General features: G+C 34.9%; 29 protein-coding genes, 1 non-coding gene and 2 pseudogenes across 44 annotated transcripts; 19 read left to right on the top strand and 13 right to left on the bottom strand.

Annotated features, from left to right (window-relative positions):
* Nucleotides 1-9,580: 9,580 nt before the first annotated feature.
* Nucleotides 9,581-16,414, top strand: LOC129898949 (cullin-1-like). Its single transcript, XM_055973663.1, has 20 exons — nucleotides 9,581-9,695; nucleotides 10,344-10,489; nucleotides 10,614-10,713; nucleotides 11,063-11,248; nucleotides 11,386-11,433; nucleotides 11,523-11,726; nucleotides 11,820-11,897; nucleotides 12,684-12,773; nucleotides 12,879-12,959; nucleotides 13,058-13,117; nucleotides 13,261-13,290; nucleotides 13,382-13,468; nucleotides 13,563-13,712; nucleotides 13,795-13,850; nucleotides 13,953-14,073; nucleotides 14,167-14,328; nucleotides 14,433-14,576; nucleotides 14,659-14,877; nucleotides 14,970-15,137; nucleotides 15,958-16,414. Exons 2-20 carry the CDS (start codon nucleotides 10,353-10,355, stop codon nucleotides 16,057-16,059), a joined length of 2,223 nt encoding a protein of 740 aa, XP_055829638.1. The 5' UTR covers nucleotides 9,581-9,695; nucleotides 10,344-10,352; the 3' UTR covers nucleotides 16,060-16,414.
* Nucleotides 16,415-18,183: 1,769 nt separating this feature from the next.
* Nucleotides 18,184-21,112, top strand: LOC129899527 (BTB/POZ domain-containing protein At1g03010-like). Its single transcript, XM_055974527.1, has 4 exons — nucleotides 18,184-18,507; nucleotides 18,673-18,739; nucleotides 19,021-20,199; nucleotides 20,423-21,112. The coding sequence occupies exons 1-4, from the start codon at nucleotides 18,422-18,424 to the stop codon at nucleotides 20,963-20,965; spliced, it is 1,875 nt and encodes a 624-aa protein (XP_055830502.1). The 5' UTR covers nucleotides 18,184-18,421; the 3' UTR covers nucleotides 20,966-21,112.
* A 17,599-nt stretch (nucleotides 21,113-38,711) lies between these two features.
* On the top strand, nucleotides 38,712-45,167 carry LOC129899024 (E3 ubiquitin-protein ligase MIEL1). Its single transcript, XM_055973772.1, has 12 exons — nucleotides 38,712-38,989; nucleotides 39,077-39,164; nucleotides 39,581-39,637; nucleotides 39,746-39,778; nucleotides 39,889-39,966; nucleotides 40,086-40,129; nucleotides 40,253-40,293; nucleotides 41,528-41,610; nucleotides 41,708-41,799; nucleotides 41,918-41,987; nucleotides 44,195-44,233; nucleotides 44,832-45,167. The coding sequence occupies exons 1-12, from the start codon at nucleotides 38,886-38,888 to the stop codon at nucleotides 44,955-44,957; spliced, it is 855 nt and encodes a 284-aa protein (XP_055829747.1). The 5' UTR covers nucleotides 38,712-38,885; the 3' UTR covers nucleotides 44,958-45,167.
* A 104-nt stretch (nucleotides 45,168-45,271) lies between these two features.
* Nucleotides 45,272-47,142, top strand: LOC129899025 (rRNA-processing protein FYV7). The gene is made up of 3 exons (XM_055973773.1): nucleotides 45,272-46,044; nucleotides 46,307-46,407; nucleotides 46,728-47,142. The coding sequence occupies exons 1-3, from the start codon at nucleotides 45,861-45,863 to the stop codon at nucleotides 47,007-47,009; spliced, it is 567 nt and encodes a 188-aa protein (XP_055829748.1). The 5' UTR covers nucleotides 45,272-45,860; the 3' UTR covers nucleotides 47,010-47,142.
* Nucleotides 47,143-47,992: 850 nt separating this feature from the next.
* LOC129899023 (protein TRANSPORT INHIBITOR RESPONSE 1-like) lies at nucleotides 47,993-51,522 on the bottom strand. The gene is made up of 3 exons (XM_055973771.1): nucleotides 50,785-51,522; nucleotides 49,617-50,109; nucleotides 47,993-49,092 (listed from the first exon to the last, which is right to left on the bottom strand). The coding sequence occupies exons 1-3, from the start codon at nucleotides 51,240-51,242 to the stop codon at nucleotides 48,304-48,306; spliced, it is 1,740 nt and encodes a 579-aa protein (XP_055829746.1). The 5' UTR covers nucleotides 51,243-51,522; the 3' UTR covers nucleotides 47,993-48,303.
* LOC129900226 (protein NETWORKED 3A-like) lies at nucleotides 51,288-52,547 on the top strand (annotated as a pseudogene).
* A 78-nt stretch (nucleotides 52,548-52,625) lies between these two features.
* Nucleotides 52,626-53,451, bottom strand: LOC129899026 (classical arabinogalactan protein 26-like). Its single transcript, XM_055973774.1, has one exon. The coding sequence runs from the start codon at nucleotides 53,183-53,185 to the stop codon at nucleotides 52,811-52,813; it is 375 nt and encodes a 124-aa protein (XP_055829749.1). The 5' UTR covers nucleotides 53,186-53,451; the 3' UTR covers nucleotides 52,626-52,810.
* Nucleotides 53,452-54,184: 733 nt separating this feature from the next.
* LOC129900447 (protease Do-like 2, chloroplastic) lies at nucleotides 54,185-73,750 on the bottom strand. Of its 3 annotated transcripts, none has more exons than XM_055975420.1 (21): nucleotides 73,529-73,747; nucleotides 72,255-72,428; nucleotides 71,727-71,777; nucleotides 71,141-71,214; nucleotides 70,835-70,898; nucleotides 69,760-69,804; nucleotides 69,489-69,596; nucleotides 62,466-62,543; nucleotides 61,593-61,659; nucleotides 61,372-61,430; nucleotides 60,721-60,820; nucleotides 59,773-59,852; nucleotides 57,752-57,808; nucleotides 56,719-56,822; nucleotides 56,150-56,237; nucleotides 55,970-56,055; nucleotides 55,815-55,836; nucleotides 55,623-55,694; nucleotides 55,247-55,297; nucleotides 54,982-55,042; nucleotides 54,185-54,907 (listed from the first exon to the last, which is right to left on the bottom strand). In XM_055975420.1, exons 1-21 carry the CDS (start codon nucleotides 73,682-73,684, stop codon nucleotides 54,666-54,668), a joined length of 1,839 nt encoding a protein of 612 aa, XP_055831395.1. In that variant the 5' UTR covers nucleotides 73,685-73,747; the 3' UTR covers nucleotides 54,185-54,665. The 3 variants fall into 3 exon arrangements, 1 of the variants encoding a protein (XP_055831395.1); XR_008769617.1 differs by having other exon boundaries at nucleotides 54,831-54,907; nucleotides 55,649-55,694; nucleotides 73,529-73,750; XR_008769616.1 differs by lacking the exon at nucleotides 54,185-54,907 and having other exon boundaries at nucleotides 55,247-55,527; nucleotides 73,529-73,750.
* Nucleotides 73,751-73,875: 125 nt separating this feature from the next.
* LOC129900448 (uncharacterized) lies at nucleotides 73,876-76,531 on the top strand. Its single transcript, XM_055975421.1, has 2 exons — nucleotides 73,876-74,191; nucleotides 76,037-76,531. Exons 1-2 carry the CDS (start codon nucleotides 73,931-73,933, stop codon nucleotides 76,295-76,297), a joined length of 522 nt encoding a protein of 173 aa, XP_055831396.1. The 5' UTR covers nucleotides 73,876-73,930; the 3' UTR covers nucleotides 76,298-76,531.
* A 9,961-nt stretch (nucleotides 76,532-86,492) lies between these two features.
* LOC129898626 (bifunctional 3-dehydroquinate dehydratase/shikimate dehydrogenase, chloroplastic-like) lies at nucleotides 86,493-97,328 on the top strand. Of its 3 annotated transcripts, none has more exons than XM_055973242.1 (11): nucleotides 86,493-86,911; nucleotides 88,369-88,477; nucleotides 88,567-88,785; nucleotides 89,298-89,638; nucleotides 94,128-94,191; nucleotides 95,131-95,239; nucleotides 95,730-95,879; nucleotides 95,978-96,126; nucleotides 96,227-96,389; nucleotides 96,975-97,034; nucleotides 97,146-97,328. In XM_055973242.1, exons 1-10 carry the CDS (start codon nucleotides 86,712-86,714, stop codon nucleotides 97,016-97,018), a joined length of 1,548 nt encoding a protein of 515 aa, XP_055829217.1. In that variant the 5' UTR covers nucleotides 86,493-86,711; the 3' UTR covers nucleotides 97,019-97,034; nucleotides 97,146-97,328. The 3 variants fall into 3 exon arrangements, with proteins under 3 accessions (XP_055829217.1, XP_055829216.1, XP_055829218.1); XM_055973241.1 differs by having other exon boundaries at nucleotides 97,132-97,328; XM_055973243.1 differs by lacking the exon at nucleotides 86,493-86,911 and adding an exon at nucleotides 87,358-87,410 and having other exon boundaries at nucleotides 97,132-97,328.
* Nucleotides 97,219-99,230, bottom strand: LOC129898628 ((+)-borneol dehydrogenase 1). Of its 2 annotated transcripts, none has more exons than XM_055973246.1 (4): nucleotides 98,995-99,230; nucleotides 98,628-98,690; nucleotides 98,289-98,548; nucleotides 97,219-98,149 (listed from the first exon to the last, which is right to left on the bottom strand). In XM_055973246.1, exons 1-4 carry the CDS (start codon nucleotides 99,012-99,014, stop codon nucleotides 97,593-97,595), a joined length of 900 nt encoding a protein of 299 aa, XP_055829221.1. In that variant the 5' UTR covers nucleotides 99,015-99,230; the 3' UTR covers nucleotides 97,219-97,592. The 2 variants fall into 2 exon arrangements, with proteins under 2 accessions (XP_055829221.1, XP_055829222.1); XM_055973247.1 differs by lacking the exon at nucleotides 98,995-99,230 and adding an exon at nucleotides 98,782-98,980.
* Nucleotides 99,231-101,226: 1,996 nt separating this feature from the next.
* TRNAP-UGG (transfer RNA proline (anticodon UGG)) lies at nucleotides 101,227-101,298 on the top strand. The gene has a single exon. It is a non-coding gene; the product is annotated as a tRNA-Pro (tRNA).
* A 644-nt stretch (nucleotides 101,299-101,942) lies between these two features.
* Nucleotides 101,943-109,530, top strand: LOC129898627 (RNA-binding protein BRN1-like). Of its 5 annotated transcripts, none has more exons than XR_008769411.1 (11): nucleotides 102,192-102,716; nucleotides 102,843-102,925; nucleotides 104,680-104,731; nucleotides 104,992-105,117; nucleotides 105,206-105,285; nucleotides 106,671-106,847; nucleotides 107,032-107,350; nucleotides 107,994-108,137; nucleotides 108,210-108,345; nucleotides 108,675-108,780; nucleotides 108,903-109,530. XR_008769411.1 is itself a non-coding variant. In XM_055973245.1 (10 exons), exons 2-10 carry the CDS (start codon nucleotides 102,548-102,550, stop codon nucleotides 108,335-108,337), a joined length of 1,278 nt encoding a protein of 425 aa, XP_055829220.1. In that variant the 5' UTR covers nucleotides 101,943-101,961; nucleotides 102,477-102,547; the 3' UTR covers nucleotides 108,338-108,609. The 5 variants fall into 5 exon arrangements, 2 of the variants coding, with proteins under 2 accessions (XP_055829220.1, XP_055829219.1); XR_008769412.1 differs by having other exon boundaries at nucleotides 108,890-109,530; XR_008769410.1 differs by having other exon boundaries at nucleotides 108,876-109,530.
* Nucleotides 109,531-110,833: 1,303 nt separating this feature from the next.
* On the bottom strand, nucleotides 110,834-114,257 carry LOC129901262 (rho GTPase-activating protein 2-like). The gene is made up of 4 exons (XM_055976395.1): nucleotides 113,872-114,257; nucleotides 112,269-112,389; nucleotides 111,815-112,165; nucleotides 110,834-111,719 (listed from the first exon to the last, which is right to left on the bottom strand). The coding sequence occupies exons 1-4, from the start codon at nucleotides 114,189-114,191 to the stop codon at nucleotides 111,108-111,110; spliced, it is 1,404 nt and encodes a 467-aa protein (XP_055832370.1). The 5' UTR covers nucleotides 114,192-114,257; the 3' UTR covers nucleotides 110,834-111,107.
* Nucleotides 114,258-116,938: 2,681 nt separating this feature from the next.
* LOC129899636 (NPL4-like protein 1) lies at nucleotides 116,939-121,103 on the top strand. Its single transcript, XM_055974649.1, has 2 exons — nucleotides 116,939-118,138; nucleotides 120,580-121,103. The coding sequence occupies exons 1-2, from the start codon at nucleotides 117,158-117,160 to the stop codon at nucleotides 120,832-120,834; spliced, it is 1,236 nt and encodes a 411-aa protein (XP_055830624.1). The 5' UTR covers nucleotides 116,939-117,157; the 3' UTR covers nucleotides 120,835-121,103.
* Nucleotides 121,104-121,699: 596 nt separating this feature from the next.
* LOC129899627 (probable histone H2AXb) lies at nucleotides 121,700-122,393 on the bottom strand. The gene is made up of 2 exons (XM_055974638.1): nucleotides 122,142-122,393; nucleotides 121,700-122,058 (listed from the first exon to the last, which is right to left on the bottom strand). Exons 1-2 carry the CDS (start codon nucleotides 122,346-122,348, stop codon nucleotides 121,837-121,839), a joined length of 429 nt encoding a protein of 142 aa, XP_055830613.1. The 5' UTR covers nucleotides 122,349-122,393; the 3' UTR covers nucleotides 121,700-121,836.
* Nucleotides 122,394-128,193: 5,800 nt separating this feature from the next.
* LOC129901712 (gibberellin receptor GID1B-like) lies at nucleotides 128,194-130,721 on the top strand (annotated as a pseudogene).
* Nucleotides 130,722-133,431: 2,710 nt separating this feature from the next.
* Nucleotides 133,432-135,317, bottom strand: LOC129899396 (LRR receptor-like serine/threonine-protein kinase SIK1). Its single transcript, XM_055974349.1, has one exon. The coding sequence runs from the start codon at nucleotides 134,927-134,929 to the stop codon at nucleotides 133,703-133,705; it is 1,227 nt and encodes a 408-aa protein (XP_055830324.1). The 5' UTR covers nucleotides 134,930-135,317; the 3' UTR covers nucleotides 133,432-133,702.
* Nucleotides 135,318-143,510: 8,193 nt separating this feature from the next.
* On the bottom strand, nucleotides 143,511-152,219 carry LOC129899454 (histidine-containing phosphotransfer protein 1-like). Of its 3 annotated transcripts, XM_055974431.1 has the most exons (7): nucleotides 152,060-152,174; nucleotides 147,388-147,501; nucleotides 147,148-147,278; nucleotides 146,987-147,055; nucleotides 146,618-146,689; nucleotides 144,553-144,625; nucleotides 143,511-143,906 (listed from the first exon to the last, which is right to left on the bottom strand). In XM_055974431.1, exons 2-7 carry the CDS (start codon nucleotides 147,448-147,450, stop codon nucleotides 143,856-143,858), a joined length of 459 nt encoding a protein of 152 aa, XP_055830406.1. In that variant the 5' UTR covers nucleotides 147,451-147,501; nucleotides 152,060-152,174; the 3' UTR covers nucleotides 143,511-143,855. The 3 variants fall into 3 exon arrangements, with proteins under 3 accessions (XP_055830406.1, XP_055830407.1, XP_055830405.1); XM_055974432.1 differs by lacking the exon at nucleotides 152,060-152,174 and having other exon boundaries at nucleotides 143,511-143,925; nucleotides 147,388-147,580; XM_055974430.1 differs by lacking the exons at nucleotides 143,511-143,906; nucleotides 144,553-144,625; nucleotides 146,618-146,689; ... (1 more) ...; nucleotides 147,148-147,278; nucleotides 147,388-147,501 and adding an exon at nucleotides 151,066-151,798 and having other exon boundaries at nucleotides 152,060-152,219.
* A 3,073-nt stretch (nucleotides 152,220-155,292) lies between these two features.
* Nucleotides 155,293-164,461, top strand: LOC129898659 (auxin-binding protein T85). Of its 2 annotated transcripts, XM_055973285.1 has the most exons (6): nucleotides 155,293-155,530; nucleotides 155,930-156,036; nucleotides 156,227-156,430; nucleotides 157,040-157,107; nucleotides 164,054-164,170; nucleotides 164,295-164,461. In XM_055973285.1, exons 1-5 carry the CDS (start codon nucleotides 155,410-155,412, stop codon nucleotides 164,160-164,162), a joined length of 609 nt encoding a protein of 202 aa, XP_055829260.1. In that variant the 5' UTR covers nucleotides 155,293-155,409; the 3' UTR covers nucleotides 164,163-164,170; nucleotides 164,295-164,461. The 2 variants fall into 2 exon arrangements, with proteins under 2 accessions (XP_055829260.1, XP_055829259.1); XM_055973284.1 differs by having other exon boundaries at nucleotides 164,054-164,461.
* Nucleotides 164,462-164,803: 342 nt separating this feature from the next.
* Nucleotides 164,804-168,550, bottom strand: LOC129898658 (RNA demethylase ALKBH10B-like). The gene is made up of 7 exons (XM_055973283.1): nucleotides 167,887-168,550; nucleotides 167,102-167,229; nucleotides 166,885-167,002; nucleotides 166,328-166,438; nucleotides 166,086-166,201; nucleotides 165,838-165,992; nucleotides 164,804-165,644 (listed from the first exon to the last, which is right to left on the bottom strand). Exons 1-7 carry the CDS (start codon nucleotides 168,362-168,364, stop codon nucleotides 165,179-165,181), a joined length of 1,572 nt encoding a protein of 523 aa, XP_055829258.1. The 5' UTR covers nucleotides 168,365-168,550; the 3' UTR covers nucleotides 164,804-165,178.
* A 9,777-nt stretch (nucleotides 168,551-178,327) lies between these two features.
* LOC129898963 (E3 ubiquitin-protein ligase SP1) lies at nucleotides 178,328-189,120 on the bottom strand. The gene is made up of 11 exons (XM_055973690.1): nucleotides 188,695-189,120; nucleotides 188,527-188,579; nucleotides 185,875-185,999; nucleotides 185,691-185,786; nucleotides 185,439-185,576; nucleotides 184,825-184,890; nucleotides 183,859-183,971; nucleotides 183,411-183,521; nucleotides 179,947-179,990; nucleotides 179,700-179,805; nucleotides 178,328-178,678 (listed from the first exon to the last, which is right to left on the bottom strand). The coding sequence occupies exons 1-11, from the start codon at nucleotides 188,766-188,768 to the stop codon at nucleotides 178,576-178,578; spliced, it is 1,029 nt and encodes a 342-aa protein (XP_055829665.1). The 5' UTR covers nucleotides 188,769-189,120; the 3' UTR covers nucleotides 178,328-178,575.
* Nucleotides 189,121-190,301: 1,181 nt separating this feature from the next.
* LOC129899547 (sm-like protein LSM2) lies at nucleotides 190,302-194,388 on the top strand. 3 transcript variants are annotated; one of them, XM_055974549.1, is made up of 4 exons: nucleotides 190,302-190,320; nucleotides 191,554-191,623; nucleotides 191,839-191,997; nucleotides 194,147-194,388. In XM_055974549.1, the coding sequence occupies exons 2-4, from the start codon at nucleotides 191,621-191,623 to the stop codon at nucleotides 194,264-194,266; spliced, it is 282 nt and encodes a 93-aa protein (XP_055830524.1). In that variant the 5' UTR covers nucleotides 190,302-190,320; nucleotides 191,554-191,620; the 3' UTR covers nucleotides 194,267-194,388. The 3 variants fall into 3 exon arrangements, with proteins under 3 accessions (XP_055830524.1, XP_055830522.1, XP_055830523.1); XM_055974547.1 differs by lacking the exon at nucleotides 190,302-190,320 and adding an exon at nucleotides 190,822-190,974; XM_055974548.1 differs by lacking the exon at nucleotides 190,302-190,320 and adding an exon at nucleotides 191,157-191,286.
* Nucleotides 194,389-195,202: 814 nt separating this feature from the next.
* LOC129898711 (heavy metal-associated isoprenylated plant protein 35-like) lies at nucleotides 195,203-197,118 on the top strand. The gene is made up of 5 exons (XM_055973357.1): nucleotides 195,203-195,276; nucleotides 195,401-195,477; nucleotides 195,573-195,651; nucleotides 195,975-196,440; nucleotides 196,693-197,118. Exons 2-5 carry the CDS (start codon nucleotides 195,454-195,456, stop codon nucleotides 196,973-196,975), a joined length of 852 nt encoding a protein of 283 aa, XP_055829332.1. The 5' UTR covers nucleotides 195,203-195,276; nucleotides 195,401-195,453; the 3' UTR covers nucleotides 196,976-197,118.
* Nucleotides 197,119-197,182: 64 nt separating this feature from the next.
* Nucleotides 197,183-203,500, bottom strand: LOC129898709 (CSC1-like protein At4g02900). Its single transcript, XM_055973355.1, has 12 exons — nucleotides 203,234-203,500; nucleotides 202,250-202,593; nucleotides 201,996-202,148; nucleotides 200,937-201,072; nucleotides 200,743-200,844; nucleotides 200,356-200,475; nucleotides 200,197-200,277; nucleotides 199,451-199,791; nucleotides 198,804-199,049; nucleotides 198,325-198,649; nucleotides 197,982-198,215; nucleotides 197,183-197,765 (listed from the first exon to the last, which is right to left on the bottom strand). The coding sequence occupies exons 2-12, from the start codon at nucleotides 202,561-202,563 to the stop codon at nucleotides 197,517-197,519; spliced, it is 2,301 nt and encodes a 766-aa protein (XP_055829330.1). The 5' UTR covers nucleotides 202,564-202,593; nucleotides 203,234-203,500; the 3' UTR covers nucleotides 197,183-197,516.
* Nucleotides 203,501-204,239: 739 nt separating this feature from the next.
* Nucleotides 204,240-205,409, bottom strand: LOC129898710 (EID1-like F-box protein 3). Its single transcript, XM_055973356.1, has one exon. It carries the CDS (start codon nucleotides 205,341-205,343, stop codon nucleotides 204,462-204,464), a length of 882 nt encoding a protein of 293 aa, XP_055829331.1. The 5' UTR covers nucleotides 205,344-205,409; the 3' UTR covers nucleotides 204,240-204,461.
* A 1,453-nt stretch (nucleotides 205,410-206,862) lies between these two features.
* On the top strand, nucleotides 206,863-211,035 carry LOC129898712 (probable glutathione peroxidase 5). The gene is made up of 6 exons (XM_055973358.1): nucleotides 206,863-207,190; nucleotides 207,286-207,362; nucleotides 207,787-207,848; nucleotides 208,067-208,185; nucleotides 209,602-209,769; nucleotides 210,745-211,035. Exons 1-6 carry the CDS (start codon nucleotides 207,137-207,139, stop codon nucleotides 210,775-210,777), a joined length of 513 nt encoding a protein of 170 aa, XP_055829333.1. The 5' UTR covers nucleotides 206,863-207,136; the 3' UTR covers nucleotides 210,778-211,035.
* Nucleotides 211,036-211,213: 178 nt separating this feature from the next.
* On the bottom strand, nucleotides 211,214-211,958 carry LOC129898713 (classical arabinogalactan protein 2-like). Its single transcript, XM_055973359.1, has one exon. It carries the CDS (start codon nucleotides 211,880-211,882, stop codon nucleotides 211,394-211,396), a length of 489 nt encoding a protein of 162 aa, XP_055829334.1. The 5' UTR covers nucleotides 211,883-211,958; the 3' UTR covers nucleotides 211,214-211,393.
* Nucleotides 211,959-214,246: 2,288 nt separating this feature from the next.
* LOC129899331 (small nuclear ribonucleoprotein SmD1b) lies at nucleotides 214,247-218,978 on the top strand. The gene is made up of 4 exons (XM_055974266.1): nucleotides 214,247-214,350; nucleotides 214,440-214,516; nucleotides 218,390-218,581; nucleotides 218,702-218,978. The coding sequence occupies exons 1-4, from the start codon at nucleotides 214,337-214,339 to the stop codon at nucleotides 218,761-218,763; spliced, it is 345 nt and encodes a 114-aa protein (XP_055830241.1). The 5' UTR covers nucleotides 214,247-214,336; the 3' UTR covers nucleotides 218,764-218,978.
* Nucleotides 218,979-219,611: 633 nt separating this feature from the next.
* LOC129899329 (small nuclear ribonucleoprotein SmD1b-like) lies at nucleotides 219,612-222,554 on the top strand. The gene is made up of 4 exons (XM_055974264.1): nucleotides 219,612-219,692; nucleotides 219,763-219,839; nucleotides 222,044-222,235; nucleotides 222,349-222,554. Exons 1-4 carry the CDS (start codon nucleotides 219,679-219,681, stop codon nucleotides 222,408-222,410), a joined length of 345 nt encoding a protein of 114 aa, XP_055830239.1. The 5' UTR covers nucleotides 219,612-219,678; the 3' UTR covers nucleotides 222,411-222,554.
* Nucleotides 222,555-223,042: 488 nt separating this feature from the next.
* LOC129899330 (outer envelope membrane protein 7-like) lies at nucleotides 223,043-223,614 on the top strand. The gene has a single exon (XM_055974265.1). The coding sequence runs from the start codon at nucleotides 223,188-223,190 to the stop codon at nucleotides 223,413-223,415; it is 228 nt and encodes a 75-aa protein (XP_055830240.1). The 5' UTR covers nucleotides 223,043-223,187; the 3' UTR covers nucleotides 223,416-223,614.
* A 1,295-nt stretch (nucleotides 223,615-224,909) lies between these two features.
* LOC129899974 (protein trichome birefringence-like 10) lies at nucleotides 224,910-230,824 on the top strand. Its single transcript, XM_055974969.1, has 4 exons — nucleotides 224,910-225,895; nucleotides 226,435-226,824; nucleotides 228,226-228,384; nucleotides 230,077-230,824. The coding sequence occupies exons 1-4, from the start codon at nucleotides 225,444-225,446 to the stop codon at nucleotides 230,441-230,443; spliced, it is 1,368 nt and encodes a 455-aa protein (XP_055830944.1). The 5' UTR covers nucleotides 224,910-225,443; the 3' UTR covers nucleotides 230,444-230,824.
* Nucleotides 230,825-232,568: the final 1,744 nt, after the last annotated feature.

Raw genomic sequence — 232,568 nt, 5'->3', positions numbered from 1 at the left:
TCTCAAAACAGTGGGCCCCTTAATGTGTATTTTGATGTTGAACCAGCCCATGAGGCATAAGAAAATGTTTCAAACCCTAACACTTCTGTTTCAAGTAATTCTTCTCCAGATATTCCTCATTTTACTGATCTAACTCCTACCCCTAACCATATTTCTACTAATCCAATTTCTACCCCTGTCAGTCCTTTTACTGTACAAGATTCTGATATAGAGTCATTAAATGAGGATTAGATGATGAGAGTGATGTAGACGAGGAGCTAGAAATTTTCAGGGAGGAAAAAAAAAAAGAAAAAGAAGAAAAAAGGGGGAAAAGCTTCGGTGCCTGATCATGTGAAGTTAGGAACAGAAAATAAAAGGGTCAGATGCTGGGTATGATGAATCTACAGGTGGAAATAGAAATAATTTAGAAGGAAGGCTAGATGGTGATGAGCCCTACTATCCATGAGATGAAGTTGCCAGCTTTGAAACAGATCCATATGATTACAATGGTGATGATGGAGAGGTTCAACAGAGAGTTAAATCAAGAAGGAGGAAGAAGTTGAAAAGAGTTGCATTTAATGCAACCTCACGGAAACAACAACAACAACATACCCAGTAGGATCCCACGAGTGGGTTCTGTGGAGGGTAGGGTGTACGCAAACCTTATCACTACCTCATAGAGATAGAGAGGTTGTTTTCGAAAGACTCTCGGCTCAAAAAACACATTTCCAAGTGTAAGTAAAAATAAATAAGTAAATAAATACATAAGTAAAATAAATAAATACATATATATATATATATAGGGTCTTGTATTTGAAAATGTTAATGAATTTAAAATTGATGTTACCAAATATGTTGTTGATTAGCATGTTGCTATTGAAATGTATATTAATGAACCAACTAGGATAAGGGTTAGGTGTACAGTTGGTTGTCCTTGGCTACTATTTGCTAGCTTTGATTTTAGATCAAATAATTTTGTTGTGAAAACCTATAATTCAGTTCACAAATGTGACCCCACCAATAAAAACAAGTTTTGTAATAATAAATTCTTGTCCAGTCACTATAATAAGAGGATAAAAAAACAGCCCAACATTAGAATTTTTGAGTTTCAAGAGATTATTAAAAAAGGATTGAATTTATATGTTTGAAGAACAGTGTGTAGGAGAGCAAGAAACAAAGTTTTACAAGAGTTAATGAATAACTATGTTCTCGAGTTTGGAAGAATCTTAGACTATAGAGATGAGTTCCTAAAAACTAATCCGATGTTATACCCCATACTTTTGTACCTTGGGACATGTTTTTAAGCTTCTTGAAAGTTGTCAGGTGACCCCTTCTGGTTACAATGTGACTAAACAATCCTAAATAAGGGAGGATGAGGCCGTCCCGAATGATTGGAAATAGATTTGGAAAAATGTGAAAGTAGTTAGAGGCTAAGTAAAAAGTTGTGGAACCCGACTTACTCGCATAAGCTACCAACTTGGACGTTTTACAAAATTAAGCTACTTGAGTATACGTCGAGCTTAAGTGGCAAAGATTATATAGATTCTTAAAGTGAGACGAGGCTACGAACCTACGAAAGGGTGCAAAAACTAGGTTTCGAACTTACGAAAAGAAGCAAATAGGTGACAAGTAGGTGATGCACCTACTTGGGGTGAGTAGGTGACCCACCTACTTGGGGTGGACCCCACACTGCCACGTGGCAGCCAATGATTGGGTGCATGGCGTGAGGTGGCGCCCTAGGGGCTGGACACGTGTCACCCCTAGGGGATGCCACGTGTCACTCTCCAAAGGAGGGTATATAACCCTAAGTTAATGACTAAGGAGTCATTCTTTCATCTTTTACACTTAGCCAAAGTTGGAGAAACTTAGAGATTAAAAGAGAGGAGCTACGACAGCCAAAGATCAAAGGTAAGCCCTCTAATTTTTCTCCATAAATTAATTATCTACGGTGTACTACGATAAAATAAAGGTGTTTAATAACGTAAAATTACTATTTGGGGCAGCAAAAAAGTGACGCAAACAGCCCGCAAACTTTTAGCATGTTAAGGAGCTTCCGAAGTTGATTTATGGCAAGGTAAGGTTCTCCCTTTCGAGTTGGAGTTGATGATATTGTTAAAGATTCTTGCTGAGCAAAAGCTTCTTCCGGTGTTCAAAAAGGTTTCACTACCCTTTTGTAAGCATTGTGTTACCAGTAAGCAAAATAGACTAAAGTTTAGCAGTTCATCTGCTAAAAGCAAGGAAATATTAGATCTGGTCCACTCTGATGTCTGGCAAGCACCGATGGAGTCCCTAGGAGGAGCGAATTATTTTGTGTCATTTATTGACAATTACTCCAGGAGAAGTTGAGTTATCCAATCAAGAGAAAGGTAGATGTTTTTTCGGTTTTCAAAGAATTCAAAGCGCGGGTGGAACTTGAATTTGAGAAAAAGACCAAGTGTTTGAGGAAAGATAATGAAAGAGAATACACTGGTGATGAATTTAATAATTTCTGTAAACAAGAAGGTATTAAATGACAGTTCACGATGGCATATACTCCACAACAAAATGGAGTAGTAGAGTGGATGAACAGAACCTTGTTGGAACGAACAAGAGCTATGTTGGCAACTGCAGGGTTGGAAAAACCATTCTGGGCAGAAGCAGTTAAAACCGCCTGTTATGTGATCAATCGGTCACCATCAACCGCAATTGATCTGAAAACGCCAATGGAGATGTGGACAGGAAAACCAGCTGATTATGCTCTCTTTCATTTACTCAGAAGTCCTGCTTATGTTTGTACAACACCCAAGAAAAATCAAAGTTGGATCCAAAATCCAGGAAATGCATTTTCTTAGGGTATGTTGATAGAGTCAAGGGGTATCGCTTGTGGATCCCACTGCCCGCAAAGTGGTAATTAACAAGAATGTTGTATTTGTTGAAAATAAGATACAAGCAAAAGAAGGTAGCACTTCAAAAGAAAAATCAGAGACTACTACAGTTGAAGTTGAAGAAATAGAAAAAGTTCCAATTTCTTCTGAAGCAGCACCAGAGCACGAAGAACAAGAGCAAGCTGAGATCGAAACTCCACAGGTTCGATGGTCAACTAGGGAGAGAAGAGAACTAGCTTGACACTCAGATTATTCTATGAAGAGCAATATTGCATACTGTCTATTAACAGATGATGGAGAGCCTTCAACTTTTCACGAGGCTATGAAAGACCAAGAATCATCTTTATGGATGGCAACAATGCAAGAAGAAATTGAAGTTCTTCATAGAAATAAAATATGAGATCGTGTTCAATTACCACAAGGAAAGAAGGTCATTGAAAACAAATGGATATACAAGATCAAACGCAATGGTAATGATCAGGTGGAGAAGTATCGTGCAAGATTGGTGGTGAAAGAATTCGCTCAGAAAAAAGGTATAGACTTCAATGAGATATTTTCTCCGGTGGTTCGACTCACAACAATTCGAGTGGTCCTGGCGATATATGCTATATTTGACTTGTACTTGGAGCAGTTAGATGTCAAAACTGCATTTCTTCATGGAGAGCTTGAAGAAGAAATTTGTATGCTCCAACCAGAAGGTTTTGAAGAACAGGGAAAAGAAAACTTGGTTTGCAGGTTGAACATAGAAAAGGTGCAAAAAGAGAGAAAGAAAGGGGGAAGAGCGAGAGCAATAATGAACGGGAGAAAGAGGTTAGAGAAAAACAAAGAGAGAAAAAACGAGAGATATCTAATTAATAAATATATAAAAATAGAGAGTGTTTTTAAAAATAGTAATTATTTATTTGAAAGAATTCACCCGACCCATTAATCCAATAAAATACATTTTTTCTCTTAAATTTGGTGTATATTATAATTTGGTCTCTCGACTCATTTTTTTTCTTCAAATAATAGGTGAATTACTAGTCGTATCTTAATTCCTTCAAGTCAAAATTGTTTGTTCAAATAATAGGTGAATTACTAGTCGTATTTTAATTTCTTAGTGTGTAGTTATATAAATTAAGTTGTTCGAAATGACTCATTGTATGCAAAAAAAATTTTGTGTGTATTTTCTTTATATATTTTTTATAATACTATACTAAAAGTTGATTTTATTTAACATTGTATTTTTATTTGACCAGACAATTGGGCTACACCATCCGAAACATTTTCTTTAACCTTTAAGTATCTACACACTCCAACAAACCCATTAAATTTGATGAATTAGATAAGTTATATTTTTAAACATTAGCTTATCTGATTTGAGGGACGTCCAATTGTTTGAGTTGCAAAAATAGCATATCCTCTTTTTTTTCTTCGTTTTCTTTTTAGTTTGATATGTCACATTGTCCCCTTATTTTTAATTAAGAATATTTTTACTTTAATTTTTAATGTATAGTATGTAAAGGATAAAATGTCAATAACTTTTTATATTTGGATTTGTCTAAATTTATAATGACCTTGAGGGTGATTTTCGAAAATTTGTACAAAACACGCGTGAACAATAACACGCGTGAACAGTAACTTTTTGGGTAGAAAATGCCCCTTTCTTCCCATTTCAATATTTTTCATCATTTGTTTGAGTTCTTGAACTCCTTGAGGTGATTTGAGAAGAGATTTTCGAGGCAAAGTGTTGGGTAAGTGATTTTTGACCTAAAACCTTTCTTTTTCATTAAGATTTTGACGATTTTAACTCTTAAATTTTAGTTTCAAACCCCAAAAATCTTTGTTTCTTCCCTAATCCGAATTTAAAGAAAATTGTGATTTCCAACTCGTTTTGAGCTCTCTTTTTATGGGTTTTTCAACCATGAGTTCCTTATTACCAATATAATGGGATTGTCTAATAAATTTCCAGATTTGACCCTTTTCAAAAATAGTTAATTTTTGGACCATTTTACCCCCGATTCTGAAACCTATCAATATGGGTGTCATTGGACTCCTTGTGACGTGTATGTTTCATTGTTGATAGTGGGTTGTCATTCCGAGCGCTGAATTCGAGAGTTGCTTATTCGGTGGAGGTATTCGAGTGCGGTTTCGGCAATTGAGGTAGGTTTGACTATCTTTCTTTGAGATTGAGATGGGATAATTAGTCATTCATATGTTATAGTCATTCTATATGGAGGCTTATTTATTAATGTGTTGCCGTGACGGGGTTTATTTATATTACATAGCCCGTGTAGGGGCCTTATTTGTTATCTTATTTACTTTGAGAGCATGTGAATTATGATTTGCCTAAGAGAGAGGCTTGAGTATATTATTTGACTTGTGATGCCGCCTGAGAGATTGAGTTGGAGGTTTTGAGCATACTTGAGTATTGAAATATTGTTGAGAAAGGGGTGAATATTTAAATGAAAGTGTGTTCTTCCCGTTACTATTTATTGAGGGTGAATATCATGTGTAGGTTAAGTTTTGAGAACTTTGAACCTTATACCACATGTGAGTTGATTATTACTTCCATGCATATGTGTTTTGATGCATTCATCCTCATTCATCATATCATGAAACATGGGAAGTTGAGAAATATGGAAATTCTTTTTGAGAAAGAAAATGAAACACTTTTAAACCTTTGTATCTTGAGTCCCTGACCGAGGCAGTTTTCCGGTAGGATAGTGGATGCATTGTGATCCCTTGACCACAAGGAGGTGGTAAGGATAATAAGATATTGTGATTGAGGTATATGGTCTGCGAGATCCCCATGGGTCCTGCTTGGTAGCACAGCTCAGCAGGTGTATACGACAGTCTGTGCGACAGTCTTGATTCCACCGTACCACCACATCATTGCATCATCATATTGCATTGCATTGCATTGATATTTGTACTGCTTGAATTATCTGGTTAATTGTGATTATGAGCTGTTATTATGGGTTTACTTTACTCGCGTCAATATATATAAACTGGCGGCACCGATGCCGAAGTGGGACTTTTCTGTATGCAGGTGGAAGCGTTCCTTAGTTTATTTCATAGGTTTGATTAATTCCTTATACTTAGTCAGCTAAAACCTACTGAGTACATGTGAATTGTACTCACCCCTACTTCTGTGTCCCTTTTTGATGCAGATACTAGTCGGGGTACCCCACGTGGCAGTTAATATTCTAGCGGATTGTGTATTCTCAGATTAGTGGTGAGGTCCTAGAATTCGGATCGTCACTAGTCTATCTTTATTTTTCAGTCTTTTGTATCATTCATAGACTTATGTTGTATCTTCAGATTCGAACCTTGTATTAGATGCTCTTTATACTTATAACACCGGATTTTGGGATAATTTCTTCATTATTTTTTTTTCTTTTTATTTAAATCGTGGCATCACTTTCCCCTTTGGGAGTCTTGTATGAGTTTTATTTTTAGGGTTACACATCAGATTGAGTTTTGAGATGTGTGCCATCATGACCTCAGTTTTTGGGTCGTGACAAAATTAGTCCTCAACTTTATTAAAATTGATTATATATAGTCTCTATGAGCCGAGGGTCTCTCGGAAACAGCCGTCCTACCTTGATAGGAGTAAGATCTTTGTACACTCTACCCTCCCCAGACCCCACGTTGTGGGATTTCACTGGGTTGTTGTTGTTGTTGTTGTATATATAGTCTCTATATTTAATACACATGGAATATTTATTATTTCTACTAAAAATTAAGTCTTCAAATAGTTAGTAATTTTTTAAATTAGTAAAATTAATAAGGCAAATTTCTCCTTTTTTAAGAAAAAAATTGCGACTTGAAGAATAATTTTATCACCTAACTAATTCATCCTCTTGTACATTGTTAAAGTTCTACTTATTGACTATTTTTCATAGATTATTAAACTAAAAAACAGAAAAAAACATCACTCTTTAGGAAATATTTATCGTTAACAAGTAAAAATTCATAAGTCAAAGTATTATAATTTATACGTTGTCATTTTTATAAAATAAATTGTGAATGGACGTTTAGATTTCGTTTGATATGCAATCTTGAATTGTTATTGCATCATGCTCGTAAAATATGTTGAGTCAATCGCACAAATGTAGAAAAATATGTGATTGAATCTTTTTATTTTTCTGTATACCTTTGCAATAGTATTGTTATATATCATATGAAAAAGTTATTAACCCATTATTGTGTTCTTACATATTAAAAATTGAGATTATATGCTATTGCTAAAATTAATGTTAGGATTTTTTTATCACATGTTTACATTTTATATGAAAAATAGATTTGTCTATTTTGATTTTTTCTTAATTGCAGAGAACGTCAGTTATTTTACCTTGTGCATATCCTTAGGATTACTAAACTGAAAGCACTTTTTGTTTTCTTCAAATTCCTACTTAATTTGATTTTTCTTTGTACTATCCATTATAATATTGAGGAATTTAGGATGATGGAAGCGAATTTTTAGAAATTCAATAACTTTTGCTTCCTGTATTTATGTTGCGAAATATATTAAATATATAAAAATTACTTATTAAAAATCTAGTAATAAAATAGTTTATTCATCCAGTATGAAATTTGTTTAAAGTTTAGTATTCTTTCTGAAGGTTCGATTCATAATTTATGAAATTGTGTAATTTATACTTCGATAATTCAAAATAAAGGGTCTCGCTTTGCCCGTTAAGAGTAGATAATCCGTTCCCTGTCTTTGTTTCTATTGCATTCTATCTCATCGTATCACATTCTGTTCTGCGAGATTAGAAAATCACCATCAATACCTCGGTCTAGGTCCGAGATAATCCTTTGTTCCATAGCCCTGAGGCTATTTACAACTAGCCAATTAAGAAGTCTCAGATGTACTAGCACTGCATCTTTGATGCAGTCATCGATTCTCTCGAGAGGTCACAATTACCGCAAACAAAGATATTAATGACGAAGAAGGTTTTTTTGTTATGCTATTAATACTTGCTCTGCTATTTTGACTATTTTTTTCACAATACAAAAATTTCAGTGTTGGGACAAAGTTATCAAGCACTTTGCAATTAGTGCATAGATTTGTGTTTTTGAGTGGATTTATTATGTAGATTATGTTTTATTTGATCTAACTAGAGTATATTAAGAAAAAAATAGAAGAAGAAAGTTGAGTAGGACTTTGACCCAACTTGATGTGTTTCATTATTTTTTTGTCAAGTTCTATAAATAATTAATTGGAAAGTTTTCTTTTGTTGTTATCTTATTTGGGGGTTAGACGATTTTCATGTCTTACTAAATAATCTTATATTATTTCATATCCTCCAATTAATTTTATCTTTTAATGAATTTTAGATCATATGAGAAAAGTTTAGGAGATCTAATAAAATTTAGTTGATGCAAGAATTTTATAAATAATGTATTAAAAAAAAGCCATGATCCCAGATAAATAATGTGGAGAAATATATTTCTCTACCCTTGAAGCGATTCAATCAAAGAGTAGTTGCTTGCCCACAAGGTTCAAATTGTCTACTTCTTCATTGGTTGTTTTTAATATCAAATTGGAAAATTTAAATCCGATGAAAAATTCAAATATGTGTAGGGTAGCGGAGGTTTTAGTGCACCGGACTACCCTTTATTATTCATTTATTCTAATTTTTTTTGATCTATCATTTTTATGATTGATCTTAAAAAAATTAGCAAAAAATAATAAATTAGTTGAGGAGCGATGAAAATTTCAAGACCATTATAGGTTTAGTTCTTCATCCCAACGAGAAATTCTACCATAATATTTACCTTGATTGTTTACATTTATAATACATTTGACACTTTGAATTAATTGCTTGATTACTAATATAAAGGTCCATTAAGCTTGAATTTTAAGTTTTATAATTGTATAAGTTGATTTGATTTCACAGATATATAATTTAGTTAACTTTGATACAAGTGATGCAGCTTTTCATTAGATTTTGATACAAGTGATGAGGAAAAGAAAAGCTTCTCTTCCCAAAAATTTTGCTTACCAGTGGGGATAGAATGAGGTATTACAAATTTTTTGTCCTAAAAGATTTCACTTTGCTAGACTTTAGCCATACACAACAAACTTTCACACGTACAAAAAAATTTATTCATAACCCTATTGGATTTTCATTAAATTAGTATTTTTTGTCCAATGATTCTTAAGAAATAAATAGTTGGGTCTATTATAATTTCTAAATTTTTTTGCCGACGTTTTTTTTTTAAGGATAAATTGTTTAGTAAATAATCTTCTTTTTACTATTTTGCAGTTTATGATTTTTTAGGATTATGATTTAAAGATTTCCTCTGAACAAAGTAAAACACATGTAAAAAAAATATGCTATGCTCTAAAATTGTATAAATATAAGATAATAGTTTAATTTCAAGAATTATATTTCTCTAGTCCATATTAGGTGAATTGTAGGGGTATGTCATACCCCTTAAGAAAAATATTTGAAGACATAAATAAAATGCTACTTTTCACTATTGCCAATTTGATTAGTTTCAAATTATTCTCTTAGAAATTATAAAGTAATTAAGAATTGAAGAATAAAATATAAAAAGAATTCCAATAATTTTCTTATGAATTATGAAAACAATTTGAAATTATGGGGAAAATGTAAAGAAGGTATAAAAAGTGACATTTGGACCCTCGTTGAAGTCCAAATACTTTTAGCCCAGCCCGAATGAAAATAAAAAAATGGACTGTTATTTCTTTCTTTTCCAAAATCACTTTTTTATTTTTATTATTACTTATAATAAAATAAAATCAAGTCTTGCACTCTCTTCTCTTCTCCTCTGCCCTAGCTTGCTCCTCTTCCGCGATCTCCTCGTGTTTTCTCTCTCTGACGCAACCAAACTGCTGTAAGTTTCTGTTTCTCTCTTTCGTGTCTTCCCCCTTCTCCATCGCCCTCTACCTTTTCTTCCTTTCGATCTTTATCTCTAATTCCACCCAAACCCTAACCCTAACCCTAGCCTTGGCCTTTCTTTCTCAAAAAAGTTTATCCAATTGTAATTTAATGCTTTCCCACATATTTATTAATTAATAATTGTTCTTTCTGATTCATCCTTACACATGTGTTCTTAATCGCTGTATACAAGTTTTTGTTTAAGCAAAAATATATATATGAAAAAACTATGATTGTATACATAATTACCCCCCAATGCTGTTTATGATTGCTGATGGGACGATCTTGTTGCTTCCTTTTGGTTTTGGGGCTGGCTCTTGAAGTCATTGTGATTAAATCTATTTTATAATTGCTGTAACTGAAGACTAAACTAGTCAAATTATGATGTAACCTGTCCCAACTAATTCCTGATTGAGGCATTGTTGTTCTTGCTGCATGCTGCTGCCTTTAGCATGTGATCATCCTAATTGTTTCCTTTAAATAGCTGTATTTTTAATAGATTATTGCTCGGAGTGGGATTTGCTTTTACAAATTAGTTATATACTGTTGTTTCGTGTTTCTTTCTTGATAAGCTAATGTAGGGGTTTCAATTGCTCATGCGCAGTTTGTGCTTATGACGACTAGTCAGATGAAGACTATCGAGCTGGAGGAAGGATGGGAGTTCATGCAGAAGGGAATCACAAAATTAAAGAAAATCTTAGAAGGGCATCCAGATTCATTCAGCTCTGAAGAGTACATGATGCTCTACACGTATCCATAACATTCTTTGTGCTTATAGTTCCTTCTCTTTTTTTCTTAATTATGTTTTCTGCTTTCACCTTTTCCTCCTTTTGGTTGGTATTACTTCTTGAATTATCCTTAATTTGAAGAATAGAACTATCTATAACATGTGTACACAGAAGCCCCCTCACGATTACTCTCAGCAGCTATATGAGAAATATAAGGAAGCCTTTGAAGAATACATCAATTCTACAGTAAGAACCGTTGGCTAGAAAATTCTCTCTCTACTAAAGTAGCTTTATGCGTCTCACTGGGTTGAAGTTTTGTTGATGATATAGGTGTGCCAGTTAAATTTTATCAACTTGTAAACCCACTTAGTGAGTTTAATGTTGCCATGACAAAATTTTCACAAAATTCAAAATTTGTTAAATATATGAACAAAAAATATGTATGGACTATGTTATTGAGACGTTTTATTTAGTGATAGTAATTTATACTTCATTTACCAACTCAGACTCACATGTACTGAACAGGCTACAGAGCATCCTCATTGCTCAGCTTTTCCTATTCAAGTTTCCCATCTGTATTTGTATTCTTTTTTAGGTTCTCTCTTCTTTGAGAGAGAAGCACGATGAGTTTATGCTGAGGGAGCTCGTGAAAAGATGGGCAAATCATAAACTTATGGTCAGGTGGCTTTCACGGTTCTTCCATTATCTTGATCGGTATTTTATTGCTCGAAGATCACTCCCTGCACTTAATGAAGTTGGTCTGACGTGCTTCCGTGATTTGGTTAGTTTATAGCATTCCTATGTGATATCATATTGGTTATATTATATTGCATATCTTTTATATTTCAACTTTTTGGGATAAATAATCTTTATGCTGTTGTTGTGCATGATATTTACTTTTGTGATTGTTGATAATAGGTTTATCAAGAGTTGAAAAGTAAAGCTAGAGATGCAGTTATAGCACTGGCAAGTGTCATGCCTTCTTTATTTGACCCAATTTTGTATCATACTATGCGCCAAGAATAAGAGTCTCATTGATAATCCTTTTTTATCAGATTGATCAAGAACGTGAGGGTGAGCAGATTGATAGAGCATTATTGAAGAATGTGCTAGGTATATTTGTTGAAATTGGAATGGGGGAGATGGAGTTCTATGAAAATGACTTTGAAGATGCCATGCTAAAAGATACAGCAGCTTATTATTCTCGAAAAGCATCAAACTGGATTGTGGAAGATTCTTGTCCAGATTATATGTTGAAGGTAAAAATTCTTTCTGCAATTTTATTTTTAATGTATAAGTTGGTTGTATCCATATCCCAGAATGTATATTGATACCTGTTATTCCTAAAATAGGCAGAAGAGTGCTTGAAAAAGGAGAAGGATAGAGTTTCTCATTATTTACACTCAAGCAGCGAGACAAAACTTCTGGAGGTCAGTATTGGAATGAGGCACTTGGAAATAGAAATATTAGTATTTTCTTGGCATCTTAACTACTGAAGAAAAGCCATTTAAAATTTAAAAATAAACTGCTTCGTATTTATGATATTTTGCAGTAGCTATTTAACTCTTTTCTAGACCCGGTTATTGGTTTCTTGGAGTTCCCATTAATTGGTGTCGGATACTTAACTTCATTCCCCTTGATGATTTCTTTGAATAAACTGGATACTTATGAAATGAAAAAGAAAATCGTCTTTCCAAACCTTTCAATTTAGTTTCTTCGTTGTACTCAGAGGAGGAAGTAAGTATGCATCTGGTGTATTGAGAAGCCAAGAGCATTCTGATTGAGTCATTTGATTCACAACTATGCTTCATCAGTGAGATGCTGCACTACCTTTTGGTTGATATTCTGCTTATCTTTTGGAGCAGATTCTACTGGAAATTGCAAAAACTTTCCACTTTAAGTTAAGAGGTGCTTCTCCATGATTATGCATCATTAATGAATCTCCTTCATTGTTCTTTTACTTGAAGCACATTTTCTTCATTGAGCCAAATGTACAAAATAGGGCTGTTGGTCAGTGATGATTTTATTTTTATTAGAAATGAAAAGCAAAGTTGATGCATATAAAAATTTGTTTCATGTTGGTTTTATCAGGTCATTAATTTCTTCGTTTTTACTTGATATTTACTTGATTAAGTTTGTTCAGTTTTGGAATGATTTACGTTAAAAGTGCCTCTGGTTGCATCTATTTTTCAATTGAGACTACACTTGTGCTGCAGAAAGTGCAAAATGAGTTATTGGTTGTATATACTAATCAATTGCTTGAGAAGGAGCATTCTGGATGTCGAGCTTTGCTTAGAGATGACAAGGTATTAATTCCTTTCATATTAGGTATCTACTAGTCAATATGAATTTGACTTATTATGTGAGGATTTTGTTTACCCCCCTTTTTATCCACCCTCTCTTCATGTCAGGTAGAGGATTTATCTCGAATGTATAGGCTATTCCACAGGATTCCTAAAGGTTTGGAACCAGTTGCAAATATGTTTAAGCAGGTATGGTCTTCTATGTAATTGTTGAGCTCTACCACAGGGTTTTCTTTGAGTTTTTTTTTTTGGTGGTTAAATACTTTGTGATGGTACATATTTTGCAGCATGTCACTGCTGAAGGCATGGTGTTGGTGCAACAGGCCGAGGACTCAGCAAGTAACAAGGTCTGTTGACTGAGCATGTTGGGCTTCATTTGGCAATATGGTTTTGGGCCCCTTTTTCTTTTTAATATTCATGCTTCTTGAACTAGAAGATAAACTGATTATCACTTCATTTTGAAGTACTGATATTTATGATAATTCTACAGGCTGAGAGTTCCAGTGGTTCACAGGAGCAGGTAAATCCACTTTTCTGAATTTCTACTTAAGTTGAATTTTATGTGTAATAGCACGGGAGATGGTTCAACTGTTTGCGATCTGTTTCCTCAGGTCTTTGTTAGGAAGGTTATTGAGCTGCATGACAAATATATGGCATATGTGACCGACAGTTTTGCAAATAACTCTCTCTTTCACAAGGTATATCCAGCTGTCCACAGTTGTGTGGTTATACTTTTTACCTTGAATAATTTGAGATACTATTTCTGATGTCTCAACTTCTGAACTTTTATAGGCTTTGAAAGAGGCATTTGAGGTCTTCTGTAACAAAATTGTTGCTGGCTGTTCTAGTGCAGAGCTCCTTGCCTCTTATTGTGATAATATCCTTAAGAAGGGTGGGAGTGAAAAACTCAGTGATGATGCTATTGAGGAGACATTAGATAAGGTAGCACTAACCCTATATCTGGCTTTGCTCTCTGGTGGTCTCTCGATTTTTCAGAATTCATAATTGTTTGTATTTTATGTAGGTGGTCAAGCTTCTTGCATATATCAGTGACAAAGACCTTTTTGCTGAGTTCTACAGGTTGGAAGCTACGCCAAACTTTTTTTGACCCAGTAACTAGTTTCTTTTTACATCTCTAACCATTGGATAATGGATAAGTATGCTGTCTTCATAATTTTATAGGAAGAAGCTTTCTCGGCGACTGCTTTTTGATAAAAGTGCCAATGATGACCATGAGAGGCTTATCTTAACAAAGTTAAAGCAGCAGTGTGGTGGACAGTTTACGTCAAAGATGGAGGGAATGGTGAGGAGAGAGTACTGTATTTCTACTTCTAACTTTTATCTTCCCCTGTTCAAATTATCCTGTTAACACTTATCGTTTGAAATTAAAAAACAGGTGACGGACTTGACGTTGGCGAAGGAAAATCAGAGTCACTTTCAGGAATATCTCAGTAACAACTCGGCAGCTAATCCCGGAATTGATTTGACTGTCACAGTTCTTACAACTGGCTTTTGGCCTAGTTATAAATCTTCTGACCTGAGTCTCCCTGTGGAAATGGTGAGATCTGCTTTTCATCTGATATAATGATTCAATTTCTGCTGCTTATTTGATCTTTTCTCTTTTTGTTATGGGTGATTTACTCTTCTCTGTTGATATCTCAGGTGAAGTGTGTAGAGGTCTTCAAGGAATTTTATCAGACGAAAACAAAACACAGGAAATTGACCTGGATTTACTCACTGGGTACATGTAATATCAATGGCAAGTTTGAATCAAAAACTATTGAACTTATTGTGGGAACTTACCAGGTGATCAGTTCGTGAAATAGTTTTGCTGCATCATCCCTGTCTGATACCAAATATGGTTTCTGATTAATGTTCTCTTTTTCAGGCTGCTGCTCTATTGCTGTTTAATGCTTCAGATAGATTGAGTTACTCAGATATCAAAAGTCAGTTAAATTTGGCTGACGATGACTTGATCAGATTGCTTCAATCCCTGTCATGTGCCAAGTATAAAATTCTGACCAAAGAGCCTAGCAATAGAACTGTTTCGTCAACGGATCATTTTGAATTTAACTCCAAGTTCACTGACAGAATGAGGAGGATTAGGGTATAGATACTGTTTAGAACTACTTGTATTTTGTTGTGATGCTTACTTTGTGTATGCTTGCGGATTCTCAATGACTTAATTGTACTATCCAGATCCCCTTGCCTCCGGTGGATGAAAGGAAAAAAGTGGTTGAGGATGTTGACAAGGACAGACGTTATGCAATTGATGCTTGTATTGTGCGCATAATGAAGAGCCGAAAGGTGCTTCCTCATCAGCAGCTCGTGTTGGAGTGTGTTGAGCATTTGAGCCGCATGTTTAAGGTATGCCACATCGTCACAATTTGTATTTTCTAGGTTTAGGTATTCCATTTAGGAAAGTGGACATGATTTTGGGCTGCCTATAGCCATGACATTCAATTTGAAATTGAGGAATGTTGTTGCTTCTATGCCGGACATTTCACTTTCTTTCTTGCTATCTGACTGCGTATTACTTGAAATGTCTTTTAATTTTTAAAAGTAAGTTATCAATGTCGTAGCTCGTAGGGATTGGTTTTTTGATAGAAAATCTTAGATGGTTATCACTTGTTTTGCTTCTCCTAGTTCTGACTATTCAAAAAAAATTGGAGAAGCGATGATGACGGTTGACACGGGTAACAGGAGGATATTGACTCCTTTGTATTTTTTATTTTATTTTAAACTTTCTCGTCTTTGTCAAAATTTTAAATTAAGAGAGTTATTCAGTCCAAAATAAGTAAGCATTTAACCACTTGCATTCTATCATAGGTGTCAGGAGGAAATACCCAAAATTTTCAGTCATCTCCATGTATATTTCCTCTATTTCGAGGAATGTGTGATCACCTCAAAACTTACCGTAGATATATAATGTAGGATATGCAGAGTGCTGGAAATTCTGTTGAGGTGTCATCTTTGTAAGCCAAACTAGACAATATATTTCATCATATTCCCTTTTCAAGTTTCTTCTGTCCCTTCAAAATGATTTTAAGTTTCTTCTATCCCTTCAAAATGATTTTTTCCAGAAAAATAGTTATAGGCTCTAGTTGGAGAGACGTTTTAGCTTGTCTATTCTAATTGTTGAATTTTCTCTTGTACCTATCGTAAAATAATAAAAATTTATGTGTAGCCTGATTTCAAAGCAATCAAAAAGAGAATTGAAGACCTTATCACTCGGGACTACTTGGAAAGAGACAAAGAGAACCCAAACTTGTTCAAGTACTTGGCCTGAGGCAACAAGCTGATACCTTGGGGTTATATTGACTTCTCTTGGCACCACGTGGAAGTGAGTACAGCTGGATTTGTTTGTTCGCTAAGGAAATAGCAGCGAAATTTTTTGACCTTGCCTGAGTAGGCAACTTGTGCAGTTGTTAGTATATCATCACCTTTTTTTCTGAAGTTGAAGGCACTTGAATTCCTCGCAGTAAATATTTCAGCCATGCACTTTTTCCCCTGATATTCCTGATTGCCACTTAAATTCCACATCTTTGTGTAAATCTTATGCTTTGGTGTTTCTATATGTCAGTGCAACCCCTGGATTATACATGGTTCAATGTGGACTATAATATCTTAACCTGTTCATGGCACGTGTATGTTTCCTTTTGAACAGAAAATATTATCATTTGTTCAACTTGTTGGATTTTAACCAGATGAATGTGTTGTGCAATGTTAAAGTATATAAGGTCTCTACTCTAAGCCTCTAATTAAAATTTAAGACACCTGAAAATCCCGAGACCAAGCGCACCTGCATTTGTAATTTGTATAGGCATTTTACTTTTGGAGCCGATTAAGCCTTAATCGCGGTTAAGTTTGTCCACAGTGGGCTCTTTATTCCATCCGATTGTGCTTACTACATCTGATTCATTATGTAGGGCAGTCGAGAGTTTTCACTTTCCCAATAAAGCAAGTTGTTGATTCTTTTGGAGCAGACAGTAAATGAGTCCTCCCTTCCATTTGTTGACTATTTGCTTTTTGTATAAGTTGGCAAATACGTATCGGGCAGATATTTGATCATAGCATTGGAGAAATCTATCGATCTACTCTTATCAATATCTATCATATCTACTAATCTTGGTTGATATTTTTCCGATTGAAAATGTGGGAAAGTTTTTTCTGCTTCTGACATTTTATGATATCACATGCCCAAAAGAGAGAAAAAGTATCGTAGGAGCATTACCACCATGTTTCGTAGCTTTTCACTTGCTTTGTATAAAATTTAGTACAAGTTATGGGTAGATCTTTGTATTATTTTAGGTGCGATGTGAAGGGTGGAATAACTAGATCTCATATAAATAAACTTTGCTTAATTAATTACTACATTTCTAAGACCTGAACCAATATCCTACCCATATCCTTATGTACGATTGTGTTAATCATAATGGCCGAGAGAGAAAATTAGTTAATAGTAGTTATTCATAAAAAAGTGACTATTTCTTTAAGAAGTTAAAGATTAATCAATGTTAGCCAGCTTGGTTTGTTAGCTGTGGGGAAAAAGCCTGCATTGTGGTTCTGGACACATATTTTGTATTGTCAAATAAAGAAGAGTAAAGAGCCAATTCCTCAAAACTATATACTGTTTGGAGATGATCCCAATCCACAGCCATTGCCAGCTCCAAATATTAATGTGAAATTATATTATTATTATTGGGTCATTGCAATCATTGTCCCCACAACACTCCAATGTTGACTTGGACCACTCCATCATTCATCCCAATACTATAATCAATGTTTCGTACGTTTTCACTAAACATCCATGTGGTAAAAATAATAATCACCTTCTTAGTGATCCGATTATGTATAGTATTCTTTGACGTAGTGCAACATGAGACCTTAATCCTATATCTAGTGTAGTGGCAAAAGAAAGGAGTTTGTGGGGCTCATTATATGGCTGGGGTTTAGAGCTTCTCATCATTTGATGATATTTTTTGGTATACATTGATTATGATGTCCCAGTCTTGAAATGGCCATTCATCCTTAAAAAATATGTATATAGGTTTAGAGACTACAAATAATTATGTCAACTATGCAACTTCCCCTATATGTGTATTTAGCTTAAAGAGTCCATCATTAATTTATACTAACCTTAATGCAGTGCGAATTTTCCTAAAAAAGCACAATTATATTATTGCCATCAAATTAAAGTGATATTTCATCCATAATTAGGTTGTTTCTTTAAGAGTTATTAGCTTTCACAACTACTCATGATTACAAGGATTCAGGAATTTACTCATTTTTAAAAAAAAACATACTACAAAACATGGTGATAATGAAAAAAAGTCACTTTTCCACCGTAAAGTAGCAATATCATTATAAATTTTAATTCCTTCATATACCTAAATGAATTTTAATACTCTTAACTCGCTTAAGTTAAATAGTAATAATAAAATATTAATGTGGTACCTGAAAAATAAGTGAATAGCATAAACATAATTATTGGAAATTGATGAGACTTTCTCCTTACTCAAGAGAGATAGAGAGAGAGGACCAGTTTCTTCCCGTGTTATATATTATATTGAGACAGACGCAGTCGATAACATGCCAGCATATTAAGCTTGGAGTAGTGTTAACTAATTTGGTGCAGGGAGACTAGAAAGATGGGAGTTGCTGAATTGAAGACTAACATATCTGTGAAGAGCAGGTCTTTTCGTCCAACATGTACGCACCAATCCCAATCCCAATGGTACGTACATCAATTACTTTTATCTTTGAACCAATTATATATGATAATATTCAATTCTTTTCTTGTTTTCTTCACATGTAAGCTGATTGACTTCTTCCTTCTTATTAAGCCTATTTCGTGACTTGTCTTACAACTTTTCACCATTGACCAAATTTCCTGTGGCAGGCCGATTTCTGATGTTTCTAGTGATGTTACAATACAAGTTGGAGCGGCCAGTTTTGCTCTTCGTAAGGTATGAATATGTAGTACCTTACCTAAACTTGCTTTGCTATTTTATTTAATTTCCTTCATAAGTTATTGAACTACTCAACTCTAGGTAAAACAGCAGTCATACTAATTATGAATGGTTAGTGAGTCTACAGGTAGCTTAAAAATCACAATCAAAAGTTTACTTCATTGTATAATCCACATAACTACCATCCTGTCTAAAATAAAGTAGAGGATGCATTATTAATTTCAGTGTTTTCTATAGGACAACAACGCGTTTATAATGTGTTTAGACTCTTTTTGCAGTTTCCTCTGGTTTCTACAAGTGGAAGATTTAGAAAGCTGCTGCTGGATGCAAAAGATTCAAACATGTCAAGACTCAATCTTTCTGCTCTTCCTGGTGGATCTGAAGCATTTGAACTCGCTGCAAAATTCTGTTATGGGGTGAACATTGAGATTACCATAACAAATGTTGCAATGCTAAGATGTGCAGCCAGTTTCCTGGAAATGACAGAAGAAATCACCGATAAGAACCTGGAAATACGAACCGAGGTGTTCTTAAAGGACACAGTATTCCCAAGCATATCCAACTCCGTGTCTGTTCTTCACAGCTGTGAAAAACTACTACCAGTATCAGAAGAAGTCAACCTTGTTAGTAGGTTAATCAATGCTATTGCAAATAATGCTTGTAAAGAGCAACTTACATCTGGTTTATTGAAGCTGGAACATAATTTCCCATCCAAACCAATTCATATAGAGACAGGGTGGGGAAAATCACTAATTTTTCTGAATCTGGAATCGTTTCAGAGAGTTTTATCTGCATTTAAGACCAAAGGTCTTAAACAAGACATTATAAGTAGAATTCTGATTAACTATGCACAAAATTCTCTTCAGGGGCTCATTGTTAAGGATCCTCATTTAGTCAAAGCAAGTTTCTTGGATTTGGATTTACAAAAGAAACAAAGGGTCACTGTCGAAACTTTAGTTGGCTTGCTACCAACAGCGTCGAGGAAAAGTACAGTTCCAATGGCCTTTCTTTCAAGTTTGTTGAAATCTGCAATAGTAGCATCAGCATCTACTTCTTGTAGATCTGATCTAGAGAGGCGCATTGGTCTGCAACTACATCAGGCGATTCTTGAGGATCTTCTTCTACCTGGAAATGGGAATGGAAACAGCTATAGCTCTCTGTATGACACTGATTCAATCTTAAGGATCTTTTCCTTTTTCTTAAATTTGGATGAGGATGATGCAGAAGACAACCAACTAAGAGATGAAAACGAAATGGTTTACGACTTTGACAGCCCTCGATCTCCCAAACAAAGCTCAATTTTTAAGGTTTCAAAATTATTGGACAATTATCTGGCAGAAATTGCACTAGATTCAAATCTAACACCATCAAAATTTACAGCACTGGCAGAGCTACTTCCAGACCACGCCCGTCTAGTTGATGATGGACTGTATCGAGCTGTAGATAATTTCCTCAAGGTAAGTGTTTTAATACTCATGACTTTACTATTATAGCTAGTGCGTAATTAAATGTTGTTACAAGAAATAGTTTTGTGATTTTACTGGATAGAGTTTAGTGGTCATGTGTGAAATTAATGAACTTGCTGTACGTTCCCTTTATCAGGTCGCCAGTTCTGCAGGCTTTAATTTCTTAGGGAATAATAAAACATTTTCACATGTTAATGTAAAAAATTGATTGCAGGTTCATCCGAACATTAAGGAGTCTGAACGGTATAGAGTGTGCAAAACTATTGATTGGGAGAAATTATCAGAAGAAGGGTGCAGTCATGCTGCACAAAATGAGCGGTTGCCAGTGCAAATGGCAGTTCAAGTGCTGTATTTCGAACAAATGAGACTGAGAAATGCAATGAATGGGGGCCAAAATCAGTTATTCTTTCAGTTTCCTCATCGTTCAGGGAGTGGGGCTGGAAGCGGATGCATCTCTCCTAGAGACAATTATGCATCAGTGAGGAGAGAAAATAGAGAGCTGAAGCTTGAGGTAGCAAGAATGAGAATGAGGCTTACGGATTTAGAAAAAGATCACGTGTCTATGAAAGAGGGGCTAGTAAAGTCGTCATCACATCCTGCTAATAAGTTATTCAAGTCGTTCACCAAGAAATTGAGCAAGCTCAACGCAATGTTCCACATAAAACATCATACAAAGCGTCCGCCATTAGCGGGAAAAGCAACTTCAGAAAGTCGGTTTCCTAATTTTCACAGGAAAAGGAATCCTTCTGTTTCTTGATGCTCTACGTGAGAATAATAGCTCTTTTCTTTAATCTCTCTTTTTAGTTGCCATGTTTATATTTTTTCACATTTAAGACTAATACTACTTCAGTAGTTGTGTGGAATTATCTGTACTGAGAAATTTCATTTATATATAGAACATCGATCCGTTTGGCATAACTAAACTCATCAATTATTAGACATTTGAATGAGGTACGTTAATAGTCAAGTCTTCTGATGACTATTATATTTATATGGTCATGTTCTCTATGCTTCTGGCTAGTAATTTTGTTGTCCACATATATATGGACAATTGTTTTATTATGGAATGTGAGGCCAGTTTCATCTACCTTGATCACTCAGCCCCATGTTTGCATATATGAATCTTTCTATTTCACTCCCTCAAAAAAAAAAAAAAAAAAACACACAAAAAAACAGAGAATATTTTTCTAGGAATTGAGTTAAGACTTTTTGAAAATGACATAGTCTCATTGCACAAATACATTATATTGATCTCAGAGAAGTCAGAGGACGTGCGTAATTTTTCCATTTATCATTGTAGGAAATGTAAAAACAACAATCTACATTTAGAAATTTGATTGTACTCCCTTTATTCCAAATTTATGTGATATGTACACTTTCTTTTTCAATTTGTCTCTTTCTATCTTTAGTAACATTTAATTGCAAACTTCTTATATTACCCTTAATTGAAATGATTTATAATCACATTGTTGGGTATGCCAACAAATTTCTAGATTGTTAGCTGAAAAAAAATTGAAAAACGGTGTAAAATCTTTTAATGGGGAAAATCATGTGGATTTAACCCAAATTAAGCGAACAATATCACATCACGTTAAGAACATATATATTAGGGCTGATTAACCCTTACACACAATATATGTGATTTTGTGTTTTAGAGCACAAGTTCTTTCTGAAATTGTGTGTCTCACATAAATTGGAACAATGGAGTATTTCATTGGTTTTCGTGCATGAGCTTTCACGTTATTATAATTGTTTGTTCCGTTGGATAGGAATATGATAAACAGAAGCCAGTAGAGCAGAAGTACGTACCATGCATGATACAAGTTGATATATATTAGTTAGTTGTGTAAATGAGTAAGTCAAAGATTCTCAAACAATAAATTAAAAGGAACCTTTTCTTTTAGTATATATTTTCTATATCCAAAAAGAACCTTATCTTTGGTCAGTGATTTATAAAGAAAAGAATATTAAGAAATAGCCGTAAGAAGTTATCATCAAAGCCATAGGGCCGAGGTTGGTCCTGTTTAGTCACCCAATAAGAACTTATCCCTCTCACCATAACCATTAACACAGATATATGCCATGCACCACCCAACTTGCTATATATTCCTGTCATACTTTTAAAAGGGGACCAGAAACTTAATATATATATACTCTCTCTGTCTTAAATTAAACTACTTATCACGTTTTGCTTTTCGAAATCAATCAATTTGAATAGTCTCCAGAGTTAGATAAGATTAATTCAACATTTTAAAATTTAGATATTTGAAAAATACTAGTAGAAGTTTTAGTTCTTTTCATATTAACATGATGAAAAAAATAAATGTTAAAATGTTGGTCAAAGTTTATGTAATTTAGCTTTTGAAAGTGAAACATGACAAGTATTTTGAGAGTGGAGTACATTAAAACAGAAAAAAGGTGATATTTTGGTGTCTCTACCAAATTACTATCTTTAGACCTGAGAATTCCTTTTGGTCCCTTCAGTAGGAAGCTTGTTTCATTTTGTTCACTTAAAAGTAATTGATAAACTACTGCGTTGGAAATATCTTTTAAATGAGATTCATTCATAAGGGTGCTAATTATAGAATTGATTAGTTTGTCCTCCTCCTAATCCCTAGGCGACACTAGTATTAGAAGCCATAAATTTAACACAAGCAAAAACCGACACAAAAGAATATAGAAAGGAGGAATTCTCATATCTAAACGCTGTTCCTGTACCAAAGGCGAGAATCACGAGACTATATATATTAGTAATATATCAAGTCAAAAATGAGTTTAGCAACATTCTGATAACCAATCAAGCAATTATCACTTAATGTTCTTGTTAGTGTGGACATTTTAACATTTTAACAATTGTCCATTGATGACATTTAATGTCATCTTTATTCTATTTTTCATTAATGCATAAAATGCCTTTCATTATCATCTTTAGTTAGTGCAAGACTAAATCATTCCATTATGTATTTTAAACATAATTATCACTAATAAGTGGTGCACTAAATCATAATGGTGCACTAAATGATATCATAATGGTGCACTAAATGATGATAATGATGGCATTCCATCATTTTTTCATCTTTGTATGATTTTCTCTCCTATAAATAGAGAGGTCTTCTTTGATTTGAAATTAAATATAAGAGAAATTTTTTTGAGAGAATTAAGTTTGTCTAAAAAGAGAGTTCTTATTAGTTGAAGGGAGATGTTCTTTGTGTGGAGCTTTAAACTCAACTCTTGTCCAGAGTTTGTTGAGTTACATTTTTTGATAAGGCTATTGTATCCTGGAGGAGACAAGTCAAGAGGACTACTGCTGGATCGGTGAAAAAATTTGCTGCAGTGGGCTTGAATCTCCTTAAAGAGAGCGAGATATCCGCGCCTCAGCCAAGAAGATAATTTATTTTTTTCATTTTATCTTTCAATTATAATTTGTAATCTTGTAATTTCACCAACAATTTTAAGGAGATTCAATATGGCTATAATTGAAAAATCCGCGGATATCTAGATGGGAGATCTAAACAAGCCATTTCAATTCAATGGTAATCATTTCAAGAGATGGAAGAGTAAAGTACTTTTCTACTTAAGTCTTCTTAATGTTTCATATGTCTTAACTGAGAAGAATTCTAATAAAGTTGATATCCTCTCCATGGATAGTGATGAACTTATTTCTCATCAAGAGAAAGTGGAAAAGTATAATGATAATTCCTACAAGTGTCGGTATTATATTCTTAATTGTCTATCTGATAATTTTTATGATTATTATGATAGAACTTACTCTAGTGCAAAGAAAATTTGGAAAGCATTGCAGAGTAAATATGATGCCGAAGAAGTTAGAGCGAAAAAATATGCAGCTAGCCAATTTTTTCATTTCCAAATGGGGGATGACAGATCAGTGATAGACCAAGCTCAAGATTTTATAATGATCGTTGGAGAGATCAGGTCCGAGGAAGTCAAAATTGGAAACAACCTTATTGTTTGTGGCATAATAGACAATCTTCCGCCTTCATTGAAGGAGTTTCAAAAAATTATGCGCCACAAACAAAATGAAACCTTTCTTGAGACTTTAATAATGAAAATCCGCATGGAAGAGGAGGCAAGGGGCCAAGATGCACTTTTACAAAATGAAGAGAGCAACATCACAATGAAGGTAAATTTAGTTACTTCAAAATATGCTACTCTTGAATCTAACAAAAATACCTCTTTGAAGCCTAAAAAAAAAAAGTTCAAGAAAAATAATGGTAGACTTCCTAAGACAAATAATGGTGAAAATAGCCAAGCACAAAATCAACAAGTTTATGATAAAGGACTGTGCTTTGTCTGTGGCAAGAGTGGGCATATTGCTCAATTTTTCAGATACCCGAAATGTGGTCCTACACCTCAGGCAAACATTACCGAAGAGCCCTTTGTGGCAATGATTACAGACATAAACATGGTTGAGAATGTTGATGGATGGTGGGCTGATTCTGGTGCAAACCGTCATGTCTCTTATGACAAAGATTGGTTTAAAAAATATACTCCTTTTGGAGAGCCCAAAACTATCATGCTCGGTGATTCTCATACTACTCAAGTGCTTGGAACGGGAGATGTCGAATTGTGTTTTACCTCTGGAAGGGTATTAACTTTGAAAGATGTACTTTATACTCCTTTCATGAGAAAAAACTTGATGTCTAGTTTTCTTCTTAATAAAGCAGGCTTTAAACAAATTATTGAATCTGATCAATATGTAATTGTGAAAAAAGGTATTTTTGTGGGAAAAGGGTATAGTTGTGATGGGATGTTTAAACTGAATGTTGAAATGAATAAAGTTTCTACTTCTGTTTACATGCTTTCTTCTACTAACTTTTGGCATGCCCGTTTGTGTCATATTAATGATCGTTATGTTGAAATCATGAGTAGTTTAGGATTAATCCCAGTGATTAAAAAGAATTTTGAAAAATGTGAAGCTTGTAGTAAAGCTAAAATCACAAAAAGGCCTCATTTTCAAGTTGAAAGAAAAACTAATTTATTAGAATTAGTTCACACTGATATTTGTGAACTTAGAGGAATTTTAACTCGTGGAGGAAATAGATATTTTATCACTTTCATTGATGATTTTTCTAAGTTTACATATGTTTACTTAATGAAAAATAAAAGTGATGCTTTTGAAAATTTTAAATTTTTTCTCCATGAGGTTGAAAATCAGTTTGGAAAGAAAATAAAAAGAATTAGAAGTGATAGAGGCCGTGAATATGAGTCAAATGAGTTTAATTTTTTTGTTAGATCATTGAGAATAATTCATGAAACTACTCCTCCTTATTTTCCTTCATCTAATGGTGTAGCAGAAAGAAAAAATAGAACTTTGGTTGAATTGACTAATGTCATGCTTATTGAGTCAAATGCGCCTTTAAATTTTTGGGATTGTTTAGCCTTTGTGAGGCTAATGGATCCCAAGATTACAAAATTGGGTAAGAAAGTTACTACTTGCGCTTTTCTTGGTTATGCTTCAAATAGTACAACCTATAAATTTTTTAATCTTGAAGATAATATTGTAATAGAATCAGGTGATGCTATTTTTCATTAAAATAAATTTCCTTTTGATTCTAAAAATAGTGGGGGTCAAACAATTGAACAAAATATTATATCACTACCTAGTTCTTCTTCCATTTTAAAAAATAAAAAAATTGATGATTTTGAGTTAAGAAGAATTAAAAGAGCTAGAGTAGAAAAAGATTTTGGTCATAATTTTTATGTTTTTAATGTTGGAGATGACCCTTTCACTTTACAAGAAGCTTTATCTTCGCATGATTCTATTTTTTGGAAAGAGACTATAAATGATGAAATAGAATCACTAATTTCTAATAAAACTTGGAAGTTAGTTGATTTACCACTAGGTTGTAAAACAATTGGTTGCAAATGGGTCTTACGAAAAAAGTTAAAACCAGATGGATCAATCGATAAATATAAGGCTAGACTAGTTGCTAAAGGATTTAAGCAACTAGAAGGCCTAGATTTTTTTGATATTTTTTCTCCGGTTACAAGAATTACATCCATTAGACTTTTAATTGCTATGGCTGCAATTTTTGATTTGCATATTCATCAAATGGATGTAAAAACTACTTTTTTAAATGGAGATCTTAATGAAGAAATTTATATGGAACAACCTGAGGGTTTTGTTGAAGCAGGCCAAGAAAGCAAAGTATGTAAATTTACTAAATCTCTATATGGCTTAAAACAGTCACCAAAGCAATGGCATGAAAAGTTTGATTTCTGCATGATTGAAAATAATTTTAAAACAAATGAGTGTGATAAGTGCATATGTCATAAGTCTTGGAATAATACACATGTTATTATTTGCCTATATGTCGATGATTTATTGATCTTTGGCTCGAATATGAATGTTATTGATGATACTAAGAACATTCTTAAAAGCCATTTTGATATGAAAGATCTTGGTGAGGCAAATTTTATTCTTGAAATAAAAATTACTAGAACATGTGATAGAATTTTCCTTGACCAGTCACATTATGTTGGGAAAATTTTGAAAAAATATAGCTTTCTTGATTGCAAGCATGTTTTAACTCCTTTTGATTCAAGTATACACTTGTTTCCTGTTCAAACTGAAAATGATGTGATAAATCAAAAGGAGTATGTTAGCTTAATTAGGAGTTTGAGATATGTGGCTGATTGCACTAGGTCTGATATTGCATATGCAGTAGGAGTACTTGGCAGGTTTACAAGCAAGCCAAGTATTGAACATTGACATGTTATAACAAGAGTTATGAGATATTTAACTAGAACAAAAACTTGTGATTTGTTCTATAAAAAATATCCTGTTGTACTTGAAGGCTTTTCTGATGCAGATTGGAACACTCTAGCAGGTGATTCCTATTCTAGCACTAGTTATATTTTTACATTGGGTGGTGGTGCTATTTGTTGGAAATCAAAAAAGCAAACTATAATTGCTAACTCTACCACAGAGGCTGAACTAATTGCTTTAGCTTCTGCTAGTTAGGAAGCGAATTGGTTAAGAGATTTATTATTTCAAATACCTTATTTTGAAAAACCAATTCCTCCAATTTTAATTCATTGTGATAGTACTGCAACAATTTGTAGAGTTCAAAATTGTTATTACAACGGTAAATCCAGACCTATAAGGAGGAAACACAGTAATATAAGATCGTATTTGACAAATGGTACCATTAATGTTTAAATATCAAATCTTGTGAAAATCTTGCAGATCCTATTACTAAGGCCTTAACTAGAGAAAAGGTCTGGAGCACATCGAGGGGGATAGGATTGAAGCCTATAAATTCATGAGTCATATATGAGGAAACCCAATCTGAAGACTAGAGATCCTATAACCAGGTTCAATGGGGAAAACGAATCATATGATGACTTGTTGTGAAAAAATGCATTATTTTTAATTTCCTCCATATGATGTGAGTGCATTGTTTCCTATAGTGAATTGTGGAGGTTGAGTTTTTTTTTTTAAAAAAAACTGTTAATGAAAATCTGTAGCCCGTATGGGTGGAGTGTTAAATTTACAGGAGCACTCTCGACAGATTTCACCTATGTGAGTGTGGAAGTAAGACGTTTTCTATGAGAATTGAGCTTATTCTCAAAAGCACTCATAAAACCGGGATAACACAAGGCCGTAATGTGCTGGCTTATAAATCTCGTGACAATATCTTGATTACTATGTGTGAGCAGTAATATTTTATATCCCTTAAACAGTCATAGTTCAAGTATGAGACCACCACGACTCTGGAGTAAATGTTATTGTTTCACTAACTAAAGGTTCAATGTAGAGCGCACTTTTATTATGTATAGTAGTCTTCCTTCAGCTGATAAACTCTCTTATACAATATTAAAATGAGTGGGGGATTGTTAGTGTGGGCATTTTAACATTTTATTAAATTGCAATTTTAGCAATTGTCTATTGATGACATTTAATGTCATCTTTATTCTATTTTTCATTAATGCATAAAATGCCTTTCATTATCATCTTTAGTTAGTGCAAGACTAAATCATTCCATTATGTATTTTTAACATAATTATCACTAATAAGTGGTGCACTAAATCATAATGGTGCACTAAATGATATCATAATGGTGCACTAAATGATGATAATAATGGCATTCCATCATTTTTTCATCTTTGTATGATTTTCTCTCCTATAAATAGAGAGGTCTTCTTTGTTTTGAAATGAAATATAAGAGAAAAAAATTTGAGAGAATTAAGTTTGTCTAAAAAGAGAGTTCTTATTAGTTGAAGGGAGATGTTCTTTGTGTGGAGCTTTAAACTCAACTCTTGTCCAGAGTTTGTTGAGTTACATTTTTTGATAAGGCTATTGTATCCTGGAGGAGACAAGTCAAGAGGACTACTGCTGGATCGGTGAAAAAATTTGCTGTAGTGGGCTTGAATCTCCTTAAAGAGAGCGAGATATCCGCGCCTCAGCCAAGAAGAGAATTTATTTTTTTCATTTTATCTTTCAATTGTAATTTGTAATCTTGTAATTTCACCAACAATTCTAATGAATGGAACTCCTATGAGTATGGATGCCAATGGTAATAGGAGGTTAACGGCAATATACAAGAGTCAATGATATTAATTAATATTAGAGCAATATTAAAAAGATGGTCGATAAAAACTATTCAAGAAGGGGAAATAATAGCGATTTTTGAAAATAGTTTTTTAGAAAAGTGCTTTTGAAAAAAATCAATTTGTGTGTGGCTAATTCATTTTAAACTGTTTTTGATAAGCAAATTGTGTTTAACTAATCTTTTTTTAAAAACGGATTTTGATAGTCAAATTACGAAAAAAAAAGTATCAATGCACTTTAATATTAAAATTATTTTAAATATTTATTATGAAATTCTTAATTAAATTTAAATGTACATATTCAATTTTTTAATTAATATTATACATTGTAAATAAAAAATAAATTAAAGGTTGATATAATACTAACATGATGATTTAAATATACCTAGAGATATCAAACAAATAAATTTAAGAACTATTTCGAAAATTAAATCATTACATATAAAAAATTTACCACAAAATAAATAAATATAAGAGATATATTAATAAATATGTATATATAGCAAATATATTTTGACCTTGAAAATAATAATTTTCTGCTTTTCTAAGAAGCTGATTTTTTTTAGCTTCTTTAGCTTACAATAGAAAAACTGCTTTTGAGCTGCGGTTGACAACATGACGCAGCAGGTCGACAATGCCAATAGCCAATTTGAAAGCGATGTCGGAACTAAATTAATTGCCTTGATGAATGCCAAGAGTACAGGTAAAGGAGTAGCACTGGTACATGAATGTAATTGTGCTGTGGTTAGGGCTGGGCATTCGGTTATTTGGTTCGGTTTTGATTTTTTAATTTGATTTTTGATTTGTGTAATTATTGTACCGAATACTAAATCGAACCAATTTATTCGGTTCAATTTTTTATAGTTCGGTTCGATTCGATTTGTTAAATTCGATTTTTATGTTATGGACCTGTTTACTGGGCTTTTATAAAGATTTTATATTATATGATTTTATAGTGTTTCGTGTGGTTCTGTTTTGTAAGTAATAATGTAAGAAAATTTGCCTCGACCAGCTTTTCAAGGTGACTAGAATGAGAATGTTGATCATCAGTCCAATAGCAAAAGCTAAGAAAGCATCGGTATGCTCTGTTCTTTTTGTTTACCACTAACAATTGAGATTCAAGTTCGCTGTGCAGGCTATTGAGCAAAAGAAGGGCAAGAAGGGAGCAAAGATACCGAAGAAAGTAAAATAGAAACCTCAAGTGCAGAAGAAAAGCAAGAGCAAAAAATAAACTACTACTGTACATATTTCTTTTCATTCGCTATGTATTCTCATTAATCATTATTTCCTTTTGTGTTTTGTATACTTATACTGAGCTTCAATCTCTGAATGCGATTTGATTTTCATTTTCTTCACCCTGTTGCACAATCAAATAGTGGTAGATTAGGGGAAAATAGAAAACATAAGCTCTAGTGTTTAATTAATTTCGGTTCACCAAAATATCGAATACAACAAATCGAAAAATCAAAGTTACAAAAAATATGGACCAAAAATCGAATCGAAAATCGAAATAACGAAATCGAAAAACTAAAATATTCGGTTCAGTCCGATATTTTATTTTTTCGATATTTATGTCCAGCCCTAGCTGTGGTGACGAAGAAAAACTCTCCAAGTGTTGGAATTGATTCGCCTATTCGTAACACAGTGCAACAGATTGTAGATAGTCAAATTATAAACTCAGGATTGTTCCAAATGAGAATGTGACAAGTGTTCCGAGGTGGACAGATATAATAGATGAAAAGGAAGAACAAGTCACTTCTCCTCCTATGCACATGAAATTGAGCCCCACATCTCCTGCTTTTGTGCCTAGTAATGCCAAGTTAGTCACTTTCCGACAAGATTTGTCATCATCAACAAATGTTGTTGTAATCTTAAGTGATCATTTCGTGAGTTCTAATATTGAAAAATTGACTTCTCTTACACCTATTAACACTAACAAACAACTACAATGTGGTGGTAGTAGTACTTTGTACCCAAATAAGTTTGCGAACCTAGATGATGAAGACATCTTTGAGAAAGGTGAGGAAGATGATGTGTTGGATTATTGTTTTGCAAATGCAATTAGGAATGCAGATATTTCTCCTAGGCAACAAAGCAATAACAAAAAGAAGCATGGAAGAAGGCATAGTTGGGATGTTAAGGTGACTGAGGAGTTTGTTTCAAGCAATAACTAATCGCATAAATTGGATTATCATCATTGTTGATCTTCTCAATTGACTAAAGTCCCACCCCCTTCGATGATTCTTTTAATACGTGATTGATCAAATTTAACCATGACCACACTTAGTTTATTTATGTAAGTAATTCATCTCATTGCAATATTTTTGTCACATCATGTCTCAAATTGCGAATAAAAAAATTTATTTTCCATTATAGTTATTTCTGTTTGACGGTATTACCGGTCAAAATTCTACATATTCTATATTAGAATCTTACCCCCAAAAAAGAAAGAAAACAAACTCAATAACGGCTGAACTCGATCAGTGGTTCCCTATCGTACAACATACCTGACATCTTGCAAATGGTCCATAGAGGAATATCACACGCATGAATATCGTAATGATGACATGACTCTGTATGAATTTCTAACCATATATATCCTCACAAAGGCACAAGCGAGCCGGCCAAAACTCGTAAGATATTATGCCGTGCACATCCAATTGGTTCGGGTTACTAATATATTGGGTGTACATTGATTCGAGTTTTTAAAATATTAAATCAAATGATTTGTCTCATTTTTTAAATTTATAAATCAAATCAATAAAATTCAGAATTTTTAACTTCGGTTTTTTTTCCAATTTTTTTAGGGAAAATATTCATAGAAACATTTCATAAACTTGTGCTTCAAATATTTTCTAGTCCTACCAAAATATAACTATTTATGGTGTTTCTTAAGAAAATAACATAAAATATGATATGAGTGATGCCACTAAAATATACAACAAAAAATAATAATGAAATCACATAAAATAAATATTGCAAAGAAATTAGTGTAATGAAAATGATCATAATTTAAAAGTACTAAATCATGCTAAAGCATGACTAAAGGTTATGTTATCTAAACCAATGTAAAATTCAAGAACAAATATTAAACATTATTGTGATTCTTAGTGTTGATTTTTTATTTTTTTGATAAGTATTGATTTGATTTTGATTTGAACTTTATTAGAGTTATTAATATTTATGCACTAAAACTTTTATTAGACCATTCAAAATTCTAAGTCACTTGAAATAATATGTTAAAGATAAGAACTATGAAAAAGTATAAGAAATTAAATATTTATAAATTATATCAAAGTAAATGCTTTTAGGTATACAATAAATTCAAAAATTATATATATATATATATATATATATATATATAATGTCGGGTTGGTTTGATCTCGGATTGAATTTTTAAAGTTAAAACCAAACAAATTCAAATATAGTCGGACTTTTTCCCCCATACCAAATCGAGTCAAATTGAACCACTAGTCGAGTGTTTTTCTCAATTTGCAGTTTGATGCATTTTCGGTTCACCCCCTATATAAACATGAAAAATTGATATATCTATAAAATATAATTTTTTGAGCAGAAGGGTGTCAATTGATTAGCTCTATTCGATGAATCTGAGACGACTTAAAGCACTGGATCTCCACAATCCACGCGTTTAGGATTGGAATTTAAAGTGTAAATAACATATAAAGATCAAAATGAGTTTCCTGATTCACATTTGATGCATGTTAAAGAACTTAAACTGGACCTAAAAAAGCATAGTGAACCAATTATGGGAACTATTATATATAAATTAAAATCACGTGTGACAAATTAAAGATCTTTCAAAAGAGGCAGAAGCCATCGAATCCAATGATCTTTCTTGGGGGAGAGAATCACACCACTTTCACTTTGGGAGAATTGAAGAATCTCCACTCCTGCCTTCCTTCCTACACTTGATTTATTTCTAGTCCTCTATTGTATATATGGCTCTACTTTCTCCACCTCAAACTTAACTTTCAAAGATACTTATAATGCTTATACGACATGCACATCCATAATAAGTGGAATAGCCTTTTGATACTGTAAATTTTTTATTATGAACTAAATTTCTATAATAAATTGGCGCACATATACATAGGAAAATTAATTTACTTTAGTATAGAATATATTGGAACATATATACTTCATCACCAAATCTAATACTCCGATCGAGGAGTTTGCATGGATATATGCCATTCCTTTCAAGTACTCCACCTTTCCATTTAATATATGACACGATTCCATTATTCAGTCTTTCCGGAAAGAAGAAAAAAGAAAAATGATATATCCCTAAATATGAAAATAGTTTAACTTAATTTTCTCATTTTATTTTTATTGAAATGCTATTATTGTCATACAAATATTATGATATGTTTAAAATCACAAGTTTAATTTTAAATACTATCTAATGACCATCGATCCAAGTATTATGAAAGACGTGTGACCACAAATTAAATTTTAGAAGTGCGTTTCTTTTTGTTGATCAGTCAAATTACATGCTATATATATAAATAGAAGCGGATGGAGTAATTATAAACTATAACAGAGTGTAGCTTTTCAGCACAAAAATGGAGTTGAAAGGTGCATACGACTAGATGGAATATATATAGTCCAAGTTGCCCATTGTGTTGGAAGGAAATAGTATATATGTGTGTGTGTGTGTTTGTAATATATATTGAAAAGGTACTTTTTGTGGAATATGATGATGTGCAGTAGCATGCATCCAGCTCGCTACGGCATCATTATCTTTTTGAACAATGAATATTGTTCTTTTCTGCTATATATGAAAATGACGATCCACTTAAGTATTCGTTTTTCCTTTGTTATAAATAGCGTGCGACCTGAACAATCTTTTTTTCCATGTAAACTAACTCGATTAAAGGAGATCGAGTAGTGCAAGTCGTGATTAATGGAGAAAGTAGAAAAGTTGGCATCAGAAAATGGAGTAATGATGTTCAGCAAGAGCAGTTGCTGTTTGTGCTACGCAGTGAGTATTCTGTTCCGAGAGCTGGGGGTGAATGTGTACGTTCATGAAGTGGATCACGATTCGGAGGGGAAGGAAATGGACAAGGCCCTAATCAAAATGGGCTGCAATCCATCCGTACCAGCTGTTTTCATAGGAGGCAAACTCATAGGTTCTACCAATGAAATCATGTCTCTCCACCTTAAAGGCTCCCTTCTTCAACTCCTCAACCCATATATTTGAACTATTATTTATTTTTATTAACGTACAACAAATAAACGTTTTAGACATCAACATCATATATATATATATAATGTTGCACTAGTCTACTTATGTTTCTCAAATTATGTATTTTCAGATGTATTAAATAGCCATCCATCGTCACTGCTCTTGTCAAATATATGCAGCTTTATTAGTTATTTGTCTACAGACAAATTATGATATATATATATATATATATAGTGCAAAGAATGTAATTTTAGTTTGTTTCCTCAATGATAATTAAAGTTGCTTTATTAAATCCTCGTTTATTACCATCGGCCTCAAGTAGAAAAGAAAAGTTCTCCACTTTTGGTCTCACCTTGTTCCTTTATGCTAGCTACTTTGTCTATACTTCGGAGTATGTAATATTGGGAAGCTTGTTTCGAAAAGTCAGTTACACTCTTAAGCTATTATGGTGATCTATCATATATATGTATTATTCAAAAATGAATTTATTTACTCCTGAGACGTAGAACACCACTCTCACAATGAGAGGTGTATTACACTGGTGCCACATCACTGTCATCTCATTGCCACATCCAGATTCCATGTCAGATTTCGAAAAAAAATTCTCCATGTCATCAATTGCTTCTTCTTCACTACCAAATTCATATATTTCACTATCAAAAATCAAAACCACCTACAATCAAACCCACAAAAATTGTAAACCGCAAAATTCAACACCCATAACCAAATTCATCACTAAAATTATATCATCCACATCAAAAGATACAAACTCACCACCAAATATTACCACCACCATTAGCAATATCGATTTATTTTTCTTCACCACCTTCAATTTCCTCTTCTTTGCCACCCATCACCAACAAATCCACCACTATATTTTGTTTTATAAACCCAATCATCAATTTTATCAACTACCAACAAAGTCAGAAAAAAAATCGAATATAATAAAGATGGTAAAATTGGATAAGAATTAAAATATGATATGAAGGTAAGTGGGGGGAGGGGGGGGGGAAGATTCTGATGGAGGTGGGGTGGGGTGGTGTGGAGTGGGTGGAAATCAAATATGGAAGGTGATGAAAAATAAAAAATAAAATGAGGAAGAAGAAGCGGGTGGGGTGTAAAAAAGAAGAAGCATGGGGTGGGGTAGGGTAGGGTGGTGGTGGAAAGAAAAATTTAATTATTTTTTTTACTTTATTTTTTTACCAAATGCGCATTTCGTTTAATTTTTTTTATATATAATTTTTTGCCCCGTCAGTTTTAGGGGCTAAATAAATTCATTTTAATAGTAAAGTGTGAAATAGATCGTCATAATAGTTTAAGCGTGTAACTGTCTTTTCGCAACAAGTTCAGAGATGAATTTATGTATTTAATTAATCCCCTACGTTCTGTAACATAGGCTGGCCTTTTATTTTAATACATTTTAAGAGCTTGTTAAAGACAAAAATAAATGTTTAAAAGTTTTAAATTTTATCCAAATATTATAAATATGCTTAAAAATTATTTTGACTTAAAATAAGTCAATTCAAATAAAATGTTACTGATCATTGAAATTAGGGGTGGGCATAAACATCTCAAAATTGAAAAAATGGGATCGAACCGAACTAATTTGGTAGTGTCGATGTTTTTTTTTCTTCAAAATTTTGGTTCTTAGGTTAAGTATTCTGTATAACGGTCTCGGAACTCTGATACACTGAAAAATGGGATCGACCCATTTAGGACTGCGATCAACGCTAAGGAGAAGAATTTCAAAGAAAGCCTTATCAGAATTCTACAAAAAAATTGGCCAGAGTTTACTCTTATTTTGGGTTTATCCTAAATTTTTCTTGTTTCAGACATCTACAATACAATTAAAAATAACTCTAAATCAAGAAATAAAATTCATCTTTAATCCAATCACCACACAATAATACTAATTCATTCCCAAATACAAAAAGAAATTTAAAAACTACTCACATGATTACAATGTGAAGGAATAATCATGACTCTAATAAAGGAAAAGACAAATAAAGCGACTCTAGGAGTTTTAAAAGGAAAGGAACCAAAATAATTAGATAAATTTCTTGCCACACATCAATGTGGGGCTCACCAGATACTACCAATTCACTCTCTCTAGTTAGTGAAATCCTCACCAACGGTACCTGAGTTCTCTGTAAAAATATTTAATGAGGAGTGAGACGCAAACTTAGTGAGTAATAACACTTAGCTGCAAATGTTTTAATGAGGGACATCAGAAAACATGCTAGTATGACAATCAAAATCATGAAAAAAATGTCCTTTTTAGATACAATAACAATATTCAATCTTATTTGTCTCATATAAGAAAAATGACGTAAACATTTAGAAATAAATTCTAAAAAACACTTGCATATCAAATCTTATATTTGTGAGGTTTCCAAGAATGAATTATGTAATCGATGTGGCCTTTTTTTTAAAAAAAGTAACCAGTAATAGTGAACTCCTCATAAAGAAGTCAAATATTCATATTAGTAGATCCCTACTCAAGGGATATCGGTAACGTATGTTAGTTCTACCTTTCCACAAGCGAAGGCTATATCAGTAATTTGTAAATACAAGGTGCACTAGGTCTAACGAACCCGCTGTTAGCTACGGGGTCCATCAAAGTCTATTCCCATTTATATGATTTTCTTATGAACAATAAATACTTGTAGAAAAACATTTTCAAAATCAAATAGACCATTTAAGTCTTATCAAATCATATTATGTCAACCTTTAAAGGAAACACATGTCAAAATGTTAATTCACAAGTGTCAAACCCTTTCAATAACGGTAATCATATTTCAACTATCAATAAACTTGTCTTATAAAGATGAGATCATCTCAAATAGTCATTTTGATATCATATCAAGTAAACGACTTGCTCCACATGCAAATTCAAAATATTTGATAACACATTCACTTTATAAATCATGTATAAATCATGAAAGTTATAAAAAACAAATTATCGTAAGATTACTACTCACCGTACTCCTGGCGAAATACCAAACTCGTCACCTCAAACAATCTGAATGACTATCTTCAATTCATTTATAATCACATCATAACGATCTCGTGTAAATGTATTTGTTTAGGCTACTTCAATAATAACTATTAAATATCCAATCCTCAGGGTTAAGATTTAACTCTCATATGTCTATCTTATTTATTAACCTAGTAGTCTTTCAATTTAAGCAACAATGAGTCATAATTCTAAATTTCCACATCTTGCGTCCTCTCAAACAAATTCTTGGCTATTCATGGCGTTGATGAGATAATTCTTATAAATCCTTCAATATTGATTCATATACTTCAGAAAGTAATTTACTTATAAAAAATTATATTTGTTGTTGTTCATTACAATTAAACACCTACTCAATATTAGCATCATAATGTAATTGGACTTGTGATACAAGAAGTATACTTGGCGTTAGTAAAATTACAATCTGCTTTTAGCCATATGTATTCTCATATCCAAAATAATCGCAATTCATATTCAAATTACTAATGTCACTTAATCCGAAATAATACATATATAGCCATGTTAATGAATTAAAATATCTTGAAATTTATATTTACAATTGCAGAGATTCCACTTCTTCTTCTCTATTTAATTTTTTTCCCTCCGTATTGAAGCATCTTCGTGCTCCTTCACAGGAAGAGAGGCAAAGAACATGTTTTTTTTTTCTTTTTTTTTTCCAAGGGTTACTGGGAAAGGTTTCTAACCCCCCAAATCCCTTAAGTTTATTGATTATTTTCCTAGTTATGTTTATTATGGGCTTAGACCCATTTTTATTCTATTTTGTTTTTTTTGGGCTAATGGCTGCTTTGCCCTTATTTGAATATGGGATATTACATTCTCCAATCCTCATAACCCTTTCCTTCAAAGATGGAATTCACATGAGACATCCAAAAGAATTTGAAGGATGAAGAAAATAAGGATTTCTGAAATTCATAGATGTGGATTCAACTGTAATTGAAGTCATAGCATATCCTAATTTTCATAGTTATGAGAATTTATTCTTACTTTGATACCATACGGAAAGGAAATAGATCCATAATTTAAATATAGAAACTAGCTAAACAAAATAAAAGAGAGACTGATTAAAAAATTTCTGATGATTGTATGGAATCATTGTTCATGTTTACTATTATTTGTTTTTCTATCGCAATCCTAACCAACACTAATGAATTGAATATTATGTATCAACAATTATAATTGATCTTGATAAAGAATTTATACTGACGATTGATGACGTTGACATTGAATAGTTGGATAGATGAAACATGACCCCTTTGCTTTCAACTCTCCCACAGTCTGAAATTGGAGATTTATTTAATCCTTAAATCCTAGTGTATGTCCATCATTTTTCTTAGAGTGGATTTTAAATCGGCGTTTCAATTATTTATAAAAAAACACCAAAATGTTTATGGCACAAACATGATGAAGTAAGGATTAATATCTTAATTATGATTAATTTTAATAATTATAGTGTCATTGTTGCGCTTTAATATATTTTAAGAAGTACTTAAAAAAAATGTGTCTTATTTCAGTGTTACTAAATATGTATAGAGTAAAACAACTTTTGACAGAAATACAAGATAAAACTATGTATAATAAACCCTTGTTATCGGGTCATTCCTCAAATCCTACGCATAGCGGGAGCAGCCCTTTTATTATATGCATAGAGTAATAGTGTTGGATTTGTGGTTTATGTTAATGGGCCCAGTATGAATTTGAGCAGGCATCCCTAGCACTAGAGTAGTGGATCTTTGAACCCACCCCTCCTTTCCTAGGTCCAGTTGTTCCACTGATTCACCCTTGGAATATATTCCACACGTAACAAAAATTCACCTACAGCTGTATTCTCATAATCCAATCCTTTTCGAACCTTCCTTGTACATGGAAGACGGTGACAATTCTGTCTCTAATCAACCGCCGGCGGCCGAAGAGGACGATCATTATGCTGAGCCCGATAGACAAGATGTCGGAAAGTTGCTTTACGGGTAGATAAATATGCATACAACACTCTGTGTTAATTTTCACTGTCAAACTTGTATAATGATGATTCATATTTTCTGTCCCTTAAATAGATGTGAACATTATCGCCGACGGTGTAAACTCCGAGCCCCTTGCTGCAATGAAATTTTCACTTGCCGTCACTGCCACAACGATGCCAAGGTATTTTCTAATCTTACAAAAATAGTACAACAGCGACTGCTACATTGAGTTATATGTCCTGTTGTCTCAAATAAAATTTAATAAGTCGCAGGTCCAAAATATCTATAAACAACCAATTTCCAGTTATCACATCCTATTTTAATAGGAAATAGATTGACAAACACTTGAACACTCATTTTTTTACTTTTGCACTTAATGTGGGATTCTCTGCATCCAACATACATACTAACTTTGTGAGTCAGTTTCCTTAATAGTGAGGTGCCTTCTCTAATGGCCTGGTGCTATTGCTTCATTATAACAGTAAGAAGCCCTACTATTGTCAGTTCCATATTTCAAAACTATACAACGTAACGGACCTTCCTTGCTTTATATGCTGTGTATGGGTTTTTACTGAAGCTGGTGTTTGTTGGAATCAGAACGCTTTGAGTGATCCCAAGGAGCGGCATGAACTTGTGCGCCACAATGTTAAGCAAGTACGAGTAAAGCTCATTTTATTGATTTCCTCAGATAATAAGTTTTTAGTTCATGAATACTTACAACTTTTATGGGGATTGAAGTTGGGTTCTCATTTTCTCCTACAGGTTGTTTGTGCTGTATGCGACACTGAACAACAGGTTTGTTAAGCTTTGTTGCTATACGTATCTATCATTTGAATGTCTCAAGTTTATGGACTTTTCAGCCATTATACTACGTGATAATTTTTTTTCTTGCTTGTGTTGAATAGGTTGCTGGGATCTGTTCAGAGTGTGGCGTCAAATTTGGGGAGTACTATTGTGAAATTTGTAGATTTTACGATGACGATGTAATGCTACTATTTTATTTGTCTCTTAAATTGGATTGTTCTATTTGGATGCTAGAGTAATCAAATAAATATTTAATTCATTTGATGCATTGATGTTTAAGTACTTACTTTTCTTGCAGAGAACGAAGGGGCAGTTTCACTGTGATGACTGTGGAATTTGCAGGTGAATCTGCTTAATAATATTGTATTCAACCTCATTCTGCCCTTACATTTCCCTTGCTCGTTCCAACTATCTAAACAACATATATCTGTCACCTGTGGTACTTATATACAATTGGTGAAACAGGGTAGGTGGTCGAGAAAACTTCTTCCACTGCAGGAAGTGTGGTAAGGCATCCCTTCCTCCTTGTTGTTTGACTACTGTTGTGGATTTCCTTGTATCAAAATGGATGGATTTCTTTTTTAATTTTGAATAGTGTAGTTTATATATATCAACCTTTAACTTATAGAGAAAAAGGTGTAGATCATATCCCAACTAGTGATTCTTTTCAACAAGCTTGTTCTAAAACTGTATTGTGGAAGTGAACTTTTCTCTTTTTGACAGTTCCCTTCTGAAATTTACTTTTCAAATGCCCTTTCCATTGAAGTCTTGAATAGCATATCGTACATGGTAATAAAAGGATTCCTTGGAACTGGAAGGTTAATCTTGTACAACTATATTACTGCCGGGTACATCTACCATCTTATGGCTGACTACTGGCTTCGTGCACCTCTGTAACAATGAAGTAAAATAACGTATAACCAATAAGCATAATGGAAGTCAAATAGCTATAACTTCTCAACCTAACAGAATAGTGAGAAAACCTGTCAGTATATATGATTGAATCCTCTCTCTCTCTCTCTCTCTCTCTCTCTCTCTCTCTATTCATTGGCCGCTCCATGGTTCTGGAAGCTTATTGATGATCTGTGATCAAGTTCAAGTTTCTTTTAACTTCCAAATTTGTATAATAATGGTTGTGGTATGTTCCAGTCAGGCATATCCTTGTAAAGGATAAAGGAAAATAAGTACATTTTCCTTGCAAAATTAAGTATGTCTTAACTCAAAAATTCTCATGTCTATATGTCCTTCAAGTCTTTTGAGATGGGAAGGCGCAGGTTCCGAGGATGCTAAATTTTCATGTTGGCGAAGACCGAATTTTGGTTGCAAGTCTCTGAGAAAGTTGAGCTGTTAATAAACCTTGGTTATAATAAGGCAAAAACCGGAAGGCAAACTCACTCTTGAGGTCTCCAATTAGTGTTCTTTGGTTTTTCAGTAAGCCATCATAATCTTTTATTTAATCTGTACAACTTCTTTCTCCTTCCTGCACATCTGACCTTTATTCAAGCTCGTCTCTTCTCCATGTCACTTGTTGGAAATTCAAGAAACTTATGCTGGCAAGACTTCAATCATATGCCTGCATAGTATGCTGGATTTCAATAGATTAGAATAGATGTTTTCTTTAAAAAAAATACATCAGCGTGAATTAATGTTGAATCATATGCGCAAAGTCTCATTATTTTTCTGATGCCTTAAGCTTTAGGTACTTCTCTTTTAGCTACTTTCGTGATGTGTTTTCAACAGGATCCTGCTATTCGGTGGAGCTGCGTGATAATCACTTATGTGTGGAGAACTCAATGAAGAACCATTGTCCCATCTGTTATGAGGTTTTAGTCTACTCTTCATTCAGCTTTTACTGTCTTAACTTGCTCATATGGTTTGTTTGGAACGATAACCTAATAGTAAACTTATGGTTCGGTCCAGTTTCTTTTTGACTCAGTGAAAGGTACCACAATTATGAAGTGTGGACATACAATGCATATGGAATGCTACACTGAGATGATCCATCAGAACCAGTAAAGTTCTATCCATAACATGATTATTATGTTTCTGTTTCTTTATGCCAATCAGCCTGTCTGGTTTTGAGATAATTTTTAACTTACATATTGTACTCGTCTTCCCCGTTCTGTATAGGTATCGCTGCCCTATATGCTCTAAGTCTGTTCTCAACATGTCCGGAACTTGGCAAAGATTAGATCTGGAGGTATGAAGTTATTTTACTTTTCAGTTAGTCCCTACGAAGTTCTTCCATAATTTATTTTTTGTACTTCGCTACAGGCAATATCCACCATACACATTCAGTAAAATGAATGAGTATATGCTGATATATGTATAATATAAACTAATTATTTAGGGAGAGGGGGAGGGAGGGGATTATTACATAGGTGTGATTTGATCCCTCACTACATGGTGAAGAATGAGGGGCTCAGCACTTGAGCTATCCTCCAATCCAGTGCTGATATAGCTTAAGCTGATAAGAGGTTGAAAGGACAGAGAGAGAGAGAGCTATCCTCCAATCCAGCACTTGAGCTATCCTCCAACATTTTGGTGTTTTTTGCCCTTAGCATTTTTCTGGAGTGAAGTTGATTTTGCTCTGACAGTCTTTTGTCTTACTGGTTTTGCCTCGATTTTTGTGAAGGGCAAACCTTTATTTTAAGGAAGTAATATTAATGAAATGAGAAATACAGAAACTGTGTTTTTCTTAAAATTATTTTAGTCACAGAGGCGAATGTAGGATTTGAACTTTATGGGTTTGTGTTTGGAGTTTTACCATGCCCATTTAATTTTACTGGGTTCAAAATCTCTCATTTGTGCTTATTTAGTAAATTTGTTTACACATATATAGGCTCTGAACCAAAGCTACTGGGTTCGGATGAACCCATAATGTATACACTACATCTGCCCCTGATTAGCTAGAAATCTTTACAGTGGGCGCTTCCTTTTCTTTACCTTAAGTTCTTACTTTCCTCTTTCTTCCCTGTAAATGAAATGAAACTTTTCTCACTTCCCTTTATTGGACACAAGTCCTTTATACATTTCAATATCTGGTCCTGCAAAGGGGGAGTTATCTCAGGGAAATCCTTCTGGCCTGAGGAGCATCAACATCAATTAAAAGAATTTTCTCTTTTTTCGTTTGAACTGATTGAGAACGGGAGATAGTGGCACAATTCACATTATTTTGAAATGTCTCTAGCAAAATCAACTAGCCGGTTCGAAGCAGGGGTTTTGTCACTGAGAGAATGGATGGCCAGAAATTTTAGTGTGGGATGTGGGACTGAATTGCTGTTTAGAGTTTTAAAACTTGGTTTGACTTTTGAATCTCGTCTGTAGAAAATTAAGTTGTTTCATGTTTTAGATTTGTTTCTTGTGGGAGTATATATTTCTGTGGTTGGTGATGGTATATCTGAGTTTGAGTTATAGTTTGTGGAATTTTCAATTGGCAATGACACATACATCTTGGTGAAAGAATTTGACATCGCTCTTCAAACCTGTTAATATAGGATGGTTAATTTGCTAACAAGGGGTCAGATCCTGATCAAGCATTAGGTATTGGTTTTGAGATCTGATATTAATAATGAGTTAGATTTGAGGTTAACTGAAGATATGAACTTGAAATTTTTTTGACTAAGTTTAGGTGAGTAGTGACTAGGGATAGATTTACATGATGCTAAATGGAAGACTCTGAGGTGCAATTGCAGAAATTCAGAAAATCAATGAAGAAGAAAGAGAGGACACTAGAGCAAAACCGTGTCTTCAAGTCAGACTGATCACAAGTTGTCAACATGTGAAATGACATGATTTCAGAAGAATCAATTATAGTTGTATAGATATGATATACTAGATGCAAGTGGTCCTTTTGCAATGATCTTAAGCATGAGATTCTCAGTTTTCCTCAGAGGATTTCATGTTGGTTTATAAAATTGTGTAAATCTGTCAATGGCTGTTGAGAACTGATTGGAGCACAGTCTGGTGCACCAATCACCAAAATGTTCTAGTTGGATATGCTAAATCATTATCTCCGAGAATGCTATTTCATGTTATAATGAGAAAAGGATTTTTTGACGGATTCTGTTTTTGTCCGTTTTGTTTTATTTTCTTACTTAGGAGTAGAGGGAGATGTGCCTTTTTGGTACTTCAGGTTCCTAACTATGGTAACTGCCATTTGACATACAGCAACTCTCTGTAGACTGCGTTTTACAGAGCTGGATGATTGGTTGATTCCATTTTTTTTTTAAATTTCTGGCTGTGGCAGAAAGCAGAGACTTTACATGGTTTATTCATATAATGCATATTTTGAGTCAATATGATCTTCGTGTGTTTGTTGCTCAAGTGTTATAGCACATCTCAGCGCATGATATAAACCACAGTGCATTATGACTCTTTATTAATGATTAAGTTTCTTTTATATAGATTGAAGCTACAGCCATGCCTGAAGAATATCGTTATGAGGTATGTTGGTCTTTCTTGTTTTATGATGTTTATAATTGCTTATATGCAATCTTTTATGGAGTATGGAGTATTTAACAAGAGGAAAAAATGTGTCAGTATGTTGTTAATTTTTACTTTTATATGATGTTTGTTCATTTTAGATTCTCGTGTTTCCATTTCTATGGAATTAGAAGAAAATTGACCATAAGAAACTTAATTTTGTAACTCCCGAACAGGTATAAAAAAGAACAACAAAAACCACAACCTGTTGAATTGGGATCTTGGAGACCCTTTTTACTTTTTCGAACTTTCTTTTTCTGCCCTAGTTCGTTTGAACAGCTGGGGAGGTGTGTGTGGGATGTGGGGAGTGGGGGATGGTATATCAATGGAATGGACTAAATAGCAGGAATGGAGGGGTTTTGATGGTTTGGCCTGGAGCTTTGCTGGTGGATGTTGGTAAATGGTAAGGAGTGGAGGGATCTAAGGTACAATTAGTGAGTGAAAGAGATGATGCTTATCTTTTAACTGTTTTATCTCTCTTCTTATTTTCTAGAAGGAATTTTTTTGTTAGGATGATGTTCTTAAGCAGGAATGTCGATAAACTCTTTTTATTTTGCAGGTCCCAATTCTCTGCAATGACTGCAATAGTACTGGTAAAGCATTTTTTCACATACTTGGCCACAAATGCAAGCATTGTAATTCATACAACACACGCATGATTGGTACTGGCGAAGATCCCCAATGACATGGGTCATGGACGTTACATGCTCACCTTGATTAAAGTGGCAAAGATCTGCCTTGTTCTTCTTCCTTTTTGATTTGTTTCTTCTAGGCGATCAGTGTTACTGTACAAAGAAATCTGGGATAGTCATTGGATAAAACCTCTCCATTTTTGTTGTTGCATATTGAAAACTTTCAGAAAGTACTAGACACAGTAAAACTTAACTAAAAAGAATTGGTGACAGCTTCCTAACGTCTGACTCTCAGATTAAGAAAATGATGAATAACATGAGGGGACAAGGTTTCTCTTAAGTATTTGCTTTTCTCCAAGTAGCTAGTTTGTATGTAGCGTATGTGCAGCTTCTCACGGTTCCCCTGCCATCAGTTACAATCTTCTCCATCATTAAAAACATCTCACAAGAAGTTCCCATTTCAACATATTTTCATCTCCAACAGCTTAGCTCTTTCAAATTTGGGGTTCGGGGATTGGGACCTCCGTCGCAGAACAGCCGATGGATTTGTGATGTTTTAAAAAGTGGGACAGTATACAGTAAATATAGATTTATTTTCGTATGTCTTTCATAAAAGACTCCCAAAATATTTTGGGCCTGCCCCACTAGTTAGTTTACATAATACGTACACGGTTTGTCCATTTAGTTACACGATTTGTCTTTTAGATGCATTTAATTTTACGGTTTTCCCTTTGCAATCAAATTTATGTCTGGGGCAAAAAATTAAAGGGAGAGACGGGGCAAAAGTCCTTTTGGGCCGCATGGTAGCGTTTTGGGCCTTGGGTTAGCAGGTAATTGATGAGTAGAGGATGAAATACATACGTACTTCATTCTCCTCTTCTTCATTATAACAAACTAGAACTAGGGTTTCAGATCCTAAATTTCCCGACCGAGCAATCTAAGTGGGGTGTAGCGTCATGAAGAAAATTGCAGAGCCGAAAGATGCACGTGAGATGGAAGCGAAGAAGAAAGCAAAATCATTCAAGGATAAGAAGAAGAATATGCAAAGATTAGGAGGAGGAAGAGGAAGAGGAGGCTTATCATTGGAAGCATTTGCAAACGCCAAAACCAGGAGCAACACTTATAACCCTGCCATCATAAGTAATTCTAAACCTCCTTTGTGCTTTAATTTAACACAACTGGTTGCTTGGGGAAATAAATTGTTGCTTTCAAAAAAGAATACTGGCATTTTTCGGCCCATCTAATAATGTGGTTGACCTTATGTTTTTCTAAATCTATTGTGTGAAACAGTTCGTTCATTCGTTCTAATAGCATAAATATATGTAATTGCAAATGTATTTGTTTTGTTCGTTTACCCACAATTTTGATCTATATACTATGCTGTTTTTTTTTGTTTGTGCAGAGAAACAAAGGGAGTTCTATAAGAACGCCAAATATGTGAGTAAATATAAGAGGATAGTTAAGCAACAAGGAGAGTCTTCTGTGGGTGCAAGACAACTAGAGGTTTGTCATTATCCATCTCTTCTTGTTTGCCCTTTTTCTTTTATTTACCTTCTGCATTATGCATCTCTAAATCCATTTGGTTAAAGCATCAAGATGACACCATAAGTGCCCTTTATGTGGTCAACCTAAAGTTCATTTCAGAATGGCTTAGAATATAATGTAATGTAATTGTGGGAATTAAAGTAAGCTGATTTACAATCCAAACGTGCTTTTGCTCTATCACGTCTCTGGGTTGTGTCTCTACTTTAATGCTTCATTATTGGTAATTGGAACTAGAAAAGAGAGTTGGGTGTTTATTCTAATTCCAATTGCTATATCAGGGTGAAGAAGATATTGGAAAATCTGATAAGGTGGATTCGAAAAATAAGAAGAATAGTGCTAGAAGCCTAAGAGAAATATATGAGAGAAAACGGGAGGAGGAAGACAAGGCAAGGATGGAGACAGAGGTCGCTACTCTAGCAAGGAAAGAAGAAAGACAGAGAGCTGAAGCTCGAAGGAAAGAGCTAAGGGAGAAAATGTTCAAGAAGACCAAATCTGGCCAACCAGTCATGAAGTATAGAATAGAACATATTTTGGAAACACTTCAAGGATCAAAAGAATAGGCAGTGCTATGAGAGTGAGTACATGTGGAAAACATCAAGAAGCAGACCTACAATGTAGCAAAAACCAGTAGGTAAAGTGGAAGTGCTTGTATGGATGTAAAAGTTTTGAAATCAAAGAAAATCTTGACGTTTATTGTCTTGTCCAATAAATATTACTCGACTGTAGGTCTTTAGACATTGATAGATGCACCTTATTAGGTATGAATAGATTGGGACTCCCTTGAACTTGATGACTTTTATTCGTGCACATTTGAACTTTTTTGAAATCAAAGAAAATCTTTACGGTTATCGTCTTGTCCAATTAATATTACTCGACTGTTCTTCTTTAGACATTGATAGATGCACCTTATTAGGTATGAATAGATTGGGACTCCCTTGAGCTTGATGACTATTATTCGTGCACGTTTGAACTTTATTTACCCTTAATTACCCCTAAACCTGGCGATTTATTAGCCGTTAAGTTCAGTGGAGATCTACAGTATACAAATCACTGTTCTCTTTTTCCACTAATCTTTTGGCAGACAAATACAGCACACTTATTCTAATCATTTGCTTTCTTAGTAAGTAGTACCAGTGATGCTCTTCAATGGTGAGTGGGGAGGACTTAACTTTATATTCACTTATTTAAAATCTTTATTCTCATCGACTTGTAAAGGTGAATTCAGAATTTAACTTGAATTAAAGCCTTTAGATTCCTACTTTGCTACCATTGAACTCATCACACTTGATTATGAGTTCAAATTTTGTTGAACAATTGTAACTCTCACATATGCAAATAGAAGAACAAAACCACAACTAACCTGTTGGACTTTCCAATTTTCCATCCACATATCATAGTTATAATGACATGGGGGTTGTTCGAAATGTTCTCAAATTTATGGCTTACCAAAAATAATTTTCTGTAAAGATTTTTAGTACATGGAAGCTATGAATTTAGTGGCTTACGAGTACATGATGGCACAATCTCATCAGAGAAGAACAAGTCAAAAGATAAGATAATGAAATAATCTGCTTAACGATGCACAAAGTCTTCAAATTGCTAGCACGTACATGGCTGAACACACACCCCTACCCCAAAACAGAGTACTTAGTAGTAATTCGTATTCCCAATGATACATAGCAACACGTGGGGGTTGATAACTGGGATTGGGATACTAATACAAGTATAGAACTTGGGACTGTCACTCCGGGTAACCTACTACACAAGGCCTGATTAAACGAACAAGAAGGATTAATAGCATGAAGGTGAATGCTTGTCCTTCACCCTTGCAGAAGCTAATGTGAATTCCCATTGCTAACGTGCAGCATCTTCATTCATTATCCGAACAAAACCAGGCATGTCAAACCTTGGTCCAGCCACTGTTCGGTACATGTAAAGTTTATCAACAGAGCAGCTTTCTGTCTGCGTGTCAAGACGACCCATCTCATCTATAAGTTCAATATTAAGCCTAGGCATCTTCTGACTTAGCAGCTTACAGGCTCCGAAACTTACTGAACAAGAAGACATCCAAAGGGATCTCATTGTCTCCAGTTTTGCAGCATTAGCCAAAAGAGCCTCATCGCCAAAGGGGCAGTCTCTGATCTCTAGTTTTCTGAGGCTCTCACATCCAGAGAGCACATGGTGGAGGCCCAAATCACTATCCCCAGCAAAAGCGACGGAAAGCATCTCTAACTTTATAGCATGGATCCCAATGTACTCAAACACACGGTCAGTAAGAAGGCCAGAAAGAGAAAGTCGCCGCAACTCTTTGCATTGTTCCACAATTGCCCCAAAACCAGCATCAAGCGGTTCAAGAGTCAAGTAATCGGGAGTTCGAGGTTCCAAAACACACAAGCGAAAACAAATCATGTTAGGACAGTTTCTAGCAATAGTAACCAAAGCGGCATTTGTCATTTGGCGGCAGAAATATAAAACTGTTTGGAGCTTAGGACAGCCATCTGAGACAGCTACAAGGCCCTGCTCTGTCAGGGTAACATTTGGTTCTGGACCAAAGGGATCAGAAGGAAACACCCTAAGTTCTTGAAGGTCCTTACAGGAAGCGGCAAGCGCCTGGAGACCGGTATCTTCAATGTAGTCTAGTACCTGCAGTCACATTTATTCAAATTGAAATGTCTTAAACAGTAAGCAATTATACCAAGCTTGTAGCAAGAAAGATTTAAAAAACCACTGGTAGGAAATACTTCAAATGTCACAGGAAAAGAGAGAACAGATAAAAAGTTGTTAGCATAAAAGCATCTAAGTCAGATTGATAAATATGTCATATGACCATTGCGTATCAGAATTACACAACCAAAGAATCTATCTTCCAGATCCTAATTCATGTACTGGTCTATAACTTCCAACTTTCAGAAAAGGAGAATTGTTTTAGCCAACCTCATGAGTGGAAACTATCTGGAGCCTTGGGTCTTCCTTACCTGCATATCATGATTTTTATCCTAGATATCCTTGCCGTCAACAGAATTCACAAGACGATAAACAGGTAGAATTTTGTGTGCTTCTCTTATAATCCCTTGCCTTCAAGGCTAGATATCTTGCTCTTAAGTTATTAGAATGTTGTGACTGAAAACACAGGCAAGTACAAAAGTAAAAAGCAATCTGGAACATACCCACAATCTCTGCAAATTATGACACAGACTTATGAGCTTGTTAAGATCAGGGTTTTGAATAGTAGCATAGCTTAAATTCAATGAGGTGAGTCTGGAGCAAACTGGATATACAGCTGGAAGGTAAGCTGGCATGACATCCCAAAATCCAGACAAGCCTTCAAGTCTCTTGCAGCCTGAAAAAGCTTCTTCGAGGTTCGAGAAAACGTCAGACCGTACCTCAGAAGAGTAGGCACCTGTACCAAATTCAACCAATTGGGATGCATAACACAATAGGTCTGGAAGCTTCTCAAGGGGCACAGCTTGACTGAGCCGAAGCGTCTTCAAATTAGGAGAACAAGCAATCAGACGCTCCAGATCTGAGAAGCTGATCTCAGAACCCAAACAAGAAATGTTAAGTGACACCAGTGAAGTACAACCATCAGGAAAATGACTGAGCCAATCGCTACTTAGGTCCTCCACTTCACTTTCTCCCAAATCTAGTTCTCTCAGATTCCTGCAGCATAATGTGATTTGCATGAGTACTTTGCCATAATATAGTCTTATATCTTGGGAAATAATTTAGAGAATAAGTAATTAATGTTGGAGGGTAAATCAGAAAGAAAAAAAACTCATGGTCTTTTCTTGATATATTAAAAGTTGACAAGTAAAAGTTTAAAAGTGAAATTCTATTTTTGGAATAAAAAAATAATGGATAGGTAAAAGTGAATGAGGGAGTAACTAAAAGAGGATATTTTCTTTCAAGTCCTAACTGCATACTTAATCAAAGTAACCAAATTATACCCAATAACCAGAAAAGAACCTAAATTATTGAGCAAAAAGTTTTCACGGGCTGTGCAACAACAAACACAAAGTAAAAGCAAGTCCATCCTTATATATGCCCTTCAGAATCAACTGATAGCGGGATGCAAAAGGGAAAATTTGACAAGAGCAAGTAAAGGACCCCTTTTCTGTGCTCAATTATACAATAAAGCTTCCTTTTCTGCTCAACTAAACCCTAGGCACAAACATGAAACCTAACAAATTCTAACAGAACAATTAAAAAAAATTGAACTTTCCAGTAACGAAAGTGAGATCCATATAACCCACGGAGCAAGCAACATTTAACTAGTACAGAAAGATACGTATCACAATTCACAAAGTAAGTAGTCAAGATGGAGCAACACATAACCTGCAGTTAGCGGCAATAGCAGCAAGTCCATCCGTAGTAAACCCTTCACAAGACAACAAGACCAATACCTTGAAATGCTGAAATGAGGTGGAAATCAACTCCAATGATTCATCACTGACTACCATTCGCTTGAGTCTAATCTCCTCAAGCCAAGGATAAGAGGGAGACATTGCAGCAATCCAAGGTTGAAGATATGCACCCCAGCCCTCAGGAACCAGATTAAAGTCGGCAAAATGTGGCTTTCCTTTGAGTTTGAGAGATGTGAGTTGAGGGAAGCGTCTGATCATAATTTGGGGGCTAACGGCGTAGCAGTTTCCGATGAAGACACTTGTCCTACACCGCCTCTCGACGTCGTACCACGACTTAGATACCAAGGATACACTATTACGGTCCTTGTCTGAGGTTAAGAAGGAGAAGAGGTGCTTCAACACTTGTTCTGGGAATGAGTAGTGCGCCATTTTTGTCGTGTGTGTGGAGCTTCAGATCTGAAGTGGATGAAGAAGATGGCTGAGGTTTTATTGTTGGAAATGGATAGTTAAGTTAACCAGGGTTAAGTTTAGTTGTCGGTGGTTATCTCATTTACTCTTTTAATTTGAAAATATATGCGAGAATGAGTATATTGACATTAGTAGGGAGCAGATTAGGGATTAAACTCCAGATTAGTATAAAACCACGTACTAGTATCACCCTTACCTTCTTTCACTACACAAACTCCGACCTATATTTCTATTACTAAAACAAAAGCAAATATATTATATTATATTGCTCCATCACCTATTTCATTGACATGCTCGTTTAAAGGTCAAAAATCGTACTTTTTGATTTAATCTGTGATGAACAATTATACCATTTGGCCTAGTATATGTCGCGTGGTAAAAAGTTTAAAATAATAGTAAATGGAGCACGCATATAATGCTTTCCTACCTCTAATTCATTTTCCAAAAGAGGTTTGGCCTCTACTTTACCTTATCATGGAATTTGAAAATGATTCATTAGTACGTTATATTTATATTGCTTCCTCATATTATGCCAAAACTTTCTTCTCAAGTGTGTTAAATTAAATTACAAGGGAGTAGCACTATAAATTGTACAATATTGATGAGAAGACAGAGGCCTTTGCTCAAAGAGCAGGTATGTATTTCAACAAACGACCACAGCTCGTTAATATGGTTGAGGAAATTTATCGTGACCATCGGTTGTTAGCTGAGGGATATGATCAAATCAAATGGAAGTCTGCATTGCCCTTTCACAAAATATTCAGAGGAGAAATTGATCAGCTCTATGGAGAAATCCTATGACAGCTATTCAGAATCCTTTGAGTCTTCTGATCTATCAGAGATCGAGGATCCTGATAATGACGAAGAGGAAATCCAAATCCGACTAGAGAAGGTGAAAACAGAAGCATCAAGTGGCTTTAGCATTAAAACTGATCAAGTATTAAAGTTGAACGACTGAGTTCAACAAGAGCTTCTAATGCAGAAAGATGAAGAGAAAAGAGAGGTAATCAGACAGCTTTGTATAGCTTTGGATTTGCTCAAGGAGGAAAACAGCAAACTGAGGATGAGCGTTCCTATGGCTTCTCAAAATTTCATTGAGCTCATGGCATCAAAGAAAGGTTTTTTGAAGAGGCTCTTCAGCACATCTCCTAAATACTAAAAGCAACTAATTAAGCATGAGTATATTAGAATGGCATACCACTTCATTTGCTTAGGTAGTACTATACCTCAAAAATGATTCTTGATATTCTTTTTAGTATACGAAAATGGTCAGTATCATTTTGAATATTCTTTTGACAACTGAATCAAACAGAGAATGAAAAAGCTTAAATTTTTTTGACAAAGTGGAGTCATTGCTTCTTATTTGATACAAGAATGGTAAACATCTCCATTAACTTATCCCTAGGTGATTGTTTACTCTGATAAGCAAAAACAAAATCTGTAGTACATGATGGAGAAAAGAGGGGTGAAATTTTATAAAAACAATGAATTATACCAGAATCCAATCTGTACTAACAATGCAGCAGCCATTACACACCAAAGACCAGAATTGCACTAATAAATGATGCTAGAGGAATTGCAGAGTGAATTGGAAATGAGGCAGAAGGCTGAAATGGCATGAAAGGTCCAGGAGCAACCATAGCATCTGGATTTGGTGGGCTGAGACTTGAAGGTATAGTAGGCAGTGAAGAATCACTTGGAGCAAGCTCTGAGCCACCAGGTGAAGGAAACAGAGGAGTTATATCTGGAGATAGTGGAGGTGAAGATATTGGTGGATTTGGTAGCAATGCAGGTGCAGCTGAAATAGTTGAAGCTGGCATGCTAGCTAGAGAAGAAGAAAAAGATTGGCAAATCAAGAAAATCATGAGTGGAATCAAGAATGGCTTTGTGGAAGTGGAAGCCATTAATGGACACCCTTTTGACTATTCGTGGCACTGAAATAGTAAAGGTATTATCTTTGGTGACAGGAATGACATTATGATTGAAGGGTAGATTATCAAGAAGAATGTATTTAGTAAGAAGACAGCTTGGAATGTATTGGCAATGGGACAAGATTGGTTAATGCAAAATTTTGAGAAATCACATGAGGATGAATAGGAGCTTGTTTGTCCTTTTCCTTAGTGGTCTTTTGTTGCCATTCATAGTCTATGGAATTTTCTGTCTGACAAACCATTTTCAAAATTGTGTCTGGCATCCCCACCATCTTGAAATAAGTAACTTGAAAACTGTCACAACTTACCAAAGGTACTGGTTTTTGGGAGGATACAAATGGAAACTACCTACTTGCTATACAGATAATGTTAAAACTACTGTATTTGCATAGTCATTTCATTTTGATATTTAAATTGTTTCTGCAGGCGATTGTATAATTTGAAGTCTAAGCAAGCACGTTTAGGAATTTGGAATCTTATGTTGGTTGGAGTAAGGTGGGTCCATTCTACAGTTTGATGCCACAACGGTCCATGACATTGTGAGCTCATAGGAATGTGATATGTAAGCAAAGTGAATAATTACCCCATGTTATCTTATCTACCCTTCCATTTTTCTTTGTTCAAATAAAAACTTCTTGCTGCTGCCAAAAATAAATAACACAGAAGATACGAAAATGATTTAGAGGGCATTTGAATTTACTTATTTTAAGTAACTTTTGGCTTTTAAGTTTTTTTTTTTTAAAATGTGTTTGGAAAAGACAAAAAATGCTTTTAAACACTTACTTTTATCCAAAAAAAGGTACAAAAATAAGCTAAAATCACAAAAGTTGGGTATGACAAACTTATGACTTTTAACTTATAAGCTACTTAAAAAGAAATCAATCCAAACAGAATATGCTCCTGTCCTTTTAACAGGTTTCAGACCAAAGATTACTGTTTAGTGGTGAGAGACCAGGAATGGGGAGGGAAAACTGAAAGAACAAAAAAAAATCTTGCCTTTACTGAGTTATGTGAATGGTAACAAAACCTTCAAATCACTTCTAACTCTCAAAATTTCCTAAAAATTGATAATTACATTCTACACCTGTAAAAATAAACCTAGAAATGCTGCATACTTAATGTGCAGGGCAATGAACTTCCATTTCACCTAAAGGCAGTAGCCACCAGCACATTGTTTTCAATTGAACATTTTTTTTTCATCCATCAGTTGTATCATTTGCTACATAATTGTTGTTCACTTTGCTGGCCAATCTTGTTTCAAACCAAAGGAGGTAGCCAAGTAACCACTGCTGTGTAGAGTCACCATGCAGATTTTGCCTGGTTATCTGAGGTTTTCCCCCTGTCAAGTTTACAAATATGACGATAGATCTTTTGCTGCAAGAATAACCATCTTAGGCATGAAAAACTTTGAAAGAAAGGCTGACTTCAAGTAAGAATCAAGTATGTTAAGTGATCAAGCCCAAAGAAGCCCTTCATAGCAAAATTCCAAATTAGAAACTGGATTATCACAGTGATTGGTTGCTTCATTTTGTTCTATGGTGGAATCAACATATGGTCCCACAAGATCTGATGATCTTCCAGCTGGAATGCCGTAGTCTTTGAGAATACTAGCTGAGGCAGACACGGCTTCCTCCCTTTTCAGAACCACCAAAATGTTGTCTTCAAATTCAAACACTAAATATTTGCCCTTGGATGCTGCACAAATAGATAAATCTATAATTGCTCAGCTAAAGAGAAAAGAGAACTCAACTATGTATAATATCACTTACAATCTACAAGATGAGCCAAATGGTGAATGTTTTTAATTCGGGTGCCATTCAACTTCAAGACCTGCCAAGTACATTAAAAATTGAGACTTCATAGAAGCAGCATACAACAACTATGCCTCAATTCCAACCCAGTTGGGGTCTGCATATGAATCCACTTCATTGAAAAATCATATGTGACTTAATTTGAAGTTTGATGTTCACACTAATTATTGTTGACAATTCAACTGGTAGGAATATAAAATCAAAGTGAATATAAATAACTTACCTGCTCATTGCTCATATCCTCATACCCAATATTTACTTCATTTGCCAAGACCTACAAGCAAAATAAATCATCGAATGTGGCATTATCTTAGTGAATTAACCCCTCGGCATCATTTAGAGGTGACAAAATGGGTAAGCAAGTGATAAGGTATACTAGAACCCCAAGGGTGATAAATGGGCAGGCTAAAACTTATTTAACCATTTTGCCACCTCTATCACCACCCTTAGGTTAATGTGCCCAGTTCTGTTCCTCCACCATGGCCCAGGGATGGGTATGTCCTACTGTCGAGTCCAGTAATGAACAGAAGAAGGATAAATATTTTAGTCACTATATCCGTGAACTGATTTACAAAGGCCAAAACTTACTCCATACATACCTGAGATAGTACAATAATCTGCTCACCTTCGAACTTGGCCAAAGAGTATCGAGCCTTGGTCAATAGTTTTAGCTAATAAAATTAATAGAAAAAAATCAAGACAAGAAAGTATTTCTAATCATTGACTTATCAAAACAAAACAAAAAAGAAGTTTTAATCATTCTGAGCAATCATCATTTTGTCAAGACTTACCCCAATGCTATCTTCTTCTTCCCTGCCAAATAAAATATGAATGTTTTGTATCAGAGAGAGAACTCTTATACTAATATATATATACACACACACACTTGAAAACTAGCAAATTGCTAGCTCCATATAACAATATGAGGAATTATGGAAAATCTTACTCTATTAGTGGTTCGGATAGTGGTGTAAACACCAAGCCTGCAACTATTAGGTATGAAGGCTGACCACCTTCTATGTGATAAGGAACCTTCAGATGAGAGCAAACAGATCTATATAAATTAAAATGAGATTCAAGAGATTTGAACAAAAAGACCGAGGGTCAGCTAATATTTATTTTATACCAAATGCACACGTGGGTTCAAAACTGCTTGAACTTTCATAAATTCTCCCGCTCTTATAATACCAAGCTCAACTGAATCACCAGTGAATCTGAAAAGGAAAAAGATATTTGTAAGATATACAGTAGCATGTGCATACTTAATAAATCAACATGCAGGACCAACATTGGCATGGAAGATGGGGAGAGCTTGGAGTTTGACAATTAAGGATTCAGTGAAATATTAGCATTAGTTGATATCCATTTCAAGGTCACCAAGAAAATGGATCCACCAGGAGAAAAAAAAAAACTATTCAACCCTCACAGTATACAAAATGATAGCATTCCATGCTAGCTTTGGCAAATTTTAACTGAAGCAGAAACTAATGTGGAAAAGACAAAGGGGGAAGTGTTGTCTTGAAAATTGGTAATCATTACATGAACTAACAGTTCAGAGTTTGGCATTCAAACTGAACATTAAGTGCATAATGTTTGTCAAACGTAGCATCAAGTATGTAATGAAAAAAAATGTTTGCCACACATACTAGTGCCTTTTAATGCAAATTTAACTTCTTGAAAGTAATTAAACATTACTTTTGACTAATGAGATAGCGAAAAGCTATACGTTCACTTGATCGAAATGGCACTGTTCCTTCACATCCAACATGAACACCATCAAAGCTAACAATCACATCTCCCTGGAAAAATGTACCAAATATTATTCGACTTAGTGACATTACCAAACTAACATGCATATGAAACAATCATCCAAAGAAAATTTCTGTAGTAACTAACAACATAAGAATAGAAAAAAATCAAATAAGCTAATGCAGAAATAGGTCGGACTAACTAAACATGGTCAAAGATTCTGGCATACTCCTCTTTTCTCATTCATTAATTTAGTTATAGGATAATATCTCTATGTCCTAGCAACATGAATACTAGATGCCAACAGAATATTCATGTCATGCACATCTATGGTGCATGTTAATCAATGTTGTAAAAGTAGCAATTAATGAAAAGAATGTAAAATCGATAACTTGAGTCCCTAGTCCATATTCAATCAATCAATAACACCAAAATCCTAAACTAGTTGGACTGGGCGACATGAACCTTCCATATTCATTATGCTCTATTTCGAGGCACGTCCTCAGTGGATATTGTTTAAAAAAATTACCTGCTATAAAGGAGGGAGGAAGTCAACATAACTATATTAATAAATCACACTATTTTCTAAAAAGAACAGATTGTAATGACTAAATCAAGTTAATTGACACATATGGACAGAAAGAATGAAGCACACTCTGTTGAATAATGTAGATGCCTGGAAGCCATGAGCCCATGACTTCCAGGGATCTTCTGATGACAACAAAGACTTTTTATTTAGTTTCTCGTTGGTCACTACCCGGTCAAATCAAATATTATTTTCTTACGGTCCTTCCATTTGCAGGTAGCAGTTTAAGGGTACATATCTCAAAAACTTTGAACGTGAAACAAAATACCATTAAGCTGAGGCTCTCTGGCCTAGATTAACTGTCATTATCAGAACAGAGCTACTGCAGACATTGACAGTGGGGCAAAGAAATCAATGTGTAACAGTAAAATCAGCAGTAAAGAATATAAATACCTCTTTCACGACATTGCTAACGTCAGAAGTGGGCTCAACTTTCCGGACGAGTACACCCTATCAAACAAAAAAAAGCTGTATAAGAGGACGTCTAGAAGCATTATACAAGTAGTAAATTTTCCCCACAACCAACTGAGTAACAGCTACACATCTATGTCTCAAAACATGTTATTGCCAAGGTGGATTCAGTTGAATGAATTCAAAATGGGTTTGCTTTCACCTAGGACTAATTATTTTTCTTTTTCTTCAACTTTTTTCTGATAAGGCACAAAGTATTATTAGGAAAAAGCTAAACTGAATAACTGATAGATGCACTTGGTTGACTGCTGGTATTATTAGGAAGTAAGCATATGCACATTTACTTCCATGATATCTAATTTAAAGGAGTTGCCAACAGTAGAGACCAGAATGCTGAAGATATTAATGCTGCTTCATTCAGGATGACTTCCTCTTGAATAAAAATCAGTTAACTACTAAGAAGTTCACCACTGGTGTTTATCAAGAAGAGTTAGCTTTACTCAGCTCAAATCCATACCCAAATAAATTCAATTTTTCACATGCTTAAGCCTAAGGATGCCTTCCATATTTTCTTTAGATTGTTTCTCCGAATGTGTTCCTATGTATTCTAATTGATAGTTAAAAGTTTTTTTACTCAGCACACTTTTCCCTTGTATATATGACCAAAACCAAGGATTCAGCTGTGAAATTTGCTGAACTCCAGCCACAACACCCCCATCTCTCTATAGAATGATAGACACTGAATCATCCATTCTGTCTTTCACCCAAAGTACCTGTAGATGATGTACCCTTCTTTCTAGCATTAATAGAGTGGTCAAGGGATTGTACGCCGAAACAAGAACATAAAGACACAAAACAAGAGCTAAATGAAACTCACTCAATCTTGCACCCACACACACACCCAAAAAGAAAAACTTTCCTTCCATTTCCTAGTCTAGTCTGTTATCCATCATTTGTTCTTCGTCATCATTCACCATAACTTCAGCAAATCTGCCTCTTACATGATTCTGAAGATACAATCTTAATCTTCATATGGCCCTCTGATTTTTACATGGTTCATCACTGTTCAGTAAAATTCACCCGAACCAAAGTAATCTAGGTGAAACTGGGCCTCATCAGGAAAATGCAGTTTAAGAAAGAATGGAAAATGACTCCCAGTCAGCAAGATGTTTGGAAGGATGATTAGTTAAATTGTCAAATTCTAAGAGCACATATAAGCCAAAAGCGATAAGTTCGGATTTCTAACTTATGACTTTTGGCTTATTTTTATTATTTTGACTTAAAACCAAGTGCTTAAAAGCACTTTTTAATTTTATTCAAACACTTCAAAATTGCTTAAAAGTCATTTTAGCTTAAAAGCGCATAAAATAAGCCAATCCAAACAAGCTCTAAGTCTCTTGCTCCATATTTGAATGTATAGCTTAAGATATTGTACTTAAAATGCCAATTTCTATGAGCGGGAGTCTCGTGGTGAAGGAATTTCCACCCAAGAGTCTTTCTGGAGGTCAAAGACGGGGTTTCTATCTCATTGAATGGAGTTTGTGATTTTGTTTCTTCTGGGATTCAGTTTAGACAAAACTTAGAATTGAGATTGGCTTTGGCCTAAGTTCAAGGTATCACATTTTATCAGATGAAAAAGCTCCAGCAAAAAATTCATAAGCTTTTTTAAGCTCGTGAATTAGGATTTTATTCTGCAAAGGATTCATGAATTAGGAGTCCAGCTGTTCAGTGAGGGCTGGGATCAGCTTAGAGTACATTTCTCAATAGGATAATGTCCACCCAACCCATGTGAAGTATCTTAGGATAAGCAATACCATTATTTCTGTCGGCAGCAGCCAATTTTTTTATTGATCAATGAATTCACCAATTACACGCACAAAAAGGGAAAACAAAGTGGGGGGGAGGAGGAGGGGGGAGATGGGATGATGAACTACACAGAGAAAGACTTTCACTCTGAAGAGCAGACGCAAGGACTTTCATTCTGTATAGGTACATAAACAGACCTCGTTAGATGGCACTTTTAAGCAGGCACGTAGTGCTGGATTCTCCAATTTTTGCAACAACACCCCAAGGCAAGGAAAGCCTGAAAATATGATATAGTTAGAAACAGTACCCATATGATGGCTTTCTTATTTCAGTCCCCCTGCCACAACATAAGTCAATGTTGTGATTAAGGATAACATGGAAGCAAATAACATAAGCAAAATTTTTAGGCACCAACAAAAATCCGCGAACCCCTGTGCAGCCCACCCCTTATTTCCACGACTGGTAAACACATTAATAATGCCATTTTTTTAGTTCTTTCAGAAACACCTTATATTCTCCTTTTTCCTTTCACAGAACCAAGTGGTGTACGTGCTTCTTCCACATATGCCTTAATGTCACAGGCTGAGTTGCTCGGTGAAGCTTCCATTCGTTCAGCTGCCTTCTCATTAGCAAAACCAACCACCCTCTGGAGTTAAATGTTTCTCTTACTCTCTCTCTCCTATCAAGTATCATCATCACACAATAACAGATAGACATCATGACAAGCCAACAGGCGACAACAAAGATACTTGATTGACAAATGAGATAGGAGCAGGCGCAGTGATCAGTTGGTTAGATTCAAAATAAGCTTATATATGGAGTTTAGAACTGAGTATTTTTCAATAACATGCAACTCAAAAGTACGCCTTTTTTAGTTTACATTTGCATATTAATTGATTTTTCCAGCAACACAAGCGAACTCAAGAAATCCAAGCTTGATGCATATTTAAAAACAGATATGGAATTCAGACCAAACAAATTGAAACGAAGCTAATCTCGGAGATCAGTCAGTTGTCATAATCTTCAAGAAAACAAATAATCTTCGTTAAACTGTGCGATTGGAAACAAAATAGACTGTTTGCAAAGACCTAACCATATAGGTGACCTGAATGAGCAGATACTTCCACAAAAGGAGACAGACTCACCACAATACCTCCCATTCCTCTCGTAGTCTTCCAAAAAATGAGATACAACTGTAGTAGGTATTACATAACCAATATTTTCAGCATCATCTGATCTGTAAACCTACAGGAGTTGTTGTGTAAGCAATACCAATATGAAAGTAACACATAAAGTAAAAAAAAAATGACATGAGATTCTTGAAGAAGATCATAACTTTGTCAAACATAGTGGAGGAACAGTATGCTGATCATCATTGTTTTTAAGGCAAATGCACTAAAAAGTATTTATACCCTGAGGAGTTATTGAACTCATTCAGTAAATAGATCAAGCAAAATAAAAAAAGAAGTGTCAAATACAAAAAGTAATTTGAAGCACTGTTGATACAGCTCATGGCCATAAGCATATAACCACCCATAGTTGCCCCGGGTGATAGCATTATGGTTTGCCTTGGGGCGAGCTCTTAAGCTAGCCTCAGAATGTCTTTTAAAACAGATGAAAATAAAACAGCGATAATATAAACTACTACAATTATGTGATTAAGTAATCCTTTCAAACTAATTGCATTACAAAAGTTCCCTAAAAGAGAGGACTCTGTGTAAACTAAACTGGCAAGCCCAAAGAATCAAGAATCTGGTCACATGAATAACCATTATCCAAATTTGACAAGCAACTACCTGAAATGCCACTCCAATGCAATCTCCATCATCATTGAATGCAGGACCGCCACTATTACCTAAAAGCCTTGCCATTAGTAGCAGAAACTATATTAAAGCAAGAAAAAATACAACTATTGATCCGAGTATGTAAACATGGATAAGCTCTAATACAAGCTCGAGAAGAGTAAATTTCTACGGGCTGATATAAGAAGAATGGTTTTATTTCAACATCCATTTACCAGGATTTATTGCTGCATCTATTTGAATGCCCAGCAGCTCAGATGATCCATGAGCATATGATGTAACCTATTGACGAAGACCAATCTATGAGTTAGCACTTGTAATCAATACCTAGGAAATCAAAAATCAGGCTGTATCTATCACTAGTAGCAAAGGGAAGATTGTCTCATTTGTAACAATCGACTGTTCTCCAACCTATAGAACTGACTGGAATTTAAGCAAACAACTATATGCTTCAATACTCTTAACTGTAGCCACAACCTTAAAAAGTGGGATTTTAAGGGTGTAAATGGGTTTAAATGTAACAAAACAGAGGAAAACAATGACAATAACAAAGAATAATGATCTCTATAAAAGTACCTTGCATTTCCTTAAGGCAAATCAACATGCTTAATTGCAGGTCACTGATGGAAGATCAACATGCCCATTGACTATGTTATGCAATGGTTATTTTAATTTAGGATCATGAAACCTCATTAATACTTGATAAAACTCCTTTAAGTACAGATTCCTGTTTTCAGCAAGAGCATTTACAAAATTAGACGTTATAACTGTAAACAGTGCATGCATTGGCCAAGGTTGTGACTATCGTGCATTATTTAAGCAAGTTTCTTTTCGTAACACTATCCATTTATTAATCTGAATTCTAGCAATCATTACCCTTTAAGATTGAATAGATCATGACATGATGAGAACAATACCATTCATCAGTACACGAGAACAACAGGTTATAGTGTACCCAGGAAAAGACAAAGGACTGCATTGGTCAAAGAGTAACGATCTAAATTCATAGGGTAGGTAAAAACATCTACAGGTCACTCACTGTCAGGAAAGGAATAAACTAATACTATGAATGGTGAACATAAACAAACCTCAATTCTTGACACCACCCCCTTCGTCACAGATATTGTATCTCCTCCAAGTGGATAGCCAACTACAGTTACAGCATCCTGCAAAAGGAAAAGGACAAGCTTAATACATAATCTATATGCGTTTCATCAGATTCGGCAAGAGATAAGGGCTCTTTAATATGTCATGATTTTTATATTCCACGGACAAAAAGGCAACAAGATTATGTTATAGTAATCATAAGTCCAAAATTGGCTCTTCACCAAATTTCTTTCGAAGATTTTTATTGAAAATCAGTGACCGCGGCGGTCACTGCAAAGATGGTAGCGTTTGAACACTTGTATGAAGAGTTAGGGGCCAGAGGCGGGAACATGAAGTTGTACAGGCTTGCCAAGGCGTGAGAGGAAGACCCACAATCTGGACCAAGTGAAGTGCATCAAAGATGAGGAGGACAATGTATTGGTGGCAGATAAACTTATTCGACGTAGATGGAAGTCATACTTCCATAAACTCTTGAATGAAGAGGAGACCAAGAGTATTGTGTTGGGGGATCTGGAGCACTCAGAGAGTCATCGAGATTTTGGATATTGTAGGCGTATTAAGGTTGGGCTATGCATAAGATGAGCAGGGTTAGAGCGACCGGGATGGACAAGATCCCGGTGGAATTCTGGCAAAGCACGGGCAGAACGGGTCTGGGATGGCTAACTGAGGTCATTTTTAGGACGGTGAAGATGTTCGAGGAGTGGAACTGGAGCACTATAATCCCATTGTACAAGAACAAGGATGGTATTCAAAATTGAAATAACTAGTATAGGGGCATCAAGTTGTTGAGTCACACTATGAAAGTTTAGGAGAGGGTGATGGAGATGAGGGTGAGGGGGAAGGTTTCTATTTTGAGAACCAGTTCGATTTCATGCAAGAGCGATCGACTACGGAAGCCATTGGTGTAGCAGTATAGGGATAAAAAAAAGGACCTGCATATGGTGTTCATTGACCTAGAAAAAGCTTAAGATAAGTTCTGGGAGAGGTTTTATGGAGATGTTTGGAAACCAGAGATGTTCCAATCATGTACATTAGAGCTACTAAGGACATGTATGATGGAGCTCAGATCCGGATGAGGGTAGTGGGAGGAGACTCACTCACTTTCCAGTTGAGATAGGGTTGCATCAAGGATCGACTCTTAGCCCGTTTTTATTTGCTTTTGTGAAGGACGTTCGGACACGACACATTCAGGGGGGGTGCATGTTATTTGCTGATGATATTGTATTGATTGATGAGACGCATAGCTGGATTAATGAAAAACTAGAAGTGTGGAGACAAACCCTGGAATCTAAAGGTTTAAGACTAAGCAGGACCAAGATAGAGTTCGTGGAATGCAAGTTCAGCGATGTGCATCGTGTAGCTGACAGGAAAGTGAGGTTGGATTCTCAAGTCATCTCCAAGAAAGGGAGTTTCAAGCTAAGTTGCATTGACTTTTCACTTTTGATGCCGCACCCGTGTCGGTTTCTCCGAAAATACACTACTTTTGGAGAATTCGACATGCACCCGTTGACGTTTTGAAGAGTCCAAGTAACATAGATTTCACGTACCTAGGGTGTAACATCTCGAAAATTTCTATGCCAAGACTCGAACCATTCTTTTAGGCGTATAGGATCGAACTCGGTGACTTTTAGTTGTATATATGAGTTAGGGTCAATTCCTAAGTATTTTACGAGTATTAGATGTGTTTTAGGGTCATAAGGGATCTCTAACACCAAGCCGATTTCAAAGAATTTTTATCGGCTAAGTTTCCGAATAAGTTCGCATAAGGGTTAACTTCAAACGATCATATCTCCTAGAATATAACGAATTTGGTGGACCATAACCTATCAAATTAAAGGTCTTTGAGTCTCCTTTCCAACGCCATCAAGATTGCATTTTTTCGAGTTCGGAGTCAAAAGTTATGTTTGGTTGACCAGAGAGGTCCGCGACAAGTCCGCGTCGCGAACCTGCAGCGAACTTGGACAATTTTTCCAAATTTCATTTTTTTGTCGACCAGAAAGGTGAGCGACACGTCCGCGTCGCGGACTTGTCTAGTTTTCCAGATTTTGTAAGGACATTTTTGGAAAATTACCTAATATCTATATATACGAACTTGGACGCGTTTTGGGTCATTTCTTTTCAGTCTTTCACCTCCCCAAAACCCTAAACTTCATCCTCCTCTCTCTCAAATCATCCCCTTCAATTTTTTCTCTCAAACTCAAAGGATTCAAGGCTCCTCATAGAAGACCACGAATCAAACTTTCTTAAAAGCTTCAATCTAAGGTATGTGGGTTTTCATTAATGGGTTCTTCCACCCATGGAGCCCAAATGTTTTCTCAACTTAGTATATCAATTTTAAATGATGAAATCTTATGGGATTTTACATGATGGTTCCAAATGCACAGATTATGGTATATTTTAAGTTTATTTACTCCTATTGATATATATGTATATTGACTCTTAATTTCAAGTGATGAGTTTTTATGGATTTTCATACTACGATCCCAAATGCATAGATTCTTGAATATTTGAAGTTTATTTACCTATATTGACTTATGTTGATTCTTATTTACATGAAATGGATGGATTATCAATGTTCTTGTATGAAGGTTTGGAAGGTAGTTTTAAAGTGCATACGGTGGGTTGTTTTTAAGATGTTTGATTGGATGCATTCATATCACTCTCATGCATACAAGTATCCTTTAAATGTATTTGAAAGTCTTTTTGAAATGAACCCACCTAGTTTCTTATGGTAAAGTAAAGTTGAAATGAAGTTTGACTCCAATGAATGTTATGATGTAAATGTTTATGAAGGGGAGTCTTTATGAAATGATTGATTGATTAAAGGACTTCTTAGCCAAAGTAAGGTTTCAATGTGAAAGGACAATTCTCACATTGAATCAAATGAAGTGTTTAAGGCTATGATATGACATGTATGACATCCCTATTGGCCGTCAATGCTTTTGAATATTTTTCCAAAAAGGAAGGTCCGATTAGCATGGTACCCGGAATACCATCACTAATTGTAGACCTAATTTTCTTATAAATCAAGGTTCATTAGTAAAACGGTAAATAGGGCATGGCAGCCATGATGATATTATAAATCAAAGGTTTTAATGAGCTATTCCACCGATTGATGTTTTAAATGTTAAAGTTGCTATATTGATGTTCAAACGTTATTCCGTGGGATTTGACCTAGCACCGAATGTAGCATGTAGAAGGGGACTCGACCTAAGGGATCCTTAAGTAAAGTCTCATGTTGCATTAACTATGTACCATCATAGGAGCCCTTGTCGGCTAGGCCTTTGTAGCCACCAAATATTAAATAATTAAATGTAACCTGAATGGAGTTCTACCTAGCAAGTAGTCTCCCCGTGCCAACGTAGGGGCTTATGTTGGATTCCATGTAATAGCTCGCATGGTCTTAAATGTCGGTTATGGTTACTTTCCTACAAAATGAATATTTTAGGGTTTCATATGATGATGTCTAATTCATGCATTCACTTATGCATATTGCTTACTCATGTCTCTCTTATGTTCTTCATTTCATAGCATACTCACATACTTAGTACTAGGGCTGTACAGGACAAACCGATAAACCGCACCAAACCGATAAACCGAACCAAACCGGAAAAAAAACCCGACTAGTGGTTTGGTTTAACTTGGTTTGGTGTTTGAAAAAAAAACCCGACCATTATAGGATTGGTTTGGTTTTAACTAAAAAAAGTCAAACCGAACCCAAACCGACCCGATTATAGATATACTACTTTTAAATTATGTTATACATAAAAATATTTATTAAAATGTAATTTATAAATATTTTTAAATTTTTTTTCATAATTTTTGTTTTCTTTCTTACATTTAGATTTGGACTTGAGTAGCCCATCTATATAATATACAAAAAAAACTTATCTTATAAAGTTATATTATAAAGTTAAAACTTCAAACAGTGTTGTGCCTCCATCTTATATGTTAATATTTTATACTAAAACTCTTTTTAAGAAGCACTGCTCTGTGCTTTTTATTAGATACTATGAGAAATCCGAAAAAATCTGAAAAAACTCAAAAAACCCGAGAAATCCGAAAAACCCGAAAAAACCCGAAAAACCCGAGAAAAATTGATATTGAAAAACCCGACTTTTATTGGTTTGGTTTGGTTTATAGATTTAATAACACGACACAAATGGTTTGGTTTGGTTTGTAAAAAATCCGAACCAACCCGGTCCATGTACACCCCTACTTAGTACATTCAAAGTACTAACGTATACTTTTGCCTACACGATATCACCATGTAGGAACCGACGCCGCTCCTCGACCTCCTCCACGTGGCTAGCTCGAATTAGTTTGAAGATTGCTTGTGGTGAGTTCCCATGGTTCGGGAACATCTTTTTTATTCTAAGCTTATGTTATATAGAACACTAAGACTTTTATTAAGGCATTTCTTAACACTTATTTTGAGGGTGAGCTAGGGACATGTCTTAGCCCCTAGGGCTGGGCATAAAATACCGAAAACCGAATTACCGAACCGAACCGGCTATTTCGGTATTTTGGTATTCGGTAATTCGGTATTTCGGTTTGGTATTCGGTACCGAAATTGATATTTTGGTATTTTGGTTTCGGTATTCGGGATTTCCCGAATACCGAACTTTTTAAATTTTTTTTATTTTTTTTTTTACAAAAAAAACTGGAAAAAAAATTACCAAAAAATAAGAGTATAGTAAGAGGAAACTATCTCATTTTTTCATTTCCCTTACCATTTTTATTTCAACTTTCCCATGTTTACCGTATATTATATCATTATATGCACACTTACACGTACATTATGGATAACTGCTAAAATTTAATTCATGTACATGTAAAAATTATAAATTCTAATTTCAAATTTATGCAATTGATTAAGAATTCTAATTTCACTTTGCATGATTCCCACGTTAGTTATCTACATAAATTGTTTGGTAGTTACATTGAACACGAAAGATTCCAACTCTTTCATATCTTTGCAGGAACTAATTAATAATTAGTGCAGTGATGTAGAGTTTTTGGATAATTCAAAGAAAAACATATGTATAAAAATTATGTATGATATATTAGAGATTTTTGTTTTCACTCTTTTTCATTATTTTTATTACATGGTAATATTTTTTTTATTCTGTATCGATTCATAAATTATTTTCTCTTTATTTACGATGTATCATTTCTCCTCCGTAGAATGTGGCTTACAAGCAATTTCGATTTCGATATTCGGCAAGTTAAAATGCATATATTACTTAATTATGGTGTAGTAATAAAAATGTAAGTTAAGATATGTATTCTTTAGGTTAATGTAAATATTAAATGCGGATAAATTTTTATTGTATATTAACTATTAAAAAAATATGGTATTATCGAATACCGTACCGAACCGAAGTTTTATTTACCGATTACCGAATTACCGAACCGAAGTTTGAAAGTTCGGTATTTGGTATATACTTTGAATTACCGATTACCGAATTACCGAACCCGAACTTTGAAAATACCGAACCGAATACCGAACGCCCACCCCTATTAGCCCCTGCCAAGTCTTTAATGTAGAAGGTATGGTTGGACATAGAAAAAGATGTTATGTTGTCTTTGACTCTTATTAAATGTGAAGCCCCTTAGTCCCTACATCCCTTTTGTTTTCCGCTTGACTTGTTTATAATGCCAATGAAATGCTTAATGAATGCTAAGAGGCTTGGGTGAGGTACCTTCGAGTGTCTCATTCGTCGTGTCACGTCTAGGCCCTAGGCTTGGATCGTGACATAGGAGCTATTATCAAAGGCAATGGGGAGATTGACGAGGATGTATGACATCGCATTGGTGCGGGGAGGCTGGAATGGAGGGTAGCATTTGGTGTCTTATGTGATAAAAAGGTGCCAATGAGACTTAAAAGATAAGTTCTACAGAGCAATAGTTAGATTGACTTTGTTATATGGGGTGGAGTGTTGGCCAGTCAAGAATTTTCATATCCAGAAGATGAAAGTTGCAAAAATGAGGATGTTAAGATGAATGTGTAAGCTTACTAGGAGAGATACGGTCAGAAATGAAGATATTTGGGCCAAGGTAGAAATGACCTCTGATGGACAAGATATGGGAGGCTAGGTTGAGATGGTTCGGGCATGTTAAGAGAAGATGCATAGACGTCCCCTGTGAGAAGGTGTAAGAGGTTGACTCTGGAGGGCTTGAGGAGAGGTAGAGATAGGCCGATAAAAGTATTGGGGAGAGGTGATCGGGCAGGACATGGCAAGCCTGCAACATAAGGGTGAGGATTCGGGTAGAAAGCTAGTAGTAAATAGGTTTGCATCGGGTCTCTCCGGCTAGTGGTATTAGTATTATTTTCAATATTTTTATTATTTTACTATTTGCATGTTTCTCACTCTCAGTTTCTTATTACTACTTGTAGTCTCGTATGCTTCTATTTTCTTACTATTGTCTTTTTCTTTCTTTGAGCCTAGGCTTTTCCGAAAACAACACGTCTACCTGACAAGGTAGAGGTAAGATCTGGGTACACTCTACCCTCCCCAAACCCCCCAAACCCCATTTGTGTGACTATATTGGGTATGTTGTTGTATTTTTCCTAAGAATAAATGTAGAATAAATGTAACATTCTTTCTTTGAAGGTATAATCCCACTGAAGAAATAGCTAAGCATTTACTTGGATATCAATCGTTGAAGCTTAACATCAAATGCGAAGCTGCCACACAACTAAAGAATTCGGATAATCATACATATCATAGACAAATCTCAACTCAAGGATAGGACATACACAAACTTAATTTATCCAAGATCAAGTGCAATTGACTAATATAGCAAGCACACATCAATTAGATAGGTGGGAACTTTATTCAGTATGAACACTTGCACAGGGTGTTGTTGGCTCATCCCAATTTCTTTGACAAATTTAGACCAACATGAAAATGAGAAAGCATGTCTTCAGGGGAAAAAACATACATAAAGTTTCCCATAGGACAGCTTTTTTTAAAATGGAATTGACAAATAAGAAGTACCTGCAGACGAGGCAACCGTCCAAAACTAAGAGGCTCAGCTCCCTCCCAGAATTCCTTGCTTTCCACAGATAGCAAAGCTATGTCACACGCTACCCCTCTAGCTAGAACCTACATGTCGTACATGATGAGAATTTAGCACCACATAATTAGGTTAGTTTGGTCTAAATTGTCAACCTACCTCACCAAAGTTGCACCCTTAAAACTACTATTTATAATACTAGAATGATTTCTAAGTGATGCCGGCATTCAACACTTATCATGAAAAGCATACCTTAGCAACATATTTCGTGTCATCTCCCCTTTTCTTCACTTTGACCTGCCACCAAAAATATTAATTGAGCTAAAACCAGCATTTGACAGGCAGACGGAGTAGAAAATGTAGTTGACTCATTTGGGTGATAGACTATGTATATATTTATGAAGAGTGTGTCATAAAAGTACGGGTGGAAATGTGGGGATAGATATTATCCCAAAAACACGATCAATTGATTAGTGATTATAATGGACTTGGATTAGCTAATATGGACTGCCGCTGATCAATTCTTTATGGGTAAGGTTGGATCGGAAATAAGCTAGATAATTAAAAATAAGTTTCTTTGAAGGAAAAGATGCATTTTCTATCCTTCTTTTTTATTATTTTGCAGAATGCCAACCAAAGTTTCTTTGCCTTTCACTTTGCCATCCACATTTACAAAAATGAGGGTAAAAGAGCCACTTACCTTTCTGTTTCTAGTTTCTTATCTGAGAAGTCATAAAGCCTTGTCCAGATAATTTGGAAAAATGTGGGCACAAATCTTTAGTCTCTCCTTCCAACTAGGTTTCACCGATGAAAGGGTCAGGATGACAAAGTGCAATAAATTTCAATAGTTGGACGTGGAGTCCGATCCTAAAATTGTGGATGGCATAGTGCAAAGCCATAAAAAATATGGATGGCAAAGTTCAAATTTACCTTTTCTCTATACTCCTTCCAAGCTGTTATTAATCATTTATGAAATAAAATAAATCTGACCTCCTTCACCCTTTTTAGAAAGTAAAAAATAAAACATTTTTTTCATAAATGTAGCAATGCATGTTTTCTCGGGCCAGTGTGGAAGTCCAGCTTTGGTTTGATAGACCATGTTTTAGATGACTAAGATACATTGTTCACAATGGGAGGGAAAGATCAAATTCGTATACACACACCTGAAGGTTCATAAAATAACCTAAAATTATAATGATATACTTGGTCTGATTATTGGTTGGCACCAAATTGTTTTAGAGATATCCTTTTATTTAATTTAGAGGAGAGGGGCATAATAATAAGAATTTTTATACTTATAAAGGGAAGATTAAAACCTCAGAGGTACCTGTGTATCATGTTCAACACAATGCGCATTAGTCAAGAGCTTCCCATCACCAATCATGAAAGCACTGTATGAATCAAACTAAAGTCAGACTTGTAGGCTATCCCCCCCCACCACCACCACCACTACCACCTTACAAGGATCAGCCAACCAGACATAGTAGACAATATCAGAAAATAAACGCATTACAGAACTACTTTTTTTATTTTAAAAAAAAAAAAGTAAATAACGCATTAGAGAACTACTATTCATAGGAAATTTGCAGTTTTCCATAATTTATTAAGTAGATAGAAACGAGGAAGAGCATACCTTCCAGTACTTGTAAACTGTCTTTGTTTCTGCCAAGGAAGGGAATAATCTGGAGCAGTATGTGTACAGTAAACCTTGAAGCAAACAACAAGGAATGGAGGAAAATGAGTAAACATTATTAAAACTACATGCAATCCATTTAAAAGCCATTCACAAGTGCACTTGCAGAAATGTTGAAAGCAATTTTGACGGACCTATTGACACCAAAAGTGAAACTGGGTAAGATAGACTATCAATCAGGGTGTACACCATTCTAAGTGCTGCATAAGTATATTTGAAGTATATTTTTTATTATCACCAAACAATAAGAAAATAATTTCACGTGGGACAGGGACAACAAAAATTTAAATTCCCAGTGACACAACTGTTGGTTCAAAACTTTAGAGATGCATGAGGTTATTTCACGAATTTCCGTTTCTAAGTAGCTAAGGATAAGATGAGTAATGGAGTTGATAGTTTCCAGGGATCCCCTTTTACTGAAATTTCATGATTCAAATGATCTACACCTTCACCTTGAGATTTGAAGATGAGGCATCCAAACAAATTGGCTTAATCAGAACATTGCTATGCATTAAAATATATTCACCTTCACAACAGCATTAAGAAAAACTGCATCTTGAATGCTACCAGTTTCTACCTGGAAAAGAAAACCAACTTAGGTTCAGTGGCGTAGAACAATTGAAAACAACATTTTTTGTCACATAATAGAGTCAAAGAACTTGTAATGTATAAGTGCACTGTGTTTTTCAACTAAATGCACCATCCGGAAAAAAGTTACTGGGTTCCCGGATACCCATAACTGACACTGTAAGTCCGCCGCTATTGCTAGGGTAACTTATTTAAAACCATAGATCCATCTCAGTCATGCACCCATTTATGCAAAATTAATGTGTGCACATGACAACATCATGATATAAAAATTACAAAGGGATAGAAAAGTGAAAAAGTGCAAGCCCTTCATGTTCTTCTCCCCCCACCACCACCCCACCACCACCCACTCCACACCCACACAGAGTCACAGGATAACCTCCTTTTCCCTTGTTCTGTATATTTCTCAACAACAAGAAATAAACCAATCACCTAAATAAATGACAGAAGCAGTTGTGTTTCTTACCTGCTGGTCCTTTGAATCTAACAGAACTCCTTTCCCTTTTTTCTGCAGTCCAAATGATTTAATTGCTGTCAATTGAGATCGTCCTGTTTCACTTGTACTGCTCCTGCCATCTGCATTTGCAAAAGGCCCTTCATTTTTTGATCTCCGTGAAAACTTCTGTTTACCAGCTTCTTTCTGAATTCATGGCTTTGCTTGTTTAATAGAAGTTTTAGTCATAAACAAGAAGGAAATACGTTTTCCCTAAATTGGAAGAAAGGAATATGACTAGCTCCAATGAGCATAACCATAAGAACACCCAGTGCAGATAACAACGATTCAAATTGAATCATGTTTCAAGGACCAACAAGAAAAGGTGATTTCTTTGTAAGAGATAGTTAGATTTTAAGCTTGTAGTGGATGTCTCCTTCACAAAATACTTCTTTCAATCTTTATCAAGTAACAAAACCAGTAAACAACAAAAGTTATGCTTTCAATTTATCTTAAATCCTATTTTCAGGGGACATTTATTATCTCATTTGGATAATTTATAGCATGCAAGAGGTTAAATGAGTGAATACAAGCAAAAATATACACAATACATTATTTGGCACTACAAAATTGATGTCACTCTTGTTTATGAAATGGACCTTGAGCCTAAGTCAACCCTAAAGGCTAGCTCAAGAGGAGAGGGATTACCCAAGCCATATAAGAGACTGCCCATCCCCTTCCACCATCGATGTGGGTCTTCTTCACACACACACCTCATACCAATGGTTGGACATCTGGATCATGGGCAATTTAATATGGGTCCATAACATCGAGAAACGAGAATTGGGATGAATCGTGCTCAAATACCATGTTAAACAAATGGAACTCAATCCCAAAAACTAGGTCATGAGGTGAACATTTTTGTAACACCATATAAGGAGACCAACACACTCCACAACATTTCTCTAACACCATATAAGGAGACCAACACACTCCACCGATATGGGACTCAACCCAAGTCTACTTTTTCATATTTTCCCACTTGAATAACATTGTTTTGCTTCATCAAAGTAAATACTTTGACAATTCGGGACCAGATTTTAATAATTTAAAATAAGGAGAAAGACAATAGAAAAGTTCCACTCTTGGGCCAAGAAAAGAAGAAACAAATAGGCGTTTGAGCTCAATCTGGCCCATTTCATTGACATACTAACTCTTTAAAGGGAAGTATTGTTGTTGGAGCAATAAAGATAGTAATTGAAAACTAGAAATAATCCAATAAGAAGTAGAGTGTTAGTTAATTTTACCTGTGGAGGAGACTTGTTGAGAACTTTTCTGTTATGGTTTTGATATTGGGAATCCGGTTTAGGAATGAAGAAAGAAGAGGGTCTTAAGGATGTAAGAGAGCATCCGCCGGTGGAGGTGAGCACCGAGAACCAGCTGTTTGCGGCTGCCACTGCCATTCTCCTGAGTTTCCCTTTCCCTTCCCCTTTCCCTTATCCTTTAATGACTAATCCCTGCTGCTAATGCTAATGTAAATAAATACGCCTTTTTTATTACATATTATTATTATTATGTGTTTAGGTTTTTTCTAACAATAAAAATGTATGCTTTTTTTTTTTTTTCCTTCCTTTTAACCAAAATAAAACTTATCTATTTCCCAATGTCCAAACATTTTCTACTACGTTTTTCATTATCCAAACAAAGAAATGGCGTGGCCATTGCTCTCAGTCTCAGGTTGTTACTGTCTTGGCCTCTCACAACTTCATGTTAGTATCCAAAGAGTGAGAGGTCAATATTATAGTGAAATCATACATCCATCTGTTCATCAATGTCTATTTTCTGGCAATAGAATTAGAACAAGATTCCCGGTTTTAAATGCTCAAAGCAATGGAGACTACGGCTCTGAGCAGTTAATTGAAGATCTTAGGGTTCCTCAACAATGGCTACAACCGTACAAAGCCTTGGAGGTAACACGCTGCTCTTTTCCCAATTACTCCTTTAACACGGACTATCACAACTGTTTCATGTTTATATGCTGCTTCTGCTTCTGCGTGGCTACCAACTCAAGAGGCAAATCCAAAAAAGTTTGAACTTTATTGGTTAGAGTTCAGGATTCTATCAAATCCCAATTGATTTAATGGGTTCAAAATCTATTCTTTGTAGGAGTTCTTTAACACATATACAATATGTGAGCCAAAGCTACTCAATTCCGATGAACCCAATACATATGCTTATGTATACACCCCTGTAGCGACTTATGGCACCATAATTGCTGCTCAATTCTTGTTGGTAAAGTTGTAATTACTCGGTTCTGCGAGGGTGTATCAGAGGGTCTGGGCTTTTAGCAACCATATATGCCCGTGTAGTTTTCTTGGTAGTCCTCTACTTCGTCACTCAAATCCTGAATTGCTTGGTATATTATAGACCAAAATGTTAGGGGCCAAGTGTTATCCAAAAAACTGTAGGCTTATACTAAGGCATTATGAAATTAGAGAATTATGACTTAACTCATCTTCCATAAGTTCTGTGTACTAGACTCTGCTGTGACTGTGCAAAGTGTTTCTTGAAAATCATTTTTTATGCCTTCTTAACCGTGTTTAGTAAGTTCTTTTTGAAACAAGTTTTATATTCTAATTACAATCACTAAAAGTGTTTCACAAAAATTAATCAATTTAGATAGAGCTCTCCAAGACAATTAGTGAGAGGCAAACTGCATGAAATGGTAGTTAAGACATTTAATTACATTCAGCAATATGTTTGGGCAACTGCTAGTTATCATATTTGTTTTATATCTGATGAAGGATAGTCATTACTGAGAAGGACAACTGATCTGCACGTCAACTGTAAAGGTCTTGCACTCTGTCATGAAACAATTAGTGATTGCTTTTGATGCTCGCGCAGTTAGCTTTATGCTTTTATCCATTAACCCCACGGTGAATTGTTATTTTAGATCTTTTGTACATATGTGGCATTTTTTGTCGGGTTTAAAATTCTACGTGCTCTGTAGGATAAGTATATTGCGGGAACCTGTCTCTTCTAACTCGCTGCATGTTGACTATATCAAGTGGAGATTTTGCGGTACAATTGTTTGAGTAGATGAGCCAAGATGAGATTTGAACAAGATATGCTTAAAATTCCTCTGAAGTTTGATATTTGTCCTTGCTATCTTTAGTTTATGTCTTTAATATATATCCAGGGAACATTTGCAAGAGGGGTAGCGATTCCTTTACATACTATAAGGTGTCCTTAAATTGAGCTCCTTTTCTTTTCTAATAAAAATTGAGCTCCTTTTCTTTTCTAATAATGATCTGGCATGTTTTATTTAGTGTGGAAAATCTATTTGCTGAATACCTTTAAGATGCCATTTCAGTTAGCTTTAATGCGGAACCTAAGTTGTGGATGTTGTCTTATACTGTATAGCTTGACGTGTTCCATCTCAGAATGTCTTGCTTTTGTCGTGGTGTTGCATACATCTTGCGAAATCTTGATATAACTGGTTGTGATGTGATCCTTTCTACTCCCATTGAAGCAAAAGGGATATAATTCATATCCTCTCCTATTGCATTGTATTAAGGATCCTTTCTTCTGCATCTGCACATGTTTTGAAATTCATAATCCTAGATATGAGTTCAACCTTTTTACGTCTTTCTCTTGCTTACTATTTTTGGCAACCTTTACCTTATCAGTTAGAATAATGCAGAGGTTTCTGATCTGCATAAATATGCAGAGTAAGGCTGAAGGTATACAATTAGCATATTATCCCACCCAACCCCCTTTCTTTTGTCTATTGAAATACATGGCTCGTTTAACAGGAATCTGAATGGTTGCAAACTGCTCTTAACAAGTGGTTGGATGATGAATATTGTCCAGAGGAAACAAATATTGAGATCAGCAAAGTTGCTGCAAGTTCATTCTACAGATCATTACTGGAAAACAAAACTGACATAGGTGAGATACTGCTAAAAATGGCTGGAGATTTGGAATCCATATCATATCAAGAAAGCTTTCATGGAGCATTCTCATCAGCAAATGCAGCAGTGAATCTTATAATCCAACGTCTTGAACAAAACTAATCATTTGGCTTCAGTAAAAAGTTTGGAACTCTCGGACTTCCTTGTGCACACACCTTAATTTTTCTTTGACTTGCATTTAGAATTTATCCTTTAATAGTGTAGTAAGAGTACATTATGATTAAGAGAAACATGCTTACACCAATAAGGTTAGAAAGGCCTATGGCTTAATAGCTTGAGTTTTAGTATGTAAAGTAATGAAAGAAGTTAAGATGTGTGTTAGTCATCTCAAAACAACTTAGTATTTTATTTTTTTATCTTGAAAACAAGTTTTTCCATTAGTGAACCGCTGATTGAAGGGTTAAACTGAGCTCATACAAAAGGCTTTATGGTAACAACCTTTGTTGGGTTTTGAAAAAAGGATAAGCAGCAACAAGGTTTGAAAATGGTTGAAATTGTCTCTTCAAAATTTTAGCAAGTATAAAGGGGTAACTAACTTGAAAGCAGAAAAAATGCAGACTAACATTCAAAAACTTAAAATATCTCAAGTCTCAACAATCCAGACTATCTAACAGAAATTCAAATTTAAACAAAGTAGACTCAAACAACTTAAGTAGTACTCCATTAATTATTTTAGCAAATCAACAGCAATATTCAACAACTTTTCTATTATATTATTAAAAATCGACCACTTCAGCAGTTGTCACGATCAATCAATTAGAACTGTGGATATTTTATAAAGGTGATACACTTTAATATGATGCATCTATTATTTTCATCTACTCATGTCCTGTTAAGAAAAAAAATAAAATGGTCCAAGTTCGGAAAAATATCGGTTTGGCAACAAACAATATCAATTTGGTGCTTTTCATTGAAATGAGTAGTATTTATTACCTTGGAGTGATAATTAATTTGCTGGTGTATCTTTTGAGGTAGCCATAATTTTTTTTGTCTTTTTTAGGCCATTGAATTTGTGATGATAGAGAAATTGTTGGTGTGAAATGGAGTACTCCCTCCTTCCCATATTAGATAGACACATTATTAAAAATGTTTGTCTCATCCATATTACTAAAATGTCTATTTAATATGGGACGGAGGGAGTACTCCATTTCACACCAGCAATTTCTCAATCATCACTAATTCAATGGCCTGTCCGCTATCCATGGCAATAAAAAAGGCAAAAAAAAATTATGGCTACCTCAAAACAATTACTATACTACTAGTATTTGTTTTTGTTGTAGTTACAACGTTGGTCTTAAATGAAATGATGCAATCCATCTAATATGGGACGGAAGAAGTACTATATTACTGGTATTTGTTTTTGTTGTAGTTACAATTTGTTAGTGTGAACATTTTAACATTTTATTAAATTGCAATTTTAGCAATTGTCCATTGATGGCATTTAATGTCATCTTTATTATTCTTTCTTTAGTGCATAAAAATGTCTTTCATTATCATCTTTATTTAGTGCAAGACTAAATCATTCCATTATGTATTTTTAATCTAATTATCACTAATAAGTGGTGCACTAAATCATAATGGTGCACTAAATCATAATGGTACACTAAATGATGATAATGATGGCATTCTATTATTTTTTTCATCTTTGTATGATTTTCTCTCCTATAAATAGAGAGGTCTTCTTTGTTTTGAACATAAGAATAAGAGAAGAAAAACTAAGAGAGTTAAGTTTATATAAAAAAGAGAGTTCTTATTAGTTGAAGGGAGGTATTCTTTGTGAAGAGCTTTAAACTCAACTCTTGTCCAGAGTTTGTTGAGTTATATTTTTGTGATAAGGCTGTTGTATCCTGGAGGGGACAGGTCAAGAGGACTACTGCTGGATCAGTGAAATAATTTACTGCAGTGGGCTTGAATCTCCTTAAAGAAAGCGAGATATCTGCGCCTCAGCCAAGAAGTGAAGTTAATTTCTTCATTTTATTTTTCAATTGTAATTTGTAATTTTGTAATTTCACCAACACAATTGGTGTTAAATGAAATGATGGATGATGACACTAACATATCTAAATAAAATTTCTAAATGTATATTATAGTGCACATTAAAATACATCTGTTTTTCTTTTAAAAAAATTAAGGTGATTCATGATCCAATGGTGAGTCGAACGATTGATCGCGCTTAGAGTCGAGAAATAACCCCACTTCCTCCTAAGGGAACGATAATTAATTGCTAAGGTTCATAGGGAAGTATAAGTAGCATGTATGAATAAGAGGAAAATTCAAATTGATAGACGATTGTTCAGAAAAGCTTGATTGATATTTGATACTATAGGCTTTGTTTTTGACCTTCAAGTACCAACTAGAATGCGTGAGACTGGTTGGCCATGAAAATTTGGAATTTGTTTGTTGGTCATCAAGTGGTGAACATTTGGCCAACTGCAAAACGCAGCAGAAACGTCTACTAATACCAATATTATATTTTTGATTGAATGGCATATATTGGAATTTAATAACCAAAATTAAAGACCGAAGATTCGTGGCACGTGGAGTAAGTGGATGTCTGTCTACATAGAAGGGTGTGCCTAGATAGAAATAATGAATGAAATTAATTAGTAGTAATTCATTAAACATACGTCATGTGACATTATATTGCACTTGAATCATTAAACCCTATGTAACGACATTATGATTATAATAAAAGGATTATACTCGTCCCTACCTCTCAAAATATTTATCACTTTTGATTCTCAAGAATTAAGTAAGCTCGTCCCTATAAGCATTTAAGTTTTATTTTCATGGTAGGTATATGTTTTGTCTCGTCTTTAACATATAATATAGAGGTAGCATGAACAAAAACATAACATGTTTTTCAACTTATATCACGAGGGAGGACTTGTTGGGTAGTTAATTAAGTAGTGAGTAGTATTTTTCTCCTAATGTAAGCAGTGGCTTGGAATGTTTCTAAATCAATTAGTAAACTAGTCTTCAAGGTGGTTGGTAGGTGGCGGCATCCTGCATTCCTACCTAACTTTCCAACTCTTTTTTAAATAATATGTAGTTGAAAGGGGAAAATATATAAAATTTAATTATTTTGTTACTACTTTCCATCAAATTCTCTATATATTTAATTCATTAAAATTTCAACAAATATTAATAGGATGACACGACCAACAATGATTATTCTACATGGAAGAATTGATTGGAAAAGTAGAGTCTAATAATAACTACAAAAACAAGTGGCCTCCAAAATCACATCATTCCTTCAATCTGCCCCCCCGCCCCCCCAATAATACTATAAATTGTCGTCAAAGAATATTCAAAAATATAGGATATGTGGTAAAATAATATATGTTCATGTTATCTGCCATTACAATTTATTTTTGCTATATCTTATTCTCCATCATAATTTATTTTCACTATATCTTATCCATCATCATAATTTGTCTCCATTGTTATGTGTTTTCATTATAATTTGTTTTTTCTTTTAGGCCTATAAATAGTCATTCTTGTAAGCATTGATGAATATACAAAAGAGAAGAAAACAATAAGATTACTCATTTGCTATCTCCTCCTCTTCTTAAGTTGGTTTGTCCTTTTATTTATAATACGTTATCAGCACGAAGTCTCTTATAAGTTTTCATCATGTCAAACTTATCAAAATTGGAGTTTGTGGCATTTGATATTTCTGGCAAAAATTATTTGTCATGGGTATTTGATGTTGAACTTTACCTTACCGTTGGGGATCTTGGTGATGCTATAATCGAAGAAAATAAAATATCAAGTTAGGATAAAGCGAAGGCTATGATTTTCCTTCGTCGTCATCTGGATGAAAGCCTGAAGGTTGAATACTTGACAGTGAAAGATCCACTTGAATTGTGGAAAGGTTTAAAAGGAAGTTATGACCACCTTAGGGTAATGGTATTGCCAAGGGCTCGTTATGAGTGGATGCACTTACGGTTTCAAGATTTTAAAACTGTAATTGAGTATAATTCTGTTGTATTTAGAATAACTTCATAATTGAAATTATGTGGAAAAACTATAAATGATGAGGACATGTTGAAAAAGACACTAACTACTTTTCATGCCTCTAATGTGATATTACAGTAGTAATACCGTGAAAAAGGTTTTCAAAAATACTCTGAATTGATCTCATGCCTTCTAGTGGCTGAGCAACATAATGCTCTTTTAATGAGAAATCATGAAGTCCATCCAACTGGAACTGCTCCGTTACCGTAAGCAAATGTGGTAAAAGCACATGGTCAGTCTAAATGAAAGACAAAATAAAAATCAAGGCCACAATAATGTGTGTGGACGTGGTAATGGTAGAAGATGATATAATAATCATCGTGGTGGTGGTCAACATAAAATGGAGAACAATATGAGTTCTCAAAGTGGTCTTTCAAGAAGTAACTGTCATCGTTGTGGTATGAAAGGTCACTGAAAAAATAAATTTCGAACACCTAAGCATTTTGTCAGGCTTTATCAAAATTCATTTAAAAAAAAGGCAAATAAAAGTGGTGCCTCTTCTTTCAATTCCTGGATAGAGTCACACTTGACATTTGGAAATAATGTTGAGGTAGGACCTTCCCAAGTATACAGTGATAATATTGAAGCGAATTTGGCTTTGAAGAATGGCGATTTTAATGACATCAATAATATTACTCATTTGGAGGTTGAAGACTTCTTTGGGGATTATAATTTATGTTTAATTTTATTGTATGATTTACAATATGTTGTCGTTTTTATGTACTTTTGATTATCATATTTTTACTTTTATCTATTTAAAAAGAAAAAAAAGGGATTTAAGTTTTCTAGCAATATTGTTACTTATCTTATCTCTTATAATATACTTTTATTTTATAAAGATAAATAAATTTTTCAGTCTTCAATTGGATCCAAGATTAGTAATGGAGATATGTACTTTTTGGATAGTGCTACAACGCACACTATATTAAAAGAAAAAAATATTTCTCTCATTTGATTATGAAAGGGGTCAATGTTAATACAATATTTGATAGTACAAAAATAATTGAGGGCTCTGAAATAGCAGTTTTATCACTACCTGGGAAATAATATTGGCTATTAATAATGCTTTGTATTGTAGTAAGTCTCAAAAAAACTTATTAAGTTTCAAGGTTATTCGCCAAAATGGCTATCATATTGAGATTGCTAATGAATGAAATATTCAGTACCTTTATATTACTATAATAAAAGCGGGAAAAAAATTTGTACATGAAAAATTACCTGTACTTTCTTCTGGGTTATACCATACAAGTATTGATGTGGTTGAACCACAAAAAAATTATTGACCATAATGAATTTATCATTTGGCATGACCGGTTGGGTCATGCTAGTTATAATATGATACGCAAAATTATTGAGAATTCACATGGGCACACTTTGAAGAATCAGAAAATTCTTCAATCTAAAGAATTCTCTTGTGTTGCTTATTTCCAAGAAAAACTGATTATTAAACCATTAACAACTAAAATTGAGATTGAATCCCCTGTATTTATAAAACGTATAGAGGGTGATATATGTAGTCCAATTCACCCTTCATGTGGACCATTTAAATATTTTATGATTTTAGTAGATGCATCTACGAGATGGTTACATGTGTGCTTATTATCAACTCACAACTTGGCTTTTGTGAGATTGTTAGCTCAAATTATAAGGTTAAGAACACAATTTCCAGATTATGCAATAATGACAATTCGTCTTAATAATGCTGGTGAATTTACATCTCAATCTTTTAATTATTATTGTATGTCGGTTGGAATAAAAGTTGAGCATCTGGTCATTCATGTTCATACTCAAAATAGTTTAGCAGAATCATTGATTAAACGTCTTCAATTGATTGCTAGACCATTACTAATGAGGATAAAACTTCCTCTTTCAGTATGGGGCCATGCTATTTTGCATGCGACAGCACTTGTGCGCATAAGGCCAAACAATTTTCATGAATTCTCTCCATTACAATTGGCTTTTGGAAAGGAGCCAAATATTTCCATCTTAGAATTTTTGGATGTGCGATATATTTTTCAATTGCTCCACTGCCCCGCACAAAGATGGGTCCCTAAAGAAGGTTGGGAATATATGTTTGGTATGAATCTCCTTCTATTATAAAATATTTAAAACCTATGATTGGAGATTTATTTATGAAAAGATTCGTTGATTGTCATTTTAATAGATCAGTATACCCAACATTATGGAGAGAACATAAGCAATTGAAAAATGAGATAGATTGGAATTCATTGTCATTATCTTATTTAGATCATCGAATAAATTAATGTGAGCAAGAAGTTCAAAAGTTGATTTATTTGCAAAATATTGCAAATCAACTACCGAATGCATTTACTAACCTTCCACGAATTACTAAATCTCATATCCCAGCTACTAATGTTCAAGTTCAAGCTGATGTCCCAGTAGGACAACTTGTTCAGGCAAATGAGTCTAGACCACGCTTAAAACATGGAAGACCAATTGGTTTCAAAGATAAAAATCTTCGAAAAAGGAAGAGAATAAACAATTAAGATGATCATAATTTTGAGGCAATTGCTCAAGAAGAGCCCAGAGACATAACAAATGGTGATACCACCGAGAAGGTCCAAGTACCTGAAAATAATGAGAATGAAGAAATCTCAATAAGTTATGTCTCGACAGGAAAAAGGTGGAACCAAAATGATATTGTGGTCGATAATATTTTCGCTTATAATATTGTCATTGAAATAATGCAACAAGATAATGATCTTGAATCAAAATCTGTCGATAAATGTAGACACAGAAATAATTGGCCAAAATGTAAGGATACAATTTAATCAGAGTTAACTTCACTTGAAAAATATGAAATTTTCGGATCAATAATTCGAAGACCTGAAGGTTCAAGCCAGTGGAGTACAAATAGTTTTTGTGCGTAAACAAAATGAAAAAGGTGAAGTCGTAAGATATAAAACACTATTTGTAGCCCAAGGATTTTCACAAAGGTCTGACATTGACTATAGAGAAACATATTCCCCTGTGATAGATGCAATTACCTTTAAGTATCTAATGAATTTGACAGTTCATGAAAAACTTGAAATGCACCTAATGGACGTGGTCATTGCCTATTTATATGACTCACTGGACCATGACATTTTTATAAAATTTTTTGAAGAATTCAAAGTGCCTGAAGCATACAAGGATTCTCGAGAAACTTATTCAATAAAGCTACAGAAATTCTTATACGGGTTGAAACAATCAAGGAGAATGTGGTACAATCGACTTACCGAATATTTGTTACAAGAACGATTTAGAAATGATCCAATTTGCCCTTGTGTTTTTATGAAAAAGTCTAGATCTGAGTTTGTCATAATAACAGTATATGTTGGTGATTTGAATATTATTGGAACTCCTGAAGAACTTTCAAAGGCAGTAAAATATCTGGAAAAAAAGTTTGAAATGAAAGATCTTGGAAAGATAAAATTTTGTCTTGATCTACAAATTGAATATTTTGCAAATAAGATATTTGTTCATCAGTCAACATATACTGAAAATATTTTAAAGAGGTTTTATATGGATAAAACACATCCATTGAGTAACCCAATGATTGTAAGATCTCTTGATATTAATAAAGATCCATTTCGATCTCATGAAAATGATGAAGAGTTTATTTGTGCTGAAATTTTATATCTTAGTACAATTAGTACATTAATGTATCTTGCCAATAATTCTAGATCAGATATAACTTTCTCTGTAAGCTTGTTAGAAAGATTTAGTTCTTCTCCAACACAAAGGCACTAGAATGAAATTAAGCATATATTCAGATACCTCCGAGGGACCATTGATATACAATTGTTTTACTCAAATGAATCCACGCCACAATTGATTGTTACGCAGATGCAAGATATTTGTCTGATCCCCATAAAGGTCGATCGCAGACAGGCTATTTATTTACATATGATGGTACAACTATATCATGGCGTTCAACAAAACAAACTATGATTGCCACTTCTTCAAATCATGCAAAGATAATAGTCATTAATGAAGCAAGTCTAGAATGCGTTTGGTTAAGATCAATAACTCAACACATTCAAGAAATATGTGACCTTTCTTTAAAAAGAGACGTTCCAACAATATTGTATGAAGACAATGCTGCATGTATAGTTCAACTGAAGGGAGGATACATCAAAGGAGACAAAATAAATATATTTCACCAATTTTTTTTTTTACTTATGATCTTCAAAAGAAGGGTTAAATAGATGTCCAACAAGTTTGTTCAAGTGACAATTTAACAGATATGTTTACCAAGGCATTGCCGTCTTCAACCTTTGGAAAAATGAGATATAAAATTGGAATGCATCGTCTTCGAAATATTAAGTGATGTTCTTATCATGGGGAGTACATACGCGCTACACTCTTTTTTTCTTAACCAAGATTTTTATCCCAATGAATTTTTCCTAGTAAAGTTTTTAACGAGGCAGCAAATAATGCGTATTAGGAATAAAGATATATACTTGTTTTTATAACCTTTATTTTATATGGACATCTAAGAGGGAATGTTATAAAATAATATATGTCCATGTTATCTTTCACCACAATTTGTTTCCACTATATTTTATCCTCCACTATAATTTGTTTCCACTATATCTTATCTACCGCCACAATTTGTCTCCACTATTATGTGTTTCCACTATAATTTGTTTCTTCTTTTAGGCCTATAAATAGTCATTCTTGTAAGCATGGATGCATATACAAAAAAGAAAAAAACACTAAGATTATTTATTTGCTCTGTCCTCCTTTTTTTAAGTTGGTTTGTCATTTTATTTATAACAATATATGTTATATTTTTTGCGCGCTAAGCACATGAAATGAACGATAAAATAATTTTAGGCTTAGCCATCAATGATCAAACCCACTTGTTTGGAAATTTTACTGCTATCACCACATGAGTGTCAGATTTACTTATTCAAATTTCTTCAATATATTATTGTTATATCACATGACAAAAAAGCTTTGGCCCCTTTAATTTGTCTCCTTCAATCAAATGTCATTCTAATTCGTCTTTTTGATTAAATGAGACATACCCTAACCCGCCCCTCCGTCCATATGTCTTTTTCCTTTTTTGTTTTTCACGTGCCATAAACTTGGGATCACTTTTTCCAACCAAGAAAATGACGGTGAAAAAGAAAAAACACACCAAAGAAATGACCAACTCGCTTGGTTAATTATTATATTATCCTTTTTATTTAAGAGTTAGCACATTTTTAGAAATATTACCACTTCCCTTTATAATAGCACACCACTAATTTTTGCAAAACATGGCCTATTCAAACACGAACAAATTAAAGGAAGAAAAAATTGTGATAGAATGATGACTATCGTATAAATAATGAATCATCACCATATATATTTTAAATAATTAAAATAAAATATATAGATAAATACAAATTAAAGTAAGTATATTTTTATTTGGAATCGTGGTAGGTCGAATTGAACCAATTTGGAATCCAAGAATAACTGAAATATGGACATTAATCTCTTTCAACTCCTCATATTCCTCTGACTTCTGAATTTTAACCCTACCTTAAAAGGAAAACTTCGATATAATAATTTTTCCTAAGAACTTTTTATTAAAATTTTCTTAATTGACTATTTAAATTTTTATTTTATTGATAAAAATTTAATTTTTCACGTTATAATCCTTTTTCCATTTTCTCTTTCCCTATCCCCAATTAACCAATTAAAAAAATTATACTCCTAAGTGATGGTACAATCAATTGAACATTTCTCATAGAAAAATTATATTGAGAATATAGAACATTATGTCATGTATACCTAAGACAAACTAAATATTTTTAGCAAATCTTTTGAGTAACTTCTTATTAACCAGCTGTTTAAAATTGAACAAATTAAAACCTTGAAAGATATTTGCCTTCTTCATAACTTTTATTGCTTGATGTGACATAATTTGGATGCATAGGTGGTACAAGTACAAAAAGGACTTGTTAACCAACACCACATAAACAAGTAAGCAACTGGCCATATTGTAATTTTATAATATAGAAAAGGTTTCAAGTTATATGAGTGACCACGAAGACCACAACGTCACTCTACTAAATAAGTACTAATAAATTAATGTCGGTTATATAAATTTTCTTGATCATGTTATTTAGTTTAAACTTATTTCAGGCATATATTATATAAAATATAAAAATATGAATAGCTTTTAATATTTTCTATTGATTATTCAGATAAACAATTCTTATACGTACGTTATTCCATTTAACACTTAACATTTATCGACTGCATGTGGTAATAAACACAAGACATGATCACATGACCATACCATTCCCACAGCTAATATGAGGGGTCGTTTATTAATAATTTTTTGTAATAACTTGTGTCTATTTATATGAGGGAGCCAATTAGGAGTAGGAGTATAATTGATAAGCGACCGATGTATTCTCTTCCCCTTTATTAGGACAAAAAAAAAAGAAAAAGAGACACCTCTCGTTTCATCCCCAAAACAGAGCAAATACATATTATGGGTTTCAAGCATGACCTGCTGGTGTACACAACACTAGAATGTGAAAGCTGTGAGGAAATGGCAGCTTGTATGCACAAAGCTAAAGAAGAAGGAGCAGATCTCGTCGAGCTTTGCATTGACTCCTTCACTTTCTCTCACATATCACAAGTTGAACTACTCCTCAAACAAAGAACTTTACCATCCATTGTTTCTTTCAGGTATGTACTACTATTTAGTAATTTCAGGATTTAATGTGTGTTCAGATTTTGCACATGTGTGTGTAGATCCACCTCTGCTTTCAACTACTTACTACATCTTCTTATGTTCAACTTCACTTGTGATGGTGTTAGTACTTGTGTGTTCCGCCTTTAGTATTAGGAACAGAAATGGTGGGTGGTTTTTGTCCATTTTTTATTAGGTAAGAGGATATGAGATGTGTGATTTTGTGAGGAGGAGAGTGTTTGGTTAATCTCCAACACGTACTCTACACTTGCTTGTTTGTTTGTTTGCTTCTCTCTGATTTTTCCTCTCTGTTTCTTGTTTTCTTGCTTCCTTGTAAAATAGTATGTTATCACTTTCTAATTTAAAATTCTACACGGCACGTGAAACCACATAAAGGGGTGTGTGGTGGGTAGGTAAGCTCGTCCAGACTAACATCTACCAACCAACATTTTGTTAAATGTATCAGCAAAATTCAAATCAGAAAAACACATTAAGGTATTGTGCGTAATCTTTTTTTATCAAAAATTGAACTTAATTCAAAGTGAATAATATAATGTATGTCATCTTTGAATTGTTTTAGACAAATAAACCAATAGATTAAAGGAAGTCGGTGATTCCAATCTCCATCTTCTCCTTTTACTGAGATGATAACACATCACAAGAATTATGTATGACAAAAGTCTCTTAAATTCAGACCAGTTGGAAGAGGTTTAGGAAAATAACCAACTGTAAGTAGTTTTAAGTAAGTACTAATCCCTTCGTTTCATTTTAGTCCTTGTGATAATGTTTTGCACAATTCGAAAGTGTTATTTGATTAATATATACCTTATTAATTCTTTAATTTTTATCTGTGTCTCTTAATTCTAGAATAATTAATACTAAGGGTAAAATTGAAAAAATATAATTAATTCTCGCTTGATTGGTTAAATTGATTTTAATGATCCTATTATATTATAAAAGTTGAGAAGCTACCATTGACATTGCACTGCTGAGTGAGTAATCACTTAAATGTTTCCAACTTCGATAGGGGTCCGTATGACACGGAAATTAAACCCGATGTCTGCCCGCCCGTATTTTGGAATTATTTCATTTTACCATTCTCTTAGACAAAGTAACTATCTTAACTTTAATTTTGAATTTCTAAATTAACGGAATAAATTTTTTAAGCTAAAAGGATAGTTAAAATAGGACGGAGGGAGTAACATTATGCTAATTTTATACTATAGGGTTTGTTAATTTCTTTTTTGTTTATTTACTATAGTCATAATATATCTTTTTTGCATAGACTCATCAACTTTACCAGAATATTAGAAAATTCACCCAATGTAGTTTAACAAAGTTATGTTCAGTGTCACCAATTAATAAGAATGTTTTGTGTGGAATCCGAATGTACAAAAAACTTTAGTAATAATGTATGTTGCTGATTGGGAATTTGGGGTTTGTTATATGTCAGGCCAAATTCGCCGAGAAATTCTGGCAGAGAAGATTGGAAGAAAACATGTGTGCAAGTTCTCAAATTAGCTGTTGAATTGGACGTTGAGTTCGTCGAAGTAGACAGTGAGGTTTCAGTCAAATACAGTTCCATTGAAGCTAATTTTTTTTTTTTTAAAATACAAGTTCCCTTTTTTATATATATTTTTTTCGTAATTAGGTTGTTTGCGATGAAGTGGTGGCTGAATTGATGAGCAGGCGATCAAATAGCAAGATAATTGCTTCTAGTTATGTGAATGGTGGAAACCCTACTAAAGAGAGACTTTGTAATTTGATCATAAACCTGCAGTCCACAGGGGCTGATATCATCAAACTTGTCATTGATGTAGCTTATATTACAGATGTTGCACCAGTTTTCCATATGCTTACACATTGTCAGGTACATTTCTTATCTTGCAAACATCTCAATCAACACCACCAACTTGATACAAAGATGGATCCAAGATTGAATTTTGATGGATTCAACATTTTTTTTTTTTACTGAATTCATTGCGCTTATGGGGTCTAGAATTCAATTATGTGCTTCGTGTAAAAAATTATGGATCCAGTTTGAACCCATAGGAACTACATTGCATCTGCCTTTTGATGGTATACTTGCTGAATTCAACTTATGGACAAGAAGAGAAAAAAAGGGGGTCTGCTATGGAGTCTTTTTAACTCCAAACTGCTATTGATATATTCAAATTTTTCTGGGGTGAAGTGTTCAAGAAATACTCTCGTCTTTTGTTCCATTTATATAGCCTCTTAAGTGTGCAGCCATTTTCGGGCTTTTAAACTGGTAGAGAGAATCTTTTTATTCTAGTTTCCTTGTGAGTTGTGATAAGTTTGTAGTTCAATTTCCATATAACGAATGTGGCACTTTAAGTGCCTAATTACAAAGTCTCTATGCAGGTGCCTCTAATTGCTAGGGCAGCAGGGGATAGAGGTCTTATAAGCCAACTATTGGGTCCAAAATACGGTGCTTTCTTTATTTGTGGATCTTTGGGAGGCAAATCCACCCCTGGCTTGCCACCTTTGACCAGCATTAAAGAGGTTTATAAACTGGAATATGTGAACCCAGATACTAGAGTTTTTGGTGTAATCTCAAATCCTGTTGGCCATAGCAAGGGCCCCCTTCTGCACAACCCTGCCTTTAGGCATACAGGATACAATGGAATATATGTGCCACTACTAGTTGACAATGTCAAGGAGTTTTTTCGGGTTTTCTCATGCAATGACTATGCTGGTTTCAGGTATGCTCCTTCTGCACAAGCAAACGTAGTTTGGTTAAGATTTCTTATAGTTTCTATGCCACGTACTGATGAATAAGTGTCGGATTCCTGCTCATCAAGAAATAAATGTATGCCTCATTCAGATAATCTCAATGCCGTTGCACTGCATCCTTTATGAAGATTAAGTTATGCTTAAATTTAGTATTTTGTAAGAATACAACAACAACAACAACCCAGTGAAATCCCACATCGTGGGGTCTGGAGAGGGTAGAGTGTACGCAGACCTGACTCCTACCAATGTAGGACGGCTGTTTCCGAAAGACCCTCGGCTCAATAAAAGCATAGAAAAAGGTCAGACAAGATTATTAGAGTAAATAAGTAGATGACGAAAACGGTCCAAACAATAGTATAATCAAAGCACAAAACAACAGTAGATATTATTATTAGATAATAACATAAATAACATACATCAGAGTACAAGGAATCATAGTGCGTTAATACGCCTACGAATAAGGGTGAATAAAACCACTAAGTACTAGCCTTCTACCCTAATGTGTGTCCTCCACACCCTCCTATCTAGGGTCATGTCCTCAGTAAGTCGTAAATGCGCCATGTCCTGTCTGATCACCTCTCCCCAATATTTCTTCGGCCTACCCCTACCTCTTCTGAAATCATCCATGGCCAACCTCTCACATCTCCGCACTGGTGCATTTGGGACTCTCCTCTTCACATGTCCAAACCATCTCAGTCGCGTTTCCCGCATCTTGTCTTCCACCGCGGCCACTCCTACCTTTTCTCGAATAGCCTCATTTCTAATCCTGTCACTCCTGGTATGCCCACACATCCATCTCAACATTCTCATCTCGGCAACCTTCATCTTTTGCACGTGAGAGACCTTAACTGGCCAACACTCCGCCCCATATAACATAGTTGGTCTAACGACCACTTTGTAGAACTTGCCCTTAAGTTGTGGTGGCACCTTCTTGTCACATAACACACCGGAGGCGAGCCTCCATTTCATCCATCCTGCCCCAATAAGGTGTGTGACATCCTCGTCGATCTCTCCGTTGTCTTGCATGATAGAACCAAGGTACTTAAAACTACTTCTCTTTTGGATGGCTTGGTCCCCGAGCCTAACTTCCGCGCCAACCTCTTGAGGTGTCTCACTGAACTTGCACTCTAGGTACTCTGTCTTAGTCCTACTCAGCTTAAACCCCTTAGACTCCAAGGTGCGTCTCCAATCTTCCAGCTTAGCGTTAACTCCGCTACGAGTCTCATCGATGAGGACTATGTCGTCCGCAAAAAGCATACACCATGGCACCTCACCTTGAATTTATCGCGTCAATCCATCCATCACCAAGGCAAATAGGAACGGGCTAAGAGCTGATCCTTGATGCAACCCCATCCTAACTGGGAAGTGTTCTGAGTCCCCTCCTACTGTCCTTACCCTGGTTTTGGCACCCTCGTACATGTCCTTGATCACCCTTTGTACGCTACAGGTACACCTTTAGCCTCCAAACATCTCCATAGTATCTCTCGTGGGACTTTATCGTAAGCCTTTTCCAAGTCGATGAATACCATATGCAAGTCTCTCTTCCTCTCCCTATATTGCTCCATTAGTCTCCTCATAAGGTGGATGGCTTCTGTAGTTGAGCGTCCCGGCATAAATCCGAACTGGTTCTCTGAAATAGACACGCCTCTCCTCACCCTCATCTCTACCACTCTTTCCCACACTTTCATAGTATGGCTTAGAAGCTTAATACCTCTATAGTTGTCACAGCTCTGGCTATCCCCTTTGTTTTTGTAAAGCGGGATCATGATGCTCGATCTCCATTCTACGGGCATCGTTGCCGTCGTAAAGATGACATTAAATAACCTAGTCAGCCATTCCAAACCTACCAAGCCCGCACTCTTCCAAAATTCTCCAGGGATCTCGTCAGGTCCGGTCGCTCTTCCCCAGCGCATCCTACGAACAGCATCCTTAACCTCATCGACCGTAATACTCCTACAACCCCCAAAATCATGACTCCTTCCTGTATGTTCCAAACACAATTTCGCTGTCCCCTTTGTCATTCAAAAGTTTATGGAAGTATGACTGCCATCTTTGTTTGATAAGGGTCTCCTCTACCAATACTTTTCCGTCTTCGTCTTTAATGCACTTCACTTGATCCACATCGCGTGCCCTTCTCTCCCGGGCCCTGGCTAGCCTGAATAATTTTCTGTCCCCACCTTTCTCTTCCAGTTCAGCATAAAGACGTTCAAAAGCTGCCATTTTTGCCGTTGCAACCGCCGACTTCGCCTCCTTCCTCGCTATCTTATACAGTTCTCCATTCGTCCACTTCTCCACCTCATCCTTGCTCTCCATCAGCTTAGCATATGCCACCTTCTTTGCTTCCACTTTCCCTTGCACTTCTCCATTCCACCACCAGTCCCCTCGATGCCGACTACGACTACCTGTCGAGACTCCTAGCACTTCCCTTGCTACAACCCTAATATAACTAGCTGTCCTATCCCACATATCGTTCGCATCCCCACTACTATCCCAGGTCCCCATATCCTTCAATTTCTCTCCCATCTCAAGGGCACTAACCGTTGTCAAACTCCCCCATCTGATCCTAGGTCGTTCTTCCCCGACCCTCCTCGTCCTCGTCATCTTTATCCCTAAATCCATCACTAAGAGCTTATGTCGGGTTGTAAGGTTGTCGATCGGGATGACCTTACAGTCATTGCACAAACCTTTATCATCCTTCCTAAGGAGTAAAAAATCTATCTGAGTTTTAGCCACTGAACTACGGAAGGTTACCAAGTGGTCCTCCTTCTTTGGGAAACTCGAGTTGGCTATCACCAATCCGAAAGCTCTTGCGAAATCCAACAGTGCGGTTCCTCCTCCATTTCTGTCCCTGAAGCCAAAGCCCCCATGCACATCATCATACCCTCCCGAAATAGATCCGATGTGCCCATTGAAATCTCCTCCCACGACAAGCTTCTCAGTAGGTGGTATGCCTCCCACTAACTCGTCCAATTCCTCCCAAAAGCGCCTCTTATCCTCCTCGCATAAGCCCGCTTGCGGCGCATAAGCACTAATAACGTTCAACGTGATCCCTTCAACGACCATTTTAATCGACATCATCCTATCATTGACTCTCCTAACCTCCACCACCTGATCCCTTAAATCACTGTCTATTAAAATGCCTACCCCATTTCTATACTTCGATTTACCAGAAAACCAAAGCTTATACCCGTCTACCTCCTTAGCTTTAGAGCCGACCCATTTTGTCTCCTGGACACAGGCTATATTAATCTTCCTCTTCTTTAGAATCTTAACCAGTTCTATGGATTTACCCGTTAACGTCCCAATGTTCCAAGAACCTATTCTCAGTCTAGACGCTCCTTTAACCCACTTACCTCTCCTTACCCTCGTCCCCGTCAATGAGCGAGAACATGACCTTAGTCTACCATCACTATCCAAAGCCATGAAAATGCGTATAAACTAATAAATTATTCGGGGGTTTAAAATCGGCAAAATGTAACTACAAGTATATGAACAAAGGATAGAATATAAAGATATAAAAACCGGAGGTACCAACTCCGGTAGAAATGAACCTGGTTGCCGCCGGAAAATACTGCTCATGTCGGAGTACTGTTCACGTCGGCGTACTTAGTTGTGTTGCAGCGGTTGTTCGTCACCGGAAATACAGATCTGTACACCTGAAAAAAAAAAAAAAAAAAAAAAAACACTTCGCCGGAAAAACTAGAGCTTCGCCGGAAAAACTAGAGCTTCGCCGGAAAAACTGGAGCTTCGCCGGAATGAAATACCCAAATCAATATTGATCCAAAACTCCTCAGAAATGCAGAGCTTGAAGATCAAGAACCCAATTAAATCTTCAACGATTCACTTCTTTGGGGAGTTTTATCAAACAGATCACACGCACAAAAGGGTACAAATAAAAGTTAGATTGCTAAGGCTTTGGGGGCAATTTTTTTTGCTTTTCCACAGGATAGTGGATTCTTTACCAGTAGGAAAGAATCAAAAGGCAAATGGGTCAAAGAATAAAAGAATAAAAGCTTATATTGTTAGGTCTATTTTCTATTTGTAACGATCTATGAACAGATAGATTACCAAAGTATGCGTTAAGAATCTGAAATGGAGGAGCAATATATAAAAGAAACAAAATAAGAAAAAAAGAAAAGAAAAGAGTTGCCGCAAAATGAGAACACAGAAAGGCTAAGAAAGAAAAATGGGGTGGAGACTGGAGAAGATGAACTTGTTAAAGTATTTTGTAAGAATGAAATATTAAAAAACTCTACTGTTTAAAAAGGTATTTGTTACATATGGTTCATCTAATTTAATTTATAGACACCATTAATCTTAACTACTTTTGAAAATTTCACTTGCGTAAAACATTTGGGGACGTGAAGTTATGTAACCTACTAAGTTTTATTTTTCTAAAATTTTCTTCATGTAGAAAACTATCTAATGTAGTTTTCTTCCTTTTGATGGAGCGTGTAGTGTTGGTATCCCACATAAGGAAGCAGCTGTACGGTGCTGTGATGAAGTTGATCCACTTGCTAAGGTCTGATTAGCCATGTTTGCTTCTGCCTTAAATTCTTCTGCGAATGAGTGCATGAGCATCAGACTATGCTCTTAAAAATACTTTCTATATTTTGCTTATGCTGCTTTTTTGCTTTCCCTGTTTAAAATATCAAGATGTTCAATTTTCATCCCAAAAAAAACACTGAGCAGCTCAATACAACAACAACAACAACAACAAACCCAGTATAGTCCCACCATGTGGGGTCTGGGAAGGGTAGAGTCCCACCACTGAGCAGCTCAATGTGGTTCATAATACACAGTATGCTAAATCAAGAAAATGTGGGATTTGCAGTGTGTTGTGTAACTTGACTTTGATTTTTGGGAGTTGAAGAACCAGAAAATACACAATCTTTTCAGAATGTCTTTGGTGAAGCTAGTTCAGCGTCAATAGTTCTTATATAATGAATACTCATAAGCACAACTCTGTTTATATATGTGTACAGAGTTGGCGTGCATATACACATAGGAAACAAAAGCTTACCTTCTTGATGTGATTGAATCGCCCTAGAATATTAGGCACAGTATTATCAGTTTTATTTTCCATAAATCGGCTAACTTGAGCCTTAGTCCACTACAGTTCAATGTTGAAGGAAGCCTAAGTAGAGATATTACCCTGGTTGGGTAATAGGTCTTGCAGCATCAACTTATAAAAGAAAAAAGGAACGAAGTTGGATTTCTCATGTTTTCTCAATATGAATATTCTTTCTAATGTCATTGCAGTTCACCCGACCTAGAATGCTATTGTCCTAGCATGGAAGCAGAATTATATAGATTAGTTCTATATCTTGAAATTTCGGATGGCATTTCTATACAATAGTTTTTTGTTTAGCCATTCCAGAACATTTTGTAGCAAAATTATATTACAGTGTTTGTTGTCTTATTTGTAAAACTTTCTGACTGTATCATGCTTCGGAATCAGTCTATAGGAGCTGTAAACACAATTATAAGGAGGCCTTTTGACGGCAAGCTCATTGGTTATAATACAGATTGTGAAGCTTGTGTGACGGCAATTGAAGATGCACTTAGAGGTACTGATTATTCTTTGCTTGGAAGTTGGAGTTAAAAACTTTTCTAATACTCTTACAAGAAAGGTACAAGTGAAAAACTTAATCAATGTAGTTTAGAGGTCTATTCAGTAATTCTTTTCAAGGCAAAAGAATTCCAAAATTCAGATGATCACATCTTTTTATCATTTACTTGAGACAATGCTGATTGTTAAATGGGCCTGGTCTCTCCTCCCAATCCCCCTACCCACCTGATAAAGCAGAATTTAGTGTGTCTGCAGGAGAAGGTGGGATAGTCTTGCTTAGTTACTGGCTTCAATTGGATTACATATTTGATAATGAGAATACTACTGTCACTGTTTTCAACATTTTAGTCCTTCCTCTATTGTCCCTCACCGCCCCCCCCCCCCCCCAAAAAAAAACACAAAGAAATGGTAGAAACTTCTTGGGAAACCAATTTCAAGCACTTTTGAATCTAATTACATAAGGAGTTCCAAATTTCTTGTGTAAACAGAGAGACAAAAGACCAATGGCCATGCATCAAATGTTTCTCCAATTGCTGGAAAATTGTTCGTATTAGTTGGGGCAGGTGGTGCAGGGCGAGCTATTGCTTTTGGTGCCAAAAGCAGAGGGGCAAGGGTTGTAATATTCAACCGCAAATATGGTAATACCTCTTATCTCCCTAAGGATTATGGATATGTGATCTTTTGCTCTTTATTCATTATGTCTCCTGCCATTTATTGCAATTTTGTCTTTGAAAAGAGAGAGCAAAAGCTCTGGCTGCAGCAGTATCCGGTGAAGCTTTGCCATATGAACGTCTGAACGATTTCTGCCCTGAGAAGGGAATGATTCTTGCAAATGCTTCTGCTGTGGGCATGCAGCCAAAGTCTGATCGAACTCCTATCTCCAAGGTTGTCTTTCTGATAGTCTTTAACAAAAGTAACCTGTTTTCTGTTTGCATGAGAAAATGCAAACATTCTGAACTTTTCCTCAATTATGCTGTTGTTTCAGGAGGCATTGAGATCATACGAACTAGTATTTGATGCAGTCTACACGCCTAGAAATACACGGTTGTTGCAGGAGGCTACAGAGGTTGGAGCTATAGTGGTGAGTGGGGTTGAGATGTTCGTCAGGCAGGCACTTGGGCAGTTTAAATTGTTCACCAATGGATTAGGTAGCTATTCTCTTCTCCCTATAATTAATTACAAAAAAATTCTAAGAACCTTCGGTCTGTTATCTCTTTTTCTCTATACTGCTTTGGACTGTTTTTTTCCTTTGAGCTGAGGGTCGATTAGAAAAAATCTCTCTACCTCTCAGGCAGGGGGGATAAGGTCTGCGTACCCTCTACCCTCCCAGACTCCACTTTTTGGAATTGCACTAGTATGTTGTTGTTGAACCTTCTGTTTCCTTGCCCCATTTATCCTGGGTTGGGGGCAGCAGTGAACACAACTGAAGTTCTATTATGCATAAGCAGAGGGGCTTATATGCAAAATTTAGCTGAGCTTAACTTGGGTGATTCTTAATCTCTTCCATAAGGGCTCCTTACTCCCAATTAGTATGCTTTAATTCCCAGGGAAAGACCTGAAGTAATCCAATAGCTGTATCACCAAAGAATAGGAGAATAGGACAGAAAAAAAACTTAAATCTTGGGAATGAGGAACTATGAAGCAGGAGCAAAACCTACTATGTCTTAAAGCATCGTGCTCTTAGAAAGCAATGGTTTCATTCGTGTAACGCTTTCAACTTTGTTTTTCTGCAGCACCTGTAGACTTTATGCGGAGGATTGTATATGAGCAATTCTGATTCTTTTAGAAGAAAGGTATAGTTTCTTTTTCTTTCTGAACCCAGGATCATATTTGCCAACTCAATAGAAGAGATTTCTGAAACTCTCATTATTCATATTAATGTTCCCTCAGCTTCCAAATGCCAGATTGATTTACATGGGAAAGAAGGATATATCAACTACTGTAAAAGTAGTCATCTTTTTCTTCCTGAAGATCAGCTAGATTGTAAATAAATTGTTATTGTAATAATAGGAAGGTAATGTATGGAAAGTTGTCTTTATCCCAGAAAGGTGGTTTATAAGCAGTAACAAAGTTTGCCTAGCCTGGAACAGTTGTGCATTCTTTCGAGATACTTGTAGTCTTGCACCAGTGCTGTCCATTGTTAGATCATGAAAACAAGACATACAAATGCACCACAATTTGATTACAGCAAAATTGGACATTAGCCTCTAATTGGATCATGATACTTACAGTTCCCTTTCCCCTTGATAGTTAATATCAATCAATTACGCTTCAATCCTCCTTTGGAGTCCTTTTGTGCACTCTGATGTTATGCATTTGAAAAACGATTCTAGAAAGAATCAAATTCCATATTAAATTTCTGTGGAACATTCTTGTACTTGATGGGAAAAGTTTAAACTTTTAAATGAGGTGAAACCGCCATCTACCACCAGATTTTGGCCACTAATATACTTGGCATCTTCACTAGCCAAGAAAAGAGCAGCATTGGCTACATCAATGGGTTCACAATATGCTCCTTTGAGCTCACTTGCATTGTATAACATTTCAGCAAGGTCCTGAGATTCCACTCCAGGGAAGTAGTCTTTCATCTCGTCCAATGAAAAGGGTGTTGGAATAGCAAATGGAGAAATGCAATTGATTCTTATTCCGTTCTTGCACAGTTCCCTTGTTAGGGACTTGATCATACCTATGACGCATGATTTGGTAGTTGAATAAGTAGGTTGTGCTAGTCCTCCCATTACCCCAGTGACGCTGCCTGTGCACAAAATGCAACCTGTCTCCCGGGGGATCATCACCCGAGCAGCGTGCTTGATCCCGGCCATTACGCCTCGGACGTTGATGGCCATGACACGGTCGAATTGCGCAAGGTCAATGTCCACTATACTCAGCGGAGTTCGACATGCTACCCCTGCATAATCACAAAGGAATTCAGGATTTACTTGTTAATAACTATTGGTACACTTTTACGTACTAAGTTATTTGCTTTATATTCCAAGTTGCTTTAGTAACTGTCGTTAATGCACGTTCACCCGCTGATTATATATTACCTGCATTGTTGTACATTATGTCGAGCTGACCATGTTTGGAAACGGCAAAATCCACTAGGTGGGAGACGTCAGATTCATTTGTGACGTCGCAGGGCAGAAACATGGCATTTTGTCCGAGCTCATTTGCCGTTTCTTGGCCGAGCTGCCTTTGTATATCAGCGACAATCACCTTGGCCCCATGGTTGATGAATTTGGTGGCCGTTTCTTTTCCTATGCCACTTGCTGCACCTGTGATAACTGCTACCTTCCCTTCTAGTTTCCTGCATTTTTACACAATCATAACATAATATTGGAGTATACTCCTAATTAATTGTTTAAGTAAATGAATTACGTAGTCACCTTTCTAAGTGGGTAGAGAACTTGTTACTGGAGGTTTGAAGAAGCAATGATGTGGAGTGGATCCTGCAGTGGAGTTAAAAAAACATACTCTATGACTATACTATACTAGAGAAAAAGAATACTAATGGGAAATGAAAACAAAAACAAGTACTACGTCATCATCTATGGACAGCTTTTAGCTAGCTGTCCATAAAACTTTGAAAACTTGATCAAATATAGTAGTAGTAATGATTTGTAGAAATTAAACAGAAGAAATAGTTAAGAAAATCAGAAACGGATAAATACATAGAGCATCCAGCTAATACATGGACATGACGAAAGAAAAAAAAGTATATATGGACATGACGAAAGAAATTGTGAGGCTAACCTTGATCTTATCCTCATCATCTTCTTCTTCAGAGACAAGTAATAATGTATAGTATATTAGTTTAGCAAGGCCAAACAGCACCGCAACAACATGTACACCCGATGGTTCCTCAATATATATAGACTAAATTAATGCATGCCTTTATTATAATTACTGTCATGGGTCCTCTAGCTGCTCCCCTCTCTCTCTCTCTAATGCATCATTAGACAGGGCAATACTGTCATTTGGCTTCAACTGCTTTCTCTTTTTTTTTTTTTAGGTGATTTGATAGACTGATTTTTTTTCTACGTTATTGGAGTGTAGAAGATGAGCTCATAATTTGCTAGAAGAGTTTCTTTTACTGCCAACTACAATTTGGTGTCCAATAAGTATAAAGATTGACTCTTGGCTTAACTTAATTTCTAAAGTTGTTAAGGATTGTTCAAAATTATATAAAAAAACAAACAATTCATTCTTTAATTAATGTGAGACACTTAACACATAGGCGTGACAATTGGAACATGAACAAACTTTCTTACTTCAACATGAAATAATCACACAGTTCAACATGATACAAGTCGTCGTGAGTTTAAGTCTCATGCCATTTATAATTAAAAATAATTTTCACGTGCTTGACTAACATTAAAAAAAAAAAAAAGGCCTCTCATATAATATATAATTAATTAAAGCTTGCAGACTTTAATTGTTGTTGAAGGAATGTTGAAATGTTCAACGTGGACAAACTTAATTGAGTATATGTGATCTTCTTCCTCTATGTCGAACAACTGCAAGTTGTTTGTTCTGAAAGCGACGTGCCAACTCATGTTCTTATTTGCTAGCAGCTAGCTATACATGTTTTTTGTTTTGTTTTGAATTATTAATTTATATAAAGTGCGGATCAAATTAAAGTATGAGTCAGTCACATAGTATATATTAAGGATAGTGAGAAATGGTGAAAATTATTTTGAGCAAATTGTCAAGATGGTTGAGGCATCTTGATGATTATAATTCGAATATATATAGTTGGATATGAACCTCAGATATAAAGCTAGGTGATCATGATCGACCACTTGCACGACTACTCAAAGGTGTAAATTATCCGAATAAAGAATCTAACGTACATTTTGATATCAACCATGAATCAAACTTTCTCATAATTATTTTGTGTTCTCAAAATGGGCTACCATAATAATACTTACTACAAAGGGAGAATACCCTTTCAACCAACTACATACTCCTCCTACGGAATTGATTTGATCCTACCTACAACTAATATTCTCTTCTCATTCGACCAACCTTAGACACAGATATATAGGTGAATCCAAAATTTAACCTATGGATTTGAATTTAGAATTCTATAACTTTTTATCTGGACATAATTTAGTGAGAGTGTTCTAAATTTGTTAGCTCTACTTATTTAGTGAATTTTTCAACACACATATATATCATATGCAGATACGCTAATTAAAACCACTGAGTTCAGATGAACCCATTATAATTTCTTGACTACCCGCCCCTCTCATGCCATATGATATATGTATAATTAGGGAATATGTACAAGTCTCAAGTCATTGCACGTTATAATACACCGCCCAAATAAATTAGGTCAACAAATTAAAGATGCTGGGCAAACACAGGTGTAATTGTGTATAGGGTAAAATCCAGGTTCAACTAGGCCTCAAATTAAGAGTCTACACGTGGCAACAACAGCACATCGGGCATAGTTGGGAGGTGTTTGGATTGATTTTTTTTAAGAGACTTATAAGTTAAAAACTAAAACTCATAAGTTGGAAATACCCAACTTTTGGCTTTTGCCTTTTTCGGTACTTTCTTAGTTTAAAAAAAATGTGTTTTTAAGAACTTTTTGAGTTAGCCAAAGAACTTTCAAAACTAAAAAGTAGCTTAAAAATCACTAAAAATAAGTCAATCTAAATACCCACTTATTTGAGCAATTACTATATTATGATCTATGAAATTCTTAGTTATGAAGGAAGCTTTGAATTTCGATAAACAAGACTGATGCCAACAAGAAAAACTCACTATCCTTTTTTAAAAAATCTTATTTTGGGTGGGCCACTGCTCTTCCTTTCACTCGAAACAAGAGTTTCGTGCCAAGCATAAAAATTGAATCAATAGAACCCTATGAGGGATTATGAATCACTTAAACGAGCTTTTCTATCCATATTTGAATCGGCATTCCTATAACATCTAAATTAAATTACAATTGTTGATGTACAACTATTGAGGGCATGAGGGCGTTTGGTCTAGTGGTATGATTCTCGCTTTGGGTGCGAGAGGTCCCGAGTTCGATTCTCGGAACGCCCCTCAATGTTTTTTCTTTAGTTTTCTGGTTCCATACACTTACATTTGATGGGCATTGTATGGTTCAAACGCTTGAAAGTACAAGTATTTCTTGTTTTTGTAAAATAAATATAAAGTGCTAGTTCAAATAGTATCTTTTGGGTTGTTACTTTCTGCTCTTCAAAGTTTAGGCATAAATTTGAATCTTTTCGTATATTTATTAGAATGTATTTGACCTCGATTATTAATGAAAGACGCGTAATTTTATCGTTAAAATATTTGTGACAAAATTGTAATCGAGTTGGGTTATAGGGGTTTAGGGAGGGTGAACGTAACATGATGACTTTGAAATTGATAAAGTTTATAAAGTTGAGGTGTGAGAGAGAGAGATCGTTTGAATGAATAATTTTGTGATGGAATTTTCATGAATGTTGCATGAGCAAGAAGTGGTGTTGGAGTAACAGTAATCTTCAAAATGATATTTTTAAGAGCGGTGAGAATTAATTGTTATGGCGATGATCTATTTAAAGGGATAGGGATTGTGAATGGGAATAATATGGAATAAATCTGGACTATTTTGCAAATTCAATGGCAAATCTGAATCATTCTGTACGGTTGAAGAGACAATTCGGCTATTTTTTCTTCGTGAAAAGGGCTTCCGTGTGGAAAAGGAAAAAATGTTACAAGGTATCATCTTTGGATATCAATACAAATTTATATCAAATTTTTAGAACTTTTGTACATTTGTTCACTTTGGGACAACTTCAACTTGTGATGTTTGAAGTTGTACAAAATAATCTTGTTCAAGTGAATTCATCGATAAAGTCTAACCTTAGACATGAAGTTATTTTAAAATGGATAGAGTTAGGCAGATGTTTGAAAAGCATTTTAAATTTAGCTCATCATACAAATACAAATTTAGATAATTTGGCATAAAAATTGCCTCAGTAATTGACAGTTGAGTCAACGTTCCAATGATGAAGGGTAATTACGTCAATGTACGAAGCAAGTTGTTCCTGATCCACACTACATTATTGTCTTTTTGCCGAATTTATTGGTTACAATCAATCGTCCACGACTCCTCAACTGTCGCAGAAGCCAGATTCAGTGGCACTCTTGTAATTTACGCAATGTCAAACTACTAATAGGGGAATGAAATTCCTTATTTGCCATCTACAAAGTCTCTAATTTCCTAAAAACAGGACTTGAGACATTGAAGAACATAGTTTCAAGAGGCAGAGCGCGTGTGTGATTTCAGTAGTTCGTGGCATTAATGGCGGATGAGGAGAGGGCGCGTGAGCACATCGAGGAGAGCGTGAAGCTGTTCGTAGGTCAAGTGCCGAAGCAAATGACGGAGGAACAGCTTCTGGAGATGTTCAAAGAGTTCGCAGTTATTGACGAAGTCAACATCATCAAAGACAAGACTACACGGGCTTCTCGAGGTTCACTCTTCAGTTTTCGCCTTCGATTACATGTTTCTGGATCGCCAATGTGCGATTAATTGTTTCATTGACTGTTCCCCTTAAAGGATTTGTAAGCCTTCGCATGTTTTCTTTTCTGTTTTTCAGGGTGCTGTTTTCTGATTTGCCCGTCGAGAGAAGAAGCGGACAAGGCTATAACTGCTTGTCACAATAAACAGACGCTTCCTGGGGTCAGTCTTTTTGTATATTGTTGTCAATGGGGACATGCATTATACTTTATTTGATTAATTAAACAAGATACCTGGAACGTTGTAATGCAGTGGGATCTCTCTACTGTTGTTACCCATTATAGCAACAGCAACGGCTATGCCTCAATCCCAAGTTCCATTTCCATGATTATTTGTTCAAGTTTTACTAGCTAATTATTATATTTTCTGAAATTTAGTTGCTGCTTTTAGTCTTTCTTGTTAAAATCATCCCCAATAAAGTCATAATAAAGTTCCATGTAGATTTTAGCTAGCTACTAAAGTTACTTAATTAACTATCTTCAAGAGAATTCTTTTGGCATTGTCTCATGTTTTAACACCAGGAATATAGGACTATCTGTTTCCAGCATGACAGTATAGTAATATAACCAAAATACTGTACTGTGATTGGATGTTTTTATAACGAACTGTACTGTCTTGATGTAATAATGGAGAATTTCTATAACCTCCTGAACTGGGGAGATAAAGGCTGTTCCAGCTGGTGAGTTGTTTTTACCAAGACTTGAATTCTGAATTCAAGCTGCATGTCCCGTCGTCTAATGTTTATGAATTGTAGTAAAATAGAAAAGAACATCTTTGTTCCCTTGAAGTCTTAACTGATTAGACAACTTAGTATGTTTCTATGGAGTACAAGTAGAATGTGCAAAATAAGAGCGTGCAACGAGGAGAAAGCTTAACTAGGAGAGCCTGCGGGTGAATGGGAGAGAAGTAGTAGCATAAGTAATAGTATCTAGTTTCCCTATGCTGTTACAGGATAAGTACATTATAAGCAGAGCATTGTCCAGGGTACGTTGCACACTTAATGACAGTATATTGCAGCTACAAGAATGTTAAGGAAAATGAAACAGCTATTTAGGAGAAAATAAAAGGTTGTGACAAAGTTGGAAAAGAAGAAGGATGGACTATACTATGGATAACAGCTTCTCATTCTTTTTGGTGTTGGTGGGAGGAGGAGAGAAGGGGCAGCTGGGGAAGAAAGAAAATAAATCTGAGTCACGCAACATGGCAAACTAGGAGTGATCAATATCAGGTTTCATGTTTTTCACCACTTTGTGCTAGTTTCTTGTGTCATGAAGAAAAAGGATTATGTTTGAAACAATCTCTCTACCCCCACAAAGGTAGGGGTAAGGTTTGCGTACATCTTACCCTCCCAAGACCCCTTTTGTGGGATTACTATGCTATTGTTGAAGGTCCTTTCACTTACCTATTCATCAAAAAAAGTATGATAAATGTCTTCTCTAGAATAATTTGGTTTCTTAAAAATATCTTGGTTGGCGGAGTCAGTTGGCAGTTGATCGTTGTAAGAGCGTCTAATGACCCTTAAGACATGCAAGTTGTGAAAGCAGCTAATCTAAATGTGTTGCTATTATGGATTGGCCCAAAATTGAATCATAGTTGATAAATTATGCAGATTGTTTGAGATGTATTTTACGCTTTAGTTTTGCACGTTTATTTCCAGGCCGCGTGTCCAGAGTTTCACATAGTGTTTTGAAGTGATAGGGTATTTGATGTTGGTACGCTGGGGAAATTAATGCATCTAAGTGATCACTTTGTTCTCTAACTCTTATCACAAGAAAAAAAGAAGGATGGATGTAAGAGCACATCTATTCTGAATACTAATCTTATTAAGTTTATTTGTGATCTGCTGCTCTTTTATATTAACATGACGTGCTTGTCTTGTGATAATAAAGGTGTCCTCTTCTCTGTGTCCAATTCAGGCTTCTAGTCCGTTGCAAGTGAAGTATGCTGATGGCGAGTTGGAAAGGCTAGGTGTACTATAATTTAAATTCTTGTCTTATGATATTTGTTCTTACATGGTTATCTGATTCACATGATTGAAGTTTCCCATTGTTTACTTTTCCTTACTTTCCCTTCCTTTTGACCGTGTCATCTGTTGTTGCAATACTTATCCAAAAAGAAAAAGTTGTCCTTACTGTATATCATAGTTTTGTTTATGTGATGCTGTGCATAGTTGGTAACTTTTCTCTCATTCTCTTTCTTTTTGTCCTTTCTCTTAACCTGAAATTCAGAGCACAAGCTTTTTGTGGGTATGTTGCCAAAGAATGTCTCTGACCCAGAAGTCTCCTCTTTATTCTCTCAATATGGGACCATTACAGATTTGCAAATTCTCAGAGGTTCTCAGCAAACTAGTAGAGGTACAGCCAACATGTACTAATCTTTCACATAAACTTTTCGTGAGGACAGAATTAATTCATCACCGAAAATTTTCTTTCTTTCTGGTAGGATATGCTTTTCTGAAGTATGAGAAAAAAGAACAAGCAATTGCAGCAGTAGAGGCCCTTAATGGAAAGCATACCATGGAGGTTTGTTTCTATCTGCATGTTAGCCTGTTAGGTCACACCTGTGAAACCTTTGAAATTTGAGTTTTGTGGATATTTGAGATTTGCATTGTGTGTAACTTTTGAAGGGGAGCCTTGGAGTAACTCGTAAAGTTGCTGCCATGTAATCAGGAAGTCACGGGTTCAAGCCTTGGAAACAGCCTCTGGCAGAAATGCAAGGTAAGGCTGCGTACAATAGACCCTTGTGGTCGGGCCCTTCCCCGGACCCTGCACATAGCGGGAGCTTAGTGCACCGGGCTGCCTCAAAAAATTGTGTGTAACTTTTCTTTAGTGATTGATCTGGTTATTATCCTTTCTCTGGAGTTGTAGTAATGGTCAAATATTCAGATTCTTTTTGGTAAGTTCAAATATTTTAAATATTGAGTTACCTTCGCTCCGTTGAATTAGTTAGGTAATCATTACTCCTTGTGGGAGCAACTATATTCCCCTCATCATGGGAGTGCCAATTTTGGCTTTAACTTGGGGTCAATTAGTGGAGGTGGCTTCTTATATGTTGCCTCTTTGTAGCTGGGTCAACAGAATAGCCTAAATGCTACCACTTTCTGTTCAGAGGATTCCAAAGACAATATCTGCTGATTTCTTTTCTAGGACCTTTCTACATGGCACTGCATTCAGGCATTTGAGACATTTTTATCATCTTCCTTGAAGACCTTGGACTAAATTGATGGATTTTAGTTTACTGGAAATTTTAACCGAGCGGATTGATTAATCGCTGGAGATACTGTAGTGTAATTCGTCAGGTTGAAATAGTAATTTATAAGAAGCAAAATCAAACATTTGTGCTATGAGATATGTATTTGATCCCTTCAGAGGTCGTGTTCTAGAGGAACTTATGAATCCTAAGCTATTGATCAAGAGGTGGATGTTCACTTATACCTACCTAATTAGTTTAGAAATTAAAATCCGACATGCGAAATTTAGTGAAATTTTAAAACATACAATTATTTTATTGTAGTGTCCAAGTCTAACCCTGTGCGAAGTTTTTATCGTTTGGATACCTGAGTAAGTGCTGGTTATTGTTTTTCTATTTTCTTTCTATATATCAATTCATTTTCCAGAAATTTGCTTCTGGCTTTATTACTTTGCTTAAAACTTGTAAGAGTAGTGATGATCTGAATCAATAGGCATCTCGTTTCCTAGTTATCTAAAATTTGAGATTTTAGTTTTACTGGGAAAAGGGACCTACAACTGCGCAAGTTTATTTGCAAAAAATAGAAATTCACAATGAAGGTTTATGCTCATTGATTAAATCCTTTTAGCAATTTTACATTCATGTCAAGTTTTACTCATCCAAGACTTCCATTTTCTGGTTGTTTAGATTGAATTTTTTTATTGTACTGTCCATTCAGGGTGCAACTGTCCCTTTGGTAGTCAAGTGGGCAGATACAGAAAGGGAAAGGCAAGCTAGGAGGGCTCAGAAAGCTTTATCTCAGGCATCTAATGCTTCCAACTATGGACAGCATCCATCTTTATATGGATCTCTATCCATGGGTTACATGCCACCATATAATGGCTATGCTTATCAGGTTGGTTGAATTGTATTCACCAGTAAATTTGGGCGTCAAGTCAAATTCTTGGTTGCTTTGCTCTAGCTGTGATATTGAGTTGACATGTTCCTTTCGTGGTTCTTTTCTTTTTCATTAGATTTCTGCCATTCTTGCTCCAGTGATCAATTTAAGGGGCAGTTCAAGTTAACATGCTATTTTGCAGACTCCTGGAACATATGGGCTCATGCAGTACCGTCAACCGTCAGTACAGAATCAACCCTCATTTCAGAATATGGTTCCATCCATAAACCAAGGAGGTACTCCACATGGAGTTGCACCTGGTCTAACACCTGGAACTACCCCAAGAAATTATGCCATGTCGCCTGGAAGCTATCTGGCATCTGCTTACAGGGCAGTACAAGGACTTCAATATCCCACGCGCTATCCTGGAGGCATTACTGGTTATCTACCTCCTTATACCGCAAACAGGCATTCTGCAGCATCTTCAAGTGTCGGTTCAAATACAGGGGGTCAAGTTGAAGGTTGTCAAAATTTTATTTTGAGCTGCTTTAGTACTACTTGTTAACATGAAGTATCGTTCCCCCGTGCATCTATCTGAATGAGGCTACTTTTTCTTTCTTGGTTAATTGTTTCCCAAGCTTGTGTTCCATATCGTTAATTAAAACCAGATATCTGAGATGGTGATTTTGCACCTATCCGTTTTTTAAAAGGAAGCAACTAATAGAAGAAACAAAAGAAGAAATCAGATTTGCAATATAAGTGAGATCTTCTCAAGGCCTTTGTGAGAGATGTAGAAAGTACTCTTTTTTTTTTTGAAGTTGTTACCTTAAGAGATGTAGAAAGTACTTATTCAGACTCACTGGTGATATTTAGTTTGGTTTAGTTTTAGATGGACTCACTGGAATTCCAAGTAAATTAATGCATGTGGCATGCAAACTATGACCTTGTCAATTATATGTCATTAGTTTCAGCAATTATCAAAGTGTAGAGAGCTTCAGTCAGCATTGTTATCTTTGCATTATTAGTTAGGTATTTTCCTAGCATGGCAGTCTTCCAACTTCTTGACTGAGATTACATAGGCAAGTTTTTTTGATAAGCAGGTTAATTTGAATTGCTTGCACTTGACTTTTGCTTACTTATGGAAGAGAAATTACGTCATTACAGGTCCAGCTGGTGCTAATTTATTTATTTACCACATTCCTCAAGAATTTGGTGATCAAGAGCTTGCAAACACTTTCCAACAATTTGGGACGGTCTTGAGTGCCAAAGTTTTTGTGGACAAAGCTACTGGTGTTAGTAAATGTTTTGGTATGAACCTTAGACTTTCTAATGTATCAACCAAAATCACTCTTGCTGTTATGATTTAACTTCTTTCTGCAGGATTTGTAAGTTACGACTCTCCAGACGCTGCACAATCTGCAATCAAAATGATGAATGGTTTCCAACTAGACGGGAAAAAGTTGAAGGTTCAGCTTAAAAGAGAAAACAAACAGAACAAACCTTATTGATGTAAAAGGTGAGGTGTAGAAGGAAGCTGATTCTTTGCATCAGTGGGTCACATGTAAGCCACTATGTCATTGCTACATTAACAGCCACTGGGAGCTGATTGTAAACAATTAGCAATGACATAGCAACTAAATGTTAATTGTAGCTCCCTTATGGATTGAAGGCCCAGAAACTTGTAGCTCTTGTACCACTGTAATCTGTAACATGGAGAAACATTCAGACATTTGTAAATTCATTGATTCGTCTAATTGATATGACTGTCAATTTCTTGTTTCTTTTCCCTTCTGCACCTCTATTCTCACCACTTACTTTAGCTCAAGTCTGTTCCATTTTGAATAGCCTACGAATTGATGTAATGAAGTCAGACAAAGTTGGAGTGCATTTTCCCTTCATGATTTGACTACACTTGTGGGCGGGCGGTTTCTGATTTCCTTCCGAAACCCAGGTGATCTGAGATCAACTTTGATGTTTTTATTCTTTGGTTGCAATATTGATGCTTATTTGCTTAGAGATTACGATTCTTATTTTTTTTTTCTCTAGCTTATTAATTTCAGGATGCTGAATCAGGTTGTGATCGGCCTTTGAAGGATAGTGAGCAATGAGAATGTATATTTCCTGTCTAGTTGGTGAGGTGGCGTTTTCCATGGGGATTTGGAGAAACATTTGATCTTGAGCCTGATAATTGACATATTCTATAGAGAAGATTCATTTCATTCATCAGCATGCTTACTCATCAAAACGTTGGACTTGTAGTACTTGGTCACCTTATGTGGAGCGCTGGATAGGACTAATTTCCCTGAGGGCCTAAATAACAGGAGTTAAAAGAGTTAACTAAATTCCCTCATGAAGTCCCTGAGTAAATTTTGAAATTTTTTCCATGTCGGTATCATATTGTTAGCTTCAATTGTTATTACCTTTTCTTTTATATGTAAGTAGGAGTAGTTAATCCCCAAAGCAATTAGTTCAATACTAGCTAGTTGGCGCAGGTTCTCATTCCTGTATGTATGGTTAGGTCTGATGTAAGCAAATATGTTTCTGGTTCAATGTTTAGTTATGATGATAGGGTATTTTTGAAGTTATTTCTGATTGTCAATGCACCTGAACCCAGCTTTTCCTCTTGTTTTGTTGGTGGTTTTTACATGAGTCTGTTATAGAAAATGTTGAGAAGTTGTTCTAAGATTCATTGGTTGCATTATCTAGAGGATGTAGATGTTATCAAATTGTACTTTTTTATGCTAAAAGGATGATCATTATTTTCAGATAATTAGCCTAGCAGTCGAAATCATCTCAGGTTTATTTTGGTATGTGTGTAAGAATGGTGATTTGAACACTAGCGTGATAAGGACAAATGCTTCGGGGCTTGGGGTTAATCATATTAATTAGTAGGTAAAACTTGATCCTAAACAAGACGCTTCTTGAAGATAAATGAGTACTTTACATGGAATATATTCTCTTAATTTGGACTATTGAGAGTAAGCCTACAGATATTCTCATTCTAGAGATATTGCAAATTTACTTGATTTGAAGTCAAGGTTTTTACACATGCTAATGGGATGTAATGTTGATAGCCTTGTATGACTTGCCTGGTGTATAAATGATTCATCATACATTAAAAATTAACAAGAAACTATACGTATAACTAATCTAACTCCAAGTCCATGTAACATATACTCCCATGAGATTGAAAATAGATCAGCTTCCACAAGTTTGGCACCACCACAATATCTTTATTATAATAATAAACTGCTATCATATCATTTTTAAACTGCCTACCAGCCTGTTTCTTCGTCAATTTCCTCCTTTTATTCTTCTATTGCAACAGTCAATACATGCATGAAACACCTTTACATAAGCTAAACAAAACCCGTCGTCTCTGTAAATTAGGAACAATATTCTGGTTGATGATGTGTCTCCCTTTATGATCTGAGTTCGATTCCAACGACGGACGAAGATGATGATGCGGCGGATGTAGTTAAACAACGTTGGAGTGGACATGGTACGTACTGAGAAGTTGAAGAACCTAAAAGACGACATGCTTGGCTTCTTAAATCTTCCTGCTCATTATTAGTAATTACTTGTCTAATTGTTCTTTTTTAATTACATATGGGAAGACAGAGTGTGTGAATCAGAATAACATATTGTGTCCAGTTACGTAAATCAATAGTTCTATTTTTGTAGGAACTTCAATGTACAGAAATAGCGAATGAAGATGACACAAAATTAGTTAATTCCAATTTCTTGGATTTCCTTCCATTAATTCAAGGGCAAGTGGTGGACTCCAATTTGATTAGAATAAAATATTCATTGTCACATCAACAAAGTCCTGAGAAAGAATTATTGCAAGAAATAAAGCACCAACTATTCTCTGTCAAATCATTAATTAAGGATAATATTCCAATTTCACTACTATTATCTGTTAAATCAATCATTAATCAAGGATAATAGTCCTATTAATATCTGAAATCAAGGACTATGTTTTTCTGATACAAACAAATCCACCTTTCTTTTTCAATCTTCACCAATAAACCTTTTCTTACACCATTGATGTTGGTCAATGTTAGAGATCCTTTAAGCTAGTAAAAGAAAGAAAATAAATCAAGCACAAGTTCAGCCAATGCTGAACACAGTGATTCACAAGTCAATCACAAGCAAACCATTTTGTGTATATCCCAAGGCCTACAAACACTTTACATAAACAACCATCAGATCACTAACAACAGAGAAATCCAAGACTCCTAAAAATGAAATATTCAAAAGCAGTCATTCTATAACCTACTGCACAGGAACAGCAGATTCTACCATGTTTATGTCTAACATATCGTTATCCTCCATGCTTCCACATGCTCCAGTTGATATCTTTGACTCCACTTTATACCCCAGTGTAACAGAAGTGTCTCTTGAGTCTTCACCATCGCTAGTGCTCATGCCAGAAGTTTCAATTTTACTGTCAGAAAATGAAACAGAAGAATCTCCATTTTCGGTAGATACAGTTGTGGAAATAACATGTTCTCTGCACAATATTCCTTCTAACTGCTTCCTGAAGTCATTTTTAGCATGCTCATTCTCATCCAACTGTCGCAAGAAGCTTTCTTCTATCTCACTCAATGACTCGACTTCATCTCTCTCTTCACTGCTGTAGCTGTAGCGATGTTGCTCATCAGCATCGTCATCATCTGATGCTGGTCCTGCTGATTCACAGCTAGTATCCATATCTTGTTGGGAGTCGAATTCCTCATCAGTTTGTCTGCCAGAAGAACGAGATGACATGGGTGAATATTCTCCATCTTCTGCTTCTCCACGCTCTCGTAGTGTTTTCATGATCAGGGTCTTCAGCAAGTTCATCACTTGAACAGCGTGCATGAGAGCTGTCAATGGATCAGACATCTGATCCCATAAAAAAATGAAATGCTTCAACTCCTTACCAAATTAAGAAATGTTATATTTTATACAACCAACTGCTATAGTATATATTCATTTACCTGGGTCATGTTTGGAGCGAAAACCATTGCAATATTTCTGGCATTCATTTTGTTGGATTCCTCATGTTCAACAACATCAGCCATCAGATCAATTGCCCAGTTAAGCAATGCAGTCTCAGTTGGTTTAAGCTGTTTCACAAGCTCAACGAATTCCTCCTCCATGTTGCATTGCAAAACCTGTTCTGGTGAAAGCCCATCCAGCACACCTGATGGCAGTTCTCGGAACCAGGCTTTGATGAGACCAGCCAAACAATGAACATCGATGTCTTCAGGCACGATGCCTCTATTTAGCTGGTCCCTTACATGTTCCTCCTGGCTATTCTCTGGGTTAATTCGAAAGATTCCTTCAGCCTAAAAGGTTCATCCAGAAATAATTAGTCAGAAAATTGTTGGCATAACAAAACATGGTGGAGAAAACTTCCATCCATCAGAAATGAGATAAAATTTGTTTTACCTTAAGACCATCTTGCGAGTATAGACGTTCTTGCATTAACAAGAGAATAGTTGGGACACTGTTGCCCCTTGTATCATAAGAACACTGCATTGACTCTGCAGATACGCCAAACACGCTGACGCTGCAAAATAAATGGTTACAAATCTAGCAGATATACTAAATAGATTGGTTTGGATCTTTAAAAGAAAATTAATGCAGTTATTGTTTACTGAAGAATAACCTCTACGGAAGATAGACACAAAAATCAACTTATGGTATGACTTTGTAATTGACAACTATTGGTTTCTGAAAAATAACTTCAATAGAACACAAAATACTACATCTATTAGAACAGCAAAGACGATTTGAGAGTGAACTGACACTGCCTAATACAGTGTAATCACCAGCATGAGAAAACCAGTAAACAAACAAGAACTGGGACTGCTCTTCGTTCTTGCTTTGTGTTTACTATGCATGCCATTCTGTTTTGAATTTCTCAAATTTGAATTTGCCATTCTGGTTCCTGAACGGGGGCCATTTTTTAAATTATTGAGCAGGTGAGCTTAGCAACTTGACAATTTCTTTATTCAGCATGATAATAAAGATGCAAACAAATTTAAGTAATCAAGTCATCATCGGATTTATATATTTCCATTTGTAATGCCAGAGACCAAATACCTAACACATAAGAGCAGATCTTGAGTCACTATTTATCCGAAGGTACTGCTTGAGTTGTAAAATTATGGATGAAAAATTTCCCTGTTTACATCCTAAAGTCTACAGTTTCTGTAAAAAGCAATTCTTATTCACAGCATTAAAGAGTTAGCTGTTAAAATGCAAACGAATCATTTATTAGTCACTCAAGGTCCCAACCAACTAACAGTAGGTCATAATCTCACATTAATGCAGTGTAATTAAGGATGCTGATGTGATCATTAAATAGTTAACCAAGAATCAGTAGACCTTAATTATTTATTGGTCAAAAATGATATAACTCAGTCCCCAATAGGAAGGGGACCTCAGAAAGGATCATCTCTAAGGGGCATTAGCAGAAAATGACCTAGTTCGAACCCTCCTGGAAATGGGAAAGATGTTGAAAGTAGATATACATGCATTTATGGAAGTATTGACTTGTGAGAAAGTGCTGCTTCTACTTGTTCCTCAATTAGCTTTGCAATCTACTTAATACACAGTAAAATTTGCAGTTACTGCACAAATTAAAGACTTAATTATTTCTCAGCATTTACAGGAACCACGTAAGAAGCTGAAAAATGAATTGACTATAGAGAGTGTGCACAGTTCACATACAAGTAATTTAACCGGCTATAGCTGATTATTTCTCTTTTTTTCAGGTTGGCATATCAGGACTTGTGAAGAAGAATCACCTGTTTTGTTGTATGGTACACATTGCGAGTCAAAAATCCTAGAGTATTTACTACTCGCAGTTGTATAAAGCACACACAAAAAAAAGGCACTTTTTAAACATGAAAAAGTTGATAAATCTATTTTTAGTCCTAAAAGTCTAAGCGCATTAGTAATCAGATGCAAACACCAAATACGACAAGAAAAGAAACAATATTTTATTTTCTGAGTCGAATTGGAAAAGCATAGATTTTGAAGAAACCTGGCACTTGGTACTCTACATGGGATTTCAACTTCAAACTCAACAGGAAGACCCAGAAACCCATGAAATCGATCGAAAGTGACATGAGTGAGATGCTGGACATTGGTGGGCCATCCTATTTCCATTTGATGAACAGCAGAAATAACATCTTCTTGTCGATCTACACGACAAGACACCATTGATTTCCTTAGAGCTGCTAATAGGAAATCCACCAAAGACAACTGCTGCTCATTCTCCATTTCAGCAGCAGCTGCCTTTGAACTGCTCTTCCCATTTCCACACCCACCACCTCCCCTTGTCACCATTACCAACCCCGTCATTTCTCTCTCTATATCTATCTCTTTCTCTCTCTACAAAATATGAACTGGTTGAAGAGATAGAGTTACTAGTTTTAATTGGAAGAGCATTGAAGTTTTATGGGGTTCAAACGGCCACTCGTTTCAAATTTCTTTTGTCGGACTCCCCAAGAAAGCCCTTTCATTACTAAAGAATTTCAATAATGCCACATTCTTATTTGTACACTCTCTGCTTTTTCAACAAACAATAAATAAACTTGTTTATAGAAACTTATTTTAACCTGTCTCCTCAATATTTGCTTCAACTTACACTCAATTAGCCTATCATTTTCAACTTCCTTATTCAAGTTAAATCTATGATTAATCACATCTACTACTTTATGATGTCAATTTCATTAACGGTAAATCTTAATTATTCATCATTCCAAGATAAAAATTAAAAAATCGATGAAGTAGATGTCATAATGATAATGTTAGAATCAAATTATGTGCATTTCGTTATAAATTAAATAACTTTGTCAACTAGATCTAAAGCAAATGAGGTTTGATATCTAGTTTCATACGATTTTTACTTATTTCATCAACAAAAAATCTGTATCTAATCAAATTTTTTTTGAATAAGTGTTATGTCTCACAACTAAATTATTCATTTTATTAAAGGGGGGACTAGTGCAAGTTCATATAATTAGTAAATTATAGTGCACTAGGACATTGTTTATGGGGGACTACAAATCTTTTTTTGCTAATATCTTGAGCTAAAATTGAAGATAAACCAAAAAAAAAAAAACAGGAGATTCTACTTGAAGACCGTTGGTGGATTCCAATTGCACAATGTGCAGCTTTTCCCATAATGATTTGAGATCTTTGTCCCTTTACACATGTAATGCAATTTAGTAATTAAAAAATCTCGAAAGCATAGTTATGTTGTGTGGCATTATCAAACCACACAAATATTACAGTATATAATTTACAAGGAGTGGATTGGCCAATTTACAATTTAATTGTTGTGTATCATATGTTTCCAGACATACATTAAATTAACGATCAACATAAATATAATATAATAACAGATCTTGTGAATATTGATATGATTTACAAGTTATTACTCCACTTTATACTAAATTCAACCAAAATTACTTCCTTTTTTTTTAATCATCAATCCCCTTTCCTTAGTAAAAACAATTAACAGTAGTATTTGGTCTAAAAGTAGAATTAAAAAGGGGGGAAAACAATTAGCAGTAGTATCTACCACTAATGTCTAATGAAGAAGAGAGTAAAATCCAAAGTCTTGGGAATGGGCCCATTAAGTCATGGAGAATTTTTAATCTGCTCCTCATAGTTATAGTCAACTTGAGTAGGTACACTAATATTCAAATTCAAAATGTTAGGCCAACTTTCCAAGGACGGACTATAAAGTATTTGATCGTTACTACTTTTATCCTTTCTTGTCTCTACTGTTCCTTTTATTTGTCTAAAAATGTAAACAAAAAGTATTTACAACAAAGCTAAATGGGACCATAAAAAATGATCTTTCATTTGTCTTCTCGGATATCAAAGGAAATGTTGTGGATTTTCTGTCTATTTTGGTGTTTAAACAATAGAATCAGATCTGTACCTGTTTTGGGTCGTATTCTTTTAGCTATATGACAAATAGCCTTTAAATATATTTCAACTTATGATATCTCATTTAGATACTTCAAGTTGGTTAGATATCTCAATTTGATATAAATACGTCTCTTAAATATACAAGTAGAAATAGGTACATGAACTCATAATATATGTACCTATGATCAAAGAATCATAGTGCATGTGTGCAGTAACTATTAGGTGGCCTTTCACAAGTGAACTTGAGAGTTCAAAATCACACGTATGTTTTGTTGTTTTTTTTCTTTTTAGAACTAAGCTTGCATTTCAAATCTCTGTCTTTCTTGTTATTTTTTTCCGTTCTTTTTTTAGAATTGAGGTATGATGTCCCTTGTTACTAATTAAGTATTTTTTTCTTTCTACCTTTATTTTGTAAAATTTCATTTAGTCAAATCAAATGTATGTATTAAAATTAGTAGTTGTATGATGTACTATATATAGTCAAGAGAATTAAGTGATCCTCATAATTTCTAAACAATGTATAGATAATTAAAATTGCAAAAAATAAAATAGCGCATCATTGTGTTGATTTAGGATTATTATTTTTTCTAAAGTTGTTGCCTTGTTCATCTTCCTGGATTAGGATGGTTTGAGAGAAGTAGACAAAGAAAATGCAAATTTTGCATTCCGAAAATGTCTTTTCCCCCTCTTTTTATGTCTATATTCTTCAATTTGGCCAGAGAAAATTGTAGGCTATTCATTTATTTTTGTTGTCTAATCAGTATCGGGTCCTATTCTTTTTGTATGTTATCTAATCTGTTACTTGCATTCATATTACAAGGTGGTACCATACCAAATCTTGGACCATGTTTGTCTTCTAAATTTGTCTGTTAATTTGCATAAATTGTTTTGTTAACTTTTAGTCTTATGTTCAAAAGCTGAAAGGCCATTTAAAAATAGGAAAAAATAATGGGAAACTTACATTGATATACTATATTAGAAATTTCCTCAATCACAAATTATTTGCAGCCATGAGACAATACAAATCCAATTAGGAATAATGCACAAAGTCCAGCCCAAAACTTGTCCAACCCCAAGTCTAGTCAGACCAGTCCAGCCCAATACAAATCCAAAATAGAATAGGAGACGAATTTATGCTTCCCTTATATATTAGTATAATTCTTTCACGATTCGACAAGCTAAGCTGAGTTCCTACTTCCTTTCTTCTTCGTCGGTCCAACTTCCATACACATTCATCTCTTGCTGCGCACTCCACCTATCTCCTTCAATGCTGTTTATCTACTGCACATCAATTTTATTAAAATCACCATAGTACGCTCTCTATATTTTGCTCTGTACAAAGATAAAGAACAAGTTCTTCTTCTTTTTTTTTGTAAGTCGCCAAGATGATGATCAGAATCAGAAGCAGAGATGGGTTAGAGAGAGTCACAATTGACAACCCACATGCCACAATTTCCCAACTCAAGTCCCAAATCGAATCCCAACTTCGAGTTCCAGTTCAATCTCAAACCCTATCTGTAAATCAGAACCTTTTGCTCGCCAAAACCCCAGATGATTGGTCTCGCTTTACAGATATGGCAAACCCTCATACAACGATTTCCTCTTTGAACCTCACCCACGGTTCCATGGTCTATCTCGCTTACGAGGGTGAGCGGACCATTGCCGGTCCCGCTGTCCAGCCCGCCGGTTCATTCGGCAGAAAGATGACTATGGACGACCTAATTGCCAAACAAATGCGAGTTACAAGACAAGAGAACCCTCACTGTGAGCTGGTTTCCTTCGATCGTGATGCGGCCAATGCGTTTCAGCATTATGTCAATGAAACACTGGCTTTTGCTGTGAAACGGGGTGGTTTTATGTATGGTACAGTATCGCCTGAGGGAAAAGTCCAAGTGGATTTTATTTATGAGCCGCCGCAGCAAGGGACAGAGGAAAACTTGTTGCTTTTACGTGATCCTGATGAGGAGAAATTGGTGGATGCAATAGCTATTGGATTAGGGATGAGGAAAGTAGGGTTTATATTTACACAGACAATTAGTCAGGATAAAAAGGATTACACAATGTCAACTGTGGAAGTCCTACAGGCAGCTGAGTTACATTCGGAGGGTGATTTGAAGGAGTGGGTGACAGCTATAGTGAAGCTTGAGGTGAATGAGGATGGTGCTGCCGATGTACATTTTGAGGCTTTCCAGATGAGTGATATGTGTGTTAGATTGTTCAAGGAAGGGTGGTTTGAGACAGATGTTAAGGATGAGATTGATCCAAAGCTTTCAAAGATGAAGAAAGATGTGGTGGTAGGAGTAAAGGACACAAGAGAAGTTGATAACGACTTTTTCTTGGTGGTTGTTAAGATTGCTGATCACCAGGTGTGATGGATTTATTGCATATCTTCTCTATATATGGAGTTATCTTTGAATCTTTTTTGTGTGCTGCTTATTGTGTCCATTAGTTACATTTGTTTGCTTTCCCTAAATTGCATAAAGTGTATAACTTTATAGCATACTTTGAGGAGAAAAACGAAGGCAGCGACAAACAGAACTGAACAGAAGAAATACTACACTATTGGTAAGAATTGCTGGTAGAAACTTCTAATTATGGATTAAAAAATGCCTTATTAATCCCCTTTGGTTGGAACTGCTGGGAATAGTGAAACCTTACTATGGCATTAAAACACTTGCGTAATTTAAGTAACTGTGTTTTTGGTGGTTTTAGCAGATAGGTTGTTGGTCAAAGCCCCCAAGTAGACATTTGTTGCCATATGTCTTATCCTACATTTAGAACCTGTTAGGCTGGGGATGATAGAACCTAATACTTTATGGTTTTTGTGTTGTTTGAGAACATCATAAGAAGTAGGCAGATTTCTGGGATATCAAAAGGATCGTGAAGCTCAATTGACCTAATCACTTTCCTTATCTTTTAGATCATCTAACTCATCCTTTTTGATTCGTCACCTTTTTGAAGTTTTTTGGGTAATGTAGTTTGCCTTTTTCACCCCTCTCAGTAAGCGATGTAGCATTTTTCATCATATATTTTTCTCTTATTTGCTTTCAGCTTGTCATCTTTCTGTTAGCTATATTTGTTACCCCGGTGGGAGAACTCTGCTTTGTTTTCTTTTTTCCACTCTCTTCACTTCACATGAAGCATGGTTCTGGCAGACATGAACTCGTTTCTCTTTAATTATTTTTGTAATGTCAAAAGAACATTCCAAGGGCTAGGTTCAAGTGTGAAATTAGGGAACCTAGCCTAAGATCATTGGACTATTCAATGTTTAGGCTTGAGGATTATTGACCTGGAAAATACCCACTGAACAATAGCATCAAATCTTCCATTAAGGAGTAATTCTATATTCTTCTTCATTCAATTTTCCTTCACTAATTGTATCCCCTCTCGCTTGATGTGAATCATGTGATAAATAAGTTGATTGAGGTATTGATGTCACCCATAGCATGGGTGATGGAGTCCATCAGTGTGGTAGCTGTTGTTGCTATAGACTCTGGTTCTAACTGGTTTGATATAGTTTCAAGTGAGAGGTTCTTAGTAAAATTACTTTATTTCATAAAGGAATTCTCTTCCACAGGAAAAGCAAAGAGCATATTAATGAAATCTGTGGAAGTTTTAGTTTTAATTCATAATGGTCTGAATTTGATATCATGGCAATTGGCAAGTGTCTTTCCAATAAGACTTTGGACAGAGAATACAATATGCTTATACTCCATCTATCTCAATTTATGTGGCACCATTTGACTTAATATGAATTTTAAGAAAAAAGGAAGATTTTTGAAATTTGTAGTCTAAATCAATTCTTTGATATTTGTGTGACAATTTTAATAAGTTCTTTCTAATTATAGAAGGTGACATTCTTTTTGGGATGGACTAAAAAGGAAAGTGGTACCACATATTGAGACAGAGGGAGTAGTACACTTGCTCTGAGGTGTGGTAGTACGTTCTAAACATGAAACTTGCAAATTTTAATGTATTCCAAACTGTAATTCAAAATATTCCAAATTTCTTCCTCTGTTTGTTCAGATTGCCTCTTGTTAATGTTGCATCAATCATTCACTTCAGTGTGGTTAGAGTGCCTTATTACTGGGGCCTGGGTGATCCTCAGTTTCTCTTAGGATATAGTGAGAAAATAGTCACTGTGCTTTATCACCTGATATAGTTGGTGAACTATGATAAGATTTAGTTAGTGAGAGCAACAATATGCACCTAACTTGAGCCAATTATTTAAGAATCATGTAATAGCAGTCTCTACACTTAGACTAACCTCAAATCAAACACTTCTTGTTTAGTTAGGATGAAACAGTAGTACTGGGTGGGGTGTTCCTTTTGTTTCTCTTCTGTCTTGAAGCCAAAATAATTTGAAAGAGAATTGTAGTATATGACATTCAATGTCGATGAGATTTGGAATAGGGCAGCTTTACCAGTTTTCAAAGTCTAGGACTTGGTGGAAATTCTCTGTTTTGATATATATTAATGTAAAACTGGAGCTGAAAGAGATACAAAAAGAATAGGTCCCTGCCTAGTGGTTTTGGAATAGATCAATCCCTGCTGATGTCCTTGACAGTTCCATGCAATGACCTGTTATTTTATCATTTTTCTTTTCCTTTACCTTTTTATATTCTTGTGGCACATATGTGCGTGCTATCATTACAAACTGTTGGATGGATGCTTAAGAGGTTCATTCGACCCCTTTTTCCCTTTGTCTTGTATCCTTTGCTTTCATACTGGTGATATTTTGTATATTTATTTGGTGCAACTTGTTCTTATTTGCTCTCATCTTATGTGAATTTTTATGAATTTGCAGGGTCCACTTTCTTCATCATTTCCCATTGAAAACAGGATTATTCCAGTGAGCATGAATGCATTGAAGGATCATTTCAATCGAACAAAGAGTCTTTCTTTTGTGAAGCGAATCTCAGATTTCCATCTGCTACTGTTGCTGGCCAAGTTTCTGGACATTAATGCAGATGTTCCTGCATTGGCGGAATGCGTGCTTACACAGTCAGCTGTCCCAGAAGGTTACCAGCTCCTTATCCAATCCATGGCTAGTGCCTCTTGAGCAGCATCGCAGTTTAACGAGACCAACAGTCATCAGGTACTGCGTCAACAAAGGATCAAGTGATGACATTCTCTGAGTCCTTATGCTTTCACGTAAACATGTTTGCAGTGCAGAAGTCCTAATGTTATATTTACCACCAATGTGTTTGGATTCATTTGTTAAATATAATTGGCTGGAGTTAAATTCATATGTTATGGTTGTTTACCCTTGTGAGGGCATGACTCTCATAAAGCAGACCCCGTTATGTTTATTGCCTGTTTTTGTTTTGATTTGCTGGGTTAGTTCTTTCATTCTATCGTCTTATCATAAATTTTCGGTTGAAGAAACCATTTAGAATTCTAATTAAAAGGTTATTTATAAGTTGCAGTATTTTGAAGCTCACAGTAGTATGATCTAATAAAATATTGAAACTAGAATTATATGTAGAATCAGTTAAAAGACATTTCTATTATTGCTCTAGTAGTCTGGAGGAAAAGAAAAAGAATAATTGAGAAGTGGGGACTGGTTACCCACTCTATATTATCATTTCCCTTCCAATAAACCATTTGAAAATTAGGCTCAAGTACTATACATGAATGGTAAATGCACACATGATTGTTCTTCTTAAACATGAAGGATCAGTTCTGAATCTCTTTTTTTAAAACAGCATGGATTAAAAAGGTGAATTTTACACTTAATAAACTTTGCTTCCAATTTTACACTTGAAAACGCTCATCCGTTTATATTAAATCTCCACAAATCAATACTACATCAGCGTGCTATGTGCCATGTTGTATGTAATCTTTTAGATCGAGTCAGGGTTTAATTGGTTGTTGATGTTAGATGAAAATAGCAAATAGAAATACGAAAGTGACAAGACAAACGCTAGAAACGAACTTCTCATTCACATATATGGCCATAAACCTTATCAAAAAGAGTTGATTAATAGGACATATTCAACCAATACACAAAACCCATATTAAAAAACTGACTTCCTACTCGACCACTAATTTAGCATCAAATTTAGAACTCTTGAGATTGAGATCCAGGATCTACTTTCCCCTTGCCGTTCTTCTTGGGCAGCAAATTTGAGTGAATATTGGGCAGAACTCCACCGTTAGCAATGGTCACCGACCCCAACAGCTTGCTAAGTTCCTCATCATTCCTCACAGCTAGTTGTATATGCCTAGGAATAATCCTGTTCTTCTTGTTATCTCTAGCAGCATTCCCAGCAAGCTCTAGCACCTGTAAAATTTCCAAAACCTAAAGCACATCAGCCAAACACAAAAAGTGTACTAATTAAGCTAGAATCGAAAGAAAAAACAGACCTCGGCAGCAAGATATTCTAGAACTGCAGAGAGATAGATAGGTGAACCAGAGCCAAGACGCTGAGCATAACGCCCCTTTTTCAGATACCTAGCAATACGGCCAACAGGGAATTGGAGACCTGCTTTCTGAGATCTGGAAACAGATTTTTTAAAACCTTTGGCCTTTCCTCGACCTCCGGTGGATTTTGCTTCTGCTGTACAACTCATTTTTGATCAGAGCTTTTTCGAAAACGAGATTGATAACTGATTTCCCGCAGTGATGATATTGATAAAAAAAATTGGTTTATATAGAAAAGAGTGAGTCCATTTTGGCTTCACGCGGATCGCCAACATGGACAGCCACGTGTTGTTATTCTATTGGCTATTCAGTTTCAGTGGGATCGCCAACCGGTTTAGTTTTGCCGCTTTACTTTTTTCTTGATTGCCGCCGAATTATCATTGCTTTAAAATTTGAATTTTGGGCTTAGAGCCTGTTTAGATAAAAAAAAAAAAAAAATTGCTTTTAAGCTGAAAACTGTTTATTATAAATTAAAAGAAAAGTTGGAGTTATCCAACTTATTTTATTTAAATTTATAAGCTGTTTTAGATAAATTAAATCAAACAAACTCAATTATTTTTTGAGATTTATTTTAAGCACAAAATAACTTTAAATTAATCAATTATACACCCAAAAAAAATGAAAATAATTTATAAACAACTTATAAACTAATTCAAATGAACTCTTACATTTAATGAATCAACACTATCTTTTCACGACAGTACAAGTCGATTAATACCAACAAAAAGTTGGACATGCATAGAAATTACAAATTTGTTACTACTTTTTATTACAAGAAAGTTTTATGACCCATACCAACACATGCAATTGGGCCGCATAGTCACCTAAGCCATTCCCATCCCAAGTGGTGCCCCAATTCAGCCTGGTCGGTCGAGAAGAGATTGGCAAAATCCTTAATAAGGTCATGAGTATAGGAAAGCCCAATGTGAAAATTAGCATGGATGCCAAGTTTTTTGTACTGCATTTTTACAGAAATACACAACATATAAAATTATATTTTTTAAAAATTCCTACCATTTTATAATATTTTAATAATCTCTTATTTTATATTTCTCTCTCCAACCTCTTGATACTTGACCCTTCATATTCCTCTAAAATAGCTGACATGCTAAATTTACTTCTAAACTAAAGGCTATATTTCCACGTCTATTTTACAACTTCCTTTTCAAATTTTATTTATTATTATCGAAATCTAATAAAATTGAAGAAAATCGTCATTTTCATCTTTGTTCCTCTTTTTTTCAATTTCTTTGATTGTTGTTGAAGTTCTTCATCTTCTTCGTTGATTTCGGTGCGAATATGGACTCTAATCTATCATGTAGTGTCGGTCTTACACAAATAGGTGATCTTTCTCAAGTCGCTGATGAATGCGAAGTTGTTCATGAAATTAGTGTTCTTCTTCAGTCGAAAAATCTCGTGCAAACAGAGGAAATTTCTCAAAATGAAGAACTTCCTCAAGTTGAAGAAGTTCATCAAGTTCTCCCTTAGAGGTGTGATTTCGATTCGGCTAAGGTAGGATTTCGTGAAAATAGATCTAAAATAATTCATGATCCATTATTAGCATTGAAACATCAACAACAGAAATAGAAGAAACCTGATACAAATAATCGAATTTGATTCAAGGAAATTTAAAATCTGAGATGTTTAAAACTTGATACAATTAAACTTGATTCAAAAAAATAAAAACTTCATACATAGAATCAAACTTGACACAAAGGAATATAGAAAAAAATTGATATAAAGAATCAAATTTGATACAAGAAAATTTGAAGTATATAGTTGTACTTGATACAAGGAAGTTTGAGATGTTTGAAACATGATACAATTAAATTTGATTTTAAAAAAATTGATATAAAGAATCAAATTTGATACAAGAAGAATAGAAGTATATATATAACTTGATACAAGGAAAACTGAGAGTTTGAAACTTGATACAATTAAACTTGATTCAAAAAAAAAACTTCATAAAAAGAATCAAACTTGAGACACAGGAAAATAGAAGTATATAGTTGAACTTGATTCAAGGAAATTTGAGATGTTTGAAATTTGGTACAATTAAATTTTTTTATTCCAAAAAAAAAAATGATATAAAGAATCAAATTTGATATACGGAGAATATAAGTATTTTAGTTTAAATTGATACAAGGAAAACTTTTTGATTTTTTCTTCACGAATGTTTATGGGAATGAAATTCAGATTTTGAATCTGGTTTTGAAAAGAATCTGTTACATTGTCATGGAGAGAGTTTGAATGACAATTAATTTGCATGATTTTGGGGATTGAATAATTGATTTTCATTTATTTTTTTTAAACTCAAGTGACAGTTTTTCTTATGTATCAAATTGTGCCTGCCTATATATCCCAAATGGACACTTTTTAAGAATTTTTTGTAAAATTGAAAACGATAGGAGTAAATGAAAATTTGCTCCTTACCGTATGAGATTCCTAAAAATTAATATTTGACCATCATTTAAGATGAAAAATAAAAGTTACGTTAAAATATAAAAAGACTTGAGCATAGGATGCTGGACAAGTGGAACTTCAGCAATCGAAAATTTGTGCGGTTTAAATATCCGGAAAGATTGACGATTGAAGCTTTTATCAATTCAAACTTGTGAAAAAAATCAATTCCCAACCAGTACTTGCAATATATATGGCCAAATGGATCTAATACTAAACTTTTAAACTACAACCCATTAGACAAGATTTTTTTTCGGAAAATTTTATACAAATTTAATTTCCGTGTTAAGAAGCGACTATGACGATTCTAAATGAAAAAAAATATGTGTATATATTGATTAGGTTCGTGTCGTGAAGTATATTGTTTGGATATGCTTTTACAAGATGCATGCTCTGTTTTGATTTCTCATATGACACTCAATTAATAATAGTCATTAATTTCGAAAGTATTATTTTTGTAGGATAGAAATTAAAATCAAGAAGTGTAATTTTATGTTTATGAATTTTTATAGCAATCTTAAATTATTATTTTTTTGTTTCAATTGTTTTGTCTTATTTTGAATGGCGCAAAGTTTAGAAAGTAAAGAAAAAAAAATTGAATCTCGTAGTTTTAAATTAAAGATGTATCAAGTATATCAAAATATCATTCAATTTTATGGTATAAAACATGTCACATGAAAAAACTAGAATTAAAGAATTCTGAAAAAAAAAAAATTTTTTTTTACAACGGACCAGAAAAAAAAAAGAGCAGAACAAATAAATAAGAAGAAAGAGGCTTTACAATAATAAAAGGTACATAATGAAATATTTGTAGAAATAATACAGAATAGACGAGAAATATAAATTAGTAGCCTGTTTGGATTGACTTAGTTCATCCAAATAAACCCAATTATTTATTGGGGCTTATTTTAAATACAAAATGACTTTAAATTGATCAGTCAAACATTAAAAAAAAAACAGCTTATAAGTAGATTATAAATCAATTCAAACGACCTCTCTCATTCGTGGCACACGTTGATTCGAACAAAGTACTTCTTTACTCTTTCTTATTCTTAGGAGACATTCTATTTGGGTGTCCATCCGACTGCTCTGAGTCTTGGGAGAGTGCGGGTGCTTCGAGCTCTTGAAGTCATGCTTCAAACTCGCTAGTAGAGATTGAGATGCACACTTATTGTTCACCTACGTACACTGACAATAATAATACAAACAAACAAGCTGGTATTCGTTCACTTAACCAAAAGAACAAGTTGTGTTAAATAAATACAATAACGGTTGTTTCTTGCTTCAAGACAACAGTATTAAAATTCCAACATTTCCTATTATTGTCTTACAAATTTCATCTCCACATTTGAAACATCACTAACGTTATCCAATTATATTTCTTCCCTAACGTTGCTTCTGTCGCAGTATCTCTTCCATAAAAAGCAAGAGAACGTTTTCGTTTTTTTTTTACTTCTCAAATTTTGATTTGATAGTAACTATTAAGGAAATAATGATGTGTATAATGAATTTATCATTTTACTTCTATTAATTGATAGAGTTTTAAACATATTTATTAACTACATTTTTCAAAGATATTAATTCAATGTTAATAAATTGAGGGTATAATAAGAAGAAAAAAATTACCCTTTCTTGATTTGTCAAAATTGACAAGTAAAAAGGAAAATTAAATTATAAAATATTTGACAAATAAATAGAAACGGAGTGAGTATCATTTATCTCATTTCTATGTCTTCAGCTTTATGATTAACACTGTAAGAAACACGTGAAATAAGCTAAAGAGAGTTTTTCGGTAATTTCTAACTAATTAAATTTTCTTATAACCTATAACTAAATAAAATTAGTATAAGATTTTTCTATTTAGCTACGAAATTTTATTCGTCTTTTTTTAAAAAAAAAGTAGTGTAAGTTTGAGTACCCTACAATTGTTTAATTTGTACATAAAAGTCAGTAGAATCGGACATATTACTAGCTTAATTGTCCAAAATCACAAGAAAACCCCAGAAACCAAAAGGCAAAAAAGCTAAACTAAAAGAAAAAAGGTTGGAGGGAGAGATGTTAAAGACTTTTGAACTTACTTTGATTAATTATTTTTTGCTTCAACAAAACAAATTTATTAAACAAAGTAGTTGATATAGAATTTGATTTATTATTTTTACTTCAACAACACAAATTAATTAAACAAAGTAGTTGAGATAGAATGACAATAAAGTCGCAGTTTACTCAATTAAATCTAGAAATACTTATATTAAATTTAATTAATTTATATCAAAAGAGCCAACTATACATGATCATCTAGAATTTTGATGGTACGGACTTCGTTTTTAATTAAGAATTTCAGATTGTATCGATCTTAGTATAAAGTCATGTTTTATTAAAAAATTATTTTATCCTTAATTTAAAATTTTAAAATATAAAATCGAACATAAAATATGAGTTCAGACCTTGTTTAGAAAAAAACTATTTTATGGATGAACCGACAATACGAATAAAACAATGAAAGTGAAAGATGAAAAGCAATAGGGAAAGAAAAGACCAACTGGTAATTGCGTATTGGCTCTTGGTGTAGAAAGTGACGTTTACCACTACTATATGTATAATTTAGTTTATCGAACTTTATATTATTGGAATATTACTAAGACACAAGTATAAGAAAACAAAAGAAACGAGAATTTGTTTTCCACTTTGACCAAAACGGCACAACAAGCCAAACGCTGTTTTAGTTGTGACAGAGAGCACAAAAGTCCAATTTTTCAAACTGTGGGGCCGTCATCAACCTTTATAAAATTACAATACAAATTGCAATACATCATAATAAGGAAAGGCTAAAATATTTCTATAACTAGAAAACTGCAACGTGTGAGACATGGTTCAGTAAGCGACAAGGAGAGAAAGTTATAAGTTTCATATTAAGCAAGTGGCTGACTTGATATTTTTCTTTTCCTGTGAACTTTATACTCGCCTATTCAACTCCTAACAAAATATCCAGAAAATTACTCACTCTATAACCACCATCAATTATGATTGAATTTTATATACATTATATAATTTCAATATAATGTTTGGTATCATTAATTTGAAACAAGTTAGTTAATACTAAACAGCAAGGTCCCAAAGGGCACTACTTTTTGTTTGGTTAGAATTAGCAAGGAAACATGTTATTGGTTAGCTGAAAAAGTATTTTCAAAGAATTGGTCTCTCTAATCAAATCGAATCGTCATACACGTGTCGATATCGGGCAGCTTCTATCTAAATGGTCCTCCTCCAAAATAACTGGCACGTTTCGGTAGATGAAAGGAGTCCCTAGATGAAGGAATACGGCAACAAATTCCAAATCCATGGCGTCACGCACACGTGTCATACTTCAATGTCGTTTGATTGAGATAGTTAGGGTAGTTTGGTCAATCGAGGAGACTGATTCCACCACGTGCCATGGTGACGGCCGCACGCAAGGAAAGCTAGAATATGTGTAAATTAGTGGTGAGTAGTGAATTGTACTTGTAGTGTAGGGCTTATGAATAAAGAAAAAAGTATTTGAATTGATGTTGTACTAGTATAGTATATTACATGTATGGAGAAGTATGCATGTATTTGTGAGAAAGTATATGAAATCATGAAGAAATGAGCCGAAGTGTGTGTATATTGAGATTGGACCCCCCCCCCCCCGCCCCTGCTTTGTCGTCGTCTCTTCTTCTCTTTGCTTTTTCCTCCATGTCCGGCCCCATCTCTTGTTAACTATCTTTATCTCTTTTTTAATTTCATTTTCTCTCCCCTCTCTAAACATTGATTCATTCTTCCACACTACCCAATATATATATATATAATATATGGCAGGTGGTAATGAAGTTAACGCTGCTCAATCTAAGGTACTTTTTTTCTCGTCAATTTCTTATGTTCCGCCACTTCTTCTATCTCGTGCACTCTTCTTGTCTATTTTGTTACTTATTCTAATCCAACCAGCATTTCATGTTTGATTCTTTATAACATTTTTAGACAAACTAAAATTAAACCCAAACTCTTTTTCCGGGTAAAACTATGAATCTTTTAACGTTGATTTCTCAATATGAGCTTTTCTCATGGATGTGCTGTTTCAATTTTATCTTTTTTTGGCGTATTTGTACCTATTTATCTCCCCTTACAAAATTATTTTTTGTTCTTACCTTATTGAGGTTTCAAGGTTGATTTTCGTTCAACGTTTGCCCTGACTTTATTAGAATTTCATTTCTTTTAGTATGATAGCATCCACGATAGTTCTAGGGTCTTTGATAATTTTTTGCAAGGAGAAAATGTGTGTGAGACACAATTATTACGTTAATATTTTTTCTTAATATTTTGTACATTTTTTGGTATATTTCTCATTTGTTTTCCTAATAAATGGTCATTTAAAATTTGGTTTGCTATTTTAGCATAACACTTCATTATTTCGATTTTCTAGCTATGTAAAAAGAAATATTTTTTCAGATGTTTTTTTTTTGTTTTGTAATAACTATTTGTGGATTGCAAAAGGTACATTTGTTAAGAGTCCCCCAATCGGATAATATATGGACTTGGACAATCATTTCCATTTCTTTCACACATTTTGCTTTGATCAATCTACTTCTAGTACAGAGATATTGGTGATGGCTTGTTTTGTCCATAACTTAGAGTTTGTGTCCTTTTGCAGAGGCTGGTTCCACTTAATACATGGATCCTCATCTCCAATTTCAAACTGGCTTACAACATGCTTCGTCGGCCTGATGGCACATTCAATCGCGATTTGGCTGAGTTCTTGGAGCGGAAGGTCCCTGCAAACTCCTTCCCAGTTGATGGTGTTTACTTTTTTGATGTAGTTGATAGGTCAACAAGCTTGCTTATATAGACCTGCTCCAGACAATGAGGATGAATGGGGTAAAGTAGAGCTTGATCAAAACCCTTTGAGCACCACAGAAATTGTTCCTGTTATTTTGTTCTTTCATGGTGGAAGTTTTACTCATTCCCCAGCTAATAGTGCTATTTACGATACATTCTGTCGTCGCCTTGTTAGCATTTGTAAGGCTGTTGTTGTTTCTGTCAACTATAGACGGTCACCTGAACATCAATACCCCTGTGCTTAAATGGATAAAATCAAGGCCCTGGCTTACTAGTGGGGAGGATGGAAAAGTTCATGTCTACTTAGCTGGTGATAGTTGTGGTGGTAACATTGCTCACCATGTTGGTGTGAGGGCTGCTGAAGCACGAGTCGAAGTATCAGGTAATATTCTTCTTCATCCAATGTTTGGTGGGGAAAAGAGGACTGAATCAGAGAAAAGATTGGATGGGAAATTTTTCGTTACAATTCAAGATAGGGATTGGTACTGGAGGGCATATTTACCACAAGGGGAAGATAGAGACCATCCAGCATGTAATATATTTGGGCCTAGAGGTACAAGCCTTGAAGGACTTAAATTTCCAAAGAGCCTAATTGTGGTGGCTGGTTTGAATCTTGTTCAAGATTGGCAATTGGCTTATGTTAAAGGTCTGCAAGAATCAGGGCATTAGGTCAATCTCCTTTATCTAAAACTAGCAACAATTGGTTTCTATTTCTTGCCTAATAACGACCATTTTCGCTGCCTAATGAAGAAGATAACCAGTTTCATCCATCCTCACTCTTCATAGACTCATTTAACTTCAATCACAGGCAGCTAGTTATACATACCATTCCACTCACGTTTTCTTTTTAGTACTAGTATATACTATTAGACGATTTACGTAGATACTGTGTGTTAACATGACTGCCTTCACGTCTTCTGGAGGCCTGTTGGGTTGTTATTCTCCATCTGAGGATCAGTTCTTGTTGTAAAAGCCACAAAGGCAGCCAAATCGAATTTTGACTTATTAGCAATTTCAAGAAGCATCTTGTTTTTGAGCTTACTTTGGGTATTTCTATAGATGGGGTTGCTAGTGGTATTTGTAAGGCAGTAGTTTTCTTGGTTTTTGTTGTTTTCCAGCATGGATCTGATTGGCCACTCGAAATAATTTCATGCTGTGGCAACTTACTTTTGTTATACTTGTGCTCTAGAGATGTAATATAGAGTTTAGTCGTCTTCTCTCTGTTACTCATAATTTGATCCTTCAGCACCAAAATAATGAATATAAGACTAGTCTTTTACATAAATTTTTATCACTTAATTATGTTTAAGAGATTCATTTAATTTATATGGGACTTTTCAGATTTTGAAATTCAAATAATTTTTTTTTATTATAATTTTTTTATATATCTTTTAAATATTTTGAATTGTTAATTATAATAATTATTATGTAATTTTAAAAATATATAAATTTTATTTGAAAAAATAATTAAAAATTTCATGCTGAAATTCACAAAACACTCTTGAAATTCGACTGTACTACATAACTTTGAAACACATGGAGTAATTAACATTTAGCGCGTGTAAGTATTTTGCTCCTTTTTTATGGGAGAAGGGGAAGAAAAGAAAAAAGAAAAAAAAAAAGGAGACTTCCTTTTTGTATGCCAGCATAAAATTGGGGTGGACCACAAAGGGAATGCGTCCGCTTTGGGGTCAACAGGCCAATGAGATTGTGACAAACTCAAATCCCTTCCATCTAAAATAACAAAACCCTACTTTGTAGTATTATATTTTATGCTCAAACAAAAAAAGGTGATTGGAGGAGTAAGAAATTGAGATCATATGTGTCTTAATTACTGGTAAATGGGAAGCCTTGATGCAATTGGGAGATCACGAATTCAAATTTTAGAAACGCACGCCTAAAAAAAAATAGTATAGTAAAATTGTATACATAAGACTCAATTGTATATAAGCTCCAAATTAAATTTCCCCTGATTATGTATATCCCTTTTTGGGATATCTATATATTTAATAAATGATGCTCGTTTTATTCACTTGCAATTTTTTAGATCATAGAATAAAATTTGAGCTACATAGAATCAAATTAACATTAGACCCCAAATAAAGAGTAATTTGTGCAGAAATCTAAATGGTTAAATCAGCCCAAAGGGAGGATCTGAGTTGAGCATTCATCTATGTAAAGCCCAATGTCCACATTCCGACCTGTTTGGGAACATGTTTATTCCTAGAGTAGAAACCTGTAAGTTGGGCTCATTGCCCATAATATATCTGGGATTTGTATGTAAGTATTACTAAAATTCTAATTCCAAAGCTCACTCATTTAATCCAATGTGTGTTCCTTACTTGAAGCATTTATGGCTTTGCGTGACTCTCATTAATTCCCTCCTTCTCGACTCTATCGTGTAATATTAATGATGCGTTGAGCCCCCAAATATATACACACCACAGTTATTGTTACTTGCTGTACAACAATCCAATAAATACATGATATCACTAATAAACATATATAGTTAACTAGTCACATTCTCATCTTAATTTATGACTATTAATATTGTTTGGTTAAACGTACAATATTCATGGCTCCTGCATGGGAATGAAGCAGCAGCATCTGCCCCAATTTTATGACAAAAAATCAGGCATATGTATTCTCACATTTGAGTTAATAGTACTTTTTATATATATATATATATAGTAATCAAACAATGCACCATGTGAACGGTCTTAGGTAAACAATTACTAGCTCCCTCCATCCCATATTAGTTGTCCACATTATCAAAAATAGTTATCCCAAATTACTTGTCAATTCACAAAAATCAAGATATAATTGATTACATCTTACCCTTACAATTAATTAAATTTTTTTCAAAGTGTAAAGTTCCAAAAAAGTTTTCTAAGGATTAAATTAGTAAAACTATCCTTCTTATTGATGATTTTTTAAATAACATGTAAAAAGAGAGAGTGTAAGCAAATAGTGTGGAATGGAATATCTGGGAAATTCCAGAATGGACTGAAAATGAATTGAGTACGTTGGCCTACCTTCATTCTATAGGAAATGTGGTCAATTTTACCACCCTATATTCAAATATTTTACTCTTCCTTTTCACTGTATTTGACCTAGTTTAAATGGGCACGAAATTTAATGTTCTTATAGTATTAGTATGATTATAAAGAATCTCATTAAGAAAATATATAAATGGAGGGAACTATAACAAGAATAATAATGTCAAACAAAGTCGAAACGGAATGAGTAATAAATTTGAAAACTAAAACCAAGTAACATATATAAAGACAGATGAGTTTTTCTTAAAATACCATAAAAGAGAACATGTTTACTGATGTAGTTAAAGTCGTACCACCTGTTAGAAAAATAAATTTCAGGAACGGGAAGATAAATCAATTTTAATATATAGGATAATGTCTATCCCCCACTTTATTGCTAAACCTTTACAATTTTTTAAATCTTCAAGTTTCAGCAATGAAGTCAATTTTTTTCAGAAAAAATAGAGTTTTTGATTTGTAGAGAGGAAGAAAAATAAATGAGAGAGAATTGTGAGTGTGTTAGTAGTACTCTAAACAATGAAAACTTTACTAGTCATTTAAAAAATGAGAAATCTTGTCATGGCAAATACTAACTGATTAATGTAACATCATGAAAACGGGAAGAAGAGGAAATAATGGAGATGCCTCTCAATCCAATTATGTAGAGTTTGTTGAGTATCCAAACAACCCCCCTACCTACTCTCTCTGTCTCTGTCTCTCTTGTTCTAAACAGGAAAAAGGTGGCAAACATCAACACACGACATACATCGATTCCACCAAACACTTGACATCTTGAACGTTAGAAACAGTATCATAACATCATCACAGCTCAATGCACCAAAGCTTAGAACTAAAAAGGAGAGAAATAATTTCTTTGAACTTGAGATCCGTAAATTCCAAATAATTGATTAGGCAACACCAACACGTACCCTAATTTACAAAAAGAAATGCCAAAATTGTTAGTCACTCTTTTGGCTTAATAACATAAAAATAATAGGATCCAACTACACCCTTCCCTTTTACTCTCCTAAGTTTCTCTCCTTTATGCACATTTGCTCTTTTTTTATTAGTTTAAGCCCAGTCCATAATAATTTCACCACAAACAGAACAAAACAAACTTAATTGAATGAAAGAATCTAAAAAAATTAAGCCATAATTTATCCAGTAATATTGTTTGTTTTTTCACTCTTTTTCCCCTTCCACTCCACACACTGGTTTGTAGGCCTACTCTTCTGCCTCCCGGCTTTCAACGGACAAGCGGTCTGAACCGGCGGAATCATGCAATTATATTGCAAACACAATGAACTGCTCACCGGAATTTCCACCGTAGGATTAATCTCAATCCCCGTCAGAAAATTATGCTGTAAATACAAAACCTGTATTCCGGCCGATAACAACCGGTCCACCAAGACCGACGGCACCTGACCCGTGAACCGGTTATTGTTCAGATACAAATTCTCCACATTAGACAATAATGGAGATATCTCCCCGAAAAACCTGTTAAAGCTGATGTCCACCGTCGGAATTGTCACCTGTGAAATGGGTAAAACCGGACCCGAAAATAGATTCCTCTGTAGCTGAAGATTTGTGAGTGGAAAAGTAAATAAGATTCCAGGAATGCAGCCGGTGAACCGGTTCAAGCTAAGATCCAGGTAGTTTAACTGGTTCAGCCGAGTCAACAGATAATCCACTGGACCGGTTAACTGGTTCCACGACAATGACAAGTATTGAAGCGATGAAGGTAGTGAATTAGGCAAAAGGGTACCTGAAAGTGAGTTGTGTTTAAGGTCTAAACGGGTCAATCTTTGGGATACGAATGGTGGGATCGAACCGGACAAATGGTTGTGACAGAGTATAATGTTGGACAATGCTGGAAGAGCTCCAATAGCCCAAGGGATACTCCCGCTCAGCTGATTAAAACTAAGATCAAGAGTTTGTAGCTCCCGGAGCAGGCCTAATGACGCCGGAATATCACCGGAGAGAAAGTTCCGGCTAACTCCTAGAAATCTCAGGTTCTTCAACTGAGAAAAACTTTCCGGCAATGCACCGGTTATCCGACCCGGAACCACCGTGAACTCAGCAAGAGCAGAGAGTTTCCCAATAGAAGGATCCAAATTTCCGGTTAAACCCGGTGATCCAGCTCTGGGATCACCGAGATTCAAGGCGATCACTTTATCTCCATCGCAGTAAACTCCGGCGAAGTTACACGGCTCAGAAGTGAAATCCCAAGAGGCAAAATAGTTGGAACCCGGCAAATCATCTAAGCCTTTTCGAATCGCTTGTAAAGCTAAGAAATCAATTGGGTCTAAGATCCCATGTACAAAGAAACTATTCTGCAGAAGAAGAAAAAACAGGGGAGTCAGAAATACAAAGAATGGTATCATAATTACCGTATAGCTGAAGAGAAGAATGATACAAAAGGCTTATATAAGGTAAAAATTAAATCTTTTTCAGTTTTCTTTTCCGCGAGAAGCAACAGGTTGTCGTGGTCAAATGGGGGGTCTGTGAAAGCTTTAATGGAAACCAACAGCAAAGGCCAAAAAAGTAAAAAAAAAAAAAGTAGCTTCACAGGAAAGCAAAAGCTTTTTTGGTTATGGCTGAATCTTCTTCAACAAAATTGATATAAGAAATTAGTGGCTTGAGGAGAGAAGAAGAAGATGAATGAATTGAGTAGCAGATAGTTCTACAGTCACTTTCTTCTCTTTTACAAGACAGTAGGTACAGAGTTATTGTTTTTTCCTTATTTTTTGGTTGTACTTAATGTTGTGTTTTATTTGTTTATCGGGAAGAGGTTCTTAAGGCCAAACGGTTGTACGAGCCTACCTGGATATTACGAGCCTGAGCTTTGGAGTGACAGATCAGCAGGTTCGGGGGCAGCTGATTCAGACGAGCTCCACGTGACCTTTGGGTTTGCACAATCATCAAACTATATTTTGTAACTCTCTTTTATGTTTTTTTTTTATTTTGTGTGTTTGTAATATAGCTTTCTATAATACTAATATATGTCTTTGGACAATAATTGTGTTAAAGTAAAATAAAAATATTTGAAATTTCTATGGGGGGAAATCGGATCAGCTAGGAAAAGGAACAAATCGATCATAATAACTAAAACGTGGTGAAATCCACACCGAAGAAATACTTGTTATGATCAAGAGAAATAACCTTTCATATGTCATGAGGTGATTCGATGCCTGTTTGTCACACGATTGAACATTTTGTAGGGGCTTCAATCGAGAGAAGATTGTCTTATACACAGAAACGTCAATCATGACTATTATAAGTTCAACAATCAATCTTGAGTTGTACGTCCATTTGTTGAACAATCAATTTTAACAGAGGTATTAGAACATTTGCACGTGCAACAATACAATCTCTTCAGACGGATGTCGTTTCACATTAAAGTGACGATTTACTTTTTGTGCCCTATAAAAGGAGGCTCTTCAAAGATCCAACTTATCCTCTCACCCTTCCGATCTAGAAGATTATACTTCCGTATTAATCTACCATCCTAATATTTTAGCCTAAATAAATGAACTTGTTCGATTTTAACTCATTTACCTATAACCACTTTGAACAAAGTTTACTATTAATTAAAATGTTTATTTTTTCAATAAACAAAATTAAAATTTAAATAAATTTGTGGACTATGCAGAATGGCTACCATTCCGGTAGTTTCTCATATATAAACTCTATCTTTGTGTAATGTTTAGCAAAATGTTACTCTCTCGGTCCATCTTTAATTACTTATCTATTATTTTAAAAATAAAAATATGTATCCAACAATACTTATTTAATTTATAAAATAAAAAAAATAATTATATTTAGTTCTTAATTTATCTTTATCATTAAAATATAGTCATTTTTTCTATTACATTTTTCAAGATATTATATTTATTATATTAAAATAGTGATATGATAAAATTATCCTTTTATTTATAATTTCTTAATACGTGTGCAAAGTCAATAATGGACAAATATTATACATATATATACTCAACTTTGGGCATCATTTGTTTCATTAATTGCATTGATTTTACGTATTTGTTCAACTTAAGGTTACTTGATTTACATTAAATTTAATTAATTTTTTCATAACTCCATAACCTCCTTTTTCTTTTTCGTTATTTATTACTGGATTCCATTCTTCCAAACATAAGAGGATAATGAGAAGGTCATTTCACATTTAATAATTAATATCCTCGAAGTAAATGTTTTGTTGCGCTCTCATTGTTATACTTAGAACTGAAAAAGAGAAAAAGAGAGAAATTTATTTTCCCAGTAGTAGTGGACACAAAAGTAAAGGGTCTATAGTTGGGATGCTTACCCAAATTAAGTTAAAGTAAATGAAACTAATATTCTATGTCTTCATTTCTCCCCCATAACTTAGAAGCCTAAATTTCCATCAAATCAATAGATATATAATATGTGTTTTGTCCACAAAATGATCAAGAGATACTCGATACATTTTTATATTTATTTAGGAGTATTGCTACTAATTCCTTATATGTTATCCGATCCTAACATCATGTATGTAGTGTTATTCGAAAATTTCTTGGACATTCATACTTTGTTATGTAATTTTTCAATTACTACATAGTTTTTATAATAATATGCTTGTGTGGATATATATAGCTAATGAGAAAGTGTATGGCACAACAAAGCTTTTCGATTATGCATGTGATATAATTTTAATAGTTTTTATAATAATATGCTTGTGTGGATATATATCGCTAATGAGAAAGTATATGGCACAACAAAGCTTTTTGATTATGCATATGATATGATTTTGAGTTTATAGGTTCTGAATTTAGAAAAATATAATTCATGAATTTTAGATTAAATTACATGTACATATTAAGTAAAATTTTAATAAGATTTGAACAAAAATTCTAGATTGTTGTTATTTCTTGGTAGAAACAAACATGCAATAAGTATGGCAGTTACATCAACAACACGGAGGAACTGTGGGAAGAAAAGCAAAAGACAGTTGACTGACGGTGACGGTGACGGTGACGGTGACGGTGAATCAACTTCTTCCTATTGTCTTTGTTATGTATGGACTTCTCTCTTTTGGGGCCCAAACGGAAATGGGCCCTACGGCCTTCTTGCTGAGTACTTCCACGTCGGATCGCGCTCTTTCGTAATTATCCACATAAGCAGAATAAATGTTCGACTTTTTGAGATTAGCGATTAATTAGTATATGATCTTTTATTTATTTGTTTTGCAATTTATGACTTTTCTAGATTTTGATGTAAAGCCCTAAAAGTTCAATGAGAAAATATTAGATAACGATCTAAAATATTATAGGTGACAGTCTAATGCTTTTCAAAGGCTATATTTATATAATTTTAAAAAAATCAAAATAATAATCTGAAAGAGAAATATTTAAATAAATTCACTCAAACATAAAATTGAATATCACTTTGTACTATGTTAGATATTATTTCTCTTTTGATATAAACTATATTAATATTAGTTTGTCTTGTGATTTCAATATTATTTTGTGCTGAATAAAGTGAATTGTCAAAAAATTCATAAATCAATTTAGGTAACATAAATAAGTAGATTGAAAAGTCATATTTTAATAATTAACAAATATGGATCTACGTAGTGTCAACGTTATGGATTCGTCCTTACTAAATAACTTTTTCAAAATTTGTGTATTCAATAGTTTGCTAAATTAATATAAGTAATAGATTTTAAATCAACTAAAATATGATAAAATTTTAAATTCTAAATTCACCTGACGGTTAACCAATAGTAATGGTGATAGGGAGAGAGTCACATCAAAAAGATTATAAAGTGGCTAATAATGAGTTAATTATTTGGTACAAGCACATACTGAGTAATCATATTTGCTTTTCACTAAGATACGAGTCTTCACTCTTCATAATAGTGATGACTTGAAGTTGTTATGATATTATTGGTTTCCATTCCCCACCATTTGCTTTTTAGTTGTTTCAATGTTTAAAGTCAAAGCAAAGTAGTAGTTACAAAATGGTTCTTTTTTGTATCAGAAAAAGAGCAAACACGTCTTTGTTCCAATATTCTTAAATCAAACATTCTTCCATATATATAAAAAAGAGAGTATAAAGGTCTCTAACAAATGGTTGCTGGTACATATAATTAAATGATGAATATGCCCCAATTTGCAACTATATCATTGACTAATAATAATTTGATGTTCAATTATACAATTATTGGGCTATCAGATATATGCTTTTACAAAAGCCGAAAGATTTGTAGAGAAAAAGAAAGGACACTACTCACGAATATATGTAGAGAAATCAATATAATAGTTAGAAAAAAGAATAGCACAATTCCTTTCGTCTTCCATTTTTCTTCAACCCAAAACACCCATTAGAATATATTGCTTATGCTTTACCATTAAAAAAAAACAATACGCGCAACACATTACTGCATTTCCTTTTGCTCCCAAAAGGATTATTACCTTTACCAAATTTATTTTCTTTGATCAACCCTCTTATTTTTAGTTGTACCGTAAAGAGAGTGTATTTCACAGAATTTTGTCCTCATCAAACAACATTGTCACGATCCAATCCCGTAGACCATGACTGGGGTCCGACCTGGACCCCCGTATACATATCTATCAGTTGTAGCCAAGTCGAACTAGGAACAATGTGATACTATACATAAGAACTCCACTGGATCATAACGTTCCCATATACATATAGCCTCTTTCATTTGTCTCCTGAGGAGTTACCATTAATCAAATCATGAAAGGGCACGCAAACCGATAAGGCTGCCATACCATATTAATATTCACAGCACATCATATAGATATAGCTGAACAAAACTTACATATAACCCATATACACATGTCTACAGACCTCTAAGAGTGTTAACGGTATCATATGGCGGGACAGGGCCCCCGCCGTATCCCTGAATAAACGAGTATATACATTAGAAGATTAGTACTAAAAGCTAGGCTCCGGCACAATGGAGCACTTTCAAAATAGCTGAGTGGAAATTCTAAGCTGACGGATCCCCGAAATAAACATCTGTACCTGCGGGCATAAAACGCAGCCCCCCGAAGACAGGAGGTCAGTACGATACATGTACTGAGTATATAAAGCATAACATAGCATAGATGAGACTATAGCTGAAGTAGGGATGCAGGAGACAAGTAGAACAATTAACAAATCACTGTACCTGCATCTTATGAAATGAAGTCATGTATATCATCTTCACACAACATACCTGGCCCGTTGTGGGACTCGGTTTTACAAAATATTTCATGATATCATCATATGCATATATATATATATATATATATATATACCGTACCCGACCCTTTAGTGAGGGACTTGGTGAAGATATAGTGTACACTTATACTGTATCCGGCCCGTCATGGAACTCGGTGCCATCATCATATCATCATGTCATCATATCATATCATCATATATATCATACCGTACCCGACCCTCTAGTGAGGGACTCGGTGCTATCATCATATCATCGTATACATATATCATACCTGGCTCGAGACTCGGTGAAGAGGTAGTGAAGCTGTACACGATAACATATCCGGCCCATTATGGGACTTGGTGAATGATGTATTAACAGTATGCACGAGCGGAGTAGTGGGTAACCATATGCAAATTAAACCATCATTTGAGACTCAATAAAATAGTCAAGTGAACCATTACTTGAAGATCAGGATAGTAATCGTCTCAAGTACCTTCTAAATGTCATTAGGGATCGTATCAAATGGAGCCTCATGAATTATAGACATGTATCAAGACAATGCTAAACACCTTATGAAATCAGAGACATTTGTCATCGTAAAGTTCCTAGGAGCAGGATCTTATACATTCAAATACTATTCAACATATAGAAGGCTCGAGGGTAGTAGCTTAACTACTTTAAAAGTCTTAACATTCAGAAATGAATAAAAGCCATGAATCATACTCGAAGCTTATGAATGGAATTACCCCCACAGCTCGTATCATATATACTTATGTCTAAGACATGCCAAGAGAAAAAAAAGATAGCTTTACACATCTTTTATGGGCCAATCGTAACCAAGTTTGCTTCATTACCCGTTGAACTTATTCAACATGCAAGTAATTCTAATATTAATAACCTTCGACTTTCCAGCTCCTAAATCTACATTCAAGTATCCATAGGAATCATTTCCTCGTTCGTCTTTTTCGACTAGTCTATTAGTTAGTTAATAAGTTAACGAAAATCGGACAATATCTCCCTTATAATCGCCCTATCCGAACTTCCAATTAACCTCCGAGTAGTACAGCCGCAACAACAATCACAACAACCAACATCCATATACAATAACACTACTTCAATAATTAACCAATACACGTTCCAAACAGCCCACTCAAAACTACAGCATTAAAATACGGTTTTTCAATCTTTATTTCGTAAAAATGCAATCACACGAAAAGGAGTATAACGTGGCTACAACCAGCAGCACGTGTACTCATCCATAGCCATGTTTTCAGCCCCTCAACATACACGAGTACCTTCAAATACAATACTATAATAACGACAACAACAATCACACTTTAGTCGAACTAGAACGCCTCCAATTTTGTCCGTTTATCACGTCAATAATACCTACGTGATTTTCTTACCTCCGACCCCACTTAATACAAAGTAAACTACTCTGTTACAACATCATCAACTCCAATTTGAAAAGAAGAACCTTACATTGCTGAAAATTAACCTAGAGAGCTGCTCAACGTGGCTGAAAGTTGATGGACTTTTCGTTGGACCTTCTTGCTTTACCAACAAGTAATTTACGTTGTTGAACACCTTCACGTGATCGAAAAATACCTTAAATAATTAATTTATGGATTAAAATCGAAAGCCTTACCTTGTTGCAGCTTGGCCGTAGCTCCCTCTCTTCTTGCCCTCCAAATTTTCTCTAAGTTTCTTAAGTGGGAAGATGAAGAAATGGAACCCTTAGTCATTAACTAGGGTTATATATCTTCCCTTTGATAGTGACACGTGTCATCCCCTAAGGGTGACATGTGTCCAACTCCTAGGCAGCCACCTCATCCATGCAGCCACCCCATGGCTGCCACGTGGCAAGGGTGGGGTCTACCCTAGCAGGTGCGTCACCTACTTGGTCCAAGTAGGTGCATCGCCTCCTTATTCCTCTTTCGTGGGTTCGTAATCTCGTCTCACTTTAAGAACCTGTGTAATCCTTGTTACTTAAGCTCGACATGTACTCAAGTAGCTTAATTATGTAAGACATCTAAGTCGGTAGTTTACGCAAGCAGGTTGATTACCAAGACTCATTATTTGGCTTCCAACTCCTTTCAAATCCTTCCAAACCTATTTTCAACCGTCACTACTCCCATAGAACTTCATAGATAACATGGATCACATGACAACCTTTTAGAAAAAAAACATGTTCCGATGTACAAAAGTGCGGGGATAACAAACATGAGAGTCAGTGACAAAGTTAAGATTTTCATTAAGAAGAATTAAAATATAAACACATGAAGAAACTAAGGGAATATATTCAACATATAAAATATATTCATAAATGGAATATATGATTTTATAGCTCATTAATTATAAATTAATTAACATTTTTGTCTTATGACCCTTTTTACATAAAATTAATAAAAAAAAACAATTCATGAAATTTGTAAATAAAACAGAGAAGATTCTGTAGGATAATTTTAGGTATAGGAAATCATTCCCTCGATTGGTAGAAGCAAACATTTGCCAGAAATGAGAATGAGTATAAGCAATGAGTATTTCTATCAGAAAAAGTTATAAATTACGAGTGATGGAGTAGTCAACTTTAAGTTTCAACAAATAAAAATATTGTTTCCCAATTATGAAGGCAAACACTTCCCCCATCATTGCAAATCAACGTTGGGTACTTATACCCCATGGTTAGTATATTCAGAGATCCTAATTAAAATAATTTTATACAGCCAAAAAAATTGTATTTACAACATCATTTGCTTAGATATTTTATGATTACTACAATGAATATTGTTATAAAGAACATAAATATAATATAGCATGAAAAAACTTGGCCTTTTTATTAAAATCTTAGTATGTATGGAGTATGGTTGTTAGAGAAACATGTGACTCACATACGTATCGCAAAGTTGCATGTTAGGCAGCCTTTACGAGGATTCATGCTACCTTACCCTTCATTCATTTTCATGCATCTAAATCTCAAGATCAAAATATGGCAACTATAGGTCTATATAGGTGAATTAGTAAATGCATGGAGAGGTGTGTGTGTGTTAAGATTGCACCAACCCCAACAACCGTGGGCGTTTTTGCAGTTAACCAAATTTAAGATTACTACTATGGACAGACAACAAACAGAGTGTAAAGGAAGATAAAACAGAATGTGCGCATTTATACAACTTACATGTCACATCTCTTTCATCCAACTACACTGCTTTCACTACTTAGCAGAAGAGGATCAAGGCGAGTTCAACTGAATTTGTTACTTATAATTAGATAATGAATCTTTAGCTTAACTCAATCCTAAATGTCAATTCAATTAAGTGAAGATTGCTCAAAACCAAATAAACAGACTAAAACACCCATTGACAACAGATGTTGGAAGTTCTAACATCCTTTGCACACTCAGACCTACTAACAGAAGCTGGGACAACATAATATGGAGGTCCAAAACCAAGAATTAAGACTCTGGTGACATGATAAGATAATGGACCTTGAGCTTCACTCGATTTCAAAAGATAGCTCAGAAAGTGAAAATTATCCAAGACCATATAAAAGACCAAATCACCCACTGAGAACCAATATGGAAAATTCTGATGTTTTCCACTCGAACCAAGTATATGTATACTAAAAGATTTAAAATTTATACATCCAATAAAATGCTGCTTTGGACCTTCGAATTGGCTAATGGATAATAGGTCAGTTTGCCTCCTATTTTTTGACTACTTGTTTAGGAAAAGCTGATTTATTGAACTACATACAGAGCAGTCAAACAAACTTCCATGTGCATCAACACTGTCATTTACAAATTTAACAAGATGAAAAGTTCTAGTACTTAATAATGGCTAAAGCATTTACCAAGTGAATTGAGATAACCATTAAGGGGGAAAAAGTTCAACAACTAGAATATAATAAATATTTCAACACCTTAAAGGTGAAAGGAATTTTGATGTAGGAGATCTGATATTCACACGGAATTCTTTGCATCTACAACTATTAGAATCCAGCAATCGAAGTAGCTCATAAAATCTTGAAACTTATCTGTTCTGCCAACTTTTCTCTCTACTATCTTTGTCTCAGGTGTGTGCTGTTCAAATCATTAGCACCTATGACAGGTCAGGAATCCTACCACCGGCCGCCAAGATTTGCTGCTCCAGCTGCAATTTTATGAACAAGCTGCAATTTAGCTGATTTTACAGACTGGGGGAAGAAAAATAAGACTATTTTCATTAAATAACTATTGATGTATTGCATATAGTCACGACATCTTTGGTAATGTGGAGAAAATCAAAGACAAGGTGCCAAAAGCTTTAACTTATTGGGAAAAATATAAGACTCAGAGAATAAAAGGTTTTGTATGAAGCCTAAGAAGAAGAATATGGAAGAGAATTCAATGTCAGAAACCTGGCATTGAACAGGTAAAAGGAAGTGACAAGAGGACTTAATTTTTTCAAGTAGTTATAAGCAGAAAACATAAAAAATGTCTTGCTAGGAAATCAAGGACTCCAACATTACTTGAGTGGAAAAAGTGAATCAGATGAGGAAACGCTGAGAGGGCAGTTTCATTATCAAACACCAGCCTCAAGGTATTGCTTGTCAAATACTATGACCTATGACACGAATTCTGTCAAACTTTATCGTGAAATAATTTGTGAAAGATCTAAGTTGATGGTTGAGGCGTTGAGCATCAGAATCCCCACACTTGACCCATTGAAATTTTAGCATCATATACTAAGTATTATTTTCTTTAACAGTATGGTACTTAGACCTGGAAATCTCATGCATTTGTAGAAGAGTACTTACCCTCAACAAGGTTTCAAGTTTGCTCTTCACAAGAGAGTATTCATGTTTCACGTGCTGCAGACATTGCACACACCTGCACGAGTAAATAAAATTATGTACAAAGCTAAATAAGAGTACAGTCTCATGGGTACAACTCAAAAGTCAAACTTAGATGCACCAAACAATAACAAGACAGTATGAAGGCTTGAATCCCAAATTAACCAAGGTTACAATATAGGGCTCGTTGTTTCTTACTACCATTTTACGATTATATATTCCATGTTTGAAAGCAATTAATAAATTACAGGCTTTAGCTTTTCTGCTATCTCATAGAGTTTGAAAGTTCCTATGAGGAAAATGAATCAACAAGTAATACTACCTATTTGACCTTTTACTATTCTAGAAACTCCACGCCACAGCTATATGGTCTTACTTACTTTCGTATGTATTTACGCAACAGTTGATACATGTATTTTTAATAGTTTCTCCAATATACTTTTTCTTTGGATGAGAATGGCAAGTATAAAAGCACAATAGTTCGTCCTATATAATACTAAAACACAACTGGAAAATCTAGCTATTTTTATTTGAGAAATACAACAACAACATACCCAGCATAATCGCACAAGTGGGGTATGGGGAGGATATGATGTATGCAGACTTTACCGCTACCTTTACGGGGTAGGGAGGTTGTTTCTGATAAACCCCGGCTAATAAGGAAAGAAGAAATCGTAGCAAGGATATAAGATTGCAAAATAATAGGATACAAAACAAATGAAGCTGAGAAATGTTAAAAGTGATATTGATATCAAACAAGCACTAAGGAAGTGCTGTGATTACATCCATAAAAGGCAAAAGAAAGGTTACTCCTGGCTGTTATCTATACAAAATTATCTATGAACTGTAACAACCAACAGGGTTTCAACATCCTCAACTATATCCATTTTACACTAGGAAGAAACCGTGAAAATACAATCAGATTTGACTTTCAAGATTGAGATCTTCTGTCCATCAAAACATCTTCTATTCCTATCCTTCCAACTACTCCACCATATGCCAGCAGGTATGGTAATCCATGTCTTCTTTAAGTGTTAGGGCAGACCTTTTCTAGCTAATTAAATGAGGTCTTTACCAAAATGCCCAGATTTTACTAAAAGATGCTTCAATTAAGTTGGCCTTTCATGTTCAAATTGTGAACAAAGAGAAGTCGAAATACTTAGGAAAACAACACAGACTTAAGCAGACTCCAATTTATCCTTTTTACCAACCAGAAACATCTCTGCTCAAATCCCTCTGCTCTCTATATCTGCAGAGACTGTAGCTATAAAATTCCAAGGCAGCGTGATTTGTTTTGTTTAGTTACTGGAACTATGCAAATTGTATCCCGATAGACAGAAACACAAAGAGATCAGGATGCTTGGAGTGGGGCCACCAAGACGCGACAACATTGGTGATTGCAATTATAATGGAGTAGAAATGTCTGAAAAAGATAAATTGGAAAGTTCTAGACATGTACCTTCGTAAATAAAGAGCCATATTAGCATCAAATAATGTCTGACTTAGACAATGCCCTATAGACATATTTTGCGTACAACCAAGAATATACCACGTGATCGTAGGTATCTTTATTTTTTATAGTTATGGTGTCCAGACCAACTTGCGTGCACCTCGACTAATTCCACGGGATACTTGTCACCTCCCATTAGCAACAGGTACCAAGTAACTGTCCACCAAGATTAGGACAAATGGGAAGAAATCACATAGTATTTTTGTCTCTGATGGGATTTGAACCTGGGACTTCATTGACCACTAGATCCACACCCTTGGATGATGGCCGTATGTAAATCTAATATCACGTTTTCTACACATTGATACCTATTAAACACTTTATCACTATGCAATATACCAATGAATTAACAAAAACACATTGACATATGGATGTACATGGTAGAAAACAAAATTTCCAACATCATTTTTTCTCTCTGTCTACAAAGTCAAATCTTTTTATGTAAATCTTCTGAAAACCCCAAACCTTAAACGGTTAAATAGATAAGGCAAAAATTGTAAAGCATCAAGCTATACCCACCCTTCAATGTTCTTCTCTTCGCAGAAGGTTTTGAAAGCCATACAAGCATTCTTTACTCTTTGTGCACCTATGCTGCAAAATATAACAGAGATTCTGATCAACCAATTAATCGGGATACTACCAACTCCTGAAAGACTTCAATTCAATTACCTAATCACTATGATCTAAATTCAAATAGCATAAAAGATAAGTAGGTTAATCTTTGATCACAATAAATTCACTCAAGATGTATTACTTTCTTTTTTTTGGTAAAATTTGCTCAAGATGCATTACTTGTCTACAAAAAATACATCTTCAAGCATCAGTTAAAGTAGTTTAATCAATGACAAAGATCTAAAACTGTAAAGCACAAACGGAAAAATTGGATACCTGGAACTGCTACCCTTGAACTGGTGGACATGGGAATCAACTTGCTTAAAATCCACAATCTGTAGTTGACTAAAATTGAACAAAAAAAAAACAAAAAAACTAATGATCCAATATTTCAAAAGTAAACAAAATAAAATCATAAGAAGAGACTTATTTCTCACAGAGCTGCAGCCAGATTGTTGATAAGTTTTTCTGAATCTTCAAAGAAAAGTGAAACTACTTCAAAAACAAAGTCTGGGTTGCTCTCGTCTTGCAATTTCTGAAGCTGAAGAAACTGATCATCCAAGAATCCCTTTTCAAAAGACAGTGTTTTATATACGATCAAGCAAAAGGAAACCCTCATCAGAAAATAAAAAACTAAAATAAATGCAAAACAAATTGGGAATAAAAAAGAAAGCCACCTCACGGTACAAAGCTGAAATGAAGTCCATAAACTGTTTCTGCAAATTTGCTAAACTTTCCATGATGTGGGGTTGTGTTCTCCCTACTCAAAACTCACTTGAAGAATTGCAGATCTACAGATTTCATATACTAATTTTAAATGTACCAAATCAATGGTGATCTAAACATGGAATTGACTTTCGTAAAAACAAGGCACATTCAATATGGTTAATATATTACGAAAATACAAATTAATGAAATTCCATTTTTGTCCTAATAATAACTCCTATTGTAGCAAATTTTTGATGTGTAAGAGAATTGAGTTAATTTAATTCCTTTTTCGCTAGAATCAATCAAATTGAAACTAAAATTGGATATTATCAAATAATTACTTTTATTTTATTAGAATATATTTAATATAGAGTTAAAGACAATAACGTTTATACAAGTGATTGGGATGGTTTTGTGTGATGATATAAGTGTATTTCATAAAACACAAGTAGATGTAATGTATTTCGCTTGTCTTTGAATACAATGTATTCTGCTATATTTTTAAGCTAATTATAATTACGTTTAATAAATACATAAATTATCGTTATGTTTCGTAATTATGTTTGAAATTATTGCTATCGCTATACACGAAAATTCCTCTATTAACTTTTGGCCAAATATTAGTGTTGGAAGTAAGTGGCAGGTTTTGTAAACTCATTATTGACCGAAAAGAATCATAGTCCATTCAAACAATTTTGGAAGTTAGTTACATTCCATGGTATGTGTTTGTTAGTTACATCATTCTATGATGTTAGTGTTGTCAACTTAGCATGACAATGTGAGCCATCTCAGACTTTAGTGTTCTTCCATATTTGAACTAGTTAAACATTTGATCATTTTGCATTCTTTTGCGCTCAAGATTTCTTCATAGTGCCTTGTCCCCTGAGAAGACATTCTGCAGAGCATGTATTCATAGTTCAGTTCAGTTATTCCCCAACGGACACACAAAAATTATTGAAATTGGCGAGAATTTTGATAGCATATAAATATCCAACAAAGATTTCAGAGAGTGATTTATGCATCTTCTGGATCTTATGGCTGGAGAGAAATAAACCATGAAGGCCATAGAATTCACATCTCTAGAATACCAGGGCATGAGTCAACTATCTCTAAGAAATTACGCAAAAATAGCCTCAAAGAGTGCCTCCTCACAAACAGATCACAGTGACCAGGCTCAGACTACTATTTACCAAAAGATACACGTCCACTCAAAGTCCTGAGACAATGTATAACAAGGGCCGAAGCCTGCCTGGTGCTCAAAGAACAAATAAGTTGGTGACCTGATGATAGGGGAGCCAACAAATGAAGCCCCAATGGGCGGTGGCAACTCTTTCTATCAGAACCAGCATCAGGAATTAAAACTATTACCAAAAGCATTGATCAAAGGATTTGGCCTCTGAGGAACAATCTGGTACAGTTCCTCTGAATGTGCATGGAAGATTTGACATGACGACATATTTATGGATTTAAAGAGATAGGATTACAAGTGAAGAAAATAACTGTGAGATGCTTAAACTAGCAAGAATGTGCTTCACAGTATGTAGTATGAACATGTGGCCACTGAGATTCACCAGAAAACAAAAAATGAAGAAGATGCAGGTGATGATTCTTTTCTTTTTTTTATGAAGAAATTTGTTCAGCTATGGCATCAAGAAGATGCACTTAATAAAAGATAATACACAAAACACTGAGTCGGCTCAAATACAAAAAGAAGGCTGAACTATGACCAAGGAGCTGACAACGAAGTTCAAAAAATTATAAGGAGTATATACAGGGATAAAATGTGCCAACTGAAACGATACAATAACACTTAGCCTTCATAGAGTGGATAGGAGTTGATACACCATCAAAACATCTCCCATTTCTTTCAAACAGAAGAAAAGAAAAGGCTAACCTATGGAAAAACCCATCAGTTAACCCCAGAGCTTTAGTTTAGTGGGACAAGCATGGTGCGTGTGGGTTAGGCGGATATGACAGGTTTGAACCGTGTGGAGTGGCACTTGACCTCAGGAGTTTTTTGATTATAGAAAAAAAAGAGGCAGAATGATGGTGTTTCTAAACTAAGATCTTCCAAGAACAGGCTATAAACAGGATAGTGAGTTTTTTGAACATCACCCAAGATGATCCCATTTTAGTGAGTCCTCATCTGCTGAGGACTGGGATTGGAATATCTATTGAGAGAGACGCCAGGGAGGGGGTATATATGAATGCTAGGCACACTCATCTGAATTGTTGTTTTATCAAACATACAAGAGTAGAACGACCGGAACTGCAAATTTGCAGATTGGAGAAACTAGAATCATGCACCAGATGTATTCCACAAACAACAATGTATTCTTGCTTTCCTCATGTCTTTCTTAGCTTTCTACAGTGCATCCGGCAGTTGTCTTTCTATATTCTCTTGTGCAAACATAGGCCAGGTTACATCTATTTGGGTGTCCATATATTCAATATAGAAAGTTACATGTTGCTTCAGTATCTCTATGAAAACATTATTCGGGTTCAGTTCTGGTACATGACCTTGCCAAACATTGTCATGTTTTTTTAAGCTTGAATCAGGAAACGATCATTCATACAGACTCCTGACTCTCAACTGTTAATTATACGGTAGAAATACTGAATACTAGGGGAGGTTCAACACTACAAGTCTACAACCACAACTCTGTGTATAGAGTCTGAAAGGCTAAAGTCATAAGCAGTCTCTTAAAACTTGTCCACATCTTTCATTTTGATACCTCAACGAATCATTTTTCCTACTAGACACTCTAAGCTCAATATATATGTACCTTTTAAACACAAAATGAAAACTGGCCCAAAAAACATAGTGCGTGCAACTCACTCTCAAATAGTGTAGGAACGAATGAAACAACGAAACATGGAAAAGGAAATCCTATTTTCTATACCCCAACACACCCACCAAATCTCTCCCCTGCCCATCAATCAGAATCGCCCCTCTCTCAACCTTATTAGAATTGTCCCTCTTATTATCTAGAAAAAAATAAATGAGAAAGAAAAAAGAAGATTCTTTTGTGAAAATAAAAAGTAAAAAAAAGTAAAACAATGGCAAGTGGATATCACTTATTGTGCCACATCAGCGTGAAGTATTAGTTTAATACACATAATTTATTATGGTGAGAGTGTCTAGTAGAAAAAAGGGTTTGTTGAGGTGTCAAAATGAAATAATGCGGACAAGTTTAGGGGGCCGCTTATGGCTTTAGCCAATCTGAAATCACTTTGCATAAGAGAGGTTCTAACTTCTAAACCAACTAGCTCTTATAAAAAAAAAAAAAAATTCTAAACCATCTAGTTGTCCATTCTCCCTTTAGGCTTTACATCAGTATGAACAGCTAAACAAGCGCGCATGGTTTATATTTTACAACAACATGAGGCAATTTATATAATTGGGAACTATTTCTGAAGAACTTTGGCATATAGACCGGTCATGCAGGTACTGTCTAGCATGTCTTTTCATCCACAAGGATCAAGACCAGATGAATGTTCATTCTCTTTCTGGCAAGCGAAGATATACTTTTAATTATGCGGGGCAAGCATATAAAGAAATGAAAGAAGCAAAGCTTCAAGGCTGCTATTCTTTGTTTGAATTGAATGGGAAGAAAAGGAAAGTCAAGTTAGCAGCTAAATCAAAGTAAAGAAGGCTAAGAAATTTTCCTTTCTTCACTTCTTTAAGTTCAAATCAAATCCATCGCTACAAAAGGTGAATTAAGCAGTTGAGATTTTTTTTTGCATATAAAAGAGATTTGCATCCCCAAGAGATGGAAAATAACAATACATGGCGAACAATTTGAACCTTTAAGCATAGCAGGATTCTAAAACTGCATCTACAAAGCAAACAAACAATTCCAGCTCCATCCATCCACACACTCATTTAGTGCTACTAGTTGCACCCTTCTTGTTCGAGTTGGCAAGAAGAGCGGTAGAGGGTATAGTATCATCCATAATTTTGGGGCTGGTAAAGCTGAAATCCGAGGCTTTAATATCACTTAACTCATCAGGATTTTGTTGAAGAAAAGTAGTTACTTCTGTAAAGGATCTGAGTTTCTTCCCTGAAGGAGTGAAATAATAAGCATCCATTTTAGAGTAATCTCTCCTTAGGTACAATTCTCTCTTAAACCCAGATGGGGTTTTAGGCAGATTGGGCTTGTCAATTGCCCAAGTTCGAGAAGAATCATACTCAATATCTACAGGGTCATCACAGGAACCATTGGGTTTGTTGTCGCAGTTAAAGGGTTCTTCATTAAACCTACTTCTGATTTCCTCAAACTCTTCCTGTGTTGAAATCTTCCTCCATTTCAAGCATTTCCCACATTGTGCTGCCCATACGCTCACTGATGGATTCGTTGCGGACCTTGACGACGACGTCTGTCGCAAAATAAAGCACCTCTCTTATACTCTAATCAAAAGCTAGAATAGCCATTGGAATCCTTCTACAAGGAAAATTTTAACACTATTTCTACCAAAAATTCAGGCGAATGACATCCCAGATATCTATTTGTTCTAATTAAGAAAATTTATTCCAACTTTTAGCAAAAACTAGAAATAGACGTATCTTTTCTATTAGTATTTTAAATCAGCAAATCAACAGAGAAGTATAAAGAGGAATTATTCATTCGAAAATTTTACCTTGGGAGTTTTTGGAGAATCTTTCGCCATTTCTGAGATCAATCAAATCGACGAGCAACTGTGTAACTTGCCGAAATGGAGACCTACTTTGATTTTTTATAGTATATCTGTCGCCCGAAGGGAGAGACTTGTAGAAATTAGAGAGTAGGGTCCTTGTCAATTTAGGATTATGGAATTTAATCCTTTTTTTTAATCCTAGTTCAAAGCTTCATAAATAGCTTTGCAAATGATTATTATTGCACTAATTATAGTTGTTGTTTTGTGTTACTAAGTGTCTCAAAATTGTTTCATTCCATATTAGGAGGGTGTGATTGTTTTACGAATGATAGATTTCGCGCCATTTTTTAAAAATTTGATAACAATTCTTGCTATAATAATTATAATTGATTTTGCATCTACTTAATATTTGAAATTTTAAAATTTTTTCACGTTTGTTTTTTTTGAGAATATTTGTCTTTTTAATTATTTTTGATGTTCAGACATTGTATAAGGCTATAAGCTATAAACAAGTGGTACACTGAACAACAACATGATTACGTTACCTTTATACTCTCTCGTCTAGTTGAGATTTCCTAAGCGAAAGGGGTTAAATCTGTAATTATAGTTTCTATACGTCAATCCAATCTCGTATCCATTCATCATTCATTCCAAGTAAAGATTCTTGAATAGTAGGCTAAGAATAGTCTTATAAGTCTTTGAAATGAGTAATAACCCCCAGTAGAGATTGGTACGATTCAATTCAGCATTTTTGTTCATTCGAATTTGATTGTGTTGTGGCTCTATAATTCAAATTAAGTTTATCGTTGGATGAACTACTTTGCTGATATTGATCAATAAAAAAAGACGGTAGATACAACTACACCGCAAACAACCAACCACCGTACTGTAAAAACTGGATAGGTTCGCTCTATAGTCATTAGGGCCTCCTAAAACGAATCACCTTTTTGAGAAATACCAGACATCTAAATCATACAAGTAAAGAGATTTCTATGCATAAATTAAGCCATTACCAAAGAGCTAATTCGTTCAGAATTCAACTGACCGCTTCTTTCTATAGAGGAGGCAGAGTTTCCTTGGCTTAGCATTATGACGCATAGGGCTTCGACACTACTACAGCGCTTCGCTAGCTCAAGGCGCCTTGCTATGAGAATCTAGCTTCACTAATGCTCGGCTAAGTCTTGAACCTTCACGTTGATCGTTTGCTCGAGAAAAAAATATGTATTTACATGCAAAAACTACAACAACCTTCGTAAAAATGTGTTTTGTCAATTATGTTTTGTTTGACTTTAATTTAATAATTAAGAAAAAGGATTAAGAGATTAAAGAATATTGTTATGATAACCTTGGTCATATGATTTTCTCCAAAAAAAATCTAATTGATATTATTCGATGAAGACCTGATACCTATGTACAACTCTAAAGAGTAAGAAATATGCCATGTTTTTATTAAGTTATGTTGCATATAGATATGAAGCAAAATGTAACTTCCTGTATATAATGTATGTACATCCAAAGGCCAAACGATGATCAACTACATTTGAGCTGGAATTTAATAATTAAATTCACATTAAGAATTTGTCAAAAGGAACATAATCATTTGGTTGGAGTGATATATAAGGATGTATATATCATGAATTGAGATGTTTTTTAAGATTATTTTATCCTACTATTTATATATACTAAACGATAAATATAATAATCTTAAGACTAAAGGACATTCTTTACCAAACATAAAATAATTTTAAAAATTGATTATATTATCTTTAGGGATAATTATAGTAGATGGTCATTCGGTCATTTTAATTTTCAATAAAATGATCATTTGGTGTATATTTATGTATATTCGGTGTCTATTCACGTATACGCAAATATATAGAGTGTATCATAATGTATATTCAGTGTATAACTCATGTATACGTAATCTATATTATATAGTCAATGTACAATTTTTATGACTTTTGACAAGATATATTGTATAGTCATTGTGTATTTTTTTTTTTTATGATTTTGACTATTTCTTATGTAAATAAAACTTGACTATATTTGCTGTAAACTAATTAGCTTATTATATATATTTGAAAGAGAAAATACACAGAAAAATCCTAAATTATGACCCATTTTTAAAAAAGACACTCAAACTTTGCGGGGGTCCTAATACACCCCTAAACTAGTTTAAAGTTAAATTATTGAATCCTTTTCAGCATCTGACATATAGAGTGTATATCACTCTACTGAAGAGCGTGAAACCAAAAAAATAAGATTAATATTTATTTTTTACAATATTTTTTGTTAAATAAACTTATAACCTTTTTATTTTACTATTTAAATCTTTTTCTTTCTCTTTTTTTCTTCTTCTTCTCCTTCCTGAGCTTCACCATTGAATGACGATGACAATCGCTTCGAGGATTTTTTTTTCTCTTTCTCTTTTCGTTTTTCATTCTTTATTCTTTTCATTATTTTCCTTTTCATAGGATCTTCTCTTTGAATTGATCAAATAAATGCTTTCTTTTTTTCTTCAAAAAATCAACCAGTTCCTATATTCTTTTCTTTTAAAAAAAATCTAATTCAAAAATGAAAAAAAAACGAAAAAGATGGAGAAACATCGAAAAGGTCTGTCGGAGAGATTGAAAGTGGCGGCGCCAGTGAAGAGAGAATCGATCGAATCATGTTCATACCGAGTAAAAAACAGAGAGAGAGAGTGACCTACAACATATCTTGATTTTGAGCAAAAATTAAAGGCAAAGTACACAAAAAGAAGATTAATCATAAAAAAAAAAGAGAAAATTTCGCTCTTACAATTTTGCTTAGCCATTGATTTGATAGTTTTTTTTTATTTTTCAATTTTAATTTTGATTGACGATAACAAATGTTGAGATGATGTTAAAACAATGATGGCTATGCTAGAGAATCGCCGACAGAGGTGAATAGGAGCAAAAAAGTTGGAGCTCAGCAATCCAACATATATGAACCATTGAAGAAGAAAAAAAAAAAATTATTTGTTAAAAAAATAAAATAAGAAATAGATTATATGAAAATAAAAATAAAAAATAATTAACTGTGGTAGGTAGTAATTGATGCGTGTATACACTTTGTTTTTTATAAGATTGATCGAAAAATAAAATACTTTTATCACTTTTAAATTATTTAAAAAGGTACTAGGATATTTTCATTTAGGGGGTTTGTAGGTATTTTCTGTATTTGAAATTGTTCCTTATCTTTATCACATTTATCAAAGGACTCCTTAATTTTCACGATAGGATAATGTAAGAGTAGAAATCTCTACACGATTTAATGTAAAAAGCTCCTGGACTGGATCTTTCTGGACTTTTTCTCGAAACGACGGTACGGTGATGAAACGTGGAGTTTCCAGTTTTCAGACTAATCGTGCGATAATGATACGCCATGGCATCGTCATACTACTTGCTCTTCTGTGGTTCGCCATAGCCGAAGCTTCTCAGTGCTCAATTAATGGCAAGTCTTCTCATCATTTCCTCTGTATGTGTATGAGAAAATTTGATATGTATTGTTATAAATTATCACTGAGGAGTAGACTAGTGTAGTGGATGCAATGCAGTGATATTCTGTTCTCACTTATTTAAAATCATGTTTCTGCCTTCAAGTTAGGGCTAATTTCCTATCAGAGAAAAATTTGGGGAGCTTAGAAGCTGATTTGGATTAGCTGTTGCCCTTTTACTTGAGGAAGAAACAAGTTATAGTTTCCTTTGACTGAAATTCCAATGATTGATTGTTGATATGCTGATTTATTTTTGTAATTTTCAACTGTAAAGACGTTTCCATTTGGTTGTTATTATGAGCAAAATTTCCTATCCTGGTTACAGTATAGAAGCCGAGATTTTCCTCATTTTGCAGGACTACCACTCGTGAAAAATATTAGCGAACTTCCACAACACAACTACGGGAAGTCCGGTTTATCTCACTCTACAATTGCAGGTTCAGTCTTGCACGGCATGAAAGAGGTGCTATTCTGCTTGCGGTTTCTTAATTTTGATGATATTGGATGGCCTGAATAGAATGTAGATAGAAAGGATTTATATAGCCAATTCTGTTTAATTTGATATTGAAATGAAGTTTGATTGTGAATATTGACTATTTGGTTTTTAACTGCTGCTATTTACTTTGGTTTTATCACTATTGTTTCATGTATAGATAGAGGTGTGGCTTCAAACATTTGCTCCTGGAACTAGCACACCAATCCACAGGCACTCATGTGAAGAAGTTTTTGTCGTCTTGAAGGGTCAAGGCACTCTCTATATTGCTCCTAGTTCACATTCAAAATACCCAGGGAACCCGCAGGAGTTTCATATATTCCCTAATAGCACTTTCCATATCCCTGTTAATGATGTTCACCAGGTATAAATTCTGCCTTGAACTCTTTTTTCTCTATCATACCTGTGCTTAAAATTATTCCTGCAATATGTAAATAGAGTTCAACAGCTTGATAAAGAAAACCGAGCTGATACATTCTTAATGTTGCATATAGTTTGGTCGATAAAAACTCTCACAAGGGTTTCTAATTTTTACTTGTTGAATCTTAATCAATCAGTTAACAAAGGATTTAAGTCTGTCAATATTTTACCAGTTTTCTAGGATACTCTGTCTCCAGTTCATAGTTTCTGTGTTAGAGATATGCTCTATCCCTTTCATGGCTAATGTACTTGCTTTTCTTCATCTTTCCATGCTCTTTCTGTTTGTGGTGGATGAATCTGATGATTGGTCTACTTCTCCCAGTCATCTATCATTGGTAAAAGCCCGAGTATTTTGCATTTGTCATCATACATGCATGCCTTTAATTAAGACAAAATTGTTAATATAGTGTGTTTAAAGACCTATACCAGTGCTGCTTTTGCAGTCACAAAACATCTGCAGAGCTCATAGGTCAATCGAGTTACAACTTCTTAAATTAGGTTTCTTCTCTATGCATGTGTGACTGGAAGTATGCATTTACTTTTGTAATTGCAGGTATGGAACACTGGTGAACATGAAGATCTACAAGTTTTAGTTGTTATATCTCGTCCCCCAGTGAAAGTGTAAGTAACTTGTGTTGAACAATAATGTGAAATTCAATGAATTCTGCACTTATCAGTGCTATGAACTCAAGAGTAACAATGGAAGCTTCTACCATTAACAGATAGGAAGAAACTAACTGAAGAGCTGATTTGTGAAATGTGAAACTTAGCCTCATTTCTATTGAATCAAGAGTATATATACAATCAAAAGAAGAGAATGAAAATATCTAATCTAAACTAATTAACTGATCACGTGTGAAGTGCTAACTAACTGACTAACTAATTAACTTAACAAACTAACTAACTAACTGGCCTAACTAAATGTGACAGCTGTACAATAATCTCAACACCCCCCCCCCCCCCTCAAGTTGGAGGTGGGGACAACACAGTCAACTTGTCAAGAATAGAAGAGTGTTTAATTCCTGAGAGAGCCTTGGTCAAGATATCAGCCAGCTGATCCTGTGTGGCAACATGATGCATGGAGATGAGTCTTTGTTGAAGAACTTGCCTGACATAATGACAATCAACTTCAATGTGCTTAGTCCTCTCATGGAATGCAGGATTCTTGGCAATATATATAGCAGACTGACTATCACAAAATACTGAGATTGGCTGAAGGAATGGAACATGTAACTCAGTAAGTAATCGACTCAGCCAAACCAGTTCTCCCACTATCTTCCTATGGGACCTGTATTCAGCCTCTGCAAATGATAATGAAATAGTGTCTTGTTTCTTGGATTTCCAACTTATTGGGCTACCTCCTACCAACACTATGAACCCACTGACAGATTTTCTAGAGTCAGGACAGGAGGCCCAGTCTGAGTCACAATAACCTCTAATACGGAAATCTGGTTCTTTAGATATGAATAACCCTAAGGTAGGATCAGACTTCAAGTACCTTAGAAGGTGGAAAGCAACTTGTAAATGTGGTTCTCTGGGGTCTTGCACGAATTGGCACAAATGTTGGACACTAAAAGCAATGTCCAGTCTGGTATTAGTTAGAAATTAAGCTTCCCAATTAGTTTTCTATAATAAGTACCATCACTGAGGGCTGTTCCTTCATTTGCTTTCAACTTGGTATTAGGGTCAAGAGGAGAAGTTAGTGGACTTAGGTGCAGGCAGTCATACTCTTTCAACATGTCAAGAACAAATTTCCTTTGAGATATGACCATTCCCTGTGTATGTAACACTTTCATACCTAAGAAATAGTGTAGCAGTCCCAGGTACTTAATCTTGAATCTGTTATGCAGGTAGACCTTCAAATCTGCTATCTCAGTAGAGTCTGTGCCTGTAAGGACTATATCATCAACATACACTGCTACATAAACTGACATGTCTTCTCTCTTCTTGAAGAATAAGGAGTAATCATACATAGAGTGAGTGTAACCCCTAGAATAAAGGGCTTCAGTGAGCTTAGCATACCATTGCCTACTAGCTTGTTTAAGTCCATAGAGAGACTTATTCAATTTGCAAACCAAATTTGGAGATGTCACTGCAAGTCCTGGTGGTATCTCCATGTATACTTCTTCATTCAAATCTCCATGGAGGGAAGCATTGTTGATGTCTAGCTGGTACATGGTCCAACTTTGCTTGACTGCTGTAATGAGTAAGGCTTTAACTGTGGTCATCTTGACTATAGGGGAAAAAGTGTAGTCAATGCCAGCTTGTTGAGTATAACCTTTGACAACAAGTCTTGCTTTAAGTCTTTCAGTGCTACCATCTGCTTTATGTTTAACTCTGTATACCCATTTGCAGCCTATAGCTTTCTTTCCAGAGGCAGTAGAACTAAATCCCATGTGTGGTTAGAGTGTAAGGCATCAAACTCTTGAGTCATGGCAACTTGCCATGCAGGATCAATGGCAGCTTCTTTGTATGGAGTTGGTTCCCTGTCAATGCAAACATTTCTCACAAAATCTTGACGAGCAGGAACTAGAGTATTGTGAGCTAAATGGTGATGATTGGAAAATAGAGCTCTAAGGGAAGTGGAAGGTGAAATGGAAGTTTGTGTTGGTGCTTTCGATTGTGGTATGGAATGGACATAATCTTTCATATGAGCTGGTGTTCTAAGGCTTCTAGTGGATCTCCTAGGTTCAGGTGGATGAAGCTCACAAGGTTGATTGGTTGATGCTGATACAGGTGATGGTGGAGTAGGATCTGAAGGGTGTGAAGGTGAGGATATTACAGGATCAGGTGCTAAACTGTATGAAACACTTGGTCCATTTGAATTAGTTGGAATGTCTTGTGTGCCAAACGTAGCTGATTCACTCAACCTATCAATAAAAGGAGGAGACTGCAATGAAGAAGTAGGTGGAACAGAAATAGAAGACATATGAAAAGGAAACACAGTTTCATGGAAAACAACGTCCCTAGAGATATGTATTCTGTTTGTGGACATATTTAGGACCTTGTACCCTTTAGTCTCAAAAGGATATCCAACAAAAATGTGAGAAGTGACTCTTGGTTTAAATTTTGTTTTGTGGGGTATGGGTACAGTAGGGTAACCTAGGCATCCAAAGCTTCTCATATGAGAATATAGAGGCTTCTTTTTATACAAGACCTCATAAGGACATTTGTTTTTCAACACAGTAGATGGGAGCCTGTTTATAATGTATGTAGCACATAAGATACATTCTCCCCAGTACCTGATGGGTAGTTTAGATTGGAATAAAAGTGCCCTGGTAGTCTCAAGTAAGTGCTTGTGTTTTCTTTCCACCACACCATTCTGTTGTGGTGTGTAGGGATATGTTTTCTGGTGAATGATTCCTTTGGTGTAAAAGAAGAGAGTTGCTTCTGTATTAACAAATTCCAGACATTGTCTGTTCTAACTGTTTTGATGGTGGCTTGGAATTGGTTCTCTACCATGACAATAAATGCCTTTAAGGTTTGTAAAGCATTGCTCTTAGAACTCAATAGTTGTGTCCAAGTGGATCTACTGAAGTCATCTATAATAGTGATGAAGTATTTGAAGTGGTTGTGAGTGACTGTATGGTAGGGTCCCCACAAGTCAACATGAATAAGTTCAAAAGGGTGTGAGGTCAGTGTGGTTCTTGGTTTGAAGGGTAGTCTTTCTTGTTTTGCCATAGGACAGATAGAACACATAAGTGGTTGTTTAGGTGAAAATTTGACTGGGATAGTGGAAATATCCTTCATTTTGACAAAAGGGACATGTCCCAATCTATTGTGCCACATAACATTTACATCATCTATAGTGTATGCATGAGAACCAAAAACATGAGAAACAGAAACAGAAACAGAATCAGACACATGATCTTGAGATGTGTCTTGAGAATATAAAAGAGAGATAACAGGAGAAATAACAGGTGAGTTCTCAGCATTCAAAAAAGAACCACACTTCTTATTGTTCAATGTGTGGGAAGGGCATACTTCATTACAAGTATTACACAAAGGTACACTATTACAGGAGAAGTTATTGTTCAGAAGTGCAGAATCAGAAATCTTCAAGCACTTGGGACATAGGAAGTAGAGACCAGCTTCTGCCCTACCAATCACCTGAGGCCTCTTCATTGAAGGGGCCTGCATGAAACAAGAGTTTTTATTGAAACTGACAATGGAATTAGAATGTAAAGTCATAGTGTGAATGGAAATCAAATTATATTTGAAAGATGGCACAAACAACACCTTTTCCAAACTAATCATTGGTCCTAATGTCACACTACCAATTTGAGTCACCTTGACTTTATAGCCATTGGGTAGTACTACTAACAAAGGATAGGGGAGAGTGATAATGCTATGTAAAAGGGATATATTGAAGGTCATATGGTTTGAAGCTCCTGAATCCAATATCCATGAGTCAGATTTGTTTCTGAAACATTCACATGACAGTTTTCCAAAATCAATAGAAGAAGTACAAACAATTATACCTGCAAAGTCAGTTGTGCTATTAGCAAAATGTGAACTGGTGGTTGATCCTTCAGTTCCATGCTCCATCTGGAAATGCTGAAGCATCTCTTGAACATGACCATATTGGTCTTTAGTGAGACTCACATTGAACACCTCTTCATGTTGTTCTGTTGATCTACCAGTAGCCAAATCTTGTGTGCAGTGGACATTTGCCACTGTTCTATTCCCATTTCCTCTATTATATCTAGGAGCATTGTTATTCTGACCATTGTTCTGATTGTATCTTGGAGGTGTTGGTCGGAAAGTGTTAGGTCTCTGAGTTGTGTTGTGCATATTGTTATTCCTTTGACCTGCTTGATTGTTGTTGTTTGGATAGCCATGAAGTAGATAGCATTTCTCCCGGAGATGACCGGATCTCTTACATCTAGTCACAAAATCTGTCCTTATATTGAGATTGAGAGTTAGAGTTTAGTGAATAATTTGTCTTATAAGCTTGAGGTTTACCAGCACCTGCATGTAAAATAGTAGATTCCAAAGTAAGATGGTTGGCAGGCTTGATTTCCCTCTGATGTTCATCCTGGACCAACAAAAGAGAATGCCTGTGCCATGGAAGGCAGGGGATTCATCATGAGTATGCTTCCTCGTATTACTGTGTAGATTTCGTTTAGTCCCATTAGGAATTGGATTAGCCTTCTGTCTTGCTCAGCTTTATGAATTGTTGCCTTTGCTCCACAAGTGCAGCTGTAGGTGCATTGAGTTTTAACATTCAAAGTGCTAAGTTCTTCCCAGAGTTTCTTCAATTTGGTGTAGTATCCTGTGATATCAAGGGAACCTTGAGACAATTCATTGATTTCTCTTTGTATTTGGTACAATTTTGCACCATTAGTTTGCTCATATCTATCTTCCATCTCTCTCCATAGCTCTACATAATCCACAACATATTCAACGCTATCAGCTATCTCCTTAGACAATGAATTCAGAATCCAAGATGTGACAATGTCATCACGTCTCTCCCATTGTCTATACGTTTGGTGATCAGGTTTTGGTCGTGGACATTCTCCATTGATGAACCCTAACTTGTTCTTTACTGATAATGATTGAAGAACACTGCGTCTCCATGATCGATATCCAATTCTGGTGAACTGCACCGGCACAAGCATCGCACCTGGATTATCAGAGGGATGTATATGCAGAGGGTTGCTATAATCAATTGAAAAACCAATTGGAACACTAGATTCATCAATTTCATCACCATTCGTCATTGTTCAGTCAATCGAAGATGAAATTTTCTCGAGAAAAGAAAAAAATATTGAATAGAAAGAAATCGCAATCGCGAATCAGAAGGAATTAATGGATGAACAAATGAATACTTTAGAATCAAGAGTGCTCTGATACCATGTGAAATTCAATAAATTCTGCACTTATCAGTGCTATGAACTCAAGAGTAAGAATGGAAGCTTCTAACATTAACAGAGAGGAAGAAACTAATTGAAGAGCTGATTTGTGAAATGTGAAACTTAGCCTCATTTCTATTGAATCAACAGTATATACACAATCAGAAGAAGAGAATGAAAATATCTAATCTAAACTAACTAATTGATCACGTGTGAAGTGCTAACTAACTGACTAACTAATTAGCTTAACTAAATGTGACAACTGTACAATAATCTCAACAAATAACTTTCAGTCTACCATTTCACAGATTATCATATGACATCAGTTTGTCCATGCTTAATATTTTTTGTTAACCTGTTAGCCTTTTTACTTTCATATTTTTGTTGCTATGCCTTCCCCATGATGAAAGACTCCATATCCGTTTCATCTGATAAGGACCGATAAGGCCGTCTCAACAAATCTAGGGACCTAAAGCCAAAATTCATAAAGAGACTTTATTTTTTTAGTTGACATATATAAATTGAATAATTATAACATGCTCAGTGTAATCCTACAAATGAGGTCTGAAGAGGTAGGATATACATGGACATTATGAAGTAGCAATATAAACAATGTAAATTTTCAATGAAAAATATATAATATAAAGTTAGAATAAATAAAATCTGGCTCGAAAATTTGAAAAGTTTATTTAATGATATCGAAATAATGTTGCGCTAAATTTGAGAAGTTGATATAATGATATTAAAATAATGTTGATTAGTTTCAGTGCTTGAAATTTGAAGAAGATACCAAAAAAATAAATTTGATCTCTTTATAAACACATAGTGATAGATTTTGCATAATGTAGAAGGTTTGACCTTTTGAGAGACTTTAGAATATTCAATAATGAAAGAATAAAAATAGTGAAAGAGGAATTAAAATGTTAAATATAAGAATAATAATGTTGGTTCATGATATTCGTCAGAATATAAATGAGGCAACAAAATAGATAGTCACATAAGAAACGATGCTATAATTAACTAACACTATTCCATTTTGAATTATTACAACAGTCCTTATATTGAATGAGGTAAAAGATTATTATATTTTCTATCCAAAAAATTCTTTTCAAATTCATCAATAAATGAGATTTTTTAACAATATATATATACATATACATATATCTTTGGGAGAAAGTGGGGGCTCCGAAAAAATTGGGGTCCCAAGCAATTGCTTTAGTGGCCTTATGGCCGAGGCGGCCTTGGGACCAGTACTAGGACTACATTAGAGTTGAGTCAGACGCTTATCTGTGTTTCCTATAGTTTACCATAATTTTTTAAACTTAGATGTTTGTTCTTGTCAACATGTACCCCCATTGTAACCCTCTTCCAGGAAAACAATAAATAAGAGGGGAGTAGGTCAAAATATTTAAGGATGGTTCACCATGGATCAAAACATCTACTATCTAATTTGGCCATTTGAAAGACTTGGGATCAGCCTGCCTTGTGCATTTGGAAGCAGCTTGTGCGTCTAATTTCATGATGGTACTAGATCCGTAAATGCCATCAAGAGCTCTCTGAAAATACAAACACGTATAGGAATGTTGTTATTCATCTTTCCTCGTGTCGCTGGCTTGTGATGATTGACTGATGAATTTTCTACATGTCCACATTGTGCATGCACGCTCTAGTTGTTACTTAACCGAGCTTTGCTTCCTGACACTTGTTTTCAGGTTTATGTACAATGACTGGTCGATGCCACACACAGCTTCCAAATTGAAGTTCCCGTTTTACTGGGATGAGGAATGTTATCAGACAACAACGAGGAAAGATGAGCTTTAGCCAGAAAAGTAGGCACTGCAGTTAACTACATTAGCATGGTGTTTGGTGAACGAGTCAAACATTGACTCATACAAGAGCAATGTAAGCTTTAGTTTCACTCCCTAGCTGCTAATACATGATTTCTTAATTCAGGAACATGACTACATGCGGTTTCCCAGTTGCTGTTATTGCATTTTGACTCTGACGGGAGATTATTCTTGTACTGTGTGTAATGAAGATAAGTGCACGTACTCCATCACCCTCTGAATATCAGATTATCCATCACTCTTTGAATAAATAGATCATGGATAATGTGTCTTTTGGTCTTTCTATTTGATTTTTGCATTTGTGTTAATACAAATGTACTAGCGTATCCATTCAACATTTTCTTCCACATCAGTACTCTCCTAGATTTTAAAGTGGCTATCTTTATTCCCGTCAATTAGTTCAGTTAACAATTTTTTTGGGAAGGACGTTGCTCATAAAACTTGAAAGAATTAAAACTTTTTTGCAATTAAAATAGTAATGTCTATAATGGGGAACTTGAAAGAACTAAAATTGAATATTGCTGATCATTCACTAAAAATGTCCTTTTTGTATCGACCAAAACATTGAGGAATTTCAAGGTATGCAGGCTTGCAATATCACTGGAGATGGAAAAGTAAATATAAAAAACATTAGTACTTTAGAAAAGAAACAGGATATAATTACATTGGAATCAACCTCTACTGTCCTTGAAGAGATTGATAGAAAAAGGAAAAACTCAATGGAAAATTCAGCATTCTGTAAAGGATAATACACTCAATTGACTAAGCTCAAAACATCTAAAGCCTCTCATGGTTAGCATAAGTAAAAGGTATATCAACCAACACCAAGTAAAGATGGAAAATCTTTGAAGGAAATAAAAAAACACAGAAGATCCATACTTAGCAACAGAGATCATCATGGTAGAGAAGACGCAAGACACAAGGGATGTTAGACAACTCTTGAATGCAGCACTAATGGTGTTTTAGGGAGTGTCCCTGATCATACTCTGTCTAAACTGCCATACTTACTTCTGAACTGCTCTCTGATTTAGGCGAGTCACAAGGGGAAGGTAGCTCAAGAAACCGCCTTTTCTGGGCACGTGGTGGAATATGTTTTGCAGGTTTTCTTGATAATGGAAGAAAGACACCAGTACCCCCAGTTGGAATCCTTTGAGGGCTTAGAACCATCGGACGCACAGGAGCTAGCATAACTTCTGGAGCTCGAAGGAAACCCCATTTAGGCATCACATCCGTTATCTTATAACCATTAGCTGCTCCATTTGCAGTTGAATAGCGTGTTGGGATACCAGGTTGCCATAAGGTCATTGCTTTAGTCAGAGGAGGGATTTGATCTGGGACGAAGCTATTCATCTCTGTTCTTACTTTGAAGAATGTAATCGCAACTCTTTTGCTAGCTGATGAGCACAGTGCATGTCTGGCCATATCAGCACTGTTTCCTCTCATGACTAAAAGAGACCTGCCAAATATAGGACGAAATGAAGAATGTCACCATAAGAAGAGTTGCCGTTTGATAAAGAGATTTTTGACAGACTGAAATAACACTAGCACGGCCTTTCTTTCATTGGGGAAATGGAAGAGTTGCAATCTCCCATGTTAACGAGAAAGACTTACTACAAGTGGAAAATCGGAAATTTGTGATTACACATTACCCTTGTTTAAGAGAAAGCATGAATGATCCTTTGTAGTTCCCATCACTGTCACTCACAAGCGCTCTACCGAATGCCATCATTGATTCAGAGAGGAGAAGGGTAGACACCGGCTGGTCCAAATGTGGTGGTTTCATGAAAGGCTGTGAATACTCCCCCTACATAAGCCAGCCAAAAAACTTTTAAGCTCCAGTTTTTACCAATCAAAATGTACAGAGGCCAACATGAATCTGGCATAAATAAATATGAACCTCATCAAAGTAGTTGATGACGCAGCTGTTAGGCCTTCCACTTTCTGATATTAGATTCCACTGAATCAGGTGGTCTATGACACCTTGTAGAAGAGCTGGGATGGGTTCAATGTTACCTGAAGGTTCATTTTTCCCGATTAAGCTTTACGGCAAGTGTAAAAGGTAATAAATAATATAGAAGTATTCGGAACCCAATTTTTGCAACAAACATAGATATGCATCAAGGCATAGCTTTGCCTTACACTTTTGACGCATGGCCTCCTCTTTTATATGTCCGAAAATTGGGGTCCCAAGCTGAATCATCTCTCTTTTGTTGCCCTTCACTTGCTGGTTGAATAAAATAAAAGTTTCACCTACACATGCAGTCACAAGAAATTCAGGGTGGATATCGAAGATAAAGAGGTGATTTTGAAGAACACTGATAAAGAATTAATGTTGTAAAGAGCTTCTTTCGCTTCCACTTAAGAAGTATAATGTCTTAAAATGAGCGCAGTGCGCAACTTGTCAACAAAAACTACATAATAGAACATTGTGTCGAGCTTTTGGTGATTGTATAGTTCACAATATAAGGAGAAGAGAGGTAATCAGGGTAGACCTCAAGCACCAAGGATAAAACAAGAGTTTCCTGATTACATGTATACAAAATTTTCACTCAGAAGAGAGAATTCATGGAAAAGCCTATCATAGTAAGCTATAATGAGTCACAAAGCAAATCAATTCCCAAACCTGCTCGAGCGAAACTTCGCCTCAAAAAGGAAACAACACTAATTATAAAAGTGCCACGAATCACAGGATCCACCTGAGAGAGCACCATTCTGGCCAGCAGCACGAAGTTCGTTCAATAAATCATTTAGCTTAGAGATTTCATTTGGAGTAAATATGTCTTCGAATAACTTCAGACCTCGTACTACATTCACCTGCCAGTCACAGATTATGGAAGCTTAAGACCTTCAACATTTGATTTAAAATTGAATGTCATCCTTAGAAAGCATACAAATTGCAAATGGAGGACTCACCATATGCCCTTTGACTGGCTCTTTCGACACAAACCCCTTTGTCATCTTGATGTGGGCATGCCTTGTCTCACAGTTCTCATGGTTTGAGCAGAATTCAACACTTTGTAGCAACGGTTGTATTAAGGGTCCTGTAAAATGGGGAAAAAAAACATACAAGTACTTGCATTCAGAACGACTGTAGTCCTTGTACAACGTTATTAGTTAAGCCAATACTTGTGAGTCCCAAAAACAAAGGGCAGAAAACAGAGAGGACTGGAATAGCAAAGCTTACTTTCAAAATTCAACATCTAAAATTTGAGTATCTCAGATGAATTCGACTAGCTTCACTCGACGAATTAGCCATCATTCCAAGAGGAGAAAAGGATTCAAGAAAAATGAGAATTTTAATCAATCAGTCAACTTTGTTAGGCCGATCATTTATTATACTAAGATTTTAGCTGACGATCAACTTACAGTACCCCTTTTTCTTTAACTAACATTTTTAATCAATGGTATTTTACTTCATGAAACACAGATTATAACGGAGTACTCTAATACTAGTATAACTAAGTTTCAATAGGCACTGTCATCGGTAACCGGGATTATTGTTGATTTTCTTAAAGTGAAATCTTAATAGCTTAGTTGACTTCTACCTGTAATCCCAGAACATCACCAACTTGTAAGGATGAATTAAATGTTAATTAAGCCAAAACTCTTTCATAGAAACGTGAGATTGTGTACGAAATTTAAGATGTTTTTTTGTTGAATTATTAACTAGTCCTAGTATATAATTTAATGCTACTTACCTGTATCAGTGATGTCACTTTCAGGAGAATCATCTCCATTCACCATTTGGCTTCCTCCATTTTCGGAACGAGTGGTTGCCTCGTTCACTTCTATATCGCACTGTTTCGAGACTGTAAACTCCTCTCTCTCTTTGATCTTTCTCTCAGCTACTTTCCGTAGATCGAGAGTAACCTCGGCAATGGAACAGTACTTTTGCATCTGAAGAATTGGGATCCAATTCAGCCTCCGGCGGTGGATGGCTGCAAATACCGATTCATACTCCGATCTCCCGCCTTCAAGCTGAGTTATATGGTTGCAAAGCGCATCTATAATCGCATTTGCAGCAGCAAACTCCCCCCTGAACCACGCTAATATTGAGTCCTTAGCAAATGTCTCCGACACCATGGTCGGAGGTGGCGGAGTGGAGGCCGCCGGCTTAACCATAGAACCTAACGGTACTACACGGTGGTGTCCAACAACGGCGGCAGCTGGCGGCATCTCTAAACAGAGCAGACAAAAATCAATCAATAAACTTAGTCAAAATCCCAAACTAAACTAAAGTCAAAAATAAGCTTTTTTAGCTAGTCGTTGGATGTTTCGAATTGGCGCGTCGGAATCGGAGAAATTGTTAGGTGTCGGCCGATATTTCCGGCGAGTATTTTCCGGTTGATCAAAAAGAAGAAATGTAGCAAAAAAGAAAAACAGAATGATGAATAAAAGGCGAGGTTTTTTTTAAGTATTTAAAGGGACTTTTGCAATGCGGCCAGGTGTCACTATGCGAAAAAACAATTTTTCTTATTGATAGAAATAATGAAAAAAGTAGTAGTAACTGTTAATACTATCATACCAACAAAGAGTCGTCTGCCGTACCTCAACATGTAAAAAAATCATACAATATCAGTGCATACAATTTTCTTCCTTTTCTTTTTTATTTAAAATAAATAAATGGAAAAGACAAAAAGCAAGGCTGGCTGGCTGGCTAACGACGGAAAAGGTGATTATTTTACATTTTAAAAATACAAAAAAGTTGTCATTATGGAGAAATTAAAAAGTAAAAATTATATATATTGCACATGAATCATCTGGTTAATTTGAAAAGCTAATTAACAAGCAAGAACACTGTTAATCTTGCTCAACTTCTAAACAAAATAATTAGTACTACTTTTTAAGTAGCCATTTGTTACTACTTTAGGAAAAAGATATGTATTAGTACTACTAACTTATTGACTTAGTGAATAGAATTCCTCTAAGCAATTTTTAAGTAGAATGTACTCTTTCGATGATTGGATTCTTTATTATTTAGGGCATGAATGATACATGTAAGTGTGTTAATTAAAGACATGTTTGTGAATGCTAAAGGGAGGAGTTGGTTAATGAAGACAATTAACGTCAGCTATTTAATTAAATGAGTAATGACGCGTATCTTTTATCATATCCATTTGTATGATTAAATAATTCTACCATGTGTTATTAGAGGATCCTAGGTGAATTCGTGTCCCCTTAATTACTAAAGTCAATTATGTTTATAAATGTTATTATGTTGAAGACTGCCAGCTAATTTTAGCTGTATCTATTATACATATACTAAATTCCTTATTCAATTCTTTTGGGTGCACAATATATATGTTGATAAATTAAATAAAGACAAAAGTATATATCCTTCTCTTTTAGTTAGGAGTAATTAAGGACTGACAAATAGTAGAAAATTAAGAACTAAGAATCATGGCAGAATATAATAGATAAAAGAGGAAATTGACAACAGAATAAATTAGTGAACAAAGGACACCATCAAGTGACCAAATAACCATATAGGAGTATTCCACCATTAGTCCCTCCAAAGGACACTACTCAAATAAAATAAAGGACAATATGGCTAAGTGTAATCACAAGAACATTTATTTGGACTACTTTTAAAACTCTACTATAGTCAAATATGGAATAATAGTGTAAGCTTAATATATGTGTAAGTAAGTGATAGAATAATTATGATCATTTGTAAATTTTTACAAGTAAAAATGATCAAAAGTATACTTTTCAATTAGTTGAAACTTAAATGTGTTTACTAAGATATTACAAAATTAAAGTCTATCAACTACTGAAAGACCAAAAAGTATTATTCATCCAATTAAATGTGTTTGTTGCTAATGTCATGGAGGAATCATAAATATACTTGGCTTCTGAATATCAATAAATTAAATGATTATTCAGTTTGCTAGTTACAAAAATCTAATGCCTAACTTCTCCATCATAGAGATGATCATGGAACATTAATAAAATAAAAAAGGAGCAGAAGTGAAGCTACTTCTAACGTCGAAGAAGGATGATTAGTTGGACACCAAAATTATATATATAACATATTAAGTGAATTTGAATCATACTTTTCACTATTGCTCTTTGTAAAATTATAAATATAACTTTACAAGTAGTTTGATTTATGGAAAAAGTTTCAAACATTTATCTTTTGAACAATGAAAAATCCCTCAAAAATTCACTTTAATACAGAATGGAGGGAGTAATATTAAAGGGTTAATGACCAATCTTTTCGTATAGTTATATTTCTTTTTAATGTGATGGACAATTTTAAATGTATAGTTTTACTTTGCTCTTCAAATAATGGAACGACACAGGTGTTGACATTTTGAGAAAGTAAAAATAAATGTGAGTCCTAATTGGCTCCTTGCATGACTCTATAGTTGCCTCATACATACTTCAACGCATACGAGAAGCCACATAATTAAAGGACACAACTGAGAAGTAGTTGACTTGGGATTGTTTTTTTTTTTTCTTTTAATAAGTAGTGCAAATAAATAAATAATGAGCTATATGAACTTTTCTTCATTAATAAAATTGTTATTTTTTTGGGAATTACGTACAGATTCAGATGGATAATGGATTGATCTTGCTCTTCCCTGTGCTAATTAATGCTAGAAGCCTAGAACAATGTTTGATTAATATGTTTTCAAAGGGAGATTTATTAATTAATTGTGTCGACAAAACTTTTTTTTGGTAGAATGCTAATGTTTGATAAATTTGTGCTATTTCTATAAGTAAAATTCAGTGGGAATATTATAAAATGAAATTACGTTGAATCAAGATTGGCTGATTTCGTAGGCACTCCTCTATGATTTGATCTGAAATAAAATCTGAATAGTTATTTAATAAAAGTTGGGAACTTCCCAAAACTCAAAAGGTCATAACATAGTCGTCTTCACGAAAGCAAAGGAACATAACCCATTGGCCAGGGAGATTCTCTATCTTCTTGCTTGCTTCATTCTTTCATTGTGGTTGTGGTCACTGCCAAATTTATATAGTCTAAAATGCGAGCTCTAAAAAAAGATTGTTTCATTTATCAAGTTGTGTATATATATATTCTTTCTGTCTCATATTAGTTGATCATTTTATTAGTTGTCCACCTTACTAAATCAAGAAAGCATTAATTAATATTTTTTTCTATATTACCCTTGCAATTAATTATTTTTGAAAGAGTTCACATTTGTTTCTAAAATTCCCAAGAAGCTTTTTAAGGAGTGAATTAGTAAAATTATCTTTTTATTTATTATTTTTTAAGCACCATATAAAATAAAAAATGATCAACTATGGGACGGAGTGAATACTAGAAAATCACTTGACTGTATGGAAAGGGGCATGTATCCTTTTTTGTAAAGAAAGAGGGCTACTTCACGAGCCGCTACTAATAATCGAAAAGGTTCACAACGCCAACTGATTCAGTGGTCTCCCTCTCTCCCTATACTTCAAAGTAGCTCCAGATAATGAGCAGGCAAGCTTGCTTGAAAGTAAAGTCCCCTCTGCTCTTCCGGGAAAAGTCGCTTCCTTTTTTTCGGGGACTTTTTCGCCATTCTTCCCTCGTTCTTTTTATCTTGAACATTGAGATGTTCATGCAAAGCATAAGCTAGACAAGAAACAACTGTCCAATCGGCAAAAAATTCACCATGATAATGGGTTCCAATTTCTAAGAATCAACTTAAATGAGGCCTATGTGTGTCTGAAACTGAAAAAAGAACTTCTTGGACCCAAAAACAATGGGCCTCCAGAATTCCAAAAAATTGGAACCATAAAAGAAAGGGTATTTTACTTAAATCCCATAGTGAAAAAGCTCAATTACAATTTATCCCGATTTTTTTGGTAATTATCTGAATTTCCTCTTTTTTCTAGATTTCTGATACATCCGAATGACGCTGATACATCGCGATTTGATACATAAGTCCTTTTCATGATACATCGCTAGTTGATACAAACCAAACATTGTAATATCAATAAAACTTATGAATCAGCTTATAACACCTAATATATCATGAACACAACAAAAATAACAGTAAAACTTATGTTTTACTGATACATTTTGTGTTTGGTTTGTATCAACTAATGTATCATGAAAAAGACTTAAGTATCAAATCGCGATGTATCAACATCATTTCTATGTATTAGAAGAGGGATTTTTGAAATTTTTATAAATGGTAGGGAATAATTGAACATATAGTAATATAAGGTGTGTAATTTGATAATTTTTCCTAAAAGAAAGTGAGAAACTTTCACTTCCCACTCATTCATTTGTTTAACTTGGTCACACAAAATACTGTTTAAAAGAGAGAAAATTTTCAAAACAATAATATTTTATTTTAGCATTTAATTGGATTCCTTAGCTAAACTTTTAATATTTATTGAAAATAGCTAAATTTTCACTTGCTATGGGGCTGATTTATGTATTATTTTTTTTATTTAACTTATTAGAATACAACTAAGAATTAACAACTTAGAAAAAATTATGGAGAAAATCTTTCAAATTAGGTAAATACAACTGAAAATAATTAATTACTTATGTTACTTTTTAGGAGTCAAAAATATTGACAATTGGCAATTACAGGTGTCAATTTGGTCGTCTTCCTCATCCTCCCTAACGAGTTTGTATTCTCCATTGTTGATTCTTCTAGGAAATACGTTTGATAAACTTTTTTTGTGAAAAAAGAAATCGATACAGTGAAGATTCGATCGGAAAACTTAGTGAAAAACATAATGTAAATTATGATGAATCATGAATTTGTTTTAGATTAGTTTCGAATTCAATTTGTTTCAAACATCAAGTAATTGATAGTTTTTTTTGTCAAATTTGATGTGCTTTGGATACAGAAGTTCAAAATTTTATAACTATATGTTTCGAATTATAATTCTTGTGCGCTTGTTTGTTCTTTGATGCAGAGTTTGTATGGGTATTTGATTTGAATACATATTTTGGACATAAAAAATATAATTTAAGGAATACATGTTTGTATATGTATATCTTTTGAATTTGTATTCTTATTTGGTTGTTTGTTCTTTGATTCAGAGTTTGTATGCTTATGTATTTTGAATACATAATTGCACCTAAAAAAATATAAATTTGAGGATAGAATGGTTGAATGGTTTGTATTTTTTATATGTCATATATTTGAAATACAAAATAATTTTGAATACAAATAGACGAAATACAATGTGTTTGTAATACAATTGTTTTGGATTTTATTATGATACTAAATTTTGTATTTGTGAATGATTGAAATAATTTTATTTTTTTGAAATACAGTTTGTATGCTTATCTGTTTTGAATATATGATTGCACCTAAAAAAAATACAATTTGGAGGATAAAATGGTTGAATGATTTGTATTTTTGTATGATATATATTTGAAATACAAAATAACTTTGAATACAATAAGTTGTTGTTCTATAAATTCTTTGTTGATTATAATCTATTTCTGGAATACATAACAATAATGAATACATTTTTTTTGTCGTGGAATGCAATGTGTTTGTAATACGTTTTTGAATCTTATTATGATACTAAATTTCATATTTTTGAATGATTTAAATACATTAATGAGGAAAATTAGGAAATAAATTAAGAAAAGGGAATAGGAAAGAGAGAGAATGTGGGAGGGAAAGGGAATTGGGAGGAGAGAGAACGTGACAATAATTTTTTGTTTTAATTTTGCCCCCAAAAAATGGATATTTTTAAATCGTAATTATTTTTCAATAAATAAGTTAGGAATTTTGACTAGTTCCATAATTTTTTCTTTAAAAGAAGAGCTAATTTTTACGGAACTGCTAAACCAAATAACTAAGAAAATAAACATCCTGCTTTAAATGGTAAGAAAAATGAGAGAAATGAAGTTCATATTGAGTTCCATTTCTTTATTTTTCTAGCTAATCTGGTCCAGACTCCGGTTGATCAATTCTAGAACTGGGCCAAAAAAAAAATACAATACATAAGACCTTCCCAGGAAAGTCTCTATCCTTCTAAGTGACACATTAATACGAAAGTCATGATCTGACTATATATATAAGATTTTGAATTTGTTCATAATGACAAATTTATATTTGGTTTTATTGATTTTGAATTCTTTAATTTAGAATAAAAAGATTTGTTTTGCCTGTTAAGAGTAGGTAATCTATTTCCTGTCTTTGTTTTCAGTCATTCTCGATATAGTTTAAAATATTGATTTTTCGTTTAGAGAAAAGGGTTGTCCAAAGTTGTGGAGATTAGTGGAAGATGAAAAAGGTTATAGTTATAATAATGAAGAGAATTTATTTCAATTTCATATTTGAAAATGGGATTATCAACTATACTTAATTGAAAAAAATCAATCAATCTACTCTCTTGATCTTACCCTATAACTTGATAAATCATAAAAAAAGATAAAATCGTTGCGTAGAAATCATATTTACTATCTATCACTTCTTCACCTAAATTATGTAAGAGGAAAAAAGAGGTTACATCTTACCTCTAAAATCAAACTTCCCTTCCCATCATACACTAATGTATATATTATTATTTTTACTTTTTAAATCCCCAATCAATATTATACCTTTTTGTATTTTATATGATGTTTTGTTTCACCTTACCTTGGGTTTTACATTTAGTTTGAATAATGTGATGTCTTACATAAATTTTAATTTCAGTTCATTACATTATAAATATAAAATCATACTTTATGAATGTATTATAAAGTCTACCTCTATTTTTTCTGATTCTTATTAAATGTAAAAAATATGTATACATGTATGTATATAAGTTCCATTTTCTCTCTTATTTTGTGTCATGACCAAATTTTAAATGGGTTTTACATACAATACAAATACTGTTTATTACCAAATATAATTTAATCAAATATACAAATTTACTTATCATCTTTTCCTGATAAACGATTCATGTTACTTTCTTATAGTAATTAGCTTTTTTATTCATTAATAAATATCAAATCCATTCAGAATATACTGAAGCAATATATGAGCAATTACAATAATGGAATTCATTGATATTCACTTTCACATAAATCAAAACCACAATTTTCACGTAGTCAGTAAAAATTCAGAATTCTTTGGCATTTATCCATTAATTTCAAGAATATATATACTGTCACTGTCAACATAAGCATAACTTTTATGCTGAATAAATTAAAGCATACAACTCATATTATATAAATCGAACAAATACACGCAGCCGTAAAAGTTCATCTCCTTTCTCCTCCACACGTATCTTAATTCTTATCCAACCCATATTTAATTAGTAATTTAGAGCCTTCTCACCAATTAAAATATTTCACCTTATTTTAAAAGCATAGATAAATAAATAGTTTTTTTTTAACGGGGCTACAAGTTTCCATCACCATGATCAACAATAGTAGTAGTTCTCATTTTGAGTTTGGCCCGATTGATAAAGTGAGAAACTCTATCATTGAAACTGTCCCTTCTTGTCGTGGCCCTTTTAGTAATACCTGTATTTCCCCCATTTTCATCACCAACAAAACTTGAATTAGCCTTAATCTTCTTCTTCATCCCATCAATAAAATCACTAAACTTTTCATTACTAGCACCCCCGGTACTACTATTATTGTTATTATAGCCATCTTCAAACTTCACTCCTTTAGGTTTTGGCTGATGATGAATGTTTGCCGGGCCGGGCTTCATGGGCTTGACATTATTGTTGCTGTGATTATAATCTATGAGTACCTTGTTGTTTGAAGAAGGCTTCATTATATCGGCCCGATAAGCAGTATTCGGGCTCTGTGTTGCCAGTGGGCGGGCAGGAGAAACTCGGCGTTTAAAGGCCCTGAAAAACTGTCGAAATGTTCCTTGGGACTGGGTTTCTGATTTGGTGCTGCTCTGCTTCTTTGCCATTTCACAACTACTGACTTATTTGTTTTTTGTTTTTTTTGTGAGATAGGATATATATTTGGGAAAAAGAGCAAGGATGAGGATGTTTTTAATATGAGGCCGGGATTAAGGTTATATATACTATATGTTACTAAATAAGACAGTTCCTTATCGCTAATCATTAGGACTCTATGATGTGAAATGATAAACCTGGTGCCAAATTTCCACAAGATATTCCTCATGGGCCATGCTAAACAAGTAATTATAAATATGATTCTGTCCATCAGGGAATCATATTCCTCACGACTTTCCCACGCTTTCCTTTTTTTTGCAAAAACATGAATGTAAGAATTTAATGTTTATGTGCTTTTATAACGATCTCAAGTTAATATTATAATAATAACTAGATATACAATTAAATATTTTGTATATATATATATGATTCGGGTAAAATTATTGAGTTCTCATAAACCAATATACAAGCTTGTACATCCGCCCCCAAAATCACTAAAAAGAAATGGCCGCTCATGGAAAATTTTGTACAAATGGTGTCAGTTAATTGTCACAATTTTATGCGGTGTAAAATATTGTGTGTTTATACATATTAATGGAGAAAATATTACTATGCATATAAAATGAACTTTTTGTGCAAAAGTCTATATGTGTAGTAGTGCGGAAGTAACTAAAGGTAATGGCATCAGATTCGAAAGGGGAGGGTAGTCGGGTGTTTCTATACGTTTCAAAGTCTTTAAAGTATAGCAAGACTTGGACTATTAATAGAAAAAACAGGGAATTATTGGCTGTAAGAATCGCATTTTGCCTGTTGAGAGACAACATTTTCCGTTTTCCTTAAATAAACGCTATAAATTTAAAATAATTAAAGTTGAAGCCACGAGAGACATCGTGATCATATATCCTTGGTTAGAGATTTGTGTTCGAGATAAAATGAATCTGAATTAAACGAGATTCGAATATTTTTTTAAAAATTAAAAAACAGAGGATATTCAGCTACATAGGTCCGTTCTTTGTGTTCAAAATCAACGGCATAGGTCCATTCTTTGTGTTCAAAATCAACGGCAGACTAGAAGGCGAACAAGGTATATACTGCATTGGGCAAGAAGAAGAAATTAAAATGGAAGACATCAAATTTCAAATCATAGCTTTAAGAATATTAGGAGTAATATAATAATTAATTATACAGTAATAAAGTGCTGCCGTCATTCCAGAATTTGTTCGGCTGGATGAGAAGGATGCTAATTGGCTAACTTTTCTTGCCATTACAAACTTTATAAGCATAAATTTCTATGAAATAATAATAAAACAAGGAGCTAGATATTGCTTTGGCCTTTGTTGGAGTGTCACCTACTAACGAATATATACAAATATGCGTTGTTAGTATTAGAAAAAATATTAGTAGTAGTATGTGTGAAGTTTTCAATGAATACTCAGCCACATTGATATAGTTAGAGAATAATTTAACACCTGATTGATTATTCACATGAATCTAAAGGCGCCGGAAAAGGAAACACCATTTTCATGAAAAGGGTCACAAATTGAGAATTAATTAAATGGTGGAATGAATTGTTATAATTTTGACAATTGAATTAAGCTCACTCTTCATTTTCTCCACATAATATCAAGTTAGATTTTTGTGGACTCATATATTTTTGAAATAATTAAAAATATGTTTACTTGTCCTATATTAATCGAAAGAATGAGTTATTTCTTTATAAGGCCTTTAAATAATTCAATCACCAATTAGTTCTAAAGTTATGTCAGATCTAAAATTCATTTTCATGACCAAAAAAATATTCAAAAGACTTTTGATGGAACAGAATAAACATAAACTCTTGAATAACCTTACTTCAAAATGGATGAGCTCTTTAAATTAAACTACAAGAAAAATTTTGTTCTTTCCAAATAACTTGCTCCAGCTTTCTTAGAAAATCGTTCTTGCCCATTGTAGAGCGGAGCCTAATTAAGTACTCTAGACGTTATGGTCTAAAGCTAGCGTTAATCAGATTTTTCAAATATTTTCAAGTTTCCAATAACTGATTCATACCAATTTCTGGGAGAAATTTCATATCTACACACAAAATTTCAAAACTTTTCCGAGTAAAAAAATGCATGTCCAAAAACATCTTCAAGTTTCAAAAACCACAACTTCAAAAGCTCAATTTTCAAATTTCAACTTCAAAATCTATGACTAGAGAATTTAAATCAATAAGTAGAAATGATAGTTGAAGTGCTAGCTCGAGTATGTGAAACAAAAAAGAACAAGTTTAACCGTTGAGATGGAGATTATTGCATCATATAACGGCATAAAAATCTTCAATTTATGATAAAATCCAGCTCTCAATACCATCTACAAGTTAATATCCGAGTTCCCAAAAAGGATAACAATTATATAAACCTTTGAATGAGCTATTAGAACCAGAAATTTGATTTTATGAGTGAGAAAGTGATATTTAGCAGACGATTTCAACAAGGCAGCGAGAGAATCAGCTTTCTGCTCGTCCCATGTGAGCTGTTACAACCTAAGGCTATGATCCAATGTGCAGATCAATGGCGAAAAGTTTTCACAACCTGCTCGATCCGTCTCCTACAAAGAGGGCAGTTTGTCAAGTGTGAAGAGCACGTCATGCAACAGCACATATGACCACACCTGCGAAACAAAAAGGTAAGTGCACCAAAAGTATCATAGTATCAAGCTATCACAATTTTCAGCTGCACAAAAACCAACATAAAGTGCTCAAGTTTCGCATTGGCGCTGGGATGTCAAATTAAACATCCAACAATAATGTAATTATATTAGAGGGTGAGGACACTACACCTTCAGTATCCCATCTCCTTGTTCCAAGGAACAGAGTGTTGCCAGCCTACTCTTAAGAGCAATACAATGATGTTAAACAACAACATACCCACTGTAATCCCACAAGTGGGTCTGGGGAGGGTGTTGTGTACCCAGACCTTACCCCTACCTTATGAAGGTAGAGAGGTTGTTTCTAAAAGACCCTCAGCTCAACTACGATGTTAAACAATATATAGTTATTGTAGAATAATAGATCGAACAAAATGCTCCTATTCTGCAGCTTTTTCCTTGTGTTCTTCTACTATTACCCCTCAAAAGTTCTCTAGTTAAATTGTGCAGTGTGTTTAAGTGGATTTGTCCAAATGGGAGGGATCAACCCAACAGCAAAACACTCGAACAGAATTGGAAAATAGGAATATCTGACGACAAGTCTGGGAGATGCTTATTTTTTTCAGAATCTCATTCAGCAGCCTAAACATGGACAAAAAGGAGTTATCCGTCCTTAATCAAATAAAATGGAACTCAAATATCCCTCAATGCAAAATAAGTTGAGGCGGCTGCATGAGTTCTCCATATCCATTTCGCTCTATTTAGACACTCCGTTCCAATACTAAACAATTTGCCTTCTTAGATCTTCGTTGTAAACTAGTTTTATCTGAATTAGTTTTTTTTTTTAATCAGTAGTTTTATCTTGAATTAGTTGGTATAGCTTATATGAACTGTACTTCTATTGTGATTGGTTAGTCATACAACACTAATAAACCACATTCCAAACAAGTTGGGGTTGGCATACAGTTCCTGAAATTTTCGCAACATAGCAATGTCCCGAAAATCTGAACTTTTGCACATGATAGCTTTCACGAAAGGGTCTTACGGGACAAAAACTGAGTTGTATTCCTGCTCCAGACATATAACGCATAGATCTGGCATTAAGAGGTCCTTTTTATTATCCACTCCATTCTCAGCTGTAGCATTAGAACCTAAAAATAGAAAAGGAAGCAAAATAAAATAATTGGTTAGAACCTAAAAATAGATAAGGAAGCAAAACAAAACAATTTGACTGCAAAGCAACCAAAAGGTTGAGATATTAAGGTAGAAGTATGTAAACCAGGCAAGCTTACCTTCATCCTCCTGTCCTGCTCTTTTAGCAGCAGCAGCAAGAACTCTGCATGTACAAGTGTTTCTCAAATTTAGGATTATCACTCAAAAAGGGTAAAATAAAGGAAAAACAGAAAAGACAACTATCACTTGAACGGTGTTGTAACAACATCAATGGAAGAAATCCAGTAACATAAGAACATAAGAATGAAGGGCACACAATCTATCCCACTCCAAAAGAAATTGATGTACAAATATATTTCAAGAAGTTCAAAGCCATAAGCATTAAGAGATCTAGACCATCAGAAAAGATAACACCAGAACTTTTGGCAAGCTCACTTCCTAAACCAGATGAGCCAAAGTTGCAGGATTGGAAATTTTAAGGGGAAAGCAGAGAAGCAAAGTTTCGCTACTCAGGACTGTTTTAAGTTGATGTTAATAGGAATAACCAACCTAATCAATCTGAACCTCATAAAAACAATCATCAGATTAGCCAAAATGAAGTTCTAACTAATAGAATCAAGAATTCACCAAAACTATAAAGAAAACCAATGAAAGGAAATACATATGCAAGTCATATATGTCTTTATCCTATACTAGCATGGATAAACTAAGGAATAACATTCCCTAAACGGACCTTATACAAAAGTGCTAGATTTGTAATCAATCTACTAACATAAAAAAAAATGCACAAAAGTTTGGCATACTGCTTTATTTTTCCTTGTTATGTAGTGTCACAGTTATAAGGTGGGAATATAATTGTATTTGTAGGTAAAGTAGAGATGAAGTTCAATTATTTTGAGAATGGATGTGAATGCAAAACTTATCATTTTAGTAAATTTGCTCTTGCACCTTCTTGGTGTTGCTCATCATTGTCAGTACCATTATCATATATGTATCAAAAAGAAAATGGAAAAAAAAATCACCGAGATTTTTTGTTTGCTTTAACAAGCTCCATAACTGAAGAGCCTCTTGACACAATGTTTTTCTTTTTTAAAAATAAAGCAACAGTTACTTATGTTATGAGGAAAAAACCTGTACACAAACAGTGTACCAAAAAGTAGAGAACTCCCATAAAATAACACTTCTCTATAAGAAAATAATTCATCTTATATTTAATAACATGGACCTGGTGGATGCACCAAAAGTTATATCAATAATAAAAGGCAAGCCTAAGCGATGCAAAGTCATATTCCACCCCTTCAAAAACTCTCCTATTCTTTTTTTTTTTGACAATGGTAATTGTTTCTATTTCTGTAAAACAGTACATAGGTTGTACTGAAAACCATATTTACATAAGGAAACTCTAATAAAACTGACCTATCCCTATAATGAGTCTAAGACATCAATGATAGAGACAATATCATTAGAGTAAATCTGATTACACCAAAAACACAGATTCAAAATGCAATTCAGTTTGACTTGTTGCATACTACTCTCCCTATTCTCAAGAACTCTAAGGTTCATCTCTTTCCAAATTTCCATTTTGTCCACCATATAGTGGCAGGAACAATTCTCCAATTACTTATGTTTTTTTCTTGTGACCCTGCTTCTTCCCAGCTATATAGAGCCTCTGAAATTCTCCTAGGCATGGACCAGGAGATGTTTTTAAGTCTCAGGAACAGATTCCACAACTGGCTAGTGACTTCGCATTGGATGAACAAATGATCAACTGTTTCTGCAGTTTTCCCACAGAAAAAACATCTAGAGCAAAGTGTAACTCTCCTCTTCATTAAATTCTCCTGTGTCAACACTGCTTCTTTAGCCAGTAACCACACAAAGCAAGCCAACTTGTAGGGGATCTTGGCTTTCCATATATGTCTCCGGGGTCATTTGAGTAACTGCAAATTTTGATGGTTCAGCTTCCTGTATGCTGCACCTACTTTAAACATCCCTTTACTGTTTCCCAATCACTGCAATTTGTCCCTTCCTGTTTCCAGACCACTAAACTGATCAATGCTTCTAAAAAATTCTGTTACTCTTGGAATTTCCCAAAAATTCCATTCTTGAGGACTCCATAAGTCAGCTATAGTACTTTGTTGCTGAAGAACTAAACTGTGGATGTCAGGGAAGAGGGTCTCCAGATTTCCTTCTGCATGCCAATCATCCTTCCAGAATCTAGTTCTTATGCCATCTACCACTTTGATCTTGGTGTTTGGTTTGAATTCATTCCAGAGTACTCTAGTGGATTTCCATAAGCTAACACCATAAGGGGTGGTAACCTCCTTTGTCATCCAACTATCACGCTCTTCATATTTTGCATTTATGATTGAGCTCCACAGATTCTGGTTATCATTTGAGTACTTCCAAAGCCACTTCATCCTTAAAGCTTTGCTCTGGTTTTTCAGGTTCTTGATCCCCAGACCCCCAACTCTTTTTTCAGTGATCACAGTTTTCCATTTGACTAAGTGATACTGTTCTACCAAAATACCAACATAAGTATCATGGAGGCTAAATATCAAGCTCTTCGCAAAGTTGGAAGGAGGTAAATACCAAGAAAGTTACCTTCAGCTGAAAAATACTAGGTCACAAATATTTCAAGGGGCTAACGTTCACCTTAGCCTACTACTACTTTGCTTATCTAAGAACTGGGTAGCGCAGTTTGGTGTTTGTGTCATTCATCAAATTCAGTACTCTTAGTAATTTACTCCATTCATTCTCGGGAAGGATGAGTAATCAATGGACTGACAACATCCAAACGAGATACGTGTATAAACTATTTCTTGGGCACAAACCTCATCATAGTTGATGTCCTCGGAAAAAATTCCATCTCTCCCATGTGGAAAAGAACGTGCATATAAAGATCTTCCTCATTTTCTATTAAAATTCAGTATAACATGCCTTCCTCAAATTTTCAGTAGAATTCACTATAACATGCGGTCCAAGCCCATAACAACAGAATAGGGTCCATTTATGTGTAGGAACCTGATAACAGATAAAGTCTAAAGGTTTTTCCTGTCTTGGGTGGTATCTTATGCATCCTTTCTCTATTTTGTCATTATAAATATTTTCTCATATCTTGTCACTAAACTCTAATGCAGTTGATGAACAAACACTTCGTGAAAAAATCCCAGTAATAGCTTCTGTCCTTTCTCTCGCTCTCCTGTTAGCTTTCCCTCTTTCTCCCCGTACTACTTGATATCCTCTCTCTCGTCCCTCTGTCCTCTTTTTATTACAGCATCGAACCCTCATCTCTAAATTACATATCTGGCTTTCCCATCTCTAAATTGAGCAAGGGACGCAGGTGAAGAAGAAAGAGACATCTTAAACTGTTGCATCTCAGCTCATCCTTAAAATCAAACATGAGCAGAAAGCATAGTGAGGTACAACTCCTACCATGTAGTAATTTTTGTACAAGCATCTCTAATGTACCCAGACATTTATGAAGTGCTTTAATAGATACAAAACTCGGAAGGAAGGATTAGCAAGGGGCGAAAGGAAAAAAGAGATTAAACAAACTGCAGTTTTAAGAGTCTTGAGAACATACCTCCTGCGCAGTTCCCAGTGACGCTTTCTTTCCATCACATAATGAAAAGTATGCTTCACAAGTAGATATACACCGACGGCAGTAAAACCCATTGAAGCATACTTGTACCACCTGAAAGGAAAAGAACTTATCAATACTATGTACGAGGCTAACACCAACAATTCCTGGAGGCGCCTTGACCTACTCATGAGTCATGGGGGAATTGATATGTTCATGCAAGTTATTTCATGAACTTTTATTTTCTAGACATATCTTTGTTGAACAGATATGATAGTGGCAAGGGTACTTTATATAGATCCTACAAAATATACTACCAACCTAATTGAAGTAGAACATACTCATGTCTATGAGTGTGAACATTACATTGGATGTGAGCATGTGAAGAAGTATGTAAAATTACTAGGGGAAATATAGGGGTGATTACAGTTGGAAAGTAAAGCATATCAACCTTGCCCATCTCCCAAGATTTGCAATGAGCTGGTCAATAGTTTTATGAGAGATATAAAACGGGCCTTTGTGTGGTCGTTGGATCCGAACTGTACCAATGTCATCTTTAACAGCCTGATACAATCACAAAGGAAAATGAACTTGAGACACAATACAAACAGATCTTATATGAATCCAGCCCCCTTGACGCACACAGAGAAAGGTCGACTAGTGTTCAAGCAGAGTAATGTGGTAGAAGTGAACAATGTATGCTCAAGTATAGTAAGAGTAATCTTGTAATATTGGGTGCATTCTAATCCTCTTATTTCCTTGATAGCTATTTCTATTTGCTATTTTTATTTATTAATTTCCCTTTAAAACTATTCCCTACCAATCAGGTCATGATGGCCATGAAAAACTCAAGGAATCACAAATTAAAAGCAGGTCCAAACTCTGGATGCTTGCTTCCACTCAACTGCAACAAAACAACTGAGTCACTTGATATATTTTGAGGATGTCCATGGGTCTTGATATGTATTTTATGTAATTCAAGGATGTGCACTATTTAACCAGTTAGTTGAATTTCTGTAACTCTTGGATCATTTTGAGTTTGTTCTAGAGTTGAATCCTCTCTGTAAGTCACCGCTTCTTCTTATTATTATTCTTTTTTTTCCTTCCAAGAACCACAATTACGTGATGCAACAAAGATCTCTGGAAACTATTACTAAGAGTTACCTTACAGAAAACAAAAGAACTATATAGAAGGTGTTCTGTTTAACTATCATTCTTCTTAGCTGTCATCAATTCTATTCACAGTTAGTGTTAGGAATACATTTTTTTGATAACATCAGTGTTAAGAAAACATAGTGAGCGACTAAACAATAAGCTGACAGAGAGTTGCTATTAGCATCATATGAATTCTGTTAATTTGTGTTACTTCCTTATATGAAAGTGTTGCAACTTTTTCTGCTCAAAAGGCATATCATACCTCACCAACAACAGTCAAAGGAGTACCAATTGGCAGCACACGTTCAATCCTTTTCACTCCAAGCATCTTCAAAAGTAATCATCAGTAAATTAACTTCACCAAAATATATAAAAACAATGGTCACACGAACAGATATGAAAGTGACTGGTGAGAGTGGGTTCCTGCAATGCACTACGTTCTACACTTACGAAGCTAGTTAAAAATGGCTTTGGCCTCCTACCTACTTATAAAAATAATAGGTCAGAGTCAAAGTAACCATCAAAAATTTTTACACCCAAGAGTTATGAATATACAATTACAACCTGCACTATGATTAGTTGCGAAAAGCAGACGAGGAAAAGGAAAGAAGAACAGACTGTTCACCATCTCCATGGAAACTATTTATTATCCCCCTTCGTTTATTTGGTACAATTAGCAAAGAAGATTCATCTCTTCACTTCTAAATTTTGGTAGAGAAAAATTTGGAGACATTTTCTCTTCCCTTTCTTTAACATCATCTCCATTTCCTTTATTTCACCTCCTCTTCGTTCACCCAAAATGAACTATAAAGTGAAACCACACCCAAGCATGCCTATGACTTACATGTTGAACAGCAGTTATATGTCAAAACAGACCTTAAGACCTTGGAGATAATCCAATGTCCCTCGCACAAATGATCGCCCTGCTTCTTCAAAGACTTCACTTCCAACTGTCAGTACCAAACCCGTGGCACCACGGCCACCAACCACAAACGTGCGACCTGTGCCATCATCCTAGTAAACAAGTCAAAACTATTAAAAATTCATAGATCAAAGTACCATAAAATTATTAAGAATTCATTTATACATGATTATTAAGATAGAAAAATAAGAGGAAGTCATCACAACCAGGTACCACGGAACTTCTTTACACATCGAGAGCATCAAAGCAGAGTCTTGTATCCAAGAGCCTGCATCATTGTGTTTCAGAAAATGCTGTTCGGCCTGTATTTATATCAAGAACATTTAAAAGAACACCATTGAGAGGTAAACAAACATCCCATGCTATTATTTAAAGAACGAGATAACATACAGTTTCTTCCACAATCACACCTCGTAGACCACTGTACTCACAGTTAATTGGTGTATCTGAACCAACCCTTCCAGATATAGTAACCACCAGAGGCAACACCTTGGATGCAGTATCTAGTAGTTGTGCTAAAATAAAGGAGTACAAAGATCATTCAAGGTTGAGAGAATTCACGAACAAAAGACACAATAAGATATATACCTATCTAATATCTTATTTGTAATGATGCAGAGCAAACATATATTCCTCTTTCGAAAATCATTTTATTAATTAAACCAAAATTTTGCCTGAATTACAATGACACATATTATATTAATCATCCAAAACTTCCATCCAACTATCCATGCATAAAGGATACCATCTTTACATAAAAAATACAAGGAACACAGTAAATCTCCACAAAAACTTTTCAATTCCTTCAATAATCTTCTACTCTTTATCTCCAGATCAACCAGAATATACATAAAGGAATAACCTTCCTAATTTCTTAATTTATCTTCCAAGTGTTGATCCTCCTCCAAATATTTTTTCCCATTCTTGGATGCAACCACACAGTAGTGACAAAAGCAATGTTAGAAATCAGAGTAAATGAAGCTCCACAGAGGCACAGAGTAGTGGGAAAAGCACAATGTGCAAGTAAATGATCTGTATTTTCCTCTCTACTCACATGCAAGATCAATTTAATCAATTATCACTACCTGCCATCTCTTTGTTATGCTGTTTGCTGTGAGAATGGCATCCCAGCTTGGGCACAAATTGGAGCTTTTGTCTTCCTACACCCACAGAGATTCAATGTCTTCTCTGTTCGTTAGACATTTATAACAAGATCTAACTGAAAAACTTTTCCGCAATGGTCCTCTTCATATCATTCTCTTGTCTCCCTCCTTAGATATTTGTAGATTCTAGTGAGAAATTATTCCATGTCATCCCATTCCCAATTTTCAATGGTTCTTCCGAAAACTATGTCCCACTGTATTCACCAGAACTCCTGATCAAATCTGTAAAAGTAGCTTCTTTCTTCCTTCCAATCACAAACCGTGCAAAGTTTATGGTTAGTTCCATACCCCCACCCCAAAAGAGAAAAAAACTAACCAACCATCTTGCATAAAACCATATACAATTTCTATTTCCGAATACAAACATTGCAATTTGAGAAGTATGTCAATCCTTTTATTCTTCCTTGCTATAGGCAACAACAACAACAACAACAACACAATGAAATCCCACAACGTGGGGTCTGGGGAGGGTAAAGTGTACGCAGACATGACTCCTACCAAGGTAGGACGGTTGTTTCCAAAATTGGAGTAACATCTTTAGTGGACCAACGTGCTTGGTATTTCCATCTTTTAGTTGCAATCGCCGTTGTCCACAGAGCTGATGTGTCATTTGCAAGGCACCGTAATCACTTCCGCGAGAGTACTTATAAAAGGTTGAAATGTCATGAACACCCAACCCCTCCCCCAAAAGGGGTCATCCCCTACTTTCATTCGACTAAATGATACTTCATTTGCCACTGTAAGACAGAAACAAGACAGCAGTACAGGGACATATAGTAGGTATGAATCCTTGACAAAGCAGACCTTTTGAGTTTTTTTGTTTTTGTTCAGAAAGCAGACTTTACAAGGGGTTATTTTAATCTGTCTGACAGAACTACTTTTTCCCATTCTCTAGCCTCTCAAATTTCTCTATCACCGAACTCCACTACTTGGTGTTTTAAACTTCCTCCCTTAGGTAATACAAAAAAACTGAAGCCAATGACACTACTTTTAATCCACTAGACCACTACCAGTATCAATTCCAACTTTCTCACGTTGACTCGTAGTCCCAAAACTGCTTCAAACCATACCAACATCTCTCTTGAACAAGTACATAATATCTCTCGCCCATGCCCAATGAACACCCTCATGTTCCAGCTACTCCAGTAATTTACTGAGTGCCTTCATAACTAAAAGGAACACAGGGAGATACGGATATCCTTGTCTAATACCTCTGCTGCTCATAAGAAACCAAAAGGAGATCCATCAATGTTAAACGAAAACCTTCCCACAGAACTGTAATGAAAAATTCATTCCTTCAAATGAGAGGAAATTCAATTTGCATGGTCATGCACCTTTTCCGCATCCACTTTGTATAGTATCCCCAATTTAATCAACGTACCACGGGACTGAAGCGCCTAAGTATATCATCCACCACTGCCTGACTCTCATTTGGTGCTCACTCAACATATATATTGAGATCCACCTAAATTTGAACCTCTATTTTTCCAGTTTAAATTAGTAAGCTAAGCTGCATCAAAAACAATTATGGTACACAAAGCTAATCCTCCGACCCCCTACCCTTGGTCATTTGATGGGAGATGTAGAGGGAACCGCAAATAGAAATTTTCCCTACAGTCGAACATACTACTCAAAAGAGTAACAAGTGTAGTGGCACCACACACTAAAAACCTATCTGCCCCTCTTCTCTTTTCCCAATGGATACAAAGTTAGTTCTTTAAATAAAGTGGCTGAGTTTTCTTATGAATGACTGATTCAGTAAAGCCTGCTGTACAAATATACTGCAACCTCCTTCTAGTGGTAATTGAGACGTCTATTGAAAGTGATTACTGGAGAGACTAAGCCATCCATATGATATCTAAAAAACAAAGTTACTTACCAAGATCTTTCAATTGATTAACCCTTGTAACGGATTTAAGCACTTCAGCATCTCTGCATTAGAAAACAAATCTGAATTCATGGACATATATATATATATATACATACCTAGTAGAGCAATGAAATTCGAGAACCAGAAAAAAAAAATTGGAAGAAGAAAAGTAGAAACCTTCCACTGCTCCTGCCGAGAAGGTAAAGTGCAGCTGCACTTAAACAGCAAGAGAGTCCGCCCCATGGAACCATTTCCGGGATAATAAAGCCTATAGCTTGGCCCTAATGAATGAAATTATTACTAAGCAACACAATTTTCAGGCGACAAGAAATCATAGGAGAACAAAAATAGAGCAATTACAAAAGGGGCACAGCAATATGTGGATTTAGGACTGGTAAAACTGAAAGAGAGAAAATTTATATGAAAAAAAAGGGGAGTTAAAATTCGGATTAAAAAATTGAAGGATTTTGAAGAAGAGGACACTCCATAAGATGCCAGGAGTGGTTGATAGGAAACTTGAGAGCGCAGTTATGTTGATCCATCCATGCTTTTTATCTAGCTATGGTACAAGACCACAGTCCATAATCCATTCACTTCTTCTTTGTTTTTTTCAAAAGAAAAGTCAGAAAACAAACAAGTTTTTTATTATATATAAAGTGTTAAAATTACTTTTTAACTATTCGAAATAGAGTATATATATTTTTAAATTATATTTTGACTCAAAAAAAAATCTTTCAAGTTATACAATTGCTCATTTTTACTCTTTCGTTATGTGACAATGCATGTATATTAATTTATGTCATATAGGATTTCCACATAAGCACTCTATCCACCTCATTTTATCAATTAAAAGACTTAAACCCACTTATTAAAGATCCAAACTTGTTTTACATAGTTTAGATATGTAGTTTGATAATTTGATATTTGAGAACAGAATTTTAGAATTATGAAATTTGGTATGAAAAATTAATATCATTTAATATTCGATATATTTTAAATATCAAATTATTTACTTAATAAAAGTCATATATCAATAAACCAATCAATATAAATTCAAAAATAAAATTAAAGACTAAACATAAACAATTCAAATAGATATGTATGCAGAGGGCTAACTAAATAGGCGGTCTTTTATGGTATTGACTCTTGATCAATTGTGCAGAATGATAAAATGTTGACAATGTTGCAGTTGACATTGGGCAATATTTTATCACAAAACACTAAATTCTGAAAAGATTTAAGTACATATGCTTAAGTAATAATTCATTTGGATTGTCCATTTGTGTTGGGGGTGCATTGATTTCTCATTTCTTTACACAGATGTTTATTAGTTGTGTTAATTTATTTTTCTTGATGTCTTTTTACTTGTTGATCTTCGATTATATTGTATTTCCACATCGAAAAATGGAAATTATTGGAGCAATAATATAAATTTTATAATACAGACTGCTCTAACTTCAATACGATATTACTGAATATTATATTGCATCAAAGTTTGATTTACCAATTACCGAATTTATCAAACCAAAATTTAAAAACTCGACTATCGATTATCGAACCTGAAATTTAAAAATCCCAAATCAAATATTGAACACCTACCCTTGCTCATAATTCTCACCCAATTCTTTGACCATTAAGCCACACCCCCCTTAAATGTTTGCATCAATTTAGTTATCTTAGCCATAAACTGTAATTGTTTTATTTTATTTTTTTGTATGTCCGGTGATGTACTCTGATCACATAAGATTGTTGCAGAAGTCCGACCTACATGCTTCCAGCAAATGCACATTCTGCAAACAAATGGTGTCTTGTTTCAGCTTTTTTTATTTGCATAGAATACATTTAGAATTCATCTTCATATAACATTTTTTGCAACTTATCAACTGTGAGCAATTTCCTTTGCACTTGTAACTGCGTGATGAAAATGAATTTTAGTCTAACTGAATTGTGATTCATTAATCCTTTTCATACTATTTCAGATAGATCACCAAGCATTTGTATTATTAATTATTGAGAAGTTTGTTTTTTAAGTTTTTCCTTTTATAATTATGGTATCTGGATTTGTTTATGTGCATTTTCACGAAATATTCGTTATTTTTCATCATTATCAAATTATTTGGTATTTATTGTTAATCCTAATAAACTCAATATAAAGCTCGATAAAAGATAACTTTAGACTGTGAATTCAATCAATTCACACTTAAATTTGGTTAGAATCAAAGATGAATAAATGATAATTTTATTGATAAGAAGAGTATCATCTAAAAATATTAATAGCATAAAATAAATATATTAGTAATGAATGAAATCTGAAAGTTGATGTGTTCAATTATTAGTTATTATTTTTAGAAGAAATAAATTTGAAATTTGAATTGAGAATTGACATAAGTGAGTGTCTCTGAAATTCGGACGGCGGCATACATTATTTTTGGGCAGTTCCTCCTGCGAATTCGAGTCGTAAGTTGCCCTTTTCCTTTGTCGCCCTCTCTTTTCTCCTTTTGCCGACACCTGCATCTCTCTTCACACGAAAACCCTAGTTTACGAGCTTACCAATTCTTTGTTGTGTTTGCTCCGAATGTATGTAATAAATATAGCCTTAAACTTCAACTTGTCATAGTTCTATGTGATTCTCGTTTGCGATGAATAAAGCTGGAAAGATGTTTTGATTTAAGCAGCTATTGCCAGAATTTGGGATGAGAGCATTTGCTTTCAAATTCTTCTCAAACATGCTCTCCAGTTTTAAGGTTAATATGCTAGATAACTTGATAGGTAATATCCCTGTAAATGATGCTCCCTCCATTGCATTTTATGTGATGATTATTTGATAAAGTATGCACTTTAAGCAGTTTATTTGACTCATATACTATGTGTGTCATCGAGGAAGAAAACATCACATCTTCAAAATTTGAACTTTGAATATTTTAATGAATTTGAATTATTGAAACTTGTTAGATTTTGTGTAGAAATAGAAAATATTACTTTGGAATGATGGAAGTAACATTTTTGTTACTAAATATATACTGTATGAAATGTCAGATTTCTGGCAGCTGAAGCCCCAAAGGAAAGACACGTCAACTGACAAGATTTTCCCTAGAAATAGAAAATGGTAATGTTGCTCTATCCTTTTCTTCTTGCAGTTCATTCCTCTCTATTTTGTCTATCCCTTTAATCTCTGTCTCCATTGATGTCTTCTATGAAAAAGAAATCTTCTAATTGTTGTAGATTGGAAATTCCGATTCCTTCATGAAAATCAATCCTTTTCTTAGCTTTATATTTTTAACTTGTATATAACTGAGTTTTCTCCCATCCCACTCTTTCCAGTTGTTTTTCTCATACTTCAAGGATATGGTGGGCAGAGAAGTGACAGTGGAACTGAAGAATGATTTGGCTATCCGAGGCACACTCCATTCAGTTGATCAGTATCTCAACATTAAGCTCGAAAACACAAGGGTCGTTGATGAAGAGAAGTACCCTCACATGGTAATTGCATTCCCTTTCTCCTTCATACGGGCTTTGGTGGGTGGATAAAGTAATGCTTCTTGATTAGGAATGGTAACTTCTGCATTTTTATATTTTATGGATGACCTGCAATGGTAATATGCTAGATTTTTCTTAGGCCTCTGACAATTTTGGTAAGTTAATCACTAGGGAATTCTGTAGGGTTCACTGCTCTTTCTTCCATATCTTTGCTATACTTATTTCGTATTTCTACTGTTGATTTCTTTTAGGATGTGATATTCACTGCTCTCTCTGTCTCTGTCTCTGTCTCTCTCTCTCTCTCTACACGCACATACACACATATTCAAGAATTGATATCCAACTCGGCTCTAATTATACTGTTGAGGTTCATTCTATTTTCTGGATGTACGCACTAGGAGGAAGGATGGTATCTGTTCCATAATATTGCGATTGTAGATCCAACGAACCTATAGTTTTCGTAAAAGCTATTGACTGTTGATTGGATATGTGCACTGGGAAAGGTTAATAATGGGACTGTGAATATTATTTTGTAAGATTTTGATGATATCGAACCTTTTGTAAAGCACCCGCTGTCTCCATCCTTGAGGTTGGGGGTCCTAGTCACCAAGGGAGTAAAGTGGGAAGGGCCACTATGACATGGGGAGGGAGGATTAAGTGGTAAGGTAGATGTAGCCATGTAGGTCACCATATATAAAAGCAAGAAAAGAATCCTTGAACCTTTGCACACTATGGACTGCTTTATTGCAAGGCTAAGAAATGATAAGCAATAGGAGTCTAAAACAGATATTCCTAAGCAATTTGTCTGGAGTTTCTCTGGGTCAACTATTGCCAGATACGAGAACTATTAGTTATCAAAAATGATAAACTATTAATGTTATATAGGTTTTTCTTTGAGTTATGTGATCTTGCAGAACTAATGCCAGAAATGAGTACATTATCTCTAGTAACAAATTTCTGAGTGGATTGTATTAACTTGGGTGGAGTAATGTTATTTCTCGAAATTGTCCTATGTATCTATCATCTAGCATTCATGGTTAAATATGTTAGTTATTATTCGAAGGTACTATTTAAGTTATTTCCAAGGTGGAATTGCCTGTTATGGGATACAGGATCTAATGCCAATTCCCAACAGTGGAGCGTTTTAGTTGGTGTTTCATCAAATGGGCTTAAATTATTAAATTAATTTGTTAAAAAGGGTACCGAGCATGCAAATGTGGTGTTATACCTCAAAAGTATTAGTTTAAATGGTCAAGGCAATATGTGTTAGGCTGTTAGCATATGCTTCCTGTGTTATTACAAGGACTCGGTGCCTGCTATGAGCTTGTGGATGTAGTAAGAGATGATGATCCCCACTCCAAATAAATCACTGTATCTTCTCCTTCTTTTGATTCTCTCTTATTTATACTTAGTATCTTAATATATTGGTTTTCTATTGTAGTTGGTCGTGCAAATTCAGATTTAAAATATATGTGGAAAGGTTGTTCTCCAGTATGTTACTCTTTCCACTATCAATTTTTTTTTTTTTGAGAAAGTAGTTTTATTTAAAAAACAGTACCAAGATGGTACTGCAGCTATCTCTGGATCACAATGCATTGTTGACCAAGACCATCTTTATTTTTGTGACTGCACAAAATGTCGATGGTGTATCAGAAACACAAGGTAGTAAGGTCTGCCTCACACAACCTCTCTATCTCTGGATCACACTGGGTATGTTGTTGCTGCATAAATTGGAACTGGAGCAACAATTGCCGAGAAGATTCTTATATAAGATGAATCTCCCTAGTAAGCAAGGGTATGTTGACTGTTGTTGTTGTTGCACATAGAGTTGGTAGCGCACAGTTTCTGCCTAACAATATCTAGAAAAATAACATAAACGTAGCCTTTAAGCAACTATTCACATGCCTTTGCTGGTGCACACGACATGCAAAGTTCCAGAAAATTAGAAGTACTAAAAAAGATAGCAAATATAGTATGTTTACTGGTTGACACTTGACACTGGTGTGGTTAGCAGTTTCATCCTCTCCTTGTTTACTTGGTTCACTTTGCTTCCATCTTTCCTGCCTTTTCCTGACAATGTTTATATTTTTTCATGTGATGCGTTTTCGTTGGTATTATCATTAACATTTTTCATGTTACTTTGATGTAATAGCGTTCGGTGAGGAACTGCTTCATCAGAGGATCAGTGGTGAGATACGTCCAGTTACCTCCAGATGGAGTCGACATAGAGCTGCTTCATGATGCTACGAGGAGAGAAGCTCGTGGTGGCTAAAAGCCTAAAATAGGAGACCTTCAAAAGTGGATGTACTTTTAACTTTAAGTGGGTACTGATTTTCTTTGTAAAATGTATTTTTAGATGCTATTGCATTTTAATAGTGCTTTCTATTCTGCTTTTCCTCCCCATTTTTACCTAACTGTGTGGTGACAGCCTTGGATATGAATGTCGGCTCCCGCGTCATCCCTTACCTACTGCTCGTAGCAGAGACAGAAATTTGTGCAAAGAGGATTTTTAAAAAAGTTCTAAAATGTCACACTTGGATTTATGTTTTTATTTTATTTTTTTTAAAAAAAAATCCATGTGTGCTCTCTTTAACGAATGGCTCACACTTGGAATTTGAATCAATGATGTAAAGCAATTTTTGAACCCCTTTGTCAATCAATATACTATATATATTCTCTTATGTCAAAGAAACTCAACTGTTAATATATGAAGTTTTTTTTTTTGCCGTACTTATACAATAATGTAATTTTTTGATGACTAGGATTCAATTGAACTCCTATATGTACGTATCTATTATTATTTTTTCATTATACATGGGAGAAAGTGGAACGGGAATGGGAAGGAATACATATGATATTGAGGATCGAATAGCTATTGGTCTTTTTATTCTTTTAAGTTTATGAATTCAAGAAAATCCTAAGATGGTGCAATTAATTAATGAGAAGTGCCGAGATTGGAAATAAAATAACTATTTTTGTGCTCAAATCCCGTATTCTGGGCAAGAGATTTTACTTAGATTGTGCATTATATTAAAAAAAAATATTTGCACAATATTTAGATCCTTATTATTATAAGGTAATTTGGAGAAACTTTTTATTTTATTTTATAGAAAGCATTAATTTGTGATATCTTAAAAATGGTAACTAACCTTTTATCAAGCTAACCTACTAATAGTGTGATAAGTTTTTGCGTTAGCTAATAGTGTTTAAAGCCTTCGTTTCTCCTTGTGCGTCAAGTTGTGTGGAGTTCAAAGATGTGTTTCGTCATACTCTAATTTCTTGGTATTTAATTTATTTTCTTACTGAGATTGTAACAGTTATCAATAAACGCTACACATTTTCAAATGAATTAATTCCATGCTAATTTTTTTTTATGTTTTGTGTATATGTTAATCTTATTGTGTAGGTGACAAACTGGAGAAATCACTTGTTCTTTGTCTTCTTTATCAAGTCATCTTGATGGAACACAGTCCCGATGACCCTGTATATTCAACTTTTACATTTTTTAAAAATTGTATTATGTACGTTTTAATTTAGTAGTATAAAAGATTATGTCTAATTGCTTTTAAGCATTTCAGGTCTGTGTCATAAAAGTTGAAGTCAACTGTTGTACAGCATGTCAAAGAAAGTTGAGGAAAATTCTATTAAAGATCAGTGGTATGATATTCTTATTAATTTGATTAAAATTTTAATACAGTATATTATTAGACTAATTATATAAGTAGAAGTATGTCTTATTGTGAAGTATTATCTTTTTTAGTCCAAGTTCTATGCTATAAAATCTGTGATGATTGAGGAATTTTATTAGCTCAGCTAGTTGATTACCTTAACTTTCAAGTTACATTTTTTTTTACACCATCATGTCTACTTAGTTACATAAAAATCTCTATGATAAACATCGATTTATATAAAAATGTAACTCGGATATGAAAAGATTTTTGTGATACAACTTAAATGTTTACATTGGAATCTTATGGTAGGTGTGTTGGAAGTTTCTTATGATCCAAAAACAAATTTGGCTACCATTAGAGGCAGTTTTAATCCTTTGATGCTGATTGAAGCCATTAAGCAAAAGGGGAAGAAGGCTGAGCTGATATCTTATTCCAAGAATCCTCTTTCACATAATAGCACAAGTAGAAACTCCAATCACCATCACTTTGAAAAGACTGACCAAAATGTCCACAATAAAGAAGAGGCTGCAGCTTCCCGTACTAAGGACTACAAGGGCAAAGCTAAAGTTGATGATGACAAGAAAACAAATGAACATTGTTGGAATAGTAGTGATGATGAGACTTCTGATGACCATGATCACATTCATGAGTGTGAAGATTATGTGTCAGCAAAGAATAAAAAGTCTGAAGATTTTGTGTCAACCAAAAACAAGAAAAAATATCATAAAGCTGAAGCTTATGTGGCCCCTCAAGGAGTTGATCCAAGCATCTGCAGGTATGAATGAATGAGTCGAGAACGGATTAAAAATGGGCCATAATCCTATCTTTCGATCTATTAGAGTAGTTTAGAGTGTACTAGTGATCTGCTTATAGGAAAGTTTTCTTGGATAAAAAAGAGTACTTGAGTCAAGATTGGTCAAATAGTGGCTCACAACTCAAACTCATCCATCATGATTTATCTACTCTTTCTTTCATTCTTAAACTCCGTATCTAGTCAAAATAGTAAAATGAATTGATTTTGTTGCAGGGATCGCCACTGCAAAATACACAGAAGAAGCGGAGGCATGCGAGATTATATAACTCAAGAAGAAAGACAGAAAAAGTATGCTATGTTTATGCAAATGGGAGCTCACCCTACTGCATTTTTCAATGGAGAAGCTGCAAGTTACATGCTTCCTCCATATCAATATGGGCATTATGGGCCGGACCCGGATTATGGGTTTTATCCGCCGGCCCAGCCCATGTCAGGGGTAAATGACTTCACTCGCTATTTTGGCGACCAAGATTCTCGAACTTGCAGCATTATGTAAAACAAAAATAGGTCTCCCATTAATTATATTTTGTCAAGATTCTCTAGTTCAAAATTTTAGTTTGTTTTTTTCACGCAAGTTATGCACTACTTTAACAATTTATGATACTTCTCGTTTAAATATGTACACTCTTTTTGCTCAAATGCATTAGTTGTGGTAAGGGAAATACTTGACACAAATGGTGAAATTGAATTTGTTAATATACCCTCATTTGTATACAGTCTTATCTTGATTTTCGAGAGACTGTTTTCATGGCGTGAAATCATGAATTTCCCTTCATAGGACGATAACTCTTATTGCTACCTTCTTCACGACAAAGAGTGAAAAGGTTAAAACACCTATTCTTTTACCATTTTTTCAACAAAAGCCATTCCAACATGAGCAGCTTTGCATGAGAATGACATTCTGGGCATTTTGATCACAAGTGTACTACATGACATATTCACTGCCATCTTCTGATATACAAGGCCTAACACAAGCTAGAAGGAAATAAAACAAATGAATACTTTGATTGTAATTCTTAACTGCTTTTGGTGACTAATTAAAATACGAGCTGTGCCTCTGAGACCGTCTTCTGATCTTCAGAAGAGCCATTAGAAACAGCCTTACTACTCCGTCTAGAAGTCCTCTTGGTAGCAACAAGTGAATTATTCTCCTCATCGTCAAGTTCTGTTGATACTTCAAACTCAACCCCTTTGAGAACAGGGTGCAAATAAGCATCCCGGAGATAGTCTTTCAAGTTAAAGTTTGGTCCTGTAGTCCGTTCTACTGTATCCTTTACCACCGCGTCCTGCATTGAACTAAAATTCTTATCCTGAGTTGACAGGCATTGGAATATTCATAGTTGAGTATACCAACGTTGACCTTATGCTAGCTAACAGCACCCGAACAAGTGTTATAAACATAACTTAGTACAATATCCCCAACTAGTTTGGGACTGAGACGATGTTATTGTTGTACAGTTATTGCTTAGAACATCAAAGAGTAAGAGCTAAGGAGCACTAACCTGCAATGGGAATTTGACGAACACAGACTCAAATCTGCCCTTGCAAAACTTATGGAACCAGATTGTCAAAACTGTAAGTACGATCAGCAATGGGGTTGATTGGGAAGCCTCCTTGGTGCTCAGTAGACCAATTAATAGAAGGTGGGATATGACCAAACCTATAAGTATACGACGATTGACATCTGGCCAAAATGATGCACCGCTCTCATACTTCTGATCGTACACATTAATGATCTAGCATTCAAGAACCAGTTTCAGAACCTGACAAATTGAAGGATACAGAATGCCGAGAAAGTAATATTATGCATATTTTATCTGTTCCAAAAGTAATGGAAAAACATACCTGATGGCGGAAAACCATATAAGAAAATGCAAAGAAGACAATGATGAAAGGCAGGAGTATTGGTGTGACCACTGAGTAGGCAAGGCCTAATAGGAAGTAGAGTTGTAAGCGAGGTTCTGACACAGAAAAGTTTAATGAACCAGGGTCCATTGCTTGCTCCCTGTCGTGGTCCGTCTTTACTAGAAATGTATTTTTAATGTGAAACATGACTAAAGGAACCAATCTAAGGATCTCCGCAGCAATTCCAGCCCAGCCATCAACCATTATGAAGGTAATAAAAAAAGTAGCTTTCATCGGAAGAGTTACACCAATGGTTTTTGGAATCCTGCATTGCAAGCAAATGTTAAAAATTGCATATTAAGGTATTGTTTCAGCTATGTAATTTAATCTTCTTTCCTTTACAAGAACTCCAAATAAGAGTGTTTGGCATGTTCATATGTCTTCCTTTTAGATGAGGAATGGAATGGAGCGGAACTCACTCTGTTGGAGACTGATGGAGAAATCTATCAAGCTGTTCAAATGCAGCACCAGTAATGATACTTCCAAAGAAGACATTTACAATGACAAACAAATGATATTTAGCTGCTGATCTTCTGTCCAAAGATGAAAGTGATGTAAAGCCTTCTATTTTTGACATGATCATTAGAATAATAGGAAGAAGAATCAGAAATATCTTTAATACAATCCCGGGTAGAAAACCTTGTACAAACGATTTGACAAAATCCCTGCAGCAGAAATTCCAACAGCGCCAACTTTAGATATTGATTTGCAAAAGACAAAAAGGTCAATACGTGCAAATATATTCAAAATAACATCTAAGCATTGGGTCTATTCATTTCAATTTAGAAGAAGTGACTCTGTGCAAGATGTAGGCAAGGCAGCTGTTACAATTCACAGGAACATTGAAGAGGAACACCTACATTACTAAGTGAAACAGCTTAATAGTATTCACGACTTCTTTACTTCCCAAGAAACTTTGCTGGTCTAACTTAAAAAGCTAATATAGCACTGGTAGAAACATTCTCAATCTCTCTCAGTATCTTAAGATGTTTTATTAGTTTTTTATATAGAAATAATCTACAAGCACAAATATAGCAAATTTATCCGATTTAGAAGGATCACATACATATCTATTAATGGCTTCAGGAATGGAAGAACTTTTCTGATGCCATCAATGCTTGCAAATGCTTGAACGAATCCAATCGGGATCATAAAGAAGAAAGTAAGGAAGAATAAAGCAACAGCCATTAGCAGTCTCCGTACAGAGAGTTGAATATATGGTATTGAAAGATTATCCCAATAGACGTCACGTGGTTCAGGAGCCCATTCTGTCAACCAAATGGTTGGGTTTCTTGATTGTTGTGTTTGAGCACATACAGCTGCTCCCCATCGAGAGTTAAACGAGACAAATGCTGCAGAAACAATTGCGTTGGGATCACTTATAACCTTTTCTCTTTCTTCAGATTCCTACATCAAAGAGAAAATCCAATTACTGCAGTGCCATGAAAGATTTGCTATAATATCAGTTAACTGCTTTAATTTTCTCCAAAATCCAAAATTTACCTTTGCTGCTAATCTGTTACCCCAATCAAACCAAACAAAGTCTAAGGGGATTTTAGAATAGATATCATTTGATTTCTAGTGCATAAGTGACATGGTACTTGCTTTTACATTGCATTAACACGAGTCTTTGACAAGCATAGAAAGTTTACTACTTCGGAAAAGATGGAAATCCTGTCTCATTCAACATCAACTACATGTAATGAAAATGTCTACATTCACCTTGCAAGCTTACATACCTTAGTTTCAGCCAACATAATGACCAAATATTACCAATGGTAACCATAACCCATGATCAGAAGGGAAACTTACTTCTTTGGTTAACTTCTCAATTATAGTCATATAATAGTCGATGGCGTCCACTGATTTTCCCCAAAGCCCCAAAAATCCTGTCTATACATGACAGAGTAAGAGTTTCAGAAATAGGAAAATGAAAAATGAAACAAAGTCTCAATAAGCAAAGGATAATACCTTAATTTTTGGTTTCTTCACGGGATGTCTCTCATACTTGGTTTGGTAGTAAGTAAGCCAATTATGGGAACTCTTTTTCTTCTCCACCAATTTAGCAAGCTTATTGGCATTGTAAACAACCTAAAAGTAGCATCAATTAAAGGTTCATCTGCTGTGGTAACTGCATAATGCCGCGGCAAATAAGAATGAAAAGGGTTCTACTCCTAAATTTCCCATAATTACTCAGCCAAACAGAACAAAACTTTTTTTTTTTTTTTGATAAATGCCAGATAGAACATATTCTACTGAGTAATCTAAGAAGAAATAGTTATGATATGCCTTTTACGAAGAAATAGACATGATATACCTTTTACTGTCAAATACTTGAATACTTCAAACAATACCAACCTGGTGTGTAAGATAATGATCTGAATGATTGACACGAAAGAAATGTTCAACATGCTCGCTCACTGATTCATCAGGATCTGGTGGGACATTTCTAACAAGGACCTAAGAGAAGAATCAGATCTGGTAAACTAATCAAATAATGTATTTCGAAACACTCATACCATTTGTGGTCAATAAAATACGTGAACACCCACCGTGAACTGATCTGGCCTACGTTTTTCAGAGGCAAGAAAATCCAGTCTCATTGTTGATATTTTCTTGTATTCTTTGTACAGAATATAGAATGTCCAAAATGTGTATACATAAGCCATCACCACGTGCGCCCAAAACCTGAAAGAATATAAAACTAAGTTTTTTATTAGGAAAGAATCTGTAATGGAATAAGTCAAGAGAAAGAAAAAACATCAAAATTTGTAAAAGAAAAACGTAATCTTTTCATTCCTTTTTTACACATTTCTTATATAGGTTATCGTGGTTAGGTGTGGATATGGAAGAAGAGATTGCAAATAAAGGCAAGTGTAGTCCCTCAGCTTGCCAAGGATACCAAATGAAGTGCTATTTTTGGTACACTTTCTGTTTTTGTGTTAAGAATTGAAGAAGAACAACAACATATACCCAGTGTAAGACCTAACCCCTACCTCCACGAGGTAGAGAGGCTGTTTCTGAAAGGCAAGTGTAGTCCCTCAGCTTGCCAAGGATACCAAATGAAGTGCTATTGTTGGTACACTTTCTGTTTTTTGTGTGAAGAATTGAAGAAGAAGAACAACAACATATGCCCGGTGTAAGACCTAACCCCTACCTCCACGAGGTAGAGAGGCTGTTTCTGAAAGGCAAGTGTAGTCCCTCAGCTTGCCAAGGATACCAAATGAAGTGCTATTGTTGGTACACTTTCTGTTTTTTGTGTGAAGAATTGAAGAAGAAGAACAACAACATATGCCCGGTGTAAGACCTAACCCCTACCTCCACGAGGTAGAGAGGCTGTTTCTGATAGACCCTCGGCTCAAGTAATGCACATCAAAGCAATGAGAAGATATACAAAGTATATTGATATATTTTTGAACCTTTCAGTATAGCAACTTGTGATTTTTGATAAACATGTTGATGATTTATGATGTGCATTATTTGTTCAACTAATTGTCGAACATTTTCTACCAACAAACTTCTATAACAAATGGTTGGTTAGAAGCAAGTACTCTCTTACAACAAAATCAAACTAAGGAGCAAATACTAAAAGGAAACAAGTCAACCCTCACCTCTGTGATCCTGAAGGGATATTGGATATGGAAAGTTTATCAATGTTACTGAACGTTAGATCTTCAATGTGATCTAATGTTTCCCCTGAAGTCCAATTAACAGGCACTAAAACCGCAAAAGAAAGTAGTGTGATAGGAACAAAGATCTTCAAGCTGCATCGATAATTCAGGAGTTAGATCATATACAATTAAGGAGCTCAACAATTTGTAAAACAAGTTCCAATATATCATAACTCAATCCTCGTGGGACTTACCCAAGAAGATAAATCCGTATATACACAGCAGAATCAAGACCAGCATGACCTATAAGCTCTTGTTCGGGCATTTTTAGAGCTGCAGGCATCCAGTTCAAGAACCTAATGTATGTTCTGAAGTCCAAGTTGACAAATTTATGCACAAATGATCCAGAACTTTTAGGACTTGCTCGTATACCCTTCAAATACCATTTAGGGAAGTACACTCTGTCGTTGATTGGCTGAAGCCGTGCAATTGCAAAGGCCAAAAGGAAAACAAGTGCAGATATAAGGTTGATCACAGCTGAAACAGAAATATCTTGAACACTAGCCATGTCTCCCTTGAAGTGTTAGCTAGCTATCACCTGTTATTAGGGTAGAACTTTTGTTGAGAATATTTCTGGAGGAATTGACATGTAAAAATGAGCAAGTATACATATTATGCATATAAACTCGATACCACTTTGCTTTTTTCATAATTTCTCATTCCGAAGACAAATCAATCTCCACTCCTACCAGCTGTTAATATATAATGTGATAATGACATAATATCTGAAGGGGTCAACATTAAATATCGCCAGAATTAGAACTGGCAATAATGGGCAAGCATAAAGTCCATTGGCATTATGCATATGAACAAAGAGGGACTACTTTAATTTGCTCTCTTTCCTATTCCAGAAATGTTAATGGATCAAAACCCCTCTAAACTATTAAGTTTTTATTAGTTACATACTTTCTAGTTTTTTTTTCTTTTCAAATTGGTTATACGAAAGGGGAATAGGGGAGGGGATTACAACATAAAAAATCGAACCCTCACCTCACCAACAAGGTCAAAAGTTAAGCTACTAACTATGACATTTTATTAGTTACCTACTTAACCTATGCTTAGTTTACGTGATCTCTGAACTATAACTTTGAGGTGCTAAAACCGGTCATTAGTCTTCGAAACAGGGGAAATTAAGATCAAGACAAGGGTGATTCAAAATATTGAAAGAAGGAACTAACCAGAAAAATGTCACAGCCAGAGGTAAGATGCGTGCACAGAAAATCATGAATGCATAATAAAAACTTGACCTTTCTTTTGATCATAAGAGGTGAGAATAAAGTAAGATTTGGTTTGCTTAGAAAGAGAGGACATTGTAGAGTTGCTTAGCTGGATGATTTAGTCGGTAGCTGAGAGGGCGGCAACAATAACGGGGACGGCCGGTTTTTGGAGGAACGAGACCATGCGTCTTTCTAAACTTACATATAACACAATATTTGATTTCACTCAACTTGGCCTAGTATGTATAGGAGACTTATTTTTATACAATCAAAGTAAAGTACACTATAATATCTAAAAATGTGACGTTGTAACCAATAAAGTGGGTTGAGATTAATTAGTGAAGATAAATGCCAAGTGTTTATCGTGCACGCAACCAAATTTGTATGCTAGCTTTCTTACATGGAAAGCAGTTATTTGAGACCGTGTTTATATCAAACTAAACAATATCACGTATATCTTTTAAATAATAATACTCTAAAAAGATTATTTTTCAGATATTTCAGCTCAATGTTTTGATTCTTTGTTTCCTATACTACAGAACAAGTTAAGTTGACTAGGCTTGATTTTATTTGTTTTAGCTACCTTTTCTGTTTGACATCTGTTGTATTTTAACCTCAACTCTTTGACATCTGTTTTATTTGTTATAGCTACCTTTTTCTGTTTGACACACTTGTATTTTAACCTCAAAAAAAACAAAAAAAAATCGACTGTGAGGCTTCAAATTCTTTATTTTGGACTTTCAAATTTGTTGTTTTCAGCTTCTTATCTAACAAAGATAAAGTTAGTTTACCCTTCCTTGGACCTTATTAATGGGGAATCCGACTATCCTTTTTTTTAACTTCATTTCTCACAATGTTTCTTTTTCTCTTGTTCTTTCTGGAAATAGATTGTATTTTGCCCAATTGATTGGCTACTATCGAAGTGACAAATTTTCCACTGGAAATCTAATAACAAAAGATAAGAATAGAAACTTAAACAAATCATAAATTATTAATTGAAATCAAATGGATTGAAAAAGTCCTCAAACAAACAGAAAATATTTGATTCAGTTCATATTCTCAAAGTTAACAACAGGCTGAACTACAAAAATGATCCCTCTTCCCTTGTTGGAAACTTTGGGGATGATGGACATCTGAAATAAAACCTCGTCCTCTCTTCTCATTCCATTTTGGGAATAGTTTGGTCATATCAAGAAGTCAGCCCGTATTTCAGACCATTGAGAGACCCATTTATCACTATCTGATTCCCACGATGAAAATAGTCGCCGCCGTCAAATCTCCGGTTAGCTTCCTCACTGCTGTCTTCACCTTCATCTTCATCATCACAGTCTTTTTCTTCACCTTCATCAGACGATAAAGGAACCAGCCAACAAGCACCATATAAATGCCCATTAACACACACAAAGTACTCCAATCCAGTCTCCATCGAACCAAGCCGCCGCGCAGCACTTTTGGGTATCAGCCGCGCCGCCGTCATACTCCAAACCCGAGCTCTACAGAATGGACACATTGCTCCCTCTTCAAGCTCCACCCGTCTACTGATCAAACTCGCCCTTGTTCTAGATTTCATAAATCCCCAAAATACCCCTCTGAAAAGCCCCAAATCATCACTCCCAGTTGGATGCTCGCACGGATCACTCACGTACAGCAGATCACTTCTACATTTCTTCACCAAAAAACTCCGACCCGATGTTTTCGAAAACCGGGATGTTTTTACGAAGTGACCCGATTCCGGTTCGCCCACTTGGAAATGCCGGGTCGATTGACATCCATTGCAGAAAAACATCAATTTTGCCATCGCCTGCCATCCGCCGCCAATTCTACCGCTCGGGGAGCCGTCAGTTAACGCCGTTATCATTTGCGGGGCACGATACACGCACAGCTCTCTCCATAGAATCCTTCTCGCTACTGCACGGAGTTTCCTATTGACCGACGCCGTACGACATAGTGTACGCATATCCCAATTCATTGAGGCAAAGACCAGGATGAGAATCCTCTCATTGTAAATTCCAGAATCTTCCGGTTCTCCGGCTGGATTGACCCGCCGTCTTTGGCTCCGATTGTCACTCATACTTACTTTTCCGACGAGAATGTGGTCAATTGTTTTTTTGGGAACTTAAAATAAACGGCTAAGAGTAGATAAATACCTGCTCATCATTGCCTCCTAAAATAGAAAATACTTGCTACGTGCTTCTCTTTCATTGGATGATAGAGACCATACGGATATGATATTTCATCGGGTCAATGTAATCGAGTGGAAGCAAGCAAGGATCCATGGACACGTGTCCTTATTAAATACATAATTTTTTGTGGCTCGAAAATATCTTATGTAATACGTGGCAGGGCTCTGAATATTTGGGATTTTACTATATCTTTCTACAAGTGTGTCTTGAAACAAACAACTTACACGTACATCATTTTGACTTGTACAGTTACTCATAAGTTTGTAATTTGTAGGGAAGAAAGAGACAGATCGATATAGCATGATATTTGTAGTATTTTATATCATTCGAAAGATATTTCTCATGCGCCAGATGGATAAAAGCGCGACAGATCACTTGTTTATGAATTTAAATTTTGGATACTATAATGTGGAATTATTGATTTAAAGTTATACATATTTACAGGTGTATGTACTATAATATTGCTTTTTATCTCTTGAGCTGCTTCTCGTCTTCCTTCATGTTTGAGTATGGTTTTTTATTCTGGGAATTTTTGTTACCAATGTGAGACATGAAACTTTATTCTTTACTTGATCCTTTTCATCTCCATGTTCCATTCATACCATAACTTTGCAATAACAAGAATAGGTAATGGTAACAATTTACGAATTAACACTATTTACTACTATATATGAAAATTAAAGTGATTATTGTAGACCTTTTTTTTTTGTTTGTAAATTTCAATCTATGCGACCAACATATGCTTTAGATAAATATTTTTTTTATTTCAATTAAAGCCTATGAAACTTCTTATTCTACCCTAGTAATGTGCAATAATCACTTTCATACAAGATCGATTTTTTTATTCTCGCCTCTACCAACTATCAGGAACGAAATGCAAAAAAATCAAGGGGCACTTTGAATTGAACTCGACGAATTAGAGATATATTTTTAGACATTGATTAGAAGTGAGTTTCTGCTTATCGAAAGCAATAGATAACTTATACATATGATTTCACTATTATATTGAGGTTAAATAGTAATAATTGAGATTAAATAGTAATAAAAAAGGTAGTGTGGTAAAATACATATATCAAACATTATTTTTTTAATGGGTACGTTAAGTCAAATAGTAAAAAATAAAGAATAAACTGAGAAAATAATTCTTTCTACTTTTTAAAAGTATAATATAGTAACATGCGTATTAAAAACACTCAATTAAAAAAAAGAATTAGAGAAATTTTATGTTATATGTGACAATCCTTTTAATATTTTTCTTAAATTACATGGTAGTACGAGCAAAACTTTCAAAAATATGTCCTACATTTCAACTTAAAAGACTAACGCATTGACTATAGTTGGCTTGGAATAACATGAGAATTATATAAAATTAAGCTTATCTATTGCAAGGCCTACTAAGTAATCGGATCCATTTCGGGTCGCACCACATTTGAAAAAAGGAAAAATCCCATTGCCAAGCTGTAGCTTGTGGACGGCCTCAATTATCTCATCATGGAGGCCTCCATTCTTTCTTAAATTCTCCACCAACAAAAAAAATGGTTTCGTTTGGCTGAGTTGCCAAGAATCTCCCCTACCCTTGGAAACTGTTCATATTTTAACCCCATTAATAAGGTTCTGAGAGTAGGGGACACATAACTTTGAACAGACAGACGCCTATAAATTCCTCTATCAAAAATTCAAAATGGGTACTTCTCCATCAGTCCCTCAAAAGTCAATCCACGAATTCACCGTCAAGGTGATGTTTTTACAATACGCATTATCATTCTCACATCTTGGATTTTTTTTTAAAAAAAATAAAATCTTTGTGGTGGGGTTGTTTCCAATTTACAGGATAGCAAAGGAAAGGATGTAGACCTCAGCATCTACAAGGGAAAAGTGCTTCTTGTCGTCAATGTCGCTTCCAAATGGTTTACACTTCTCCTTTTTTCATTTTTTTTATATGCAAGTTTCCAACTTTAAGATTTATTATCTGTATTGGTTAGTTAGTCACGCCTCTGTTACAATTTGTGCGACACTTTTGGTTTATCTAGATTCAAACTACGTTAAATCTGTCCAACATTTTAAAATGTAATTTTTTTTTCACATTAACACGAGAAGAATTGCAAGTTATTGTACTATTCGTATAGTTTCTTGAATATTCAAATTTTAATTTTAAAATATTTTAGTTGATATATTCCAATTAAGCTCTAAGATTAGTTAAATTGATTGTCAATTAAATTAATTTTCTATAAGCAAAAAGTATCACATCAATTGGGGTGGGGGTGAGTATTTTTTGTATGATATATTACCTCCTTGTACATATGATGATGGTGTGCGTGTTTGTTGAAACAGCTCATTCACAAACTCGAACTATACTCAGTTGACTGAACTCTACAACAAGTACAAGGATAAAGGTGATTTATACGTTATAAATGTATACATCATTTGACCGTATTTTTCTCTCAAAATGTGTTCCTCATATTGTCACAATTAGTTACTGACTATACATGATGACATATTCATATTAAATATAATACTCTTGACTTATTATTTTTCTCTGAAGTTTGTACTTCCTGAAGTATGTTTGTGATTCTGTACATACGACAATGTATATATTTTAATTGAAATTCAGGCTTTGAGGTCTTGGCCTTCCCCTGCAACCAATTCTTGAAGCAAGAGCCTGGGACAAGTGAGGAAGCACAACAATTTGCTTGCATAAGATTCAAGGCAGAATATCCCATTTTCCAAAAGGTAAGATGACATAATTGATAAATTTTGATATTCAAGGCCTTTTCACCTACTGACATGGATTGAGTTATTGTTTGAATTGCGCTAATGCTCTTAGTGGTCGTTATGGGTGACAGAAGCGGCTAACAATCTTCCCTATTGGATGTTGAAGGCGTAAACACACTTACAGAGTGCACAAATCAACTAGAACGTAATACATGTAAAAAACATGAGACTAGAAGCAGAATCAGGATGCTTGAAGCATATATAGAGGTTCTTTAGCTTTTAGCTCATTTGGGTCTGACCTTGCTGCATTTTGAATCCAATAATGCCATTCTTCATCATTGCATCATTTCCAGTTATTACTTATTGTTCATTGTCTACTTATTACGTTTGTTTAAACTTTCGATAAGTAAGCCTCATCTGTGTTGCACCCAAGGGTGTGGTGTGACATTCGATGAAGAAAATGAAATAGGAACAACCGTGCTGGCTGTAATAAACCGATAGCTCAAACCCATAATAATCCAACACCACATGAGGCTGGGGTTTGAATCCCAGCACAGGGGAAAAAAGATATATCATTTCATCCTATCTGCCTATTGAAGAATTACGTACCTATACTGGTGGGAGGATATAGGTATCTAGTGGAATAGTTGAGGTGCGTGTAAGTTGTCCCATTTATCTGGTGGCCAGAGACCACCTTACAGAAAGGATCTTCGGATCTTCATCTGTGTCTATACTTTTTCTAAGTAATCCTCATTTGTGTTTGTTGTCTACTTTTTACCTTCTGTATAGGTTTCTATACCATGTGACATTGTTTCTCTTTGGATCCTTTCTTGTTGCCATATGGTCTTCTTAGCATACAGATATCAGTTAGTTCTTAGTATATGTGTTTAATTGTATTGGTGAGTATTTCAGTTGAACAAATAAATGATTGTTAGAGTTATCCTACTGAAAACTTATTATTTTGCTAGAGTAAATCTCATTAAAAGACCAGAAAGCTGATCAAATGTATCAGGAAAGCCGTTGTTGTAACCGGTTCATTATCTCTTTATCATTTTGGTGTGGAATTTCCCTGATCTAATTATATAGACTTACCACAGATCAGCAGGAACTGTATAAAGGGAATGTGTGTGGGCAATTGCTTTTTGTTGCTTTACGCCTTTACCTTTCAGCCATTTGTCCCTTTTTGTCATTATTTCAATTTAAATGCAATAATTCAAGTTTTTCAATTGTGTTGTACCATTGAACATGTTTCTGCCCTTTTACCAGAAGTTGGAAGCAGCCAACCTGCTATATATGACCTTTTTGCATCCCATGTATTAGTCACTCTTGTATATCAAGATTTTGAAGAGTCTATCTACAGCTGGTTATTGAAATATCTTTTATCATTTAATTGCAACTATGTTGACCTAATAACAAATTTGAAAGTCAAAATAGGTGCAAGTTAATGGTCCGGACACAGTACCAGTTTACCAATTCCTTAAATCAAGCAAAGTTGGTTTTCTCGGTTCCAGCATCAAATGGAATTTCACCAAGTTTCTGATTGATAAGGAAGGAAAAGTTATCAAGCGTTGTGGCTCCACTACTGCACCATTGGCAATTGAGGTTGGCCTCTCTTTCTCTCTCTCTAGAGTCTTGGGGCAGCAACCCAGTAACACAGAAGTTCATATATCGTTCTACTTGCCCTTGGCTAAAAAAATAAAATAGGGCAACCTAGTGCACTAAACTCCTGCTATGTGCTGGGTCCAGGGAAGGGTTAGACCACAAGAGTCTATTGTACATAGTCTTATCCTGCATTTCTGTTAGAGTCTGTTTACACAGCTCGAACCCGTGACCTCTTCATCCTAAATCTTTTAAAATAAAAGTTAGGAATTGTTTTTGAGGTAGCTGCATCTTAACAACTCTCCACAAGGTTGGGAAAAACTTATGTCCTCTATGGTTGTTTCTTACAACAACTTATCCAGTGTAATTCCAAGAACGGGGTCTTTGGAGCGTGATGTGTACACAAACCTTACCCCTACCTTGTGAAGGATCAACATTTTAACTTCCTGCAAGTCTCTCTTCTATTCGAATGGCCATGACTGTTTGGACAAGATAATTTTGTGGACAAATTTGTCATGAGCGTCTTTACTTGGTCTCATGGGAAATACGCCTATCCAAGATCTCCCTTTATATCCCACCAAACAGAAATAACTTACAAGGGTTCCTTTTATCTTTCAGTAAGAAAACATATCGTCCTGCTCTCTATGACAACAAATACTTCAGAATTTATCTATTGCAGAACGGCAAAAAGTTAAAACTTTGTCCAGAAGGGTGGTTTGGGAAGAAAAATAGGAGATGAAGAGAACTGTGTATGAGCCGATGATGTCGGCTTTCAAGAATAATAATATGAAGTAGTAGAAAACATGTCTTGACTTATTTTTTGATAAGCATGATCTACATTAGTCTTGTGCAAATGGAAGACTATTAGATTTTCTGAAATATAATTTTTGTTAATGACTCCAAATCAAGAAGCTAATTCAGTCCCCTTTACGAGATTTACGTACATACTGAGGTGGTTTTCCCTGGATTTACTTGCAGGCCGATATCCAAAAAGCACTAGGGAAGGTGTGAGAGGCTACATCAACTTTAGTTGATGAGCTCAGTTATATAAACAATAAAAAACAGAGGATGGAGATTTCTTGCATATTCTGTTTGTTCAACTTGCATGTGCTCTTGTACATTTGTAGTGTTATCTGGGGAACAAAGTTTCAAGTTTTTGCGCGTCTCCTACCTGTCTATCCCTATCTCCTCAATGTAATTTATATTGAATACAAACAAATATATAGTCTCTGTTTCATGGTGAAAAGTAACTTAAATTTATGTTGCAAATTCATGGTGAGAACCTCTGATAGCTGCAGATAATATCGCTTGAGATATGTTGGCAACCTCTAATATTGCTTAGGAGTAATAAAATAAAATATTCAATGATGACAAGAATTTTTGGTTTAACAAAATGATCAGAAGAGTTTTATTAATATACTTGTATATAATATATAATTAGCAGACGTAATACAATGAGTTATACTACATTTAAACTTTTAAGAGGTTAATTAAGCTCCATGTCCCCTCCTAAAAACCTTTACTTATTGTCTATTAAGTATTAATAACGTAGTAATTATTAGGAGTCGGCCAAACTCCATTCCACATGGCGTTTTAATTATAGAGAAACATAATCATCGATACATACTTATGGAGACTGGTGTGACTTCTGATGATTATTATTTTGGAACCTAGCCGAGGAACTACACGTGAAAGTTACACCGCAAGTTGCATGAGCCAAAGTAGTATACTGATGGACAGGCCTAGAAAGGAAAGTAGGCAAATGAGCCAATAGAGAACAGACACATTCGCTATCGACAGCTTTCATCCACCTACAACATTCCTCTTCTACTGGAGTATATGTATACACGAGACCCGTAGGAGATGAAGGTCCAGGTGCAGGCGCAGGCGCAGGCGCGGGTGCGGGTGCTGGAGAGATCACGGATATTGGGTCAGGTACGGGTCCTGGTTGAGGCAAAGGAGTAAATGGCAAAAATTGACATGCATTGTTCACAAGTGTAAATTGAGAGAGACAAAGTGGACGAGGGACAACAGGGGGCCAAGGCGCAGATTGGCATTTAGATCCTCCTAGGTAAATTACTAGGAGTAACAAAGTTGAAACTTTTCCTTGGATCATGTTCGTTTTGCTTCTTATAATGTTTGTTTGTTCACTAATAGAAATGAGAAAGTAGATACATCTTCAGCATTCCTCCTATGTTACTCTTATATAATGACAAGGTTGCATTCATAATCTTTATATGTTACGTTTTCATAGTTAGGTATATTCTTTTTTTCTGGCTTTGCAAGTAATTAAAGAAGACAAAAGGAAGTGAGTAGGACTCATTCTTTTTATGTTAACAACACTTCTTTAATTATCTGACGATTACTTCGTGTCTTTTTTTTTTGGGTTATATTACTGTAAGCAAACAAACTTTTTTTCTTAAAAAAATGCTTAAAATTGAATTTTTTTTTACTCGTAAAATTCAATCACATTTGACTAGTATAATACTGTAATATAGTTTTAAGGAGTCCTTCGGGATGACTCAGTTGGTTTGGAGGGTGGTCATCCACATGGATGATTCGAGTGCGCGTTACATCCCCTGTGTAGTTTGCAGGCTATTACACAGTGGGGGGTTTATCCTGTGCACAAAGTACTCACCCGAAGGGTAGAGATTGTAGCGGCTGCAGATTATTCTGAAGTTTCCAAAAAAAAATGGTTTAAGGGTTTTAAATTATGTTCACATGTCAACGCAAAATGTGTTTACACACCTAAGTTATTTATAAGGTATATATAGGCGTAATACATAACCATCTTACATTTGTCATGATATTTTATTTAAACACTCAAATTACATTTTGTTTCAATTGAACACCTCTACTTTAACCTGTTACTTCTTGTTTTAAAATCAAGTTAAAATGCCGCTGCCAAAGACAATATATCCCTGTTAATATCTGTCCCATCAATACTACAATAACCCATTGAGCTCTTATTATAATTTTCACACAAGAATTTAGTAACAATTTTCTTGCTTTGTCCCACTACCATATTTTCTCCTCCTGTTTTCCTCGTTTTATCAACATGACTTCTATTGCATCCAGTCGATGTACATTCCATCCCTTAACATTTATCAAACGATTTATTTTCTCAAACTGTTGGCTTTCTGATTTACAGTTGTTAATCTTAACTTCGTTAATGGCTTCTTCAAGTAGCTTAACACGTGTCTCCTCGTCAATGGACTTTGATAATTCTCCCTAAAATAACGATCGAATTCTGGGACACCAATGGCCTTTCTAATACCTTTGGAGTAATCTGAATTTTTAGGATTGAACATAGTCCGACGTCCGTACCTCGTTCACAATTCCTTTTATCGGCCATTTTGTCCACTTGTTCGGACAAAAAAGAATTTAGTACGTGCATGGACACATCAACCCAGAGGAAACAAATTGAAAATATAATTAAATAAATAAATAAATATATGCTCTTTCGAAGAATTTAACCGTTTAGATGAATCCGTACGTGTTTGAGAAGAATCAAACTTCATGCAAAGGGATGTGTTAAAAGAATAATTAAATGTTGTAATTAATAAAAGGAATTATTTGCCCCATATGGCCTCTTTTGGTGCCACTCTTTAAAATTTGAAGATTTAACTTAGTAAATTAAACGGTGAATTTTCCAGGATATTTATGTGAAGACCCTTTAAATTTGTCTTTTATATATATTTTCTTCTTAAAATTGAGGGGTGAATTCCCCCAAATTAGAAAAATCGAAGATCATCAACCAACTGAACTACTAAAACTTTCCTACTAAATTTTGCCTTTAAATATAGCTATATAGTTGGAAAAAAAATTCCAACACAAATTTAGTCCACTAGACTAATGGGGGACATAATAGGCTATGAAGTGTAAAACTCCAGCTATAAGAATCTAATATAAAGTTTAACAAGTATTGTTTGTGCAAGTAAAAGCTTGGATTGACGGTCCTAACTTTAGACTTGTATATATAAAATTTAATTATGTATTCCTTTTATTTGTGATACCTCATTCATAATATCTCAACTTATTTATTCCATTTTTGCTCGAAAATAACTTGTTCATAATCATATTCATTTCATTCATGATACTTTATCCATTTCACTATGATATCTCAATTAAATTTATTCATTTTTAGCATGAAATCATCACAAATTAAATATAAAATTTTACAGAAATACTAAGATTGAAAAGAGCACTACATATGCGTGTATCCCACCGAGCAAAACTTTTTGAAGGATGATAACGATGAGGAGGAGAGAGCATACTTGTATCTGAAATTTGTCAAATCAGCTACAAATCGACTAATTTGAAATATATTGGATACAATTTAAATAGCACGGTAAAAATTGGCTAACAGGTGCAATTCTTACGATTGTAAAATGAGACGGCCCACGTATAGTTCACTGGGCGTAGTGCCCACGATGAGGCGGCCCATGTGCTTATGGGCTCATGAAATACGATGCGACGCCATTTTAATGGGAGCTTGTGTTTTTGAATAACCCTGGTCCCTGGCCATCCTTGCCCTAAACCCTACTGTGTCTTCAATTTCTTCAGCACAATGAAGCTCGTCAGGTTCCTGCGACATCTTCAAAAAAGGAAAAAGTTTTTTTTTCCAGTGAGTTTAGCCATGGATTTAACTTTAACTTTAACTTTCTGTGCAGATTTTTGATGAAGCTGAACAACGAGACTGTCTCAATTGAGCTCAAAAACGGAACCGTTGTTCATGGAACCATTACAGGTCACTCTCACTATCTTTCTCTCTATTTTTGTTCTCACTATATATTTTGTGTAGCTATATTTACGTATTAGATGTGACCCCTGTAAAATATAAAGTGAACAATCTGAACTTATGTAATTGCTGAATTGCTTACGACAATATGTGAATTAAAGAATTTGCTTGTATGAGTTTGATTTTCTGGGTAGAGAAATTATTTGGAAGTGTCGCTAACTGAAAGTGTAGTTGCTGGAGGGATATGCAAGTTGCTAAACTGAATTTGGTTAGTGCTATTAATTAAAGTTAGTTCATAGCAGATGGGTGGTAACTGCAAGAGCTTACTTCACTCTCCTTCACTTACCATGAGTCGCTATGTATAACTATAAATGCATGGAATTTAGGGCAGATTAGCTATTGAAAGTATATGAGGTAATCCCTCTCGATCAGTCTTCTCCTCTCTCTGTCCTTCTGAATCTGTTAGCTTCTTATCTTCTCTGAATCACGTGTATTATTTCCACTTCAGTCTTTCTTCAACTATGAAGCTCCTTTCAAATACCAATAGGAACTCATTCTCCAGTGCAAGGCTATTTCTGCCTATCATCACTGTAATTTATGTCTAGAGCATTGTAATTCCTCTATGTTAATGCTTTAATTGTACTCTGTTTCGATACAAATGATCTCTCGTTCTCTTTTTTGTGGTTCTACAATTTGGGTTATTACACAACTCAAAGAAATTGGAGTGTTTTATATTCACAATAATAATTCAACACTTCCTTCATAAGATTTTTTTCACAGTACTAGGGGCTCTTATTTCAGGCTCTCCAACTACGAAATTTATACCTTCTCAAGAAAATGATGCAAGAAGAGCAAGAACTCGAGTCTTCAATGAATTTGTATGCATTTAAATACAACTATAATATCTCAATCCCAACAAGTTGGGTTGCCTATATGAGTATCCTATATTTGTTTTGCTCTATTTGGACCGTTTCATTTATTCCCATTTTATATACTGACTTGCAAATCTCTATAAAAAACAAAACAAATCAAAGAAATTGCGGGAATGAAGATGGAATTCATATTATATTTTTTGTCATTTTCTTAATATTTTTCATAAGTTAACCTCATTCACATATTCTTTGCTTTAAAACTTAAAACTATGTTTGGTAGGGGTGTCAAAAGCAGTTTAAGAGGAACAGAAGTAAGAGAGGAAAATTAAGAGCTAATTTCTTTGTAAGTAAGAAGGGATAGGACGCAAAAGTAGATGGGTTGTGTATCCTTCTATCTGGACTTTTCAGTATATCTGAAATTTGATGGAAAAAAAACTTATTTGTCTTACTTCTCCTCCAACCATACCAAACAATCAGAAGTACATCGTTTATCTTTACTTGGGGGGTGGGGTGGGGGTGGGGGTGGGGGTGGGGGTGGGTTAAATCAATAAATGAGCAACACTTCACTTAAGGGAGATTAATTACTGAATAACTAATACTCCATTTGAGGGGGAGTTAAATCAGTAAATGATCAATGCTTCACTCAAGGGAGGTGGATCGGTAGAATCTCTCTAAACTTGAGATTGAGATATAGTATTTTCTAATACTTCTAAATTTTCAGGGCAACTGTTACCATTAATTTATTCATCAGTAGAAAAATAAAGATTTTTTGGTACTTCTTACATTGTTATTAATTTTATGTTGTATAATATTAGCCCGAGATGAGTTTCAATGGAACAACATGGTCAATGAGGATTCATATAGCTGATCCCAACTTGTTTGGAACTTAGGTGTTGTCTCTTTTGTTGTTGTTGTAAGATCGTCACCATCATTTTGTCAATACAATAGGTTGATATTGTAATGCTCTTTAAAAAATTGCGTTATCTTGCATATGGTTCCAGATCGTTATGCCCCCATTGTTCTCAGTTCCCTACAACTGAAAAGTTCTATGCTGGAATGAATTTTTTGATCAATTAATGAGCATTACAAAGAATTTGATACATTTGTTTTTGATGAAGTAAAGGATTTCACTAAAGAGCATCAGGGTGATGCTAAAGGCAAAAGTGTACAAAGAAAGAGAGCTCTTATCTGGAATCATTTGGCCCAAGAGCTCTCTAATTTTCTATGCAAAACCCTATTATATTCATCCTGTTGTTTCCAAGATGTGCATTAGTTTCTCTAATCTCCTCAATGTAACATTAATCGACCAAACCTATGTTCCATGATCAATTTCATCTGTATTAAATTTTTTGATTACCTAGCTGTTGCTATACTGTAATTTTCTCTTGTTATAAAAAATATAAGCGACAACCATGAATCATGATGCCTTCACTTGTTTGTGGATTGTCCACTGTCTATGTGAGGCGCGAATAAGCTATGATTTCTCAGCTTGAGGTTAAAATTCTAGGTACTTTAGGTCTGAAAGTAGACACATCAGGTGGAGTACTATACGGTGGTCATATTTGATATTTGGGCCTGTAGAACTTGCGAAAAGAGTGAGAAGTGGCATATGTGGTGTTGTGTACACCGACAGTCACTTTTGCTATGTAATGTTTACTGATCTTAGATTCTACTAGCCGGAGGGTCCGAGGCCTCTTGGACTCCCTAGCTTTCTCCTTTATCTTTTCTTCCTTTATTTGCTCGGCATGTGTCATTAGCCTTGAGATGTCCATTTCCTTGATCAACATGGCGGTTCTACATTCTTTGTCCACCAAGTCCGACACACTCAAGACAAACTTGCTTATACGAGCTCTAGAGTCGACAACCATGAATGGAGCATATTTGGACAATTGAGTGAATTTTAGGCATACTCTCTCACGCTCATGTTACCTTGCCTTAGGTTGATTAAATCTTGGACCTTAGCTTCCCTCAAGGAAACCACCCTTGAACTCTTCCCAATCAACCGGACCTGCATCTCTAGCCCTTTCACCCTTCCATTATTCATACCAAATCTGAGCAACTCCCTTGTTGATATGCAGCCAAGTCCGCCTCCTCCACCGGACAAATTCCCATGATGTCCACAATCTTGTAAATACCCTCGATAAACTCTTGTGGATCCTCGTCCACCTTCGAACCATGGAACTTCGTAGATTCGAACTCCTGTTATTTACTATGTATGTATGATGCTCCAGCTTATGCAGATGTGAAATCAACTTATAGCTTAGTATGCTGGACCCAGGTTTTATCACAACAACACTTAAGGGCTGCATTTATAATTCGTATCTGTTGTTGTAATCTTGTTTTCAATGCTATATGTAATTCATCGTACTGTAGGTTTTGTAGCTTCTCATCCCTTTATTCTTTTTGGTGCTCCCTTGAAGTCCTTTTTAGTTAGGCTTCTTATGGCAAGCATCAGGGCTTTTGCTGGTTGCAGGATGCATCGAAAGTGTCATTGGCAAGAAGGCCAGCAATGATGAGGGGCGGCCTTTGCTTCTTCCTCCCCCTCCCCCCCAAAAAAAAAAAACCCTCATAAAGGGAACATGAGAGGTCTTTCTTGTGGAAAAAAAACTGTTGTGCAAAACAGGACATGTACCATCCAAATTATGGGTCCTAATTTTGCATGGAAGCTTAGTTGATGGCTATCTCTGTATTGCAGAGTTTATCTCCATTTTAGATCACCACAGTAGTCAAAAACAAATACTGTCCTATCCTCATATTTAGAGACCTATATGCATTTTTCCTTTCTCTGTTGGTTGTCCTTTGCATGTTTCTGACTTTTATTCTGTGAGGGGTTGCGTATACTAACAGACAATGGCTTGTTATATTTGGGATATATAAATATGTTTTCAAGCATATCTGTATGTGTTTTGATATTAACTAGGCACAATGGCTATTAAATCCATCTCCTTACTGACTTTACTAAATTGAGAGCTGTGAGTTCAAGTTTCTAAAGGGAGTTATATTTTTATAGGTGTGGATGTTAGCATGAATACACACCTAAAGGCTGTCAAAATTACGCTAAAGGGGAAGAATCCAGTGACGTTGGATCACCTGAGTGTGAGGGGTAACAACATCCGTTATTACATCCTCCCTGACAGCTTAAATCTTGAGACACTGCTGGTGGAAGAAACACCTAGGGTGAAGCCAAAGAAGCCAACAGCTGGTATTGTCATATTGTTAAGGACTATGTTCAGAAGTATTTTTGCCTTCTGACTGTATGGTTAAATTTTCTTGACGCTTGGACATCTACTAATGTCCTCTTCCTTTGATCCTTACTCTTCAGGAAAGCCTTTGGGACGTGGTCGAGGGCGTGGGCGTGGTCGTGGACGTGGTCGAGGGCGCTAAATGCATTCAAGCTGCTCTAATTTTTTGCAGTATTGTCTCTGTAAACATATATGTATGGATAAAGGGACTTGCTCTTAGTTTTCGTATCTCGTTCAATTATCTGCCTAATCAAGTCACTGAACATATTGGTCATTTTTGCATCTGCCCAGCTGCATTCTGCTTACTGCATTTACCTTAATGAAACTCCATAATGCCAACATTTACTTCGTAATTTAGTCTTCGAGTCAAAAGTTAGCGTGCGTGTGCATTTGTCAATCTCGAATTTCTTTTCCTAACTTGTTTATCTGGAAGCACTATAAGGGTTTATCAACTGTGACTCGACTGGTAAATCAGTAAGGTGCACGTCATTCTAGATTAAATTACCCAAGATCACATTATCCAAGCTATGAAAATAATTGCGAAGTAGTGAGTGCTTTTTCTTTTAATGGGAAATAATTTGTTGAAATGAAGAAAGATAAAGAGAACAAAAACCAAGAATAGAGTGGAATGCTACTACGTACAAGTCTACATTTGGACCAAATTGAAAATGGAGTAAACATTAAGTGGATGGTCGGTGATACATAGTTTGAATCCCAGTAATCGTTCATGGTTTTGAAGCTCCATCAAAATTTTAAATCAAATGAATTATTTCATTTTGTTTGAAGTTTGCCAAACTGGCTACAAGTTGAATAGTTTAGAATATTGGATACAACTTAAATAGCAGGGTGACACTGGCTAAGAGGTGCAATTCTTACCTTAAAATATGAGACGGCGGCCCACGTTTAGTCCAATGGACGTTCCTATCATCGTTGGCCTATGTGCTATGGGCACGTAAATACGACGTCGTTGTTATGGGAAATTGTGTTTTTTTTGAATAAACCTGGATTCAATTTCTTCGACTTAAGCCCTAGTGTGTCTTCAATTTCTTCAGCAACAATGAAGCTCGTCAGGTTCAGGCGACATCTTCATTTTTTTTCTCTCTGAGATTAGCCATGGATTTAACTTTAACTTTCTGTGCAGATTTTTGATGAAGCTGAACAACGAGACTGTCTCAATTGAGCTAAAAAATGGAACCGTTGTTCATGGAACCATTACAGGTCCCTCTCGCTATCTTTCTGTCTATTCCTTTCTCAGCATATATTTTGTATAGTTGTATTTACGTATTAGATATGACCCCTGTAAATCTAAAGTGAACAATCTGCACATTTGTAATTGCCGAATTGCTCTCGCCAATATGTGAATTAAAGTATCTGCTTGTATAAATTTGTTTTTTGGGTAGAGTAATTATTTGCAAGTGTCGGTAACTGAAAGTGTAGGATATGCAAGTTTCTAAACTACAACAACAACATACCTTGTGTAATACCTCAAGTGATGGGGTTTTGGGAGGTAGAGTATACACAAACCTTAACCCTACCTCGTACAGATAAAGAAGTTGTTTCCATAGACTCTCAGGAATAAATAAAGCATTTCCAAACAATTTAAAATAGGGAATACAAAATTGAGAGCAGTAGCAACAGACAACTGAGGCTTGCTCAAGTGGTTGAGCACCTCCACCGTCAACTGGTTGGTTGACGGTTCAAGTTAGAGGGTAGGTGGGAACACTGTTGATTTTCTTGGGCTTTTGGGTGTGGGAAAAGAAAGTTGCTAAACTGCATTTGGTTAATGCCACAAGTTAAGTTAATTCATAGCAGATGAGTGGTAACTGCAATAGCTCACTTCCCTCTCCTTCACTTCCACCATGAGTCACTATGTATGTCTATAAATGCATGGAATCTAGGGCAGAGAAGCTATAGAAAGCATATGAAGTAACCCGTCTCGATCTGTCTTCCCCTCTCTCTGTCCTTCTGAATCTGTTACCTTCTTATCCTCTCTGATTCACATGTATTATCTCCACTTCAGTCTTTCTTCAACTTTGATTACTGTAATGCGTTAATTCTCAAGTGCAGAGCTATTTATGCTTATCATCACTGTAATTTATGTCTAGACTCTAGAGCATTGTCAATTTGTCATTCCTCTCTGTTAATGTGTTAATTGTACTCTGTTTCAATAAAAAATAACATCTCTCGTTCTCTTTTTTGTGGCTCTACAAGTTGGATTATTACACAACTCGAAGAAATTTGAAGTGTTGTACATTCACTATAATAATTCAACAATTCCTTCAACGAGTTTGTATGCATTTAAATACAACTATGATGTCTCAATCTGAAACTAGTTGGTTCATCTATATGAGTATCCTGTATAGTTAATTATATAAGCAAAAACCATGATGCCTTCACTTGTTTGTGGATTGTCACTGTCTATGTGATGCGTGAGTAAGCTCTTATTTCCCATCTTGAGGTTAAAGTTCCAGGTACTTAAGGTGAGAAAGAGTAGACACATAAAGTGGAGTACTATAGGCTAGTCGCATTTGATATTTGGGCATGTAGAACTAGCGAAAAGAGTGAGAGGTAAGTGCCATATATGATGTCGTGTACTCCGACAGTCACTTTTTCTATGCAATGTTAACTAATCTTAGATTCAACTGGACAAGGAGCTAAAGTTGTGTCCAACTCCTGATATTCACTATGCATGAATGCTTGAGCTTAAGCGGGATTGGAATCAACTTATAGCTTATTATGTTGTACCCAAGTTTAATGTCAACAGCACTTAATGTTGCATTTATAAGAGGAGTAGCCTCTTATCCCTTTTACTTTTTGGTGCACCATGAGGTGCCTCTATGCATTGAAGATTGGTGTCATTCATAGAAAATCATATCTTTAGGTCGGCTTTCTACTTTTTGGTATACTTCTTATACACGGCCGTGCTTTGTACCTAAACATTTTTAAATATAATCATCACTTTATCCTCCAAAAAAAATCGTCATAGTGTAGCTTCTTTGTCTGGCAGTAGAGATGCTACCTAGCGAACTTAGATAGGCTCTTATGGCAAGTGCCAGGGCTTGTGCTGGTTGGAGGATGCATCGAAAATGTCGATTTTTGCATGGAAGCTTAGTTGATGGCTATCTCTGTATTGCAGAAGTTTATCTCTGTTCTACATAACTAGAGGTCAAAAATAAATATTGTCCTATCCTCATATTTCGAGACCTAACTGCATTTTCCTTTCTCTGTTGCTTGTCCTTTGCATGCTTCCGACTTTTATTCCATGATGGGTTGCTTATACTTACAGAAATTGCTAGATATATTTGGGATATATAAATATGTATCCAAGCATATCAGTATGTGTTTTGAATCCGTCTCCTTGTTGACTTTGCTAAATTGAGAACTGTGAGTTAAAGTTTCTAAAGGGAGTTATATTTTTATAGGTGTGGATGTTAGCATGAACACACATCTGAAGGCTGTCAAAATTACGCTAAAAGGGAAGAATCCAGTGACGTTGGATCACCTGAGTGTGAGGGGTAACAACATCCGTTATTACATCCTCCCCGACAGCTTAAATCTTGAGACGCTGCTGGTGGAAGAAACACCTAGGGTGAAGCCAAAGAAGCCAACAGCTGGTATTGTCTTATTGTTAAGGAGACGTTTTTTGTGCCTTCTGGCTGTATGGTTAAATTTCCTTTTTGCTTGGACATCCTTCTAATATCCTCTTCTTTTGATTCTTTCTCTTCAGGAAAGCCTATGGGTCGTGGTCGTGGGCGTGGGCGTGGGCGTGGACGTGGACGAGGCCGCTAAATGCATCCCAGCTGCTCTAATTTTTTGCAGTCTTGCCTATGTAAACATATGTACGAATTGAAAGATTTGCTCTTTAGTTTTTCCAGTGGAAAAAAGGATTTATTTTGGATCTTTGAAGTCAGAGCAGGTTATCTCGTTGCATCATATGGACTGCTAACATTACTTTCCTATCATGTTCAATTTTGTTCTGCCTAGTCAAGTCATTGAACTATATTGATCACTTTTGCATCTGCTCAGTTGCCAATTTGCGCCCTTTTGTTTTTCGTTGCAATAATAAGAGGGGAAAAAAAGCCCAGGAATAGAGTCGCATACTTGTACGTAATAATGTTATGTGTCGGTGATATTTACCAGTCTACATTTGGAACAATATATAAACCCAGTAATCATTTATGGATAAACATCAAGTTTTTTAATCAAATAAATTATTTTTTGGGTTTGAACTTATATATTATAAATATAAATCTCATAAATCGTTTGAAACTCTAGCAAAACAATTTTAAACCTTGTGAATTATTGTGGGATAAACTTGTCAAAGTTGTGAAGTTATTCCAGGTTTTCGTGCCAAGACAAGAGCGTAGTTTTAAAAATGTTACTAGTTTTTAAAATTGTGGCTATTTGGGAATTTTTTCCGTAATTGGAGGCCCAAGTAATGTCTTAATGACGCTAACCCATATAATTCCTCTTCTGGTGACACAGTATAAGTAATAGTGACGGTAGCAAATCTTGTGGAGAGCTGCAACCTAAAACCCTCGTCGGGTATATCTGCTTGTGGTCTCAATGGCGAAAAATAACTCGTTGAAATCGACAGCAGTGGTATTTGGAGCCATAGCTTTTGGGTGGTTGGCGATTGAGCTTGCTTTCAAACCGTGGCTTGATAAAGCCCGAGCTGCCATGGACAAGTCTGACCCTTCTCGTGACCCAGACGATGACGATGACGCCGCCGATCAAACTTCAGAACCCGGAAAATCTCAGGTCGATGTCGATCCTCCCGAGAAAATTCCCTGAATTGAGAATTTGGGTTGTAAACCCCAAATATATATATATGCTTTAATTTAACTTGGTAATAAAAATATTATGACTTGTTAATTTCTGCTTTTCTTCAGTTTCTAGTTGTCAAATTATTACCCTTCCGTGAAGAAGAATTTTAATTGGATTCAAGTGGTAATGACAAGTAAAGAATCTCACCGCAAGGGATAAATCTTTATTGGTTGTTTTTCTATGATTTGACTTTATATTTCTCTTTCAGTAATAATGGGACTCAATTGGCATTTAACGTGTTGTTGTTGATTTATCACACATCACATAATATAAGATTGTCTACAGTGCATATAGCAGCAAATGAGAAAGAATACTACTATTTTTCACAATACAGCCAGAGAATGGATTGTGTTATTAAATTTGATTAGACTACCTAATTATATTATGATATGAATATATGTTTTCACACCATATTTCTCATAATCTCACAATCACATCACAAGACTAATTTTGTGGCTCTTACTAAACATCAGCCTTTGTTGTCATTTCTCCAACCCTCAACCACAAATTACCACTAGTATTAATGATACAAAACAAGTTTTCACTTATGAAAAAAAATAATTGTACTAAAGATTATTTGTAAGTAAATGTTTCTCACCCAAACGCCTAGTAAGGATTTTAAAACAAAAGACGCTGTTCTTCTATAAAGATGCTACCTACCCTTCAAGGTAGAGTTTTCAATCATTTTAATAATTTCAGGGTTAAGAAAGTATTTCATTTTTGATATTGTAAAGACGGCAAATTGTAATATAATTTGTTTATCGTTTATATTCATATATTAGAGAATTATAACTTTAATTTTTATGCATATAATATTTAAATAAAATTACAAGCAATATATATTGTATCTTGATAACTATTTTACGTATAAATATGGAATACCAAAAAAAAAATCCATATCAAATATTATATTATCAAAAATCACAATATTAAAACTTTTGATGTCAATATGATAATTCCGTACAGTATCCCTAATTTGGTTTCTTGGATTAACAAAAAAAAATCCCTATCAAATATTAAAATGGCTACTCTATTTAACTGCTACTGCATCGTGGGGTGAATTTAAGTAGGCTGACACACGTCTTCATTTTGTTAGGTGTATTAATCAATACACATTTCGATACTTTCTAATCTTGAGTACAATTATTTATTTAATTAGCAAATCCACCTCATACAAAATTTAACTACTGCTATTGATGTAAATATCACGTACATTTTCGAATTTTCATCTATATTCCCACAGTTTCATAATTACTATTGAATATAATAAATTTAATATTTTTTAAAAAATATATTAAAATGATTATAATTAATAATAAAAAAATAATATTTTTTTAAGTAAAAGCAGAGAGAATGAAGTGTAATTTCCGGTGTTTTGTTGACATCCCACGTTGATCCCACGTTCCCATATATTCTCTGTTAAGCCTCACGGCGGTTCCACCGGCTTTCTACCCTTTCTTTTCACCCTTTTCCGACATCTCCGCCAAAAATGTACAAAAAGAACTCATAAAGTTAACAGCTTCTTTGGTATTTCCCTCAGTTGTCGGTTACTTGAAAACGTTCACACAAACATAGCGAAGCCTTTAAACCTCACTTTTTTCTTTCAGCTGAAAAACTCAATCATTATTATTTAAGTTTGTAAAATGCATTTTCTCCAGGTCCCCCATTTGCCATTTTAGCCTATCGTTTTGAATGTTTGTCTTTAATTTGCCCATACAGACCCCACCTCGACCTCACCATCATCAACATCTTCTAACTCTCTACTTTTTTACTCTCTCTCTCTCTCTCAAAAGAAAGCCCCACCTAGCTGTACTCAACTCAATAGTTTTATGTGTGAACACATCTTCTCAAAAAAATAGCCCTCCAATTTTTTTTCAACATTTATGGTATTCCAAGACTTGCTTTTTTTATTTATTTTTTATTTTCCAAGACTTGTTCATCCAAAGATTGGATTTTTCTGTACACGCACTAGTAGTTCTTTAGTTTAAAGCAGATATGAGTGAAAACCCATCGCCCAGAATCATCAACACAATGACCCACTTGAAGATTTTCAAGAAATTCAAGGGGTTTAAGCCTTTTGAGCCTTCACCAGGTGTTCTTGGCTGTTTCTTTTTCACTGTTTGCTTATTCTTGTGTCTCTTCTTGTTGGATTACAGAACAGTGAACAGAGGGCCTCGGTTGCATCAGCCATCCTTGTTTGCTACTTGGATTGGAATAAATGGATCCTCTTTGTCGTATAACAAGAGTGAAAAGGTTGCTTTTTTGGAAAAAAGTGCAGAAAGTTGTGATATTTTCGATGGAAATTGGGTTTGGGATGAAAGTTATCCACTTTATGAATCAAAGGATTGTAAGTTCTTGGATGAAGGATTTCGTTGTTCTGAGAATGGTAGGCCTGACAATTTCTATACTAAATGGCGTTGGCAACCTAAAGATTGCAACTTGCCCAGGTTAATTTTACTTATTTTCTTCTGGTACTGAGTACTATATACCGTTTTTAATTTAACTAAAGAGTTTAAGAGAGAAGAAAGTGAAAGAATTGCTTCAACTGTTTAGGCTTTGATATGATGTGTTTTTGTTGCATAACATTTGCTCCTGATTTTAGCTGATTAAGGTTTTAATCATTGAACTACTAGGTGAACTTAGTTATATACACTGACAGTGCAAAATATTGTTGCACAATTTGACTGGTTACATTAGGTTCTCATTCTATTTTTTTCAAGTCACCATTTCAGTCTTGATATAAAGAATTACCTATTAGGTCAATTTTATCTAATGGTGTAAAAGAACATATACACTATCAGTGTATAGAACTTAGCTCTTACTATATTGGCTCTCATTGAGCATCATATAATGTTGTTAGCTTGATGCTTAAATTTTTCATTGTTATTCTTGAGAAGACTTTGTGCTTAGTGGGGCAGAGCTTTTCATAATCTTTTCCATGATTATTGAATTCAGATTTTAGTCTTCTAATTACTCTTTTAAGCAGATTCGATGCAAAAATTATGTTAGAAAAGTTGCGAAACAGACGGGTTGTATTTGTTGGGGATTCAATTGGAAGAAACCAGTGGGAGTCTCTACTCTGCATGTTATCTTCTGCAGTTCCTGATAAAAGCAAGATATATGAAGTTAATGGAAATCCTATCACGAAGCACATGGGTTTTCTGATTTTTAAGTTCAAGGATTTCAACTGCACTATTGAGTACTATAGAGCTCCATTCCTAGTGTTTCAAGGTCGTCCACCTTCAGGGGCTCCCCGAAATGTTAAATTGACTTTGAGACTGGATCAAATGGATTGGAGCTCTGCTCAATGGAAAGGAGCTGATGTTTTGGTATTCAACAGTGGTCACTGGTGGATTTATGAAAAAACTATTAGAGAGTAAGCTCTTTTCTTGCTTTATCAATTTAAGCACATAGTTTTCTTGCTTAACTGATACATTGAATCTGATGGAACGCTTGATATTTTATTTTTGTGTCAAGAACTCAAGTTTACAAATAGATTATAGAGAAAAGTTGTACAAATAGATTATATGAGTGCTACAACAACAACAACAACAATAATCCAGTGGAATCCCACAAGTGGGGTTTGGAGAGGGTAGGATGAGTGCTATAGTTGTGTATATTTCCCTTCTAGATTTTTGCATTAAAGAACCTCGAAGTATGGCCCCTGATTAATTAGACAATTAGAAAAAAAACTGTTCTAATTAAAAATCTGTAAAGGATTGGTAAAAACATAAAGAAAATAGTTAACAACCGCTAAATATGTAGTACATAGAGAAAACTAGCATTTAACAATTTGCCACATATTGCCAGAACCTTCAAAGTTTTTGAGCTGCTTTATGGCAAGGATTTCCCCTGGAAAAGAATAGTAGGCCACATTGGACCAAATAACTGATGACCATTAGCGAGCATCCCGGATGCCATGCTCTTTATATCTTCCTTGCTCTCTTTGCACATTGCGAGAAGAAAAATAAACTAATGGGTGGTAGAGTATTTTAAAGTGTTGGTGCTCAATGTCCTTTTTGGGTGTGCCCGTAAGCATGTTTTTGCATCTACATGAATAGAGGGGGCATGAAGCTGTGGGGTTTCCCCTCATTCATTGTCAGATACGTCCTTTTGTTAAATTTTGCAGTGAAGGATTCAGCTAATTGATTAAACTAGTACCTGGAGTAATGGATATGTAAGCAAAATAAGTTTGATAGGGCAGAGAATGAAATGGTTCAGTAATGGACTCAGTTACCTTGCAGAAACAATGCTAACTCAGTTACCTTGCAGAAACAATGCTACAAATATTAGATTTTGAATTCGACTCCTCCATCATACAGCAAAAGGAAATATAAAAAGGTTATCATGCTATATAGAACTGAAGGTGGTAAATTTGAATATCCGCAGATTGAAGCTCTAAAATATGTTCTAGCTCTTTCATTTGGCCTTTTTTGTCTTAGCCTTGAGGTTGGCCTTCTGTCTGAAATTGAAAGGATTTAGTGAGGTATGAGTGATTAGTAGTTGTTGGATGCTATGAGCTAAAACAATGCTACAACTATTATGTATTTGTAGGAATTTCATTAGGAGAAAAACAACCATAATTATTCCAGCTATGTATTGTCCTCATCACGTAAATTTTTTTCCTCAAGTTGTTTAGATGTGTTGCTTCCCATCACTAATTGGTGCATTAACACTAAGCACTTTAAGTTTGGACATCAGAGTTTGTTGCTTTTGTGAATCATAATCTTGATAGCCGATAAACTAATATACTTGTGACTTATTGATTTTTGTATAGGGGATGTTACTTTCAACAAGGTGGAGAAGTTGATATGACCATGAGTATTGAGATTGCATACCGGAGGTCAATTTCGACATTGGTTGATTGGATAGGTCATGAAGTGAATATGACCAAGACACATGTCATATTTCGAACTTATGCTCCTGTTCACTTCAGGTATGTCTTGGTCTTGATCTGTTAAATGAAGGCGACATTTCAAAAGGAAACATAATAGCTCACAATTGAATAATTTCTTTTGAGATCTGTTGCTGACTACATTGTATTACAAGTGTGAGGAAGAAATTTAGTTCCAAATTGGTAATTTAAGTTTAAAAAGAAGCTGAAAAGGTTGATCCCTAGAGCTTTTTCTAGTGGTAAGAGCATGGTGTACAACACCAATAACATAATCAGTATAATTTTACGGAGTGGGGTCTGGGAAGGATTGTGTGTATGCAAAACTTTCCCCTACCTTGTGAAGATAGGAAGGTTATTTCTGAAAGACCTTGAACTCGAGTAAAATAATTCAAAGTAGGTTTGAAAAAGAAATAAAGTAATAAAGAAGCCATGTTGAAAATACTAGAGAAAAGAATAGTTGCAACAACAAATAATACGAAGCAAAGGAGACAACTAGTGGTAATAGAAGAATAGTTATAATAATACTGATATGGGAAACTAGACCGTTCAATCATCACTTCCGCATCTTCATCGTGCGTTACGTCACTGTACTTGCATTCTAGGTACTTTGTCTTACTCCAGCTCAACCTGAACCCTTTAGACTCCATGATTTGTCTCATAACTGCCAACTTATCATAAACTCCGCCCTGCATCTCGTCAATCAAAACTATGTCATCTGCAAATAGCATATACCATGGCACCTCCCCATGGATATGCCGAGTCAATTCATCCAACTCATGGCAAATAAGAATCGGCTAAGAGTCGATCCATGGTGCAACCCTATCGCGAATAGAAAGTGCTCCGAATCCTCCCACTACCCTTACCCGGGTCTTGACTTGATCATACATGTCTTTAATCACCATAACATAAGCTACGGGTACACCTCTAGCCTCCAAACATCTCCGTAGGACGTGAGGACTTTGTCGTATGCTTTTTCTATGTCGATGAACACCATATGTAAGTCCCTCTTCTTCTTCCTATACTACTACACCTATCTCCCAATTTGAAGGGTAAGAAGACAGGTTCATTATTTACAATGTAGTTGGACCTCAAGGATTTCTCGGTTTTCACAAAGAAAAAGAGAAGGAGAAGCTGAGAATGTTTAAGGTTGTGATATTCATAATCCTTAATATCTACTGGCTGTATTAAATTAGGTCTGAGTTGTTAGTGGTAGCGGTTTTACTTTGTCTATCCTGTATAGAAATGGGAGTATATTTAGTGTGTATACGTGTCACATAAGGTTGAGAAAACACACTGCAGTTTATATGTCCATTTATCTGTATGCAAGTCTGGGTGTATCTCTACCCGAAATTGTGTGTTCCCTTTGCTTGTACAGCCAGTTTACGAAAAGAATAGGTTAAATATCCTCCGCCCTAATTTGTCATAACTCATGACCTCCTCTTCCCAAACTTTTCTCTAAACATGCATATTCTGTGGCATTGATTATGTCCAAATTTCTAATTTCAAACATGGACATACTGCCTGTTACTACGTTAGTTTCAATAATCAGATGGCAAGTCCATGTTTGCATCTTTCAATTCATGAGCTAGCTTTCATTGGGTGAATTGATTTAGTGGATTGGTGTTATTTCTAGATTGTTTGTGATGATACACATGCAGATTAGTTACTTCATTGCTTCAATATTCATCGTAGTTGTTACAACCAACTAATGAGTTACTTCAATATAATGTACAGAGGTGGGGACTGGAAGACCGGCGGTAATTGTCATCTTGAGAAGCTACCTAACATAGGATCATCCCAAGAGTCGCTGAAGACGTCATTTGAATATAACACTGTGATCAATGTGCTGTCAGAGAAACAGAACAAATCAAAAGCGTGGAATTTGGATTTATTGAATGTAACAGGGATGTCATTTCAGAGAAGAGACGGCCACTCATCTTTGTATTACTTAGGTCCCAAGGTTGGACCATCTCCTCTCCACCGCCAAGACTGCAGCCACTGGTGCCTCCCTGGTGTCCCTGATTCATGGAACGAGCTTCTATATGCCAGCTTCCTCAAACGGGAGTTAGCTCGTGCAACTTTTTTCAAACAAACTTCTTGATCGCCTGTATGGCACATAAAGAGATCTTATAACCAAGTGTCACCATGTTGCCTCCCAACATTTCAAATGTTACACCTCATACCCTAGTACACTTGCAGTCTCATGGACTATGACACACACAACTTGGAAAGGAATCTCGAGTTGGAAAAACCTCAAATTTTCTGCCAATGGAGTGTGGAATGTGCCGTTTTTCAAGATAAAAGTTGGATTTGTTAGGGGCATTCTTCTCTGCTGAGCTGATGACATACAATTTTTGCAGTTTGTATACTTAGGATTATCCAGAATCTCTTCACCAAATTACTGAAATGTACATAGCATTATGTGTTGTATAGCTGAAGAGAACATTAATCTTCTATACAAAATTCTGCGCATTTGATACAAGCTGCCCAATTGCAATATTGTAAATTCTCCTTTTCTTATACTCCATTCGTTTCATTTATGTGACTTTAATTACAACCAAATAGATGATCCCTTTTTAAAAAGTTTGTAACAATTTAATCTAAGCTTCTCATTTTACCTCGATACACCTTCTTGTTACATAAATGTTAATACTCCATAGTTAAAGAGGGCAACTTTTAAAATTCTTTTTTTTTTTTTATATAAACATAGTGCCATATAGAAACAATGCCAGTATCGAAAGACAAACAATTTTGTGGCAAGTAAAAGTCATCTATTTTAAAAATATTTTCTCTATCTTTATGAGATAGGGATAAAGTTTGTGTACACTCTACTCCTCAAATTTTACTTAGTGAGATTATATTGGATATATTGTTGTAGTCAAAACATCTATTATATGTATGTTTGTTTTTTTGTATAGTTAAAAGATAAGTTTTATTTGGGGACTCGGTTTAAGATAAAAATTGCACAAGCATGGAGGAAAAATTGCTGAGTATTGATCGATCTGAACAATTTTAATTTTTTTTTTTATTGGTGCTCCTTACAAAATTTTTGTACAATTCAGAAACACTAAAGATTTAAAATTAATAAGGCACATAATTGCTCCCTTATTTGAACATCTATCCCCCAATTAATTTCAACTAAAATCAATACTTAACAAATGAAAAATTGAGTAAAAGTTGTGCTAAAATCAGACTTATATGATGAGTTCAAGTCATTTTATCACATATTTAACAATTATCGAGTTTATTGACAGTTTACACATTAATAACAAAAAGCGAGATGCAATAATCCGTTACAATCAATTAAACTACATTAATATAGTGTAGGAATTATATTAGTAGTATATTATATATAATTACAACTTAAGAGGTCGTTTGGTTGGTGAACAAATTTTACTGAAATTACTTCAATATCGGAATTATAATACAAAAAAATAAAAATAATTATTGGTTTATTAAGTGCATATAATTTATGTTGTTATGATGGAAGGATGCAAATCTCAAAACAGAGAAAATAAATAACACCAAATTTAACGTGGAAAAACCCTTCAAATCGAACATAACAACCACAGGATCTTCGAGATCCGAATTGTTCCACTATAACAATAAGAGGGTTACAAATATTCTCCTAAATGGCTGCACAACAATTGTCAAACAAGGAGAAGCAATAGCTACACCAACAAAAGTAATAAGAAGAAAATCCACCCAAAACAAAGCTACTATTCGGGATCTAAAATGAAATATTTTTGGTCTCCAAATCCGATCTTCACCGTTCAAATCAAACAACAAGATGTTAGAAACACTCAGTAAAAATTTTAGGCCGATTCAACGATTAATGAATCGGTAAACGCAATTTGAAAGATGTTGGTCGGAGAGGCAAAACTGCTGCGGAAAACACCATTTTATTCTCTCTTGTTGAAAGCTCTCTCAAAAACCTTTCTTATGTTCCTAATGACTCTCAAAGACACTACCAATGAGGAATTGCATAATTCTCTCAAATTATCCTATTTATAGAGTGATACTTTTTTCTAAAGCCAAAACCAACTCCAAATAAGATTATAATTCCAATCCTCTTCCAAATGGAATTGGGAAACAAATTAGGAGAATTATTTCAATCATTTTACAAATAGAATTAGGTCATGGGTCTTTGGCTGGAACATGGGCCATAGTCCAACATATGTTTAGTCCGTTAGACTAAAAACATGACATATGAAGTATAATATAAA

This window comes from Solanum dulcamara, chromosome 8 (assembly GCF_947179165.1).
Source record: "Solanum dulcamara chromosome 8, daSolDulc1.2, whole genome shotgun sequence".
Lineage (NCBI taxonomy): Eukaryota > Viridiplantae > Streptophyta > Magnoliopsida > Solanales > Solanaceae > Solanum > Solanum dulcamara.
The sequence above is the reverse complement of the archived record's forward strand: the minus strand, read 5'-3'. Positions and strand labels throughout refer to the sequence as shown.

Coding starts and splice junctions, on each gene's coding strand:
- LOC129899527 (XM_055974527.1), top strand. CDS start 18,422: ATGGGAGTTGCTGAATTGAAGACTAACATATCTGTGAAGAGCAGGTCT. Junction 18,508..18,672: donor CACCAATCCCAATCCCAATG/GTACGTACATCA, acceptor TTCCTGTGGCAG/GCCGATTTCTGATGTTTCTA. Junction 20,200..20,422: donor CTGTAGATAATTTCCTCAAG/GTAAGTGTTTTA, acceptor AATTGATTGCAG/GTTCATCCGAACATTAAGGA.
- LOC129898963 (XM_055973690.1), bottom strand. CDS start 188,768: ATGGTTCCATGGGGCGGACTCTCTTGCTGTTTAAGTGCAGCTGCACTT. Junction 183,972..184,824: donor CTTTGACTGTTGTTGGTGAG/GTATGATATGCC, acceptor TGATTGTATCAG/GCTGTTAAAGATGACATTGG. Junction 179,806..179,946: donor AGCAGGACAGGAGGATGAAG/GTAAGCTTGCCT, acceptor TTCTATTTTTAG/GTTCTAATGCTACAGCTGAG.
- LOC129899331 (XM_055974266.1), top strand. Junction 214,517..218,389: donor TGTTCATGGAACCATTACAG/GTCACTCTCACT, acceptor ATATTTTTATAG/GTGTGGATGTTAGCATGAAT. Junction 218,582..218,701: donor GCCAAAGAAGCCAACAGCTG/GTATTGTCATAT, acceptor CTTACTCTTCAG/GAAAGCCTTTGGGACGTGGT.
- LOC129899627 (XM_055974638.1), bottom strand. CDS start 122,348: ATGAGTTGTACAGCAGAAGCAAAATCCACCGGAGGTCGAGGAAAGGCC. Junction 122,059..122,141: donor TAGAATATCTTGCTGCCGAG/GTCTGTTTTTTC, acceptor GAAATTTTACAG/GTGCTAGAGCTTGCTGGGAA.
- LOC129898709 (XM_055973355.1), bottom strand. CDS start 202,563: ATGGCTAGTGTTCAAGATATTTCTGTTTCAGCTGTGATCAACCTTATA. Junction 200,476..200,742: donor ATCATTATCTTACACACCAG/GTTGGTATTGTT, acceptor TGCTACTTTTAG/GTTGTTTACAATGCCAATAA. Junction 198,216..198,324: donor ATATGGTTTTCCGCCATCAG/GTATGTTTTTCC, acceptor CTTGAATGCTAG/ATCATTAATGTGTACGATCA.
- LOC129898658 (XM_055973283.1), bottom strand. CDS start 168,364: ATGCCGCCAGCTGCCGCCGTTGTTGGACACCACCGTGTAGTACCGTTA. Junction 167,230..167,886: donor AAGTGACATCACTGATACAG/GTAAGTAGCATT, acceptor CCCATTTTACAG/GACCCTTAATACAACCGTTG. Junction 167,003..167,101: donor AGCCAGTCAAAGGGCATATG/GTGAGTCCTCCA, acceptor TGTGACTGGCAG/GTGAATGTAGTACGAGGTCT.
- LOC129899547 (XM_055974549.1), top strand. Junction 191,998..194,146: donor AAGAGAAGTACCCTCACATG/GTAATTGCATTC, acceptor TTGATGTAATAG/CGTTCGGTGAGGAACTGCTT.
- LOC129898628 (XM_055973246.1), bottom strand. CDS start 99,014: ATGATGAGGATAAGATCAAG. Junction 98,691..98,994: donor ATGATGAGGATAAGATCAAG/GTTAGCCTCACA, acceptor ACTCCACTGCAG/GATCCACTCCACATCATTGC. Junction 98,150..98,288: donor CATAATGTACAACAATGCAG/GTAATATATAAT, acceptor GTGATTATGCAG/GGGTAGCATGTCGAACTCCG.
- LOC129899974 (XM_055974969.1), top strand. CDS start 225,444: ATGAGTGAAAACCCATCGCCCAGAATCATCAACACAATGACCCACTTG. Junction 226,825..228,225: donor TATGAAAAAACTATTAGAGA/GTAAGCTCTTTT, acceptor ATTTTTGTATAG/GGGATGTTACTTTCAACAAG. Junction 228,385..230,076: donor TATGCTCCTGTTCACTTCAG/GTATGTCTTGGT, acceptor TATAATGTACAG/AGGTGGGGACTGGAAGACCG.
- LOC129898712 (XM_055973358.1), top strand. CDS start 207,137: ATGGGTACTTCTCCATCAGTCCCTCAAAAGTCAATCCACGAATTCACC. Junction 207,849..208,066: donor CAACAAGTACAAGGATAAAG/GTGATTTATACG, acceptor ATTGAAATTCAG/GCTTTGAGGTCTTGGCCTTC. Junction 209,770..210,744: donor CTGCACCATTGGCAATTGAG/GTTGGCCTCTCT, acceptor ATTTACTTGCAG/GCCGATATCCAAAAAGCACT.
- LOC129898659 (XM_055973285.1), top strand. CDS start 155,410: ATGAAACGTGGAGTTTCCAGTTTTCAGACTAATCGTGCGATAATGATA. Junction 156,431..157,039: donor CTGTTAATGATGTTCACCAG/GTATAAATTCTG, acceptor TTGTAATTGCAG/GTATGGAACACTGGTGAACA. Junction 157,108..164,053: donor TCTCGTCCCCCAGTGAAAGT/GTAAGTAACTTG, acceptor ACTTGTTTTCAG/GTTTATGTACAATGACTGGT.
- LOC129899330 (XM_055974265.1), top strand. CDS start 223,188: ATGGCGAAAAATAACTCGTTGAAATCGACAGCAGTGGTATTTGGAGCC.
- LOC129899329 (XM_055974264.1), top strand. Junction 219,840..222,043: donor TGTTCATGGAACCATTACAG/GTCCCTCTCGCT, acceptor ATATTTTTATAG/GTGTGGATGTTAGCATGAAC. Junction 222,236..222,348: donor GCCAAAGAAGCCAACAGCTG/GTATTGTCTTAT, acceptor CTTTCTCTTCAG/GAAAGCCTATGGGTCGTGGT.
- LOC129901262 (XM_055976395.1), bottom strand. CDS start 114,191: ATGACGGGGTTGGTAATGGTGACAAGGGGAGGTGGTGGGTGTGGAAAT. Junction 112,390..113,871: donor TGTAGAGTACCAAGTGCCAG/GTTTCTTCAAAA, acceptor TTTATTTTGCAG/CGTCAGCGTGTTTGGCGTAT. Junction 112,166..112,268: donor ACTCGCAAGATGGTCTTAAG/GTAAAACAAATT, acceptor TGAACCTTTTAG/GCTGAAGGAATCTTTCGAAT.
- LOC129899025 (XM_055973773.1), top strand. CDS start 45,861: ATGAAGAAAATTGCAGAGCCGAAAGATGCACGTGAGATGGAAGCGAAG. Junction 46,045..46,306: donor TTATAACCCTGCCATCATAA/GTAATTCTAAAC, acceptor TTGTTTGTGCAG/AGAAACAAAGGGAGTTCTAT. Junction 46,408..46,727: donor TGGGTGCAAGACAACTAGAG/GTTTGTCATTAT, acceptor TTGCTATATCAG/GGTGAAGAAGATATTGGAAA.
- LOC129898626 (XM_055973242.1), top strand. CDS start 86,712: ATGGGTTTCAAGCATGACCTGCTGGTGTACACAACACTAGAATGTGAA. Junction 89,639..94,127: donor AATGACTATGCTGGTTTCAG/GTATGCTCCTTC, acceptor TGGAGCGTGTAG/TGTTGGTATCCCACATAAGG. Junction 96,390..96,974: donor ATTGTTCACCAATGGATTAG/GTAGCTATTCTC, acceptor GTTTTTCTGCAG/CACCTGTAGACTTTATGCGG.
- LOC129900448 (XM_055975421.1), top strand. CDS start 73,931: ATGGCGTGGCCATTGCTCTCAGTCTCAGGTTGTTACTGTCTTGGCCTC. Junction 74,192..76,036: donor AACCGTACAAAGCCTTGGAG/GTAACACGCTGC, acceptor CTCGTTTAACAG/GAATCTGAATGGTTGCAAAC.
- LOC129899636 (XM_055974649.1), top strand. CDS start 117,158: ATGATGATCAGAATCAGAAGCAGAGATGGGTTAGAGAGAGTCACAATT. Junction 118,139..120,579: donor TTAAGATTGCTGATCACCAG/GTGTGATGGATT, acceptor ATGAATTTGCAG/GGTCCACTTTCTTCATCATT.
- LOC129898627 (XM_055973245.1), top strand. CDS start 102,548: ATGGCGGATGAGGAGAGGGCGCGTGAGCACATCGAGGAGAGCGTGAAG. Junction 102,717..102,842: donor GACTACACGGGCTTCTCGAG/GTTCACTCTTCA, acceptor TCTGTTTTTCAG/GGTGCTGTTTTCTGATTTGC. Junction 105,286..106,670: donor ATGGAAAGCATACCATGGAG/GTTTGTTTCTAT, acceptor CTGTCCATTCAG/GGTGCAACTGTCCCTTTGGT.
- LOC129898949 (XM_055973663.1), top strand. CDS start 10,353: ATGACGACTAGTCAGATGAAGACTATCGAGCTGGAGGAAGGATGGGAG. Junction 13,713..13,794: donor TTGAGGAGACATTAGATAAG/GTAGCACTAACC, acceptor TATTTTATGTAG/GTGGTCAAGCTTCTTGCATA. Junction 14,878..14,969: donor ACAGAATGAGGAGGATTAGG/GTATAGATACTG, acceptor TGTACTATCCAG/ATCCCCTTGCCTCCGGTGGA.
- LOC129900447 (XM_055975420.1), bottom strand. CDS start 73,684: ATGGCAGTGGCAGCCGCAAACAGCTGGTTCTCGGTGCTCACCTCCACC. Junction 60,821..61,371: donor GCATTGGAGTGGCATTTCAG/GTAGTTGCTTGT, acceptor CAACTCCTGTAG/GTTTACAGATCAGATGATGC. Junction 59,853..60,720: donor GAGGAATGGGAGGTATTGTG/GTGAGTCTGTCT, acceptor TCATATTTTCAG/GCTTTCCTTGCCTTGGGGTG.
- LOC129899454 (XM_055974430.1), bottom strand. CDS start 152,089: ATGGCGAAAGATTCTCCAAAAACTCCCAAG. Junction 151,799..152,059: donor ATTCTCCAAAAACTCCCAAG/GTAAAATTTTCG, acceptor ATTTTGCGACAG/ACGTCGTCGTCAAGGTCCGC.
- LOC129898713 (XM_055973359.1), bottom strand. CDS start 211,882: ATGATCCAAGGAAAAGTTTCAACTTTGTTACTCCTAGTAATTTACCTA.
- LOC129899026 (XM_055973774.1), bottom strand. CDS start 53,185: ATGGCTTCCACTTCCACAAAGCCATTCTTGATTCCACTCATGATTTTC.
- LOC129899023 (XM_055973771.1), bottom strand. CDS start 51,242: ATGGCGCACTACTCATTCCCAGAACAAGTGTTGAAGCACCTCTTCTCC. Junction 50,110..50,784: donor GCTATTGCCGCTAACTGCAG/GTTATGTGTTGC, acceptor ATTATGCTGCAG/GAATCTGAGAGAACTAGATT. Junction 49,093..49,616: donor ATAATTTGCAGAGATTGTGG/GTATGTTCCAGA, acceptor ATGTGACTGCAG/GTACTAGACTACATTGAAGA.
- LOC129899396 (XM_055974349.1), bottom strand. CDS start 134,929: ATGATACCATTCTTTGTATTTCTGACTCCCCTGTTTTTTCTTCTTCTG.
- LOC129899024 (XM_055973772.1), top strand. CDS start 38,886: ATGGAAGACGGTGACAATTCTGTCTCTAATCAACCGCCGGCGGCCGAA. Junction 39,165..39,580: donor ACTGCCACAACGATGCCAAG/GTATTTTCTAAT, acceptor TGTTGGAATCAG/AACGCTTTGAGTGATCCCAA. Junction 40,130..40,252: donor GATGACTGTGGAATTTGCAG/GTGAATCTGCTT, acceptor TTGGTGAAACAG/GGTAGGTGGTCGAGAAAACT.
- LOC129898710 (XM_055973356.1), bottom strand. CDS start 205,343: ATGAGTGACAATCGGAGCCAAAGACGGCGGGTCAATCCAGCCGGAGAA.
- LOC129898711 (XM_055973357.1), top strand. CDS start 195,454: ATGGAACACAGTCCCGATGACCCT. Junction 195,478..195,572: donor AACACAGTCCCGATGACCCT/GTATATTCAACT, acceptor TAAGCATTTCAG/GTCTGTGTCATAAAAGTTGA. Junction 195,652..195,974: donor AATTCTATTAAAGATCAGTG/GTATGATATTCT, acceptor ATCTTATGGTAG/GTGTGTTGGAAGTTTCTTAT.